General features: G+C 39.9%; 6 protein-coding genes across 12 annotated transcripts; 2 read left to right on the top strand and 4 right to left on the bottom strand.

The window, feature by feature from the left end:
* Positions 1-6,341: 6,341 nt before the first annotated feature.
* Positions 6,342-21,123, bottom strand: LOC149502707 (uncharacterized). 3 transcript variants are annotated; one of them, XM_089728809.1, is made up of 11 exons: positions 20,993-21,083; positions 20,865-20,915; positions 20,608-20,790; positions 19,150-19,318; positions 18,202-18,371; positions 16,786-16,948; positions 15,396-15,545; positions 13,553-13,698; positions 13,062-13,215; positions 9,301-9,503; positions 6,342-7,792 (listed from the first exon to the last, which is right to left on the bottom strand). In XM_089728809.1, exons 2-11 carry the CDS (start codon positions 20,889-20,891, stop codon positions 7,523-7,525), a joined length of 1,635 nt encoding a protein of 544 aa, XP_089584935.1. In that variant the 5' UTR covers positions 20,892-20,915; positions 20,993-21,083; the 3' UTR covers positions 6,342-7,522. The 3 variants fall into 3 exon arrangements, with proteins under 3 accessions (XP_089584935.1, XP_089584934.1, XP_089584936.1); XM_089728808.1 differs by having other exon boundaries at positions 20,865-21,116; XM_089728810.1 differs by lacking the exon at positions 9,301-9,503 and having other exon boundaries at positions 20,865-21,123.
* A 515-nt stretch (positions 21,124-21,638) lies between these two features.
* On the bottom strand, positions 21,639-28,142 carry BBS5 (Bardet-Biedl syndrome 5 protein). The gene is made up of 7 exons (XM_089728811.1): positions 28,034-28,142; positions 26,840-26,988; positions 26,016-26,193; positions 24,775-24,865; positions 23,686-23,832; positions 23,028-23,219; positions 21,639-21,942 (listed from the first exon to the last, which is right to left on the bottom strand). The coding sequence occupies exons 1-7, from the start codon at positions 28,096-28,098 to the stop codon at positions 21,724-21,726; spliced, it is 1,041 nt and encodes a 346-aa protein (XP_089584937.1). The 5' UTR covers positions 28,099-28,142; the 3' UTR covers positions 21,639-21,723.
* Positions 28,143-91,969: 63,827 nt separating this feature from the next.
* On the top strand, positions 91,970-95,214 carry LOC114243255 (uncharacterized). The gene has a single exon (XM_089728798.1). It carries the CDS (start codon positions 92,113-92,115, stop codon positions 93,271-93,273), a length of 1,161 nt encoding a protein of 386 aa, XP_089584924.1. The 5' UTR covers positions 91,970-92,112; the 3' UTR covers positions 93,274-95,214.
* A 12,582-nt stretch (positions 95,215-107,796) lies between these two features.
* LOC149502705 (neural cell adhesion molecule 1) lies at positions 107,797-231,053 on the top strand. Of its 4 annotated transcripts, none has more exons than XM_089728802.1 (18): positions 107,797-107,913; positions 119,110-119,303; positions 169,102-169,234; positions 189,198-189,406; positions 190,686-190,796; positions 209,817-210,023; positions 211,175-211,320; positions 212,253-212,400; positions 213,784-213,914; positions 214,769-214,928; positions 215,630-215,791; positions 217,374-217,511; positions 221,767-221,940; positions 222,325-222,474; positions 223,938-224,043; positions 226,804-226,943; positions 227,451-227,569; positions 229,022-231,053. In XM_089728802.1, the coding sequence occupies exons 2-18, from the start codon at positions 119,201-119,203 to the stop codon at positions 229,034-229,036; spliced, it is 2,352 nt and encodes a 783-aa protein (XP_089584928.1). In that variant the 5' UTR covers positions 107,797-107,913; positions 119,110-119,200; the 3' UTR covers positions 229,037-231,053. The 4 variants fall into 4 exon arrangements, with proteins under 4 accessions (XP_089584928.1, XP_089584927.1, XP_089584926.1 ...); XM_089728801.1 differs by having other exon boundaries at positions 169,087-169,234; positions 217,377-217,511; XM_089728800.1 differs by having other exon boundaries at positions 169,087-169,234.
* Positions 231,054-249,681: 18,628 nt separating this feature from the next.
* On the bottom strand, positions 249,682-252,732 carry LOC149502704 (uncharacterized). The gene is made up of 2 exons (XM_089728804.1): positions 252,564-252,732; positions 249,682-250,949 (listed from the first exon to the last, which is right to left on the bottom strand). The coding sequence occupies exons 1-2, from the start codon at positions 252,685-252,687 to the stop codon at positions 250,750-250,752; spliced, it is 324 nt and encodes a 107-aa protein (XP_089584930.1). The 5' UTR covers positions 252,688-252,732; the 3' UTR covers positions 249,682-250,749.
* LOC149502703 (uncharacterized) lies at positions 249,682-278,348 on the bottom strand. Of its 2 annotated transcripts, XR_016323348.1 has the most exons (3): positions 278,180-278,348; positions 261,673-262,352; positions 249,682-250,068 (listed from the first exon to the last, which is right to left on the bottom strand). XR_016323348.1 is itself a non-coding variant. In XM_089728806.1 (2 exons), the coding sequence occupies exons 1-2, from the start codon at positions 278,301-278,303 to the stop codon at positions 262,153-262,155; spliced, it is 324 nt and encodes a 107-aa protein (XP_089584932.1). In that variant the 5' UTR covers positions 278,304-278,348; the 3' UTR covers positions 261,610-262,152. The 2 variants fall into 2 exon arrangements, 1 of the variants encoding a protein (XP_089584932.1); XM_089728806.1 differs by lacking the exon at positions 249,682-250,068 and having other exon boundaries at positions 261,610-262,352.
* Positions 278,349-288,358: the final 10,010 nt, after the last annotated feature.

Genomic DNA, 288,358 nt, shown 5'->3' with positions numbered 1-288,358 from the left:
CTGTTGCATGTTTTCTTAACCGCTTAGTCATGTAAATTTTTATAAATTCGTTATTTGAGAAAAAAAATTCTAGTTTATTTGTACCCTGTTGGTAGCTATCATAGAACACAAGATGTGTAGGTAATAAGTGAATGAATCTCGCTAACATTTCTAAGATAAGTTTGATAAGATTACTTAAAAAGATTCGAACAATAACAAATACCGATACCATTAACGATCACTGTACAACCCGGTCTGAAATGGCCAGCGGCGTTGACACTACCAAAATAGGCCATCACTTGAAATGGTTACCCCAGAATCCCTATAGTAGTCCGCCTGGAAGACTCCTCCTCCTTGCATCGTTCTCTTCATTACTGAGGGTCGTGACTACGATTGTTCTCCATCTGCTGCGATCCTTGACCTCGCGGAGGGCGTCGTGGAGCTTGATGTCCAGACAAGACCGAATTTGGTCCGACCATTTAGTGGGACTGCGTCCACTGGGACGTTTGTCCTCTCTTGGATGACCCTGATCCCTGAAGACTACATGATGCATTTTAACCAAAGGATCGTCGGTCTACCGAGCAGATTCACTTCACGTTGTTTTTTTTCCTACCTAAGCTGAGAGCCTTGAGAGGCTATATCAGCGTAACCTTAACTAGTAGGTGAGCTCACGGGGCTCAAACCTGACGACGTTGCTAACACGAACCCTAGCAAGAGCCATGCTTCGCAGAATCGACCACCGGATCGGAAACGCGACCCCCTGAGAAGATCCGGCGAAACACTCAGTGGGCTGTGTCTGAGGGTTAATTTACTAAGAACGATGACCGGTGCTTGAGGTACCTAAAAGCACCGTTAGTGGATCGGGAGGATCCGAAATGACGTGACTCTCGGTGGAAGATATTTCCTTTTTTTGTTACTCCCAAACTGGTGATCTGCACGAAACAACTGCAGCCTTCGCAATACATAATAATTAGCGCATCATAAACTTTGACTGTCACAGTTTGTAATTAAACAAGTTATCAACAGTCGTCCCACAGCAAGCCAGCGTCGCAGCCGCCCCGTCTCACCCCGCTTCCTGCTTGTACGGCACGCACCTTCACTGCCTCATCACGTTAATGCGTCACTCACGGCCACTCGTCTAGAGACAGTCTTAAGTTTCAGTTTTTACAGTACAACGACTTTGCACAACTCTTCAAACCGTAAGAGTATCTAATACGATAACCAATAAAAAATTAAAATTTTGGGTTAAAATAAAATATAATATTTTTTCTAACTTGTTTCAATTAAGTCAATCCGACCCTGTTTATTTGTGGGAGATAAGCTAAACGGTCACCCATCCTGTAAGGGACCGGGCGAGGCGTTAACAGTTATTTTCACTGTTAGGCCCGGATTAGTTTGTATCACCGTATTAGCTGTCTCTACCTCCTGTGAGTCCGCACGGGTCAGTACCACCACCCTAACTACCTCTGCCGTGAAGCAGTAATGCGTTTCGGTTTGAAGGGTGGGGCAGCCGTTGTAACTAAACTGAGACCTTAAACTTATATCTCAAGGTGGGTGGCGCATTTACGTTGTAGATGTCTATGGGCTCCAGTAACCACTTAACACCAGGTGGGCTGTGAGATCGTCCACACATCTCAGCAATAAAAAAAATAAAAACCAACAAATTAATTACTGTTTTAGTGGTGGTAAGGCGTCTTGTGAGTCTAACCAAACCCTTAAGAGTGGGACTACCTCCGGTGGTAGATTCTGCGAAGCACTGCTCTTGCTAGGGCCAGTGTTAGCAACGCTCCTGGAGGCCCGAGAGTTCACCTTCACAGGGTTACGCTGACATAGCCTTTTAAGGTAATCAGCTTAATAATAATAAAGCCCTTTAATTCCGAACTACATGCATGATGAAATTTAACATTTTTGTTTTTTTTGCATTTTATTTCTTATAATATATCTCGCAGTTCGGCGTGCCTCGTGGCATAGGCCTCCGCCAGCTCTCTCCATTGGACTCGGTCCTCTGCAACTCTGGTTTAGTATGGTCCTAGGGTTAGGCGTATATCGTCAAGGTAATCAGCTTAGGTAAGGAGGTAATCAGCTTAGGTAAGGAAAAAAAAGTCGCGTATGACCAGGCGTTCCGGTGTTAACAGTGGGACTGCCGCTTCTGAGATCGCGTGACTCAAGTCGGGTAGCGCCGTTCACGTTCTGATGTCCATGGGCTCCGCTAACCGGTGAACACCAGGTGCGTATGAGAACGTTCAAACGTATGAAAATAATAGCGCAAGCAACAGACACCGTCTTAAATCTTGAGGTTTAGTTTCGTAATAGGCACCATAATGATTTTTCTCGTCCGCTCGTAACTAGAATAGCCTAGGCTACCAGAGAATAGAAAAAAAACATTTAACGTTTTTTTTTCTACACTAAATCGGCATTGAGTTTATACACTATAATGTGTTACAGCAGAATTGTGGCTAACATTGTCGATTCAAACTTAAACTTCAACAAACAAACTTCAACTAAATTCCGCTTGTTGCTAATAGAAATAAGTACTTTTTATCTATTTTAATTGTTAAACAACGTTGTTTGCTGTTTAAATCCACTCTAACAATAATCCTCTATATAATAGCAGTAATAGACTTCTTGGAGGAATATTTGAGTCGACTAGTATCAAAGTCGGCAATGTGACTTGTGGATAATTATTGGTAAATCAGAAAAATGAATTATTGACTTTGTGAATTATTCCATTGGCAGTCACAAAACTCTTCTGAACGACATCTTAGATAAATAACAGGTTAAGTATTAACCTTTATTTAATGCAGGTTTTGAACCGTATTCTTTGAAGGAGACGATTATATTCAAATCAATCTGTATTGAAATATCAATAAAATTTTTTTGTCCAAATGCACAGATTGCCACCTTTGATAATAGACGACTCATTTATGCACGTCGTCAAAATATACTAATTACAAAAAACCGTAGAAACAATAAAACAAAACTGTACAATATGACATCAAGTTCCCGCCAAACATTTTCGCTGTAAACAACGCTGTGTTGCAAGTAAACAAAATTATAAATTCATAATGAATATTAAAACAGTTTTTTTTTTCTCTCTCTCCGTTTTATTATTACCCAGAGAAGTGGTTTTTAATAAAAGATGTAGTAATTAGCGCGTGGACGTACAAAAGTGAAATCAAATGGTCTAGTGGTTTTGTGTCAAGGCCTCGCTTCCCCCTGTAGCGGCCACCACGTGTGCGAGCTTTTGCCTTTTGTGGACAAGTTTCAATATCAAATATACGCAGCCTTGTGTCCAGATTAGTTAGAATTTATCAATAGAGACCACTGAAGTGAGAATAATTCGTGTTCACTGAAATTATTGAATAACGAATTAGGGTTGACAGCGAAATAGATATAAGAGATAAAAATAATATTTGTTTAAAAACTATAAAAACACGCATAGCAGAGCGCTCTAACAATACATATTTTTTATCCCGTTGCTTAGAATATCGGAGCGAAATTATAAGATTATTATTTTTTTTTGGTTTACTGGTGGTGGGACCTCTAGGGAGTCCGCACGGGTAGGTATGCCTATTTCTGACGTGAAGCAGTAATGCGTTTCGGTTTGAAGGGTGGGACAGCCGTTGTAACTATACTGAGATCTTAGAACTTATGCACCGGTTTTCGAATCCCGCAGGCGGGTACCAATTTTTCTAATGAAATACGTACTCAACAAATGTTCACGATTGACTTCCACGGTGAAGGAATAACATCGTGTAATAAAAGTGAAACCCGCAAAATTATAATTTGCGTAATTACTTGTGGTAGGACCTGTTGTGAGTCCGCGCGGACAAAACTCTGCCTATTTCTGCCGTGAAGCAGTAATGCGTTTCGGTTTGAAGGGTGGGGCAGCCGTTGTAACTATACTTGAGACCTTAGAACTTATATCTCAAGGTGGGTGGCGCATTTACGTTGTAGATGTCTATGGGCTCCAGTAACCACTTAACATCAGGTGGGCTGTGAGCTCGTCCACTCATCTAAGCAATAAAAAAAAAGAATAACCATAGAAACAGACTCATTTGGTTTCTTATTATCACAATGACGCTACTCTTTGAGGACACAAGCACGTAACCCGTCTCCAATTTGCAATCTAATATAAAATTCAGTCGAAACGTTATGAATGCTGCATTGTTCTATATTTAGCAAACAAACATGGTTTATGATAATTTGTATCTATTATTTTATTGCATAATTCGATGATACTTGGATCATTTGTGGTCTAATCGAAACGATATCACATGCGTGCCTGTGTCAGTTGAGTATCCGGTCACCGTCCTCGTCGAACCCGTCGCTTGCGACGAAGGGTTCGACAAGTGAATTAACCCATAGACACAGCCCACTGAGTTTCTCGCCGGATCTTCTCAGTGGGTCGCGTTTCCGATCCGCGATCCGAACGATTAGGTAAGGAAAAACCCTCACACTAGTTTCAAGAGATATTAGGTATGTTAGTACGTCGTTTTTGAAGTGAAACTTCTTTAGGCGCGAGGGTAAAAAATTTACAGATTTAACGTCACGCAGGTATGCAACGGAAGTATCGAAAAAGAGAGAGAAAGCGATCGAGACCGATTGAGAGAGAGTAAGACAGGGCGAACGTAGCATGAAGCAACTAGCCATGGAGTGAGAGTAGGGAGCAGGCAAGTGAGAAAGATCGAGAGAAAAAGTGAGACAGAGCGAACGTCGTATCACGCACAGTGCAATGGAGCGAGAGGTGGGAGAGAGCTATAGTGAGAAAGTTTGAACGAGAGAGAGAATAAGGGATATCGAGAAATAATACACGCTATATTGGTTTGTGTATTCGTTTACTAGTTAATTATTTTTAATACAGCGCTATCTATGAGATTTTTTAATACTAACGTGTGTATGAAACCTCTTGTAGTGAATTTTAATTTAGGATATACGTGAAGTTAAAATATAAATTCACAGAGGGCGCTACTTCATACTATAAAGGTGATTTACAATTATTTACTAACGACAAAATTTTACTAATAATATACTTAGACATTTAGGATAATTGTATTAAAATTTTTGAAAGTTTCACTTCTAACACGTGTGAATTGCACACATGTTATTTTTTTTCTATCCATTCCACTGTTGGACAAGCCTCCTCAAGGTTCGCTACAATAACCGCCATTGCGCATCCTGCCATCAATGGATTCCCGTGATTTTTAGTCGATTGATATTGCTACGCCGGTAAGAGAAACGCCATCTATCGCCGAATAGTCGAAACGAATATCGAAGCATCCAGAATGCTCGAGAATCACAACGCCATCTATTGACAGATAACGGAAACTACGACTAAACTTGTGTGGAATATTCTCGATAATTCTAGGGATGCGGTATACACTATAAAAGCGTGGTAGGGATGGCACGCAGTCAGATAGTAATCGGAACTACTCGAAGCGAAACAGCGAACGGATCACCTGAAGCGAAGCGGAACAAGCGAATTGAGAGTTTTAAAGTGTTTGTTGAGCGTTTTAAAGTGTTTAAGAGTTTTAAGTGTTGAATACAGTTTGTAAGTTGTACTTTGGTGAAATTTTATTTATCCCGAACCCCAGCGCGTAACAACATGACAACGTAAATACCGTTACTATCTTCAGACAAAAGGTACCACATGGACTTTTTGGCGGGAACGCGAGGAGTGAAGTTGTGTGATTTGTTCTGTTTTGTCTATTTAGTGTTTCTTCAGGTTTAAATGTGTAATAACAGTGGTTTATGAACTGTTTAATATCTGTGAAAGTGCACAAATGTGGGAAAATGAAACAAAGCCGCTGAACGTAGCTTCTCGGGATTCTCCAAACAGTCCACTGAAAAAGTCTCAGTAAACGACCACCATTTTACTGAGATTATATTTCATCCTATGTTTCATATTAATCAACTTCATTTCATTTCAAATCATTTTTTGTATAAAAAAGTTATCATTAAAATTTAAATAACGCTTAACTTAAAGGTCATAGTTACCAGGTCATAAATTACCTTAAAAAAAAGGTACCACGTTCACCCCACCTATCGAATGGAATCCTTTATACTACAAATAGGCAAGGTTGTGGTGCCTATCCGCGTCGACACGACCTTCCTGCTAGTCACTCTGCCAACTCAAGTTGTGCAGGTATCATTTCACTACAAGGTATTGTTCCTACACGGTGAAAGTTCTTTGTGAGAGCATGTGCTTTTTATTGGCATTATAGGCGGCTGGGCACACGTCCCACCCGATGGTAAGGGGTTTCCCGTCGCTCACGGACATCAGAAACGTCAGAGTGGAATCCAAGTCGCTATCTACCGTAGAGGGAACTTTTTAAAACTAACAATTAAATATTTGTGACATATTCTTGGAAATAAATTTATTAAATAAATAAAAACACAATTTTTTTTAAACATCTCAACACATAATCATTATCGACTGAGTTTTATTTATTTACAAATAACAAATCTTAAAATTAATTCATTCTCAAAAATCTTTGTAAACTTACAAAATCTGTATACGTTGTTAAAACTTAATCGAAAAATTCATGGCAACACTGTTGTATAGCTTTATTATTATAATAAAATGATTTATATTGTAGAGTCTTTTCATTTTCGTGTTCACGTGAAAGTTAATGGAAAATCAGTTGGGAGGTATGATAGTGATATCAGTAACACTCACATCAGATCTTAGTTCCAATTTTAAAAAAAAATGTGAGCCGTCACGGGACGCCTGGCGGATGTGAAACATCGACATTATTTTGTAAAAGTAATATGCAGAAAAGAACAGATTGTGATAGGAACTAAATATGTCATAATGATAAAATAAAATATTACGAAAAAATAATTTGTTTTCAAGTAAAACACAGGTTATGTGTACTGTAGTAAACAACACTGTATACACTACGGAGTATACACTATAGGTATCCGAGCTCGGTGTAGCGAGAGAGATAGCTTAACGTCGGATCGAGAGGGAGAGAATCGCACAGTCGATTGCGCATGGCGACGCGTCGCCACACCGTACACACTACTGCATATAGACTGTATATAATACACCATCATATAGCGTGGCGACGCGTCACCACGGCATGCGTCGCCACGCCACGGTTTTACGTGCGGCTATAGATGTTTCACATCAACAAATTTCTTTTAAGTAAATGAAATACATTACAATTCTTTTTTTTATTGCCTTTGTAGGCAAACGAGCATTCGGCCCACCTGTTTGTGAGTGATTACCGTCACCCATGGATTTCAGCAATGCCGGGGGCAGAGTCAAGCCGGTGCCGACCGTGAGGTACTCTCCACAAGCCTCGTTTGAAGAAGGACATATCATAGCGCTCGGGGAACACCGTGGAGGTGAGCTAAATACCGATGTGCGATATTTATTGGCTGGTACTGTCTTCCTTGCGTTGTATTCCTCATTGCTGAGGGTCGTGACCACCCTTTTGTATCACCTTCGCACGCATGATCTTTCTCCATCCATTCTTGTCTCTGGCGGTGTGGAGGGCATTCTAAAACGTGGAATCAATGGCTGATACTGTAGTGGTTAGTTGATATACCGCCTCACGGTCCTCATCCTGGCGGCGGCTACGCTGTCGAAGACCCACTTGCAGGCGACGGTGCCGGCGCCCGCGCCCACCGCCAGGTCCGCGTCCGCCGCGGCGGGGCACAGCTCGGCGCCGCACAGCGCCAGCAGCCGCGCGGCCGGGCCCGCCTGCGCGCCGCCCGCGGACACGTGCACGCGCATGCCGCTGAACACGTCGTAAGCGTACTCGGACCTCCGCTTCCCGAGGGCTGCGCGCTCCAACCGCGCTTTCTGTGAACCAAAATATAATTTGGCTTCGGCTGCGGTGTAGGTAGCACTGGTAGCCTAAGCCCTGAAACTATGGATACTACTTTTAAAGTCGTCGTGCCCTAAAGGATAAGACGTTCGGTGCATTCGTGTCGAAGCGATGGACCGGTGTTCGAATCCCGCAGGCGGGTACCAATTTTTCTAATTCAAATTCAAATTCAAAATCATTTATTTCAACTTAGATGTCAGTATGACACACTTGTTGAATGTCAAAATACAAATAACAATGTTAACTCTACCACCGGTTCCAAAAAAAGCCACAGTCCTGAGAAGAACCGGCGAAACAAACTCAGCGGGCTTTTTTTGTTTTTTCTCAAAAAAATTTTTATTTTAATTAAATAAAAATATTTATTTGCACGAACGAAAAAACAAGTCAAAAAATACAATTAAAAAATAATAATAATGAAAAATGAAAAGGCCAGGAGCGAGCGCCTCATTCCCACGTAGTGCCATCTAGTAAATGATCCTTATCTTTATAATATGCCTTGTTGCACAAACGTTCCTTGACAGTTTTCTTAAATCTTTGAACAGGTAGTAGTTGAACGTTTTGTGAATGAGATACGTACTCAACAAATGTTCACGATTGACTTCCACGGTGATGGAATAACATCGTGTAATAAAAATCAAACCCGCTAAATTATAATTTACATATTATAAAGCTGAAGAGTTTGTTTGTTTGAACGCGCTAATCTCAGGAACTACTGGTCCTATTTGAAAAATTCTTTCAGTGTTAGATAGGTCATTTATCGAGGAAGGCTATACGCTATATAACATCACGCTAAGAGCAAATACAAGCGGAGCACCAATAAAGAATATTTCAAAATCGGAGTTTTAATCCCTTTTGAGAACTTCCACTGCGTGCGCTGCGGAAACGGTTAAAGTTAAGTGTAAATGAAGAGGCGGACAAAATTTAGCGTTATACCAAAGTAACTATTCCACGCGGATGGAGTCGCGGGCAATAGCTAGTTTATAATAAAATAATTTTCTGCAGCGAGTTCCGTGATGTCATCGAAATCTAACTAGATGATGACCGAGCTTTGCTCGTTTTTTTTTTTTTTTTGATAACGCCCTCTTGTTGTTTCTTTAAAGCGGTTAGTTGCCCTCAATTAAGGAAAATAGTATTATTATTCGCCAATAGATGTCGGGAAGAGTTAATTATTGAAAACACGAATAAAACAACATTTTCTGTAAAATTCTTAGCTTAAATAGCTAGATCGATTTATCGCCCCCGAAATCCCCTGTATACTAAATTTTATGAAAATCGTTGGAGCCGTTTCCAAGATTCAGATTATACATATATGCTCGTTTAAAGGTATAAGATATATAGATGCCAGTGTTTTTTTTTAATTGCGCTTATAGGCAGACGAGCCGTATGCCCACCTGATGGTGAGTGGTTACCGTCGCCCATGGACTTCAGCAATGCCAGGGGCACAGCAAAGCCGCTGCCTACCGATACAATGAGTATCGTGTACCTGCGATATTTTCTTGAGATGCGGCACCTCGTAGGCGGCGTGGTGCAACCAGCGCCCGGCGGCCGCGGAGTCCCGGGCCCAGCGCGCCCCCAGCACGCGGCAGCCGCGCGCCGCCCCCTCCAGTGAATTCAGGGTACGAGCCTTTTGCGGCAAGTCTACATTCACGTTTTGAGAATCCGGGTCCTGCGTGTGCGGCGCCACACCTGAGAACGTCACGTTTGACTGACAGAAGACTGAAAGGAAGTCGGTTCCTAATACACAACAGCAGGTGTATATCGACGCTTGAAAGGCAAACATGACTAAGCGACAATAACTGCTTTATACATAAATGATAGGCAATAACCATATTCGATGTGCAAAAAAAATATATTTCTAGGTCTATTAAAATCATTTCAATCCTACAGCTAGATTCGTAAAAATATAATTTTTTTCAAGTATTTCAACTTTAAATTAGTCTACTGTAAAGTTCACGCATTGTCGCTTAGTCACGTTTGCCTTTCAAGCGTCGATATGCTTTTTGTCTGGGCATTTTGAAATCGTCGTGGCCTACAGGATAAGTAAAGTAATCAGTATCAGTCTATCAGTAAAGGTTTTGAAGTCTGTAATAGACATTATTGCTTCTCATCTTGTTAGTATTTTTAATGATTGTATTAAGTGTGGTGTATTTCCTGACTTAATGAAACATAGTAAAGTGATTCCTCTTTTTAAATCTGGTAGTACTGATGACCCCTCTAACTATAGACCTATTTCAGTACTCCCTACGTTGAGTAAAATCTTTGAAAAAATTATTTTGACACAACTTTTAGAACATTTCAATTCAAATAACCTGCTTCATAATAAACAATTCGGGTTTACAAGGGGTCGCTCTACAACTGATGCAGGTGCTTATCTAATCAAAAATATATTTCAATCTTGGGAGGAATCGCATGATTGTCTTGGAATTTTCTGTGACTTATCCAAAGCATTTGACTGTGTTGAACATGAAACATTGGTGAGGAAACTACATCACTATGGTATTAGGGATGGTGCATTGGAACTTATTACTTCCTATTTATCAGGAAGGATACAAACAGTAGATGTGAAAGGAAATAGATCTTCAGGCACCACGTTGAAAATGGGTGTACCTCAGGGTTCCATTTTGGGTCCTTTTTTATTTCTAATATATATAAACGATTTGCCTAGTTTTATTGAGTCCCGACACGAGGTCGTATTATTCGCAGATGATACATCTTTATTATTTAAAATTAAACGACAATTACAAGTCTATGACGAAGTGAATGATGCGATTTCGTGTGTGGTTCATTGGTTCCGTATCAATAACCTATTATTGAATAGTAAGAAAACGAAATGTATTAAATTTACTTTAAAATGTATTAAATCATCTTTAAATGTGAGACAAGTAGATAGTAATGTAATTGTTTCTGAGGAATCATTGGAGCTTGTTGAGTCAACCGTATTTCTTGGTATAACAGTGGACTCCAAACTGCAGTGGGGACCTCATATTCATAAATTGGCGAGTAAGCTTAGCTCTGCAGCATACGCAGTAAAAAAAATTAGAATGTTAACAAATGCGGACACGGCTCGTTTAGTTTACTTTAGTTACTTCCACAGTGTCATGTCCTATGGCATTTTGCTATGGGGCAATGCGGCCGATGTAGAAATGATATTTATTCTGCAGAAAAGAGCTATACGTGCTATTTATAACATGCACTCAAGGGAATCCCTGAGGGAAAAATTTAAAGAAATTAAAGTTCTCACTATGCCATCCCAGTACATCTTTGAAAATTTGATGTATGTTCGTAAACATATTGAGGAGTTTCCTAAGATGTCGGACATACATAATAAAAATACTAGGAACAAACACAAGCTTGTTGTGCCGATGAGTAGGTTACATAAGATACGAAATTCATTCGGGTGTTTGTCTGTGCGCCTGTACAACAAAATCCCACAAGATGTTCAGAACCTACATATACATAGGTTTAAGAAAACTATTAAAGAACATCTGTGCAATAAAGCTTACTATAAAGTCAATGATTATCTAGAAGATTGCACAAAGTGGGAATGAGTTGCTCGCTCCGGGAATTTCAATATTGTAAAATTGTTATGTTATAATTACTTATTGTAATATGAATATTTAAAAAAATAATAATATTTAAAATAAAAATAAAAATCTAATATTTAAAAAAAAAAAAAAAAAAAACATGCCCGCTGAGTTTCTTGCCAATTCTTCTCAGGACGGAGGCTAATTCTTGTGAATTGGCGGTAGTTCTTTTGACGTTCAACAAGTATGTACTTTCATTTATGTTGAATAAAACTTTTTTGATTTGATTTGATTTGATTTGAAGGCGTCCGGTGCATTCGTATTGATACGCAGTGGGGTTCGGGATAAATAAAATTCTACCGAATTACAAATTAAAAACTGTATTCAACACTTAGAACACTTAAAACACTCAACAAACACTTTAGAACTCTCAGTTCGCTTCTTCCGTTTCGCTTCAGGTGATCCGTTCGCTGTTTCGCTTCGAGTAGTTCCGATTACTTATTTTGCGTGTCATCTCTATAACGCTTTTATAGCCGATACCTCATTCTTAGAATTATCGAGAATATTCCACACATCTGTAGTAGTAGGTTCCGATATCTGTCAATAGATGGCGTTGTATTTCTATAGCGTTCTAGGCACTCCTAGATCCTTCGATATTCGGCGATAGATGGCGCTACTCTTACCGGCGTAACGATATCTAGCGATGCACCGGTGTTCGAATCCCGCAGGCGGGCACCAACTTTTCTAATGAAATACGTACTTACAAATGTTCACGATTGACTTCCACGGTGAAGGAATAATATTGTGTAATAAAAATCGAACCCGCAAAATTATAATTTGCGAAATTACTGGTGGTAGGACCTCTTGTGAGTCCGCGCGGGTAGGTACCACCGCCCTGCTTATTTCCGCTGTGAAGCAGTAATGCGTTTCGGTTTGAAGGGTGGGCCAGCCGTTGTTATAATGAGACCTTAGACCTTATATCTCAAGGTGGGTGGCGCATTTACGTTGTAGATGTCTATGGGCTCCAGAGAAAAAAAAGATGTGTGGTGTCGTGGGACACCGGATAGGAATGAAGTTCCTTATTATAAAAATATTAATTTTAAGTTCTATTCGAGGTATAAAGAAAATAAAACTGGAGGTTTCGCAACAAGCCACGGTCATTCGCTAACGTGCGAACTTATTGTGGTACACTTCATTCACGGTTGTTTTCATAAGAGTTAGTGTATTGCGCAAACGAACGCTCTGAGATCGTGGTCAATGAATGATAAAAAAATATGTTATTTTTTGTACGTTATTACAAAGTTAAGTCGTACACTGTGTATGTAGGGACATGTAACCAGTTGCCCGGCGCCGGTCTTTATGTAAACACATGTACCATCTTACGGAATAAACGGTGTCTTTCATTAGTATGTATTAGTTCTTTATTATTGACGTGCCAATCGGTAACAACATCTACAGAAGTGACCAAAAAGTGTGCATTACTAATAAAAATCTTACGTTACGGACATTTTTTTCCCAGTTAGGATACCCAGTTAGGATAGGTAGGCAGCGGCTTGGCTCTGCCCCTGGCATTGCTGAAGTCCATGGGCGACGGTAACCACTCACCATCAGGTGGGCCGTATGCTCGTCAGCCTACAAGGGCAATAAAAAAAAAAAAAAAAACCCCTCCGTGTCGTCCCAAAAGGAACTTCGTTCTAAAAAAAGCACCCTGTACACGGACCTGACACAGCGTCTGTTGTGTCCAGGGCGGCGCGGCACGAGCCGAGCAGCACGTGCGTCGTGGTCCGGTTGACGCGGCTCAGCACGCGCCCGCCCAGCGCGCGGACACACTCCACTATCTCGTGTCTTTCGGCGCGGTTCATGCCCGTTAGCACCTAAAGCATTCCAGTTTTTTACTGGTGGTAGGACCTCTTGTGAGTCCGCACGGGTAGGTACCACCACCCTGCCTGTTTCTGCCGTGAAGCAGTAATGCGTTTCGGTTTGAAGGTTGGGGCAGCCGTTGTAACTATACTTGAGACCTTAGAACTTATATCTCAAGGACCCACCTTTTACCCACCAAGGCGCATTTACGTTGTAGATGTCTATGGACTCCAGTAATCACTTAACACCAGGTGGGTTGTGAGTTCGTCCAGCCATCTAAGCAATAAAAAAAAAGTAACAAAACGGTTTACCCTCCCGTAAGAAGTTTATCACTTGAAAAAACGAACTTACAATTCTATATTCTGCGTCGCTTCTGGCGCTGGTGATGTCTGTGCGCTGGCCGAGCATCCTCCTCGCCATGCGCTCGGCTTGAGCTAAACCATTCCGCTCTTTTTGGGTAAGCTTTTTGCTTGTTTTGTTTTGCCTACCCTTGTTTTCTGTAATATATAGACGTAACCTCTATATGAGTTATGACATAAATCTTAAAAGAGGTTAATCTATACTAATATATAAGGATATCGGTACTTTTTTGTTAATTCACACTGGCACACTAGTTTTATTTTAAAAGAAGAAAATATTAATGACAGATATAAAATTGACATAACCCCTATTTTTTATTGGTTAATTATAAAATTTAATTTTTTTGGCAAGATTTTCATTTTTATTTTTATTTTGATATGAATTAAAATAAAAAATCTGATGTTACTCTCAAATTTTCATCCCTCTATGATCAACCCCTATTTTTTATTTGTTAATTATAAACTTTTTTTTTTTTGGCAAGATTTTATTTTTATTTTGACATGACTTAAAATTAAAAAAAATATATTACTCTGAATTTTCACTCTTATACGATCAACCCCTATTTTTTCATCCCGATTTTTTTTTATTATAGAATAAAAAAAAATCGGGATGAAAAAATAGGGGATCTGTGCATAGGCGCGGATCCGCAATAAGGTTGCAAGATGGCAATCAAATATTATAATTGTAGTACGATAAATTCTTATTCTGAGTTTATAATTTCAAGTTCCTTTAATAATGATTTTTTTTTAAATTCAATTTGATCTCCCGCCCTCGCCGGTCGACTACTGATCAACTATCAATCGATCAGATATCCCCGCCAGGTGTCACCACTCATCCAGAAAATATCACGTAGTAGGGACGAGGACGAAGCCGGTCTCCTGTCTTACTTACTCACTATACATCATAGATTATACACTTAATATATTTGAGAGCTATACAATACTATACATTTTTCAGCCATGATTTTTTGGTTTTATTTGTGTATAAATAGTATGTTCAGTAGGTCTGAGAATCAGCTACTATCTATTTTTCATACCCCTAAATGATAAGGGTTGTCCACCCCAAAACATTTCTTTTCTATTTTTATTTTTTTGATAATTTTTTTTTTGTTATATACTAGATTTTTCTATACTTGATTTTCCGCAGAAATCTTATTTAAGGTAATACAACGTCTGCCGGGTCTGCTAGTATATACATATAGATAATAGACGGTAGACGGAAAAATACTTAAAACTGAAACATAAGAAATGACAAGAAGTTAAATTGGCTTCCCTAATTCTGCTTGAAACATGGTCTTCCAAAGATGCCCTAAATAAGATACTTTTGATATTTGACAATTCTTCGAGTAGTTAACCTTTTGAGCGCGAGCCGTCGATAGATCGACTCTCGATTAATGCGTACAAAGTGCGGAGCATCGGAATACCGACTATTTGCGCATGTATAAAGTTTTTAATAAGTACATTTATAAATGGCTAATTTAAAATATTTTGATGTCAATTTATCATTGATTTTTCGTATTTTTTTTATAAGGTATTTTTTTTTCAAGAATCCTTTAGTAATTGCTACAGAATGTGAATATCACTACATAGTATAAAACAAAGTCGCTTTCTCTGTCCCTATATCCCTATGTATGCTTAAATCTTTAAAACTACGCAACGGATTTTGATGCGGTTTTTTTTAATAGATTTGATGATTGAAGAGGAAAGTTTATATGTATAATAACATCCATTAAATAGTGGAGAAATCAATAATAAATTACAGTTTCCGAAGCGAAGCGAGGGCGGGTCGCTAGTAACAACTAAAAGGGCTAAGTTGTAATATAACATCTTATTACCGTTGTCTGACTCCGCGTCAGTGGAGCTCTCTGCTTCAGGCTCCTTCTGCGTGAAGAGTTTCCTTCTGGACCTGACGGGAGGTCGGGGACTTATCGACGTGGAGGCAGGCAAGGCTCTGCGGGGAGCCGTGTTCACGCGGGTTCCTAAATCTGAAAATTATATTATATACATGATATTGTAACATCGCTATGAGCAACGCCGTCTATCGTCGAATAGTAGAAACAAATATCGAAAGAACTAGAAAATCAAGAACGCTCGATAATTACAACGCCACCTATTGTCAAATGGCGGAAACGCATACCGAAAACTGGTGGTTTTTCACTGGTGGTAGGACCTCTTGGGAGTCCACACGGGTAGGTACCACCACCCCGCCTATTTCCGCCGTGAAGCAGTAATGCGTTTCGGTTCGAAGGGTGGGGCAGCCGTTGTAACTATACTGAGACCGTAGAACTTATATCTCGAGGTGGGTGGCGCATTTACGTTGTAGATGTCTATGGGCTCCAGTAACCACTTAACAGCAGGTGGGCTGTGAGCTCGTCCACCTTACTATGCAATAAAAAAAAAATAAAAAAAAAAATACTCGACTTGTCAGGAATGTTTTCGGTAATTCTAGGGATCGACTATAAAAGTATTGCAGGGATGTCACGAAGTCTGTCAGTAATCGGATCTACTCGAAGCGAAACAGTGAACGGATCAGCTGAAGTGAAGCGGAAGAAGTGAATTACGAAATGTAAAGTGTTTTGTGGGTGTTATAAGTGTTAATGCAGTTTTATTTAGTAATGGTAGGACCTCTTGTGAGTCCGCGCGGGTAGGTACCACCACCCTGCCTATTTCTGCCGTGAAGCAGTAATGCGTTTCGGTTTGAAGGGTGGGGCAGCCGTTGTATTGTAAAAACTGAGACCTTAGAACTTAAATCTCAAGGTGTGTGGCGCATTTACGTTGTAGATGTCTATGGGCTCCAGTAACCACTTAACACCAGGTGGGCTGTGAGCTCGTCCACTGATATAAGCAATAAAAAATAAATAAAAAAACAATTACGTACCTTGACTTGACAGTTCATTTACTCCACTCCGGTGAGGAAATTTTTCGAAGGACGTTTGAGTGGAGTTTAATTTAACGATCAAGCATAGGTACCAAAACGCGCGTTGGAAGTTCAATCTAAAGATACGAAGGTTAGAACTCGTGTCTCTGGATGACAGCATTTTCTTTGTCGATGTCTATGGGCTCTGGAAATAATTACACGGCTTGCGGGCCGTAAGCCGTCCACCTTTTTTATTGCTTTGATGGGTGGACGAGCTCACAGCCCACCTGGTGTTAAGTGGTTACTGGAGCCCTATGCATATAACTAAAATATTAGACGAGATATCAATACAAAGAAGGCGCTCTCACCTATGGTGTCATTAGATTGATCGCGTGACGTATTAACAGTGACGTCATTGCTGGAATTCGCCTCGGAGTCGGTGGAGACACGGAACCTTAACTGCTTAGCTTCCCTCTCGTCTTTATCCGATAGGAGGTCCATTATGGAGACATTCTCCATTTCTGCTTTTTTCTGTGAAGTATTCATACCCGTTTTTATTTTATTTTTGACGACCATAATCGTAATAGAAGTGCTTCAGGGGTGGCCACAACAAAGGGAAGATATGATGGAAGATCTTCTGAAGATGGTGGCGGGGTATATATTTCGTAAGTATGTTGCGAATACAGTAACCGTGAATATGGCATGGCAATTTATATATATTGGAATAATCCCTTATATAAGAGGATGCGTTCTTAGATGACAAATTAAAAACATACTTTAGCCATGGACGTAATATGGTTTTTTCATTTTTTGTTAGTCCTTTGGGAGGCTTAACGACGGAGGGAGGATCTTCCACCGAGCGGGTGATATTGCTCAGTAGACCGACGGTCCGAATGTTGTTGTTCGGAACTTGTATATATGCGCTTTATCTTGAAAATGTCGTAAGCGAGATTCAGGCATCTGTCAATTATCTTGCGTTGTATGATGGCTACCCGCCCCAGTCCATTTGAAGACGCGTTTATAAAGAGCATTCGGCTGGATATCTACGTATCGGAATCCTTTTTATCAATGCGCATGTACCGATGTAACGATGCGATTTGCGAATAGTGAAAACGCGAAAGAGGGAAGCGCGATTTTTTTTTCTACCTGTTCTAGTAACCTCGATGGGTTATTCTAGATTCGCCGAAATAGTAGGTGAGCTCGCGGGGCTCAAACCGTTGCTACCACTAGCCCTAGCAAGAGCAGCGCTTCGCAGAATCCACCACCGGATCGGAAACGCGACCCACCGAGAAGATCCGGCGAGAAACTCAGTGGACAGTTACTGTGGGTTAATTTACTTGCCGAACCCTTCGTCGCAAGTTTGAGGTACCTAGAAGCACCGTCAGTGGATCGGGAGAATCCGAAGATCCGAAATGACGTGTTTAGGGCGATGTCGACTGTTTACCATTAGGTCCGCAGGGTCAGGAATAAAGCGGGAATAAGAAGCTTTTACTGTATACGCTAATGTTGTTAGTGAGATTCAGTCATCTGTCAGCCATCTTGCGTTTTTTTTTTATTGCCCTTGTAGGCAGACGAGCATACGGCCCACCTGATGGTGAGTGGTTACCGTCGCCCATGGGCTTCAGCAATGCCAGGGGCAGAGCCAAGCCGCTGCCTACCAAAACGACGCACTTCATGTGGCCAATGATCGGAGGCGCTGGCGGGACATTACAAGGAGCAAAATCCTGTCGACATATAATGGTCACGACCCCCAGCAGTGAGGAAACGACGCGAGGATTACTTACCAGCAATTGCCTGAGGGTCCTAGGTGAGGGAATGTCAGATTGTCTGGCCGCTGCCGGGAAGGTCGTCTCCGGAATCCGGCGGGCTGCAGTGGCGCAGGCCTCCACCCACATCGGGGACACTAATCTGCAGGCCAAGGCTCGAGCCCGCCTGCGGACTGACCGACATCCACCTGTAACGTGTCACAAAAACATCCTTTATCTCAATATCAATCAAATTTTATTTTTTACTAGCTGACCAAGCAGACTTCGTAGTGCCTCAATCAATAAATAAAAGACCTGAACTTTTGTATAAAATAAACTTAAAACAAACAAAAGGAATCCGCCCGACGGGGGACACATCAAAGGAAAAACAAAATTGTTATTTTTATTTAATTCCGAGCATTTTCATATTTATCTAACTTTTAAACCTTCTCTGGACTTCCATAAATAATTCAAGACCAAAATTAGCCAAATCGGTCCAGCCGTTCTCGAGTTTTAGCGAGACTAACGAACAGCAATTCATTTTTATATATATAGAAGAAGAAGAAGAAGAAGATAGAAGATAGAAGAAGAAAATATATAGATTTTGCAGACAGAGCTCACGGTACACCTAGTATTAAATAGTTATGCAAGGCCTTTTCTTGAAATGCAATCCACATTGTTATATTAAATATTTAAACTTATAATTTCTATGGTTGTAATTTATTTTGTGTATCAATAAAAGAAAAAATAATAAAAAAAAAGAGATCTAAACGGTAATTCCCCTATCCAACTAGTGATATGATGATATGAATCATAGTCTTAATTGTAGAGTTTAATGATCATCCCACACTTTCTCCCAGTCCCACAGGACTGCTTTGCGGCAGTAATAGGCAGACTAGAAGTACCTAACCATCCAGCCATACAGAACACCCTATCACGAGTTTGCAAGAATTTCTTTTTCATACCGAATTCATATAAAGTTCATACCTTGAGACCAAATTAAATGAGTGACAAGGGGACTCCATTTCGGCATCACAGAAGCACCCAGAGCGGTGAGTGCAGCTCTAAGTGCAAGAGCTTTAGACGCAGACCCCACTTCTACTAGTGCCACTATTCCACGTAATGCTTCACTCGTCATTGGCATTTCAGAGTTCTTCTGTAATTTTAATATTTTGATTAGGATAAAACAGCAAATCCTGGCTTCGTTATATAATCTGTTTAATTAATGATAATAATCCTTTGTTAATACTATTAGAGCATCTGCGAATGTAAGTTGATGGTATATAATAATATTCATTCTAAATACTACTTAACACCAACATATTTGTAAAAATGCATAGACCACCAACAAAAACCCTTAATATAGATATCAACGGAAGAAAACGGAATTGTCTTAACTTGAACAAACCAATATGACACCAGAGCCATATAAAATATAATATGCCATATAATATAATATGGTAAAAAGTGATTTAGCTCAAAATGCAAGTTACAACATTTTTTAGATATACATATTACTAATAAAACGAGCAAACGGGTTTAATATATATGTATATGATCTGAATGTCGGAAACGGCTTGAACGATTTTCATAAAATTTAGTATACAGGGTATTTTGGGGGCGATAAATCGATCTAGCTACGATTTATTTTCAGAAAATGTTGTTTTATTCATGTTTTCAATAATCAACTCTTCCCGACATCTATTGGCGAATAATAATATTATTTTTCTTAATTGAGGGCAACTAACCGCTTTAAAGACACAACAAGATGGCGTTATAAAAAAAAAACCAGCAAAGCTCGGTCATCATCTAGTATATTATAATTTGAAGACATTCATTATATTATCATGTAAAATAAGTAAAACTACGACCATGTGTTTCAAATAAATGATCACATTTGTGCTGTCTATGAGCTTAAGTGATTGCTCCAAAGCCAAGAGGATGATGAGCTCATAAATGGTCAAGGTTATTCATTTTAGAGGTGTGTAAGTTAGTACTATATTAGTATATATCGACGCTTGAAAGGCAAACATGACTAAGCGACAATAACTGCTTTGTACATAAATGATAGGCAATAACCATATTCGATGCGCAAAAAAATAATATTTCTAGGTCTATTAAAATAATTTCAATCCTACAGCTACTAGATAGATTCTACTACAGCTAGATTTGTTGAAATAAATTTTGTTTTCAGGTATTAACACTTTAAATTAGTCTAAACTAAAAAATAGTAAAACTGTAAAATTCACACATTGTTGCTTAGTCACGTTTGCCTTTCAAGCGTTGATATGTATACTAAGCACATGGTGACATAACAGATGGTTTATACTGCGCTTGTAGATGATGGTATGCTTATATGACATATAGTTTTTAGGTTCTGGTGTGTGGTAGGCTGTTTTCCATGTGAAACTATTGTTATAATGAAAAAAAATTAGAGTTTCTTACATTTTCTTTTCCCACAATTCCGACATTGTTTTTAACGGATCTCACTTTACTGGTCCAGTTATTAGTTTTTTTCTGTTTCGCAATACTTTCACAATCTTTTCGACTTAGTAATTGATTCTGTGTTCCTTTAAGTGCTGACCATTCTTCTCTGAGACGTATCCTTTCAGCTACGGCTGACCGTCTCTGTGGAGTGTATTTATTAGTTTTATTATTTTCGCATTCGTAAAAAAACATTCAAAATTTAACACAAGATTTACCAGACCGGCTGCACTTTGGTTGTTCATTTTTTTATAGTAGGTATCACGTCTCTAAATTACAAAACAAATATCATTTTTTGTAAAATAATTACTAACGAAAATAAATAAAAAAGGAACTCATTACGAACATTATGTTTTCGTAAAAAATTTAATTATATTTATCACTTGCTACAACATGTTTTGAATTTTCTTGTTATTGTTACAGTGAAGTAGACGTTGAGATGATAGCTGTCAATTTTGTCAGTAGTCTCTCTGATGCTTGATTGCACAAGGTGCTTATAGCATAACTGCCATCATGCCATGCTTATAGCGAACATGTATGTGCTGTGTCTTTGTGGGACAACATCCTCGATATTTACGCCACATTAACTGGTTGTGATTAAGATGTCACCATTGGAAATAAAGGTCATCGAGTGACAGACAAAGGACCCGATGCCGCAGGATGCGGCACCGAACGTCATGTAATAGTTACTTTCGAATATTTAGTGACAGCACTTGCGACAACAAGCAACATTTAATTTAAGTGTCTGATTACAAATGTCCTTATTGAAACTAGGCTATTGGAGTTTCAAACTTCATAACTCAAAAAAATAAGAGACTCTAAAGTATCTAAAATAAGAATGCGAAAAGAGAAAAGTAATTATTTGACTGATAATTTTAAAACATAAAACAACTGATTGGCATACTCATATATTTATTATTATTATTATTTTATTTAAATTAAATATATTTACACTTAAATTCTTTATCTAGTTAGAACTTGTCTTTTCTTCGCACGATGGAGTTACTTTACCGATTGTAGTACAGCTTGACATGGCAATATTGAAAAGGCAAACTCGAATAAGTTACGAACAAAGATTTAAGTTGTACTTTGAACTTCAAACAAGTTTTTGAGGGTAAAACCTTCTTTCAATGGTTCTATAGCGAGTCCTAAATATGGGCTGTAAACTGGCTGAAGGTCCTTGCCTTCTTGATGTTTGGCCAATTGAGATGCCATATATAAACTTGGCCCCATCTCCCCTCGAGGTTCTCCTATCTCTTCTAGCTCTTCAATCTCATCATTGATTGTAGTTGGAGCCTGAGAAGAAATATTAAAAATCCCATTATTATTTTTTTCCTACCTAAGCTAATAGCTTTGAGAGGCTATTTCAGAGTAACCTTAACTAGTAGGTGAGCTCACGGGGCTCAAACCGTAGTGATGCTAACACGGACCCTAGCAAGAGCAGTGCTTCGCAGAATCTACCACCGGATCGGAAACGCGACCAATTGAGAAGATCCGGCGAGAAACTCAGTGGGCTAAATCTCATATTAAATTGTAAATTGCTTTAAAAGCGTTCCTGGCCGTTTTTCGATTAAGACGCATAGTTGTTGTCAGTCATGTTGTAAATAATTTTGGAGACGGTAGATTGACAGAACAGTAATATCGACAAGTGCGCGTTCAAGGTACGACCAGAAACCATACAAATTGTAGAAGTATTTTACATGTTGAAGATGGATAACGGAAGATTACAATCCGCTTGCTGTTGAGTGCTTTTTTAGACAATAGAATGCAGCCAACCGCCTTGTGTCATGATATAGAATTCTCATTTTTAATTCACACTGGTCTATATTGATTTAGTTTTACCCATCATTTGATTTGAAGGAAGTAATTCCTGTCGAACTTACGTATGCCCTTGATGAATTTTACGATGAAGATGTCTTTATGATGATTTTGCTACACAAAGGGGTCTTTAGTCTAATTATTGCCCGTTTGCATTCATGACCCTAGCGCGCTCCTATTAAGCGCGGAATCAAAATTTTATAGGTACACTAGCGGATTCATAGAAAATGCAAAGGCCGGCCTCCTGCGTCCAGCTGCCTAATACTGCTGCACCTGCAAGGTTTTTTTCCTACCTAAGCTGGTAGCCTTGAGAGGCTGTGCCAGCATAACCCAACGAGTAGGGGAGCTCACGGGGCTCTAACCTGGTGAGGTTGCTAACACTAACCCTAGCAAGAGCAGTTCTTTGTAGAATCTATCACCGGATCGGAAACGCGACCCACTGAGATGTTAGGGCTGCGGGTAAAGCGCTCCCTGCACCATAGCTAAACCCGCCTATTTCGCAACAAAAACTGCTAAGGCAGCTAGTATGAAAAATGATTCTAAGAAAAACAAAGGACCTTAACCTCATTCTCCCAGTTAATTTCGACGCCAAATATGGGTTTCTCGGTGTAAGCTCGATGGAGTGTTTGGAGTTCAGACAGCAATGGAGGCAGCCTATCCCGCGGGTCCGCCCGGAAACCTAGCACATAACCCCCCGATGTTTGTCTGATGACGAAGACTAAGGCCTCGCCGAATTTCGATGCTCTGACTGAAATCTGTGATAAATAAAACGTAACAGTAAGTAAAAGGTTATTAAAGTGGTGGTTACTCTTACTGGTTATTAGTAGGAGTAGTGTTGGTGGAATTAAACCAGTTATTTGAACAAACCGATGTTATTAAATCGATGGGTGAAATACTAACACTGGTTTAAGCGTAATTTCACTCAATACGCGGCATTTATCTTTGTAATTTAATGGTCTGTTTAATTTCGTATTAGCATCAACAATCTGATGTTTTTAATTGAACTTCAATTAAGTTTACTCCATCTGAAAAGCTGGAAAAGTTTTCTTGTTATGATATTCTTTCCAAAATTTAAGCTTCAAATGGCCCCCCTGTAAAGTTGCAAGAATCCTCTGGCCGTTTTACTAATATGTGCCTTCAGCTATTGACCAGAAAGACTACTAGTCTGTAATATCCTTACTCAATTCGCCAATTGAGGGTAGATATCATAAAAAAACTCACGCTATCAATAGTTATGTACGGCATGGACACGTTGAAAGCCTCGTTCACGTCAGCGTACCAGACAACTCTGATATTCGTTACCAGCATCGTGCCAAGGTTTCCGGAGTCGCTGGACAGATTCCAGATACTGTGTTCGTTTAGCAGAATCTGGAAGATGCAGTGAATAAGCTGTGTTAGCGCTGTTGTAACAAGATCGAAAGTAGCTCAGCATATAGTCCAGTTCTCTCTTCTATATCGTTCCCTCACTACTGAGGATCGCGACTACATGTGACGTTCTTCCACTGTGTTCGATCATGGGTGGCATGGACTATAGTTCAGTGTGCTTAGTGCGAGTTTTTGAACGTTCTCGATAGCGTAAAAGTTAGCTCATATTTGTATGGAATGGGATCGTTTGCGTAAGTTTGCCGCTAGGGGCGCTGTTCCAACTGCATACAAAATTGGCTTAACTTTTACGCTATCGAGAACGTTAAGAAACTCGCACTAAGCACACAGTTAGGGAATGGAAAATTGGTGAGGTGCTTTAGTGAGGTTAGTTGCCTGACTTCAGTTCTTTAGAGGCTTAGTTGTCTGACTTCAGTTCTTCTTAGCTGCTAGTCAAACAGCAGAAAGCCTCTGGTCACAGTTCACCCAAGCGTCTGGTCATCGAGACGTAAATACGTTTTTGACCGCCACAAAATCAGAACAAGCTGAGAAGTGCGATATTATCTAACCACTAGCTTTTGCCCGCGACTCCGTCCGCGTGGAATAGTTACTTTGGCGTAACGTTAAATTTTACCCCCCACTTCACTTACGTAGAAAGTGAAAATATTTTTAAATTATAGAATGTTAAGGAGCTATTTAAACCCCTATTTTGAAACATTGTTTATTGGTGTTCCATTTGCTTTGGTCTCACCGTGATGTTATATAGCCTATATATAGCCTTCCTCAATAAATGGGCTATCTAACACTGAAAGAATTTTTCAAATCGGACCAGTAGTTCTTGAGATTAGCGCGTTACTGCGCGCTCAAACAAACAAACTCTTCAGCTTTATAATATTAGTATAGATTACACTCTAGTACCCATAAAATCAGGTCTTGAGCTGGTGTTACCTTTTCCTGAGGCACCATTCTCAGTTGCTTGTTATGTATGATCGCCCCACGCAGCTTCAAATCTCTGTACAACCTCGAATTGATGTAAGCTCTGTCAAAAGAATCAAACTTAAACAAGGCATTGGGCTTACATGTGTCAAGAGTAGCTTTCATCATGTCTGAGGCATGTGTTATTGGATTTATAACAGCAAATTGATGATAGCTGTCTTCGCTGTATTGCTACTATAGTTGGGTTAAATCTTTGAAAGACCGTTTTCATTCTTAAATTTTTTATTTAATGAGCATAGTAAAGAGGCCCGCTGTTTCATCGCTCATTCTAAGTTTCCTTAAGGTCAGGATATGATTTTTACTGATATGTTGTACCAAAATATACTGGGTTAAATCTTTGAAAGACCGTTTTCATTCTTAAATTTTTTATTTAATGAGCATAGTATTGAGGCCTGCTATTTTATCGCTCACTCTAAGTTTCATTAGGGTCAGGATATGATTGCTACTGATATGTTGTACCGAAATATACTCCTTTCTACCTCTTCTTACCTACACTAAAGTAAATCGAAAATATTTTTTATACACTAAAGCAGGGGTTTCCAAAATTAATTTGTCTACTGGCCACCTTGAGAATAAATAATTTTTTTAGCGCCCCCATTTTTTCATTTACTTATAACCACTATAGCGAGAGCTCAATTGGTATCTAAGAGTTCTCCTAGATGAAATTGCCGAGCCTCTATGCAACGCCCCCGTTTTTTTTTGGGTCTCTTACCGCCCCCCTTTAGGCCTGCAGCGCCCACAAGGGGGCGTTATCGCCCACATTGAGAAAGGATGCACTAAAGTAACCATTTATAATTGTCATTTCAGTTAGTACATCGTTTGTGGACTTAAAAAGCATCGTGATTGGAGCTCGCAGCCCACGCGCTCACACAAGGTAATTGAACTCGCACGTCATTCGGTTTTAAATTGTATTCCATTGCGTGCTTTTTTAAAAGTAATACGTAAATTATTGAATGTACGCTTTTCTTGAATTGAACGCTTTTCTTCGTTTTCGGGAGTCTCTAATATTCTCGATGTTATTACTGGAGCCTTATTAAATAACCCCGTTGTAGGGCTGTCAAAATATAATAACAATTTTTTTAAAACTCAAAGGAGTTTCAAAAGTGATATAAACATAATTTTTATAACGTTACTATTTGTTTGGTGATAATAAACGTAAGAGTATCGTTCGCCCGATGCCTTCTAGAACATACTTGTGAACTCCGACAACAGAGGTGTAGTGGCGGACGCAGTTCGGCGACAAATTCGTGAAAATAAACTCGTATCTGTTAGTTCGGTACGCTGCCAACGCGTGCAGAGCCTGTGTCGTTCCACGGAGACCAGAGTTCACGACCTTGGTGCTCGTCGAGAGGAGACAGTTTAAGCCAATAGCTGGAAAAAGTTTTGGAATGGACTCTTAATGGCTTTATGATGGAAATTAGTGATGGTTTTATTCCAAAAGGAGCTGAAGTCGTCGTGGTCCAAAGGATAAGACGTGTGTACTCATATCGTTACGACTGTGCCGGTGTTCAAATTCTGCAGGTAGGTACCAATTTTTCTAATTAATTTCCTAGTTATCTCATATGTTCAGGATCGAATTTGAAGTTAGGCAGCACACGGTAGGCAGCAGGTTGGCTCTGCCCCTGACATTGCTGACGTCCATGGGCGACGGTAAACACTCAACATCAGGTGAGCCGTATGCTCGTTGGCCTACAAGGGCAATAAAAAAGATTATTAAACAAATGAAATCCGTAAAAATTATGATTTGCGCAATTTATGGAAACATGTAGTTCCACTATCAAGATTGCTAGTGGCATTCACGTTATGAGGTCTATGGCCTATGTCTATGGCCAGTGACCACTTAACATCACGTGGGATAGTTCTTTTAGCCGCCAACGCAATACAGAATAACTGAAATTCTGACTTGATGTATAGACCAGTATTTCCATTGTAGCTTCCATGTGCTCTTGTAGTCACGCAATCTCTGGTGTCTGGAGTTCGTCTAATAGTCCTGATCTTGAGTGTTTTTGGTACTTACACATATTAATTCTGGGCGATGCCAACGAGTGCCATATAATCCTGAGGCTTGTGACGACCATTCGTCCTTTAACACCGCTGTTCCCTTTCGTATCCTCAATAGGCTCTATTCTGTCGAAGATTTTCTCTCCTGGACGTAGTTTTAAGTACCTTGAAATAAGCACTACTATTTTACCAATTGCAAAATCATAAGAAGGGCATGGTGCTGATATTGCTGTTTAATTTTTAAGCCTATCTATTTGCCAGTAACCTCCAGGGGTTATGCTAGATTTACCAGGCAAAGCTCACGGGACTCAGCCTTGGAGACTTTACTAATATCTGCCCTGGCAAGGGCAGTGATTGATTGACTACCAACGGATTGGCAAGACGACCCACTGAGAATATCCGGCGAGAAACTCAGTGGGCGGTTGTTCACAAAAATAAACAAGATTGAGCAAAACCGATGAACAGAAAGTCATATTTGATGGTGCTTGTTTTTTATAGCCTTTGTGGGCAGACGACCATATTATCCGCCTGATAGAAGCCGTCAGCATTAGTCACCATGGCTCATGGGACAGCAATGTCAGTTGCGCACCCAAGAGGATTTCTACTGAGGGCTCTCCTCCACTAGCCACGTTTGTGGATGGAAGGCATTTTGGAGACACCGTGAAGGGAATCTCATTTAACGTACTGTTGGTGCTGTAATGTGGACTTCTAAACAGTAAGATCATTCTAAGCCCAATGTTTAGTGGTTAATTAATAATTTAGTGGTAAATCTGTTGGTTGGGTTGGTTGAGGGTCTGCTCGCTTTGGTTCCATCCACGGTGGAAGATTGCACAAAGTGGGAATGAGTTGCTCGATCCGGTCATTTCAATATTGTAATAATTGTTACATTATAATACTCATGGTAAAAATGAATATTTTAAAAAAATCTACATTTTTTTTTTATTATCTTATATAAAAAAAAAAAGACATGCCCGCTGAGTTTCTTGCCAATTCTTCTCAGGACGGAGGCTAGTTTTTGTAAATTGGCAGTAGTTCTTTTGACGTTCAACAAGTGTGTAATATCATTTACGTTGAATAAAAAAAAAAATTGATTTGATTTGATTTGATTTGGTAATAAAGAATTCCGCTTAGTGTTTCGTGCTTGGTGACTGTATTTATCCCATATGCTCCAGTATTCAGACCAGACCAGTCATCTGTGTTATGGACTTACGCGAAAGGCAGATCGAATAGTACTTCCCTGTCTTCCCAAACGGCACCAGATTTAGCCTTCGACATTTTTTTCTATTAGATCGTTCGAGTTTATGCTCATATTATTTTAAATAAGACCACGGCTGTCATTTGTTTTGTTGCTAAACTTGGTTACCATGGCAACATATATCCTAAAGAAAGTAGCGACAAATCGCCCAGTGTTAAGTCTCTAAATTAGTATACTTTTTATTTGGATGCGAAATTAAATATTTTATTTTTATTAAAGAGTCTTATTAAAATTGAATTACTTAAGTATAAACAAAAATATGTACCAAATATTACTTTTTCGTACAGGAGCTCAGGGTTCACCTAGTTCTGAGAGGTTAATAAAATCTATAGACATTACAAATGTTTACGGCTACCCGAGACATGAGGTCTCAATTGCATTACTTTTTCGCGGCATAAATAGGTTACCCTGGTCACAAGACACTTTCTTTATCAGCTCAAATCAGAATTATTATTTTATATTCCCAAAAAATTAGGTATGTTGATTTTTTTTACAAATTACAAGTTCAAGTTATTTTGATTTTTTAAGCACCGGTATTTATTCATTTCACGTTTCACAGATAAATAATTCTTTGTATTTTTTTCTAAATTACCAAAAGGATTTTTTTAATTTAAAATATCGCTATAAGCCACAATCAAACCAAATAGCAAAATTGCTTTCATATAAACTACACGATTGTTTTTCTCAAAACTACGGTTGACTGTCTGATGACAACTTACTGTAATATAATTTAATATTAATAGTAATAAAAACTATATAACAATCAAAATAATAATCGTTGTTCCATTTATAATTATAATTGTTTAACCTTTAGACATTTCTGATACATAATATTCTTTTTTTATTACTTAGATAGGTGGACGAGCTCACAGCCCATCTGGTGTTAAATGGTTACTGGAGCCCATAGACATCTACAACGTAAATGCGCCACCCACCTTGAGATATAAGTTCTAAGGTCTCAGTATAGTTACAACGGCTGCCCCACCCTTCAAACCGAAACGCATTACTGCTTCGCGCCAGAAATAGGCAGGGTGGTGGTACCTACCCGCGCGAACTCACAAGAGGTCCTACCACCGGTAATTACGCAAATTATAATTTTGCGGGTTTGATTTTTATTACACGATGTTATTCCTTCACCGCGGAAGTCAATCGTGAGCATTTGTGAATTGTGAACATTTGTAATGAACAAAATGTTAATTTATAATACCAATAAGTGTAAACTTAATAAAGAAGGCAGTTAAATTAAGTAAGCCATCGTGCACGGCCATCTTGTTTTGAGCATCGAAAGAAAATGGCGGCCCCTGTCATTACAACTGACATTCAGTTTTAGAACAACCAAGTTTACTACTCAAGTAAATTTATACGAACATTTTAAAACGTCGTTCGAATTTATCTCCGCCTTTCAATGTCGGATTTCATTTTAGTCCTTATTTCATTATAATATTGTCACTTGTTAATGGATGTTAATTGTCGAGTTTCTGATTTAATAGAATTCTGCCTTTTCATATTGTTAAGTTGAAATGACAGTTTCGAAGAGTGACATTTAATTTGAATGTGACGCGGTAGTGAAAGTTCAAACTAGAGGGTTGAGTTTACAGCATAGACCTATATAGTAGGGACACGACATATTGTTCTATACGTACAATTGCTTATATAAATAGCACCCATTTTGAAGGCACATACATAAACATATATCTATCTCGTTCTTACTCAGCACTTTAACTCGCAGGAAAACAATATAACAGTATTTCAGTGCGTACATAAAATGAAACATGAATATACGTAAATATCTCCGTCTCCGTCTAATGAGGCCGAAAATCCGCCATGTTTAGCGCGCCAAATGTCATTGTCACGTCAGTTCGGCCGTCTGTTTTGGGTTGTACATTATTTATTGACTATGATATCGATTTAATATGATTGATTATATAAAATTTCATAATTGATCATGCTTAAAACATACAAAAATAATAATTAAAACGTATTTTATAGGATCTCAAGAAAGTCGATATCCTAAAACTATTATCTATATGTATTTAAATTCATTATGGAGCCCACATCCGAAAAATCCATTTTTCGGTCGGAATCTATTGATCATGACACTAATGATAAATACCACTTTAAAATATGTCGTCAAAACATATTTAGACATTCTGTTTAGATATTTCGGGAAAAAGGCTACTGACAAAATCTCTTCGGAACTATTTAAATAAAATAGTTTTATTCCGCAGTGAGTAAAATACTATTGTAAATTTGTTAAATATTTAATAATTAAGTGATTTTAGAGAGGAAGTCACAAGGAATGACGTTTGTAATTAATGAATAAATGTTCTGTAGGTGTTTTTTTTTTCACGCGGTCCCTTGATAAGTTTAAAATTTGAATCACTCTCAAGCGAAAGTGATTCAAATGGTGCGGCGCACCTTCCTTGGGGTGCGCTGCGGTAGTATGTTACAGACTTTAGAGTCAGCAAAACAATTAAAATAGATTGTAATAGTCTAAGAAAAACACGTACTCAAAATACGATAACATTTAGCATGCTAGAAATGGGCTGATGGCTTTGAACTACGCCATATCTGTATGTTTTGCGACAAACGACAACTTTATAAAATCAGTGTAGCAACTTTTAAAAATCATCATATCGTTTACTTGGCAAATTCGAAGGACGAACTTGTCTTAGATTTCACATATCTAAATCATAACATATTTGCACATAACAATATACCTACTTACTTCCCATTAAAGTATAAATTCTACAAATAAATAATACTCAACAATATTTAAAATAAAATGAGCCAAGAAGGTTTATCGATAAAACCTGATAACATTTAAATCTTTTGTACAGCACTAAAGCCGCCATGTTTTGTGGCCAGATGACGTCACAGTGGCACGAAATTTTGGTTGACGTTTCATTTCCATAGGTTTCCTACTTCATTGGTTTACAGGTCCATTGATACACTTGCATAATAATGTTGAACAAGATTAGGTTAGATTAATGTGTCATCTATTGACATTTTTTTTTATGTTATCAATTTTCTAAGCGAGGTTCGATTAAAACATTGAATTATTGATACTAATACCAAATAAAACGGACTTTTTAATTACAAAGATAAATACAATTTTTTACTGGTGGTAGGACCTCTTGTGAGTCTGCACGGGTAGGATCACTTTATTCATTCATAGAGGTTTCTTAATTTACACGATATTCAAATAACAATAATTTTGTTGTTCGTAATGATGACAAGCGTAATGTGTTCAAAGCGTCTGTGTGCTTAGTGTGAGCTTAACATTCTCGACAGCGCCCCTAGCGGCAAACGTAGGCAAACGTTCCAATGTTGTGTAGTCGTCGTGGCCTAACGGATAAGATGTCCGGTGCATTCGTGTTGAAACGATGCACCGGTGTTCGAACCCGCAGGCGGGTACCAATTTTTCTAATGAAATACGTACTCAACGGTGAAGGAATAACATCGTGTAATAAAAATGAAACCCGCAAAATTATAATTTGCGTAATTACTGGTGGTAGGACCTCTTGTGAGTCCGCACGGGTGGGTACCACCACCCTGCCTATTTCTGCCGTGAAGCAGTAATGCGTTTCGGTTTGAAGGGTGGGGCAGCCGTTGTAACTATACTTGAGACCTTAGAACTTGTATCTCAAGGTGGGTGGCGCATTTACGTTATGGATGTCTATGGGCTCCAGTAACCACTTATCACCAGGTGGGCTGTGAGCTCGTCCACCCAACTAAGCAATAAAAAAAAAACTCCATACAAATTTGAGTTAACTTTTACGCGATCGAGTACGTTAAAAAACTCGCACTAAGCTTTTTTTTTTATTGCCTTTGTAGGCAGACGAGCGTACGGCCCACCTGATGGTAAGTGGTTACCGTCGCCCATGGACTTCAGCAATGCCAGGAGCAGAGCCAAGCCGCTGCCTACTGCTTAATACTCTCCACAAGCCTCGTTTGAAGAAGGACATGTCACAGCGCTCGGGAAACACCGTGGAGGGGAGCTCATTCCATAGCCGGATGGTACGTGGCAAAAAAGACCTCTGGAAACGCACTGTGGATGACCGCAGTGGCTCCAGCTAGTATGGATGAATTCTACTCCGGTGGCGGGCGGTGCGATGGTAAAAACGAGACGTTGGTATCATCTCGAACAATTCCTCAGAGCACTCCCCATGGAACATGCGGTACAAAATACAGAGGGAACCGAAGTCCCTCCGCAGACCCAGAGGCTCCAAGCGATAAGCACACTGAAATTGAATGGAAATAATAAACGTGATATTAAAGTTAGGGAACGTACCCATACTACGTGACCCGTTTAGGGGGGGGAGCGGAGTCTTTAAAATATTATAGTCAGTCACAGGAGCGGGGGGTGGCTCAGGTTTTGTCACGTATTCGATTTTAGTGAGAGAAATCTCGTATTTTTTCGACCTATATTCGAATATAGCGCGGTGTGTTTAGCGCTTTGTAAACTCACAGTTGGTGGCGCTGAGTAAAGACGAGTATGAACCAAATTTTTTTTTTTTTTCAATTTTTGCCTTTGAAATGATAAAAAATCATAATTATTAATTACTACGTGAAAACTAAAGGGGGGAGGGGGGGTCTTGGCATATACTACGAGTGATCACCGAGGGGAGGGAGAGGTCGAAAAAATTAAAAAAATAGGTCACGTAGTATGGGTACGTTCCCTTAGGTAGGTCCCACCTGGTGTTGAGTGGTTACTGGAGCCCGTAAACCTCAACAACGTAAATGCCGCCATCCACCTAAAGCATCAGTTTTTCAAGTATACTTAATGGCTGCTCCACCATTCAAGCCAAAACGCACTACTGCTTTACGGCAGAAATCAGCAGGGTGGCCAGTGTGGACTCACACAGCGCCCCTCAATCAGTAAAATAAACTAATATAAAATACACTAAATGTAAGCTTAAATCTTATGTCATAGGCGAGCCTTTTTTACAAAACTGTTAAATCTGTTCTAAAAATTGTTAAGGTTAAAGGTAAAACTGTTAAAGATGTTCTGATTTCGAAACCGATTCCCTTTATCACATTTAATTCTTTTGCGTTTCGCCAAACCCGCAATCCTTGTGCATCGATAGTAGGTAATAAAAAAAAACTTGGATAGCTAATAGAGGACTATCCATTACTTCATGTGATGCCCTTTTTGCTTCGTAAGGGCCACTGATTACTTTCCGCCGTGATTGACTCAAAGGGCTTGTAACTAATGTGAAAAGGGAAAAGGCCGCCAAATTAAGGTCGCTGAGAATTCCGGACTAAAATTATCGATATTAAGAATGAGAATCGATTGAAAACGTAGGAAATATATTTCAACATCGAGGTTCGTAGTGATGTAATCTTACTGAAACGACTGGTTAAGTGTATTGGAGAAATAATTTGTTAAAATGGGTCTTAGCTTATGAGATTTTTGTTTAGTATAGAGAAAGTTCAAGCTATTTTTATTTAAAAAGTATTTTAATTTTTTAACAAAAAAGGCGGAAGAGCATGCATTGGGTGGTTGCTAATGGAAATCGACAATGTCAGGGGCATAATTAAAGCATTGTCAGCTTGAAGAACAACTAATACGCTAATCCATTAATTTAAGTTTTCCTTAAAATTAAATCAATTTAAAATGAATGAATGAATGAATACATGAAGAGGTTGCATAATCTTGAAATTCAATACTGACAAAAAGTCAATATCTATATATATAAAAGAAAGTCGTGTTAGTTACACTATTTATAACTCAAGAATGGCTGAAATGATTTGGCTGAAAATTGGTGAGGAGGTAGTTTAGAACCAGGAGAAGGACATAGGATACTTTTTATCACATTCCCGTGGGACGTGACATAAAACGTGGTATAACAAAACGCAACTGATATGGAATAACAAAACGCAACTGACAGCTAAACGTAATATATTCTATGGTTAAATAAAGTAGAATTTTGAAGTTGACGTGTTTAAAACAAACTGCGTTTCGGAACAAAGTTCGCCGGGTCCGCTAGTAATTTATTATATAAAAAAAAGATTATTGTTATTTTAAATAGAGTTTGATATCGGAAGTGCAATTTTTTAGTTGTTAATTTTTATACATTTTTCTTGGTATCATCATAATCGGCTGCTCTTGGCAGAGTAGTCGTGTTCATGTGGAATTCTTGCTTATTAAAGCCTTGACAGATGTTTTCCATAGTTTGCGAACCGAGGCCCGGCGCACGCACTCGTTAAGTGGGGTTTCAGTAACGTATTTCACCTGATCAGTCCAGCGCAAGGGGACTCGTCCACGAGATCTTTTACCATTGACCCTACCCTGAACAACAAGTTGTTTGTATATTATAATTTATTTCGTTTGTATATATTTATTTATCACTAGCTGACTCGGCAAACTTCGTAGTGCCTCACTCGCTAAATAAAAGACCTAAACTTTTGTATAAAATAAACTTAAAACAAACAAAAGGAAGCCGTCCGACGGGGGACACATCAAAGAAAAACAAAATTGTTATTTTTATTTCATTCTGAGCATTTTCATAATTATTTACCTTTTAAGCCTTCTCTGGACTTCCACAAATAATTCAAGACCAAAATTAGCCAAATCGGTCCAGCCGTTCTCGAGTTTTAGCGAGACTAAAGAACAGCAATTCATTTATATATATATAGATTTTCTATAAAAACCACTTTTTTAATCACAAAATTAATTATTCTGTTATTATGTATTTACACTTCATTAATTTGTCCGTATCTTGAATTTAAAAATACTTTATTTTCAAATTGATCGCTGTAGGCCATATTCAAGAGATTCTTTAATTACTAAAAAAGAACGAAAACCTTAAACATAAAAAGGTACGCATTGGAAATTCATTTTCAATCTCGAAATGGGTTACATCGGTTATTGGCAGACCGTGCCGCCGGCAGGAAGTGTACTCAGGGGCGGATGTGAGCGTCCGCGCCACGAGTAATTAATTCCTTTGGACCACATACGTGAGCTATATATTACTTAAAAATATATATTAGCTTACAATCATTACCTTTACAAGCCATTTCGTCTTGAGCGCATAGATTTTCCAGTCTAAGGATTGTACTCTGATAAAATATCTCTTTCCCTGCTAATCATACTCACCTCAAATATCCTCTATTTCCTAGTCTTTCTGCCGGTAATCAACGTCTATTTTTTTTTGAAACTCCGAACACAAACGGTACATTTGTAGTTTTATTGTCTAAAATTTTTATCTATATATTAATACGTGAAGCAAAAACGTTGCACCCCTTTTTACGAAAATTGCGCGGCCGGAGGAGTATGAAATTTTCCACACTTATAGATAATATAGAGAAGGAGTGCAGAATGTTAATTTTTATTTAATTATACGAAAAAAACTTTGAAACGTTTGAAGGGTGGGGCAGCCGTTGTAACTATATTGAGTTCGGGTGGTGCTTTTACGTTATAGATATCTATGGTTTCCAGTCACCACTTAACATCAGGTGGGCTGTGAGCTCGTCCACCCATCTAAGCATTAAAAAAAAAGCTTTACAGGAGAGCCATTTAAAGTTTAGAATTCTGAAAACAATTTCATAACATAAAAAAAACTTCTTCAGCCTTTTCAATGGAGTAAACCTAATTGAAGTTCAATTAAAAACATCGAACTGTTGATGCTAATACCAAATAAAATGGACCTTTAATTACAAACATAAAAGCCGTGTATTAGGCTAAATGTCGCTTAAACTAAATAGCTTTCATCCTTCGATATATACACATAAATGAAACTTACTGGTGGTAGAAAAGAGTACGACGTCATATCGGGAATCGCTGCGAAGCATCTGTGCGATCTGATAGGTGGGAAAATGGTTAACAATGCCTTTAAGGAAATAAATATGACTTTGAGTCCGCACGGGTAGATACCACCTCCCTGCCTATTTCTGCCTTGAAGCAATAATACGTTTCGGTTTGAAGGGTGGGGCAGCTGTTGTAACTATACTTAGAACGTATATCTCAAGGTGGGTGGCGCATTTACGTTGTGGATCTCTATGGGCCCCAGTAACCACTTAACAACCAGGCTGTGAGCTAGTCCACCCACCTAATCAATAAAAAAAATACATATTATATATATATACCAGAAATTGATGGTGTCATTGATCATGGTGACATCAGTTGACCCGTAAGCAATGCTAACGTTTACCCATCTAGCCCAAAAATGTGACAAGAACGATTCCTTGTTTACCATTTATTCGAAATTATACAAAAATGCAAATGTAATGAGATAAAATTTTAAAGGCACGTCATATATTTCAACGGCGGAGGAACACCAGAGACAATGAAACGAAGATGAAAGCGGTTAGGATGCCGTGTCCCTTCTCACAGTATTAGTTCGCTCAGTAATGCAATTCTAATATATTCATAGCTCTACGTCTTTTGTTACGCCTTAATAGGATCCACTTCTTCATGTTTCCAATTTTATTATTCTTTGCATTAGATACTTTCAGCTCTAACATTAGGAGCAGGCTTAGGGACCCCGGTAACCGTACTCGTCGAACTTGACAAAGAGTTCGCCCTGCAACTTAACCCATGCATCAGCTCGCTGAGTTTCTCGCCATCTCTTCTCATCGGGTAGTAGATTCATTCGCGAAGCAGCTGCTCTTGAGTTGTTAGGTCTTCTTCGGAGGCGTTTGGACAGCTGTTAGCAAATCCCACCCCTCCTGGCTGAGCCTTTGCTCGCCCACCTGTTCTGGTGAAAATGGAAAGGCATCCGGGCCACCAGTAATACTTCAATCATACAAAAAAAAGTTTTATCTGTTATCATGTGTTACTGTTTATTATATTTGTAATACTTTACTCTTTTCGTGATTACGTTGTGTTGTGTACACTTATAATAAGTTTGGTATGTTCGTTTGGATGTACTGGAATCATTGAACGCCATTTTCCGCAGACTTTAAGACGTCCGCCACCTAACTTGACGATTCGCACACGCATCAAGGACCGATGAATATACAATAGTTTTATAACTTCGATTTAATATCTGGACCAGTGGGAATGGGATATAAAAAATATAAAATTTATTGTTAGTTCATTTTGCTGTTTAAGCGTCTTTTTTTTACTTACTACTCTCAGCTCTATTAAAGAAATTAGATCTTTTTATTAGGTACAATGGAGGATAGAAATTAGGAGTACCATTTCTGTATATTAAAAAGTGTCCGCTTAAAGGAGCAAATTATGGGGGCGCTACAGTAGCAAGTGAAAAGACTTGAAAACAGCCCCATAAATTGCCACACTTCACTTCAATCCAGTTCCACTTCGACAAAGTGGCACGACACGAGAACCCTTTCATCGTGGCCGCCGGTAACTACATCCCCGATCCTACGGACAGAATGGAAAGCAGTCGACGTCGCCCCAAACACGTCATTTCGGATCCTCCCGATCCGCTAACGGTGCTTTCAGGTACCTCAAGCACCGGGCATCGTTCTCGTCGAACCCGTCGCTTACGACGAAGGGCTTGACGAGTAAATTAACCCTTAGACACAGCCCACTGAGTTTCTCACCGGATCTTCTCAGTGGGTCGCGTTTCCGATCCAGTGGTAGATTCTGCGAAGCGCGGCTCTTGCTAGGGCTCGTGTTAGCAACGTCGTCAGGTTTGAGCCCCGTGAGTTCACCTACTAGTTAAGGTTACGCTGAAATAGCCTCTCAAGGTTCTCAGCTAGGTAGGGAAAAAAAACAATCCAGCTCACTTCGTTCTGTTTAAAACTGCTATAATGATTTCCACTTCCTACACTAGCGCTATTTCGGTGAGTCTTCCAACTATAACTTGCTGTTTATAGGTGGATACGTTTTCAATTTATCCCCTATACAAGATGGAGCTCCTTACCTCTACCCTCCATATTGGTTATCCTTCTCGGCTGTTAATTTTTTCTAATTACGTTTTGTCGCCGGTGTCCGCGAGTCGTAGACGTAATTAAAACTTTTACGGCTCAATCTCGCATTTATTGTTTCTTCTATAACACAGTATTTTACAACAAAAAGAAAAAAAATCGCAAATACCCCAAATAACCCTCATAAAACACGATACTTCTACGACGCGATAACAAGATTTTTGTTTAAAATTATTTGAAAATGCACTGCGAACACACGATATATGGGAATAGTCGAAATTGTACTACTTATTTATTATGTATAATAGTCAAAAAAATACAGGCATAGTTGTCGTCTAGTAGGCATTGTAGTCTTCGCTTGTTATGTCGGCCTGACGGCGGGCACAAGAAGACTCAACTACAAAGATCACAATTGTTTATTACAAAAATAAAAATTAATTAATTAAATATAAAAATATATATATAAATGAATTAAATAAACATAATACACTATTGATGATTACTCGCGGGGAGTGGTTTCGCGGCACATTTTTTTTTTTTTTTTCCTACCTATGCTGATAGCCTTGAGAGGCTATTTCAGCTTCACGTTTGTAGGTGAGCTCGCGGGGCTCAACCGGAGAGTTGCTAACACTGACCCTAGCAAGAGCAGTGCTTCGCAGAATCTACCACCGGATCGGAAACGCGACCCACTGAGAAGATCCGGCGAGAAACTCAGTGAGCTGTGTCTATGGTTTAGTTCGCTCGTCGAACCCTTCGTCGCAAGCGGCGGGTTCGACGAGGACGGTGACCGGCGTTCGCGGCACAGGGAAGACTTGTCCCATATAACACGTTTTTGCACAACACGGGGCGCTTTAGGAACGTATCTACTGCGTTATAGGAGGGTAACCTGTACTTTACAGTTTTTGTGGCCATGGACGACTAATGCGTTGCTATTCGCCGACATTTATAAGTTCCTTAAATTTTTTTAATTATCTAAAATTTCCTTTTTCTTTATCCTTTTATTACTAGTTTCCATTCTATTAATCCTATTCATGAGAGCGCCATTAAATTCAATTTGTTATTTATTCATTAGTATTTGTTACATTTCGACATGACTCCAGCTAGCATAACATAACATTAGGTCCTTAAGTGGAATCTGCAGATATGGTAAAGCTAGTTCATCCTTAGTCACTCATTAACCACAGTTTTCTATGGTCAAATTTTTCTCGATCGCGTTAAAGTTAACTAAAATTTGTATATAGTTGGAACAGCGCCCCTAGCGGCGAACGTAGGCAACTCCATACAAATTAGAGTTAACTTTTACGCGATCGAGAAAAATTTGACCATAGAAAACTGTGGTTCGTTGGAACCGTGTTGTGGTGGTGTGGTGGAACGTGGCGCGATCGCGAACTCATACTTTTTTTTCCCTACCTATGCTGATAGCCTTGAGAGGCTATTTCAGCTTCACCCTAACGTGTGTAGGAGAGCTCACGGGGCTCAAACCGGAGAGTTGCTAACACTGGCCCTAGCAAGAGCAGTGCTTCGCAGAATCTAACACCGGATCGGAAACGCGACCCACTGAGAAGATCCGGCGAGAAACTCAGTGGACTGTGTCTATGGGTTAATTCGCTCGTCGAGCCCTTCGTCGCAAGCGGCGGGTTCGACGAGGACGGTGACCGGCTTTGCTCGCACTAAATACACTGTATCGACTCCCATAGCTCATCCACTCAACAGGCGCACAAAAGTATACAAATACTGAACTCGCGTCAATTATTATGAACTGTGTACGCGTATTTAATTTTATCGTCAAAAAAAAAAACAAATGAATTAAAATAAAAAATGACTAAATTACCTCGACACTGTTTTTGACCTCAGAAATGAAACAGCCGAAATTAACTCGAACATTCCTCCTTCTGAATATAACCGGCGCTCGTTATGTAAACTGGTTCTTACCTTTTTTCAAGAAAACATTGTTTTTTTTTTGTCGAAATTAAATTATATTCTTTTCTTCAGTTTCGCGCGAGCCGTGGACAAAATTAAAACTAATTTTACAGAATAGAATCCCGCGTTTTTGATTCGTCATCTTTTGTTTTAATATTATTTACGAAGTTTCTAGAGCTGTAATGTAAAAACTGGGTTTTGTTTATCGAAATTACATTTTTTGCTGTTGCTTAGACGAACAAACGTGACAGCTCAAGCATCTGCTGTAGGTGGTCACCGCACTAGATATTAAGTTACATAGTTATTAAGTACTAGCTGACCCGACAGACTTTGTAGTGCCTCAATCGAGAAATAAAAGACCTAGACTTTTGTATAAAATAAACTTAAAACAAACAAAAGGAATCCGTCCGACGGAGGACGCATCAAAGAAAAAACAAAATTATTATTTTTATTTAATTCCGAGCATTTTCATATTTATAAATAAATAAATATGAATATACTTACTAACAATCACGCCACGTTAACTGGTCCCGTGGTAAGTTCGTAAAGATTTATATTTATCATACAAGTATCTTCCCTTGGCGGGATTCGAACCCGAGACCCCTTTTATCTACCTTTTAAGCCTTCTCTAGACTTCCACAAATAATTCAAGACCAAAATTAGCCAAATTGGTCAGCAATTCATTTATATGTATATAGATATATAGATAGGTACCGTTAGATATTAACAATGTAAATGCCACCACTCTTTGAGATATAAGTCCTAGGTTTCAGTTCTATATTACAAGGTTTGCCTCACCCTTCAAACCGAAACGCATGTTTTCACACGTTGAAACAAAATGACATATTTCACATTAAAAATGTAATATCAACGCACTTGTTGAACGTCGGAATAATGTTTAAATCGTGCTGAGGATCCCGGAAAAAGCCTCATAAATAGAAAGTAGAATTCATTTTGTTTTGGAGGTATGGTTTCAGTAATTCAGTTGTGATGTGTCTATTGCATATAATTATTAAACTGTGATCTTTTAGCTCACTTGTCGGGGACGAAGACACGTCCAATCAGTGTGCTTAGTGAGAGTTTTTTAACGTTCTCGATAGCGTAAAAGTTAACTCAAACTTGTATGGAGTTAGAACAGCGCCCCTAGCGGCAAACGTAGGCAAACGTTTCAACTCCATACAAATTTGATTTAACTTTTACGCTATTGAAAACGTCATAAGGTCACGAACCGTTCTAATACTAAATATCTTGACATTTAAGTTTTGACGTGACAACGTCTTATAATTAGATAGAGCCGGCTGCACGCACGAAAAAACATGACTCATGCGGCGTTACCTCGCTCTGAGGCCTTCCATTTAATGCTTGAAGTGCAAGCGAGAGCGCGCAACGAGCGACAAAGAGGCACAATCGGCCTCCGCGTTCGGCAGCGTTCGACATCTGTCTCTCCTACTTGAGTGAGGGATGCATCCGCATGGACAGTTGCTATACATTAATACATTTAATGTTTTTGTCTATGAAGCTCAGTGAAAAGTGAATATGGTGTCAATTGTTTATAGCAACGATAATTGCGATAATTGAAAAATGAAACCATACCATCAGTATTTTCTTATGACGTTGTCACGTTCAACTATCGTCAGTAAACCGACTTTACAGACAACCGATTTTTTTAAGTTAGGTTTTTCAATAACTAAACAAGAGACAAGAAAAGTACGTCTTGACGCACGACTAATAAATTTGTTAACGACACTTTTGGCGGAAGTCAAGCCTGGTATCGAAGGTACAGCTGGCAGAGGTACTAACCGCCATTATCGTTACCATTCCGTACTTCTCAGTTAAATTCTATCCATTTCTTTCGCTCGAACGAGTTGCCGAAGTTTCTAGAATTGAATCGAAAGTAATTGCCAACTTTTTTAATTGTGCAATCCCGAGCATCTGGACCGCGGAGTCTCTCCACTTTTTTACTCGTTCGACTTAATTATAAAAGACAATTAAGAGACATTAAAATATTATCAATTTCCTGACGGTACAACGGAATTTAGGCCTAAAGTACTATCTGTTATAGTTGAAGATTGTGAAAATTTGGTAAACAGTAGATGTGGTAAGCTATGCTCTTTACTTTACTTGTGAATGTATCTCTCTGAACTTGCTTTTTTATTGTTATTAATACTCACGGCCCTTCTGGTTGTAAGCGGTGTTTGGGATTGTCGTAGTGCTATATATCCGGAATTCGGGCACATTTTTAATTGGAACATTATCAATTATTGATTAAGCAGCTATCAAATTGCAAAGCCGTGAGTCAGTATTTACGTATCTAAAAGCAAGGAACTATGAGCTTCGTTGGAACTTCTCAGTGGGTTGCGATTCCGATCCGCTGGTAATTTCTCTCTTCTTTCGTACGGCTAGTGTTTAAGGTCTCAAGTATAGCTATGAATTACAAACCAGCAAAAATATAATTTGCGTAATTACTGGTGGTAGGACGTCTTGTGAGTCCGCACGGGTAGGTACAACCATCCTGTCTGTTCCTGCTTTGAAGCAGTAATGAGTTTCGGTTTGAAGGGTGGGGCAGCCGTTGTGTACTCAGACCTTAAAACATATCTCACAGTTTATCAGTCGCGATAAATTTTTTTTGAGGTTAACTCCAACAACAACGCTCTAAGAACAAGTTATACCAACCAAACAGTAGAAAGGATTTTAGTACTCACATAGTACTCACAAAAAATATGTACTAGTTTTTTGTAGTATAAATTCCTAGGTTCCTTCTTTCAAACGAAAACATGCTCACGAAATGTAAACACAATCCTAAGCCTAATGAAGTAACAAGAAAAATACGCAAAGGAATGAATTCCGTACGAAAAATTGACTCGGCCAGGGCGTTACAATTGTTTTGAAAGATCTCCCTAAATCATAATTTATTTTGTGCCAAAAAGACGGGAATTAGGGATGGTGAAATGTTTCTTGGAAATTCTGGGTAAATTAAATTGAATTTAAGTTGAACGAAAGGGCTTTTTAGCCTTCTGTTGTCAGAAGAGTTAACGCGCTGTCATTATATCAACGATGTTATTTGAAACTAGCTGTACCCGTCCGCTTCGCTGGGCATTTAATATTAACATTATTATTTCTCACCCCCACAAAGATTCTCATCTTAACGCCCCCGCAACTGGTGTCCAACACTCATATAAATTAGCCTATCCATTAAGTACATCTATTTTCTACATGGATACCAAGTTTCAAGTCAATCAAATGCATGGTTCAGTAGTTATAACGGAACATCCGTAAAAACCACTGTAGATTTATATATTAGTATAGACTAGTTTAAATGTTTGAAGTCGTCGTGGCCTAAAGAATAAGACGTCCGGTGCATACGTGTCGAGCGATGCACCGGTATTCGAATCTCAGGCGGGTACCAATTTTTCTAATGAAATACGTATTCAACAAATGTTCACGATTGGCTTTCACGGTAGAAGGAATAACATCATCTAATAAAAATTAAACCTGCAAAATTATAATTTTCATAATTACTGGTGGTAGGATGTCTTGTGAGTCGGCACGGGTAGGTATAAAAAAAAAAGGTATCACCAACCTGCCTATTTCATCCGTGAAGTAATTTCAGTAATTTCGGTTTGAAAACTTTTGGGGGTTGGTGCTTCCCGCTTCCGTAGGTTTAACCCGCGATTCCCTACAAGTGACCCCTGGGTGGTGCTAAACGGGAGCCGAAAACATAACCGGTGGTAGGACCTAGTCCGACTGGCTGGCGACCACCCTCCAACTAGAGTCCGCCGCCAAATAGCCTAGCTGTGTTCCGGCGTGTGGGTTGGAGAGCCAGTTCTATCCCTTTCCTTTCCCCTTCCTTGTTGGGGGTGAGTCTTGGTGACGCCTGGAACTTGCGGAGCAGACGTGCGTGCGAACTCACGGGGCGTGATTGTTTGACGGGGGTATAGGGAGACCCAGTGAAACGGTACCCGCTGCCGCCCGCCGGTCAGTAGGGGACCTGAACCCGGGTGTCTCTACTAAACTCCGCCCCGGGAAGCTGTCCCGCCAACCGGTGTAAAATCCTGTCGTGCGGTCGTCGTGCCGGAGTCGGAGACCGGAGTGGATCCCGGCGATCGCACGCAGAGTGGACTGGGGGCCCTTCCATGCCCTGCGTCAGTCTCTCACGCAACCCGTGGTTGAGCGCGTACTATGTTCCGCGCTTCATTCAGGTGTTACCTCGATCTCACCTCCAACATCCTACCTCTCCTAATCCTACTCTCCGAAAATTTAAAATCATGAAGTCGACAAAGAAAAAGAAAAAGGTTTCACAGGCGGTTCCCCATTCCACATTTAATGTGGATTTCAGCAATGTCAGGGGCCTACATAGCAACCTTGACGCCGTACACCACCACCTTGAGACGGCGCAGCCTGCCCTGCTTTTTTTTAACGGAGACGCAGATATCTGCTCCGGATGATACCTCATACCTTGAATACCCCGGCTACGTATTGGAGCACAACTTCCTGCGTAAAGCCGGGGTGTGCGTATTCGTCCGGGCTGATGTCTGCTGTCGCCGTCTTCGGGGCCTCGAACAACGGGACCTGTCCCTCTTGTGGCTGCGCGTAGATCACGGGGGCCGTAGCCGAATCTACGCGTGCCTGTACAGGTCCCACAGCAGTGATGCAGGTTCAGCTCTGTTTGAGCATGTGCAAGAGGGGACTAACCGCGTGCTTGAGCAGTACCCATCTGCGGAGGTGGTGGTTCTTGGAGACTTTAACGCTCATCACCAAGAGTGGTTGGGGTCCAGAACCACTGACCTCCCGGGTCGGACTGCCTACGATTTCGCCTTGGCCTACGGCTTCTCCCAGCTGGTGACACAGCCCACCCGTGTCCCAGATATCGAGGGGCACGAGCCTTCTTTGTTGGACCTTCTGCTGACCACAGATCCGGCCGGATACAGTGTGGTGGTCGACGCTCCGCTTGGATCGTCTGATCACTGCCTTATTCGTGCTGCCGTACCACTCTCTCGTCCTGATCGTCGAACGACGACCGGGTATCGAAGAGTTTGGCGGTATATGTCAGCAGATTGGGATGGATTGCGTGAATTTTACGCATCCTACCCATGGGGGCGGTTCTGCTTTTCCTCTGCTGATCCTGACGTCTGTGCGGACCGTCTTAAAGACGTGGTGCTCCAGGGGATGGAATTGTTTATTCCCTCCTCTAAAGTGCCCGTTGGGGGTCGCAGCAGACCCTGGTATAACAATGCCAGCAGGGATGCTGCACACCTCAAGCGGTCCGCATACGTGGCATGGGATAATGCCAGGAGACGTCGGGATCCTAACATCTCAGGGGAAAGGCGGAAATATAACGCCGCTTCCAGGTCCTACAAGAAGGTGATTGCCAAGGCAAAGTCGGAGCACGTCGCTAGAGTTGGCGAGCGATTGAAGAGCTATCCCTCCGGGAGCCGTGCTTTTTGGTCGCTCGCCAAAGCTGCAGAAGGAAACTTTTGCAGGTCAAGTCTCCCACCACTGCGCAAGTCCGATGACAATCTGGCCCACAGCGCGAAAGAGAAGGCTGACCTTCTGGTCAAACTCTTCGCCTCGAACTCGACTGTGGACGACGGGGGTGCCACACCACCGAACATCCCCCGGTGTGATAGCTCCCTGCCGGATATCTGCTTCACACAGTGTGCAGTCAGGCGGGAGCTCCGACTCCTGGACGTCCATAAGTCGAGTGGGCCAGACGGCATCCCCGCAGTGGTTTTGAAAACGTGCGCCCCTGAGCTGACACCTGCGCTAACGCGTTTGTATCGCCTCTCTTATTGCACTAACAGGGTTCCGTCTTCATGGAAGACCGCCCACGTCCACCCTATCCCCAAGAAGGGTGACCGGTCGGACCCATCGAGCTACAGGCCTATCGCGATAACTTCCTTGCTTTCCAAGGTGATGGAGCGAATAATAAATACACAACTCCTGAAGTATCTTGAGGATCGCCAGCTGATCAGTGACCGACAGTACGGTTTCCGTCACGGTCGCTCAGCTGGTGATCTTCTTGTATACCTTACTCACAGGTGGGCTGAAGCCTTGGAGAGCAAGGGCGAGGCTCTTGCTGTGAGCCTTGATATCGCGAAGGCCTTCGACAGGGTCTGGCATAGGGCACTTCTATCGAAGCTACCATCTTACGGAATCCCAGAGGGTCTCTGCAAGTGGATCGCTAGCTTTTTGGATGGGCGGAGCATCACGGTCGTTGTAGACGGTGACTGTTCTGATACCATGACCATTAACGCTGGCGTTCCACAGGGTTCGGTGCTCTCCCCCACGCTTTTCATCCTGTATATCAATGACATGCTGTCTATTGATGGCATGCATTGCTATGCGGATGACAGCACGGGGGATGCGCGATATATCGGCCATCAGAGTCTTTCTCGGAGCGCGGTGCAAGAGAGACGATCAAAACTTGTGTCTGAAGTGGAGAACTCTCTGGGGCGAGTCTCCGAATGGGGTGAATTGAACTTGGTTCAATTCAACCCGATAAAGACACAAGTTTGCGCGTTCACTGCGAAGAAGGACCCCTTTGTCATAGCGCCGCAATTCCAAGGAGTATCCCTGCAACCTTCCGAGAGTATCGGGATACTTGGGGTCGACATTTCGAGCGATGTCCAGTTTCGGAGTCATTTGGAAGGCAAAGCCAAGTTGGCGTCCAAAATGCTGGGAGTCCTCAACAGAGCGAAGCGGTACTTCACGCCTGGACAAAGACTTTTGCTTTATAAAGCACAAGTCCGGCCTCGCATGGAGTACTGCTCCCATCTCTGGGCCGGGGCTCCCAAATACCAGCTTCTTCCATTTGACTCCATACAGAGGAGGGCCGTTCGGATTGTCGATAATCCCATTCTCTCGGATCGTTTGGAGCCTCTGGGTCTGCGGAGGGACTTCGGTTCCCTCTGTATTTTATACCGTATGTTCCATGGGGAGTGCTCTGAGGAATTGTTCGAGATGATACCAGCATCTCGTTTTTACCATCGCACCGCCCGCCACCGGAGTAGAGTTCATCCATACTACCTGGAGCCGCTGCGGTCATCCACAGTGCGTTTCCAGAGATCTTTTTTGCCACGTACCATCCGGCTATGGAATGAGCTCCCCTCCACGGTGTTTCCCGAGCGCTATGACATGTCCTTCTTCAAACGAGGCTTGTGGAGAGTATTAAGCGGTAGGCAGCGGCTTGGCTCTGCCCCTTGCATTGCTGAAGTCCATGGGCGACGGTAACCACTCACCATCAGGTGGGCCGTATGCCCGTCTGCCTACAAAGGCAATAAAAAAAAAAAACAAAAAAAAAGTGGAGCAGCCGTTGTAATGAGACCTTAGAACTTATATTTTTAGGGTCGTTGGCGGCATTTACGTTGTAGATGTCTATGGGCTCCAGTAACCATTTAACACCAGGTGGGCTGCGAGCTCGTCCAATCATCTAAGCAATAAATAAATAAAAAATATATAATTTTCTTATGTGGTAAATAAGGAGGAAATACTACGAAACATCTTGTATTAGTGTAGCGCTATAATCGCCTACCCACAAACTGTGCTCTTTACAAATGCGGTAGAAATACGGCGGCTTCAAATATAAGACGCATTTTAAATGTTGCGCCATAGTTGACGTCCCGTGTGCGACATACCTTAGGAAACATGATGAAGAAAAAAAAAATATAAGTTATTTTTTCTACGTCATTACAAAGTCAACTTAGTTACAAAGTACACTGTGTGCATTACTAATAAAAATCTTACGTTACGGACGTTTTTTCGCGGTTAGGGTTCCGTGCCGTCGCCACCGAGCCGGGAGTCGGAGGAGGGCGTTTGTCCGGCTCCGGCCCCTGTGAGGAAGCAGTCTCCTCTCGGTGATGGTCACGGGACGACCTAAGGGGGTTGAGGCTGCGCCGCACGCTACCGTCACTCTAGCCGTCACGCTCTGGCACTAGGAGGACGGGACGACACGTCGGCGGCTGCGGACTGCGATGCGGTCCGCATTTTCGTCGTCGCTGTCGTCACCGAACATACTGTTGAAGAGCAACCCGGTCGGCGGTGTATCGCGTTCCGACCCGGCAGGCTGGTTCTGGCCCAGCGGGGTATCCCGGAACACCAGTGGCACCGCCCGGGCGGCCTGGTAGGGCCGCCGTACCGCGGAGACCGACGTCGTTGGTCGTCGACTATCGCCTCGACGACCCGTCGGTCGGGCATCCTCGGGGTGGCGCCGCGTGTCTGGTTGTAGTGTTGACCGCGGGAACCCCCCTACTCTGAACGGGTTCTGACCCCGGACGGAGATCGGACGTCGGGTGTAAGAGTGCAGGGGAGTCGTTTAGTGGTTGGACCCTAAAATTGGTTGGATTGGTCGTCGTGGCCTAACGGATAAGTCGTCCGGTGCATTCGTGTTGAAGCGATGCACCGGTGTTCGAATCCCGCAGGCGGGTACCAATTTTTCTAATGAAATACGTACTCAGCAAATGTTCACGATTGACTTCCACGGTGAAGGAATAACATCGTGTAATAAAAATGAAACCCGCAAAATTATAATTTGCGTAATTACTGGTGGTAGGACCTCTTGTGAGTCCGCACGGGTAGGTACCACCGCCCCGCCTATTTCTGCCGTGAAGCAGTAATGCGTTTCGGTTTGAAGGGTGGGGCAGCCGTTGTGACTATACTGAGACCTTAGAACTATATCTCAAGGTGTGTGGCGCATTTACGTTGTAGATGTCTATGGGCTCCAGTAACCACTTAACATCAGGTGGGCTGTGAGCTCGACCAAACAGCTAAGCAATAAAAAAAAAAAAAAACCTTGGGCCCGCGATCTGCTCTCAACACCTGCAGATCGTTGAGTCTCACATACCCCGCGCGCCCCCTAGGCGCGGGGACCTCGCAGGAGGTTCGTCCCCGGCCCGAAAAAAAAAAGAAAAAAAAAAAAAAAAAACCCCTCCGTATCGTCCCATAAGGAACTTCGTTCCAAAAAAAAAATAACAGGATGAACGTAAAACTAGAACAATGCGAACATCGTTTTCGTTTTAATTAGCACAGAAAAAAATTTGTATAATAATAGATACTAGAGGTCCCGCAGTAGTCGAAATTCGACTATAATTAATTGGAATTGTAAGTTTGTACACTATTATGATTGCATTTTATACTTCTATAATCACAAATTTCGCCAAGACTACACTATAAAAAAATATTAATAAAGACAAACAATATGTAATCTCAATTTGACAACAGACGTCAAGAACAAAAGTTTGACAATAAATAGTATGCATGCGTGTGTGCGTCAAATACATGGTATGTAGTGTGTGTAATGTTTTCTTTATTTATTAAATGTATCTATTAAGCATTATTTAAAAAAAAAATTAGCATTGTGCACTTCTTCTCTATATTCTCTATAAGTGTGGAAAATTTCATACTCCTCCGTCCGCGCAATTTTCGTAAAAAGGGATACAAAGTTTTTGCTTCACGTATTTATATATGGATATATACCTTAGAAATATTTGTCTGTTAATTTGCCACCCCTGTTCGCTGCCAACGTGAAAGAATAATTCGTTAAGGTTGTAAAGTAAACTTGATTTCGTCTACGTAATATTTTATAGGGAAGTGAAATTAATTGTCCGCCTTTCCCTTTTGCTAGGGAAAATACTAAAATATGAAATTTAGTTTGTTCGAACTTCCATGTAACAAGATTATTCAATATTGAACTTAAATTTTATGAAGGAACGAAGTGAGTGAAGTGAGTTGGGAAATTAAGATTTTTTTTCATTGCTTAGGTGGATGGACGATCTCACAGCCCACCTGATGTTAAGTGGTTACCGGAGTCCATAGACATAGACGTAAATGCCGCCACCCGCCTTAAGATAATAGTTTTAAGGTCTCTCCTTTTTTTTTCCCCTACCTACCTGAGATCCTTGAGAGGCTATTTCAGCGTAACCTTAACTAGTCGGTGAGCTCACAGTACTCCAGCCTGATGACGTTGCTAACACGAATCCTAGAAAGAGCCGTGCTTCCCAAAATCTACCATCGGATCGGAAACGTGACCCACTGAGAAGATCCGGCGAGAAACTCAGCGGGCTGTGTCTAAGGGTTAATTTACTTCCCTTCGTCGCAAGCGACGTGTTCGACGAGAACGATGAGCTTGAGGTACCTAAAAGCACCGTTAGTGGATCGGGAGGATCTGAAATGACGTGCTTGGGGCGACGTCGACTGCTTTCCATTCTGTCCGCAGGATCGGCACTAAGGTCTCAGTTTTTACAGTACAGTACTGGTGGTAGGACGTTTTGTGAGTCCGCACGGGTAGGTACCACCGCCCTGCCTATTTCTGCCGTGAAGCAGTAATGCGTTTCGGTTTGAAGGGTGGGGCAGCTGTACTGTAAAATGTTTAATTAGATATCGGTTTTTATATGGCGAGTTCCTGTACAGCTTGGTGTGCGGTTCTCGGTGTCTATGGACATAGCAAACGCTCATGAATCGCCTTCAAGTTCTGTTAAGCTAAGACAGATGTTGTCTACAGCAGTTGCCCTCGGCTTGTGCTTCTGGTGGGTCCAAGAAGATTATCTCTGATCAGACGACTCATACATTAACCTCGCTAATAAAAACCACGTGGCGATTGGTGGCCGCAATAAAGCATTAAGAGCTTATTATTTATAAAAGTATTGTAATTTTTTTTCATGTTTCATTATTTTCATCGTTGTAATATTATTTTAGACTTTTCAAATGTCCACTCTACAGTTTTAGTGGTTACGGACTAAAGTGTTGTACGTCATTACATATGAATATACATATACATATATATTCATTTAAACATTGTGCTGACTTTGGTTAAAACGAGATGAATGCAAAAAATAGTTTTAATTATGTATAAAACAATAATTTAAGTAGTAAAATTTATCGAGCGACCGTCGAATTATATCCGACGAGTCCCAGACAGAGCTACATAGCTTACCACCAGATGGCGGGCCGTCATACCGATTTCTTTCTTTTGATTAAAGAAAAAGTTTTCGCGATCCGGAATATAAAAAATTTAGATAATTCGTTGAAGGACTTACGTCTTTGTAGTTGCGAATTTCAGATTTGGGGTCGTTTTTAGGGTATCGTGGTCGTTAGTAGAGTTTTTTTCTTTTAGGGTTAAGGATATTACTGGCGGTAGGACCTATTGTGAGTCCGCGCGGGTAGGTACCACCGCCCTGCCTATTTCTGCCGTGAAACAGTAATGCGTTTCGGTTTGAAGGGTGGGGCTGCCGTTGTAACTATACTGAGACCTTAGAACTTATATCTCAAGGTGGGTGGCGCATTTACGTTGTACATGTCTATGGGCTCGAGTAACCATTTGACACCAGGTGGGCTGTGAGTTCGTCAACACATCTAAGCTCATTAAAAAAAAAAAACATATTTCCAGAAGGTTTATCTAGACCAGGTCAGGGTATTACGTTGTGATATCCATGGGTTCTGCTAACAACTTAGCACGAGCGTATCCTCTTTCACTCACCTCGGCAGCTTGAAGTGGATGGGGTCTGCTTCTCCTAATGATGTAATTACCAGACCCTCCACCAAGGTAGAACACAATGTTTTTTCAAGAAACTTCGGTAGCAGGTGTAAAAGCTCTTCGTATTAATAATTTATTCAGTAACCACGCACTTTGTAAAGTTTGTGAACAGCTTCGACGAGTTTTGTTAATGTTTCTACGTAGGTAGAGCATACGGCCTATAGACTATGTATAGCTTTTGAAACATCGTACGAAGAAGGAGGGACTTCTCTTACTCAACAATATAGCAGTATCTATGGCTGCGCGCAGTTTTTAAGCTATTGCATAGCTTTTATCGCGGGCTTTGAGCGCGGCGACTGAATCAAGAAATTCCGTTACGAAAATAAAACCTAATACCCTCCACTCCACCTACCATGTAGCTTGCGTTCAACATATTCACACGTTGCGCTTGTGTAGTGTTTGTGAATAAGCGTGCGGCGTGACGTCGCACTGCATGCGCATCATAAAAAGTCTGCCCATCTCTCTCTCGCGTGGTCTAGCTTATGAGTGTGAAGGGGACAGCAAATTTTTTGCTTTTGTTAATGTTTATAAATATAGCGTGGTCTTATTTTATTATTGTTTTAATATTACATTATTATATTTATAATTGCATAAGTTGATAAAAAAACTATGCATTAGCTTTACCGCGGCAGTCCCCAGTTGCCACACGTGTTTTTTTCCCTACCTATTTTGATAGCCTTGAGAGGCTATTTCAGCTTCTCCTTGACATGTAGGTGAGCTTGCGGGGCTCAAACCGGGATGTTGCTAACACTGGCCCCAGCAAGAGCAGTGCTCCGCAGAATCTACCACCGGATCGAAAACGCGACCCACTGAGAAGATCCTGCAAGAAACTCATTGAGCTTGACGCGTGAATTCAGATGTTAGAGAAGAGCTCTTCTTGGGTGGCGCGATAATGGGGAATCTCCTGATCATTTTGAGGGGTTGCTTGGAGTATTTGTCGTAGAAGATCTGGTATATTAATACTCATTTTTGAGCTGAAGAATTCCTTGATGGCGGCAGCCGGTTACTCGATGTTAATATCATAAGTGTGCCTATGGTTAGTATGCCTGAAGTTATGCCTGTGTCATTCTATAAATATTTGCACCAAAACCATTTTTCTAACCAAGGCGAACACTCACAAGTTATTATGAGTAAGCAAACATATTTGAAAGTTCAAGGGAACTTACCTGAAGTTATGTAAGAACAATCAATTAAGCGAATACATCTGCCGGCAAAAGTTCTATGGAAACACACCGACTTCGTTCTGTTTTTGTGATGGATTCATAGTCTTCGCTATTTTTTTTTCTTTTTTTTCCACAGGAGATAATCGCCGGATCCTCACCCGCACGGCGAAGACTATAATTGATCTTCGATTTTTATATATTTGCTGAGGATTTTAATAGATCAATATTTATAGTATAGTCATATAAGCGCTATTGAGCGCTATGACATTTTCTTCTTCAAACGAGACTTGTGGAGAGTAGTACTCAGTGGTAGGCAGCGGCTTGGCTCTGTCTCTGTCATTGCTGACGTCCATGAGCGACGGTAACCGTCAGGTGAGCCGTATGCTCGACTGCCTACAAGGGCAATAAAAAAACCTGCAGACTAGATCAGACGTGTGGTTCTAATTTTCAAATACAAGGTTTTGTTAGACTTCTTTATGTTATTATTAAAATTAACGATTTAACTTTGTGATTTTATTTATTTATTGCGATCCAAGCTGAGGGTTTCGTATAATCCTTTCAAGCAGGCTTTAGCATGTATTCTGCTTGATGTCATTTTACAGAGCGATCAAATTCGACAGCCACCCAGAAATTCAACTCGAACATATTTGACGTGGAACGGCAAATCCGAACCGACCTAGGCGTAGTTGGAAATTGAGGTTGGCAACACTATGCGAGATGTCAATGTCACTTGAGCTTGAACGCATGCATAATCTGCTTAATATGGAGTAATCTGTTTCCATCCGATTAATGTGTCTTCATTTTAATTTGATTATTCGTGAAAGCGTTAGAAATATACCCGAAGAGTACCTATCGAAAATTATCGAGAGTACCTACCGTGATTATTCATGGACAACGACAAGCTCGGTAATGAAAGCCCGTACTACCTGCTGTCATATTAATGAGCTTTTAAGTAGCCGCTGCGCTTTCCCATACGCAGTCACCAATGGAGAGCTTTTCGGCCCCAGCGACCGTTATTCTACGAGCAATGAAAATTTCCCATTACCACTTCATTCCTTCAATTCTTCGGACCATGTCAGTTATATTGGTTTTTCTGTAAATCTCCTCATTCCCACAGACACAGCCCACTGAGTTTCTTGCTGGATCTTCCCAGTGGGTTGCGTTTCCGGTCCGGTGGTAGATTCTGCGAAGCACGGCTCTTGCTAGAGTTCGTGTTAGCAACGTCGTCAGGTTTGAGCCCTGTGAGCTCACCTAGTAGTTAAGGTTACGCTAAAATAGCCTCTCAAGGCTATCAGCTTAGGTAGGAAAAAATTCTCTCCTCATTTCTGATTAGATTTTGCAGGCGTCTAACGAGGTGGTCCAACGACCTGCTATAGGTTGTGAGAATCCGCTGGATGTAGGCTGCGCAGATCCGGCTATTGTGGCGAACCTTGGGGGAGGTCTATGTCCAGCAGTGGACGTCTGTGGGCTGAAAATAAACATAGCAGTGGCCGGTTCAGCGCATTAAATCGTTACGTACGTTGCACTATGAATATGGCACAGAAGCATAGTTTACGTGAGCCACGGACAGATGGCGCAGCCGTGATTGATGAGCTCATTATAATATCCGCGTTCATTCTTAAAAATTATTCTTTTCACTTCGTTTAACTTCCCGAATTAAGGGTGAGCCTACACAATACGTTTCAATAAGACACAGTTCGCGTGTTCCGACACTAAAGTTAGGAGTGCATGGTAAAAAAAACATTGAGAGCATCATGAACCATGTTTAATCTGTCGTAGTTTAAAATATACACCGAATTTTGTTGTAAAGAATTAATTACAATGTAACAATGGCATGAACTTTCGTTGCGGTAAGCTGCGCCAATGATAATCTGTTACTGGTGGTAGGAACTTATGAGTCCGCACGGGTAGGTACCACCACCCTGCCTATTTCTGCCGTGAAGCAGTAACGCGTTTCGGTTTGAAGGGTGGGGCAGCCGTTGTAACTATACTTGAGACTTTAGAACTTATATCTCAAGATGGGTGGCGGTATTTACGTTGTGGATGTCTATGGGCTCCGATAACCACTTAACACCAGGTGGGCTGTGAGCTCGTCCACCCATCAAGGCAATAAAGAAAAAAAAGAAGATGTTGGATTCTCTGGTTTACTCTGGAGATTTATGTGGGTGTGCTTAGCAGATCTATTGTTTCGACACCCTTTGCCATCAAGAATGTTATTACCTTATATGTAATATACCAATATTTTATTTATTTATTACACTTCATATAAAATTTGGCGGACTTAATGCATAAGGCATTCTCTACCAGTCAACCAAAGGTAGTGCAGAGTAGATAATAAATAACTAATAAAAGCTTACTAATATACATACATACATATGGCCTTGATAATGTAAGCTTTAAATAATTTTTATCTACCATTATCCTGGCTGGGATTTGGATTTTGTAAATAAAAAGCACAGTTTTGTAGCCAGCAAAGTAAGATAAAACGGTTTAACCAAAATAAAAACAGTTATCAAAAAAATTAATTGATCGTGAAAAAGCGTAGGGAAAAGGCAATGTATTTTTTCATTTCATTGAATGGCCTAAGGGGCATTTTCATTTAAGTAATATATCGAATATCGTATCTTACTGTCATACAATAAGAACTTGGAAATTTGATAAGCTAAGGGAAGAATAAAAAATAAATTGAAAAACTAAAAACAGAGATTTTCTTCTTCAGGTATTTATTGGCTATCTCGCTGGCAGCTGCAAATGGTTCTAAGGTAATACGTATAAAAGCATTTTCATTAAACACTACTATGAAGGAATCGTGTGATAAGTGTTAAGTTGCCGTTTAACAATTCTATTGAGGTTGAGACTCCGGTGATCAATTAACACCAGTTGGGCTGTGAGATTTTTCACCTATCTGATGGTAGGTGGTGGTGGTTTTTACTGGTGGTAGGACGTCTTGTGGGTCCGTAATATGGGTAGGTACCACCGCCCTGCCTATTTATTTAGGAGCAGCCGTTGTAATTATACTGAGACGTTAGAATTTATATCTCAAGGTGGGTGGCGCATTCACGTTGTAGATATATATGGGCTCCGGTAACCACTTAATACCAGATGGGCTGTTAGATCGTCCCCCCATCTATGCAATAAATAAAAAAATTATAAAATCTAAGCAATGGACAAAAAAGGATAGTCCGTTAAAACTATAATTGATTTCATCAAATGTTCACATTGTGACCATAATTATCGGTACCAGCATTGCTTAACAACAGATGTATAACATCAAAATACGAGCCAAAAGTATTCCCAGTTGCAATGTTTCTTATTTTTATTGCCCATGTAGGCCGATGAGCATACGGCCCATGGCTGATGGTGAGCGGTTACCGCACCCATGGACATCAGCGATGGCAGGGGCTCAGCCAACCCGCTGCCTACGATTAATGTGTTTTTCAACGACATTTATTTCGAATAAATTATCAGTGACGTAAATAAATAAGCAGTGAAGAGAATACAATAATCCCTCATACTCAGAGCTGATCGAATTGATTGGTCTTCAATGAGGGATGTAGTGGTGTTCGCGAGGTTTGTCGACGGTCTTTTAATTCGGGGGTAGTTAGGCAGCTCTCATTATTGCTTTAGCTTTAGTAAACTGAACTCAATCTATCTATCTATCTATCTACATTACGGAATCTTTCAAGGTAATTTCACGAACCTCGAAACGTTTTTTTTTTATTGTTTAGATGGGTGGACGATCTCACAGCCCACCTGGTGTTAAGTGGTTACTGGAGCCCATAGACATCTACAACGTAGACGCGCCACCCACCTTGAGATACAAGTTCTAAAGTCTCAGTATAGTCACAACGGCTGCCCCACCCTTCAAACCGAAACGCATTACTGCTTCACGGCCGAAATAAGCAGGGCGGTGGTACCTATCCGCGCGGACTCACAAGTGGTCCTACCACCTGTAATTACGCAAATTATAATTTTGCGGGTATGATTTTTATTACACGATGTTATTCCTTCACCGTGGAAGTCAATCGTGAACTTTTGTTGAGTATGTATTTCATTACAAAAATTGGTACCCGCCCGCGGGATTCGAACACCGGTGCATCGCTTCAACACGAATGCACCGGACGTCTTAAATTGATAATTCGATTAGATTAAATTGATAATTCGAATACGTATCAAGAATAAATAACTAGCCTACACCCATACAATAATTTTATAACTTTCGCTGAAAATAATCATTAGAAAAGTGGCTATTTTAACTTTTGGATCGATTTGATATTAAAGGGTGTGGCGGGTAGCCATCATACAACGCCAAGATATTTGACAGATGCCTGAATCTCGCTTACGAAATTTTCAAGATAAGCTCGCATATATACAAGTTCCGAACAACAACATTCGGACCGTCGGTCTACCGAGCAACACCGCCCGCTCGATGGAAGATCTTCCCTTTGTCGTATATTCCTACAAGGGTAACCTTTGTTTTGAAAACTAAATATATTCATTTTTCAAAAATTGCAATTCAACGTTATGAGACTGGGCTAAAGACAGGGTTTTGTGTGACGTCTTTTGAGGTTAAACATAAACAGCACGCTACATCATAGATGACAAGTTATTACCACATAAAAATGTGTGTGAGTGATTAAAATTATAAATAATTAAGTTTTCACTAAAATTGTGATTGAATGAGGGTTTCATATTAAATAGGCCTCTTTATAATTGCTTTTTAGATTGTGTTGCCCATTATTCTTAGAAATTTTCATAGGCCATTTAATCAAGATATTGAAAATTTGCAAAATGAGCGAAAGTGATATTCTCGAAAATCGGTAGCAAAGTATTTTTTCATTATTGCTTTCTTTTCCCTCTTATTCCACACGTTATTCCGTGGTTGAGGTAGTTTTAAGTTTTTTTTGTCTACGTATCTGCCACTAGTCTCGGGGATTATTCTGGGTTCACTTTGGTTCGTAGGCGAGGTTAGGGAGCTCAATCTGAAAAAAAAAAAATAAATTGATGACATCTGCAAGAGCAGGGCTTGCTGGATCTACCACTGTATAAGAGGACCAACCCAGAACCGCAGCCCATTAAAAGACCGACAAGAAAATCAATGGGCTGTGTCTTGAGAATTTTCGGAATATAGAGACGACACGTTTTCTGAGTTTGGTATCATCTTTAATATCACTTTAATTTATTTTCTTTTATAAAAGCCACACGTTTTTGGTGCTCTGGATGGTTAAAGAACATAAGATGGCGGTAAGTCTTTATTTAAAAAAAAAATCGGTTGTCTGTAAAGTCGGTTTACTGAAGATAGTTGAACGTGACAACGTCATAAGCAAATACTGATGGAATGGTTTCATTTTTCAAAAGAAAATTTTAATTTTATTTGTTTGATAGATATTTTAATACTTTTTTTTTTATAAATTTTTATAAAATAGAAAATTTTAATACTGTATAAACTATTATATGTATGTATGTGTGTATATATGTATGTATGTATGTATGTATATGTATATGTGATTTTGTATATATGTAGATATACTTTTTTTGTATGTATTCGTTACCTAATATAAATTTCATTGCACCTACCACTATTTACTCTGCACTACCTTTGGTTGACTGGTAGAGAATGCCTTAGGCATTAAGTCCGCCAATGTAAATTTTACATGAAGTGTAATAAATAAATAAATAAATATTTTGTATGGATATAGAAAAGGAGGTAAATGGAAATCACAATTGAATTGATCAAGTTACATTTATTTGTACGCATAAATACAATTATGTCAATATTTTTTTACAATGTACATAGTTATTTCATTACACATTAAATGTATTATTGTATAGCAGCTGTCCACGCGGATGCATCGCTCACTCAAGTAGGCGAGAGACAGATGTCGAACGCTGCCAAACGCGGAGGCCGATTGTGCCTCTTTGTCGCTCGTTGCGCGCTCTCGCTTGCACTCCAAGCCTTAAATGGAACGCCTCAGAGCGAGGTAACGCCACATCAGTCGTGTTTTTTCGTGCGTGCAGCCGGCTCCATCGAATTATAAGACGTTGTCACGTCAAAAAAGTAGGTACCAGTGTGGGGTATTGGTGTTCGACTGATCGAATTTCAGTTCGGCATACCCGTACCGTTCGAATTCACGTACGTAATTACGCACACGTAAACCGCAAAAGATATATTTGAATTATCGATACTGTACATCACCACGGCTTGTCAGTTGAGTTTCTCCGTTCGATTCAATTTATCTCGTTGACAAATATTCAAATGCTTCGTATTTACAACGGAGGCTCATCGATCAAGCGGTTACGGGGACGTTTCCGTTGAAAGAATTAAAATAAATTATGCAATCATACAATTTCGAGTTTCACTTTTCGAATATATATGTATGTATGTATGTCTGTATGTATGTGTGTATATATGTGTGTATGTATGTATGTATTTGTATGTGTATGTGTATGTGTATGTATATGTGATTGTGATTGTGTATATATGTATGTCAGAGGAAGCAATGAGTCGAGTTGATTTTTTATTACATGCATAACGCTTATTATTATTATTTTCACGTTGTAATTACTTTTATAATTCCTAATTTTATTTTATTTGGTTTGTATACGTTTTTCTATAGCTTTAAAACCTTTTATAAAAATAAATTGTAATAAAAGGTATCAAAACTGTAACTTCACGTAGGCAGCGACCAATCAGAGCAGAGCGTTTGTCTCGAGCGTGGTCGAGGCGCCATCTTTACTTTGGGAAGGCTTGTATTGTCGGTTGACACATTTTTGGAGGATAAAAACGTATCGAGTTGGATCGTTGGGGATAGTTAAAGTGAGATTGGTGCACCGAACTCGCTGCTCGGTCTAAACTGTTGTATTCCTACAATATTACCGTGGAATAACAAAATATTGTATAAACTGAATTAAACTACTGATAAAACGGCATCCATTGTGTTTTGTGCTCGCATTTCATTCCAATGAAGCCCACTAAGCCCGCAGCCACTAATGACGATGCCATCGAGAATGTATATATATACTTTTATATATATATAATTTCCCCGACATGTATATATATACTTTTTTGTGTATGTATTCGTAACTTAATATAAATTTCATTGCACCTACCACTATTTACTCTGCACTACCTTTGGTTGACTGGTAGAGAATGCCTTAGGCATTAAGTCCGCCAATGTAAATTTTACATGAAGTGTAATAAAGAAATAAAAAAAATAGGTTGGTTCGTGTTTGTAGATTTCATGACAAAAATCCTCCAGCGCATCATTAAGACGCATTATTTATTTGTGTTTAATTTGAGTTTATTTGAAGTATATGCCTCAAAGATCATAACGCGCGGTGTGTTTGTATGGGTCACTAATATTTATTCGCGCATTGGAAAGAAAACGTAGTTAAATAAAAACACTTTTACTGGTGGTAGGACCTCTTATTAGTCCGCACGGGTAGGTACCACCACCCTTCCTAATTCTGCCGTGAAGCAGTAATGCGTTTCTGTTTGAAGTGCGGGGCAGCCGTTGTAACTATACTGAGACCTTAGAACTCTTATCTCAAGGTGGGTGGTGGCATTTGCGTTGTTGTCTATGGGCTCCGGTAACAACCACTACATCAGATGGGTACATCAGATGGGCCGTGAGCTCGTTTACTCATATAAGCAATCTATATGTATAAAAATGAATTGCTGTTTGTTAGTCTCGCTAAAACTCGAGAGCGGCTGGACCGATATGACTAATTTTGGTCTTGAATTATTTGTGGAGGGCCAGAGAAGGTTTAAAAGGTATATGAATATGAAAATACTCTGAATTAAATAAAAATAACAATTTTGTTGTTACTTTGATGTGTCCCCCGTCGGATGGATTCCTTTTGTTCGTTTTAAGTTTATTTTATACAAAAGTTCAGGTTATTTATTGATTGAAGCATTACGAAGTCTGCCGGGTCAGATAGTAAGCAATAAAAATAAAAAAACAAAACCTAAAAGCCTAAAAATCTTCTATCATCTATTTCATTATTTCTGATGCTTCAAATTGTACAATTTTCCTCCACCATAAACTTTAATTTGCTTAGTTTACTAAACAAGTAGCTAAAGAAGGCTTTACTTCGAAACATATGCCCGAAAATTGTCCCGGTCAGCGCCGTAATCTGCCGATGGGTGTCTGCGATAGCTGTCCTTGGATTTGTGGGCCATTAATAGCCCGGGACTCCCGGGGGGGCGTCCTCAGGGTTTACGAGCGATTATTAGGACGGATACGACCGTTTATGAAGCTTTCTCGTGATTTGTGCGCACCCGTCTGAAGTGGGAGGTCCTCTGAGAAAATATTTGTGACTTCTGTGGGTTCGGATGTTGCACGTAGGATTACAACTTATTTCATTAGGACAGATATTGTCCTTTCGAATTGTAATTATTAATTGAAGTGTGTGTGGACTCTAAATGGCGGTACATATTTGGAGATAACAACAAAGGGAAGATCTTGAGGGGGTTTGAAATTGCAAAGCATTGTCAGCAGTTGTTCGGAACTTGTATACATGCAAGATTATCTTAGATTTTTTTAGTGAGATTCAGATATCTGTCAAACATCTTGTGTTCTATTAGCTGGGTGCTATACACTTCGAATTGTAATTATTAATTGAAGTATACGTGGTCTCATAGTGGCGGTTAATATATGTGGAGGTAACAAAAAAAGGAAGATCTTGTTGGTGTGAAATTGCTCGGTATACCGACGGTCCGAATGTTGTTGTTCGGAACTTGTATACACGCAAGATTATCTTAAAAAATTTTTTAGTGAGATTCAGATATATGTCATATATCTTGTGTTTTATTAGCTAGCTTCTATACATATGTGCAAGTTTTTAATAGCAGCGTTGGTCGCTACAGGTCCTTGGGGCCTTTCTGATCCACCCTTGATGCTGTTGGACGCTAGTACTAATGGATGGACGAGCTCACAGCCCACCTGGTGTTAAGTGGTTACTTGAGCCCATAGACATCTACAACGTAAATTCGCCACCCACCTTGAAATATAAGTTTTAAGGTCTCAGTATAGTTACAACGACTGCCCCACCCTTCAAACCAAAACATATTACTGCTTCACAGCAGAGATAGGTAGGCTGGTGGTACCTATCTATGCGGACTCACAAGAGGTCCTATCACCAGAATCAAAGATCAGGTCACGATAGTTGTCAAAGTCGTCGACGTGGCACTTAGAATACATTAGCAATTACATCAGTCCGCTGAGTTTCCAGCCGCGTCTTCAAAGTAGACCCTACTAACCGTTCCGAGCCGGTGGTAGATGCACTCGCGAAGAAATTGTCCTTAATCTTTTGGGTCTTGCTCGAGGAAACTCTGGAAAGCTGCCAAACAATAATTTCTGTTTAGTGGAAGATTTGGATATTCCCTTTAAATACCAGGTGAGGTATGATCTCGGATGCTAAGACAAGGGATTATGGGAAATTATAATAAGAAATGGATTTTATAACATGTATTCTGTTTGCTTCCTCGAGAAATTTGTCCTTCTTTAAACGAGGCTTGTGGAGAGTACTCAACGGTAGGCAGCGGCTTGGCTCTGCTCCTGGCATTGCTGAAGTCCACGGGCGACGGTAACCACTCACCATCAGGTGGGCCGCATGCTCGTCTGCCTACAAGGGCAATAAAAAAAAAGAAAATAAAAATGATTTGTATAAGTTTCGGTGCTTTAGCGTTGGGAACTTAGGTCGTATGCCGGTCGTATTAAAAAATGAATCCACAGCTAATCAAGATGTTCTCGTTTCGCTCCGTATTCTAGTCCGAGAGAGTACGGCTCATTTGAGACTGTAAATTTCCAGGTGGAATACTCTAGTTACAGATCAGAGATCAGTTCTTCTAGAGAGACAATGTTATTAGTGTTTTCTTCGGTTTTAGCTCAGGCTAATTACTGGTGGTAGTCCGTCATATGAGCCTGCACGGATGAGTACCCCCACCCTGCCCATTTCTACCGTGAAGCAGTAATGCGTCTGCAGTGATGCGTTTACGTTGCGTATCCGTGCGGACTCATAGGAGGTCCTGCCGCCAGTAAAAAGATAACTGATAGTGATTGTCAGATAACTCGCGCTTATTCAAACCGCGCATCTTTGTTCAAATTTGAGTATTTAAGTGACCTCATGTGTTATAAGTACAGCTTACTTGTTTTACTAGTGCCCCCGCAGTAGTCGAAATTCGACTATAATTAATTGAAATTATAAGTTTAAGCATTATTGTGGTTCTATTGTCAAACACTATTATAATTCGTTAATATAATCACAGTATTCGCCAAAACTGCACTGTAGATCAATAATATTAAAAACAAACAATATTAATCTATTTTCAATTCGACCAGAGACTTTAAACAATAACAAAAGTTTCCCAATTGACAGTAAACAAAGAGTATATATTTATGTATGTGTTATATCAAATACATCGTAGTGTGTGTGATGTTTTCTTTGTTGATTTAAAGTACCTTTTATGCATTATTTAAAAAAAATATTAGCATTGTGCACTCCTTCTCTATATTCTCTATAAGTGTGGGAAATTTCATACTCCTCCGTCCGCGCAATTTTCGTAAAAAGGGGTACAAAGTTTTTGATTCACGTATTAATATATATATTTAGCGAGTACTATGATTACGTCTGTAAATCTGTTGCTTCACAAAACTGTGCAAGTGAGAAATTCGTTCTTTCGAAAATGTTAACACTTCTAGACTATTTAATCTATGTTTCAGACAGTTTTCTTGTATTAGCTAACATCGAGTTTAGGTTTTCTATATCTTACGTACACGTAATCGCATTTCCACTCCGCGAGATTAAAACTTGGTCCACTTTTAATCTCCGCCGTCCGGAGGCTCATGATTTATTAGACAGGAATGTAAACAGCTTTTTTTAAACTTGTTAACATTTAGAATTGAGTCGCGCTAAAAAGAAACGTTGAAGATTAAAAGTCGAGGGAAAAACTAAACGTGTTCTGTGTTAAATTCGTGAAACTAAAATAATGTGGCATTTTTTTCGAGATGAAAAGTGTATGTCATATTCATGTAGATATGTCGCTTAGTCACCGCGTTGCGAACAACATATTTTTAAGTTATAACTAGCAGAACCCGCGGTTTCGCCCACCAGGACATTGGCATCGCTTGATACGAGTTCTTATCCTTTAGGCCACGACGACGACTTCATGTTTTCTTAATGACTTATCTAATGTTATCTTAATAGTTCAATAACAAAATTGCATCTTATCTGTAAATATTGTAGTTAGTTATTCAGAATTCGAACTCGTGTCTTCGTAGAGCCGTAGACAATCGTAGTAGTAAAAATTCAATAGAGATTTTAAAATAATACCTTCATTTCACTTCGAATAAGAACCAAACTTGTTAGCTAATGAATTCAATTCAATACACCTTTCAAAACAAATAGCCGGTGACAGAATTCAAATTGTTATTTCGTTTTGTTCGATTCTGCGCTGTCATAATGATTGATTATTCAAAATGGCGGACAATTCAAATTAACTTTCTAGAATGATCTATCTATAAGAATGAACGCAATTTTTTTTTCATTGAAGTTGTAAGGTACTTTTGATGATAGATATGTTTTGTTTTTTTTTTATTATGGGAGTACAAACGCTTCTGTTTCAGTTAGTATAATTTCAAGTATCGATAATTTAGAAAAAAGGTATGGTATATATTTTGGTGAAGTCGCAGTGGCATGGAAACGTGACGATAATGCACTCGCTCCTTACGTGTAGATTGAGACGGTATGGTCAGGCAAAAAAGAGGTCACCAGATTATGCTGGAAATTTGGCGCTGCAACTCTCCGGAGACCTAGAGGAAGACTCAAGACAAGGTGAAAAGATGTAGTGCTGAAGGACAAAAATTAATGCAATGTTACTGACAAGGATGTCGAAGACAGAGCGAAATAGAGGAGAACAATAAGGAAGACTGACCACCACCATGTGGGATGAATTGTTAGGATGAGAGAAAAAGAGAGAGTGAACTCGCTTCTTACGTTATTTAGCCGTTATAATCTTACATGTAAGTACCAATTTTTTCAATTAAATACGTGTCTACATATCTATTTTTTATTTTTTTTTTATTGCTTAGATGTGTGGACGAGCTCACAGCCCACCAGCCATATTTTCACGAATCTCTTCCAAAGTGAAGGAATATCATTATGAACTTTCATAATCATTAGTGGTAGGGCCAATTGTGAGCCTAAGATTGTCTGAGTCTGCAGGCCATACCACCGGCATATATTGGAGTTAGGGTATATTTTGAATATGCACGGGTATGTACTACAATCCCTTCTATTTCTGACGCAGAGTAGCCTTCTGTTATCTGTTTGACAGACGAAAACCATTTGTGAGATGTCAAACTAATTTCTAAACGACATCTGTCATTCTCAATTTTTACCTAACATCTCCCTTTTTGTTTTTCCTGTTGTTTTTTTATAGCCCTTGTAGGATTACGAGCATACGGCCCGCTTGATGATGAGTGGTGACCCTCGCCCATGGACTTCAGCAATGCCAGGGGCAGAGCCAAGCCGCTGCCTACCAAAGAGTTTTATTTCGCATATGAAACCATTATTCCAATGATTTTGACATAATCTACGTCACACAACTGGCCCGTAATATTCCCTTGCTCATGATCGCATCATTTAATATTCAGCAGTAGCGTCTAACAACATTCACGGTTCACGGCGACTTGAAACATTTTAATTTCCCGCACGCGACCCACAAAGCCGAGTACACACGCCACAATAGACGTCATAAATCGTGAAAGGTGCGCCGTTGTCGCAGTTGTGTTATACGCCTTACGTACAGGGCTGCTTGTTGACCGATTTCATAGTTAACTATTGTAGTTGAACCAAGGTTCTGCATACGAAAACCGCCCAATTCTTTTAAGTTACTAGCATGTTATAACCCTTTCAATTTTGGTTCAGGCATACGCGTTCGTGTTTTTTTCTTCTTGGCGATTGAGTAGAAATATATTTAACACGTTAACACCACGTGGGCCACCGTTGGCCTGGCGTCCATTCAGGCCAAGCGAAAATCAGGGAATCGATAACTTTTATCAACTTGAGATTTTCATTCTAAAATTTATAAATTGCGATAATTTGCACGGAATATAAAAATAGCGACTTTTACAGTTTAGTTTTTAAGATATTTTAAAAGGTTTATAATCTTGATAAAAACGAAAACTTTCTATTGGGTATTTGAAAAACAAGGCGTTCGGCTCTGCTAAAGGACCACGCGGCTCACTTTTATACGCGTTTTGTTTGATAGCTGCAATCTGTGGCTTGTAGAAGGCGTTTACGTTGGAGCCCTCACGCGGCTCATGCGTGACCCTTATATCCCGAACGGTTCAGTAAGGTAAGGCTCACTCACCGGTGACCACCGTGGCCTGAATGAAAATACTACATTTTTTATGAAGCATTCAACGTGTTAAAATGTGTTTTACAACACAGTATCACTAATACAGGACATACCTATGAAGTCGTTATAGCAGTTTAAAGGATAAGACGGCTTAAGTACTCGTATCAAGCGATGCAAATATGCCGATTTTTAAATCCCGCTGAAAGGTACCTAATGAAATAGTTCTTAATACATGTATGGGAATGACTTCTACGATAACAGAATAACATAGTTTATGTTGTTCTACTTAGGTACATACTAGCGTAGCTGGAATATTCCCTTACGATACCAGCAAATAGATTAATATTATAACTCTGTACCGGAATTTAGACAAATGACCCACTTTGACACGTAAGGTTATAGTCTTAATTTTATTTATAGTACCTACAATCCCCTATCCCTGTCGCTAACTAGAAATGCTTTCCTTATGAATGATAGGACATTCTTTTGAAGGATATTGAGAATTCGTCTTCATTTCATAATAGGGGTGGCGGTCACGTTTTTCTATTAGTTCTAGAACGACATCCAATACCACATATAGCTGCAGACGTTGACAGCCCTATAGAATTATTGAACATTTGATATCGTTAGCACTGGACTCAAGTTTATGGGAAACTGACTGGTTTATCATCATCGGGTTAGATTGTTAGGGCTGCTTAGCATCGGACTATTGTTTTAGTGCGAATAACAGATATAGTGGCTGGTATGAACACACCGGGCGTCCTTAGGCCATAGACTGTGATTACGTTTTTCTTTGATACCCACAACACACAAAGAAACGTTTTAACGTCAATACACATCGAAAATATTTTTATTCGTATTCCTAAAGCGTACGATTTTCTTTTGAATCGACATAAAAGATGACGTATTAATTTTGTTCACATCAAACAACCAATACGTTTCGCTACGATAATATGTTTCTTTTAAAAAAGCATTTCTAATGAAGAAAATCTCGTACGAAACATGTCGTGGAAATTGAAAAAAAAACAATTATGGAACACGTCTGTACACAAAAGAGGAATCAGACTTCTGAAAGAGATGTAGATTTGGTGGCGGAAAGAAAAACGTATTCAGAGCATATACGTGCGCAGCGGAGATAATAATAAGTTATATAAGTGTTGCATAGGATATGAAATCCTGAGGAATTGTTTGAGATGATACCATAATCTCGTTTTACCTTAGCGCCGCCCGCCACCGAAGTAGAGTTCATCCACACTACTAGAGCCACTGCGTTCATCCACACTGCGCTTCCAGAGATCTTTTTTGTCACGTACCATCCGGCTTTGGAATAAGCTCCCCTCCACGGTATTTTCCGAGCGCTGTGATATATTCTTCTTCAAACGAGGTTTGTGGAGAGTAATTAACGGTATGCAGCGGCTTGGCTCTGCCCCTGGCTTTGCTGAAGTCCATGGGCGACGGTAACCATCCACCATTAGGTGGGCCGTATGCTCGTCTGCCTACAAGAGCAATAAAAAAATCCATGGTGCATAGTACGGCTTTATATAAATCTTTCTGCATGCAATGAACAAAAAAATAGCAGATACGGCAGAATAGTGTTGTGTGACGAAAAGGGGGTTATACGGGAATTTACAAATTCCTTTTTAAAAAAGGTATATTTTATTAAACCTTAAATTATACTAGGCACGAGATTTTATTAGGTGAAGGCAACCGCTCACGACTAAGACAGAAAAAAGACTGACTTCCTTAGGTTGAGATCGAGTATAACAATCGGCAAGATGGCTGAGTTCTCTCGGCAGTCTTGCAGAGAAGCATTATCCCTTGTTGTGAGGGGTATAACAGAACGACTTAAATGAACATTTTCACACTAACACACAATTATGTATATTGAAAAAAAATCGGGTGACGCGTAGATTCTTGGTTCACATTCCCTCGAATGGGTCCACGAATTGTAAGGTCTATTTATAATTTGAAGCTTAAGCATAATTTTTTGAAACGAAATTAGCAGTGGCATAGTGTGCCAGGGTTGTCGTCAGTGATATAGACGCGGATATCCTAGCAGCACTATAGATAAAATTTGATGCTTACTTCACTTTTCTCGCGGCAGGGTAATGTTGACTAGTCTTTATAGAATGCCAAACCAAGGTCATTCGATATCGAATGCGAAGTGAACGTGAACATCGAAGTGAGACGCGAATTCTTGTCCGAATTTTATAGAATCGCACGGTAGAAAGATTCGAGAGACATCGGGTATCGATAATTAAGGCAACATTTACGGTTTAATACCAGGTTTTTTAATGTCCTTAAATTATTTCCGACGTTCCGATATCGGTTATCGACTATCGATACAACCCGATAAATAAACCATAACCGCTGCCGACCCGGCTCGATAGGGTACGCCAACATGACGAATTGATTAGTGACATGTTCCATTTATTTTGGTCTGCCTCGTTGCCTGCTAGCTATCGAAAGGCTTAGCGTGGGTAGGCCTACCATAATGTGGACTGGCGCTCTATTGAGGTTCGTGGGAATTGTCTGGATGCAGGCAGCGCAGGGCCAGGCTTGGGGAGGCCTATGTCTAGCAGTGGACGTCTGTGAGCTGGAAGATAGAAGACGTGAAGCTATATCACTAACCAGCTTTATTAGTACGAGCCGATAAGCTTTTGTTAGTCTGCCTTGAGGTCCACGTCGCAATTTCATCGGAATCATTGGGCCTTTATGTCCTTGCCTGTGCTTTATAGCAATTTATAGAACTTTCTAGGCCCATCTAAGAAATCATTACAAATCTAAATTCCATTAATTCGCATGCTACGTATCAACCTAAGGAGTGTTTGTTTCAGAAAATGCGTGAATTACACAAATTAATCGGAAATAGGCCCATAAATGTATTTCTTCCTCTTTATGCCCTTGTCCCCATAATAAGGAGTTGGCGCAGTGTATGCTCTTTTTCCATTCAAGCCTATCATACGTCATCTTTGCACTGACACCCGTCTCTCGCATATTCTATTTTACACAGTCCATCCAAGTGTTTTTAGGACTCCACACTTCACATTACCGTCTTCTTTCATACCCAGAGTCTTTATACCTAGCGAATTACCCTACTGATTGTCGTACAATGATATGATATTCCTTGTCAATTCACTTCAACAATCGCCACGTGAAAGAACAAAAGAAAAATGCTTTTGTCGTTAGTTTTAAAATGATAACCATTCAAAAATCAAATCGATTACAAAATACAGGCTAACATGTAAGATGCACTACTACATTATCTGTTAAATGTTTTTTTAATAAATAATTTAATGTGGAATCAATTTTACATGAGATCGTACAGTAATCGATGTTCTCTTTATGGACGTTGCAGTAATTACTCTGGACAGACGGGGCCATATTACCATCTCAATTCACAGCTAAAAGCATCAGGTAGCCACGCAGGCGTCACTGTATGTAATATTGGATAAAGGATAGTATCGTAAATTGTAAATTATGAAATTCGGCTAGCTATGGACCATTTTGGCTTGCAAGTGTGGACTTATTAGCTGCTGCTTCTTAAATGAATCTACTACCGGATCGGAATCGCGACCTGCTGAGAAGATCCGGCGAGAAACACAACGGGCTGATGTTTAGGTTAAGGTTGCATGTCGAACTCTTTGCCGAGCTCAACGAGTACGGTTACCGGGCCCCTGGTACTGGTGGTAGGACCTATTGTGAGTCCGCACGGGTAGGTACCACCACCTCGCCTATTTCTGCCGTGAACCAGTAATGCGTTTCGGTTTGAAGGGTGGGGAAGCTGTTGTAACTATACTTGAGACCTTTAGAATTTATATCTCAAGGTGGGTGGCGCAATTACGTTGTAGATGTTTATGGGCTCCAGTAACAACCACCTTACACCAGATGAGCTGTGAGCTTGTCGACCCAACTAAGCAATAAAAAAATAAATAAAAAAACTCCTAGTGTTAGAGCTAAAGACGTCTAATGCAAGGGTTATTGGATCTGATGGATCCGTAAGGAAACTTGATGATCTGGTTACCGGAATTCATAAATATGGAACTATAATATCGTAGACAATATCAATGTTTACTTTAATGTATGGAGCGTAGAAGTAAGGAGCATCATCTCAGTGTATTGAAAAGTGTCCGCTGAAAGGAAGTTAATGAAGGTGGCGCCACAGTAGCAAGTGGAAAGATTTATTTATTTATTTATTTAAGGATTACCGACAGGGTTTACAGTAAGACATAAAATAATTTAAAAAACAGCGCGGTAAACTATTAGAGTAGGATATTAAATTTACAAGAAACGACTTCCAAAGTAATCTTCTAAATATAAAAATGAATTGCTGTTCGTTAGTCTCGCTAAAACTCGAGAACGGCTCGACCGATTTGGCTTATTTTGATCTTGAATTATTTGTGGAAGTTCAGAGAAGGTTTAAAAGGTGAATAAATATGAAAATGCTCAGAATTATATAAAAACAAACAATTTTGTTTTTTCCTTTGGTGTGTCCCCCGTCGGACGGATTCCTTTTGTTTGTTTTAAGTTTATTTTATACAGATGTTTACGTTTTTTTATTTATCGATTGATGCACTACGCAGTCTGCCAGGTCAGCTAGTCAGTAATAAAATTAAATAGTTGAGATTTGAAATATTGGACATTGTTAACTACACGAGTCACGAAAAATATATATTTTTTTAAGCCCAGCACACCTCACTCTGTTTTTTTTTTTTTTTTTTTTTTTTCCTACCTAAGCTGAGAGCCTTGGGAGGCTATATCAGCGTAACCCTAACTTTTGTAGGTGAGCTCACGGGGCTCAAACCTGATGACGTTGCTAACACGAACCCTAGCAAGAGTCGTGCTTCGCAGAATCTACCACCGGATTGGAAACGCGACCCACTGAGAAGATCCGGCGAGAAACTCAGTGGGCTGTGTCTGAGAGTTAATTTACTCGTCGAGCCCTTCGTCGCAAGCGACGGGTTCGACGAGAACGGTGACCGGTGCTTGAAGTACCTTTCACCACCGTTAGTGGATCGGGAGGATCCGAGATGACGTGTTTTGGGCGACGTCGACTGCTTTCCATTCTGTCCGTAGGATCGGGAATGTAGTTACCGGCGGCCACGATGAGAGGGTTCTCGTGTCGTGCCGCTTTATCGAAGTGGCGCATCGACGCCGACTGCATATACTTACTGGTGGACTCTAAGTCCAGGTCGTCATGGAGGTCGACGTTCCTGACGAACCACGGGGCTCCGACGGCTATCCTGCAAAAACGGGATTGAATAATTTGGAATGACTTTAAGTGAGTGCGGGCCGCGTGAGCGAACACTACACTTGCATAGGTCATGACGGGGCGTATGCAAGTTTTGTAGAGTGTCACCTTATTTCTAAGGGACATTTTACTTCGCCTACATATCATCGGGTAGAGACGTCCTAGAATGAAGGCGGCACGATCGCGTACCGTCTTGATGTGGGGGCGGAATGTCATCCTACTGTCGAGGGTGACGCCTAAGTATTTGACCTTCGGGGCCCACGGTATGGGCTGGTCGAACATCGTGATCGGGCGAACGGCGGGGGCGGGGTATTGACGCGCCTAGTCGGGAGGGGGATGCTCAGCGTGGTGTTCGGAGGGCGACCCCTTTTGAAGAGCACCGCTGTGCTTTTCGTGGGGTTGATGTCGATGCGCCACTTCCGGAACCACTGTCCCATGGTGGTAGCTGCGGTCTGAAGTCGTCGATGAAGCAACGCCTTCTTCCTACACGAGTAGTAGATGGCGGTGTCATCGGCGAAGAGCGCCAGATGGGTCTCCGGAGACCGGGGTATATCATTGATATACAAACTAAATAGTAACGGGGAGAGGGCGGAGCCTTGCGGGACTCCGGCTGTGACGTGACGGGGCCGGGAACGCGTTCCCTCGACTCGATATCGGAACGAACGGTTCGACAAGTAGTCTCGTATGATGAGCACGAGTCTGTCTGGCACTCCCATGTTATACAGTTTGTATATCAAACCGTTGTGCCAGACTTTGTCGAACGCCTTCGCTATATCGAAGAAGAGGGCTCCTGTCGGAATGGGTTTCCGCCTGTTCAGCCCTAGTAATATGTGCTCCGTGAGGCGGTGCACTTGATGGACGCACGAGTGTCTGGCGCGGAATCCAAACTGCTCGTCTATAAGAATTTTATTCGCGGATACGAAGTCCCAGAGGCGTTTACGTAGGACTTCACTCTGTATAAAAATGCCTATATTCATATCATTTCCATTTCCTCCACTAGCGGTATTTCGGTGAGTTTTCCAACAATGAATGAATGAATGATTTATTTTATTTCAGACAACAACAAGTCCATATGTGTACATAGTATCATTGAAACATGCTTAAAATTAATAAAACCAATCAAATAAAAAATATACATTTATTAAAAATAATTATCAGTTGAATACATTTCAAATATTCCATTCAACTTATACTTACTTCGAACCAACCGTTATTATTATTATTATTATTATTTAGTCCGCAAGTGAACCATGGTACAATGGTTCAAGTACTGATAGTCATAACGGTCTGTTAATGCCTTCAGGATGCTGTTAGGGCTGACCTGAATAACTTGCTAGCTAGTGCTAGTTTATAGCTAGACACTTTTTCAACTTGTCCCCTATACAAGATGGTGCCCTTGACCTGAACCCTCCATATTTTAATGCAGAGATAGCAGTGCGTGCCGGCGGCGGCGTGCGCTAATCTTTCTGGGCTTATTACTAATTTAGTAAAAATCTGTGAAACAACTTTTGTACGCACTTTATATCTATACTTCTATACTAATATTATAAAGCTGAAGAGTTTGTTTGTTTGAACGCGCTAATCTCAGGAACTTACTGGTCCGATTTGAAAAATTCTTTCAGTGTCAGATAGATCATATATTGGGGAAGGCTATAGGCTATAAAATCACGCTTTTTACTGGTGGTAGGACCTCTTGTGAGTCCGCACGTGTAGGTATCACCACCCAACCCATTTCTGCCGTGAAGCAGTAATGCGTTTCGGTTTGAAGGGTGGGGCAGCCGTTGTAACTATACTGAGACCTTAGAACTTATATCTCAAGGTGGGTGACGCATTTACGATGTAGGTGTCTATGGGCTCCAGTAACCGCTTAACACCAGGTGGGCTGTGAGCTCGTTCACCCATCTAATAAATAAATAAATTAAAAAAATTGTCATTTTAGTAGGAAGACGAGCTGATACCTGATGTTAAGTGCTTACTAGATTTCATAGATATTAACAACATAAATGCCATCACCCACCTTCAGAGATGAAGTCTGAAGTTTCAGTTTTACAGCACAACTGCATCACGGCAGAAATAGGTAGGGTGGAGGTACTATCTCCCTGTGACACTCGCAATACTCTACCACCAGTAGAAGATCATGTACTTACATCAGATAATATTGTACAATAATGAATGGTCTTAAGAAGACACTTAATGCGGGTAAAACAGTTTTTATCTAAGGTCATTCACCTTTCTTTTTAGTTTTTCATACATTCTTACACTAGAAAAAGAAATGTATTCAGGCGTTTTGTTTCTTGTTCATTCTTAAAGCTGAGGTATAGCCACGAAGAAAACTTAATTTACACAAAGTTATTGAAACTCTCTATATATTATACTGATCGTTTTATTACCACCAAAGACAGAGGTACTATCGACCTGATCGTATATAAGTTCATGGACATATTCTGATACTATTATTATTGCCAACCATTCAGGGTTACTCCCAAGCTCCACTTAATAAATGACCTGGCATGGCATTGGGGAAATACCAAAGAAGGGTATTCTTTTTTTTTTTTATTATCCTTGTTGGCAGACGAACATACGGCCCACCTGATGGTGAGTGGTTACCGTCGCACATGGACTTCAGCAATGCCAGGGGCAGAGCCAAGCCGCTGCCTACTGTCCAATATGATGGTATATGACCGAAAACCTACTGTAAACGCATTATCGGTGAACAAAACGGTTTTAGCATTAATTGGATGTAGGTTTAGCGGTTCGTAGTGGCTTGGCCGTGCTCGTGGTATTGCTGACGTCCATGGGCGACGGAAATCCCGCCATCACGTGGGCCGTATGCTCGTCTGCCTACAAGGGCAATAAAAAAACTGGCAGCTTTAATTTCCGCACGTTTTAGCGTACTTACTTGGAACGATAGGTACATAATTGGTATAATCCATGGTAGGCGTGGTGGTATTTTAGCAAGCGTTGAAATATGTATACTTTAATTTTGACTCTTTACTATTTTAATCATAAAGGTGCTTAAATTTCTTAATCAATCCAAGATTACAATAATAATCAGTGATTTAGATCGAATGAGTATGTGGGTGACCACCACGCGCAACTGCTGTCAACAAGAGAACAGAATGACTTGTCCGCCATGACACACATAACGCATCCGGTGTTACCCGCTCTTATAATAAAATTACCATTTTGTCGAATACAACACGATTAATGGTTTATTAATTTTGTTCAGATATCCTTCACCCTCCCTATCCACCCTCCACGGTGTATTCCGAGCGCTATGACATGTCCTTCTTCAAACGAGGCTTGCGGAGAGTACTTAATGGTGGGCAGCGGCTTGGCTCTGCCCCTAGCATTGCTGACGTCCATGAGCGACGGTGACCACTTACCATCAGGTGGGCCGTGTGCTCGTCAAAGGCAAAAAAAAGATATGATTTACCGAGACACTAATAATGGAATGTGCAAGATAATCTGTGTTTGATTTAAAAACCACTACCTTTACTCATGCGAAAATTTGTGATTGAATGCAACAGAATAATTTACTAAGATAGATAAAGATTATAAGCCTATTTAAATAAGATTATATAGTTATAGATTATATCGCCTTAGAAGTGTCTGCCTAACTATAGCTTCTTATTAGTTTGGCTACGTAAAGCTTTCCCAACATAATGGCGGACCGTAAGTGCAAGAATACAAAAATTTAAATTGCACCGATATTGAACGTAAATCTCCAATTTTTTCAATAAATGCCAAATAATCAAAGGTGTAAGGGCGACCTCATTGACCCAGTTCGCGGGAATCGGTGTCCAGTTTACTATGACCCTATCGCTGTTTTTACATTTCATATGAAAACGTTAACGCTTTTGGGATCCTTGTTAAACGGACAACGAAAAAACCTGGCGAAGCAGCAGTTTGTCTTTCCCTTGAATACCTTACTGCGCGAAGGCCCACTTCAAGGTGAATGTTGAGTAGAGTTACAGGAAATCCCGGAGTAGGTTTGCGAGAACACCCGTGAACAATCCCGCCGTAAACAATCACGCCGCGTCGAAGAGATATAGGGTATGTTCTACTTACTCACCCCATGACCGGTAAGTGGCCGGTAATCTCAGACGAAGCGTCACAGTCGACAAAATACAATAAAATGATGAACATCTAATTTAACTGACCACGGATCATTTTTGAATGCAGAATTCGATCTACGTAATGCCGTTTTAATACGTCAGGTAGGTCTTATAAGGTCAAACGATCCGATAGATCAAACGGTTTTGCCATAATTATTACTCACACGATTAATCGTGTCAGTTTTTGGCTAAGTTACCGGAATCACTACGGTTGCAAGAGACCACAGGCTCTACAAAGTTAATGTGGTAGGACTGACTCTTACTGGTGGTAGGACCTCTAGTGAGTACCGCCACTCCGCCTATTTCTGCCGTGAAGCAGTAATGGGTTTTGGTTTGAAGGGTGGGGCAGCCGTTGTAACTATACTGAGATCTTAGAACTTATATCTCAAGGTGGTTGGCGCATTTATGTTGGAGATGTCTATGGGCTCCAGTAACCACTTAACACCCATCTATGCCATAAAAAAATTGCGTTGATCTAATTCGGTCACATGATTCGGTAGATCAAACGGTTTTATCATACTTATTACTCACATAATTAATCGTGTGAGTAATAATTATGGCAATTGGCTAAGTTACCGAAATCACTACGGTTGCAGGAGACCACGGGCCCTACAACGTTAATGTGGCTATATCTACTTGGAGCCATGAGGTTCAGAGCACGCTTTATTATAACATCGAGGGAAAACCACGGGAAAACAGGATTGGGGAGGAAGATAGATGAGTATATTATCTCCTCTTTTGCTAACATGAATGAGTTAAGGGAATAAGATAGCATCACTTAGAAATAGCCAGGAGTGTGCCCGATAGATTATTATTAATTAAGGCCTCTCTAATTATTTTTGCCTCTTTTTAGGCAGACGAGCATACGACCCACCTGATGCTGAGTGGTTATTGTTGCTCACGGATGTCAGCACGCCAGGGTAACAGCTAAGCCGTTGCTTACCGCGAGTACTCTCCGCAAGCCACGTTCGAAGAAAGACATATCATAGCTCTGAGGTAACACCATAGAAGGGTTTATTTCAAATCCGGTAGGCAGCGATAGGCAGCGGCTTGGCTCTGCCCTGGCATTGCTGAAGCCCATGGGCGACGGCAACCACTCACCATCAGGTGGGCCGTATGCTCGTCTGCCTACAAGGGCAATAAAAAAAATCCGCATGATAAGTAAACGAAAAGATCTCTGGAAACGCAGTGGTCCTAAATAGTAGGGATGATCTCTGCTCCGGTGGCGGGCGATGGTAAAAGATAGAGAACCGCTCTCCCTGCGTAGACCTAGAGATTCCAAACGAAGATTTAGACTTGAATACCCATGCTCTACCTTCGTATCAGCGTTGCCAACTCGAAATTCGTCAAGGTGGGAGATAGGGTTCTACAAGTTGGTAGTTTCCAACAAACCCTACTATGAAAAGTTGGTAGATCTACCAACAAAACTTTTCAAGACTTTTAGAGACCCTCCATTAAGAATCTGGCATCTTTAATTTACTTTTCGATTGGATAAGACATATTTGAACTATTTTTATTAGAAATCCAATGATAAAATAGAATGACAGGCCGTGAATATTCTTCTTTTTCCCATAGTTGAGAATATTTTTGATTGTAATGCATCTTTAATTTAATTTTCGAGGACGAGAATTTTCTTCGTTTTCACTTTCATTTTCACTCATTTTGATAGTGATCAATTGAAACTCCTCATTTTACTTGAGACCTTAGAACTGATATCTCAAAGGTGGGTGACGCATTTACGTTGTAGATGTCTATGGGCTTCAGTAACCACTTAACACCAGGTTGGCTGTGAGCACGTCCACCCATCTAAGCAATAAAAAATAAAAATGTGTGCAATGCACACGTGGTAGAAGTGAAACCTTCCAAAATTAAAATACAATTATCCTAAACGTCTTAAGTATATGTAAAATTTTGTCATTAGTAAATAATTGTAAGGTAGCGCCCTCTGTGAATTGAGATTTTAATTTCACGTATAATCCTAAATAAAAATTCACTACAAGAGCTTTCATACACACGTTAGTATTAAAAAATCTCACAGATGGCGCTGTATTAAATAGTATGTATATTTCTGTCTCATTCTTTGCTGGCTTCATCCTACACATTTTTGTATTTGTGTCTCTTACCTGTCGTTTTTTCCGTTGCATCCGGTTTGAAATCACAACGATTCTAAAGAAGTTTTCACTTCAAAATTTGATTCGCGTTATGATTTGAACTTTTTGAAAACTTCAAAAGTTGGTAGATAAAGTGGTAGGTTTGATTACGACACTAAAAGTTGGTAGCTCTACCGAAAAGTTGGTAGAGTTGGCAACGCTCCTTCGTATACTGATACGAAATCCACTAGAATTGGAACCACAATAATATTTGTGATAAACAAACTATCACAGGATAATAAATTATAATTCTCAGGTATAGTTGGCTGTTTAACATACAAATTGTCGGAACACGGTCTGAGGTAATTACAGCGTGAAGGGGGCTTCATAAATATTCTTTATGGGGTAGCAAATTTGTTTAATAGTCCGATCCCGCACACTGTGCTATCGAATATATTGTGATTACAATATAATTCGCGTTTCCAATTTTTTTACACACAGTAGACCGATGAAAACTATGTGTTTTACGGTAAATGGGTTGTATAGTTGACGGCTCACCTAATGTTAAGTAGTTGCGACTGTATGCTGGCAGCGGTAAGCAGCGGCTTGGCTCTGCCCCTGGCATTACTGAGGTCCATGGGCGACGGTAATCACTCACCATCATTTTTTATTTTTTATTGCTTAGATGGTTGGACGAGCTAACAGCCCACCTGATGTTAAGTAGTTACTGGAGCCCATAGACATCTACAACGTAAATGCGCCACCCACCTTGAGATATAAGTTCCAAAGCATCAAGTATAGTTACAACGGCTGCCCCACCCTTCAAATCGAAACGCATTACTGCTTCAAGGCAGAAGTAGACAGGGTGGTGGTACCTACCCACGCGGACTCACAAGAGGTCCTACCACCAAAAAACCGTACGCTTGTCTGCTTACAAGGGCAATAAAAAAAGTCGTATGTGGGATCGTTTAAGCAAGCAACTATAGCCTATGTTCTTCAGATTTGGATTGGCTGGGAGAGCAATCGTGTGTAAGCTTTTTGTAGATGCCATTTGATTTGTGATTGCTTTTCTAATTAGTTCCTATTAAATAATAAAAATAGCTTAGCTGAAGAAATTGGTTGGGCGGTGGTATCAATATGTCTTAAGAAGGCAGCAAAGAGATTACATAAAAGTCGCCGTAGTCGGCATATAAATAACTAGCTTTTGTCCACGACTTCGTCCGCGTGGTTCATATAATTAATGCAATAGTTCACAAATAATGCTTTATTTTAGAACAAATTTAGTTAGCATAAAAAACGTTATAGTGAGCCAACCTTAACATATAGACATATGCTGTCGCGGTTTTTTTTAGATCTTTTAATAGGTATAATTCTGTCATACATTATTTTAGCGAAACTTTAACCGTTTCTGCAGCGCACGCAGCGGAAACTCTCAAAAGGGAAAAATAACCCCGATTTTGAAACGTTCTTTATTGGTGCTCCGCTTGTATTGGTCTTAGCGTAATGTTATATAGCCTATAGCCTTCCTCGATAAATGGGCTATCTAACACTGAAAGAATTTTTCAAATCGAACCAGTAGTTCCTGAGATTAGCGCGTTCAAACAAACAAGCTATTCAGCTTTATAATATTAGTATAGATTTGAAAAAGCAAAAGAAAACACGAGTCACGATGTCTTATTCAGGTCATGTGACGGTTATAGCCTTCGGTGACTTAACAACATGGAGAGCGTGAACTCGCGCGTACAATAATAAAATAATGAAACAGTATTTTATTGTGTATGTTAAGTATGTCCGTTTACAATCGAGCATGTAAACGGTAAGAGCATTCCATGCGTGGTTACGCGACCCCTCGGTAAGGCGAGGCTAACGTCTAACCCTGTGATGAAAAGGCTAAATCAACCCTTACATTATGACGCGTATTGCGTATTAATTGCAAACGGACAAATGCTGGTGGTAGGACCTCTTGTGAGTCCGCGCAGGTAGGTTCCACCGCCCTGCCTATTTCTGCCGTGAAGCAGTAATGCGTTTCGGTCTGAAGGGTAGGGCAGCCGTTGTAACTATACTGATAGGCAGCGGCTTGTCTCTGCCCCTGGCATTGCTGAAGTCCATGGGCGACGGTAACCACTCACCATCAGGTGGGCCGTATGCCCGTCTGCTTACAAAGGCAATAAAAAAAAACTGAGATCTTAGAACTTACATCTCAAGGTGGATGGCGCATTTACGTTGTAGATGTATATGGGCTCCAGTAACCACTTAACACCAGGTGGGCTGTGAGCTCGTCCACACATCTAAGCAATAAAAAAAAAAAAAAAATGCCGTTGTGGTATTTTTGAACAATTAAGACTGTTGTTTCTAGTACTGAAGATATAATTGAAATTGGCCAATACAGGCCACAAAACCAATTTCTATTCTCACTCCTTTACTGTGCACGCGGTCAGACTGTGGAATTTGCTGCCGGCTGACATCCAAGTTTGCAAGTCTGTTTCTGTTTTTAAATACAAGGTCAAACAATTCTATCTCTCATCAACCGAATGATCATTGTTCTATACGCTTCGTATATACTGTGACGAAACATGTTGCGGATTTGACTATTTGTCTTTTAATTCTAGTCCTAGATACGGCCTGGTCACCGCTCTTGTTCAATGAATACGTATTTCATTGTGTGTTTATTGTTTCGATTTACAAATGACTCGATTGGTGCCCGATTATATTGATAGAGTAAACAGCGGTTAACGATTCTGTATACCGGCCGTGCATTTTGTCCGTTTTGTTAGCAGATGCTCTGAAAGTATTGATATTGACATGTTGTTGGTTCGCTGGAGCACTCAAAGATAAATACGTTGTAGCCCAGTCTAACAAAAGCGTCTAGAAAATGATAGGGCTTATTGATAACTTTAATTGTTGTATGTTGATCTTTCTTCCTTTCTTGTTCAAGAGGTCAACCTGAAAACAGATAGTGTGTCATAAACTATTACAAAAAAAAAAAAAATGAAAGTCATAAGGTAGATTATTAACTGGTGGTAGGACTTCTTGTGAGTCCGCGCGGGTAGGTACCACCACCCTGCCTATTTCTGCCGTGAAGGAGTAATGCATTTCGGTTTGAAGGGTGGGGCAACCGTTGTAACTATACTTGAGACCTTAGAACTTATAACTCAAGGTGGGAGGCGCATTTACGTTTTAGATGTCTATGGGCTCCAGTAACCACTTAATACCAGGTGGGCTGTGAGCTCATCCACTCATGTAAGCAATAAATAAACAAATAACGACAGCTTACTAGATCCTCTGAGTGGGTTGCGATTCCGATTCGGTGGTAAAATTTGCGAAGCACTGTTTTTGCTAGGCTAGCCCTGCTAGGCTCAACAATAGCTAGGCTAGCAGGGCTAGCCTGTTAACAAATTCTGTCAGGTTGAGCCTGTAAGCTCACCTACACGTCCGGGCGTAACTAGAATAGCCCCTTAGGCTACCAGTGAATAATTAGGGGGAAAACCACAGCGTAGACTGTAGAGTAGTATTAACTGAACACCATAGTCGATCTTGAGATACGAGTTCGAAAACTCATTGAATCGTTTTGAAACACAGGGAGCAACTCCTCAAATCGGCTTCCCACAGCAATTCCACTGTGTAATAAATAGGAAAGTAACAAAATAAACTCTCGCAAATTTAAGTTCGACCCGAAAAAGCTCGGCCTTGGGTCGGCGTCACGTGGTCGTGTAATTCCGCTAAGCTCACAGAATTGGGAGAGCTTTACGACGACTTCCGACGAATTGATTTAAATTGGTAAAGACTGTAAAACTTCGATGTCGACCGTTGAATACTGATGTAGTTTTAATTCTGGTTTTCGGCCACTAACAAAGCGTGCTTAAATGTGTATCAAATTCTTTATGATCAGAATTTGACTGGGGTCCAAGAATCAAATGATAGTTTTCTTTCAAAATATCATATTTGAATATGTTGTTTTCTTTAGCAAATCTTTCGCCAAACGCCATTTCATAATCCATGCTAAATTATTATTTTTTTTGTGTAAAATCCTACACACTATTAGATTAATTGAACTGTCACTTTGTGTGTGGGATGGAAAGGATGGCTTTAATTTTTTTTTGTGTTAGAGCGTCTAAAACCTGCGGCAGGAGTATGTGATGCACTATACTGTTAAATATAGGCGAGTGGAAACTTTCTCCTTAAATCCACAGAAACGGTCCCCTAAATTACCTTCTTCTCTCTTGTCTTGGTGAAACTGGAAAGGGCTTCGGGCCACCAGTAATCCTTCCTTCATAAAAAAAAACTTCTATTAATTTACCTATTAATTGTGGTAAGGAATATTATGTGTCCGCAGTGCTATGTGCCGCCATCTTGTATATTATTAAAGCACTCCGCTTATACAGTGCTCAGACTCAGACATTCAGACTCTGACCGTAGATGTAGGCTCTATTTGAAACTTAACATTGTAAAAGTCGATAGTTCATTAATTAGGAACCATGAACGGAATGAACGTTTTTTTCATTGCCTTTGTAAGCAGACGATCATACGGCTGAACTGATGGTAAATAGTTACCGTCGCTTATGGACGTCAGCAATGCCAGGGGTAGACAAGCCGCTGCCCACCATGCCTACTAATGAACACTATTAAATAAAAAAAAATATTGCCCTTCTAGACAGACGAGCATACCGCCCACCTGATGGTGAGTGGCTACCGTCGCCCATGGACTTTGGCAATGCTAGGGGCAGAGCCAAGCCGCTGCCTACCGCTAAAAATCTTAGTCTTTTTCGTAGACGGTTTTAATTAATAATCGCAACTCGCTATTTCAGTGGCCCACAGTCGGGATATTCTCGAGTCGCATTCAGCGAAGGACGAAACGTCGAGGAGCTTTCCGTCGGGTGACTGACGGCCAGCTCCTGATGCAATTCAACTGTTCAGCTTCGACCGTCCAGGGCTGACGAGCCGCATGAAACAATGTTTTTCGCGGATGCTTTTTTTTTCAACACTGGTAAACGAATTCACCACATTCAGCCTAGATCGAGAATTAAAAGTATTACAGTCGAAGGTATAGCTTAATGATGTGTGAAAAAATAACATTGAACTTAAAAGATAAGTATTTATTTATTTCTTTCATTACTAGCTGACTCGGCAGATTTCGTAGTGCCTCAATCGATAAATAAAATACCTAAGGTTTATCCGTCCGATGGGGGACACATCAAAGGAAAAACAAAATTGTTATTTTTATTAAATTTCGAGCATTTTCATATTTATCTACCTTTTAAACCTTCTCTGGACTTCCACAAATAATTTAAGACCAAAATAAGCCAAATCGGTCCAGCCGTTCTCGAGTTTTAGCGAGACTAACGAACAGTGACTCATTTTTATATACTTAGTCTGGCCATAAATACTGTTTACAAAGGAAAACAAAAAAAAAGTTCTATGGCAAATATCATTTATTACTTTTACAGTGTATAAAAAGCTTATTCGAAGTGGTCTCGATTGGCTGCAATATAGTCCTTTAAGCGTTGAGGCCAGTTATCAATAGAAGCACGCACTCTTTCCATTGGAAAAAATTTCACTGCCAATCGTACGGATTGTTTTAGGGACTCCAAATTATCACGGCGTTTAGAGCAAGCCGTACTCTAAAACTGACCATAAGTCATAATCCAGCGGATTAAGATCAGGACTAGACGACGGCCAGTCTTCAGTTCTGATGAAGTCCGAAACGTTCGTTTCCAACAAAGACTGCGTAGACCGAGCTTTATGACCTGGCGCCGAGTGTTGCTGGAAGGATCATTCTTGATTATTGAACATGGTGTTGTTAAGGGGTTTCACTACCTTCTCAAGAATGGTATCTTGATATACACTTGTGCCGATGTTTTGATACCTTTTTCACAAAAGTATGGCTCAGTCACTCCTTCATAGTTCACGTTGCACTCTTTCGACTAATTGGGAAGCTTCCTTAGAGCTTTGAGCATAAAAACGGTCATTTTGTTTGTTAAAATGTTGCTCAATTGTAAAAAAATTCTCATCCGTAAAAAAATTTTTTATTATACGCCAGCCCTGTCTGCCGGCGAGTGCTCCGTGGTTCGCTTCGAATTACACAAATTGAGTTCTGCACTCAACAGCACGACGCTGCGTCGCGAAACGTAATTGTTCCTATGGTTTTTTATTTACCTATAAAAAAAAATTGAGCATCTCGGGACGCCTGACAGAAATGATAACTTAAACTAATCTATGTTGAATTATTTAATATTGAAATTGTTTAATTTGGAAAACTTAGGTTATACTTAAATTTTATGTATATTAGATTGTAAATTGAAAAAAAAAAACATTAAATTATAAATAGACCTTCGTATTTCGAGGGACACGTGAACCAAGAATCAACGCGTCACCCGATTTTTTTTAATATGTACATAAGTGTGTGTTAGTGTCAATCCTTGTTCATTTAAGTCGTTCTGTTATACACATCATAACAAGGGATAATGCTTCTCTGCAAGACTGCCGAGAGAACTCAGCCATCTTGCCGATTGTTATACTCGATCTCAACCTAAGGAAGTCAGTCTGTTTTCTATCTTAGTCGTGAGCCTTCGTGAGTCTTTGTAACTATACTGAGACCTTAGAACTGATATCTCAAGGTCGATGGCGCATTTACGTCATAGATGTATATGGGCTCCAACCACTTAACACCAGGTGGGCTGTGAGCTCGTCCAAGCATCTAAGCAAAAAAGAAAACTTAAAAGCACTAAAAAGTATAAAATTATGATTAAAAAAAGTAAATAAATTAACATGAACACAGTATTAAATAAAAAATCAGATTACTTGAAAAACATTTTGCGTGTTATCCGTTCGCTGTAAACATCTCGGACGCAAACACATGCGTGCTCATTCGTAGTTTTTCACATTGTAACCATTGTATTATATTAAATGCGACCAATTCAATATCATAGACTGGAAAAAGGAAATTGAAAGGCCTGAGCCTTGGGTTGGGGCTTTACTTGGAGCGTGTTAATTCGAAAATATTTTTGGAACGAAACGAAACCTTATGGGACGATGCGGAGGAGTACTCGAACCGGGAAAAAACGTCCGTAACGTAAGATTTTTATTAGTAATGCACACAGTGTAATACTTAACTTTGTAATAACGTACAAATTAGTAATGCACACAGTGTACGACGTAACTTTGTAATAACGTACAAAAAATAACATATTTTTTATCATTCATTGACCACGATCTCAGAGCGTTCGTTTGCGCAATACTCTTATGTACACAACCGTGAATGAAGTGTACCACAATAAGTTCGCACGTTGCCGAATGACCGTGGGCTGTTGCGAGTTTTTCGTAAGACTGTTTCGCCTTGGATATATATGGTGTGTCATTTAGTCCTGCTTACATCTAAATTAAATCTAGGTTAGGGATTTGTACTATTATCTATTTATTTTTCCAACCGAGTCTCTTTCTTATCCTAAAAATACGTACGAATGTAGATCAGAAGTAGTTGTATCAGTAGCAGCAGTAGTAGTAGTAATTGTACTAGAATTAGACGTATCAGTTGAACCGATAGATATCTAAAGCAATTTAAATCCTCTGATACAATATTAAATAACTCTAAAATGCTCATATCGTCTTCTCGCATTAAAACTCTATAATCTCAAAACTTACTAATTTTATAGGAGAGTGTTTTAAAGGTTGAACATGTAATATTTATAATATTAATCATAATTGCAACTGGTATTTTTTATTTTTTACCAGTTACATTATCTGTCTTTTAAAGTAAGATAAAATGATGTATTAATTTTGTTAATAGTAGTCAAAACATAGGTAAACTAAAAACTAAAACTAAACTACGCTATTTTGACAGTATTTATGAGTTATTAATACTGGTGATACCAAATGTTTACGCGTATTAACTCAATTTCGAATATTTTTTGGAAATTCTTCACTTTTAATGCGAAAAGGCGATATATGTTATTAGACCCCAAAATACTTGTGAATAGCATCGTGTAAGGTTTTTGATTATTTATATTAATATGATTATATAAAGTCCTATAGATATTAAGAATTATTATTAAATATGAAGTCTGTATTGCCAAACATTTAAATATTAGTGTTTATTAGTTGCTCAATTGACTGCTTTTAAAGTCACGTGACCAGACAAGAGGGGATAGCCAGCTGAGACGTATTTAAGAGAATGCAGGAGGTCAGAACACCGTCCACTTCGATAAAGCGGCACGACACGAGAACCCTCTCATCGTGGCCGCCGGTAACTACATTCCCGATCCTGCGGACAGAATGGAAAGCAGTCGACGTCGCCCAAAACACGTCATTTCGGATTCTCCCGATCCACTAACGGTGCTTCTAGGTACTTCAAGCACCGGTCACCGTTCTCGTCGAACCCGTCGCTTGTGACGAAGGGCTCGACGAGTAAATTAGCCCTCAGACACAGCTCACTGAGTTTCTCGCCGGATCTTCTCAGTGGGTCGCGTTTCCGATCCGGTGGTAGATTCTGCGAAGCACGGCTCTTGCTAGGGTTTGTGTCAGCATCGTCGTCAGGTTTGAGCCCCGTGAGCTCACCTACTATTTACGGCTACGCTGGAATAGCCTCTCTAGGCTCTCAGCATAGGTAGGAAAAAAAAAAAAAAAAAGAACACCGTAGTTGAATAAGACGCATCAATGTAAAATTGGCAGATTAAATCAGAGTGTGAATAGAGTTAGTCTGTTTAATTTATACTAGCGACCCGCCCTCGCTTCGCTTCGGAAACATTAAAACACACATGAAACCAAAAAATAAAAAATTAAAAAAAAATTAAAAAAGTAGCCTATGTTCATCAGGGACAATGTCGGCTTGTAATGGAAAAAGAATTTTTCAAATCGGTCCAGTAGTTTCGGAGCCTATTCGAAACAAACAAACAAACAAATCTTTCCTCTTTATAATATTAGTATAGATGTCTGACACCCAAAAATCGCTTATTCAATCCGCTGTCAATGCGACAAAGACTCAGAGCATTTGTTTGCACGATTGTGCGTAGGAAATGAAACGGGTAAATCCTTGCGGACGATATCGCGGATTCTGTGGGCACGACAGCATTTAGTGAATCTACATGAGATTGGAAAATACGGGTTTTCGGTTTCCCCGTATATGTACACTTTGTGTTCTGTTTTAGAGAATCCTTTTATTGATATTTAAAGTAGAACATCCAAAGGGATAATCCTGGGTTCAGCGGAAGTTGTGGCATCAAAGAGTTCGCAGTTGGGCCCTAGCAAAAGCTTCGATGAAGACAGGTAAGTTTCAAGATATACAAATCGGTCTTATGACTAGAACTCTGTTGCTAAACCTAGGTATATAGAAAATAATTTTCATTATATCGTAAATAGATAGTAGGAGTATTAAGAGATTGTTGCCATTCAATTTAAAGGGTACAATCTCATTGGAGTTGTCTTCGCGAGCACTATAATTTTATCAGTTACATTTAGCCCTTATTTTAATCACATTTTTTTCCTTTTATACACTGCCTTTTTATCTCTCGTTAGCTGGAAGAAACAGGAATGGGTGGGTAAACTTCGACTCTGTTATTATGTTAGTCATAAGCCATGTACTAAATCTATTTTTGTTTTTTAATTGTATCCAATAAAATGTGAATAAATAAACATAAAATCAACGATATACAATAAATAACAGTTTAAAAAAAACTAACAAAATACGCGTTTATATAAAATCCAACTAAAAAATAGAAAATAAATTTTAGTAAATTTGAATATAAATAATGTAAGAAAAAATGATTTTATTGGAAAAAGGTCGAGGGGTGCTTTTCAGGATTTTATCAAAATAACCCTTTTACTCATATCTGTTCCTTAAATATTTATAATATAGGTCGAAATCATGTTCAAAGATTCCGTTACATACGTCTGAAGCTAATAAAAGCGTATTAAAAATACATATTTTTTTTATAAATAATCTTTTATTTGTCTAGATCGGACTAGCGCTATATCTGGATTATCCAACGGAACATCCTATTAAAACCGAGGTCAGTACCGGTGGGAAACGCATTAAAACTCACGTTTTGTTCGACTAGAATGGCTTCGCAAAGTTCCCGGCGGCAGTTTCGTTCGCTAGTTTTTTATAACCGAGCTTTAATTAAAGCCCGGCAGGTTTACAGCGTCGCGTGCCGCCGCCAGCCAACTTTGTATTGTGTTACGGGCTCTTGTTAACGTTTTTAGTGCAAGAATGATGAGAGAGGTTTTGTGTAGATGGATGTTTGTTCGTGAAGTATTTTTTGTTTAATTTTAGTTTTTTTTGTTTTATCTAGTTTGATGTATAGCGTTTCGGATCGAGCGTAGAATGTATTGTGCACTTGAGGTTACGACCTCATTGACCTCATGTCGGAAAACGTAGTAGACAGCTACGGAATGCAGAACACATAGGAAAACGTTAATGTCTTGTCATACTTGCGCCATACTGTTCTGGTACTTGATGAGGTCCTTTGAGATTCTAAAATGTTTCCTGGAACCCTAGAGGTAGACTTAGGGATCCCGGTACTCAGTAAAGAGTTTGACGTGCAGCCTCACCCATGCATCAGCTCGCTGAGTTTGTCACCGGATTTTCTCAGTGGGTCACGATTCCGATCCGGTAGTAGATTCATTCGCGAAACAGCTGCTCTTGATTTGTTGGAGAACCACACCACTGCCCACCGTTGAATTAATCTCTGAGCATCTGCCGTCGGTAAATGGGTCATTAAGGCGGGTAATAAGTGCATGAACAATAAGTATCAAAGATTTCTTAGATCCACATTAATATATTACACAGCCATATGAAAAAATACTGTACGCAGAAAAAATAAAAGTATATTATAAATGATCTTACATAAAAGCGAGCTTAACTAGTACACGGAGCTTTTGTCTATTTGAGAGACAAAAGCGATCAACACAAATGAATTCCTACTACTGTTTTCTACGGAATTATAAAATATGTAGTAATAACCGTATTTCATTCCGAACTGTATTGTTTTATTTAAAAAAAAAATATTGCAAAACTGTACAAATTTTTTATATTAACAATATCTATACTAATATATAGGTATACTCCACGGTGTTTCCCGAGCGCTATGACATGTCCTTCTTCAAACGAGGCTTGTGGAGAGTATTAAGCAGTAGGCAGCGGCTTGGCTCTGCTCCTGGTATTGCTGAAGTCCATGGGCGACGGTAACCATTTACCCATAGGCAATAAAAAAAAAAACTAATATATAGGAAAATTATTCCTCGGGCTTGCGAAGTGAATCTTGACGAAACAAAAACAGAGTGTTTGTCATTAAATAATGTAAGTTTTTTAATTTGTTTTTATACGCTCTGATGTTCATACGATGGGATATGAAGAGAGGATATCGTATTTTCACTAGAAAGCGGAATGGTGGGACCCCTGGCATTGCTAATATCCATGATCGACTAATTACCATCAGGTAGACGGTGTGCTCGTCTATACTAATATATAAATCTACAGTGGTTTTTACGGATGTTCCATTATAACTACTAAACCATGCATCCGATTGACTTGAAACTTGGTATCCGTGTAGAAAATACATGTACTTAATGCATAGATTAATATTTATATGAGTGTTGGACTCCCTACACCAGTTGCGGGGGCGTTAATGATGAGAATCTTTGTGGGGGTGAGAAATAATAATGTTAATTTTAAATGCCCAACGAAGCGGACGGGTACAGCTAGTATAATACTAATATGATAGAAATGAATGAAATGAATGAATTATAAACGAAATATTTAGTTCCGTTGACTAGTAGGCGCAATAAAAACAACATTTATTGTTGAATCTCGGGTTTTATTACAGCTTTGCTCTTATCTACCACCTGAGATTCTATTGTCGTGAAGATGAAAACCCAATTTAAACTTAAAGACGTGAAGACACTATAAGTTCGTTTTAGTGAGAAATAAAACTTTAAAGTCGTGAAAGAATTTTTATACAAACTTTTTTTTTTATTGCTTAGGTGGGTGGACGAGCTTACAGCCCACCTGGTGTTAAGTGGAGTAAGTTACTGGAGCCTATAGACATCTACAACGTAAATGCGCCACCCACCTTGAGATATAAGTTCTAAGGTACATAGTTACAACGGCTGCCCCACCCTTCATAGCGAAACGCATTACTGCTTCACGGCAGAAATAGGCAGGGTGGTGGTACCTACCCGTGCAGACTCACAAGAGGTCCTATCACCAGTAAAATAGGCGGTAGTTCGTTTAAAAGCAGTATAAAATTGGAATTATGAAACTTTGGAAATATTGTAATGACAAAATAAAAACAAGATTAAATCGCAAAAGATACATTTATAGTCACTCTAGTTTCAGCTTCGTATGAATTCACGGCCGCTACGAGACTCCTACTACTACAAGGTGCATTTGAGATGTGGCGCTGGCGATCCTCCAAGAACTCCAGATATAGACGAGGCTTTCTACTATCTGCCTACGTGGAGTTCTGGAATACTTTGGCCACATTGCAAGAAAGGATCACGGCAGCTTGGAGAAACTAATGGTGACTGGTAAGGTGAACGGAAGAAGACCACGAGATAGAGGCCCGTCACGTTGGACTGACCAGATCCGCACTACCCTCGACACCACAGTTCTCGATGCTCTACACTCGGCGGCAGATAGAGGCAAATGGCGTGGAATGGTCCGTAATAAACTCTTGTGGCGAGGAGGTGGTCACGACCCTCAGTAATGAGGAAACCGAAGTAAGAAGAAGAACAAGACTCCGTAATATACATATGTATATATGTAGGATTTAATTATTACTAACATTTCTAATTATTATAAAACATTTCTGAACGCATGATGTGTGAAAGGGACGGATGTGGCTCTAGCTCTTTCTCTCGTACGACGCCGCCATTAAGAGAAAGACGTGTTTGATGTGCTCTTTAAGAAATTAAATAAAAGGTATAGTTAAACCCAAGAAATAGTGATTTCATTTAGACCCACACCTACAGTTTCTCGTCCAGAATACTCAGGAATATCAGGGTCTAAATGATTTAACGTATCTACACATATTTTACGAAGTTGTCGCGTGGTGTGAACAACGCCGCGGCCGCCATACTTAACCTGCGCCGACGCCACGCCGGCGGTTACATTTTTCAAAGACGAAAGACGCATTTATACGACGATATACGACGATTCTGCACGATGGCGAGAGCAAAAACGACGATAGCAAGAATTTAATTTACACGATGGACGCTGTGCCAAAGTTCACGGGTGATGACATCACGTACTCTTCTGCGAAGTGGACACAAGCTCTTTTTTTTTTTTTTTTTCTACCTAAGCTGAGAGCCTTGAGAGGCTATTTCAGCGTAACCCTAACTTTTGTAGGTGAGCTCACGGGGCTCAAACCTGATGACGTTGCTAACACGAACCCTAGCAAGAGCCGTGCTTCGCAGAATCTACCACCGGATCGGAAACGCGACCCACTAAGAAGATCCGGCGAGAAACTCAGTGGGCTGTGTCTGAGAGTTAATTTACTCGTCGAGCCCTTCGTCGTAAGCGACGGGTTCGACGAGAACGGTGACCGGTGCTTGAAGTACCTAGAAGCACCGTTAGTGGATCGGGAGGATCCGAGATGACGTATTTTGGGCGACGTCGACTGCTTTCCATTCTGTCCGCAGGATCGGGAATGTAGTTACCGGCGGCCACGACGAGAGGGTTCTCGTGTCGTGCCGCTTTATCGAAGTGGCGCATCGACGCCGACTGTAGATACTTACTGATGGACTCTAAGTCCAGGTCGTCATGGAGGTCGACGTTCCTAACGAACCACGGGGCTCCGACGGCTATCCTGCAAAAACGGGATTGAATAATTTGGAATAATTTTAAGTGAGTGCGGGCCGCGTGAGCGAACACTACACTTGCATAGGTCATGACGGGGCGTATGCAAGTTTTGTAGAGTGTCACCTTATTTCTAAGGGACATTTTACTTCGCCTACATATCATCGGGTAGAGACGTCCTAGAATGAAGGCGGCACGGTCGCGTACCGTCTTGATGTCAGGGCGGAATGTCATCCTACTGTCGAGGGTGACGCCTAAATATTTGACCTTCGGGGCCCACGGTATGGGCTGGTCGAACATCGTGATTGGGCGAATGGCGGGGGCGGAGGTGTAACGCGCCTAGTCGGGAGGGGGATGCTCAGCGTGGTGTTCGGAGGGCGACCCCTTTTGAAGAGCACCGCTGTGCTTTTCGTGGGGTTGATGTCGATGCGCCACTTCCGGAACCACTGTCCCATGGTGGTAGCTGCGGTCTGAAGTCGTCGATGAAGCAACACCTTCTTCCTACACGAGTAGTAGATGGCGGTGTCATCGGCGAAAAGCGCCAGATGGGTCTCCGGAGACCGGGACCGACCATTGATATACAAACTAAATAGTAACGGAGAGAGGGCGGAGCCTTGCGGGACTCCGGCTGTGACGTGACGGGGCCGGGAACGCGTTCCCTCGACTCGATATCGGAACGAACGGTTCGACAAGTAGTCTCGTATGATGAGCACGAGTCTGTCTGGCACTCCCATGATATACAGTTTGTATATCAAACAGTTGTGCCAGACTTTGTCGAACGCCTTCGCTATATCGAAGAAGAGGGCTCCTGTCGGGATGGGTTACACGAGATCTCGACGATAATGCCGATATATTTGGGTGGAGCCAGCAGCAGAAACTCATTATAGCGCGACGATGTTTAGCTGGAACAGCATAATTATGGCTAAAAACCGAAAAAACTTTCAGAAGTTACGAAGAACTAAAAGTGGCTTTGATGAAGGAATTCCCTGAGGTGATAAACAGTAAACAAATGCATGAGACAATGAGCAGACGGAAAAAACAACCCAACGAGTCGTTTTATCAATATATGCTCGTAATGAAAGAACTCGGAAAAAGAGCTAAGTTTTCGGATTACGTCGCGATTCAGTATATAATCGACGGAATATCAGACTATGAATCTAACAAGTCGTTATTTTACGGGGTTACGTCGTATTCTGTGCTCAAGGAGAAATTAGTATTATATGAAAGTTTCAAAGAGAAGTCCAAAAAAAGTGTTGATACCATGAGACGAGGTCAGCGAGACGCGGCGGTAGTGCCTAGGATGAAGACGGAACCTGTGCCAACGCAGGTTCATCGATGTTACAATTGTGGTGAAATAGGGCACCTATCTAGTTCCTGCCGCAGAGGTATCAAATGCTTCAAGTGCAACAGGTTCGGGCACAAGGGTACGGAGTGCCGCGCATCACAAGGTATGGAAGCTAAAAAAGCATCAAATAATTATGGAGGAGGTGATAAACAAGATCGGCGATCTATGTTTGTTCGACAGCAGGAGGACGACGAGAAGAACGAGAACGAACTATACGAACGTGAGCAATGCGATTTAAATGAACAAGTGAGTGAAATGCCAAATTTTAGTTGTCAACAACTAAATCATATTGTTTCGTCAAATTTATTGAATGTAAACAAACCTGATTCTATAAACATGAGTGTAAAATCAGTAAAAGTTGGTAACTATGTGACTAATTGTTTAATTGACACAGGTAGCGACTTAAATTTAATAACTTTTGATTTGTTTACAAAACTAAAATGCGAGTACATACCAGAAAAAATGTTGCTTACTGGGTTAGGAAGTTCTAAAGTATTTTCGATTGGTAAGTTCGACACAGATTTAACTATTGACAGTCACAGATATAGTATTAATTTGTATATTGTACCTACAGGTGGGATACCGTATGATGTAATACTGGGTCAACAATTTTTAGTAAATACTATCACAGTTATTGACAAGGGTATGGTTGAGGTCAGGCCTCCTTGTTATGACATTTCGTATCAAAATGCTATCTGTCTATCTTCCAGTAGTGATGACCAGTGTACAGCGGTGAGGGAAATTATTGACAGTTACACACCTTTGAAGACTAAAGATGTGCATCTTTAGTCTATCAGGCTGAAGATTGTGTTGAAAGATGATGTACCAGTTTCACAAAGACCAAGACGACTAACCATCACTGAAGAACAGTTAGTTAAGCAGCATGTTGATGCATTGAGCAGAAACATACTTTTTGCTGATATCGAGTTACATGCAAGAGTGAAGAAGGCTCAAGCAGATGACGAAAGTTTGAAGGTTATCAGAAAAATCTTAGAAGAAAATGAATATGAAGATTATTTCCTTGAGAATGGAGTTATTTACAAGGGTATAGAAAAGAAGTTGGTGTTACCTGAGATACTGGATATGGAAGTTATTAAGAAAGCACATTGTACAGGACACTTTGGTAAAAAGAAGATAAGGGATATTATAGAAAAATATTACTTTATTACTAAATTGGATAGCAAAATTGAAAAAGTAATTTCTACATGTGTACCATGTCTATTAGCAAGCAGGAAGTCTGGAAAGAAGGAAGGTTTGTTAAATCCAATAGAAAAAGGAGAATTACCACTGGATACTCTTCACTGTGATCACCTAGGACCCTTAGATGCAACTAAGAAAATGTATAACTACATACTTACTATAATCGATGGATTTACAAAGTTTGTATGGATTTATCCAGTCAAGACTGTAACAGCAAAAGAAACTGTAGAAAAATTGAGATTACATCAAAAGGATTTTGGCAACCCGCGGAGGATTATCACTGACCGAGGTACAGCATTCACAGGCAGCGAGTTCCGAGAATATTGTGAAGAAGAAGACATCGAACATGTTACAATCACTACTGGAATACCTCGTGGAAATGGCCAAGTAGAACGCATGAACAGTATTATTATTTCTGCTTTGACAAAGATGTGTATTGAAGAACCTGGTCACTGGTACAAATATACAAGCAAACTACAACAAGTGATAAACAGCACATAGCAGCGGGCAATCTGTACTACACCATTCGAGCTGTTAACAGGAGTGAAACTTAAACTGAAAGAAGAAGTATCAATTTTAGAATATTTAGAAGAAGAAAATATATTGCAATTTATGAATAGGAGAGAAGAAGCACGAAGAGAAGCCAAAGCTCAAATTTTAAGAATGCAAGAGGAGAATAGAAAGACTTATAATAAACGACGTAAAGTAGGAGAAATGTACAAGGTTGGAGATCTTGTAGCTATTCAAAGGACACAATTTGGGAACGCCCTAAAATTGAAACCTAAATTTTATGGACCATATCGCATCACTAGGGAAATGGGGAAAGGTCGATATGAGGTCGAAAAAATAGACAGAAGCAAAGATGGGCCAGTACGAACTACATCAGCATTAGATTTCATGAAGAGGTGGCCTTGACTCAATCCAATTCTAGTCTGAGCGTTTAAGTGCATTGTAACACTACCCTGTTTGTTTATTTTAGGTTGATCTAGTATTTACATTGCTCATTTTGTTATTGAATAAGTAACTGTGAATAATTATCATGCATTGCTGTACTCTGTGTATTGTAACTTGTTTGCCTCTAAACTGATAGTTTAAACCTACTGTTTTTGTTGTGTTATGTACTAAGTAAGAGTAATTACTATTTGTTTTTATTAGCTGTGTGCAGAGTATAGCATGATTGTTTGTAATAGGTAGTATAGAGTTTAACTAAAAATATTTTTGTAGCGTTATTATTGTGTAAAACGTTTAAAAAAAAAAAATAGCATAGTAGTAGTATTAGGTACATTAAGATAAAGTTAGAGATTTTATTTTTGTTATTTTTGTTTTTAATTCATAAGAATTATTTTGTTATTTCAGTACTTTCAGTCTGAGGCCAGACTGATGTGCAGGAAGGCCGAGTTGTAGGATTTAATTATTACTAACATTTCTAATTATTGTAAAACATTTCTGAACGAGTGAAAGGATTCTGAACGCATGATGTGTGAAAGGGACGGATGTGGCTCTAGCTCTTTCTCTCGCACGACGCCGCCATTAAGAGAAAGACGTGTTTGATGTGCTCTTTAAGAAATTAAATAAAAGGTATAGTTAAACCCAAGAAATAGTGATTTCATTTAGACCCACACCTACATATATATCGATTATAATAAAGCGAGATTGTACCCTAATAAGTACATTCATGGTTACTCTAGTTTCAGCTTCGTATGAATTCACGGCCGCTACGAGAGTCCGTACAGGAATATCGTAGTTCGGGTTAATGTGAAAATAATTAACCGATTTTTTAGCAGACGTTCCACTGTTAACTGGGAGATTGCGTGTTGATTTCACTAGCTAGATGTTTGGAGTTCAGAAATATTGAAAAAATAATATTTAAAAAAAAACTAACAAAATATGCTTTTATAGACAATACAATTAAAAAATAAAAAATAAATTTTAATAAATTTGAATTAAAAATAGTGTAAGAAAAATGATTTTATTGTAAAAAAAGCGTGGGGTGCTTTTCAGGATATTATCAAAATAATCCTTATATCTATCTGTTCAGAAAATATTTATAACTACTGATACCATGTACCCAACGCTTTTTTTACAATAAAATCATTTTGTCTTACACTATTTTGAATTCAAATTTATTAAAATTAATTTTCTATTTTTTAGTTGTACTGTCTATAAAAGTGTATTTTGTTAGTTTTTTAAACTATTATTTATTTTTAATTTTTTAGTTGAATTTCAATTTTTTCAATATTTTTTATTGAATTGTCATGGGTCCTTAATAAGTATACCAAATTTCGAGCTAATTCAATGTTTTGAAGTTGGTCAAAATCAAGTTCAAAGATTCCGTTACAAACATACATATACGTCTGAAGCTAATAAAAGCGTATTAAAAACTAGTATGGTTGTGTTAGACTATGATACATGTTCAGACGGGAAAGTATCTGCCTACTTTTGCAGGAAATATCAACCCGCTGAGTTTCTCGCTGAATCATCTCAGTGGGCCGCGATTTCGATCCGGTGGTAGATTCTGAGAAGCACTAGTTTTAATTGGGAGTGCTCTAAGGAATTGTTTTTCTATCATCTCGTTTTTACCACCGCACCGCCTGCCACCGGAGCAGAATTCATCCATACTACCTGGAGCCAATGCGTTCATCCATAGTGCGATTCCAGAGATCTTTTTGCCACGTACCATCCGGCTTTAGAATGAGCTCCCCTCCACGGTGTTCCCCGAGCGCTATGACATGTCCTTCTTCAAACGAGGCTTGTGGAGAGTACTTAACGGTAGGCAGCGGCTTGGCTTTGCCCCTGGCATTGCTGAGGTCCATGGGCGACGGTTACCATTCACCATCAGGTGGACCGTATACCTCGTCTGCCTACAAAGGCAATAAAAAAATTGAAGATATAAACAAGTTTATTTTTAAAATTCGTTTGGAAATTTCAATAAAATTAATCGAAATTCCTTTCAAAATCAGTCTTATTGTCAAAAAACGATAATGGATTAACATCTTTATGTTAGGGGTGATTAATGTATAAATTCGTTTGGTATCGCTAGACATTGCTAGGCAGTAAGTATAGTTCAAAACCAGCCGGGTGAATTTTATTCATTCATTTATTGTTTGCACGGTGTGACCGAACTGCACCGTTAGCCGCTCGACTACCTACAGTTTCTATGTCGTGCGGTCTAAATCATAAGCAGAAGCGATAATGTTCATATCTTTCAGTTTTGGTCCCTAGTCAAAGCGGCATTTCAGGTTTGCATGAGTGTACCAGGCTCACCATAAGCCGGGAAAAGTCGCGAATGCTCTGATATCTGCCTATAACAACGATACTGACTGACGAACACGACCGCTCTGACAAGAGTGATATGACAAAGAAAGTCGTATAATGAATATTGCCATCGAAATTCCAGTCATCACAAAAATCTTAAAAGGCAATATTGTGCTTAACTGGCCCTACCACAGGGGTATCTTCCGTTTCAGTGGATTGTCGCTACATGGGAATGGTGCGGTCCAAAGCACGCTGTTGCCGCGAGGTGTCGCAACCTTTCTTTTGAGGCAGCGCATGTTGTAATGAGGCGCCTCTATAGGGCTTACAGACGAAGGGTTTGCCGCTGATTATGGCTGGCGATGTGACCTCCGCGAGCGTGGAGGATGGGAGCAGTGACGGAAGTGGGGACGACGCATATTAAAAACGGCGGAGAACGAGTTAAAGTGGGTAGTTTGAAAAAAACAAACAAGTTAGGCGAGTCAGTTTATAGTGAGCATATCATCGTCATCATTTTTGCTTATTACCCTCTGCTGGGGTGTAGGGCTCGAATCAAATCCTTCCATTTACATCGGTCTTGGGCAGTCTGTTCTAGTGAGCATAAAGTTAAAAAAAATTAAAAGTGGAATTACAGATAAATGAGCACAGAATTAAGTAAGCTACTGCAGTATTTCCTGGCTGTTGGAAGTTTTCATAAGACAAGAAACTGAAAGTCATCAATTAATTGGTACAATGAAAAAAACGCTAAAGATTTAATTTTATACCACCGTAAGAATAACTGGAGCATATCGTTATTCCAGGCATCGATCATTTAGCATCCCCCTGTGAATACGACTCCGGGAAGTCCTCGCTTCAATGTTACTATGTTAGAAAAATAAATGTTGCCATTTTTAAAAAAAACGTATTCTAAGTAATTAAAATTTAGATTCATGTACATTTTTGGCGGAGATCAGACTTCACCGCGTCCCACTTACAACAAGAAAGTGTTTTATAATCTTTTGGTAGCCGAAAGTGCTCTGAGAATTTTTCGAGAGATGTTTTTCAATTCGCCTACATACCCGACCCAGTAGACCGAATGGTAAACCGTCGACGTCGCCCAAAGCACGTCATTACGGATCCTCCTGATCCATTAACGGTGCTTTTAGGCACCACAAGCACCGGTCACCGTCCTCGTCGAAGCCGTCGCTTGCGACGAAGGGCTCTACGAGCGAACTAACCCATAGACACAGACCACTGAGTTTCTCGCCGGATCTTCTCAGTGGGTCGCGTTTCCGATCCGGTGGTAGATTCTGCGAAGCACTGCTCTTGCTAGGGTCAGTGTTAGCAACTCTCCGGTTTGAGCCTCGTGAGCTTACCTACAAACGTTAGGATGAAGCTGAAATAGCCTCTCAAGGCTATCAGCATAGGTAGAAAAAAGAAAAAAAAATTTTTTTGAAGAAGAACATGTCATAGCTCTAGGGAAACACCATAGAGGGGAGCTCATTCCAAAGCCGAATGGTACAATGTTACGAGTTAAAAAATATATCTGAAAAGGCATTAAGCATTCCGTCCGAAATAAAAACAAAACTAAAGCGATCCTACACAACTAATTCTTCAAAGGATAAAACTACGCACATTCTCCCTGCTAGTGTACTTGGATAGTTTATCGGCATCAATAGTTGGTGAGGCCACCGAACTCGCTAACTTCCCACAGTTTTCGAGTTTCCGTAGATATTTTGACACGCGCACCGAATCCCGAAGATTCGTGGATCCAGGGAAATGCACAAAGGATTTTTCTACACGTACTGGCATCTTCGAATCTAAATTGAATGTTATGGCTTCGTTGTAATTGTTCCCGCGTCTCAATGGAGTCTACAGTTTTGTACGATTGCTGTTAGTAATTCAGCGGAAATTTCTGGTCAAGTACAATCTATATATATAAAAATGAATTGCTGTTTGTTAGTCTCGCTGACTCGAGAACGGCTGAACCGATTTGGCTAATTTTGGTCTTGAATTATTTGTGAAGTCCAGAGAAGGTTTAAAAGATAGATAGATAAATATGAAAATGCTCGGAATTAAACAAAAATAACAATTTTGGTTTTCCTTTGATGTGTCCCCCGTCGCGTCGGACGGATTCCGTTTGTTTGTTTTAAGTTTATTTTATACAAAAGTTTAGGTCTTTTATTTATCGATTGAGGCACTACGAAGTCTGTCGGGTCAGCTAATTTAGAATATTATATGATCAGACGGCTAATAGGACAGAAATATCCACTAGTGGAGACCACGACAAGCGCAGTGTGTGATGGCTACCCACCAGATAGACCGACGACCTAGTAAAAATCGCTAAGGCACGTAGGTTGTCGTCGTGGCCTAAAGGTTAAGACGTCCGGTGCATTCGTATGCATCGATGCAATGGTGTTCGAATTCCGCAGGCGGGTACCAATTTTTCTTACGAAATGCGTACTTAACAAATGTTCATGATTGACTTCCACGGTGAAGGAATAACACGTAAACTAATCTATACTTCGAACTGTCGATGCTAATCTATACTATCTATACTTCTATACTAATATTAAAGAGGAAAGATTTGTTTGTTTGTTTGCATTGAATAGGCTCCGAAACTACTGTATCGATTTGAAAAATTCTTTCACTGTTTGGAAGCTACACTATTCCCGAGTGACATAAGCTATAATTTAAAAAAAATTAATCGGATCCTTCCTAAAACTCCAATAATGTAACCCAAGGTGTAAAAAAATTACCTAAAATATTCTTTACATCGCGTGCCCTGCGAAAACTATTGACGATAGAATAAAATAATGTACCACGACTTTGTAGAACACATTATTATTTACAAAAAGTGTCGCGACAGCATATGTTTAACTATTATAGTTATGTCGCAATAAGTGTTCTTTTATTTAAAAAATAAAACAACGTCGAATATCATTGAAATTTTTGATAAAGACAAGACCTGAGCGGACCCGGAGCGGGCCGCTTGTATCAAATAAACAGGAATCTCTCTATTATTATTTTTTTCTTGAAATATATTGATCAAAAGTAGAATTAGAGTTAGGTCAATTTATAAATACGTTAACGATTTTTACGACGGTTACAAAATCCAAATGTTAGCCGGAGCGGGCCGCTAGTCGTGTAATAAAAATCAAACCCGCAAAATTATAATTTGCATAATTACTGGTGGCAGGACCTCTTGTAGGTCCGCACGGGTAGGTACCACCACCCTGCCTATTTCTGCCGTGAAGTAGTAATGCTTTTCGGTTTGAAGGGCGGGGCAGCTGTTGTAACTATACTGAGACCTTAGAACTCATATCTCAAGGTAGATAGCGACACTTACGTTGTAGATTTCTATGGGCTCCAGTAACCCCTTAAGACCAGGTAGGTTGTGAGCTCGTTCACCCATCTAAGCAAGAACAAAAAAAAAGATCCAGCGTTAAAAGCAAGTTAAAAAACAAATTAGATTTATTTTGAACGAATGTTTACGGAAAGATCTGTAACGTAGAGGTCGTTTGTTTATTGAACGTTGCAACCGTGATCGAACCCGCGCCGTTGAGTCAACAAACCGCTCCGTAATAGTTTACTTTCAAATATCACTACCGTTTTTTTTTATAAACAACGCGATACAGTCGTGTGAAGAAGTGTTCTCATTATTTGCTTAATGCTTATTTTTAACCGACTTCAAAAAGGAGGAGGTCCTCAATTTGACTGTATGTTTTTTTATGTTTGTTACCTCGTAACTTTTGACTGGGTGAATCGATTTTGATGATTCTTTTTTTATTAGAAAGCTGACGCTTCCCATCTGGTCCCATTTAAATTAGTCAATTAGACTGATATTGGCATCCATGAGAAAATCATGTAAGTCTTAAATTTGCATTAAGTACGTGCGCGACAAATATGAATAACTCAATAACCCAATATCACGCCAACCGATTTCGATGATTATTGTTATTAATGTGTATTTATGTAGGAACGGAACGGAGTGATATGGAGGAATGACAGATATGGAGCATGACTGAGTGAGAGAGATAGGAGATGTCGTGTTAGGAAGTAAGAAAGGAGGCGAATGAATGCGAAACATCTAGATTATTGCATAAGCAACACGGGAGTTACTTTCCGGACGCGACGACGCTCAGACGCATTGTAACCCGGAAGACGAAAGACGTATGTAACTTAAGACGATATAATAAGACGAAATAAAGAATCGTGATTTTGTGTAGTGATTGAGTGTTTCTCTGGCCCACCCCGAATATAAAATCCCACATTTATTTGTTTTAAAATATATATATTTTTCTATTTGAAGTCAGTTTTTGTTAAAGCATGTCTATTTACAATTATGAATTTAGCAGTCTCTAATAGGTATAAAATACTGTTCTGACCAACTTCCCTGTGCTTGGTGATGCTGTTTCAAGCATATCGCGAATGATACATACCTAAAACGTAAAATGTGGGTTATTGTTCGCGACTGTACATGATCTTCACCAGGTGGGATGCATATAGAACACGCTTTTTGTAAAGTTGAATCTTTGTGTAGTGTGAAAAGAAAAACGAGATTTTTTATTGCTTAGTTGGATGGACGATCTCACGGTTAACCTGATATTAAGTGATTACCGGAGCCGGAGAGATTATAGGAGGACATCTACAACGTAAATGCCGCCACCCACCTTGAGATGATAGTTCTAAGATCTCAGTTTTTACAATACAACGGCTGCCCCATCCTTCAAATCGAAACGCATTACTGCTTCACGGCAGAAATAGGCAGGGTGGTGGTACCTACCCGCGCGGACTCACAAGAGGCCCTATCACCAGTAATTACGTAAATTATAATTTTGCGGGTTTGATTTTTGTTACACAATGTTATTCCTTCACCGTGGAAGTCAATCGTGAACATTTGTTAAGTACGTATTTCATTAGAAAAATTGGTACCCGCCTTGGATTCAAACGCTGGTGCATCGCTCAACACGAATGCACCGGACGTATTATCCTTTAGGCCACGACGACTTCAAAGCTTATCTCCGGCTATCGAATAATTCGCAATGAATTTTCACACTGAGGTAATGATGAATAAATATGTGAACAAGCCGATCTATGCGTCCATGAATTTTGTGAAATCCTTACAACAGCAAGAGATAACTGATCTTGTTTAGAAGTAAACATTGAACAAGATAAAAGTCCTTGTTTATTCTTCACAAATAAAATATTCTTTATCGAAAATTTGACACAGATCTATAGTTTTACTTTTGTCGTTGCATTTTTTGCCGCAATTTTTCCAAGTTTCTTTTGAAGATAGTAAATTAAGATAACCAAAAGCTGTTGTAAATGTTTTGACATCATAAGTGGTATCACCATTTTTTATTGCCTCTGTAGGCAGACGAGCATACGGCCTACCTGATGGTGAGTGGTTACCGCCGCACATAGACGTCAGAAATGTCAGGGGCAGAGCCAAGCCACTGCCTACCGTTTTGTGGTGTGGTCCTGTCGAGTGACATGGTCTGTTAGGGTTGTAAGCCTTGAAGACAGGCTCAAAATTTTGCGTAATAAGCACTTATTATGTGTTATCGACTGACTTCCGTGCTGATGGCATGACGAATTTGCTTAATAATCAATTGATTGACTTCCACGGTGAAGGAATAACATCGTGTAATAAAAATTAAACCCGCAAAATTATAATTTGCGTAATTATTGGTGGTAGGACCTCTTGTGAGCTCGCGCGGGTGGGTACCACCACCCTGCCTATTTCTGCCGTGAAGCAGTAATGCGTTTCGGTTTGAAGGGTGGGGCAGCCGTTGTGACTATAGGTATACTTGAGACCTTAGAACTTATATCTCAAGGTGGGTGGCGCATTTACGTTGTGGATGTCTATGGGCTCCAGTAACCACTTGACACCAGGTGGGCTGTGAGCTCGTCCACCCATCTAAGCAATAAAAAAAAAAGATTCGATCTATAAACGGGACTGTTTACATTAGACTATACACTTGTTTTTTTTTTTTAAATCACGTATAGTGACATTTTTAATCTTTAATTAATTAATTAATAATATTATAAAGAGGAAAGATTTGTTTGTTTGTTTGTTTCGAATAGGCTCCGAAACTACTGGACCGATTTGAAAAATTCTTTTTCCATTAGAAGCCGACATTGTCCCTGATGAACATAGGCTACTTTTTTTATTTTATTTTTATTTTTATTTTTTTGGTTTCATGTGTGTTTTAATGTTTCCGAAGCGAAGCGAGGGCGGGTCGCTAGTACCGTATAAAAATGACTTTTGTTTTGTAATATTTATATTTTAATCTGGAAATAATTATAACAAACGTATTAGTGTTTTTGGTTTGGCGGACCGACGGTTCTATGGCCATTACGATAAAGCGGCATGACACGAGAACACTCTCATCGTGGCCGCCTGTAACTAGATAGCCGATCCTGCGGACCCAATGGTAAACAGTCGACGTCGCCCAAAACACGTCATCTCGGATCCTCCCGATCTACTAACGGTGACTTAAGTACCCCAAGCACCGGTCGTCGGTCTCGTCGAACCCGTCGCTTGCGACGTAGGGCTCGGCGAGTAAATTAACCCTCAGACACAGCCCACCGAGTTTCTCGCCGGATCTTCTCAGTGGGTCGCGTTTCCGATCCGGTGGTAGATTCTGTGAAGAACAGCTCTTGCTAGGGTGTTAGCAACGACATCAGGTTTGAGCCCCGTGAACCCACCTACTAGCTCGGTGACGCTGATATGGTCTCCCTAGACCATCAGCTTAGGTAGGAACAAAAAAGTCGGTTCAAATGTAGTTATTTTTTTGAACGTTGTGTAATTAATATGCAAGATTATTTGCAACACGCTCCGCCGGTTACTATACGTTATCTATAGTGACGCAAATGCAACGATCATTTATGGAGTCACGGGACATTTTATTTTTTTATTGCTTAGATGGGTGGGCGACCTCACAGCCTACCTGGTGTTAAGTGGTCACTGGAGCCCATAGACATCTGCAAAGTAAATTCGCCACCCACCTTGAGATATAAGTTTTAAGGTCTCAAGTATAGTTATAACGGCTGCCCCACCCTTCAAACCGAAACGCATTACTGCTTCACGGCAGAAATAGGCAGGGTGATGGTACCCACCCGCGCGGACTCACAAGAGGTCCTACCACCAGTAAAGACGCAAATTATAAATTTGCGGGTTTCATTTTTATTACACGATGTTATTCCTTCACCGTGGAAGTCAATCGTGAACGTTTGTTGAGTACGTATTTCATTAGAAAAATTGGTACCCGCTTGAGATTCGAACACCGTTGCATCGCTCAACACGAATGCGCCGGGCGTCTTATCCGTTAGGCCACGACGACTTAATTATCCGATTTTATCTACAGGCGAGTAAATAAAATAAAATCTCGACTATGAATACAACACTAATAATTTAACTCGCACACATTTGTGTTCCGATGAATGTTCCATAACTTATAACGATTGTTTTGTTAACAACGAATATAAGGCTTGTTAGGAAGTATGCTCTTTTTGGCGCATCCGAAGACCGGGTTTGAGATTTTTAAATTGATCGCCTATGTGAACCTTGAGAAATAATGATGTCGCAACCATAATTATTTTATCGGCTATCGCGTGTGCTTAGTGCGAGTTTTTTAACGTTTTCGATAGCGTAAAAGTTAATTCAAATTTGTACGTACTTGAAACAGCGCCCCTAGCGGCAAACGTAGGCAAATTTTTCAACTACATACAAATTTGAGTTAACTTTTACGCTATCGAGAACGTTTAAAAACTCGCACTAAGCACATTGTTTGCTGGAACCGAAATCTCTCTTGTATCTTGAAAGAGAGCCTCACAACATGAGCTCTGTTCGCGTCTTTGTTTATTTTTACTTAATTTAATAGAAAAACTTTTTTTAGTGCGAAATAGTTAACGAAATAGTTTATTTATTAAAAAAGAAAACAATGAGTAATTGAAAAAGTATATTAATTAATTGTAATGAATATTATAAATGAAAACAATAAAAACAATTTCAGAGAACGAACTATCTTCTTTTATATTTTAAGTATGGCAATCGGTTTTTTGTTGCCAGGGAGGATTTTTTAAAAATAGTCAAATTCTAAAATCATGGTGGGCACAAATTATAATTTGCGTAATTACTGGTGGTAGGACCTCTTGTGAGTCCGCACGGGTAGGTACTACTGCCCCGCCTATTTCTGCCGTGAAGCAGTAATGTGTTTCGTTTTGAAGGGTGGGGCAGCCGTTGTGACTATACTGAGACCTTAGAACTATATCTCAAGGTTTGTGGCGCATTTACGTTGTAGATGTCTATGGGCTCCAGTAACCACTTAACACCAGGTGGGCTGCGAGCTCGTCCACACATCAATAGTCACACAAGTAATAAAAAAAAAAATTGTTATTATGTGGATAAGAGTGAGGGCAATGTCAGTAAGCGGTGAGAGCTTATAAAAACTTCAGTGGACTTTTTAGAAGAATCCGCGAAACCACGTCCAACGACTTTGTTTAAATTTTTTTTCATTTTTTTTTATTGCTTAGATGGGTGGACGAGCTCACAGCCCACCTAATGCTAAGTGGTTACTGGAGCCCATAGACATCTACATCTTTACCCACATTCGTACACTTTGACAAATGCTAAACGATTAACACGTCACAATTATTATATTACATGTTTACATCTAAGTGACTACTAAATTAACTATATAAAAAAAAATCACAAGACTACGCCTCTCACGTTCCCGCCAAAAGGTTCAACGAACTATGGTAACAATATAATTATTTATTTATACTGTGTAGTGGGTGGCAACATTAACTGGCAACATTATTCGTGCACGCTATGACGTATAGGTTCAAGAAGTAATTGAGGTTAGTTATAGAGCAAACCCATTAGAAACTTGAAGCTGCTTTCAGACTACACTATACCATAGTGTCATATAGTTTTTTTTTTTTTAAGTGATTTTATGACCTGGTAACTAAGACCTTTAAGTCATGTCTTATTTTAATTTATATTCTTATTTTTATGAAAAATGATAATATGGAGGGAAATGAAATGAGATGATATGGGATGAAATATAATCTTAGTAAAATGGTGGTCATTTACTAAGATTTTTTCAGTGGACTTTTTGGAGGATCCCGAGAAGTTGCGTCCGGCAGCTTTGTTTCATTTTTCCACATTTGTGCACTTTCACAGATATTAAACAGTTAATAAACCACCGTTATTACCCATTTAGAACTGAAGAAACACTAAATAGACAAAACAAAACAAATCACACAACTTCACTCCTCGCGTTCCCGCCAAAAAGTCTGTCATATAGTATATCAGCCTATACTTAACGAATAATTTAAAATAAAGTATACTGCGAACGTGTTCATAACAATATATGGTGCGCAATATTGTTGTGCTATGAGCTATATACTATATGCTATTTTTTTTTTTTTTTTTTTTTTATTGCTTAGATGGGTAGACGAGCTCACAGCCCACCTGGTGTTAAGTGGTTACTGGAGCCCATAGACATCTACAACGTAGACGCGCCACCCACCTTGAGATATAAGTTCTAAAGTCTCAGTATTGTTACAGCGGCTGCCCCACCCTTCAAACCGAAACGCATTACTGCTTCACGGCAGAAATAGGCAGGGCGGTGGTACCTATCCGCGCGGACTCACAAGTGGTCCTACCACCAGTAACTATTATATTTTAGCGTAGTCTGAAAGCAGCTTAAGGTCTATTTTTCTATTCTTTAATAATCTATTTCCTTTTTTTAGAGTATCAACATACCACCATATGTCGATGTTTAAAAAAACAAGGCAATTATTGTCCAAGTTGTATTTAAAGTGAATTAGTAATCTTGTGATTTTTATAAGTTTCAGTTTTGGCCATAGATATACATTTAAATTTTGGCGGGCTTTCTATCACTCGACCACAGATTATAACCTTTTCCCCCCTACCTATTCGCGGGTAGCCTAAGCGCCTATTCCAGCTACGTTGTGACTGATACGGGAGCTCATGGGACTTAACCCGAGAGAATGTGCTAAATTGGCCTTAGGAAGAGTAGTGTTTCGCAGAATCTACGACCAGATCGAAATCCCGACCCACTGAGAAGATCCGGCGAGAAACTCAGTGGGCTAAATAGGTAACAGTAACAATCGAAAAACGACTTAAAGAAAATAAAATGGGAATGTCAGCTAGTAGTAGAGGGGAAAGAAGTCGACTGAAGAAGACATGGAGTGTGTGAATGACGATATGAGAGAGAGAAGAGAGAGTGTTGAGATGACGGCTGGTAGAAGAGAATGTAAGAGAAAAATACTAGCTGTACTGACCCCACCTAGTGGGATAAGGTGAAGAAAAAGAAGAAGAATGTCAGTAATTCAATCCAAGTCAACTAAGTATGGATGGAATAAAGGATAACTTGAAAACTATAGGTCAGATCTTTTTAAAATTTAAATCCGACCACATTAGAAGCGTAGCGCATTCAAATGAAAAAGAATCTGCAAAATAAAAGAGCTAGCAGACATAAAAAATAATAATCGGAACAATGGCTTACGGTTGATGTTGGATATTTAGCCTCTAGGATGATGGGATGATAGATTTGAATAATCATATTCAATCGATACCAGTACTAAATAGGTAATCTCACACTTTAGTCCATGGGCAGCTTTAAAATTAATTCACTATTATTGCTATGTTTAAATCAACTATAAAAAATAATTATTACTTTAAGTAATGTAATGTTTACAGTCCCGCTAACTACTGACAAATTAACCTGTGGCAACGCTGCCAAGTTGGACACGCGTACCGGTAAAAGTTATTCCTTTGCTGAAATTTCCCCTGAAAATAGCAGCGTTATACTACGGTATGTTGAGTAAATTCAGTAAGCCTTGGGCCGTTGTCAGGGGTGCATGTTTCGCCCGCCGCCGCGAAAACATATCGAGTGAAATACGTAACTTTTAGTGGTATTTTTTCGTTAGTGTGTGTGAGGATTTTTCATTAATCATTAAGTAAGCATAAACTAATATTACTTTGAATTTGTTATTAGCTGAATAATATACATTAATAGTTTGATAGATTTTTTTTATGTTGTAAATGAATTCGAATTTAATTGCATGTTTGGTTCAATCGTTATTTGATGTCTTGGCGTAATAATAACATTTTGATGTATTTCGTGGTAAAAAGTTTTCGCATCAGAGTTCAGTAAAAATATTAGGGGCGGCGCTTTGAAAGCTTTTCGAGTTTCGATCTTGTGAAGTTACTTATTACAAGTTTAATAAAGAGCTTTTACAACGATACGGTGTTTAAACGATATCTTAATATTATGTTTCATTCGAATGTGTTTTAATTATGATTTTACAATTTTTATCTTTAATAAGTCCCAAAATTGAAATTTGTCCTGTAACTTTCATGTTTTTCCTTTACATATTCATGGCATGAACTTAACGTGAAGTATGCGTTATCTTATCGGCAGTGTTAATGACATGGGAGGTCAAACGATTGGGGGTCGGCCGCTGTTTTTATTTTTATAAAAAAATCATTTCTTCCAAAGCACTGTTTATAGAAATACGCACAGGGAGAACTATGCACATAATGAGCATGGTTCTACAGTTATATAGACGGACATCATAGTTTTAATTTCAGTAGATTCTGTGACGATAGCGATCATTTTATTTATTTATTTTTTATTGCTTTAATGGGTGGACGAGCTCACAGCCCACCTGGTGTTAAGTGGTTACTGGAGCCCATAGACATCTACGACGTAAATGCGCCACCCACCTTGAGATATACGTTCTAAGCTCTCAGTATAGTTACAACGGCTGCCCCACCCTTCAAACCGAAAAGCATTACTGCTTCACGTCAAAAATAAGCTGGGTGGTGGTACCTACCCGTGCGGACTCACATGAGGTACTACCACCAGTAATAAATACAACACAAGATCTTTAACACACGCTCGTAACTCGCTTATGACATTTTCAAGGTAAGCTTGCATATATACTACTTATATACTACTACGACTACATACGAACCGTCGGTCTACCGAGCAATATCACCAGCCCGGTGGAAGATCTTCCCTTCGCTTCGTCGTTATTCCCGAAATTCCATACTCAAGTGTGAGGTTGTGGAGTCCACAGCCCACATTAAGTAAATTCCATTGCTCAGTTTTGAGACTAGAGCTGATTTTGTCGACATTATTATAAATGTTTCGCGGCAGAAATAAGCTGGAACACGCCACCTTCCCGGGCGGACTTGTGATATGAAGAGCTACGTAAATTTATATATAACTAGCTGACCCGGCAGACTTCGTAGTGCCTCAATCGATAAATAAGAGACCTAAACTTTTGTATAAAATAAACTTAAAACAAACAAAAGGAATCCGTCCGATGGGGTACACATCAAAGGAAAAACAAAATTGTTATTTTTATTTGATTCCGAGCATTTTCATATTTATCTACCTTTTAAGCCTTCTCTGGACTTCCACAAATAATTCAAGATCAAAATAAGCCAAATCGGTCCAGCCGTTCTCGAGTTTTAGCGAGACTAACGAACAGCAATTCATTTTTATATATATAGTTATAGATAGATTACCTTAGATATGAAGCTGTGCCTTCCTCCTATAATACACCTCGGTATATGCTGTTTGATTCGAGTCTCGCTTCTTCTTAGAAATACGCTTAAGCGTTTTAAACTCACACACGGCTCTTTTGAAAATTTATGTTTAGAAGGGATCTCCGCCAAAAAAAGTTAGCCAAATCGGTCCAGCCGTTCTCGAGTTTTAGCGAGACTAACGAACAGCAATTCATTTTTATATATATAGATGACTATGGCCACTCTACTAAGAGTACAAGCGGTTGAGAAGAAGAATATTAACTCTAATATGAACTCTAAATCGATTGTTTCAGTGTGGAATTTTATTAATAGCTCAGACAGAACTTCCTTCGAATCAAAGTAAAACAATAGTGCGTACAATTTTGTTTTTATTGCTCTTGTAGGCAGACGAGCATACGGCCCACCTGATGGTGAGTGGCTGCTGCATGGACTTCAGCAATGCCAGATACAGAACCAAGCCGCTGCCTACCAAATTATCTATTTATTTTCTTAATTGTTTGTTTATTCAATGGTTGTCTGGAAGAGATCGCTTTTATCGGCTTAAAGTGGTGGCTGACGCCTATAAACAACGATACATTTTGTTTAGATACGAGATTTGGAAGTGGATTTCAATTTACTACTTCAAAAATGTTGTTGAAATCGCTCTTGCCCTATACCACGGCTCAAAGAACGCTTTAAGCGGATTTCAGACAGTTATGAAAATATCACTTTCGCATTGGTATCGCATATTTTCAGAAAAAAAAGCTATAGAGAGAGAGAGAGAGAGAGAGAGTATTCTAATTTGTACACCAAAAAAATAAATAACCAATGCAATACATTAAATACAAAAAAAGTAAAATTGGCGGTCTAATCGCCAAGAGCGATCTCTTCCAGACATCCATGAATAATTTGGAAACGAATTACGCGCGGTGTACCAAATATATACATATACAATATACATACACATAAACATACATACATATATATGCATATCGACGCTTGAAAGTCAAACGTGACTAAGCGACAATGCGTGAACTTTACAGTAGAATAATTTAAAGTTGAAATACCTGTAAATAAATCTATTTTAACGAATTTAGCTGTAGGATTGAAATGCTTTAATAGACCTAGAAATATATATTTTTTTGCGCATCGAATATGGTTATTGCCTATCATCTTAGTCACGTTTGCCTTTCAAGCGTCGATATGTATATGTATGTGCATATTATACATACACATAAACATATATACATATATCCGTAAATTTACATGCAAATACACAATGTAATATAATAATAATTATTAAAAATTATTAAAAAGATAGTAGTATGTATAAAACAGAACGATTCCATGGAAGGTAAATAACTATATCGACGGCTGGTGCAAGGCTATTCGGCTTAAGCGACATTTTTAAAACTTTGGACGAGAACCATTTAAAGTTTAAAATTTGTAAAAAATATCATAACAAAAAAGCTTCAGGTTCAGCTATTTCAATGGAGTAAACTTAATTGAAATTCAATTAAAACATCGAACTGTCGATGCTAATCTATACTTCTATACTATCTATACTAATATTATAAAGAGGAAATATTTGTTTGTTTGTATGTATTGAATAGGCTCCGAACCTACTGAACCGATTTGAAAAATTCTTTCACTGTTTGGAAGCTACATTATTCCCGAGTGACTTAAGCTTTAATCTTTTTTGAAAAAATTAGGGATCCTTACTAAAACTCCAATAACGTAACCCAAGGTGTCAAAAAATTACCTAAAATATTGTTTACATCGGGTGCCGTGCGAAAACTATTGATGACAGAATAAAAAAATGTACTACGACTTTGTAGAACACATTGTTATTTACAAAAGTGTCGTGACAGCACATGTCTAACTATTATAGTTATTCCACAATAAGTGTCCTTTTATTAAAAAAAATAAAACAACGTCAAATATCGTTGAAATTTTTGTTAAAGACCCGAGCGGAGCCGGAGCGGGCCGCTATTACCAAATAAAACGCACATCTATATATATAAAAATGAAACCCGTTTTCCGTTGTCACGACATAACATGATAACGGCTTGACCGATTTGGCTAATTTTGGTCTTGAATTATTTGTGGAAGTCCAGAGAAGGTTTAAAAGGTATAAAAATATGAAAATTCTCGGAATTAAATAAAAATAACAATTTTGTTTTCCCTTTGACGTGTCCCCCGTCGGACGGATTCCTTTTGTTTGTTTTAAGTTTATTCTATATAAAAGTTTAGGTCTTTTATTTATCGATTGAGGCACTACGAAGTCTGCCGGGTCAGCTAGTTTAATTATAAAGATAATTGTCGCGTATTACGCTAAATGTCCCTTAAATCAGATAGCCTTCTAGCCTTCACCCCTCGATACGTCTTGATAATCGCCTTATCGTTGCCGCTGTTAACTATTCCCCGAATCCTGATCACGCAGGAGCCAGTCACCGTCGACGCCCTAGACACATCTTTACGGATCCATCAGATCCAATCCTTTTTTTTTTTTTTCCTACCTCTGCTGATAGCCTTGAGAGGCTATTTCAGCTTCACCCTAACGTTTGTAGGTGAGCTCGCGGGGCTCAACCGGAGAGTTGCTAACACTGACCCTAGCAAGAGCAGTGCTTCGCAGAATCTACCACCGGATCGGAAACGCGACCCACTGAGAAGATCCGGCGAGAAACTCAGTGGGCTGTGTCTATGGGTTAGTTCGCTCGTCGAGCCCTTCGTCGCAAGCGACGGGTTCGACGAGGACGGTGACCGGACAATCCTTTACGCCTTTAGCTCCAACACTAAGTTAGAGACTCTGGTAACTGTACTCGTCGAACTCGACAAAGAGTTCGACGTGAAACACAAAGACCATTAGCTTTTTTATTGCTTAGGTGGCTGGATGAGTTCACAGCCTACCTGATGTTAAGTGGTTACTGGAACCCATAGACATCTATAACGTAAATGCGCCACCCACCTTGAGATATAACTTCTAAGGTCTCAGTATAGTTACAACGGCTGCCCCACCCTTCAAACCGAAACGCATTACTGCTTCACGGCAGAAATAGGCAGGGCGGTGGTACCTACCCGTCCGGACTCACAGGAGGTCCTACCACCAGTAAAAAGATGGAAAATGCTGATAGAAATGAAGCACGCCCGTCGCGAAACAATAACACGGCATAATAATAATTAGAACTGCTTCTACGGTTCAATATCACGTTTTTTAATGTCCTCCGTGACCACGAAAATTCAAGAATTCGAAACGTTAAAAATAATATAAGAATACTAAAAAACTGACTGACTCGTTGGTGTAGTGGTTAGCGTCTCTGACTGTGTCACCGAGGGTCGTGGGTTCGATTCTCACATCGGCCTAACATTCGTGTGACGAGCAGTTTTTTTTTGTTTTTATTGCATAGATGTGTGGACGAGTGAGCCCACCTGATGTTAAGCGGTTACCGGAGCCCATAGGCATCTACAACGTAAATATCGTTACCCACCTTGAGATATGAGTTCTAAGGTCTCAGTATAGTTACAACGGCTGCCCCGCCCTTCAAACTGAAACGCATTACTGCTTCACGGCAGAAATAGGCGGGGCGGTGTGGTACCTACCCGTGTAATAAGTATACATGTATATCAGTTTCTGGTATCTATAACACAGGGAATCATAATTTATTCTCGATTATTTTAATTATTATTTCAAAAAAAAAAGGCAACATTAAAAAATCGTAAACGTAATTTTAAACCATTGTCAAACAGAACGCGTAATTAGCGCGCGTCAGAGCGCTGTACTGACGCGGCGTTAGGACGCTGTGACGTCAGGCGTTGTAATTTTACACAAATTTTATTTTAGCGTCGGAGTGAATGTGTATTAAAATACTAGATAATGCCCGAAAAAATGATATAAATAGTTAGAAAATACCCATGCTTATACAATGCCATATCTGAATCACTCGATTTCTTAATACTTTTAAATTTTCACACTGCTATCGAAAGGCATTATGATTTGGCGAATGCGTTGCGTCAAGGAGCGTTAGACTCATCTAGTCAACTGGTGTGACATGAAAAGAGCGCGACGTTAAGTACGCGACGCTAAGTACGCGTTCTGTTTGACGAAGGCTTTAGCTTTATCTTAGCACCCAATGAGTTTCGTTAACAAATGGGTTTCTCACCGGATCTTTTCAGTTGATCTAGTGGCTGATTCAGCGAAGCACTTCTCTTGTTAGGGCTAGTGTTAGCAAGTACTTTCAGTATGAGCCCTAGAGCTCACCCACTCCTCCGCACGTAGTTTGAATAGCCCCTTAGACTTGCGAAAACCGTAGAGAATACTATAAAAACTTATTTTATTATTAACACTAGCGGCCCGCTCCAGCTTCGCTCGGGTCTTTAATAAAAAAAATCCAAATTCACAATCATAATGCATACACATAAATCCTTCTATTTGCAAAAAAGAAAATTATAAAAATAGTTTTGAATAATCTTGGGTTACATTATTGGAGATTTAGCAAGGACCCCTATTTAAAAAAAAAAAAAAAAAGAATATAGCCTATGTCACTCGGGGATAGTGTAGCTTCCAAACAGTGAAATAATTTTTCAAATCGGTTCAGTAGTTTCGGAGCCTATTCAATACAAACAAACAAACAAATCTTTCCTTTTTATAATATTAGTATAGATTGCGCTCATCTAATTTCAAACGGATACCGGACTTAAGCTGAGTCTAGTTCATTAGTCAGTTTTTACTGGTGGTAGGACCTCTTGTGAGTTAGCACGGGTAGGTACCACCACCCTGCCTATTTCAGCCATGAAGCAGTAATGCGTTTCGGTTTGAAGGGTGGGGCTGCCGTTGTAACTATACTGGGACCTTAGAACTCATATCTCAAGATGGGTAGCGCATTTAAGTTGTAGATGTCTATGGGTTCCGGTAACAACTTAACACCAGGTGGGCTGTGAGCTCATCCAGCCCTCTATGCAATAAATAAATAAATAAGGTCAATATGGACGTCGGGCATGTTACAAGCATACAGTTGAGCGCCACTATTCTCTGTATTCATATATCCTGGGTTCGATATTTCACGGCACATACAACAATTTAATACCAAAGTATCAAAAAGACTTCGTCAGCCGATTCCTTGCCCGAAAATGTCCCAAATTAATCGCTCTCGATATGACCAGACCCGTACGTATTCAATACAATGCAAATACGGTTCGCTGTCGGGCAGCGATAGGGGGTATTAACATATATTGCGGCCACAGTCTTTAATCTACCTCGGACTGGATTCAAAAATGGCTGACAACAGGACCGGCTTTTGGGCTCTTCAAACTGTTGCCTAGGTTCGTTTAAAAGTTTTATTAAAACGTTTATTGCTATTCTGCTAAATACGATCACAGTGCCAATCCCTTTTCAAGTTTTTGGGGGTGGAGGAATTTATGGTGGACCGGGAGGTCCTTTTGAGCTTCACCAAGACAGGTGGCCAAGCGCGTGTTTAGTCACGGGGCGTGAGATCTGCTAATAGCCGCCTTAGCGCTTCCAGAATAGACCTGGTTGCTCAAGGAAAAGTGATTCACCTATGAATTTGCTACCGAAATCGCGACCCACTGAGAAGGTCCGGCGAGAAACTCGGTTGGCTGATGCTATGGGCTAGGTTGGACGTCTTTCTTCCAAAAGCACGGTGACTTGTGCTGTGCATGCTGCTACCAGTGGCTTCCAAAGCTGTTGGTCATCCATACTGGTATTTTAGTAAGCGTTAAGGACCAAGGGAATTATACCTTCCACCATAAGACATGAAGTTGAACTATCTGGTCTACTCTTTAATGCAGAACGTAGGATTGCTTTGGGTAGTCATAACCTAGGTGGTGGAATCCACCCGCTTTTTATAAGTCAGGAAATTTATTGATTATGAAATGGTTATCAAAAGAGAAAAAAAGCATTAATGTTATAAATAGGTACATTCCAAATAGTTTATTATAGTTTATTTGGGACTCGTAGGTGTGTTTGTTACTTGAACTTGTCTTAACGTGGCTTGTGAATCAAATAATGTCGTAGATATGTATGCTTTATTTCAAGAACACGTTTTTTTACGTGTGAAGTGTAATATTCTCAGAGTTCATGTGTGCGTATGAGTTTTTGTTCATAACCTTCAAATGCTTTAACAGATTTGGATGTGTGGGGTATCATTTGAATTCTTACGTCATTCCTAATGGCACCGACTAGGTGTTTTTTTATATATCTATCTCCCATCTTCCTCGTATCTAACGAGCGCATTTTCACGTCTGATTGTTTATAGACTCATAATCCTAGCAGTTTGATGGACGATATACGCTAAGGGTCTAGTCTTAATCATATCAGTTCATTGGTCTGAATACCCTGAATCGAATGGACAGAGACATCGTGTTAAAAAAAAGTATTCATAGTATAGTTACCATGATAAGCGATCGATAATGTCAATAATTAATACGTGTATTTCTGGCCTGCCGTAAAGACCAATGGTTGAAGGTCACAGATGAAAGCATATAGTCGGACTTCGCTGAGCGCAGAGATGTTGTTTCTGTATTGCCCTGGCTTTAGGGAGACTTCGTGGTAGATGAATGGGGGATGCTTACGGAAACTGCTACCCCGGTTTTTTTATTTTTTTATTGCTTAGATGGGTGGACGATCTCACAGCCTGGTGTTATGTGGTTACTGGAGGCCATAGACATCTACGACGTAAATGCGCCACCCACACGCGATATAAGTTCTAAGGTCTCAAGTATAGCTACAACGGCTGCAGCATCCTTCAAACTGAAACGCATTACTGCTTCACGGTAGGAAATAGGCAGGGTGGTAGTACCTACCCGCGAGGACTCACAAGAGGTCACTAGTAAAAAGAGGATCCCCTCATTGGAACTAAGCGACGTTAGAATTGAGAGCGCTGTTTTGTATCGGAGTACGGGCTGTTGTTTCAGAGATCACGAATTGCATGAATAATGCAATGTGGTGTTAAATAAATGTTGCCTTATTTATACAGTGAGCCATCGCGTCAGAGCCCCGATTAAAACAATAACGTCATTTTCATTCATTTCAAGATAAATATTGAAAACGTGAACATGCATCAAGTATCGATAACAATACAACAATTTTATAAATTACCACTAATATCCTGACCAGTATCAACAGGGTTAATAGAAACAAAATTAATGATTTATGTATACTCTATACTAATATTATAAAGAGGAAAGATTTGTTTGTTTGTTTGTATTGAATAGGCTTCGAAACTACTGAACCGATTTGAAAAATTCTTTCTCTGTTTGGAAGCTACACTATTACCGAGTGGCATAGGCTATAATTTAAAAAAAAAAAATTAGATTTGAAAAATTCAAACTCCAATAATGTAACCCAAGGTGTAAAAAAAATTACCTAAAATATTCTTTACATCGCGTGCCCCGCGAAAACTATTGATGATAGAATAAAATAATGTACTACGACTTTGTAGAACAAATTATTAATTACAAAAAGTGTCGCGACAGCATATGTCTAACTATTATAGTTATGGCGCAATAAGCGTTCTTTAATTTAAAAAAATAAAACGACGTCAAATATTGTTGAAGTTTTTGTTAAAGACCCGAGCGGAGCCGGAGCGGGCCGCTAGTGTTTTATATTTAACTGAGTTCTTCTTAGTTTTTAAGCTAAATATAATTTTTTTATTTTTGCCTAAACGGGTGAACGATCACGCGGCCCACCTGGTGTTAAATGGTTACCGGAGCCCATAGACATCAAAACTTGAATTCCACCAACCCTCTGAGACTTGAGGTAGGTATAATATACCTATTAAAAAGCAATTACGCATATCTGAATTTTTGCGGGCTTCATTTTCATTACACGTTGTTAAATATTCTTTCATCACGAAAGTCTACTGGTGGTAGGACTTCTTGTTACTGGTGGTAGGACCTCTTGTGAGTCCGCACGGGTAGGTAATGCGTTTCGGTTTGAAGGGTGGGGCAGCCGTTGTAACTATACTGAGACCTTAGAACTTATATCTCAAGGTGGGTGGCGCATTTACGTTGTAGATGTCTATGGGCTCCAGTAACCACTTAATATCAGGTGGGCTGTGAGCTCGTCCACCCATATAAGCAATTAAAAAAAAAAGTTCGTAAAAATGAATTCTCTAGAATGATTCTCTAAAATGAATCTATTAGAAAAATATGTATCTGATTGTGGGATTCAAGAAACTTGGTTTTGGCATGGCTCTGTATAAATTCAACGGGCGTCTTATCTTCTAGACTACGACCGCTTCAAAACGCTTATAGGTACTGTCTTGTAATGATACTTAATACTTATATTAAGTAAGTATTAGTAACTCTATACCCAATCCTATAGTCATACCCGAACTTGTAGACCGACTGTTTACCACGGATTCTTCCGATCCATTAACGGTGCTTTTAGGTACCACAAGCACCGGTCACCGTCCTCATCGAACCCGTCGTTTGCGACGAAGGGCTCGACCAGTGAACTAACCCATAGACACTGCCCACTGAGTTTCTCGCCGGATCTACTTAGTATGTCGCGTTTGCGATCCGCTGGTAGATTCTGCGAAGCACTGCTCTTGCTAGGGCCAGTGTTAGCAATACACCCGGTTTGAGCCTCGTGAGCTCGCCTACACGTCAAAGAGCAGCTGAAATAGCTTCTCAAGGCTATAAGCATAGGTAGGGAAAAATAAATTTGTAAGTATTCATACGGTATGTTACATTTGATTTCATTAGGAGTTTTACGATTTGCAGCCTAATTTTTTATGGGTCCATAAACAACACGTACTAAATGCTAACACCGACCTTGAGACATTAATTGCTTTAATATAATGGTCATTTATTTCTTCAGGTCGGATTTTTTGTTTCATTCCCGACAGAAAAGGCAGAATGATAGAAGCAAAACTGTGTAACACACACGCTACCCAAAGTGCTCTCCAAATAGAAATTGGAGAAACAGAATTTGGGTGGGAGAATAAAAAGGATATATATTATGGTGGAACAGTATACTTTAGACATTTGCTGCCTAAGCATATTTCTTGTTAGTATGTACAAGGAAAAATGAAAATAATACAATTATCAATCCCTCTTCAAACGAAGCTTGCGCAGAGTACTTAATGGTAGGCAGCGGCTTGGCTCTGCCCCTGGCATTGCTGACGTCCATGAGTGAAGGTGACCATTTACCATTGGGTGGGCCGTATGCACAAAGGCAATTAAAAAAAATTTGTGTAGCAGTCTTATAATGCCCTTATAAAGCTTATATAACTCACTGTGAATAAGGCTGTTAGTTATAAGTGAATTCAAATCGAGATTATTTTTATAGTGCCAATCTTAAATCACAAATATGAGGTTAGCGAGAATCTTTTACTGGTGCTAGGACCTCTTGTGAGTCCGCGCGGGTGGGTATGCCTATTTCTTCCGTGAAGCAGTAATGCGATTCGGTTTGAAGGGCAGCCGTTGTAACTTTCTTGAGACCTTAGAACTTATATCTCAAGGTGGGTGGCGCATTTACGTTGTGGATGTCTATGGCTCCAGTAACCACTTAACACCAGGTGGGCTGTGAGCACGTCCACCCATTAAAGCAATAAAAAAAGTCTCAAACAACGCCTATATAACAATTTTTTTTACAGGTGCATACTAACATGTGACTCGAGAAATATATTAACTTAAACGGTGAATGCAAAATGTAGAACAAAATGGTGGCTGACAAGTGACAACAAGATGGATGCTTTTGGCGGGAAGTTTTGGCGCGCTTTCCTATTCGCATTCATACTGGACTGCAGTGTCTGTCAGCTCAGCTGGAACGAAGGCCACGAAGACCTGGGTGAGACCTGCATTCGTTTTTTTCCCTATAATTAACTAAGTGTAAGGGCTGGTAAACATTTGTATCCTGGCATTATGAAATTATTGAAGAACAAACGATAGTATTGTCGTGTATAGTATAGAAGTCGTCGTGGCCTAAAGGATAAGACGTCCGGTGCTTACGTGTTGAGCGATGCACAGGTGTTCGAATCTCAGGCGAGTACCAATTTTTCTAATGAAATACGTACTCAACAAATGTTCACGATTTATTTCCACGGTGAAGGAATAACATCGTTTTATGAAAATCAAACCCGCAAAATTATAAATTGCGTAATTACTGGTGGTATGACGTCTTGTGAGTCCGCGCGGGTAGGTACCACCACCATGCCTATTTCTGCCGTGAAGTAGTAATGCGTTTCGGTTTGAAGGGCAGCCGTTGTAACTATACTGAGACCATATAATTTAGGTATATCTCAAGGTGGGCGGCGGCATTTACGTTGTAGATGTCTATGGCTCCGGCACGCATTACTGCTTCGCGGCAGAAATAAGCAGGGTGGTGGTACCTACCCGCGCGGACTCACAAGAGGTCCTACCACCAGTAAAAAACTTAACATCAGGTAGGCCGTGGGGTCGTCCTCCTCATGATCGACTCGGTGGTGCAGTAGTTAGCGGTCCTGACTGTTGTACCGAGGTTCGCGGATTCGATTCCCACATCGGGCAAATATTCGTGTGAGGAAAAGGTTTGTTTGCTCTGGGTGTTTATCATTTATACATGTGTATATAATATTTAAACGTATATAGGTATGTATGTCAGTCTCACCAATAACACAGGGAATACTAAATTAGGGCTGGATGACCGTGCGTGATTTGTTCCCAGTTAATTCATTTCATTCATTCATCCAGTCATTTCTTTCAGTAATTATTTCATTTACATTATCTCATTATTTATTACATTACATTATTTCCGATTCTTCGAATATTTTACAGTTTTCGTAATCACGGACGACTAAAGACTATATTTATTACTAGCTGACCCGGCAGACTTCGTTGTGCCTCAATCGATAAATACAAGACCTAAGCTTTTGTAGAAAATAAACTTAAAACAAACAAAAGGAATCCGTCCGACTGGGGACACATCAAAGGAAAAACAAAATTGTTATTTTTATTTAATTCCGAGCATTTTCATGTTTATCTACCTTTTAAACCTTCTCTGGACTTCCACAAATAATTCAAGACCAAAATTAGCCAAATCGGTCCAGCCGTTCTCGAGTTTTAGCGAGACTTACGAATAGCAATTCATTTTTATATAATAATATATTATAGATGTTGCAACGTAAAACTGAGGTTTAGAACTCGTGTCTCAAAATGGGTCGTAGCATTTTTGTTGTTGATGTCTATGGGCTCCAGCAACCTCTTAACATCGGGTTAACCGCATGGTCGTTCAGTCGTTGCAGTAATAAAAACAGAACGTCCGTTTATTTGACAATTAGCACACGCATCAATGTCCGATCACGATCTAATAAATTTATTACTTCGCTCTCTGATATCCTATCCCATACCGGTATTAAAAGGATAGAAAAAAGATGAAATTAATTATTGTTAATTCGGTTTACTGTGTTCTTTTTAAATATATTTCTACTTTTATACCGAAGGGTGAAAGGTTGGTTTAAGCAAAATTTTTGAGACTTTACAGAAGACCCATTTGACGTTTAAAATTTGGAAAAAAAAAAATTATAACAAGAAACTTCTACGGCTATTTGAATGGTGTAAAATTAATTGAAGTTCAATTAAAGACAACGAACTGTTGATGCTAATTTATACATCTTATACCTTTAAACGACCAATTCTTGTATATTAATATATATACTTACTAGCTGACCCGGCAAACGTTGTGTTGCCTTGAATAAGATTTCTAGGGAAATTCTACTGTAGAAAAAAAACCTCATTTAACCACATAATACCTCATTATTAACAAAAAAAAATATCCAAAAAATAAAAATAAAAAATAAATGTTTGGGGTGGACAACCCTTTTCACTTAGGGGTATGAAAAATAGATAGTAGCCGATTCTCAGACCTACTGAACATACTATTGATACACAAATAAAACCAAAAAAACATGGCTGAAAAATGTATAGTATTGTATAGCTCTCAAATTATATATTAAGTGTATAATCTATGATGTATAGTGAGTAAGTAAGACAGGAGACCGGCTTCGTCCTCATCCCTACTACGTGATGTTTGCTGAATGAGTGGTGACACCTGGCGGGGATAGCTGATCAATTGATAGTTGATCAGTAGTCGACCGGCGAGGGCGGGAGATCAAATTCAATTTAAAAAAAATCATAATTAAAGGAACTTGAAATTATAAACTCTGAATAAGAATTTATCGTACTACAATTATAAAATTTGATTGCCATCTTGCAACCTTATTGCAGATCTGTGCATAGAAAAAAAAATATTAATCGGGGTGGAAAAATAGGGGTTGATCATATAAGAGTGAAAATTGAGAGTTATATGATTTTTTTTTATTTTAAGTCATAACAAAATAAAATAAAAAACTTGCCAAAAAAATTAAAGTTTATAATTAACAAATAAAAAATAGCGGTTGATCATAGAGGGATGAAAAATTGAGAGTAACATCAGATTTTTTATTTTAATTCATGACGAATTAAAAATAAAAATTAAAATCTTGCCAAAAAAATTAAAGTTTATAATTAACAAATAAAAAATAGGGTTGGTCATAGAGGGGTGAAAATTTCAGAGTAATATGATTTTTTTTATTCTACGTCATGACAAAATAAAAACAAAATTCTCGCAAAAATTTTAAATTTTTTAATTAGCAAATAAAAAATAAGGGTTGATCGTAGAGAGGTGAAAATTTAGGGTTGTATGTATTTTTGTATGCTGTATCATAAAAAAATAGAAATTAAAAATTTTGTCTAAAACATAAATAAAAAAATTTAGGGGTGGACTACCCCTAACATTTAGGGGGATGAAAAATAGATGTTGGCCGATTCTCATAGATACCAGATAAGCACAAAAAATTTCATCAAAATCAGTCAAGCCGTTTCGGAGGAGTATGGCAACGAAAACTGTGACACGAGAATTTTATATATTAGATATAATCTGAATCTCGACAACGGCTTCAGCGATTTTCATAAAATTTAGTATACAGGGGATTTCGGGGGCGATAAATCGATCTAGCTACGATTTATTTTCAGAAAATGTTGTTTTACTCGTGTTTTCAATAATCATCTATTCCCGACATCTATTGGCGAATAATAATACTATTTTTCTTAATTGAGGGCAACTAACCGCTTTAAAGACACAACAGGAGGGCGTTATCAAAAAATAATAATCTAGTATACATAAAATTGGAGTGTCTGTTTGTAATATTGAAATAACCGCTTTTTACTACATGCACGCATATACGGTACATACACCAAAATAACATTTTTTACCATTTTTGTCTGTCTGTCTGTTTGTTCCGGCTGATCTCTGGAACGGCTCGACCGATTTTGACGAGACTTCACTGATAGGTAGCTGATGATATAAGGAGTAACTTAGGCTACTTTATTTAGACTAGCTTCGCCCCGCGGCGTCACCCGGTCACGTCACGGTAACATCGCGGGACTCAGCTATCAATAATAAAATTTAATGATTCCGAAGCGAAGCGAGGGCGGGTCGCTAGTACCAAATAGAATTCAACTTTAATTACAAAGATAAATGTCTCGTATTTAAACGAACTGTCACTCAAACCAAATAGCTTGTTATCCTTCGATCTGCATAATATTATTTTACACGTATATTCATGTAACCTCTATACGATTAATCTTAAAAGAGGTTAATATGTTATAAAGATGACATAAATAGAATTTAGAATATTGAAAGATTAGAACCTTAGAAATATAAAAGCATTTTTGAAATATAAAACTATAAAAACGATATAGAAAACGGTGGTGAAGCAATAGCTTTAAATGTTGTTTCTCTTTATAAGCGCAACTCAGTTTGTGTTATAGTTTTACGAAGCTAAGCTGTATTATGATATAAATAAATAAATAAATACATTATATTCATATGGCTATGTAGCATACTGGCCAACTGACTGGGTTAGTGACCAAAAACATACAGATAAACACGATTCCGTCTGCGAAAAATAGTTCTCATGTCTCTTTTTATAGCGAAATTGATCGTATTTAACATAATTCGACTCTTAATTACCTTAGTAAAATACGAGGGCGGAAAGCGGCTACGTAATTGATTAATTATTGTTTGAAAATGAACAGATAATTAATGTAACAATAAAACTAAATTGACAACGGGTTAGCTGAGAGCTCTTCTGTCTAATTACGCGAATAAAGAGTGCTCACTTTTAGAAGAGCTCTGTGGAATTGTTCGAGAAGATTCCATTGAAAAATCCGCTGTTATGGCAGAATTTATCGTTACTAATGGGAACCGATGCCCTTATCCACGGTGTTCCAGATATTAGTATTTTAATATTTTTTATTTGTTTATTTATTTATTAGATGGATGGACAACCTCACAGCCCACTTGATTTTAAGTGGTTACAGGAGCCCATAGACATCTACAACATAAATGCGCCACACACCTTGAGATATAAGTTCTAAGGTCTCAGTATAGTTACAACGGCTGTCCTACCCTTCAAACCGAAACGCATTACTGCTTCACGGCAGAAATAGGCAGAGTGGTGGTACCTACCCGCCCGGTCTCACAAGAAGTCCTACCATCAGTAATTACGCAAATTATAATTTTACGGGTTTGATTTTTAATACACGATGCTATTCCTTCACCGTGGAAGTCAATCGTGAACATTTGTTGAGTACGTATTTCATTCGAACACCGGTGCATCGCTCAACACGAATGCACCGGACGTCTTATCTTTTAGGCCATGACGACTTGAGACTTATTTTTCACCTTTAAGTTATAATTTTTGGAGTACATTTTCTTAAGGCCTTGACATCTTTATTTTAACATTGTCTACATTTCTCTCTCTCTCTTTCTCTCTGCGTACCAAACACGTTACTAGTATTATAACTCTCTAAAACAAACCACCGACAAAACCTATAAATCTAAATCATATAAGCCACTGAGGTTTGTACGTGCAATTTCGTGGCTTGCGCTGAGACGGAAGACTTCAATTTTGCATAAAATCCAAAGATCTTTTTAGTAGAATTTAAGGTTGATTCATAATAATTTATTACCATTGCACCGCCCGCCACCGGAGTAGAGTTCATCCATGCTACCTGGAGCCACTGTGTTCATCCACAGTGCGCTTCCAGAGATCTTTTTTGCCACGTACCATCCAGCTTTGTAATAAGCTCCCCTCCACCGTGCTTCCCGAGCGCTATGACATGTCCTTCTTCAAACGAGGCTCGTGGAGAGTACTTAACGGTAGGCAGCGGCTTGGCTCTGCTCCTGGCATTGCTGAAATCCATGGACGACGGTAATCACTCACCATCGGGTGAGTCGTGAGCTTGTCCACCCACCAAGCCAAAAAGAACTTTTTTAAGAAGCGCTTATCTGTCCGTTTGTGATTTGGAATAGTGAAATAAATGTTAAATAAACATTTTACATGATGCATTTTAATAAGCTATCGGTTCTGGGAACACACAATCAAAGCAAGAACAATAACGTCCAGATATCTCGGATACTATCAATCATTATACTTTTGACACAAAGCAAACTATCAATCGACAAGGCAATTAAAATTATTATAAGTATTTTTCTATGCATTTATGTTTGTGGTACTGTTTCCCTGAACGTGGAAATACCACCGCCCTGTCTATTTCTGCCGTGAAGCTGTAATGCGTTTCAGTTTGAAAGGTGGGGCAGCCGTTGTAACTATACTGAGACCTAAGACCTTAAATCTCAAGGTGGATGGCGCATTTACGTTGTAGATGTCTATTACACCACTCAACACCAGGTGGGTAGTGAGCTCGTCCACCCATCTAAGCAAAAAAAAAGATGGTCTTTAAAAAAAACAGAATATCTATCAACATTCTACATAAAGATGTCTACTGTTAAAAATAGGTGTCCAGAAACCATTGGTTCTCAAAGTTAATCACGTTGAGCGAGCCAGTTTATTCCTTCGATCGAAGTTTACGATAAAAATTATAACAAGGCCAGTGGTAATCATGACTAAACCGGCGTCTGAGCTGCGACAAGCGCCGGCGCTACACAAAATTAGCCTCGGGAGAGCGATGTATCGTTACAAACTGTGTTTGGTCATTCAAAGCTCTGTTAATGTTTAACTGGTGCTACACACGGACTTTAAGTTTGGCTTACACTATCAAAATCCATAGTTCAGCTGAAAAAGCTTGAGAATATCAAACTGTAACGCTTCATCAAGTGTAGGTTAGTAAAATGTTAACTTGTTTTTTTATTGCCCTTGTAAGCAGACGAGCATACGGCCTACCTGATGGTGATTGGTTACCGTCGCCCATGGACTTCAGCAATGCCAGGGGCAGAGCCAAGCCGCTGCCTACCGCTTAATACTCTCCACAAGCCTCGTTTGAAGAAGGATATGTCATAGCACTCGGGAAACATTGTGGAGGGAGCTCATTCCATAGCCGGATGGTACGTGGCCAAAAAGTATCTCTGGAAACGCACTGTGGATGATCGCAATGGCTCCGAGTAGTATGGATGAGCTCTACTCCGGTGGTGGGCGGTGCGATGGTAAAAATGGGGGAAAAACGAGATGATGGTATCAAAGTTTTGAGTTAGTGAGCTCAACATTGCTATATAGAAAAGTTGAAAAAAATACTGTATTACAACAATAGATGGCAGCACATGTATTATTTATGTGTGAGATCAAATCGGTCAATTTCTTTAATTTGTGAAAATGTATATGACGCAGAGGCCGGTTCCATGGTGTTTTAAAAATTGTGACCTTAGCATTGCTGACGGCATTCTGTTCATAATTATCATTGCCTTCCATAGTGCTACATATAGCAATTAAGACTCACTTTTCCAATGAATTCCATTTATTCCATTTCAAGTGTACAACGCTAACAACAGAGAGCTCCGCTTCGGTCGGCTGTTCGAGTCTGAATGTTTTGTGCGACAATAGTGACTCGTATTTATGGTGAGAAGTGGGAGTAACTTAGTCATGAATTCTCTTGAATACCGTCTTAAATAGTTGTTGACATGCGTAACATTAAGGAAACAGTTAACTTTGACAATTTTTAGTTGACTAAATAGTGACGTTGCGCTGACATAGATAATGTCACTGTCATTGTTACAAGGGATTTGTTTATATGCTATTGTATATTATGTGATATTTGAACTTCAATGGTAACCTGAAATCGCACATCGGAGCTTCTTAAGTTTAACTTTATTGTCTATTGGGGTCATGTTAAACCCGGTGCGATATGTCTACGGGACCTCAAGGACGTTATAACCTATTTTGACATTATTTTTTTTATTTTTTTTATTACCCTTGTAGGCAGACGAGCATACGGCCCACTTGATGGTGAGTGGTTACCGTCGCCCATGGACTTCAGCAATGCCAAGGGCAGAGCCAAGCCGCTACCTACCGCTAAATTGACGTCAATGTCTCAATTACAATAGCTTGATTGATTTGTCGTAGAAATAAACAGGACAGTGCTACCTCTCCTATTCGGCAGTGTGTCGTGCAAGAAAAGTAAAAAATAATTACGTACGCTTCATTATATACTTTGTTTACGCACGTTTCACGAGCGAAACGTTAAAATTGAAATGAAAGAAAGCTATCTGTATTTTATTACTGACTAGCTGAGTCCCGCGATGCTACCAGCGGTTATTGTCGTACCGCGGGTGACGCTGTGGGGCCAAGCTAGTCTAAAAATAGTAGCCCAAGTTACTCATCAGTAACATATTACCTATCCTATATTTTACTTTTAATGAAGGATTTTGTAAATTTTTAGGAATCACAAATTTTAAAAAACTTAATCAATTTATGACAAATGAAGACTTGTATGATGTATTAATATTTTATTTTCTGTGTTTAGTTATACAATAATTAAATGCCTTAACTTTAACAACATATAAGTTTAGGGGCATCCGCTACAAGATGTCGCTAGTTTCCATAGAGAAAAAGATAATTGGCTTACAGTATGGCAGTTTCAAGGTCCTGCCTACGGGTGCGATAGCATTACGCATTACAAATGTACTCTACAATGTGTACAATGAGAACAGAAAGAGTAAATCCAATGAAAAGCCTTTCTGAATCTGGAAACTTTTCAGCGTGTTACGTAACTTCGTTCGTCTTCAGCCTGAATTCGAGATAGTTAGGTCGAAATCCGGGTAAATCTGCAGACTGTTGTTGATAAGAAAGCCCCTATTCTCTGGGGGTCTCCTGAAATTCGCCGTGTGTTTCGATACTTGCGAGGAATACTGATTGTAGAGACAGTAATGTAGAGCGTCGGTACGGACCGTGTTTTTTGGAAGCTGCGTCATTTCAGGACGAGTAGGTTGTTTGTATTTTTATCTGATTTCGTTCACTACACTTTCGGTGATACAACTTAATAAGTAAGTTTAAGTAATGAAGTAATGCGTTTCGGCTTGAAGGGTGGGGCAGTCGTTGTAACTATACTGAGACCTTAGAACTCATATCCCAAGGTGGGTGGCGCATATACGTTGTTGATGTCTATGGGCTCCAGTAACCACTTGACACCAGGTGGGCTGTGAGCTCGTCCACCCATCTAAGCAATAAAAAAATCATACTAAAAGTACAACGTAAATTGAAAAAATGAGCCTCCCGTCTTAGTTGAGGTTACAAATTTTGAGTTTTATATGTATAACTGTTTCACTCAGTGGTCAAAATTAGACTATAATCACAGCTCTCAAGATTGAAAATCGTTAACGATATTATTTATAGGTCTTTGAACCTGTGAACCTTTATATTTATTTACCTTTATAAGGTATAATTAACCTTTATAAGGTTAATTTCCATTTGTATTTGTACTATACCTTTAAGAAATAAATTATTATTTTTTTTTTTTATTTTTTTTTTACTTTCTCAGCTTGTGCTGGTAGTACTTTAGTGACATTTACGGACTCGGTCAAGTAAATGTCACGGTTCCTTGGGGTTGGCTAACTATTGCATTATGTGGTTGATCATATTCTATTTGCAGAAACTTTCGTACGATTCTGCACGTGTTTAATATAGCAGCTTTTTGAAGAAGTATGTAGGTGTTAGGTTTCAGGCCAAGGAGCTTCAAACCATGATGTATATGTTTTGGAGGGATAATGTATATTATTATTATTATTTATTTATTTATATTTATTTAAAATCTTATTAATTACATATTATTATTATTGTTATTCTTGTAAATACGGAGAAAAAGCTAACAGCTTCTACACGATTCCATGGTAATAACACTAAAGCTTTTGAATCTACTGAGCAAAAAAAAAGATAATCTGTTTACAAACAGACGACAAATAGCACAAAAACGGTATTTGTATTTACCTATTTATAATTACTAGAGGTCCCGCAGTAGTCGAAATTCGACTATAATTAATTGGAATTGTAAGTTTGTACACTATTATGATTGTATTTTATATTTCTATAATCACAAATTTCGCCAAGACTACACTATAAAAAATATTAACAAAGACAAACAATATTTAATCTATTCTCAATTTGACAACAGACGTCATGAACAAAAGTTTGACAATAAATAGTATGCATGCATGTGTTGTTACATTACACACATTACATACATGGTATGTAGTGTGTGTGATGTTTTCTTGATTGATTTAATGTATCATTTATGCATTATTTAAAAAAAAATATTAGCATTGTGCACTTCTTCTCTATATTCTCTATAAGTGTGGGAAATTTCATACTCCTCCGACCGCGCAATTTTCGTAAAAAGGGATACAAAGTTTTTGTTTCACGTATGTAGATATAGAAAGCTAAAAAACAGTGCGCTTGTTCTGACGCAGTCTGGTAAATACATGTATTCGCCGGCATCTATTATCAGAGGGTGGTGTCAACTAGTGTCCCATTACAGTATACGATGTCTGACACAGCTATCCTTGTGTCAATTCACATACAGCTGAGTTGCGAAGCGTGTGACGCGTGCGGAATAAATTATTAGCTTTCATAGATTGGTTCATTATCTGAGGCTATCGCTTTTATTGTTCTATTAATTGGTTAGCGTTGTTAAATAGCGCCTTGTAAGAATAGCACAGGGCAGTCCTCCGGGACAGTCTACATTTGGAGACGGGTCCGTAGACACGGCGTTATCTTTCTACTGCTTACACGCGTGCTAGTGGGACATGCGTTCAGAAAACAGTAACTATACTGAGACCCTTAGAACTTATATCTCAAGGTGGGTGGCGCATTTACGTTGTAGATGTCTATGGGCTCCAGTAACCATTTAACATCGGGTGGGCTGTGAGCTCGTCCACCCATCTAAGCAATAAAAAAAAAAAACAGCAGAGTTCATTTATGAGAGTTCATCAAGATTATTGTTGTTCTTTTACCTTACTTATTCACTGTTAGCCTACGTTAAGACGGGTAGGTAAGCTCACGGGCTCAATCTGTAAGAATTTGCTAACACTGGCCCTAGCAAGATCAGTGCTTCGCTATATCTACGACGGAATCGCGACCCACTGAAAAGATCCAGCGAGAAACTCAGTGGGCTGTGTGTATTTTTGTAACATAGACGTTTGAACGACATGCCCCTACCTCTAAATCGGCAACCAGTCAACGGACATCACGTGTCAATTGTATTTTCGTATTGTATTTTCATGTACGTCTCCATTTTTCAAGGGTGGGGCAGCCGTTGTAACTATACTTGAGACCTTAGAACTTATATCTCAAGTTGGGTTGCGCATTTGCGTTGTAGATGTCTAAGGGCTCCAGTAACCACTTAACACCGGGTGGGCTGTGAGCTCGTCCACCCACCCACCTAAGCAATAAAATAATATCAAATACGCATATTATAATTTTTGGGGATTTAATTTTTACTACGCGATGTTTTAGGTATGTATTTCATTAGAAAATTTATCCCCTGTCTACGGGGGCACAGTGGTATCGGTCAATACGCACATGGCTTATTTTTTAAGCCACCATGACTTCTATAGCTTCGCGTGTATTAGCTTGTATCTTAGCGTTTTCTCCGAGTGTGCGTGTCAATGTTTTACGACTCCTAGACATAGTAGGTATAGACAGATGGAGAAAGATCGTGCGAAAGAAAGTTACACAAAAGGTTGATCACGACCCTCAGGATTGAGGAACATGACGCAAGAATTAGGAGGAGTAGACATAGAAAAGAAAAAGAGAGAGATATACTTTATTGCACACCAAAACACAATTGACATTAAAAAAAAAATAGTCAAAAAGCAGATACGGTTGTACAATAGGCGATCTTATCGCTAAAATCTAAAGCTAGCAAACCCGTAGTACTGCGTAACGGTTTAAAATTGCATTTTTTTTATTGTCATTACATAATTTCAAACGAGTCAAATATGTTAGTTTTTTCACTAACGACTTAAGTGTTATTCGGTCGATAATTCAATATTGTCCTGACTTTATCTTAAGTTTAATGTCCAAACAGCACACATTGGAACCGAATCAGTTTTAATCCCAATGGAACAGTGTCCGAGTTCTATCCCAGATATTATGCTAACGTTAACACCGAATCCGTTAAGCTGGATAAATTTAAATTTATGTAAAATCGCATTGCAAAGTGTGTGGATAATAGTCGGACGGACGAGACAGCCCTAGACGGTTGGGCAGTCTCGTTAGCATAATGATAACGTTTATAAACTAAACATTGTGTGGTTGCTAGTTTGGAAGGAGTTTTCGTAGAAGAGAGTACGTGTAGATTTGGAAATTTAAGTCGTCGTGGCCTAAAGAATAAGACGTTCGGTGCATTCGTATCTAACGATGCACCGGTGTTCGAATCCCGGTGGCGGGTACTAATTTTTCTAATGAAATACGTACTTAATAAATGTTCACGATTGACTTCCACGGTGAAGGAATAACATCGTGTAATAAAAATCAAACTCGCAAAATTATAATTTGCGTAATTACTGGTGGTAGGGCCTTTTGAGAGTCCGCACGGGTAGGTACTGCCTATTTTTGCCCTGAAGCAGTAACGCGTTTCGGCTTGAAGGGTGGGGCAGCCGTTGTAACTATACTGAGACCTTAGAACTCATATCTCATATCAGGCGGCATTTACGTTGTAGATGTTTATGGGCTCCAGTAACCACTTAAAATCAGGTGGGCCGTGAGCTCGTCTACCAATATAAGTAAAAAAAAAATAGAAGCGGAGGTTTTTGTGAAAGTGGTAACCGATAATGGACTTGCACTGCTGGAGTTCCTAATGAGCGATGTTGACACACGCCATCACATAAGTCGTATGCATAGTTACCGTCGAAGGAAATGAAAGTACGGAGAAATCATAGTTAAGTCTAGTCCATTTGGTCATTAGAAATATGCATAGTCACCTACTAAGTTTCACGTTGACACAATTAAGATGGTCGTGAACATTGGATAATTGGAAAATTCTATACAACTAGTGGTCCCGCAGTAGTCGAAATTCGACTATAATTAAATGAAATTATAAGTTTGAACAATATTATGGTTATATTGTCAAAGACTATTATACTTCTATAATCACAGATTTCGCTAAGACTACATTATAGAAAAATAATATTAAAGATAAACAACATTAACCTATTTTCAATTTGACCACAGACTTTAAGCATTAACTAAAGTTTGACAATAACAAAGAGTATATATACATATGTGTGTGTGTCAAATACATGGCAGTGTGTGTAATGTTTTCTTTATTGATTTAATGTATCTTTGATTCATTATTTTTTAAAAAATATTAGCATTTTGCACTCCTCTATATTCTCTATAAGTGTGGAAAATTTCATACCCTTCCGTCCGTGCAATTTTCGTAAAAAGGGATACAAAGTTTTTTCTTCACGTATTAATATATAGATAAGACAGCGTATGATTATTTTTTATTGATTTTATAGGCAGACGAGTATACTGCCTACCTGATGATAATTAGTCGCTTATGGTTATTAGCAATGCCAGGGGTCCAACCATTCCGCTTTCTAGTGAAAATAAGATATCCTCTCTTCATATCCCATCGTATGAACATCAGAGCGTATAAAAACAAATTAAAAAACTTACATTAATTTAATGACAAACATCTGTTTTTATTTCGTCAAAATTCACTTCGCAAAACCCGAGGGATAATTTTCAGGGGTGTTTGAAAGTTGAATGGGCTTTTAGCGAGCTTGAGTTGAGTTTTAAATACTTTAGACTGGTTATAAAATTTTCGATGTACGTTTTTATTGTTTTATTGGGCATTGGGTAGGTAACACTACCCTGCCTATTTCTGCCGTGAAGCAGTAATGCGTTTCGGCTTAAAGGGTGGGGCAGCCGTTGTAGCTATACTTGAGACCTTAGAACTCATATCTCAAGATGGGTGGCGGCATTTACGCTGTAGACGTCTATGGGCTTCGATAACCACTTAACACCAGATGGACTCTGAGCTCGTCCATCCATCTAAGCAATAAAAAAATGCAAAAAATTTAATTCACCGTTTTATTATACAATTGAAAAAAACATATTGCTTCATGTCTTAACGCTTTTGTTATATGGACTTCGGTACCACTTAATACTAGATAGGGCGTGAGCTTTTACGTCTATTTATGCAATAAGCTCCACCCAGTCTGTAAAGTCGTAGAATTATTTTGTGGCTTTCCGCCTACCCTCATATTTCAGTAATAATGCAATGGAACGTGATGTATCGGTGTGGGTATCAACACATATCTTGTTGTATTTCTCTTCGCTCAACATCAGATTTTTTAATATTTTTTATTACATAGATTGGTGGACGAGTTCACAGCCCACCTGGTGTTAAGTGGTTAGCGGAGCTCATAGATATCTATAACGTAAATGCCGCCACCCACCTTGAGATATGAGTTCTAAGGTCTCAAGTATAGTTACAACGGCTGCCCCAGAAATAGGTGGGGTGGTGGTACCTACCCGCGCGGACTCAAAAGAGCTCCTACCACAGGTTAAAAAAATTAACTGTTAACTCGACTACTCATCTAAACTTATTAAAAGCTACACTCTAAATAGATGAAATATTAAATGGGGTTTTTGATTTTATTTGAAATCGCGAAAGAAGTTCAGAACGTAATCCTTGTGCGACTACTTTTGAATACATTTTTCTTTGATTGGTATTCGAAAAGTTTTCAGTTCGCCCCGGACTTATCTGATAAATCGCTTTAAGCTCGTTCAAACTTTCAAATCTACAAACACTAATTTAAAGGCTAACTTACAAATGGCTGTCGAGAACTAGTTGAGTTTACTCAATCATTAACTCTCGAATACATTACAGCTTAAATAGCTTTAAAAGCTTACTGCGAATTTGCATGAACTTTATAAATTAAAACTACAAGTTTGTTATAGTTTAGTTGCATAAATAATCGTATTGAACTCGATATTAAATCTAGAATATGCAACATTTATTTATTGCATATATGGATAAACGAACCTACTGTCCATTCGGTGTTAAGTGATTATCGAGGCATATAGACATCACAACTTCAATTCTACCACCCACCTTGAGACGTACATATAATATTTAATTGTACATATTACATAAAACTATTGCCACACCTCAAACCAAGGAACATGATTGCTGCGAGAAATAGGCAGGGTGGTGGTACGTACCCGCGCCGGATCATAATACCTTCTATCATTAGTAAATCTTAATAAAAGGCGACATCGGGAAGTATATGATATATTTTGAAAGCAATCATTACTACCTTCACCTATGTTTTTTTTTTATTGCCCTTGTAGGCAGACGAGCATACGGCCCACCTGATGGTGAGTGGTTACCGTCGCCCATGGACTTCAGCAATGCCAGGGGCAGAGCCAAGCCGCTGCCTACCACTATGATGGAGGAGGGAAGCATCAAAAAACTCTTTATCACGTCTGGTATAATTCTGAGCCGAAATAAATGAGGACCACGAAAACTGTGCAATCTTCGAAACTTTAGTAATAATCTAATGAATGACAATAAAAAAAAAACAAAATGTGTGCAATTCACACGTGGTAGAAGTGAAACCTTCCAAAATTAAAATACAACTATCCTAAACGTCTTAAGTATATGTAAAATTTTGTCATTAGTAAATAATTGTAAGGTAGCGCCCTCTGTGAATTGATATTTTAATTTCACGTATAATCCTAAATTAAAATTCACTACAAGAGCTTTCATACACCCGTTAGTATTAAAAAATCTCACAGATGGCGCTGTATTAAATAGTATGTATATTTCTGTCTCATTCTTTGCTGGCTTCATCCTACACATTTTTGTATTTGTGTCTCTTATCTGTCGTTTTTTCCGTTGCATCCGGTTTGAAATCACAACGATTCTAAAGAAGTTTTCACTTCAAAACGCGTAAAAGTAGCTTTAATTAACCTTAAATCTATCTATCTATCTATATAAATAAAAATGAATTGCTGTTCGTTAGTCTCGCTAAAACTCGAGAACGGCTCGACCGATTTGGCTAATTTTGGTCATGAATTATTTGTGGAAGTGTCAGAAAAGGTTTAAAAGGTAGATAAATATGAAAATGCTCGGAATTAAATAAAAATAACAATTTTGTTTTTCCTTTGATGTGTCTCCCGTCGGACGGATTCCTTTTGTTTGTTTTAAGTTTATTGTATACTAGCGGCACGCCCCGGCTTCGCTTGGGAAATAGCGCACCCGATATAAAGAATTTTAGGTATTTTTTTTACACGTTTGGTTACATTATTGGAGTTTCAGTAAGGATCCCTGATTTTTTTGAAAATATAATAAATATAGCCTATGTCACCCGGGTATACCGTAGCTTTCCAACAGTGAAATAATTTTTTAAATCGGTTCAGTAGTTGCGAAGCCTATTCAATACAAACAAACAAACAAATATTTCCTCTTTATAATATTAGTGTAGAAGTATAGACAAAAGTTTAGGTCTTTTATTTATCGATTAAGGCACTACGAAGTCTGCCGGATCAGCTAGTCGCTATATAAATACGAATTCAACGTTATTTAGATAGAAGATTAGGCTTTTTCAAGCGAATCAGCCCATCATCTTGTTTCCGCCGAACGCAATTTAGTATTTTGCGTTACACAGAGATTGCCTCAAAGGTTTTCCGTCAAAGCAAATAGGTTTCCTTTCTCGATGGCTTTGAAACGGTCTGAAGTTTCCACCGGATCGATTGAACGGTTATTGGCAGTAGCTTCTCCGTGTGCGGGTGCAGCCGGTCGTGAGAGGACCTCCATTCGAACCGGTCATTTGTGAATCCTTTTTACGTACACCTGATGTTTAGATTTTTTTGGTTTGAATTCGGTCTTTGTCGTCGATATTTATGTTTTTTTTTTCACTATTTATGGTCAGGCGTGCTCATGTTCCCCTGCATTAAGAAGTCGAGAAAATATTTGGTCCCAAAAGGTTCCAACATTGGTAGCTGCCCTTTTATTCCCGTTTTTTTTATTGCCGTATAGGCAGACTCACATACGGCCCACCTGATGGTGAGTAATTACCGTCGCATATGGACGTCAGCAATGCCAGGAACAGAGCCTAGGCGCTGCCTATAGTTTAATAATCTCCACAAGCCTTGTTTGAAGAACATGTCATAGCACTCGGGAAACACCGTGGAGCTCATTCCATAGCCAGATGGTACGTGGCAAAAAAGACCTCTGGAAACGCATTGTCGATGAACGCAGCGGTTCCAGATGATATGGATGAACTCTGCTCCGATGGCGGGAGGTGCGATGATAAAAATCGCATCAAAAATCGATGCGGTGGGCTGTGAAGTCGTCCATCAATCTATGCAATAAAAAATATTAAAAAATCTCATTCCCAAGCCGTGGCAAAATGGTTTTAGAGCACGTTTTTTTGTATTAGAAATTTTCGCATAGGCTAAAAGACCTTATAGTTTGCCTTATAGTAAGTTAAGAAGTGTCCAAAGTCTCATAGGTGGATGTAGATGTCCAATGTCTTTATACCGATGCGGTTTTACTGTCATTCGGATCCTGAAAGCAACATCAGTACCTTCGACCTTGTCGGATGGCTCAAGTTCGCTGAAAGAGCAATAGAGAGGACTATTTGGGCTTTCTCTTCATCGAATCAGGTATTAGGAGAATCGCAGGAAAACCATGATATCAAACATAGCCCAAAGCATTGCGAGATCAAAGTGGCAGGTCACATTGCTCGTAGATAAAGGTATGTGTAGACGAAAAATGGATCGAAACACTCCAACTATATCTTCCATTCACAACTTAGCTCTGAAACACAAATTGGTATCTTATAGACCGAAGGTTTGCGAGGCTAAAGTGGCAGTGGGCAAGTCATATTGCTAGTCGTTAAAAATAAACTTAGGCCAAAAATACTTAACTACTGGTGCTAGGACCTTTTGTGAGTCCGCACGGGTAGGTTCCACCACCCTGCCTATTTCAGCCATGAAGCAGTAATGCGTTTCGGTTTGAAGGGTGGGGCAGCCGTTGTAACCATACTAAGACCTTAGAACTCGTATTTCAAGGTGGGTGGCGCTTTTACGTTGTAGATGTCTATGGGCTCCAGTAACCACTTAAAACCAGGTGCCCACCTGGTGCCCACCTGTGAGCTCTTATCTAAGCAATAAAAGATAAATAAAAGTTTAAAAAAACTAACAAAATACGCTCATCATGCACCCCACGTTTTTTTTACAATAAAATATTTTTTTCTTACACTATTTTTAAATCAAATTTATTAAAATTTATTTCTTTTTATTAGTTTGATTTTCTGTAAAATTTTAAACTATTATTTATTTTTCACTTTTTAGTTGAATTTCAATTTTTTTTTTTTTTAATTGGATTGTCAGCGGTTCTTAATAAGTATCCGAATTTCGAGTTAATCCGACGTTTTGAAGGGGTCAAACATATGTTCAAAGATTCCGTTACAAACATACCTACATACGTCTGAAGCTAATAAATAATAATAAAAAAGCGTATTAAAATAGAGCCCTCCTCTTCGATTGAAAACTTACCTCTGAAACATAAATTAGTATCTTAGTATATTATTATACAGATATTTGAAGAGCGTCCCACACTCTCAGGCTTGTGACATAATGAGTGTTTGATATTACTAGCTTCTGTATAGTCCCTTTATAACGTAGGGATGTATGTGCATTTCTCTTTTATGGAGCCATTTCGGTTACGCAATAATTTCTTGTGTTACGCCGTGTTAGTTTGAGAAATTGCGTGAATAACATGAGGCCTTTTGACGTAGAATGGCGTGGAATAATTAAAGTTTGTTTTGATAATTTAAGGGTACGACTAGTCAGACACACAACTATGGATTTGAACGTATAAGCTATAGTAACATTTCAATTTTTTTTTTTTTTTTTTTTTTTATTGCTTAGATACGGCTTGATATTTTTGCGGCTACGATTAATAGCACTGTTATTTGAGATAACATTATTAAAAAAATCACTGTAAAATTGTGAAAATGCGATCACAGTACCTAAAAATGGGACCAAGGGTGTCAAATTTTTAACTTTTCCGAAAAATGTCTATCATCGCTTGACTAAGTGACATAGATTTTTTTCATATTTTTTTTCATAACTGGTATACCTTGGCCTCTCGCCCGGCACCAGGTTATCGTTGAGTTTTGGGACACCCTGTATAATCTCAAAACTTATTAATCTTACAGGAGATTATTTTAAAGATTTACCATGTGGTGTTTTTAATATTGATCATCTTTGCAACATTTAGTTTTTATTTTTTACCAGATGCATTATCTGTCTTTTAAAGTAAGATAAAATTATTTATTAATTTTGTTAATAGTAGTAAAAATATAGGAAAAAAAAAATAAAAAAAAAATTAAAACTAAACTACGCTCTTTTGACAGTATTTATGAGAAAAATACTGGTGATACCAAATGATTCCGCATATTAACTCAATTTCGAATATTTTTGGTACACTTTTAATGCGAAAAGACGATTTATGTGATATATTTAAATTACGTTTTGAATGAAACGACACAAGGAAGGTCCTTCCATAGAGCGGTTGAAATTGTTCGGTACCCGATATATCGAATGTTATGTTTGGAATATACGATGAAAATATCGTTTTGCGATTCAGGCATCTATCAGATATCTTCTGGTCTATCATAGCTACTTCCCCAACGTAATTGACTTGAAAGGATAATGAGCACATAGCTCAACTGATGGCGAGCGAATACCTTCAGATTCATAGCAATTAATAATAAAATTTGTTTTTTTTATTGCATAGAGGGTGGACGAGCTCACAGCCCACGTGGTGTTAAGTGGTTACTGGAGCCCATAGACATTAACAACGTAAATTCCGCCATCCACCTTGAGATATGAGTTCTAAGGTCTCAGTATAGTTACAACGGCTGACCCGCCCTTCAAACCGAAACGCATTACTGCTTCACGGCAGAAATGGGCAGGGTGGTGGTTCCTACCCGTGCGGACTCATAAGAGGTCCTACCACCAATAATTACGAAAATTATAATTTTGTGGGTTTGGTTTTTATTGCACGATGTTATTCCTCCACCGCGGAAGTCAATCGTGAACATTTCTTATATTTCATTAGGAAAATTGGTACCCGCCAGCGGGATTCGAACACCGGTGCATCGCTACATACGAATGCACCGGACGTCTTATCCTTTAGGCCACGACGACTCCTGAGTAATGACTTCATGTCTGAACCAACTGACAACTTCCGAATACTGCCATTCTTCATTTCGTCTGTCAAATGCTCCGGGAGAGTAGCTAGCCTGTATGGATTAAGGAAGGGAGCTATATACTGGTAAAACCAGCACCCTTGGGGACTCTTCATAATAACTAGAAGTGTAAACGCGTCTTAGTTAGATTCTTAAAGCACTCGCGAAGACGGTTGCATTGTGATTATGAAGAACGGCATAAGAATGGGAAAGAACACAACAGTCAGGATATCACCGAATCGGAAACCAGACCAATTCAATACGGAACTTACACGAATGGTCATATTGCGGAAGTTCGAAGATTAATGGCCATCACAGATTTTGCAGACATTCGATTTTGTACAGAATATTTCATGGGCTATAAGGGAACAAATACCAGAATAGATATCACGGAGGATGTACTGGCGGTTTGAGATGGATTTACAAGAAGCATTATTGGTGGTAGGACTCCTTGTGAGGCCGCACAGGTAGGTACCACCGCCCCGCCTATTTCTGCCGTGAAGCAGTAATGCGTTTCGGTTTGAAGGGTGGGGTAGCCGTTGTAACTATACTGAGACCTTAGAACTTATATCTCAAGGTGGGTAGCGCCTTTACGTTGTAGATGTCAATGGGCTCCAGTAACCACTTAAACCAGGTGGGCTGTGAGCTCGTCCACTCATCTAAAAAATAAAAATAAATAAAAAAATGATTTGGATTGGTCATGTTTAGATCACGTAGGTCGCAGAACTGGCTGGCATAGTTGCAAAACATTTGCGCCGTTTTGAAACTGTGAGGTTAAGGTTTCAGTGATGGCAATACTGATTACATGAATGGTTTCCATTTTTAAATTAGAAAACGGTTTCTCGATATAAATGTGGACCGGGATAAGAAAACACTTTGAAAGCAATAAAAGGAACATCGACACATCTAAGCACAGTTCAAAGTTAGTACCTAAGAATCGAATAGACGAGATAGTGAACAGTGCAAATACTAATAAAAAATACACCGCAACCAAAAAGTTACAATGTTTTTCGTGAAAATAAACAATAAAAACCTTTCATTATAACACAATAACGTTGACATTTGAGGAGCGAAAACTCAGACATGCGACTCGCAGAGTTACAGAGAAACACTCATTTGGTATCCGATGGAAAAATATCTTGTTCCCACTAAATCAGATTACAGCTTCACGCCTCTAAAGGGAACGTGTTTCCTACCGTGACAATAAAACAGATAATATAATAAAATTTGCCGCGGACTCTCCAATATCGAATTTCCTAGCCGAGAGGAATGTTTTGCGCAAACACGGCTTTTTGCAATCCCTCTTTCTTGTGGCCTCTCTCATTATGTACTATGGCGCGATTGCTTTCAAGAGTTAGTAAAAAATGTAGTGTAATTAATGGCTAATTAGGTATTTTATTAAAGCCTTAGGGAAATATAGTTAATTTTTATATTTAATATCCAAATACAGAGTCAATGGGCACGTGCAGTCATTTTGGATCCCCTCTGCGCATTCTGTGTCTTCCACTGGGGAATTAATAGGGATGATACCTGTTATCGAGCAACACTTCTGGCCTCACAGGAAATATATATAACTTATTATTGTCTTACAATATATTTCGTAATTTCCTAATCAAATAAATAATTCATTCATCTAATATATTAAATTCTCGTGTCACAATGTTCGTTCCCATACTCCTCCGAAACCGCTTGACCGATTCTCATGAAATTTTTTATGCATATTCAGTAAGCCTGAGAATCGGCTACTATCTATTTTTCATACCCCTAAGTGATTAGGGTTGTCCACCCCTAACATATTTTTTTTTATTTGGACATATTTTTTTGTTATAATGAGGTATTATGTGGTTGAATGAGGTTTTGTTATTTTTATTATATATTCCCTCATCGTTCACAGCACTACATACCTCTTTCACTCATTTACCACATCCTTACACACTTACAATAAGTTAGTTTTTTTTTCTACATTAGAAATTCCCTAGAAATCTTATATATGGCAAAACAATGTTTGCCGGGTCAGCTAGTATTTCTTTATATTTGTAATATTTTATTTGCGCCTTCCGCTTGACGGCTGGCGGCGCAATAAATCCTTATGTTATTTATGTTACATAATAATAATAATAATAATAATGTTTTTATTTCAAGTATCCATGACTCATATAAATTGTTAATAAGACTTAGACCTATGTTAGTAGTTATATTTACATCACAATGAATTACTGTGGTAACATCCCATGGGAGATGGCACCACAGCGACCCATGTATATACAGTCCAGCCTGCTTGCGATCATGCTCAGTGGTTCTTTTTTAATGAGAGTAGACATAAAACCTCTCGCATGGCCACTTATAAAAAAGAAACATAAGAAGCAAAAGTCAAAAATAAAAAAGAAGACTATCGCCGACCGCACCGCACGCGCTGTACACGCACACGCCGCTTATTTCTTCACATTAATATTTTCATGGACTCAAATTAATTCTCTATTATACAAACTCTTACTGACGACCATATTCGTCGTTGCGCGAGTGATATACAAGTTTTATAGACAATAATTTAGAAGAGTGCCGTGTCAAGTCGCCGCCATTACGCGTCGTCCAGCAGTGGCGTCGAATTCTGCAGCCTGGAAGAAGCTAGCGACGGGTTGGCAGGTACGTCTACTTCTCATAGCCTAACCTCGGCCTTCCCCTCTTTTCTACATCTTTAGCGATACTCGCCCCCGCAAAACTTCCCTCAAAAATATTGAACCAGCGCACCGCCGTGGTGGAAAATTTGTAAAGAGTTTTTCCCACTATTATTGGTCCTTCGTCCCCGGATTACATTTTAATCATCGCTGATCACCGCTTATTACGCGAATAAACACGCTTTATTATATATTTTGATATTTTATTCGCACCGCATTTCATCATATTCCATTATTTTTGACAGGTCATTGACCTTTACTTACGCAATCCGCAACAATGTCTTCGTCTGAACAAAAATTGACAATTCTAGAATGTCAACGACAAGTCTATTTCGAACACATACAACGTATTTACGATTTATCTCGCAGTAATTTAAATGATCCTGAAACATTGGAAAACTTTCTTTGTTCGGTAGAAACAATCGATGAGACACGCATTAATTTCCAACAATGTCTCAAGGATATAAATCAATTAATATTAAAAATCGATACAGATTCTAAGCCCGACTTCAATAAGTGGCTCGCTTTTGAAGATTTATATTGTCGTATCAAACGTAAACGTTCGCAGTTGGAGTCAAAACCCACCATGTGTGTCAAAAGAAATGACGACTGTTGGCAAGGTGTTAAATTAGCTCGCATTGAAATTCCCGAATTCGATGGGAACCCTAAAGATTGGCCGCTATTTTTCGCGACTTTTAAAAACGCTGTACATTTGAACACATCTCTTTCTCTCACTGAAAAAATGTTTTATCTCGCTAGTAAATTAAAAAACAAAGCTAAAAATGTTTATGCCGGTTTCATTCCATGCGCTGAGAATTACGAAACTATTTACAAAGCGCTCGTGTCAAAATATGAAGACAAAAGGAACCTAGCAGGTACTTATCTGAATCAAATATTTTCTTTAAAACCGATTTCATCAGTCACTGCTGAAAATTTAGAAAATCTTGTCGATCAATTTTCAAACTCATACCTCGCTCTTAATAATTTACAAATACCTAACTTATGTGACTTCGTCATGTCCTACACTTTATTACACCGCTTAGATACAGAAACCGCACGTCTTTTTGAGATGAATAATTGTGATAAAGACATACCTACTTATCAGGATTTAATTTCATTTGTTCGTGATCGTATAAAAGTTTTAAATCGGACAGGTAATAACAACCTGAACAGCGTAAGTACATCGAAGCCTAAGCAAAACAACGCAAATAAAAATAGCTCACGATCATTCGTCGTAAACAACACTGCATGTCAGTTGTGCAATGACTCTAATCATAACCACCTATATTCTTGCCCGAAATTTAAATCGCTTACCCCACGTGAACGTTATGATTATATTAAAAAGATACGTGCTTGTATCAACTGTCTAAGTTTACAACATAACACAAATACTTGTAAATCTGAGAATAGATGCGCTAATTGTAAAAAGTTACATCATACGACTCTTTGCTTCGCTGAGAAAGCATCACCTGTTGCATTGCCGCCGGTGCAGCCGCCTCAGTACTTACACCGCCACACTGATAACAATACGCATAGTCCAGTAGTCATTGGTCAGAAATCTACCGCGTCTTCAAGTTCGATTTCTAACAAGCCTGTTGATAATAACGCTCCATTTTGTAGTATGAGTGCTAACTCAAATAACACGCGAAAAACTAACAATGTTTTACTTGGCACCGTTCTTGCTGATGTGAAAAGAAGTGACGGAACTCTTGCTCAAATTAGAATTTTGATAGATAATGGATCGCAAAACCATTTTGTTACCCGCAAAGCTTGTAAACATTTAGGCCTTCGTATCTTCCACGACAATTTAGAACGATCCGTAAATGGAATAGGTACTAGCTCTCAAACTATAATCGGAACTACCGATGTAACGTTACTGTCTAGGTACGATGCAAACTTTTGTTTACGCATAAACCCACTCGTTCTTAAAAATATTTCGAGTAACTTGCCGAGTTGTGAATTTGACATTTCGTCTCTTAATTACATATGTAATAATAATATACAGCTCGCGGACCCGCACTTTAATAAACCCGCTGAAATAGACATTCTGCTTGGCGCCGAAGTATTCATGCAGATCCTAAGACCTACAAAAATGTTAGGTCCGCCTGGAAAACCTGATTTATTGGAAACCGCATTTGGATACATACTCTTAGGGTCGATCGCTTCGCTCCCTTGTCATAATAATACCGCGCCTTGTGATAACGATCACGCCTTTTTATCGTCGAGTAACGACTCGATCGAAACTTTAGTCTCAAAGTTCTGGGAGTTGGAGTCAGTTCCGACTAAAACACACATGTCTAAAGCCGAACAGGAATGTGAGGATTTTTATGATTTAAATACATACCGCGATAACACAACTGGACGCTACGTCACCGCTTTGCCTTTCTTGAGGTCGCCTACCGCTCTGGGCGATTCTCTTACAACCGCACGTCGCTGTCTGTCGTCACTCGAACGCAGATTTAAGACAAATATCGCTTTAAAAACTGAATACGATGCCGCGATGAGAGACTATCTCGAACGGAACATCATTTCACCTGCACCCGCTCTTACTGATACGAATTATTACGTCATCCCTCATCACGGTATAAGCCGAGAAGACAAACCGCTCCGCATTGTACTGAACGCAACTGCACGATGCATAGATACAAACGTTTCATTGAACGATTGTTTACATTCCGGTCCTAATTTGCAAGCAGACTTAACCGCGATTATTTTAAAATTCAGACTGTTTCCGATTGCTTTAACCGCCGACATCAAACAAATGTTTTTGGCTATAGGCATTCGTGAGGAAGACCGCCGCTTTTTGAATATACTATACAAATTTGACGAAGATGATACTGCGAAAATGTATCATTTTAATCGCGTTTGTTTTGGTCTACGGTGCTCGCCGTACCTTGCTATGAAGACAGTCAAGCGTCTCGCCCGCGATGAAACTGATTTCCCGATCGCTTCAGAAATCGCTAGTGATCATCTTTATATGGATGATCTAGGAGTTTCGGTAGATACGCCCGAGAATGGAATTCAGTTGGCTCATGATTTAATCGAACTATTCAAACGTGGTGGTTTCGACTTAGTTAAATTCGTTAGCAACTCGCCCGAGGTGTTAAAATCGATTCCGCAAGCCAACCGCTTGTCTTCAAAAATTGAATTCGACAAGGAAGATAATATGAAGCTCCTAGGTCTAATTTGGTCACCGGTCGAGGATGAATTTTCAATTGCTATTAAATTCAACCCGCAAGCAAAATGTACTAAGCGCCTTATGCTTTCCACAATCGCTAAACTGTGGGACATAAACGGATTTTGTGCCCCTGTCATTTTACACGCTAAATTGTTAATAAAAGCTCTCTGGGTAGCTCAGATTGATTGGGATGCAGAGCCCCCAAGCGACATCTGTGCTGCATGGAAATGCTTTCTTAGTGAACTCCCCGCTCTGCAAGACTTTAAAATACCTCGCTTCGTAGGCATCGTGCCCGAGTCCCGTGTCATACTACTGGGATTTGCGGACGCTTCTGAAAAAGCGATGGGTGCTTCTGTGTATATTTGTGTACAACCGGCTTCCGGACCAAATGAAGTCAATTTAATTGGTGCCAAAAGCAAGGTCGCGCCGCTCAAGATTGTTTCCTTAGCCCGCCTAGAGCTTTGTGCTGCTGTATTATTATCGAAACTGTTTCGATTTGTTATCGACACTGTTTCTCCCCGCTGTCATGTTGACGAAATTTTCGCGTTTACTGATTCGACAGTGACCCTCCATTGGGTTCACTCGTCTCCGCATCGCTTTGATACTTTCATTGCGAACCGCATCGCACAAATACAGAACAACCTTGACCCCAAACACTTCTACCATTGTGAAGGTACACAGAATCCTAGCGACTGCTTGAGTCGTGGTCTCACACCCGCTCAATTATTGAATCACCCGCTGTGGCTCCATGGCCCCACATGGGCTCGTGATGACGTCCATATATGGCCCATCAACCGCTTCACGTTTGTTCCCGCACATGATGAAAAGCCGTCAAACCCTTTTTTTTGGAGTGGCGTTGACTACGCTGGACCCCAGGAAATTTTGCTCACCGTCGTTACCCAGGTCGAAATGATTTTAAATAGTCGTCCGTTAATTGCACAATTAAATTCTCATCCCGGAGAACCGGAACCTTTAACGCCTTCGCATTTTTTAACTCTCGGACCGTTAGACTCCTTTCATTCTGATCCGCGTTTAGATTCGGTAGATTTAGTTCGCAATAAACGACTTGTCGATGACATTGTTCAGAGATTCTGGAATCGCTGGAGGCGTGAGTACCTAAACACGCTTCAAACGCGCGCTAAATGGAACACCAAATCTAATCCGGTGACTAAAGGTACTGTTGTCCTTCTTAAAACAGAAAACTCACCGCCTTTACAATGGCCAATGGGCATAATTGAAGAAATAATGCCTGCCTCGGACGGGGTCGTTAGAGTAGTCAGAGTGCGCACACAAAACGGCACCTATCTTCGACCTGTAGTAAAACTTTGTGTTTTACCTTCCCAATAACCTATTTTCTCATTTTTATTTTTAATTTATTTTTATTTCATTCTTTTTACTTAATACTTCATATCCTGCACTCATTAAGTACCATTTATACTTATTACTTGTACTTATTATGTACCACCGCACTACCCTGATTCCACCCGCTCTCTAGTTCACCCATAATCGCTACATTTATGTACTTCTCTCTCATTGTTTAGGAGCTACATCTCCTAAAGGCCGGGGGGATGGTTCTTTTTTAATGAGAGTAGACATAAAACCTCTCGCATGGCCACTTATAAAAAAGAAACATAAGAAGCAAAAGTCAAAAATAAAAAAGAAGACTATCGCCGACCGCACCGCACGCGCTGTACACGCACACGCCGCTTATTTCTTCACATTAATATTTTCATGGACTCAAATTAATTCTCTATTATACAAACTCTTACTGACGACCATATTCGTCGTTGCGCGAGTGATATACAAGTTTTATAGACAATAATTTAGAAGAGTGCCGTGTCAAGTCGCCGCCATTACGCGTCGTCCAGCAGTGGCGTCGAATTCTGCAGCTTGGAAGAAGCTAGCGACGGGTTGGCAGGTACGTCTACTTCTCATAGCCTAACCTCGGCCTTCCCCTCTTTTCTACATCTTTAGCGATACTCGCCCCCGCAAAACTTCCCTCAAAAATATTGAACCAGCGCACCGCCGTGGTGGAAAATTTGTAAAGAGTTTTTCCCACTACTCAGGATACTGTTGGAGCTGGCCCTCACTCTGTTTACCAGAGATGCACACCTCTTACGCATGGTAGCGTAAAAACAATCTATGTGCGCGTCTGCAAACATCCCTGATGCGCTACAAAAGCGGGGCAGCACCACCAGCAACCTAAACGCGTTATTGTATTGAACACGGAGAGCATTGTACGACCTTTGAGTATATCCAGCCCACAAGCTGCACGTGTAAAAGTTAGTACAGTAGGCCCTAAAGAGATATTACATAATTCGATATTATTGAATAATAATTGTACGTAAATAATCAGCAGAATAATTAAGAATAACAAATGTTTAATATTACCTACTAAGTTTGTATTAAAATAGGTCAAGATGATTGTATAAATACCGTCGGTTAGCATACCTCTGTTGCATTCGTATTCTACCCGCCGTAACGTGTACTAAAGAAAATATAATAATATTATTTCGTGTGGATGTAAAGTGTCTTAATTGTCGCCGCCACCCTGAGGATTCGTTAATATACCATAATCATTCACATCTCACATCACGACACATCGTACATTTACGACATAGCGAACATAGAAGCAAAATATATCTTTTTTTTTATTGCTTAAATGGGTGGACGAGCTCACAGCCCACCTGGTATTAATGGGGGCATGTTCGGAACCGCAGTAAAAAGTTTAGTTGCAAACAATTGGCATTTATATTTTTATGATTTTAATTTTTTTTCCTAAGGTTGTCTTCAATAAACTGTCAGCCACGAAAGTTGCATCATAATTTTTCTTTATCGTAAAATCTTCCACCTCACAAACCCGAAATATATCTAAATAAGAAACCGTCCCCTGGTTACTGGAACCCATAGACATCTGCGACATAAATGCGCCACCCTCCTTGAGATATAAGTTCTAATATAGTTACAACGGCTGCCCCACCCTTCAAACCGAAACGCATTACTGCTTCACGGCAGAAATAAGCAGGGTGGCAGTACCTACCCGTGCTACCCGTGCGGACTCACAAGAGGTCCTACCACCAGTAGCTTTTTTTTTTTTAAACAGTTACTTCTTGAATCATTTACTTCTTATACACTGTATATATATACATTTTTCTGTCCTAAAGTATGATATCTCAGAGCTCAGAATGAGCCCTACTTCAGTTTTCCCGAAGCGCTGTGATATGTCTTTTTTAAGCAAACTAATAAATTTCTATGGTAAGCAGCAACTTTATTGTGTTATTGACATTTATTTAGTGGGCGGTGGCGGCCACACTTGGCATTTAAAAAAATATATAAATAGGAGTGTTATATTTAAGAGGACCTGGGGAAAGGAGCTTGAAGGAATCGAAGTCACGCTGCGGGGAAATTTTGTTTTACGGACGGGACTTTTGGAATCCTGTGGTTCAATTCCGTCATATAGAAATTGATCAATATAATAACATCGGTTACACACCCAAACTTCCGCAAATATTAACACGTCAAAGCGTCAGTGCTTCTCAAACTTTGTATAGCGTTCGCCCCTAAACCCAGTGGCGGTAAGTTTATTTTATCCCGCAAATTACTTGTTCGTATGTATGTAATCTTGGTCGAACACAATTTGAGGGTACGTGTTAGTTTGCATATGGCGGGTAGGTGTTGCAAGTTCCCTTGTTCGTCAAACCGGCGGTAATCAAATTGTAGTAACTGAGTCTTCGTGTTACGAATCTAATTAGAATTTTCGATTGAAATCTAATTAATTATCGGTGTTTCTATTGGCACACAGGCAGACTATATAGCATTACAGCGTGAATGCCAAGACTGACCTTGAGACAACGGATCGAATTCTCAATCGTATTGTATAGCCGAGAAAATATTTGTTAAATAATCTATATATTATATAAAAATGAATTGCTGTTCGTTAGTCTCGCTAAAACTCGAGAACGGCTGGACCGATTTGGCTAATTTTGGTCTTGAATTATTTGTGGAAGTCCAGAGAAGGTTTAAATGGTAGATAAATATGAAAATGCTCGGAATTAAATAAAAATAACAATTTTCTTTTTCCTTTGATGTGTACCTGTCGGACGGATTCCTTTTGTTTGTTTTAAGTTTATTTTATACAAAAGTTTAGGTCTTTTATTTGTTGATTGAGGCACTACGAAGTCTGCCGGATCAGCTAGTCGTTAATGAAAATCTCTCCGGATTTTAATAAAATGATTATTGTTTGAAAGGCTCTTCCTCCACCTTGGTGACCTCCTCGTCACCACATCCAACCACGACTTTCACCATGCCGATGCTTTACCATCTCATCTTGTTTTTGGCTACCCGCAGAGTATTGTAGACGGTTTGAAAGACCTGGTCAATATTTTTATTTCGCTACGAAGGCGTGAACTGAATAGATATCTCCCTACTTTACTCAAAAATTTTATAGGACTAGTCGTCCCGCAGTAGTCCAAATTCGACTATAATTAATTGAAATTTTATGTCTAAACATTATTATCGTTCACTCCATTCTTTTCGGTCTTTTGCCTTTCGCATCCAGTCCTTACCAGCTATTTAGACCAGGTCGTCGGTCCACCTCATTGGTGGTATGACCACGTTACGACGACCTCCGCCTGAACCATACTTAACGAGCACTTAACTTACTCTAAAGAAGTCAATATTACATATTTATAGCGTTCAAACGAAACGCGTCAGAGATAAGGCTGTAAATGTAATTTACAACCGAAAATTTGGCGGCACGATTTTTCCGGGACCCGGTGTGGCTTTAGTCACGAGAGTTTTGCTTTGGTTTATTTATTACATACGTATTTGTTTGGAGGCAGACGAGTGGTCGCTGATGATCATGGGCATGAGCAATCCTGAGGCGCTCCTTACTGCTTAGAGCTTTTTTTATTGCTTAGATGGACGAGCTCACAGCCCACCTGGTGTTAAGTGGTTACTGGAGCCCATAGACATGTACGACGTAAATACGCCACCCACCTTGAGATATCAGTTCTAAGGTCTCAGTATAGTTACAACGGCTGCCCCATTCTTCAAATCGAAATAAGTTTAGAACGTAATCCTTTGGCGACTACCCGTGCGGACTCACAAGAGGTCCTTTTTTCAAAAAAGCTCTCTTTAAAATAGCTCTTTTAGCGTTACCCAAAGACGGTCATGTTTTAGCATTCGGAAAACGCCGTTGAGGCGAATTAATTGCGGAGCCTTTGGAAGCACACTGCGAATAAATGCAGCGGTTTCAGATGGTATGGACGAACTCTGCTCCGATGCCGATAGATGCGATACTAACATAGAGCTGGCTTCTTTTAGAAAATACTCCATAGCACTCGCCTATAAAAGATATGGAATAGAACATAGATATACAGAATACACGGAACCAAGCGAGATATTAATTCCCTCCATATATCCAAAAGCTCTAAATATAAGCTCACCGTGTACCAGCTTTTCTCTTACAACTTGCACCACTTGATAAGAATAAATAATTGCGCGCCACCATGCATATAGGAAGGCGCTTGTTTTTATCTCCACGTTTATAGATACGTGACGGACCCTTGTAAATGCAATTCTGTTTGATTTTCATTTCGCTATCATATCAATGGAAGCGACGTGAGAGAACTCTTTGAATAGTATAAAAATCTATAGAAGCACGTACAGTAGTCTAGAACGAAATAAAATAGTACCCCGATTAGCTCTTTCTTTTTTATCGATCCCTCACTGTTGGTAGGGCCTCTTGTGAGTCCGCACGTGTAGGTACCACCACCCTGCCTATTTCTGCCGTGAAGCAGTAATGCGTTTCGGTTTGAAAGGTGGGGCAGCCGTTGTAACTATACTGAGACCTTAGAACTCATATTTCAAGGTGGGCGGCATCATTTACGTTGTAGACGTCTATGGGCTCCAGTAACCGCTTAACACCAGGTGGGCTTTGAGCTCGTCCAACCATCTAAGCAATAAAAAAAAAGATCGCAACCACATGTGATTTTCCTCCACAGTATTTAGTCATGGGTGGCATGTGGTATAGACCGCGTGGCTTAGACTACCACCAATCTTTTTCTTTAATAGATCTGACCATCTGGTTGGTGCTCTGCCCACGGAGTGCTTGTCTTCTATGCGACCCAAAATTGGGAGCTTCTCTAATTCATGTCTGGGAGACCACATGATATGTCCGAAGAAGCCTGAAAACTCTTGGTAGATGGCAGAGATCCTTCTTTGAATGTTTAGCTCTATTAAAACGGACCATTATTAGTACTTGAGATATATATTTACGAGAGTAGTACAGGGATTTCGGTATGAACCACTTAAATTGTCTCATTTCATTCAGATTGAAAATAATCCCGATTTTGAAATCAAATATGGCGTTTGTTATATTTGAAGTTTATCTCGAATCCGAGCTAGTGAAATCCAGTTTCGGAATGACTTTTCTATTTGTTTTGCGCATCGTTTGGTTCTGCTCTGAAATTGTTGTGTTCGTGACTATGGAAAAGTTAAAATAACGCGTTATTTTCGTTACATACATGTTTCGGTGTCAATGCAGCTCGAAGAACCAATTAATGTAAGCCGTCTAGTTATCGTTAACGAAAGAGCTCTTTTGAGTTATACTATTTAGGCGCGTTATGAGAAATTGATGAGAGTGAAATTTTACGATGCGCGCGCACCGTGACACAAAATTAACAGAATGAAGTTGCCCACTAAATCGCTCATTACAATACGACCGACGGACCTTGGCGAGTCTGAGTATAGCCGCAGGTGAACTTTCCGAACCGTACCGAGAATTACCGAATTTATACGATGTCAAGAAAAGGGATGTCCAATATGCGTGTTTGAGGATGTTGTTTAATCGATTCTTTTTCAAATTGTTTAAAATTTAAATTAAAAAAAAAGAAATGAATTTAATAAAAATAAAGTGTAACTTCTTACGGGCGTACATAAGATGTTTTCTAAAAATGTTGGTGAAGATCACCATTCTGCCCATTTCTGCAGGGAACGCGTTCATATTTGAAGAATGGGACAGTCTTTATATAATTCAACTGAGACTTCGACATTACTGGTGGTAGGCACTCTTGTGAGTCCGCACGTGTAGGTATCACCACCCTGCCTATTTCTACCGTGAAGCAGTAATGCGTTTCGGTTTAAAGGGTCAGGCAGCCGTTGTAACTGAGATCTTAGAATTCTTGTCTAAAGGTGAGTGGCGCCATTTACGCTGTAGATGTCTATGGGCTCCAGTAACCACTTAGCACTAGGTGGGCCGTGAACTCGTCCACCCAACTAAGCAAGAAAAAAATATGTCTTGGTATCGGTGGCGACACTCCCGCTGTGATGCCCATGGGCTTCCATAACCACTTTGCACCAGGTGGACCATGAGTCCTTTTAACCGTTACGGCAATATATTCGCTTATTAATAACCAAGTTTGAAGCTAAATGTAATAAACTGTAAATTCCAATTAACTCTCCAAATTAGTTGTTAAATTATTTTATGAGCACGAAATTATGAATATTTTTCCTTTAATTAAATATTCGAACAGATGTGTATTGGAAATTACTTCGATATTATTAAAGTTTAATTAGTAATTTGTTTAATGGGATTAAATGGTTTTGATTTTGATTTGATGCTAATGAGCTTTGAGTAAATAATGGAGTTCAATTTTTTTTTTATATTACTGTGTAAGGAAGGTCCTTGATAACGAAACTCTAGGGACTTTTCGTGATGGAAAGGATACGCTATGTAGCGTGAACAAAGAGATGAAACTTATTTAACACTTATTTCGATATGTAATTGAATTATCCGAATACTAAATAAAAATGTATTATGTTATTTGTGATTGAAGTTTTTGTTTTATACCAGTATCTATTTTATACTTTTTATTTTTTATTGCTTAGTGAACGAGCTCACAGTCCGCTTGGTGTAAAGTGGTTACTGGAGCCATAGACATCTACAACGTAAATGCGCCACCCGCCTTGAGATATAAGTTCTAAGGTCTCAGTATAGTTACAACGACTGCCCCATACTTCGAACCGAAACGCATTACTGCTTCACGGCAGAAATAGGCAGGGTGGTGGTACCTGCCGGCGCGGACTCACAAGAGGTCCTACCACCAGTAATTACGCAAATTATAATTTTACGGGTTTCATTTTTATTACACGATGTAATTCCTTCACCGTGGAAGTCAATCGTAAACATTTGTTAAGTACGTAATTCATTACAAAAATTGGTACCTGCCTGCGGGATTCGAACACCGTTGCATCGCTAGATACGAATGCACCGGACGTCTTATCCTTTAGGCCACGACGACTTCAAGAGTACCAAGTAATACCAAGTAGGTACCAAGCATGTCCATCGACTCAGAGATTGTCCTTAGTGTCAATCATTGTTATTATCTGACTGTTACCTACATAATATTGCGTGAAGAAATCTTACTTTTACGAGTTGAACTGACACATGTCCTGATATATTACAATTACAAATTTAATTCGTAACTCCACGAGACAGAAGTCATTTATAATTGTACAAATCACAAAACTCTCTAAGTAATCAAGCTTTGTTATTAACAGTATGATGACGTGTACGTTTGTTAGCGTGGGCGAGAAAGGCGACAGTAATGATTGATTTTTAGACGTAATTAATTTTAACAGTTTTTAATTGTTTTTCGTCTCTTTCTTCGTATTTCGGAATTAGATATAAATATGTAATAGGCAATTGAAATGTCTGTTTGTTTATCGCAAGGTCACGTCTTTAGTCACGTCATTGTCGACTCGAAATTGATTATAGTAACACGATTTACTACCACTTATTCTTCTTCTTGCTTCGGTTTCCTCAATACTGAGGGTCGTGACCACTTCCTCGCAACAAGAGTTTATTACGGACCATTCCACGCCATTTGCCTCTATCTGCCGCCGAGTGTAGAGCATCGTGAACTGCGGTGTTGAGGGTAATGCGGATCTGGTCAGTCCAACGTGTCTGGCCCCTACCTCGTGGTCTTCTTCCGTTCACCTTGCCTGTCGCCATTAGCTTTTCCAAGCTGCCGTGATCCTTTCTTGCAATGTGGCCAAAGTATTCCAGAACTCTACGTAGGCAGATGGTAGAAGGCCTCGTCTTTATCTGGAGTTCTTACCACATTAGATTTTATTTCCCACCTAATCGCTGATAGACTAGGTTGCTATTCAATCTACACTCGGTTTGGGGGAACTTGCTGACTTAGCCTCAGCAAGAGTAGTGCTTCGCTGAATCTACCACTGCATCAGAATCGCAACCCACCCCGAAGATCCGGTGAGAAACTGTGTGAAGACTGGACTGGTTCACCTCATTCGACGATGACCGGTGTTTGGAATGCCTGTATGTGAATGTACCTAGGGTGGACAGGGAGGATTCGATAGGACTTAATTAGATTTATTGGTATTAAGAAATTATTGCGGTTAAGTTATCGATGGTAGTGTGTATTGTAAGCCCACTCGGATAGGTATCACCGCCGCATTTTTGTAATTAGGTACACCGGTTTGAAGGGTGGGGCAGCTTTTACATAAAACAAAGTCCGAACTCGAAAGCCGCCATCGCCCGAAACATGTCTTGTCGGATCCCCCGGATTCAGCATCGGTGCTTTTAGACTTCCCAATCACCGGCCACCGTCCAGCGAACTAACCCATAAACACAGCCCACTGAGTTTCTCGCCGGATCTTCTCAGTGGGTCGCGATTCCGATCCGGTGGTGGAGTCTGCGAAGCCCTGCTTTTGCTAGGGCTAGTGTTAGCAAATTCTCTTAGATTGACCCCTGAGCAGCAGCTCACCTACCCGTCCGGGCGTTGCTGATATATCCTCTTAGGATATCAGCAAAAAGGTTTTTTTTTATAACAGCTAAGAGGCAAACGTTCAAGACGGGTCACCTGATGGTAAGTGATTCACCGCCGCCCACGGTCACCAGCGATGCCAGTGCGTTGCCTACCCGTTGCCAGGTACGGATAAAAAAATGAAATTTTGATCACCCATATACCTAGTCAGGTCATAAATTCTGTCACATGTTTAATGTAAAATAATTGAAACAAGTTTATTCATTATGTAACCATTCATATACCAAAATTAACTTAGCAAAACATAAATTCTTATGACACTAAAGTTTATTCAAAATGACCTCCGTGATTTTGAATACAGGCCTTCAATCTGCGCGGCCAGTCGTCTATCGCAGCACGAACGAGGTCCATGTCAATATCGGCGGCTGCCTTAATCAAGGATGTTTTGAGTGACTCCAAATTGGGATAAGGCTTTGAGCACGCCTTTTCCTCCAAGTGTTGCCATATCTTGTAATTTAACGGATTCAAATCTGGACTGGAGGAGGGCCAGTCTTCGTGCCGGATGAAGTCGATTTCACGCGCCGCCAGCCAGTCTTGTGTGCTCTTCGCTCTATGAGCTGGCGCCGAATCTTGTTGGAATACCCAGTGCCTGTTATTGAACATGGTATGAGAAACAGGTTCCACAAGGTTCGCCAGGACTGTATTTTGATACACAACTGCATTCGTTTTTACACCTTTCTCACAAAAATGTACCTCTGTTAAGCCCCAATAAGAAACTCCCAACCATACCATGAGCGAGGATGGAAAATGACCTCGTTGGACACGCGGAATACGATTGCTCGCTTCTTCACTACTGTGTGCGTACACCTTATTATTTTGTTTGTTGTAGCTCTCTTCTACGGTAAAAATTTTTTCATCCGAAAAAAGAATTTCCCGATATTTTTTTCCCACGTACCGCTTCAACAAAGCGTGGCATCTCTTCAGTCTCAGGTCCATTAGACAAGCATTCAAACGATGTCCTGTTTTTCTTCGATATGCCCGAAGCCCTAAGTCTTCATTTAACACCCTTTTCACCGTGGTTCTGCTTAACCCCATCTGAAGGGCCAACAGTTTCTGCTTACGTTTGGGATTTCTTTGAATTCGCGCCTTCACAGCTTTTATCACTGCTAGAGTCTTAACAGACCGAGGGCGACCACTTCTTGACCTGTCATCTACACTAGAGTCTTCATTGTATCGTTTGATAGTACGATAAACGAATCTTTTGGTTATATTCAAATTTTTCAGTATGTTAAAAATTTAAATTGGCGCGTAACCGCAACGATGCAACGCAATAATTGCAACACGGTCTTCTTGAAGCGTCCACTCCATATTTAAAAATGAGTAAAATTCTAAAAGTATACATTTTTATTTTCATGAACGATTCGAAATTCGAATTCAATAAACTTTTTTGTGGCCAGCATTCTAAAAGAAAAGTTTTTACTGTGTGAAAATACTTATGACCTGACTAGTTATATGTATGTTTTACATGTTTTATATATTCATGTTTTACAAACGTGTCAGTCATTGGTAACCAAAACTGAGAGAATCCTAATTTGACCCAAACCTGGCCGGATAACCGTGCGTGATTTGTTCCCAGTTACTATTATTGTTATTGGAACGAAGCTCCTTATGGGACGATGCGGAGGGGTATCCTAACCGGGCAAAAACGTCCGTAACGTAAGATTTTTATTAGTAATGCACACAGTGTATGACTTAACTTTGTAATAACGTACAAAAAATAACATATTTTTTTATCATTCGTTGACCACGATTTCAGAGCGTTCGTTTGCGCAATACACAAACTTCTATGCAAACAACCGTGAGTCAAGTGTACCACAATAAGTTCACACGTTACCGAATGACCGTGGGTTGTTGCGAAACCTCCAGTTTTATTTTCTTTGTACCTCGAATAGAACTTAAAATTTATATTTTTATAATAAGGAACTTCGTTCCTATCCGGTGTCCCACGACACCACACATCTTTTTATAAAAATCGCATTGTCGAACGCGTTTCATTTCTTGCTTCTTTGGAGAGGTGACCGCTAATTTCGGCTTCAAACTCAATTGGTTGGCAATATCGAACATCAAACGCCTCTCGTGTTTCAATTAAACTGACCGATTTTACGTCAGACCGACTCCGGCCGGGGACTTTGAGGTGAAAATGTCCCAGTTGGGTTCGAGGTCGGAGGTGTGATCGTCTGCGGTTGTTTAACACCTAATTCTATTTAAACGGCATCAGATCGTTCACGAGACGGTCATGTTGAACGATAAATCTGGTATTGATTGATTTTTGTATTGCTTTACTTTAATACGTTATCGTTACTGGTGGTAGGACCTCTTGTGAGTCCGCGCGGGTTCATAGCTCATCCACCCATCTAAAGAGAAGAATAATCATATGTCATGTTTTTGAAGTCGTCGTGGCCTAAAGGATAAGACGCCCGGTGCATTCGTGTTAAGCGATGCACCGGTGTTCGAATCTCAGGCGGGTACCAATTTTTCTAATGAAATACGTATTCAACAAATGTTCACGATTGACTTCCACGGTGAAGGAATAACATCGTGTAATAAAAATCAAACCCGCAAACTTATAATTTGCATAATTACTGGTGGTAGGACCTCTTGTGAGTTCGCACGGGTAGGTACCACCGCCCCGCCTATTTCTGCCGTGAATAAGTTATGCGTTTCGGTTTGCATGGTGCAGCAGCTGTTGTAACTATACTTGAGACCTTAGAAGTTATATCTCAAGGTGGGTGGCGCATTTACGTTATAGATGTCTATGGGCTCCAGTAACCACTTAAGACCAGGTGGCGTGTGAGTTCGTTCACCCGTTTGAGCAATAAAAAAAAAGTGCGAGATACAACGTTCCGGATGTAGCATGGTTATTAGCGTCCATAGATCTGTGACAGGCCTCCACGAAGACATCGCATGCGTTCGTATTATCAGTGTAATAACGGTTGTACGAGTATAACACGTTTAACGCTGTTAGGATCCAATGGTGCGTTCAGCGAAGCAATACTCTTGCTAGAACTAATGTTAGCAAGTCCTCTCAGCTTGTGCCCCGTGAGTTTACCTAACAAACCGGTTAAATAATAGCTCCTCAAGGCTACCAGCGGTTAGGTAGGGAAGAAAAACACTGTTCACACATAAACACTTTTTTTTTTGTTGCCCTTGTAGGCAGACGAGCGCACGGCCCACCTGATGGTGAGTGGTTACCGTCGCCCATGGACTGCAGCAATGCCAGGAGCAGAGCCAAGCCGCTGCCTTCCGCTTAATAGTCTCCACAAGCCTCGTTTAAAGAAGGACATGTCATAGCGCTCGGGAAACACCGTGGAGGGGAGCTCATTCCATAATCACAGATCATGAACTTTGTTAAGGAGGCTATTCTGGCTTCACTCGGTATCGCTCACAGAGGCCCAGTCTGAGAGAATTTGCCAGCATCTGCCCTGGCAAGAGCAGGGATTCGCTAAATCTACCACCGGTATTGCGATCCATTGAGTATATACGGAAACTCAGTGAGTTGTGTCTCTGAGACGACAAGTTAATTACGTATTTATGTACTTAGTAAAATTAGGCCTTTTATTTGCTGGGCAACTCACTTAAAACCAAAATTAATAACGTCTTCCGCAATTGTCTTAAAATAAATAATAGTTTAAAAAAAACTAACGAAATACGCTTTTATAGAAAATCCAACTAAAAAATAGAAAATAAATTTGAATTAAAAATAGTGTAAGAAAAAATGATTTTATTGTAAAAAAGCGTGGGGTGCATAGTATCAGTAGTTATAAATATTTTATGAACAGATATGAGTAGAAGGGTTATTTTGATAATATTCTGAAAAGCACCCCACGCTTATTTACAATAAAATCATGTTCTCTTACGCTATTTTTAATTCAAATTTAGTAAAATTTATTTTTTAGTTGGATTTTCTATAAAAGCGTATTTGGTTAATTTTTTTTAAACTATTATTTATTTTTTAGTTGAATTTCAATTTTTTCAATTTTTTTTAAGTATTGAATTGTCATCGGCCCTTAATAAGTATACCAAATTTCGAGTTAATCCGACATTTCGAAGGGGGTCAAAATCATGTTCAAAGATTCCGTTACATACTAACATACATACGTCTGAAGCTAATAAAAGCGTATTAAAAACATGTGTTCGTGTGTACATTTTGGCAATGTAAATAAAAATTCGAATCCCCTTCATCACACATCGCAAGAACGAAGCTCGCAATAATTTAGTACGTACTCTTAACGTGGCCCGGCGAAATTCATCAAACCGAGATGAAAATGCTGGATGAGGCTGAATAATTCAGTCGTGGATGCGTCCGAATCAGCCGTTGCCGGTTTGAATTATTTAACGCGTTCCCCCCTCAGGTGTTGATCTGTCATGTTTCAAAGGACGCCCCGGTTTTTTTGTTTGTGGTGGTAGCCATCATACAAAACAAGATATTTGACATATGACATTTTCAAGATAAGCTTGCATATATACTGTTGCTGGTGATAGGACGCCTTATGAGGTACCACCGGCCTGCCTATTTTTTTTTTATATGGTGGAAGTATTACTGGTGGCCCGGAGGCCTTTCCAGTTTTACCAGGACAGGTAGCCGAGCAAGGCTCAGCCAGCAAGGGTGGGATTTGCTAACAGCTGTCCGAGCGCCTTCGAAGGAGACCTAACAACTCAAGAGTAGCTGCTTCTGCTACCGAATGGGAATCGTGACCCGCTGGGAAGATCCGGCGAGAAATTCAGCGGGTTGATGCATGGGTTAGGTTGCACGTCGAACTCTTTGCCGAGCTCGACGAGTACGGTTACCGGGGTCCCTAAGCCTGCTCCTAGTGTTAGTCAGGCAGCCGTTGTAATGCTAAAGCTGAAACTTTGCAACTGATATCTCGAGGTGGGTGGCGGCATTTACGTTGTAGATGTCTATGGGCTCCGTCACTTAACACCAGGTGGGCCGTGAGCTCGTCCACCCATTTAAGATATAAAAAATATATATACAAGTTCATAACAACAATATTGGGACCGTCGGTAAATCGAGCAATTACACTCGCTCGGTGGAGGGTCTTTCTTCCCTTTGTCGTTAAATCCCCAAATATTTATCGGGACGTTTGTAATTTGTTTTTAATTCTGATAATCACCTATTCTTCGCCGATCATAACTTAAGCTACGCGTGATTTGCACAGACGTATCTTAGCGAACCACATTCTGGTATTCAGAAATACCATTTACAACTTAATTTATTATTGCCTTATTACCTTTTTAAATATATACGAGTACTGATATCGGGAAATCCATTAGATGGGTGGACGAGCTCACAGCCCACCTGGTGTTAATCGGTTACTGGAGCCCATAGACACCCACAACGTAAATGCGCCACCCACCTTGAGATATAAGTTCTAAGGTCTCAGTATAGTTACAACGGCTGCCCCACCCTTCGAACCGAAACGCATTACTGCTTCACGGCAGAAATAGGCAGGGCGGTGGTACCCACCCGCGCGGACTTGCAAGAGGTCCTACCACCAGTAAACTAACTAACTAACATCTAACTTTGACAATTCCTTAGAACAAAAAGGAACGTTGAAATTTTTTTCTAAATTAAAAAAAAAAAACAGAGAATACATTAACAGAGGTTTTATGAACACAAAATTTATATGTACATATTTTTTTCAACTTTTATTAACAACTTCATTAGCCGGTACGTTTTAATTAACTTTTAATTAAACGGAGAAAAGGGAAAAGGGTTTCATTTTTTAAACTCTTTCGTATTTGCCTTTGTCGAGTGAAAAAATATTTATTAAATTTGCCTTATACTGAATCATAGACGTGCTGGGCGTAAAGAGACTGACAGCAAATCGATAGTAAAAATTCAAACATTCTCTAATAATTTTGGAACGAAGCTCCTGATCTAGTCGGCGTGGCCTAATGGATAAGACGTCCGGTGCATTCGTGTTGAGCGATGCACCGGTGTTCGAATCCCGCAGGCGGGTACCAATTTTTCTAATGGAATACGTACTCGACAAATGTTCACGATTGACTTCCACGGTGAAGGAATAACATTGTGTAATAAAAATGAAACTCGTAAAATTATTATTTGCGTAATTCCTGGTAGTAGGACCTCTTGTGAGTCCGCGCGGGTGGGTACCACCGCTCTGCCTATTTGTGCCGTGAAGCAGTAATGCGTTTCGGTTTGAAAGGCGGGGAAGCCGTACTGCAAAATCCAGAACGCATGTCTCTATGTGGGTAGTGCCATTTACGTTGTTGATATCTATTGTCTCCGGTGATCCCTTAACACCTGACGGGCCGTGAGTTCGTCCATCCATATAAGAAAAAAAATTGAAGATTTATATTTACTCCGTAGATAAGGAGACAGTCCACCTAATTGTGAAAATCCCAGAGGTGCATTCAAGCTGGGGCTCTTGTCATATCTCCCATTCTAAAATCCATCTAAAGAGAAGAATAATCTTAAGTCAATTCTAGAAAGTTCGATTTTTTTGTGGTTGAATTTACTGTGAGCTTAATTCTTGAGGTGGACAGAAGCCCTTCAGAGGCCACTAACCCTTATTATTCGTTGCTTAAAATCGACGTTCACCATACACAACAATAAAAAGGTCGCTGAAAATAAAACCCACTAAATAGAAACACTATTACAGGCAGAAATAAGCTTAAAGCACACGTGCAATAACGACCAGATTCGTGAACCGACACCGCCGGCCGAGACACCTGCATGTAATTCTACACAGAATTTATTTATAAAACGTAAATATACATACAAAGATGTACTTAAGCGTCGTGGAAATAAAGTCGAAATTCGACTATCAATGACAAAGCTGACACACGTGCCTGTAATTTCGCCAGTAAAATGAGTGAGATCCTGAATACTTTTCTCATTGGCTCGATCAAGAGGAAGGCACGGCATCTGAACAAACGATCATTTAGATGTGTTATCAAATATCTTTGGAATCAAGTATTGGTTCGCGACAAAAAGAAATTCATTTTGTTTTATTATTATTTTTTATTGCTTAGATGTGTGGACGAGCTCACAGCCCACCTGGTGTTAAGTGGTTACTGGAGCCCATAGACATCTACAACGTAAATGCGCCACACACCTTGAGATATAGTTCTAAGGTCTCAGTATAGTCACAACGGCTGCCCCACCCTTCAAACCGAAAGGCATTACTGCTTCACGGCAGAAATAGGCGGAGTGGTAGTACCTACCCGTGCGGACACTCACAAGAGGTCCCACCACCAGTAATGCTTGGTTTTAGTGAGCAATAATATACGATCATATTGAGAATGGTGAATGTGTATAAAAATTTCGAACGATAGGACTACGTCCGTGTTTGAATTCCGTAATCAAATACGAAATTTTCTACTTAAATACTGCACTTGACTCATATTGAAGAGTTCCACAATGAAGGAATATTATCGTTTAGTCTATAATTATATTAATATGATGAACACAAAACACAATTCAGATGTGCACGTCCTAAGGCATGTTATGTTCATGCAACATTAAGTTTTATAAACGTTAGCTTAGGATTTTAAATCGATAGAGCGTGTCCTTGACTCATATTGCAGAGTTACACAATGAAGGAATATTATCGTGTAATCTATATATTAATACGTGACAAAACCAAAACTGGTTTTTTGTGTGTGTTTTTTGTTGCGATCTGCGGGAAAATCTTGAAAACAGCTAAATAAGTTTTGACGAAATCCACAAAATTTATTTTAATAATATTTTAGTAAGCTTTTTCTAGTCTTAGGTTTAGGTTAGGTCTTAGGTAGGTACTTAACTATACTGAGACCTTAGAACTTATATCTCAAGGTGGGTGACGCATTTACGTTGTAGATGTCTATGGGCTCCGGTAACCACTTAACACCAGGCGATCCGTGAGCTCATCTACCCATCTAAGCTATATAAAATAAAGAAAAAAAAAAACGTGAAGCGGATTTTACATTGTATTTCGAAGGAAATCGAATGTCAATTGGTTATTGATTAAATTCTAACTGCATTGAACTGTAAAGATTGTAAACAGTTCAGAAAACGATTCGCCAATGAGAACTATTTTACAGTTACAGCTTGCATGCAATGTGTCCGCAACGTTTCCGTCTCATGCAATTCAGATAAGCTGCGAGTCGATACACACGGTCGTAAATAACGTCGGACAACCGATTGAATTTATTACGATTTGCTTTCTTGTTTCTTGTTGTTTAAATTTCAAATGGCTGTGTGTTTTTCGAATGACACACTGAGTGGCGCGTGCTTTTTGCCGTGAGTTTTGACGTGATAACGTTTTATATAACAATGAACATTGGCTGCACGCACGAAAAAGTATCACGTTCCGCCTGAGCCTTAGCGTGCAAGCGAGAGCGTGACACAAGCGATAGAGAGGCATGATCGGCCCAAGCGTTGGCTTGTGACACATCGATCTCTCTTTTTTTAATTTTTTTTATTGCCCTTGTAGGCAGACGAGCATACGGCCCACCAGCTAATGGTGAGTGGTTACCGTCGCTTATAGAACTGAGCAATGCCAAGGGCAGAGCCAGGCCGCTGCCTACCGCTTAATACTCTCCACAAGCCTCTTTTAAAGAAGGACATGTCATAGCGCTCGGGAAACACCGTGGAGGGGAGCTCATTGCATAGCCGGATGGTACGTGGCAAGCCAGATGGTACGTCTCCTCGCGCGACGTCAGTGCTAGCAGTTCAAATATGACGTCATCACGTGAAACTATCGTTCCTAAACAGGCTTAGCAGACAACCAATCTTTTTATTGTTGTTTTAGCAACAACGGCGTAATATTAAACGTTACATTATTGTTGGGAATATAAATGAGCGTTATTCTCTGTGAAACTGAATCGTCCATAGGTCGGTGACTTCGTGCAGCAGAGACGTAACAAAATAAAACAAAGACACGGCCATAAAAATTCAGAAACGATTGTTTGAATGTTCTAGCTCGTGGATCTTAAATCTATTTTGTTCTCGAAATACACTGTTATTGCTTTGCACAAGTTAAGTGGAAATGTTGCATTTTATTTTTATTGCATATAAAAATATAGGATACGTAACAATGTATCTTAGGTTTCTTTTAGCCCACTGAGTTTCTCGCCGGATCTTCTCAGTGGGTCGCGTTTCCGATCCGGTGGTAGCTTTTTTTTTTTGCTTAGATTAGTGGACGAGCTCACAGCCCACCAGGTGTTAAGTGGTTACTGGAGCCCATAGACATCTACGACGTCAATGCGCCACCCTCCTTTAGGTATACGTTCTAAGGTCTCAGGTATAGTTACAACGGCTGCCCCACCCTTCAAACCGAACCGAACGAAAAATTTCATCATTAAAGACTTTATTAAAGCTTATTTGTGGAAAATAGTAGTTACATTCAAAATAAAATCTTATAAGGCAAAATTAATCGAATGAAGGCCTCCTCCAATTTTTGAACGAGGATTTGCAATATATTTCTGCCTATTTCTCGGTCGGTAGCGGCATTTACGTCGTAGTTACGTCGTCGTCTCTATGGGCTCCGGTAGCCACTTAACACCAGACGGGCCGTGAGCTCGTTCACATATTAAAAAATAACAGTAAAATAAAACGTAAAGTAATGAAATTCTGCCCTTGAGTGAGTCAATTCATAAAGTCGTTAAGCTCTTGGCTCAGAATGTCCAATGTCAACAGCATAAGTTTTGTTTATATTAGTAAAACTATTAGATGTAGTTTGAACAGATTCAATTGATCAAACACGACGTAAATAAATTTAAATTCAACATCCAATATAAATACAAATTCATCATTCGCTATTACGAATTTAGTTATCCGAACCACAAAGCCGTGTGTCACCGCTGTAACAGATTGTTCGAGTCCCTTTATTGGCAGGTGTATCTAAGTGAATTAGCTCCGCGCAGTTCTGTATCTTATTACGAGGAGCTTAAGGGTAGAATTCGGGTAACCTTAATGCGGATGTAAATTTTGTTTCGCGTTGATCGTGAATCGAATGGGAATGTCTTGCGGTATCGTCTTGAGATTTCAATTTGTTGTTTTAAGTTTAACGCGTTTTCGGATATCGGGTGGCTTCGTGGAATAATAGTTTTGAATTGAATTGTGATTGGTTCTTTCTTAATCCTTTTAACACGTTCGTGTGAGCAACGTCTTACAACGTCCTGTTGATATCTATATATACTATTTTTAGCAACGGCTTAATAATTTAAATAAATAAAAAAAATACAAAAGTGGGTAGGAACGATCGACACAGAATATTAAATCTAAGACAAGTGAACGAAGCGCGCGCTTCCAGCAAAAGTGATCCGAGGTGGCGTGATGTCCCCGCTGGTCGGTCGGTTGCCCCTCCAGATGACGTCACGAGTCCACGTGAGTGCTCGTCGTCAATGGCTCCGCCCATCGACTTTGACTTAAGAGGGAGTCGCCTCTAATACGGCCTCTCCTGACTGGTGGACGTCCACGTTCACCTCGATGTCATGACCGTCTTCAATCTCTGACGATGCAGGACTCACTCTGTGCACAGCGTTGCTATCGGGGTGTTCTATGATATCGTCATAGAAATAGATTGTTTGCATTACAATCATGATTTTGGTACCATGAACCATTAGTAAAAGTTAGTAGTTTTTGTGAGCATTTTACATCACATTTCAGTGTGTTCATGTATAGTAGGCTCTTGTTGAGTTACGTTAGATGTACTGACGACACGGCACTGTTACCATATCGGGTGTATAATATACTGTGAGAGTAAAGTCTGGTTGACATGGCCAAGTTAACATGTCAAGCTAATATACTCGTAACGTGAACTGCGTTACCACGTCACACCTTTACGTGAACTTTGTTACCACGTCACAACATATACGTGAACTATGTTACCACGGTACAACATCTACGTGAACTATGTTACCACGTAAATCTCTGCGTGAACTATGTTACCACGTTACAACATCTACGTGAACTATGTTACCACGTAAATCTCTGCGTGAACTATGTTACCACGTTACAACATCTACGTGAACTATGTTACCACGTAAATCTCTGCGTGAACTATGTTACCACGTTACAACATCTACGTGAACTATGTTACCACGTAAATCTCTGCGTGAACTATGTTACCACGTTACAACATCTACGTGAACTATGTTACCACGTAAATCTCTGCGTGAACTATGTTACCACGTTACAACATCTACGTGAACTATGTTACCACGTAAATCTCTGCGTGAACTATGTTACCACGTTACAACATCTACATGAACTATGTTACCACGTAAATCTCTGGAAGCATGCAGTCAACCCCAAGAATGTTTGACATTACGCGTCACTGGTGACTCAACTAGTGCCTGAACCCTACGAGGACTCGGCCTAACCTGACCTCCACCAAAAATTAAATCAAATAGTGAATCTGTAGACTAGCGTTCGCGAGTCAACCAGAGGGCCCATTATGCCCCGTATCATTATTAAAGTTCCGAGTTTGTCAGTCAGAACTCTGACCATCTTAAGACAGAGCAACGATCTTCTGGCGCACTCGACGTATGAGGCAAAGCAATCTGATGCTAATTGCATAGCATTATAAAGAATATTGGCATACTCTAACTTTCGCGGACACAACGGCTTAAAGTCTTTTACGAAGTTACCCCACGTCCGGTCACTAGACAATCACACGTGTAACCAAGTACGCTCATTACTCTTAAGACAGCCCAAAACTCGTGACAAATACTCAGTGCCTTCCCAGTTAAGGATCTAGCCCATTCTACTTCCTTACACATTGTGTCTATGTATTGCACGGCAGGGTAAAACTTAGAAATAAGGTAACCATGAGCTCGATCTGAATTTACGAATCTAATGGATTCGGTTAACTTCCGTGCTGATGTGGTAGTTGCCTTTTTATTGTCACAACGCGTGGTGGAACTATTTTACATCTATTCTCAAACGCGGGTACAATCGACACGGCGATGGAACAACACGGCGTCCCGTTTGCATGATCACCGACCTGGACAGTCGGACTGTTGTCTAATTGACGTATTGATGGAGTTTGCCGACTAGTAACATTTTGAACCCTTCGAATGCTATTTCCACCCACCGAAACTGAGCATTCAGTCTCGAGCATGTTCTATCGCGTCAATAAAAATAGACCGTAAGGTCGGTTGTGATAAAGTCGTTGAGCTAGTTACTTGGTGATTTATTACATTTCATAAGAGGGTATCCGACAAAAAAAATCTACTTCGCACCAAGGATCGATATCATTAACGCTGGGGTCAAAATTAGAAATATAAGAATGGTTCGACCTTACTTTGGACAGTGCACTCAATGCTCCGATGATCCTGTCTGTAGCGTCGTACGCGCGGGACTCTGACGGCGGCGGTGATGTGATTCCCAACGCCACCACGGGTCCGGCGCCACCACCGTCCGCGGTCGAGGGACGTGCGTCTTCTATCTGCGACCCTAGCGGGCTCGACTCACGCGCAACGTTCACATTTGAGTTTTAAGCAATTAAACGCGCCAATATTATTCTCCAATATTGGTCTCGAACATTCGGCGAATGCGAGCGTCCTCCTACCCTGCTTCCAGTTACACGTATATCGGTCATTACTTTGTTAATTTAATGCAAATTTTAAAAATAAACTGTACGCCAGGATAACCCAAAAGCGGATAGGGCACAAGCCCTATCCCACTTCTGATTTTAGCAACGGCTTAATAATTTAAATAAATAAAAAAAATACAAAAGTGGGTAGGAACGATCGACACAGAATATTAAATCTAAGACAAGTGAACGAAGCGCGCGCTTCCAGCAAAAGTGATCCGAGGTGGCGTGATGTCCCCGCTGGTCGGTCGGTTGCCCCTCCAGATGACGTCACGAGTCCACGTGAGTGCTCGTCGTCAATGGCTCCGCCCATCGACTTTGACTTAAGAGGGAGTCGCCTCTAATACTATATATATTAATATGTGAAGCAAAAACTTTGTACCCATTTTTACAAAAATTGCGCGGACGGAGGAGAGTATGAAATTTTCCACACCTATAGATAATGTAGGGAAGAAGTGCAGAATCTTAATATTTTTTAAAAATTATGGGTTAAAAATACTTTAAATCGATAAAGAAAACAATACATACACCACCATGTATTTGACACATACACATATACTCTTTTTTATTGTCAAAATTTTGTTAATGCTTAAAGTCGGTAGTCAAATTGAGAGCTGGAGTCATGGTCCAGACGGCTGGCCGATCCTTCGGCTGGTCGTAGGACCGTCGAGGCGATTCGCCCGGTTCTTGTGAACTGGATGAATCGTGACAGAGGACGCCTCACTTTCCGGCTCACGCAGGTGCTCACTGGGCATGGTTGCTTCGGTGAGTTCCTGCACCGGATCGGAGCCGAGCCAACGGCAGAGTGCCACCATTGTGGTTGCGACTTGGACACGGCGGAGCACACGCTCGTCGCCTGCCCCGCATGGGAGGGGTGGCGCCGTGTCCTCGTCGCAAAAATAGGAAACGACTTGTCGTTGCCGAGTGTTGTGGCATCGATGCTCGGTGACGACGAGTCGTCGACTTCTGTGAGTGCACCATCTCGCAGAAGGAGGCGGCGGGGCGCGTGAGAGACGCACAGGCCCGCCGCCGTCGAGCGGGGGCCAGGGAGGAGGATATCGCCCAAGCCCTGGCACTCTAAGTGTTACGGGTCCCCTCACATGTCGGCCTGGGGACCGGCGAAGGGGGCCTAAGAAGACGACGTGCAAGCTGCTCTGCACGCGTTTTATGCATGAGCATCCGGGTGATGGAAGGCCGGCTATCCTCAACCCAGGCTGGTTCTGACGGGTATTCCGTAGGATAGACCATTCTAACCGGCGCCATCTAGGCGGGCTTCGGATAGCCTGCCGACCGAGAGGGCTGGTGGTCGTGGCGCCGACGACCGCCAGTCCGGCGTCCCGAGGGGGAGGGTGATGGGTGAGATATGCTCCGCACTAAACGCTTCACTTTCCCCCCTTTGCCTTTTCATGAGTTTTGTCTCATGCGAGGTTTGGACGTTGGTTGTTGAGAGACAGGAGGCTTTAGTCGGTTTGACTCCGACATGCCCCGCCCTCCATCCCCAGTGAAGGGCGGAAGTCCGGCGATTTGCTCCTGACAAAAAAAAAAAAGTCAAATTGAGAATAGGTTAATATTGTTTATCTTTAATATTACGAGTATTTGTCTATAGTGTAGTTTTAGCGAAATGTGTTTCCGATATCTGATAATAGATGGCGCGGTACTCATCGAGCATTCTAGATATTACTAGATACTTTGAGATTCGTTTCGGCTAATCGGCGATAGATGGCGTTACTCTTACCGGCGTAGTAATATCTAGACTTCAAATCTACTTTAGAGCAGATTTAACTTCAGCTGCAGTTGATTTTGTTCCAGTATCCACGATGGGGGTGGAGGCTGTGGTGGGGCGCACCGCCTCCCTGCCCTGTGACATCGAGCCCGACTCGAACGAGGATAGAGTCTACATGGTGCTGTGGTTCAGACACGCCGGTGGAAAACCTTTGTACAGGTTAGATATTTTTTATTTTATTGTTTAGATGGGTGGACGAGCTCACAGCCCACCTGGTGTTAAGTGGTTACTGGAGCCCATGACATCCACAACGTAAATGCGCCACCCACCTTGAGCTATAAGTTCTAAGGTCTCAGTATAGTTACAACGGCTGCCCCACCCTTCAAACCGAAACGCATTACTGCTTCACGGCAAAAACAGACAGGGCGGTAGTACCCATCCGCGCGGACTCACAAGAGGTCCTACCACCTGTATGTCTTTAGAATCACTACATAGTAGAAAACAAAGTCGCTTTCTATGTCCCTATATCTGTCCCTATGTATGCTTAAATCTTTAAAACTACGCAACAGATTTTTATGCGGTTTTTTTTAATAGATAGTTATTGAAGAGGAAGGTTTATATGTATAATAATATCCATTAAATAGTGGAAAAATCAATAATAAATTACAGTTTCCGAAGCGAAGCGAGGGCGGGTCGCTAGTTCAATTATAAACGGCTTTCAAAAGTCCGCTTTTAACCAGCTTTTAATATTCCAATGTAACAACGATTGAAAACTGTCTTAGCTTAAAGTCTATATCGATGGAAGAAAGCTGAATTGTCTTAACTTGAAAAACACAACTTTACACCAGAACCATATCGTGGGGTGAAAGGCGATTTGGGTTAAGCGACACTTGGCTTAATACGCGACATTTATCTTTGTAATTAAAGCTGCATTTTATTTGGTATTAGGATCAACTATCCTATATTTTTAATTAACTTCAATTATTTTTACCCCATTCAAATAGTTGAAGACTTTTTTTTGTCATAACATTCTTTCCAAATTTTAAACTCTAAATGGCTTCCCTGTAAAGTCCCTTTTTTTCCTACCTAAGCTGAGAGCCTAGAGAGGCTATATCAGCGTAACCTTAACTAGTAGGTGATCTCACGGGGCTCAAACCTGACGACGTTGCTAACACGAACCCTAGCAAGAGCCATGCTTCGCAGAATCTACCACCGGATCGGAAACGCGTCCCACTGGGAAGATCCGGCGAGAAACTCAGTGGGCTGTGTCTGAAGGTAAAGACACAAAAAATATCACTTATACCAAACACCTTTTTACCCCTCGATATACATATATATGTCGGAGAAACCGCATTATTAACACCATCAACAGACATCATAGGGGGGAATAGAATGATCGAGTTAAGAGAAATATTGAGTACACAATTGTTGTCTTAGAACCGCTAGGCCCGCTCTTCAAGAAGGCTGGTTGGTAAGTGTGATGGTGTCTATACGCGTCTCCATCGATTAGGCTCTTTCGTAGCACGAAGTTAGCAGAGTTCCGATTCACTTCTCAGGAATCGTGCTACCAAACTAATGACCGTCTCGGACATATAATATAACTAGCCATACTCGCCCGCTTCGCTGGGCATTTAAAATTATTATTTATTATTTATTGTCATTATTATTAGGGAGTCCAACACTCATATAAATATTAGCCTATCCATTAAGCACATGTATTTTCTACATGGATACCAAGTTTCAAGTCAATCGGATGCATGGTTCAGTAGTTATAACGGAACATCCGTAAAAACCACTGTAGATTTATATATTAGTACAGATTAGTATTAGTATTAGTATAGATATGGTAAAAAATATTTAGCTCAAAATACAAGTTACGAGATTTCTCCGGTCGATATATGATTTAAATTAAACATGCTTTAAAATTTCACAAAAAAAATCACTCAAAATCCGATCTTGAATAATCACATGCTATCAACACCAAGCCGCCGACCTCAATAGGCAAGGGAAATGAGATCCGGCCGATTCGGTATGGTGCGAAGACATCACGACAGCTCACACGCCGTTACAAGGGACCGGATAATGTTCTTGGCGTCCTTAATAACCGGGCCCCATGTATTGTGTCTGAGGTCTGCCTTTATCGCACAATATAAGATAATATTGTCTTAGTATAGCTTGGTATCTAATGAGTTTTGGAACGAAGTTCCTTATCGCGCGTTGTGAAAGGGGGCTAGACGGAAAAAATTCTTACGAAAAGTTGTCACGACACTTTTTGCTATAAATTCTAACGAAAAGTTGTCACGACACTTTTTAGATCCGTCATTCTGACCAATCAACGTGTAGGCGCTTATCGCGTGACATTGCTCGTATCCGATTGGTCCGCGTAATGAGTACAGTTTCTCGAGATAGCGTTTCAACAATAGTAATTTAGTTCATAGTATTGTTTTTTTCTTCTTCATAATGCCGTAATTTATTATTATAACTTTAAAAAAAAATTACAATTCCTTCACCAATTAATCGAAAGGAACTTCGTTCCATCCGGGTGTCCCTTGACACATCTGAAGTTTTTGTTAGATTAGTTGAAGAGAGGTTCTGTTTGTGTTGACTACGGAAGCCAACTATTCAGTGTCATTTGTTATATTTAAACTGAAAACCATCTGTATATCGCGGCAGAAATGTATACTTCAAGAACCCATACAACATCTTTCCAGCCAATTTAGATATCCTGTTTTTTTCTTCTTCGATGGGTGGACGAGCTCACGGCCCACCTGGTGTTAAGTGGTTACCGGAGCCGATAGACATCTACAACGTAAATGTCGCCACCCACCTTGAGACATGAGTTCTAAGTCTCAATTTTTATAGACGGCTGCCTCGCCTTCACACCGAAACGCATTACTGCTTCACGGCAAAAATGGGCAGGGTGGTCCTACCTACCCGTGCGGACTCACAAGACGTCCTACCACCAGTAAAATGAAATGTTCTTATCATATCATGTTTCATATGAAATTCTCATTTGTAATGTTTATCATTATGCTAAATTGCCATGAAATATTCAAGCAACACAAAAACCTACTTATATTCCTGTGCAAATAGGCAACGATAGGCACCCGTACTGGCTTAAAATACGCCTAATCGGTTATGGAAGAGTCGTATAGAAATATTTTGTGAATAGGTAATCGCATGTTAATTGCCAACACAATAATTTGGGTCCCTTCTGTAGGGTCATCGTGGACCTCTTGAGAACCAATCGTGAGCAACACAATGACCTCTATAATGTAAAGGTATTTAATGTGACACATAGGGTCGTATGTTACAAGTTTAGGAAGCGAAAATGTTCTTTATTCCGTGAGCCGAAATGCTACATTCCTATAGTTAATATTTACGCGTCATTAACGGTACGACATTAATGTGATTTCGGAAATATATTTGTATGTTTTCAATGATTTTAACTCAATATTAGAGTTTATTAATGGTATCGCTCGGTGACTGTAACTGAACTACTCTCAAAATTGAAAATGAGTACGTATATTTATTTATTATACATAGCTAGAGCTAGACATTTCGCGAATTAGGAAGGTGATGATTTTCTTACTGCATTGCTAAGCCAGCCCACATGTCATCTTGTGTTAAATTGTTACTGCGGTCCATCGCAATGTGAATGCTGCCATCTACTTTGAGACATGAGGTTCTTTTTTTTCCCTACCTATCCTGATAGCCTTGAAATCCTTTCTTCAGCTTCTCCTTGACGTGTAGGTGTTGCTAACACTGATCCTAGGAAGAGCAGTGCTTTGCAGAATCTACCACTGGATCGGAAACTCGACCCGCTGAGAAGATCCGGCGAGAAACTCTATGGGCTGTGTCTATGGGTTAATTTGCTCGTCGAGTCCTTCGTCGCAAGCGATGGGTTCGACAAGGACGGTGACCAGTGCTTGTGGTACCTAAAAGCACCGTTAATGGATCAAGAGGATCCGTCATGACGTATTTAGGGCTAGAGCTAGTGAGGAGTTGATTTGCCTATACAGGTGCACCGTAAGTATTATCTTTCAGGACACAAGAGCTTTGAAATCGTAAGCCTCATCTTTTAAGTAAAGTTTCCAATTTAAAATTATGCATAATAATAATAATAATAATAATAAACTAAATGGAGCCTAAATCTGACTTCAATAAAAGGAAAATTTTAATAAAAGTTCAAGAAAAGTTACCTATAGACATTTCTCAAGCAGTAATACTCGTGTCGTGAAAATCCTATTGAAGCTTTTTAGCTTACGAAAGCTCTTTGGAAGTTGAAACATTAAAACAACTGTCGTTTTGCTGTAAAGCTCTCGGAATAATAGAAGTAAGATATTAATGTATGTACGCGCCTTTAAATTTCGCAATTGGGTAGATCTTTTGCTGCGGATGCGTGGCATACTAGAAAAAACACGACTCCATCTTCCTGCTGGCTTTAATAGGTGACTAAGGAATTTACCTGCGAATAGGTAGCTTAATTTTTTTTTTTTATTGCTTTGATTGTTGGACGAGCTCACAGCCCACCTGGTGTTAAGTGGTCACTGGAGCCCATAGACATCTACAACGTAAATGCGCCACCCACCTTGAGATATAAATTCTAAGGTTAGTATAGTTACAACGTTCTTATAGTTACAACGGCTACCTCACCCTTCAAAATGAAACGCATTACTGCTTCACGGCAGAAATAGGCAGGGCGGTGGTACCTACCCGTGCGGACTCACAAGAGGTCCTACCACCAGTAAAATTATATAAATTATTTATTCTATACCAGCGTGATATGATCGCCAACTGACATTCGCTGGTGGTAGGGCGTATTATAGGCCTATATGGACAGGCATTACTGTCCTGCCTATTTCTGCCGTGTAGTCTTCGTGCGTTACAGTTTTATTTATTTATTTGGAAGACAAACAATAAACTTAAGCTATATAAAATCTAACCTTACAACTAAACACCATTTAAATGTCTCCACAATTAAACACCACTTAAAGAATGGTGCTGCCGCTATGTAATTATTAACCGGACAAGCGACGGTTATTTTGACTCCAAATGGACACCGATGCTCAGTACGAGGCGTAAAAACTACGTTTGAAGAAATATACCAGAATATGCCGTATACAGGAGAGATCATTCTAGAGGTTTTTCGATCTGTGTGAATAGGATTAGTTCTCAAGGTCGGAAAGGAGTTCACATTACGGTGTCTATGTACTCCCGAACCCAACAAGCCAGGTTAGGTTTTTGAGCTCATCTCCTCATCTAGGGAAAGGAATATAGATCAGAGAAATGTGGATACGGTTCATTACTGCTATACCTGTGCTGTCAGAGTCTTATAGAAGTGAAAAATATGCACGCGAATTGCTATGGATATGTCTACTTACATTTTTTTGATTGATTTTATTTATTTATTTTTTATTGCCCAGATGGGTAGACGAGCTCACAGCCCACCTGGTGTTGAGTGGTTACTGGAGCCCATAGACATCCACAACGCAAACACGCCACCCACCCTGAGATACAAGTTCTAAGGTCTCAGGTATAGTTACAACGGCTGCCCCACCCTTCAAACCGAAACACGTTACTGCTTCACGGCAGAAATAGGCAGGGTGGTGGTATCCACCCGCGCTGACTCACAAGAGGTTCTTCCTACCACCAGTAATTACGCAAATTATAATTTTGTGGGTTTCATTTTTATTACACGATGTTATTCCTTCACCGTGGAAGTCAATCGTGAGCATTTGTTGAGTACGTATTTCATTTAAAAAATTGGTACCTGCCTGAGATTCGAACACCGGTGCATCGCTCAGCACGAATGCACCGGACGTCTTATCCGTTAGGCCACGACGACTTCAAAATACTTCAAATATTGTTCATTTTAGAGTAATTTTGCACATTGTTAGAAAATAAAGCTGCATAGCACAACCTTTAAGTTCCCGCCAACAACTCAAAACTACCGTGCAGTAGTTAGCGTGTGGGCATCGTGGGTTCGATTCTCAGAACGGGCAAACATTCGTGTAATGAACAGGGTTGTTTGTTCGTTGTCTGGGTGCTTATTATCTATATGTGTACATATTTAAATGTATATAAGTATCTATGGCTGTCCCTGGTACCCATAACACAGGGAATTCTAATTTGGGGCCAAACGAACGTGCGTGATTTGTTCCCAGTTATAATATTATTGTTTTCTATATTTATTTAAAATCTTATTAATTACACAATGTTTTTAAAAAATGTATTAAAAATCAAATTTTTTAAAAACACTATATAAAAATAGATTGCTGCTGATGGCGGTGTCTATGACAAAAGCCACCAATGGTTAGGGCTCCAGAGTGAGAAACCTCCTCACAATACGCGCAGTGTCGAGGATAACTGCCTTCTGTATCAGGCCCCTAACCCAGCTGGATAACGAAAGTTTCTTAAGCTACTTTTCGCTATCAAACCGTGTACCGACACAACTATTGGAACAATGATGTTTGAATCAACATGCCACATGGCGGTAGTCTCGTGATCAGGACTTAATATTTTATTAATTTGTCTTTTTAGAGCGTAACATGACCATTTTCAAGACCTGGTTGAGGTTGGTATTGGTAATAAGAAACAGCAGAATCATTATTTTAAATTATATTATATTATTTAAACAGAAATATTGCTGTTATTATTATAGGCGATAATTGGGCTTGAATCAAAAAACTTGTATGTAAATTCTCAGAAAGTTAAACGCAAAACTGGTATTGCCGGAAAATGTCATTACCGAAGCTGTTCTCGTGTAAACACCTCATTATCAAATTGCAAGGCTCCAAACGCTTAACTCCATTTCGTTTGACGCTGAGAGAGCAATCATCGTTATAGACACGAATCAATCAAGGTCAGCGGCTCTCAAACTACTACGTTGATGTATTTCTACCGAAGGCTATTTTTGTTTTTTCATAATGCAAATGCTAGGCGTTTTGATGTTTTTTTTTTGTTTTTTTTATTGCTTAGATGGGTGGACGAGCTCACAGCCCACCTGGTGTTCAGTGGTTACTGGAGCCCATAGAAATCTACAATGTAAATGCGCCACCCACCATGAGATATAAGTTCTAAGATCTCAGTATAGTTACAACGGCTACCCCACCCTTCAAACCGAAACGCATTACTGCTTCACGGCAGAAATAGGCAGGGTGGTGGTACCTACCCGTGCGGACTCACAAGAGGTTCTATCACCAGTGATTACGCAAATTATAATTTTGCGGGTTTTGATTTTTATTACACGATGTTATTCCTTCACCGTGGAAGTCAATCGTGAACATTTGTTGAGTACATATTTCATTAGAAATATTGGTACCCGCCTGCGGGATTCGAACACCGGTGCATCGCTACATACGAATGCACCGGACGTCTTATCTTTTAGGCCACGATGACTTCAAAATGTTCAACGTTGTTTAGACCTTGAAAACCGTGAACATGATAGGGCATAATTTTTACCTAGAACCACTGTTTTTTTATTGCTTTAATGAGTGGACGAGCTCACAGCCCACCTGGTGTTAAGTGGTTACTGGAGCCCATAGACATCTACAACGTAAATGCGCCACGCACCTTGAGATATAAGTTGTGTGTGCTCATTAAATGATATTGCTTATCGCCAATGGTCATCATCTTGCAAAATGTTCCGACGGGCGGGTCGAAGACGCATATAAGAAAAGTATCTCCACTCACTGGAGCTTCTTAATGTTATAACTGAAGCTTACACAGCACGCCGTGTGTGACTTTCAAACAGGCTAGATCGTCCCAATGGAAGACCTAAGTTGGTAAATGTCGGGTTATCGTAAAAAAAAATCAATATTAAATAAATAAATAAACAGTTAGTAAGAATCGTCGTGCAAAGATCTTAACTAATTAAGGGAGAGCTAAATCCAGATTTTGATAGTAAGGAACAAAAGGAACCTTTGGAAGTATGAGTGCTTGCTAATTAGAGCATTGGAGAACTCAAACAGGCTAATTGAGCTGAAATGGCACGAAACTGCTATTTTAAGCTGCTATTATTTTAAGTTAATTATGAAGACTTCATAATGTAAGATAGGGTTCCTTTTTTATACGCTTTTATTAGCTTCAGACGTATGTATGTTAGTATGTAACGGAATCTTTGAAATGATTTTGACCCCCTTCAAAACGTCGGATTAACTCGAAATTTGGCATACTTATTAAGGACCGATGACAACTCAAAATTTTAAAAAAAATTGAAAAAATTTAAATCCAATTAAAAAATAGAAAATAAATTTGAATTAAAAATAGTGTAAGAAAATGATATTATTGTAAAAAAGCGTGGGGTGCTTTTCAGGATTTTATCAAAATAACCCTTCTCCTCATATCTGTTCATAAAATATTTATATCTACTGATACCATGCACCCTACGCTTTTTTTTACAATAAAATCATTTTCTTACACTATTTTTAATTCAAATGCATTAAAATTTATTTTCTATTTTTCAGCTGGATTTTCTATAAAAGCGTATTTTTTTAGTTTTTTTTTTAATTTATTATTTATTTAAAATACGGTCTTAAAATACATTTTCGCGAATTGACAGGGCAAACGCTTTGAGAAGCTGTGTACCAAACTGAACAATCCAGCCGAAAACGTTGACAGAGCATCAAAGCGGATTCCTGTGTTACTTCCACACGAAAATAAGCCTAAAGAATCGAGATGCAATGACTGTTTTCGCGTGTACGTTTTCCGTATTGAAATTTCATTCAGGCTAGCGACGTTGGTAGCGCGTCTTCACGGCTCGTTACTTCGGAGACTCGGGTTTGGTTTAAGTTGTAGACTTTTTATGTTTTCCCTTGAAGTTTTTAGTTGGCAGTGCGCTCTTTCGTGAGAGCACTGAAGTTTAATAAGCTCCTAACTAATTTTGTTCGCGACGACTGATGCGAAATATGAACTCTGTCGATTGAATTAGTTATTGTTTAGTAGATGTTGCACGCGCGAGATAGAAATGACCGTGGTTATTCTTATTTGCAGACGGCATCTCCCTTGGGATATTAAGTCGAAGACTTAAGTAGTTTTATTACGGTTTTTTTTTTTTTTTTTTTCGGGCCGGTGGCCGAACCTCCTACGAGGTCCCCGCGCCTAGGGGGCGCGCGGGGTATGTGAGACTCAACGATCTGCAGGTGTTGAGAGCAGATCGCGGGCCCAAGGATTTTAGGGCCCACCCACTAAACGACTCCCCTGCACTCTTACACCCGACGTCCGATCTCCGTCCGGGGTTAGAACCCGTTCAGAGTAGGGGGGTTCCCGCGGTCAACACTACAACCAGACTCGCGGCGCCACCCCGAGGACGCCCGACCGACGGGTCGTCGAGGCGATAGTCGACGACCAACGACGTCGGTCTCCGCGGTACGGCGGCCCTACCAGGCCGCCCGGGCGGTGCCGCTGGTGTTCCGGGATACCCCGCTGGGCCAGAACCAGCCTGCCCAGTCGGAACGCGATACACCGCCGACCGGGTTGCTCTTCAACAGTATGTTCGGCGACGACAGCGACGACGAAAATGCGGACCGCATCGCAGTCCGCAGCCGCCGACGCGCCGTCCCGTCCTCCTGGTGCCAGCGCGCTAGAGTGACGGTAGCGTGCGGCGCAGCCTCAACTCCCTTAGGTCGCCCCGTGACCATCACCGGGAGGAGACTGCCGCCTCATAGGGGCTGGAGCTGGACAAACGCCCTCCTCCGACCCCCGGCCCGACGGCGGCGGCACGGCGCCGAGAGGGAAGAAGAGCTCTCCCTCTCCCGTTCCGCCGCCTCCTTCCGCGAGATGGTGGACTCGCAGAAGTCGAGCATCGCCTGCCAGGACTCGTCGCTGCCGAGCATCGTAGCCACGACGGTCGGAAGCGACAAGTCCGGTCCTATTTTTGCAACGAGGACGCGGCGCTGCTCCGCGAAAGCGGGGCAGTACGCGAGCGTGTGCTCCGCCGTGTCCTCGTTGCAGCCACTGCAGTGGTGGCACTTCGGCGTCGGCTCCCTCCGGGCGACGAGGTGCAGGTAGCGACCGAAACAGCCGTGTCCCGTGAGCACCTGCGTCGCTCGGAAGGTGAGACGTCCTCGGTCGCGATTCACCCAGTCCGAGAGGACCGGGCGGATCGCCTCGACGGTCCGTCGCCCGTAGGCGGGGTCCGCCAGGCGGCGAGATCACGCCTCGAGCACGGCACGCCGAGATTGAAGCTTCCGCGCTCGAACTTCCGCCGCGCCAGGACGCGGCTCCCCCCTGGAGCGAAGATCGCATCGCCACGCGTAATCCGCAGCGAGCGCCTCCGCCTCCAGGTCCCAGGGGGGCGTCCCGGCGAGCACCCACGCCGCCTCGAACGAGACGGTGCGGTACCCGCGAACCGCCCTGACCGCAATCGCCCGCTGTGGCCGTCGCAACGCCGCGACGTTCGGGTCAGGGCGTGGCACCACACGGGAGCCCCGTACAGTGCCATTGACCGCACCACCCTCGTGTAGAGGCGGCGCGTTTTATTACGGCTATCTTAACTTTTAATGACCGAAATTGTATAGAAATAAGTAGGATTCTGACACCATTTTTTTTAAACAATATCTTAAGATTAGTTATTTATTGCATAGATCGGTAGACGAGCCCACAGCCCACCTGCTGTTAGGTGGCTATCGGAACCCATAGACATCTATTTTAAGTGAACAAAATCTGCATTGCTTGTACATCTTTTTTTTTCATCTACATCATTGTTTTTATTCGTGACAGGACATCTTGTGAGTCCGCACGGGTAGGTACCATCACGTTTCGGTTTGAAGGGTGGGGCAGCCGTTGTAACTATATTGAGACCATAGAACTTATATCTCAAGGTGGGTGGCGCATTTACGTTGTAAATGTCAATGGGCTCCAGTCACCACTTAACATCAGGTGGGCTGTGAGCTGGTCCACCAATGTAAGCAATAAAAAAAGGCAAATAAGTAATCATCAACGAGCAATCATCGTTTATCAGTCTTTCTGGAATCATCAGAGCTGGTTCGTTCTATTAGGGCTACTAAAATTCAAGATGATAATTGTTATCAAACAAAAATCAACTTTATTGTCTAATACGGAAAGCTTACTTGCCGAAAACTGAGGCACACCTTTTAGTCTTTTTACTTTGAAACCATTGAAGCCATTGTATGAAAGTGTATGACACACACGAATTCCGAATATAACAATGTACGTCGTTACAAGTGTGGTGTGGTACAAGTAAAAGATTTAAGTGGAATATAATAACCCCAGACGTTATAGGCGCACAGCGGATTATGACGTCACCGATGTTAAAATGCAGGCGTGCGACAGAAAAGCGAAATGAACCCACTGTGACATATAAACAGTTCTAAATATAAATTTGACATTTGACATTAAAACTGTTTTTACTGAAACTGTATGTGTATAGTATTTTCTTCACGAGATGCAGACTAATTATAAATTACTATTACGATTTACAATCGCGTTGTTATTTTTTATTTTATTTTAATAATCTTATTGTTACGCCGGTAAGAGTAACGCCATCTATCGCCGAATAGTCGAACGAATATCGAAAGATCTAGTAGCATCTAGAACACTCGAGACGTGCAACGCCATCTATTGTCAGATAATAAAGCAATAAAGCTTACTATAAAGTCAATGATTATCTAGAAGATTGCACAAAGTGGGAATGAGTTGCTCGCTCCGGGCATTTCAATATTGTAATAATTGTTACGTTATAATACTCATTCTAAGAATGAATATTTAAAAAAAAATTATTATTTCAAAAAATAACCTAATATTTTAAAAAAAAATACATGCCTGCTGAGTTTCTTGTCAATTCTTTTCAGGACGGAGGCTAGTTTTTACGAATTGGCGGTAGTTCTTTTGACGTTCAACAAGTATGTACTTTCATTTATGTTGAATAAAATATTTTGATTGATTGAATGATTGATTGATAGCGGAAACATAATACTCGAAATGTGTGGAATATTCTCATTAATTTTAGGGATGGTATCGGCTATAAAAGCTTTGTAGAGGTGGCACGCAGTCAGTTAGTAATCGGAACTACTCGAAGCGAAACAGCAAACGGATCACCTGAAGCGAAGCGGAAGAAGCGAATTGAGAGTTTTAAAGTGTTTGTGAAGTGTTTAAACTGTTCTAAATGTTGAATACAGTGTTAACTTGTAATTCGGTAGAATTTTGTTTACCCCGAACCCGAGCGCGTAACAATATTATTTGCGATGTTTCAAATATACCTTTCGTAGTCTTCTTAGTGTAGTTCTTTACCCTTTGCTGTATTGTAGGGCATTGGACATTAGTAAAATCATATTTCATGGGAGTGTTTTTAAGACTTATACGACTCGAACTATTTTAGTGTTTTTTTTTGTCTCTCTTGAAACTTAATACAAGCAAATTAAGTTCTTTGAACTAAAGCGACTCGTGAAAGTTACTCAAGCTTATGTTACCAAGCTAAATCGAACTTAAACATAATCAAAACTTTTCATATTTACGTTACGTAAAGCTCGGTTCACTTCTCATCAACTCGCAAATCCTAAATAAACATTTACATGTTTATTTCTTCATATAAACTTGTGCTGTGAATTTAGTTCAATTCCAACTATTTGTTTAAATACTTCATTAATCTACGAAGCTACGGCGTAGCTCTGTAGCTACGGAGCTACGGAGCTACGGCTCTACGTCGTAGCATTCTGTTAATATTATTACTACGTTGATTGTTGATTTTGATTAAATTTCAAAAGGGATATAACGCGTTATGTTTTGTTGTTTAATAACATCTTGTAATAAGGCAAGTAATTTAATAACGCTGTTAGTTATTAGTGTTTATGATATGGGAAAACATAATAATTTGTTCGGTGAATTTCACGGTACATTATAACTATTGGAGCAAGAAAAGTCAATGTAATTTCTCAAGGATAACGATTCCGCTATCCTCTTTATTCTAGAAAGTGATATAAGGAGATAATATTTCTCACTGCACCGTCTAAAATAGCCTCATAAATACATGAGATTTAGTATATTGTTTCTCGTTTGGAATATGGTTTATGGTGTGTGTCGTTTATAACGTGGGTTAATGTGTGAATGTAAGTGTTTAAAATTATTTATATGTAGTAGTCAAATTTGAGGAAGGCTATATTGTTATAATATTTTAATAATATCGTAATTCATGTTCATTTTTCATGAGTAAAAACTCTTTTTGACAGTCTTCTTATAACGGACTGAGAAAGCTTCCAAAATTATAATGAATATCCAATTTAATGGATAAGTTGTGTGCTTATTCCAACATAGTTTAATAATACCGGTACTAAATCTATTTCAGTTGAATAAATAATTAATTGAAATAGAAATTTGCAATTTTAAAAAAAATATTGCTTAGATGGGTGGACGAGCTTACAGCCCATCTTGTGTTAAGTGGTTACTGGAGCCCATAGACATCCACAACGTAAATGCGCCACCTATCTTGAGATATAAGTTCTAAGGTCTCAGGTATAGTTACAACGGCTGCCCCACCCTTCAAGCCGAAACGCATTACTACTTCACGACAGAAATAGGCAGGGTGGTGGTACCCATCCGCGCGGGCTCACAAGAGGTCCTACCACCAATAATTACGCAAATTATAATTTTTGCGGGTTCTGTTTTTTATTACACGATGTTATTCCTTCACCGTGGAAGTCAATCGTGAACATTTGTTGAGTACATATTTCATTAGAAAAATTGGACCCGCCTGCGGGATTCGAACATCGGTGCATCGCTACATACGAATGCACCGGCCATCTTATCCTTTAGACCACGACGACTTCAAGATGATGATGGTGACCTTGAGATACAAGTTCTGAGAGGTCTCAAGTATAATTACTGTGGCTGCCCCACCCTTCAAACCGAAACGCATTACTGCTTCACGGCAGAAATAGGCAGGACAGAAATAGGAAATATTTTAATAATATCGAAATTTATGTTCATTTTTCCCGACGAATAACTCTTTTAGACAGTCTTCTTATAACGGACGGATAAAGCTTCGAAAGTTATAATGAATATCCGATTTAATGGATAAGCTGTGTGCCGTTTCAAAGCTAGTTTAAGAATGCCGATACTGAATGTATTTCAGTTGAATAAATAATTAATTGAAATAAAATTTTACAGTTTTATTTTATTTGACGTCACTTCTGTTATTTCATTATGCAACTTTTTTTGTTATGTAATTTTTAAAAACAAATTGTAGTGTATTTGTTGTTAATTGGGATTTCGGCTTCACGTCTAAAGGTGAATGGTGGCGGTGTCTATGCGATTCGTTCACTATTTAACGCCATAGAGCCTCATACACTCATCGCAATAAACACAAAAAATCTAGTCCATTACAAACAAACCAATCTCGACATCGGCTAAGATTGAGACAGCGAAAAACCTCAATGTAACTGTCCAAAAGCAAATTCCGGTAATAGTGAATCCAACTATATTCTTTCAAGTAAAACGAATAACGTGTTTTATTTAATGGCGTATAACTCGAACATTATCCAAATTGAACACAGAGTTCGGGACATTTGAGTTGTCTACCGAATCGCTTCGTTAGATCGTGGCTAACGAACCATTCCAGCGATTTCTTACTCGGCTGGAGATGCGCTCTATTCTGTTTGTTCCGACAGAGAATCGGCGGATAATCGACAGAAGATAGCTTCGGATATTTCAAAAAGTTTGGCAACGTAAATCGAAGCTTGTGTTAGATGCATTGCGCAGTTTTTTAGCTTAAGTCTTCTAAAGACTACAGGGATTGTGGTCGGTCATATACTGTTACGCGCACAGATTTTTTTTTGTTTTTCCCTACCTATTCTAGTGACCTCGAGGGGTCATGCTAGATTCACCGAACGAGTAGGTGAGCTCACGGGACTCTAACTTGGAACGTTGTTAACACTGGCCCTAGCAAGAGCAGTGCTTCGCAGAATCTATCACCGGATCGAAAACGCGACCCACTTGGAAAATCCGGCGAGAAACCCAGTGAGCTGTGCGTGAGGAAACGCGCACCGTCTTATCTTTACACTTATCACTTATCTGTTCCGTTATATTATAATTTGCAAAAGGACAAGCATTATCTGGAACTTGTAACAGATAAAGGTAGTTGGAAGATTTAGTTGCAATCAAAAATTAATTCAACGTTGAGTAAGCTTATCGTGGTCAATGAATAAGATTGATTTTTTTATATCGAGCGATGTGATTATGCTGGGACTCGATTGTCCCCAGGTGATGAAACTCATTGTTTTTAATTCAAATTCGTAAATTCCACGCTACAGCTATAAATTAGCGTAATCACTGTTGGTAAGCCATACATTACGTTTCAATGATCCACCAAATAATAATATTGAGACTCCGACCTCATGGTTCAAACGAGTGGTGCTATTCCAAGCTGTGCCCACACCAGGTGGAATTAGGCTCTAAAACACGGGTTCTATCAGAACGTTCTGATCTAGTAAAATGAAAGTATGAAAAGTTAATAAGTTATATGTAGAACAGTAAAAAAGAATGGTGCTTCAAAGAACAAAAATATATTGTGAATGGAGGATTACTGGTAGTAGGAGCTCTTGTGAGTCCGCACGGGTAGGTACCGCCACCCTGCCTATTTCTGCCGTGAAGCGGTAATGCGTTTCACTTTCAAGGGTGGGGTAGCCGTTGTAGCCATATTGAGACCGTAGAACATATATCTCTAAGTGGATGGCGCATTTACGTTAATGTAGATGTCTATTGGCTCCAGTAATCACTTAACACCAGGTGGGCTGTGAACTCGTCCACCCATCTAAGCAATAAAAAAAAAGAATGCGTATTTTCATCTGCAATGATCAACAATATCAAAATTGTACCCAAAATTGTTCATGTCATTGAACAGCATTGAGTAAACTACAGCGAAAACAACACGTCATTTCGTTTAATTACCAATTTTTTTAATAACGCAAATTAAAACAAAACCTAATCTCATTTCAATTATTTTTTTAATAAAATTAATTACATCATCGATTTTTTTTTACATAACACCAAATTTAAACTAAAGCTGGAAACATACGATACATTACCCGGGATTCGGAGCCGATTTGTTCCGGTTCCTGCGGGATTAATGCAAGTCCCTCCGAACATGATCCCGGTGCTATGTACTCACACGCTTTAGCAGTTCATCCTTATTAATTGGGAGATAAAAACGGGTATAAGTAGACGTTTAATTGGCGGAAAGGGTTTTGAGAATAAAGCAAGTTTTAGGGACATATATGAAGTGAATGATGATTTTATTACTGGTGGTAGGACCTTTTGTGAGTCCAGACGGGTAAGTACCACCACCCCGCCTATTTCTGCCGTGAAGCAGTAATTCATTTTGCTTTGAAGGGTGGGGCAGCCATTGTAACCATACTGAGACCTTAGAACATATATCTCGAGGTGGGTTGCGCATTTACGTTGTAGATGTCTATGGGCTCCAGTAACCACTTAACACCAGGTCGTCCACCCATACAAGCAATAAAAAAAACAGATAAGAGTCCGTGTAATTCTAATAACAAACTGTTAATAAAATTTAATAATCATAATAATAATAATACACATTTATTTCAAACATAAATTTACAAAAAATGAAAAAAAAATTAAAAGAAAAATAACGAGGCTTGGAAAGGGTTACCGGCTCAGCAATGCCTAACAGTATCGAGACAATCGGTACTGCGGCGCTGACCTTCCGCCGGCACCTGCGGAGGGACGTGCACACCAGCATTAGACCGACCAATCATTATCTGAGCTTAGAATAACAACAAGAACAATAAAAACAATGAAATACATATATTAAATTATAAAAAAATTACTGCGCAATTACAGCACGGAATAGTTAAAATGGATATTTTCGAATTGTATTTGCATATTCAGAAGATATACTTTTACATTTGCTTTAAAATATCTTAGATCTGAATGAATGTAACGTTTTAATTAATAAAAATATTGTTTAGTGTTATCTCTGAGATGCTGGTGATCGGTCATATTGTGGACTGGCATGATTGTAATATCGCGTTTTGGCTCAAATAGCGGCATACAGTTTTAATTAAATGCAATATTTTAAATCTTATATCTTTAAACGAGCAATTCTTGTATTTATTTATTTTTTATTTATTGCTTAGATGAGTGGATGAGCTCACAGCCCACCTGGTGTTAAGCGGTTACTGGAGCCCATAGACATCCATAACGTAAATGCGCCACCCACCTTGAGATATAAGTTCTAAGGTCTCACGTATAGTTACAACGGCTGCCCCACCCTTCAAACCGAAACGCATTACTGCTTCACGGCAGAAATAGGCAGGGCGGTGGTACCCACCCGCGCGGACTCACAAGAGGTCCTACCACCAGTAATTACGCAAATTATAATTTTGCGGGTTTCATTTTTATTACACGATGTTTTTCCTTCACCGTGGAAATCAATCGTTAACATTTGTTGAGTACGTATTTCATTAAAAAAATTGGTACCCGCCTGAGATTCGAACACCGGTGCATCGCTCAACACGAATGCACCGGACGCACGTCTTATCCGCAAGGCCACGACGACTTCAAAAATAAATATAATGTGTATAAATATAATCTGAATCTCCGAAACGGCTCCAACGATTTTCATAAAATCCCCTGTATACTAAATGCAGGGGATTTCGCGGGCTATAAATCGACCTAGCTACGATTTATTTTCAGAAAATGTTGTTTTATTCGTTTTTTGCAATAATCAACTTTATCGATAATCAACTTAAACATAAACTTTTTTTTTTTTTAATGAAAGTAACATATAATATAATATCAATATGTAATTCGTATTTAAATATAGTTTCTAAAAAACACAATTTATAAAAAAAAAAAACCTAGCAAAGCCCCGATCATCCCCTATTTTGATTTTATGTTACAAAGTAAATTCAGCTCCTTATGCATTGTCAACTTAAAACTAAATCTTTAAACAATCCAAATAAAAATTATTCCAGGTAACAGCGACCTAATTAATTAGCTAATCATTTTAATGCATCTTTAATAAGCCTTCGAGTATTACTATTAAGAAGGAGCTTTTAGAATATTTTGAATGAAAAAAAGAAAACTTCCAAACGCGACCCGCGAAAAGCCTTTTCCGTAACCCCAATTTTCAAAAGTGCCTTAACTTAGTTTAACTAACGTATTGCGTTCTCGACTTACGTTACGATGCTGCACACAAATCTAGCTCTTAAAACAAAAGGCTTACAAACGAAAGTTCTTAGACAGTCAAAATACGTAGTCGAACAACGGTTTTCCCCTGTGCTCCTGATAAATACGCGGTGAATTTAACTTACGAGATAAAACGTGTTTTAAAAATGGTCTACATTACATTGCGGGGTGGGAGTCAGGGTGAATACTGGGCATTCGTTTTATTCACGTAATCTTACTTACGCTTGTACATGATATAGCTTCTAATACAACAAATCGGTAGACCAATTACAACCCACCAGGTATTTGTCGGAATCGATCGATGGGATATCGCTATTGTCAGCGGGCAGAGCGTTCAGACTTGGATCTGATGACTTAAGGAGGACGGGGGCATAAGATGATTTTTTTATTGCCTTTGTAGGCAGACGAGCATACGGCCCACCTGATGGTGAGTGGTTACCGTCGCCCATGGACTTCAGCAATGCCAGGCCGGAGCCAAGCTGCTTCCTACCGCAAAAGCCGCTGCCTACCGCAAGTACTTTAATTAATGTTGAATAAAAAAAAAATTGTTTCATTGATTGATACGGCCCACCTGATTGTGAGTGTTTATCGTCGCCCATGGACTTAAGCAATGCCAGGGGCAGAGCCAAGCCGCTGCCTACCGTTGAGTACTCTCCACAAGCCTCGTTTGAAGAAGGACATGTCATAGCGCTCGGGAAACACCGTGGAGGGGAGCACATTCCAAAACCGGATGGTACGTGGCAAAAAATATCTGTAAATTCTATTAACAGTTTGTTATTAGAATTATACAGCCTCTTATCATTAGTTTAGTTTCCGAACATATTTTGGAACCAGTAAGCGCTCACTAAGAGCATATTGTTATGCGCTGGGGTTCGGGATAAATAAAATTTCACCAAATTACAACTTAAAAACTGTATTCAACACTTAAAACACTTAAACACTCAACAAACACTTTAAAACTCTCAATTCGCTTGTTCCGCTTCGCTTCAGGTGATCCGTTCGCTATTTCGCTTCGAGTAGTTCCGATTACTGATTGACTGCGCGCCATCCCTACAACGCTTTTATAGCCGATACCTCATCCCTAAAATTATCGAGAACATTCTACACACCTCTAATCGTAGTTACCGCTGTCTGACAATAGATGGCGTTGTACTTCCCGAGCGTTCTAGGTCCTTCGATATTCGTTCGACTATTCGGCGACAGATGGCGTTAGTTTTGCCGGCGTAACAATATTAAATCGCATGACGTGGGTCACAGACCCCCGGTGGTGAGCTGCCTCCGCACCTGTGCGTCCCGGGGTTGTGAAATGACTGCAGAGCTTTTTGCTTGCAACGCGATCTTCTACGTAAATAAGAAAATGCATTATCTCTTTTCACTGTTCCTATTTTAAATAGTAATGTGCTTTGTACTGTTTTATGAGTTCGTACGGAATTGTGGGTGTTTTTAAATTTTCTTTTTCGGCTCAGATAAGTTGTTACCGTTTTTTCATTTTTTATTGCTTAGATGGGTGGACGAACTCACAGCCTACCTGGTGTGAGACATAAGTTCTAAGGTCTTAATGTAGTTACAACGGCTGCCCCACCCTTCAAACCGAAATGCATTAGTGCTTCACGGCAGAAATAGGCAAGGCGATGGTACCTTCCCGTGCGAAGTCTCAAGAGGTCCTACCACCAGTATTATTAATTATAATTTTGCGGGTTTCATTTTTATTAGGCGATGTTATTCCTTCACCATGGAAGTCAATCGTGAACATCTGTTAAGTATGTATTAGAAAAATTGGGACTACGGGATTCGAACACCGTTACATCGCTAGATATACGAATGCACCGGACGTCTTATCCTTTAGGCCACGACGACTTCAAGCAATTTCGATGATTGAAGTCCATTGATATTCGATTATACTATTATATATGAACTCAGAGCACAACTTCTCAAGGCCGTTGTCAATATTATTGAAATGAAGACACAAAACCTTTCAAAAAAAAAACTGAATAATCTTATTCCTTGACAGCTTCGATGTTCGCGGCAGGAGTTTCAACAAGGCCCTTCACTGGTCAGACCCTACCGCCTTCGGGAGGAGGGCGTACTTCGTGACCATGTCCCGACCCTCGGCTCTGACTGTTGACGGCGTGCAGTTAGACGACGAAGGGGTATACCGCTGCAGAGTCGACTTCAAGAATTCACCAACGAGAAACTTCCAGATCAAATTGAATGTCGTCGGTAAGGTTTTGAAATTTTACGACCTTTTTTTTTTATTGCTTAGATGGGTGGACGAGCTGACAGCCCACCTGGTGTTAAGTGGTTATTGGAGCCGATAGACATTTACAATGTAATTGTGCCACCCAGCTTGAGATATAAGTTTTAAGATCTCAGTATAGTTACAACGGCTGCCCCATCCTTCAAGCCGAAACGCATTACTGCTTCACGGCAGAAATAGGCGGGATGTTGGTACCTACCCGTGCGGACTCACATGAGGTCCTACCACCAGTAAAAGACCTGACCAAGATTCAGGTGCCACTTATCGCCGATAGTGGTTATTAGTAGATAGTGGTTCCAAATCCATTGGTTGGCCAATGTGTAACATAACACAAACAGACTTACAATAAAATCATGCTGCTGTATCATTAAAATATGATCTGGCTTTTACATGTGGAGGCACTGTCTTTTGATGGTGTTTGGTTTGTTTGTAAATGGATTTTTTTTATAGCTCTTGTGGGCAGACGAGCATACGGCCCACCTGATGGTGAGTGGTTGGTTACCTTCGCCCATGAACTTCAGCAATGCTAGGGGCAGAGCCAAGCCGCTGCCTACCGTTAATAAATCTCCACAAGCTTCGTTTGAAGAAAGACATGTTATAGCGCTCGAGAAATACCGTGGAGGGGAGCTCATTCCAAAGCTGGATGGTACGTGGCAAAAAAGATCTCTGGAAACGCATTGTTGATGAACGCAGTGGCTCCAGGTAGTAAGGATGAACTCTACTCCGGTGGCGGGTGGTGCGATGGTAAAAACGAGATGATGGTATGATCTCAAACAATTTCTCAAGGCACTCCCCATGGATTAAAACGTAGAACGAAGTCACGACGGTCCACGTGGCGTTAAATGGCTGACGGAGCTTACGTCACAACGTGTGTTATCTCTTCCGGCTTGACACATGAGGCCTGGATTTATTTTATTGCTTAGATGAGTGGACGAGCTCACAGCCCACATAGTGTTAAGTGGTTACTGGAGCCCATAGACATCTACAACGTAAATGCGCCATCCACCTTGAGATATAAGTTCGAAGGTCTCAAGTATAGTTACAACGGCTGCCCCGCCCTTCAAACCGAAACGCATTACTGTTTCACAGCAGAAATAGGTTGGGTGGTGGTACCTACCCGTACGGACTCACAAGAGGTCCTACCACAGGTAATCATGCATGGTATTGCCGATCAGAAATGGCGTCAGGCCTCTCAATTTCATCTGCATATTTAGGCATTGTTAAAGCTTAACGTCCTTTCAGTTCCACCGCATCAGCTCCTTCTGTACGACGAAGCTGGTCATGACGTGGCGGGAGTTGTTGGGCCATTAGAAGAGGGGGGCAACTTTACATTGCTTTGCGAGTTGAGAGGAGGTAAGTTTTTATTAGAAAATACTTTACATTTAGGTCATTTATCTTAATTAGCAGTTATCTCAATGATGAGAGGTGCTACTACTGCTTTTCGTAGCTACTGGCCAAAGTCGGGTGTCCATAAGGGTAAAGTCAGGTATCCATAATTCTATAACTTGATGCAATTATATATTCTCCTAAGTGTTTTTTTTTAGCGACTATAATAAGAGGTGCGATAATGCTCATCTAAACGCATTATAAAATATATTCATAATTTTTCTCATTTTTTGTAGATATTTCTGTAGAATTGAGATCTTGGCACATAAAATAAAATATTCACCTATAATAATAAATTATTTCACTGTTGACCAAACTTTTATACTTCTTTTCTAAAATATTTTTATTATCTTCTTCTTCTATATATACGGTGTTAATGTGTGCACGATGCGGAGGGGTACCCTAACCGGGAAAAAACGTCCGTAACGTAAGATTTTTTCTATTTATTTTGTTATCAACAGACGTTGCTGCACGTAAATTTAACAATTCCTGAATCGCGGTGACGAGATGTTACACAGTTGATAGACTTTCTCGTATTTCTCTTGCTAAATCATACTTACCTGGCCTAGGGGATACCGTGACCATGCAGGCGGTTCCCCCAGGGCGAGGCTGCTCCATTGCACTGCGGAGTGGTTGACCCTCGCGATTATTTTTATTTTTATCAATAAAAAAATCATAATAAAAATGTATACCCGAATAATTATTTTCTTTATACCTCGAATAGAACTTAAAATTAACATTTTTTTAACAAGGATCTTCATTCCTATCCGGTGTCCCACGACACCACACATCCTTTTTTTTTGTATCACCAAAGTATTACTAAGCTAACCCTCCTCGTAATGCAAATGCTAGTATCAAGTTTCTTCACAATCGGAACAATAGCTTAAAATCCTACCTATATTTTTTTAGCTGCTTCTTTATCACAATTACTGTCATTCAAAGCTTAATCGTGCGGAAGTATTACTAAAAAGGCAAAAATATATGGATTTGCAAGACTTGGTTTACCAGAGAAAGAGAATATTTCTGAAGTAAGTTGTTTTTCTATTTCGTCAAGCATGAGCGACTACCCTTACGATGAGGGTAGTGATGTCAGCATGACAGCATACCTGACGTCACGCTTTTAAAAAACAACCAGGACATCTGTGCTCCTTCATATATACTACACAGTTCATTCAAACTAAAATAAAATAAAAAAGTTCTCCCATGAAAAATCATACATGATCACGGTTTTAATAATATGTAAGTTTATTTTGGATATCAGCGTAACACACATAACGCCCTCTCTTCCCACATGCGAATTGTATTTAGTCGTCAAAATGGTTTTCCAGTGTACAAAAATAGAATACTCGTACAAGCGTGTGCGGTTTTATTATTGCCATCATACGTGAATGAAAGCGATGTGTTGGATGTCATATATATATATCTTTATATTTTGTGATCTTTTAACGATGAAGGGAAGATCTTTCACGTCATTACAGATTCTCCCGTACCATTAACGGTGCTTTTAGGTACTACAAGCACCGGTCACCGTCCTTGTCGAACCCGTCGCTTGTGACGAAGGGCTCGACGAGTGAATTAACTCATAGACTCAGTCCACTCGCCGGATCTTCTCAGTGGGTCGCTTTTCCGATCCGATGGTAGATTCTGCGAAGCACTACTCTTGCTAGGGCCAGTGTTAGCAACACTCCCGGTTTGAGCCCCGTGAGCTCACCTACACGTCAAAGATAAGCTGAAATAGCCTCTTAAGGCTATCAGCATAGATACGGAAAAAAAGAAGATCTTCAGCTCAGCTCAATAGACCGACGATCCAAATGCTGTCGTTCGGAACTTGTATATATGCAAGCTTACATTGAAAATGTCGTAAGCGAGATTCAGGTTTCTGCTAGATATCTTGTGTTGAATAATAGTTGCCGCCGGAATAATTAATGAAAAAGTAAAAGCTTTTATTAGAACTTAAAGCTTAAGCATTTTTACCAGTCGACCATGGAGTGGTGCTGAGACAGTCTATCGTGGAAGCATTTAAAAATTTAATGTGGATAATTTTGTTTGAAGTCGTCGTGGCCTAGATTATAGGACGGCAGGTTTTTTTTTTTATTGCTTAGATGGGTGGACGAGCTCACAGCCCACCTGGTGTTAAGTGGTTACTGGTGCCCATAGACATCTACGACGTAAATGCGCCACCCACCTTGAGATATAAGTTCTAAGGTCTCAAATATACCTAGTCAGATCATAAATTCTGTCACATGTTTAATGTAAAATAATTGAAACAAGTTTATTCATTATGTAACCATTCATATACCAAAATAAACTTAACAAAACATAGATTCTTATGACACTAAAGTTTATTCAAAATGACCTCCGTGATTTTGAATACAGGCCTTCAATCTGCGCGGCCAGTCGTCTATCGCAGCACGAACGAGGTCCATGTCAATATCGGCGGCTGCCTTAATCAAGGATGTCTTGAGTGACTCCAAATTGGGATGAGGCTTTGATCACGCCTTTTCCTCCAAGTGTTGCCATATCTTGTAATCTAACGGATTCAAATCTGGACTGGAGGAGGGCCAGTCTTCGTGCCGGATGAAGTCGATTTCACGCGCCGCCAGCCAGTCTTGTGTGCTCTTCGCTCTATGAGCTGGCGCCGAATCTTGTTGGAATACCCAGTGCCTGTTATTGAACATGGTATGAGAAACAGGTTCCACAAGGTTCGTCAGGACTGTATTTTGATACACAACTGCATTCGTTTTTACACCTTTCTCACAAAAATGTACCTCTGTTAAGCCCCAATAAGAAACTCCCAACCATACCATGAGCGAGGATGGAAAATGACCTCGTTGGACACGCGGAATACGGTTGCTCGCTTCTTCACTACTGTGTGCGTACACCTTATCATTTTGTTTGTTGTAGATCTCTTCTACGGTAAAAATTTTTTCATCCGAAAAAAGTATTTCCCGATTTTTTTTTCCCGCGTACCGCTTCAACAAAGCGCGGCATCTCTTCAGTCTCGGGTCTATTAGACGAGCATTCAAACGATGTCCTGTTTTTCTTCGATATGCCCGAAGCCCTAAGTCTTCATTTAACACCCTTTTCACCGTGGTTCTGCTTAACCCCATCTGAAGGGCCAACAGTTTCTGCTTACGTTTGGGATTTCTTTGAATTCGCGCCTTCACAGCTTTTATCACTGCTGGAGTCCTAGCAGACCGAAGGCGACCACTTCTTGACCTGTCATCTACACTAGAGTCTTCATTGTATCGTTTGATGGTACGATAAACGAATCTTTTGATTATATTCGAATTTTTCAGTATGTTAAAAATTTGAATTGGCGCGTAACCGCAACCATGCAACGCAATAACTGCAACACGGTCTTCTTTAAGCGTCCACTCCATATTTAAAAATGAGTAAAATTCTAAAAGTATACATTTTTATTTTCATGAACAATTCGACATTCGAATTCAATAAACTTTTTTGTGGCCAGCATTCTAAAAGAAAAGTTTTTACTGTGTGACAACACTTATGACCTGACTAGTTAGTTACAATGGCTACCCCACCCTTCGAACCGAAACGCATTACTGCTTCACGGCGGAAATAGGCGGGGTGGTGGTACCTACCCGTGCGGACTCCCAAGAGGTCCTACCACCAGTGAACCAGGTTAACTCATAATGAACGATGCAACTGTTCCAGGGTTCGAATCCCGCAGGAGGGTTCCTATTTTTCTAACGACACACGTACTTCATACTTACACAGTGAATTAATAACATTGTGTAATAAAAATCAAACCCCCAAAATTATAATTTGCGTAATTGCCGGTGGTAGCACCTCTTGTAAGTCCGCACGGGTAGATACCACCACCCTACCTATATTCTGCGGATTATACTTATTGCAACAGCCAACTGGCATTGCCATTAGTAGTATAAGTCCTTAAGGGTATGTATTAGTAATGTATTTCGGTTTGAAGAGCAGGGCAGCCGTTGTAAAACTATACTGAGACCTTAGAACTTATATCTCGAGGTGGGTGTCGCATTTACGTTGTAGATGTCAATGGGCACTTAACACCAGGTGTACTATAAGCTCATCCACCCATCTAAACAATAAAAAAAAAGTGGAGTTATCAATTTTGATATGCAATAATCAGTTATTGCATAACAATATTCAATAATGCACCATAAGAGTCATCTTCCGTCTCAGCTCAAGCTATGACTTATCCTTCTTCTAACGAGGCTTGTGGAGAGTATTAAACGTTAGGCAGCGGCTTTGCTCGGCCCCTGGCATTGCTGACGTCCATGGGTGACGGTAACCACTCACTATCAGGTGGGCCGTCGCCCGTCTGCCTACAAGGCCAATAAAAAAAATTAGATTCAAGTATTTCAGTCTGATGCTTAACGTTGTAATTTCCACCACATTTCTCAATATCGGTGGAGGTACTTCGGTAATCTAATGAAATAAAAAATTAACATGGGATTAGTTATTTGCACTAAGCCTATTAAATCGTGACTCCAAAGTCTAATTTTAGCATTTCGGAAATATATTAACGTTACATAATTAATACCATACCAATTAACCAATAAAAAAGTTAAATATAAATTATTTTTATTTATTTATTTATACTTCATGCACAAAACAAAACTTGTACACAGGCGGACTTAATGCCGTGGGCATTCTCTTCCAGTCGACCATAGGGTGGTGCCGAGATAATGCATGGTAGGTGCATTAACAAAAGAATAACAAACAACAACAACAAAACAAAAAGAGAACAAAATCAAAACAAAAATCTGTTTAGAGCAATTCTAAACATGAAGTTTTTATTACTATTTTTTGAATTCTGAAATAGAATAATAATTTTGACAACACATTCATTGTAAATCAATCAACAATTCAGGTCGTACGTGCTCGTGTTGTAACTAATTAAAATAAAATTAAAAAATAATCTTCTCTCTAAATATATCGAATTATTGAAGCGACCAGCACAAAATACAGTCCACGCTCTACACAAAATCTTCCTTAAAATAACATCTCAGTATTATAGAATACACATAATGTTAAATAAAGGTACTTGTACAGATTACATATTATTATGACTTTGTATGCATAAATAAACATACTACAGTTTAATATACCTATGTATAAAATAGTAAAATACATACATACACATAATGACACATAATATAATACACATGTAAAGTAATAACGGCCGTCTGGTGTAGTGGTAAGTGACATGGTCACTACACAAGGGGGTCGCGGGTTCGAATCCCGCCAAGGGAAGATGTTTATATGATAAATATAAATGTCTTTTCCAGGGTTATGGATGTATATTAAATATATGTATGTGTATAATAAAAATCTTACATTTATTTCCGTTATCTGGTACCTGTAACACAAGTTCTTTACGAACTTATCACGGGACCAGTTAACGTGGCGTGATTGTTAGTAAATATTTATTTATTTATTATTTATTTATTTATAATAATATATAAATAACCATAATATAATGTATTATTTTATTCACATAAAAATAAAGTTTACTAGGGTAAAACTATAGCACGAATTGAGATGCTCTATAAAGAGATACAACATTTAAAGCTATTGCTTCACCAGTTTTCTTCTTCTAATGTTTCAATATTCAAAGTAACATTTATGTGATATGTATAACATAATAACCTCTTTAAGTCATAAATCATATCGAGGTTACATATATTTATAATTAACATTTTTTTTTTTTTTTTAATGAAACAAAAACTTTATTACACGTGGTAGGACCTCTTGTGAGTCCGCACGGGTAGGTACCACCACCCCGCCTATTTCCGCCGTGAAGCAGTAATGCGTTTCGGTTCGAAGGGTGGGTGTAGCCGTTGTAACTATACTGAGACTTTAGAACTTATATCTCGAGGTGGGTGGCGCATTTACGCTGTAGATGTCTATGGGCTCCAGTAACCACTTAACAACAGGTGGGCTGTGAGCTCGTCCATCCATCTAAGCAATAAAAAAAATCGTTTTTCACAATACCAATTGCCAATCTAACAATAATACCTGAAGAAGAAAGGAAAGGAAGGAACAAGAGATTTTTCATACGAAACCTATTAGGATAACCTTCATGCGTGTATGCTAGTATAAATATGTGTCGGCGAAGGAACGAAGCAATTCACGAACAATAGTTATCATATTAGTCACTCAGACAGGCCGACAAAGGTACGCACGAGCAGAGTGGGCCAAATATAAAGATTGAGTTAAGATGTCGGTTCGGTGTGCCCGACGGCGAATTTTAACGCGCTTTTATTAGTCTTTTTTTTATTTCTTAGATTGGTGGACGAGCTCACAGCCCATCTGATTTTAAGTGGTTACTGAAGCCCATAGATATCTACAACGTAAATGCGCCAACTGCCTTGAGATATAAGTTCTACGGTCTCAGTATAGTTACAACGGCTGCCCCAGCCTTCGAACTCAAACGCGTTACTGCTTCACGGCAGAAATTGCCACTCAGTGATAACCACTCAACACCAGGTGAACTGTGAATTCGTTCAATAATCTAAGCGAAAAATAAATAAATAAAAAAGATCAAAATACTAATATCTGGAATACAGTGGATGAGGGCATCGGTTCCCATTAGTAACGATAAATTCTGCCATAACAGCAAATTTTTCAATGGAACCTTCTTGAACAATTCCACAGAGCTCTTCTAAAAGTGAGCACTCTTTATTCACGTAATTAGACAGGAGAGCTCTTAGCTAACCCGATGTCAATTTAGTTTTATTATTACATTAATTATCTGTTCATTTTCAAACAATCATTAGATACCGGGAACAAAAACGTGCCCTTCAATTGTGATTATTCATGAGTCGTCATGAGTCTTGAGCTACAAAAAAATTATTCATTATGTGTAAAGTCGGTTTACGGACGACCGTTTTACGTGATAACATAAGTAGCATAGCTATTTGAACTGCTAGCTCTGACGTCACGCGCGAAGAGATGAATGTGTCACAAGCCAACGCTTGCGCCGAACGTGCCTCTCTATCGCTTGATCCGCGCTCTCTCTCTTGCATGCTCAAGCTCAAGCGGAACCTGAAATTATTTCGTGCGTGCGGTCAGTGTTCATAAAATAAATAATAGTTTAAAAAAACGAACGAAATACGCTTTTATAGAAAATCCAACAAAAAAATAGTTTTTTTTTTTTTTTAATAAATTTGAATTAAAAAAAACATCAGAGAGAGAGAGAGAAACATGCGCACGCCGCACCGCGCACGGCTTACAACTACAGCAAAAACTGTGGTTACAACTTTTTGTCTTAATTTTTTCCGTCTAGCCCCCTTTCGCAACGCGCAATAAGGAACTTTGTTCCAATAGTGCAAGAAAAAATGATTTTATTGTAAATAAGCGTGGAGTGCATGGTATCATTATAATTTTTTATATTGAATTGTCATCAGTCCTTAATAAGTATGCCAAATTTCGATTTAATCCGACGTTTTGAGGAGGATCAAAATCATGTTCAAAGATTCCGTTACATACTAACATACGTACGTCTGAAGCTAATAAAAGCGTATTAAAAATCTAACAATTCCGCTGTGCTCGCCAAGCGTTTACGAGTCGCAGCATTGAAAACGCACACTTAAACAGTAGACGAGAGCAAATCGAAAAACACGAACTATTACTTTTACAAATGACGCTTATGTTACGACAGTGAACGGGGCATTTTTCTTACTTTCTCCCCCTTTGTTAGTTTACACGCGGGCGGGCGACGTTTTATTCGAAACCTTATAACTCCATATTTATGTTCTCTGAAGGGCAAAGGGTCTGTTTCAAACATGTACGAAGAGTCATGTTTGAAAACGGTTTAGTAAAGCACACAGATTTCCACAAGAACGGCGATATGTGTTCGTAATATAAGGTTATTGACAAGTAAATTGACAATAGACACAGTCGCGACTCCGATCCGGTGGTAGATCCTGCGAAGCAGCTGACACCAGCCCTTTTACTAGGGCTAATGTCAGCAAGTTTTCGCAGGTTGAGCCCGTGAGCTCACCTACCCGTCCCCGCGAATCTCAAATAGCCCTTTAGTCTACCAACGAATAGCTAAATTGAGGTATACATGTCTTATGTAGTTTTAAAACAAAAAAAACTTAAAGAGAAAACCGAACTAACAATAAATTTCAACTTCTTTTACACCGATCAACATATTACAGCGATGTCATAAAATTATTGCTACGCCGGTAAGAGTAACGCCATCTGTCGCCGAATAGCCGAAACGAATATTAAAGGATCTAGTAACGCCGAGAACGATTGAGAAGTACAACGGCATTTATTGTCAGATAGCGGAAACACACGTCGAAGCTACTCGACTTGCCCGGAATGTTCTCGATAAATCTAGGGATGTCGTATCGACTATAAAAGTGTTGCAGAGATGGCACGAAGTCAGTTAGTAATCGGAACTACTCGAAACGAAACACCGAACGGATCACCTGAAGCGAACGGAAGAAGGGAATTAGGAGTTGTAAAGTGTTCTGTGAGTGTTCTAAGTGCTGATAGACCAGTGCCGATAATTTAAAAATAAATAAATAAATAAAGTAGTATGAAACCCATTAGAAAAGGAGGGGAATATTATAAAAATGATAGAAAAAATAATTTACGGGCGATCTGAGGTCGGGAAGGGGATGGGAGGGGTTTAAGGGTAGAAAACGTTTTTTCTCGATTTCCGGCAAAACTAAAAGCCCTATGGAAAAAAGTGAAATGGCAAAGTTTTAGGTAATAATTTTGTTTTGTCAAATTCGAGTTTGTTTCGATTTTTTGCATTTTCTGAGAAGATTTACTATAGTAACATATATATTTTTTTCCAGATTGCCGGAAATCGAGAAAAATCGTTTTTTTACCCTTAACCCCCCCCCATCCCTTCCCGACCTCAGATCGCCCGTAAATTATTTTTCCTTCCATTTTTATAATATTGTCCTCCTTTTCTAATGGGTTTCATCCTACTATTATTTTTTCACTTTTTATTATTTTTAAAGGCCTTACAACTGTATTCATAAACCCTGGTCTATGAATACAGTTGTAATTTATACTTCGGTAGATTTTTTATGTGTGTGTAAATTGTAAAGTTAACCAAAAATACCGTAACACACAAGCAAAAGCTAATTAAAACGTTTCCAAAATGGGAATACTTATTGCAAAGATTACTTTTGTGGGGATTAGTGGTTTATCTTTAATATTTTTCTTACCACCTTTTAAATTAAGATCGGGAATCGAGTCGCAAGCCGGTGGCACAGCATTCCTGCTCATTAACCACGAGGTAAATAAGGCGAATGGATAGAGACACAAATGATAGAATTTCGATGACAAAGTTCCACTTGCTCATTAACTTTAAGGCTATTTTTCGTGACAGCTTCTTGTTTTACCTTCAAATTCTATCATTTTATAAACCAAATAGAGGCGAGATTCACTACGACAAAGAAAAAATGGCGTAATTTTATCTGAAAACTTCTGAAATTACATTTCGTTCGTTTATATTTTCAATCAATCAAATTCTCGTTGTTGAATCTAAAGATTTTCGTAGAACTGTTCATGAATTTGTTCTCTTCGAATCTGAATATATACTAATATTATAAAGCGGAAGAGTTTGTTTGTTTGAGCGCGCTAATCTCAGAAACTACTGGTCCGATTTGAAAAATTCTTTCAGTGTTAAATAGCCCATTTATTGAGGAAGGCTATAAGCTATATGGCATCAAGGTAAGAACAATACAAGTGGAGCACTAATAAATATTTTTTCAAAATAGGGCTTTACGCGGACGGAGTCGCGGGCAAATAGCTTGTTAATTAGACAGGTTAATTAGCTGTTACCGGCAGCTTTGCCCGCACCGTCATGAAAACGTGCTAATATATCTTTTTAAAATAATAAAACCTTTAGTACTGGTGGTAGGATCTCTTGTGAGTCCGCACGGGTAGGTACTACCACCCCACCTATTTCTGCCGTGAAGCAGTAATGTGTTTCGGTTTGAAGGGTGGAGTAGCCATTGTAACTATACTGAGACCTTAGAACTTATATCTCAAGGTGGGTGGCGCATTTACGTTGCAGATGTCTATGGGCTCCAGTAACCACATAACACCAGGTGGCTTTGAACTCGTCCACCAATCTAAGCAATAAAAAAAATAAAAAATTGTACAATGCTTTTTTGTTTTATGTTGGATGATTGCAGATAAATATCATCCAGATATATTAGCAATTAGTTTTATATCCTATTTATCCTATCTATATCCTGATTTGGATCTTCACGTCTAGCATGAAATAATGGTACTTTCTGGACCGGTGATATAACCGCAATTTATAATTGAACTTGGTCAATGGTAGGACTTATGGTATGCCCTTCTTGGTGGGTAGTGCCATCCTGCATTTCCAACGCGAAGCAACCATGCCTTGAAATTTAAAGGGACAGCAATTGAGCAAATTATAATTTTCGTAATTACTGGTGGTATTACGGCTTGAAGGGTGGGGCAGCCGTTGTAACTATACTGAGATCTTAGAACTTATACCTCAAGGTGGGTAGCGCATTTACGTTGTAGATGTCTATGGGCTCCAGTAGCCACTTAACACCAGGTGGGCTGTGAGCTCGTCCACCCATCTTAAGCACTAAAAAAAAACTTCAGCCTCGTGTCTCAAATGGGAGTGGCGACATTCTTATTATGATGTATATTAGCTCCAGTAACAGCTTAATGTTAGGCATAGCCAATAAAGCACAATATTAAGCTAATTAATACCGATATTTAAATAAAAATTAATTACAAAATTTACTCTATTAAACACCGGGCCGCCTTTTCAAGGAACCGATGTTCTCGAAGCTTTTTCTGAGCTTTCCACAAACTGATATTAATTTCAAAGCTCGCTGTCTAATTGGTTCTTTCGTAAGTTTTCATAAAAAAATTCTAAAGAGGATTATTTAAACCATCCTTAGTGCGGCGCGACTATTTTTTTAGTTCGTATAACTTATTTAATTTTCGGGACAGCTCTATGGGAACTGTCACTATATTTCAGTCACGAAGCAATCATCCGATCTAGTATGAAGGAAGACCACGTTGTAAAATACAATTAATGATGTCGCTCCTCGCTTCGGTTCCCTCAATGCTGAGGGTCGTGACCACCTCCTCGCAACAAGAGTAGTGGGAATCTGATCAGGCCAAAATGGTGTACTTATATACATATAATTCATGATTATTCGATCAACAAGCATCTCCTTTAAGAAAGAGATTCTCTTTCTCGCGATAACCTTCACAATTCGGGATAAGGGTGTAAATCATGCTTAAATTAATTAATTTCACTTCTGATCTTCTGAATGCGTTTAGTTTGTCATCGTGCAACCATATACTTACTATATTTACTGGTGGTAGGACCTCTTAAGAGTCCGCGTGGGTAAGTACCACCGCCCTGCCTATTTCTGCAGTGACGGTTTGAAGGGTTGGGCAGCCGTTGTAACTATACTTGAGACCTTAGAACTTATTTCTCAAGGTGGGTGGCGCATTTACGTTGTAGATGTCTATGGGCTCCAGTAACCACCTAACACCAGGTGGGCTGTGAGATCGTCCACCCATCTAAGCAATAAATAAAAAAAATTGGTTTTATTTTATACAATGAAGCACACTGCATTCCAATTAAAACTATCTTTACACTGTAATCTTGCGTTTTTTTAAACTGTAACATTCAAACGCAATTAAATATACGTGAAATATTCAGATGTTGACGAATTAACGCCTTAGTTGTCCGCGACCACGAAAACTGCAAACTGTAACTGTAATTGTAACTTCAAACCAGGGCTGAGCAATCTTTTTAATCAATGGGCCAATTTGAATTTCAATTTTTTTTGGCGGGCCGCACCTACATTAATTGTTCTTAATAATTTACGAAACTTTATTTCTTTATTAAAAACAAACAAGAAAAGAACAGAAAAACGAATCGATCGGAGAAAATCGATAAATAAATTCAATTTTAGAAATGTATGGCGGGCTGCGTCTAGCTTATTCTTGCTAAACTGTAACTAAAACGTCGGAAATAATAAAATGACAATAATAAACGCGAGATGACACGGTAAAAGCAGTTTATAGTTTTATATATAATTATTATACAAAACTGTGTGTTATTTTTGTGAACTGTATAAATGTGACAGTGCTTAATAATATTTCATCCACTGTAGTGACGTTCTATATTACATATCAAAACTCTGTCATAAAATAGTTAATGAAAAATAAATATTCTTAACTAGCTGACCTGAGTGTCTTAATCGATAAATAAAAGACCTAAGCTTTTGTATAAAATAAACTTAAAACAAACAAAACGAATCATTCCGATGGGGGACACGTCAAAGGAAAAAGAAAATTGTTATTTTTATTTAATTCCGAATATTATTATATTTATCTACCTTTTAAACCTTCTCTGGACTTTTACAAATAATTCAATACCACAATTAGTCAAATCGGTCCAGCCGTTCTCAAGCTTTAGCGAGACTAACGAACAGCAATTCATTTTTATATATAAGTATAGAAGAAGAAGAAGATAAAAACCGAGTTAGCACAAATACTTTCTCGCATCGAATTTTCGTTGGTATAACGTGACATATTAACACGATTTATTAATCTATCGATATCACATCAATTAATTCTTGACTCAGATGAAAATTGTTACTGTGTCACATGACAACCGATAAAAATATTTACTACACTCTAATTTAGCCTATATTCTGTGTACAATAAGAGTGAATATAACATTCAAACTATTGTTACGTCAGTAAGAGTAACACCATCTATCGCCGAATAGGCGAACGAATATCGAAGGATTTAGTAACACCTAGAACGCTCGAGAAGTACAACGCCATCTATTATCAGATAGCGGAAAGATAGAAATGTGTGGAATATTCTTGATAATTCTAGGTATGTGGTATCGGCTATAAAAGCGTCGCAAAGATGGCACGCAGTCAGTTAATAATCGGAACTACTCGAAGCGAAACAGCGAACGGATCACCTGAAGCGAAGCGGAAGAAGCGAATTGAGAATTTTAAAGTGTTTGTTGAGTGTTTTAAGTATTCTAAGTGTTGAATACAGTTTTATATTTATACTTCGGTAGAATTTTATTTATCCCGAACCCCAGCGCGTAACCCTATAAACTATAGTCTGAATTTGGACAGAGTACCGCGAGCTTTTGAAGTTGTAGCGTTTCCATAAGTTATCATAATATAAAACTTCTAAATTATACATATAACCTAACATTTATCGAATCGTCTATGTTCACAAATAGCTCTACAGTCTCGTCACAGTTCAAAACGCCTGATTGTTTTTGTTAAAATGAAAAAAACCATTACAAAAACCATGACAGATATTACGGGAAACGCGGCACAAATGAAGATATACGGGCCCCAGCCGCGGCGGCTTAACATTTCATTCCATTAACGGCACGTCAGAAATCTAGAATAACGGCTCGGCACGGTGACTGGAAAAGGTTTTATTTGTCCTGAGTATAATGTGTCAGCAAAACGTTGAATGCAATCGTGAAATTCCCTTTGTTCGTTCGGTCGTAAATTAATTATTGCAATTAAGATATAGTATTAATGCAATAAATCGAGCACTTTTTGAATCAATATTGAAGTTTGGAGAAAAAGCTCGCTAAAGAGATTATTCAGTTTTTTTTTGTTATTGCTTAGATGGGTGGACGAGCTCACGGCCCGCCACTTGATGTTAAGTGATTACCGGAGCCCATAGACATCTACAACGTAAATGCTACTACCCACCTCGAGACATGGGTTCTAAGGTCTTATTTTTTACAGTACAACGCCTGCCTAACCCTTCAAACCGAAATGCAATACTGCTTCACGGCGGAAACAGGAAGATTTTTTTTTATTGATTATATGGGTAGACGAGCTCACAGCCCATCTGGTATTAAGTGGTTACTGGAGTCCATAGACATCTACAACGTGAATGCGCCACCCACCTTGAGATATAAGTTCTAAGGTCTCAGTATAGTTACAACGGCTGCCCCACCCTTCAAGCCGAAACGCAATACTGTTTCACGGCAGAAATAGGCAGGATGGACTACTTACCCGTGTGGACTCAGAAGACGTCCTACCACCAGTCATCAGATACATAATTATATTCTCATCGGTTTTTGCCAGTCGTAGAGCTAAAACAACTTTTACGGTTTTAATTTATCCCAATGGACAGTAATGTCGGCGACCACGAAAACTGTAAATTATTCGAAACATTGATATAATGACAGTAGAAAACAAATGCGCTATTAAATGGTAAGAGTGGTTTCAAATTAAATCTAATTTTATTCAGGTATAAGGAAATTGTAACCATTATTGAATTAAATATCACCCTATTTTTTCCAGTGGCTTTTGTCGTTAATGATGTAGCAATGTGGGTGTGGCCTAAGATGCTTCGAATAACATGGATTACCATGAGAGATAACGAGTCCTTTTTAATAGAACTAAACATCCAAAAAAGGCTCTCTGCCATTTGCCAAGAACGCGAAAGAGCTTCTTCGGACACATCATTTGGTCTCCCAGACATGAATTAGAGAAGCTCATAATTTTGGCCGCATAGAAGACAAGCGCGTCGTAGGCAGAACACCGGCCAGATGGTCAGATCTAGTTAAGGGAGCGGTTGGTATTAGTCTATAGTCTATACCATGCGGTCCATGACACCCTTGAGTGAACTATGTGGAGGAAAGTAGCATGTGCGATCCTCAGCAGTGAGGGAACGATGAAGAAAAATAATTAATGAATTCACTGACGATGATGTAGCATCGTTACACGCTGGGGTTCGCGATAAATTAAATTCCACCGAAGTATATATAACTTAAAACTGTATTTATCACTTGGAACACTTAAAATACTTCACAAACACCTTAAAATTCTTAATTAACTTCTTCCGCTTCGCTTCGGGTGATCCGTTCGCTGTTTCGTTTCAAGTAGTTCCGATTACTAATTGACTCGTGCTACGATTTTACACGACATCCCTAAAACTATCGAGAATATTCCACACAAGTCGAGTATTGTGTGTTTCCGCTATCTGACAATAGATGGCGTTGTACTTCTCTATCTTTCTCGACGTTACGAATTCCTTTGATATTTGTTTTGGCTATTCGGCGATAGATGGCGTTACTCTTACCGATGTAACAGTAGCGTTATTTGAGTGGTTTTTACTAGGATACTACTACAGGAGGGAGTGGGGTTCAGTGTCGTCAGTTTCTCGTTCGCTAAGAGATAACACGAGATCAGATTACGTTGGTGTAATGTTTTAAAATGTACTAATCCTTAATTTCAGACGCAGAATTATCACGCGGAATCACGAATAGAACAGACTTCTATAGTCTAATATTGACCGATTCATATGAAATACTTCTACTATAATTTCTATGATATTATCGTGGTATTCTTTGACTTCTATCTTAATCTAATTTGTTCACAAAATCGATCCATCTGTAAAAGATAACGAAACCGCTTGACCGCGATTTTGAAACATCCATTTGTCGGTAACTAATATTGCTATAAACAAAAAAAAGAACACTCTCGCTCCTGAGGTCCGTGAAAATGGGTGAATGTATGAATTTTAACGAGCCGCCGTAAATATTGGAGTTGGCCGGCGCGGCGCTTCGCCCCGAGAACGGGACGATAGCTATTTTACGTTCATAGCCTTGGAAACTGACGTGATTCGCGATTTCCGACTTCTTACTTTTATATTCGTTTGCGAACGAACATCGATAATTAGTTCTGCAATGCGTAGTTGCAGTTGCCTCACTCAAAGACGCTGGTAAAGAAAGGAAAAAACTTTCCTTTATATTCTAAAACTAATTCTCTTTCATAGATCATTATCTTGAGCTGATTTGTTGCTCAAAAATCTATCTACATTTCACGATTCTGCTGAGATATTTGTTAGAGTATACACATACCTATGGAATGCATACCCATTCTTTTTTCTTATTACTCTTGTAGGCACACGAGCGCACTGCCCACCTGTTGGTAAGTGGTTACCGTCACCCATCGACTTCAGAAATGCCAGGGGCAAATACAGGCTTAAAATGACTAGATTTGTAAGTAGGTAGTATCTCTGGCTTTGCTTTTGGTATTACCGAAATCCCTGAGCAAACCCAAGCAATTTATAATTCATATTAATAATTTATTAAATCAATAAAAAACCCATTACACACACTACCATGTATTTGACACACACACACACATATATACTCTTTTTTTATTGTCAAACTTTTGTTATTGCTTAAAGTCTGTGGTCAAATTGAGAATAGGTTAATATTGTTTATCTTCAATATTATTTTTCTATAGTGTAGTTATGGTGAAATATGTGATTATTTAGAAGTATAATAGTCTTTGACAATAGAACCATAATAATGTTCAAACTTATAATTTCAATTAATTATAGTCGAATTTCGACTACAGAGGGACCACTAATACTACTAAAACGTAACCGTCTTTTATCATTGCTGAAGTCCGATAAAAAATGTTATAGATAATTAAATAAAATCTGCGCTTTCCCAGCATACATTCCTCACATGTCACGTCATATGTGCCTATACTGATATAATATTAAAATGGGCTAAGTGCGAGACGGACACACGGTTCCGTAGTCGCTATTAACAAAAATATATGGTGGAAATAAGTTAAACAATATAATAATATTATAATATACTAGCTTTTGCCCGCGACTTCGTCCGCGTGGAATAGTTACTTTGGCATAACGCTAAATTTTACCCCCCACTTCATTTACGTAGAAAGTGAAAATATTTTTGAATAATGGAATGTTAAGGAGTTATTTAAGGTACCAAAATCACGCTTTTTATCCAACTTTCATTCATCTTAGCGTGATGTTATATAGCCTATAGCCTTCCTCAATAAATGGGCTATCTAACACTGAAAGAATTTTTCAAATCGGACCTGTAGTTCCTGAGATTATCGCGTTCAAACTAACAAACTCTTCAGCTTTATAGTATTGAGTATAAATAATATTATAAAAATAATAATAATAAGTAATGTTGAGAGAAGCCGAAAACCGAAAGAAATGGAAGCTGATGGTACAAAGAGCTACGAAGGCCTTTCAGGGAGACGACCTTCAGCAATGAAGATTGCGACTAAGAAGAATAAGAAGTTTGAAATTGACAAACTTAACTTTTACTTCTATAGATGACGTCACCTTGACATATCTTCTTCTCGCATTAAAACTGTATAATCACAAAACTTACTAATTTTACAGGAGTGTTTTAAAGGTTTAACGTCTGATATTTTTAATATTAATCATCTTTGCAACAATATTTTATTTTTATTTTTTACCCGTTACATTATCTGTCTTAATTTAAAGTAAAATAAAATTATGTACTAATTTTGTTAATAGTAGTCAAAGCATAGGTAAATTAAAAAAAAAAAGTAATTCTAAAATACGCTCTTTTGACACTATTTATGAGAAAAATACTGGTGATAGATACCAAATGATTCCGCATATTAACTAGATTTCGAATATTTTTGGAAATTGTACACTTTTAATGCGAAAAACGACAGCCACTGTACTGTAAAAATTAAGTCTTAGTTTGTCTCAAGGGTGGTGGCATTTGCGTTGTTATTGGCTTTCGATAACCACTTAACATCAGGTGGGACGTTAACTCATTCACTCGTCTAATCAAAAAAGCTTACGGTACGAGATCGGGTGGTGCTATTTCAAGCCGTCACCACTAAAACTGACACTAGTCTTATCTATATATTCCACTAGCGACCCGCCCTCGCTTCGCTTCGGAAACATTAAAACACACATGAAACCAAAAAATAAAAAAAAAAAAAATAAAAAAAAAGTAGCCTATGTTCATCAGGGACAATGTCGGCTTCTAATGGAAAAATAATTTTTCAAATCGGTCCAGTAGTTTCGGAGCCTATTCGAAACAAACAAACAAACAAATCTTTCCTCTTTATAATATTAGTATAGAGTATAGATTAGTATTAGTATATTAGTATATTAGTATTAGTATATTAGTATTAGTATATTAGTATTAGTATATTAGTATAGATATAGATTCCATTGTTTGTTATATGTGAACGGAACCCTAAAAATGTGTATCTCACTTCCCTTTGTGCATTCATTTTGCCTTCGCTTCACATATTTTTAGATTTTTTTATTTATTAAACTGAATATTGTCGGAAAAAGCCGGTGTTACCAATTTTTATTGTCCTTTTCATTTTACTCTGACGATTTTAGCAACGCTTTGTTGATTATCGTTGCAATTACCGCTTCAAAAGCAGTGAAAAAACACATTAGAATAGAAAACTCTTCTTTTCTTCACTGGTGGTAGGACCTCTTGTGAGTCCGCGCGGGTAGGTACCACCGCCCTACCTATTTCTGCCGTGAAGCAGTTATGCGTTTCGGTCTGAAGGATAGGGCAGCCGTTGTGACTATAATGAGATTTTACGACTTATATCTCAAGGTGGGTGGCGCGTTTACGTTGTAGATGCCTATGGGCTTCAGTAACCACTTAACACCAGGTGGACTGTGGGCTCGTCCACCCAGCTAAGCAATTAAAAAAAATCGGCTATCTGTAAAGTCGGTTTACTGACGATAGTTGAACGTGACAACGTCATAAGAAAATACTGATGGAATGGTTTCATTTTTCAATTATTGCAATTATCGTTGCTATAAACAATTGACACCACATTCACTTTTCACTGAACTTCATACCTGACGAAAACATGTAAATGTATTATTGTATATAAGTAGCAGCTGTCCACGCGGATGCATCGCTCACTCAAGTAGGAGAGAGACCGATGTCGAACGCTGCCGAACGCAGAGACCTATTGTGCCTCTTTGTCGCTCATTGCGCGCTCTCGCTTGCACTTCAACCCTTAAATGGAACGCCTCAGAGCGAGGTAACGCCGCATGAGTCATGTTTTTTCGTGCGTGCAGCCGGCTCCATCGAATTACAAGACGTTGTCACATAAAAAAAAAAAACTTTAGCGTGTTCTTTCCTGTCACCAGGTCGACCTCAACCAACCTTAACGTGGTTGATCAACAACAAGCCTATAGAAGACCACACGGTCCTCAAGAACGACGGCAAGGTCATCGTGAGCCGGATCAGCATAGGAGGAGCCGAGAGGAATTGGTTGAACACTAGCATACGATGCCAGGCCACCAACACTCCGCTGCTAAGTCCTCACGAAAGGACAGCCAGGGTTGAAATGCATCGTGAGTCATGTCTTAGAGAAATTTAATAAAGACCCTTGAACTAGGGTATTCAACTTCGTTTTTTAATGCGTACATAGATCAAGTTCAAGACGAGCTCAAGGCGTACTTAATGTAAAGTTGTCACCGGAGCCCATAGACCACTACGTGAATCTCACCACCCGCCTTGATATATGAGGCTATCAGCGCAAAAGAGGCCTAACCCACAATTTTTATTATATGTAAATTGGAATTTATTGAAAATATAATAAATTTTGATGCAATACCGGCCTATCCACATTTTCACCCATAGATAACAAATGGGTTTTGTAAAAACATTATTTTTGCGCGTATTGTTTTTTGTCTACTCAAATTCATGAAAACTTAAACCTCATTGCTCCATGATAACTATGGTAAGCTTAGGCCACTTTTGCGCTGACCGCCTCTTATGAGGTCAAACTCTCAATTCTATTATATCAAGACTGTCCTACCTCTATTGATAATTCTTAGCTGCGGTAAGGCGTATTATAAGCTAGATTTAGATAAGCTCGTACGCGTAGGTGTCTGGTCCGTTTTTGTTGCGATGCAGTAAAGCCGTTCTTTCTAATGTGCGGTCGATATCATAATTAATAGTATTTCTTTGGGTTTTCGTGGTCATGAGCGATGTGGTGAGCACCAAAACAGTGAAGTATCGGAAAGCTTGTTAATAATATAATGACAGATAATAATATAATAAATACAATAAACAGAAAGAATAATAATATAATGAAACTTAAACCAATGTAGTAAATCAATGGAGTCTTAATTAATATAATCGGTACTTCGAACTGACGTGTAATTTTTTTTTATTGCCCTTGTAGCCAGACGAGCATACAGTCCACCTGATGGGTAGTGGTTACCGTCGCCCATGGACCTCAGCAATGCCAGGGGCAGGGCCAAGCCGCTGCCTACCGTGAACAGTATCAACATTTGATTTATCCATAGCCTCCAATTGTCTCCTAACAGCCGAAAATCGCCTTGAATGCGTCAAAACTTTAATAGTATTGAAAATATGAGCCACTAAATGAAAAACATATTAGAGCAGTAGGGTAGATTAGTGCTCTCTCGCTCTGTCACCAGCAGTCCACGTTAAATTCTCATAAAGTTATTATAATTGATATTTTGTTATCCACCAGTGCGTCCACTTTCGGTCCTGATCAGTAACAAACCAGGACAAATGTCGGCCGATTTGGAAATGACTCTTGTGTGCATCTCGCACGGCAGTAGACCGCCAGCTCAGATAACGTGGTTCAGAGAAAACAGAAGATACACAAGGGGAAAGGTGAGAGTCAGTATAATGAATGGTATTGTCACAATTTGAAGTCACCGTGGCCTAAAGGATAAGACACCCGGTGCATTCGTATCAAACGATGCAACGGTGTTCGAATCCCGCAAGCAGGTACCATTTTTTTCACGGTGAAGGAATAACATCATTTTTTTATGATTGAAGGATTACTGGTGGCCCGGAGGCCTTTCCAGTTTCACCAGGACAGGTGGGCGAGCAAAGGCTCAGCCAGGAGGGGTGGGATTTGCTAACAGCTGCCCGAGCGCCTCCGAAGGAGACCTAACAGCCCAAGAACAGCTGATTTGCGAATGAATCTACTACCGGATCAGAATCGCGACCCGCTAAGAAGATCCGGCGAGAGACTCAGCGAGCTGATTCATGAGTTAGGTTGCACGTCGAACTCTTTGTCGAGTTCGACGAGTACGGTTACTGGAGTCCCTAAGGCTGCTCCTAGTGTTAGAGCTGAAGGCGTCTAATGCAAAGGTTGTTGGATCTGATGGATCCGTAAGGACGTGTGAATAACATCGTGTAATAAAAACCAAACCCTCAAAAATTATATTTTTCGTAATTATTTAAGGTAGAGCGTCTTTTGAGTCTACACTGGTAGGTGCCACCACAACCCTATTTCTGCCGTGAAGCAGTAATGCGTTTCGGTTTGAAGGATGAACCAGACGTTATACTGTAAAAACTGAGACCTTAGAACTTACATCTCAAGATCGGCGACGGCATTGACGCCATTAACGTCTATGGGCTCCGGTGACCATTTAACACCAGATAGGCCGTGAGCTCGTCTCATATTTAGAGCATAAACAAAAAAAAACAATATAGTTGATTCTTCGAGTTTATTTCTCAAGTCTGGTGGCGTTTAAGTCCTGAAGACAGGGTTACAATATCAAGACGTTCATCTTTAAGAGTATTTATTCCCGCAGCATAGCGAGTTCACCAATGAGACCACGACAGTGAGCCGGCTGACGATGCTTCCCCAACCAGAAGACGACGGCGCCATCATCAGATGCAGAGCCGACAATCCCGTGCTGAGGGTCGCCCTGGAAGACTCATTCATGATGAGCGTTGTCTGTAAGGACTACAGTAAAATATCCTTATTCAACTTGACAATTGAAGATGTTCAACTTGACAATTTGCGCACGCAAAATGAACTAGTGACGATACAATAATTTTGTAACGCTTCTCTGATATTCCGACCAGTATCGCCCAGAAAAAAAAAAAAAATTAATTGTTAGTTCGCTTTGCTGTTTAAGCGCGTCTTTTTTGTTTATTTTTAAACTACTATTTAAACATTAGGTAAGTAGCTTAGACCCGATTGGCAGAATAGGATTGAACTCACGGCAGTATGTGTATGTGGATAGTCCTCCCTATCAGACCCAAACGACGAGGTAACACAAAACCGCCATCGCCCGAAAAATGCTTTATCAAATCCTCTGAATCCGCTTTCGGTGCTTTTAGGCCCTTCAAGCACCGGTCACCGTCTGAGCGAGCTGGTTTATAGACACAGCCCATTGAGTTTCTCGGCGGATCTTCTCAGTTTTTCGCGATTCCGATCCCGTGGTAGATTCTGCGAAGCGCTGCTCTTTTTAGGACTAGTGTTAGCAAATTCTCTCAGGTTAAGTCCGTGAACTGGCCTACCCGTCCGGGCGTAGATGAAATAGTCGCCAAGATTACCAGCAAATAAGTAGGGAAAAAAGCAAGACATTTCTTTATATTCCAGAAGTATATATTGGTTGTTTTGTTGTGGAGACGCTATACAAGTAACAAAGCTTCTTAATACCACCAATTGGCTGTGTAACATGAACGATAATCTCAGTATTGAGCGCCATGACAAGTCCAGGGTTTCAGTAGATTCTTCAGCAGCAGTCAACTGTACTTCTAGCATGGCTGGCATCCATGAGCTCACACATGTGGTCAGCTCCAGCACAAACTGCCGCCTATTGAGTTAATTCAGTCTTTGAACGTCATAAAAACCTAATACGCATATTGAAGACTAGCGGGCTGCTTCGGCTCCGCTCGGGTCTTTAACAAAAAATTCAACGATATTAGACGTTGTTTCATTTTTTTAAATAAAAGAACACATATTGCGGCATAACTATAATAGTTAGACATGTGCTGTTGCGACACTTTTTGTAAATAATAATGTGTTCTACAAAGTCGTAGTACATTATTTTATTCCATCATCAATAGTTTTCGCAGGGGACGCGATGTAAATAATATTTTACGTAATTTTTTTACATCTTGGGTTACATTATTGCAGTTTTAGTAAGGATCCCTAATTTTTTTCATAAAATATTATAGCCTGTGTCACTCGGGAATAGTGTAGCTTTCAAACATTGAAAGATTTTTTCAAAATTGGTTCATTAGTTTCGGAGCCTATTCAATACAAACAAACAAACAAATCTTTCCTCTTTATAATATTAGTATAGATACAGGTTAATCATCTTTCAACAGACCGACCGGTATTGACAATGGCATTAGGCAGCACATTGAACCCGAACGACATCAAAGAAGGCGACGACGTATACTTCGAGTGCAACATCAAGGCGAATCCAAAGGAACACCGCATCACTTGGTATCACAACGTGAGTGAGTCAACGATACTTACTCTCTTTCGTAAAGTACAAACGATATAACAATTACGATCTTATTAAATTACTAGCTGACCCGGCAGACTTCGTAGTGCCTCAATCGACAAATAAAAGACCTAAACTTTTGTATAAAATAAACTTAAAACAAACAAAAGGAATCCGTCCGACGGGGGACACATCAAAGGAAAAACAAGATGGTTCTTTTTATTTAATTCCGAGCATTTTCATATATTTATTTACCTTTTAAACCTTCTCTGGACTTCCACAAATAATTCAAGACCAAAATTAGCCAAACCGGTCCAGCCGTTCTCGAGTTTTAGCGAGACTAACGAACAGCAATAAATTTTTATGCATATAGGTAGATAGGTGTTTCTGTCACTAAATAATTTATTCCTGTTTTAAACTTTGAAGGGCTTTAAGTAGTATCATTATATGTTATGTCAAGTGAGCTTCGAATTAAGCTTTTTTATGTGTATTGGCGGCAGTAAGAAGCTATTAAAAGCGAACGGAGATGTTAATGTTAATGCCGATAATTGATTTGGCTCTGACCTTGGCATTGGTTTTTTTTTTTTTTATTGCCCTTGTAGGCAGACGAGCATACGGCCCACCTGATGGTGAGTGGTCACCGTCGCCCATGGACTTCAGCAATGCCAGGGGCAGAGCCAAGCCGCTGCATGGATGCCGATGTCCATGGACGACTGTAGCCACTCACCATCAGGTGGACCATATGCTCGTCTTCCAATAGAAGCACTAAAAAGAGAATAACGCTTTTTAGACTAAAAAGCGTTATTCTTGGACTACATAAAAAAATTATCCCGGTTTTTTTTTTACAAAATAAAATTTTGTAGGATGAGCCGGTCCTCCAGAATATATCGTCAGGAGTCTTCATCAGCACCAAGTCTTTAGTTCTGCAGCGGGTGACGAAGGTGGATGGTGGTCTGTACACGTGTCGAGCTGCTAATCAGATGGGAGAATCTCACAGTCGGGCCGTTTACCTTAGAGTTCAATGTAAGTTTTACATTATTTTTTTATTGCTTAGAAGGGTGCACAAGCTCACAGCCCTCCGGTGTTAAATGGCTACTGGAGCCCATAGACATATATTTATTTATTTAGACACACCAACAGCAATACACACAAAACATTCAAGCTTAAAATTAACAAGTATAAAATTAAGTACCGGTATATAAGCCAGTTACAGGCATGTACAGCAATCTCATATAACATCACACTATGACAAGTTACAGCAGTTTTACAAACAACGGAAAAATACAAAGTAAATGCGACACCCACTGGTGGTAGGACCTCTTGTAGTCCGCGCGGGTGGGTACCACCACCCCACCTATTTCTGCCGTGAAGCAGTAATGCGTTTCGGTTTGAAGGGTGGGGCAGCCGTTATAACTATACTTGAGACCTTAGAACTTATATCTCAAGGTGGGTGGCGCATTTACGTTGTGGATGTCTATGGGCTCCAGTAACCACTTAACACCAGGTGGGCTGTGAGCTCGTCCACCCATCTAAGCAATAAAAAAAAAACCCACCTTGAGATATAAGTTCTAAGGACTCAGTATAGTTACAACGGCTGCCCCACCCTTCAAACCGAAACACATTACTGCTTCGCGGCAGAAATAGGCAGGGTGGTCGTACCTACCCGTGCGGACTCACAAGAGGTCCTACCACCAGTAAAGGAGTTTTGTTTCTGTCGGTCTTAGATGCTCCGACTTGCGCCCAACCTTCTCCCCTGGTGGTCGGCGCGCGACTGGACGAGCCTCTCCGCGTGCGGTGCACCGTCAGCGCCGACCCCGCCGACGTCTCCTTCTACTGGCAGTTCAACAACAGCGGCGAGAGTTTCCAAGTCTCCCCCGCTAGATACGGTGAGGAATTCAATGAGCTCGTCGTGGCCTAAAGGATAAGACGCTCAGTGCATCTACCCATGGAACAATAAAAAAAAAAACTTTTATTTCGAGACATCATATTCTATAGCAGTGGTTCCCAAACTTATTTTGTCTACTGCCCACTTTGAGAATAAATTATTTTTTAGCGCCCCCATTTTTTCTACCTACTTAAAAACCACTATAGCGTGAGCTTAGTCGGTGTCTAAGAGTCCTCCTAGATGAAATTACAAATCGACTTCCAAGCCTCTACACAACGCCCCCATTTTTTTCTGGATCTATTATCGAATTCATCTTAACTCTGTACTTTATATTCTCTCTGTACGCTGTCTGAATAACCTTTAATAGCCCTCTATTAAATAAACTTGTCACTAGAATCGCATTTACAAATAATGGCATAATTTAAATCAGATTTTTTATTTTTTATTGCTTAGGTGGGTGTACGAGCTCACAGCCCACCTGGTGTTAAGTGGTTACTGGAGCCCATAGACATCCACAACCTAAATGCGCCACCCACCTTGAGATACAAGTTCTAAGTTCTCAAGTATAGTTACAACGGCTGCCCTACCCTTCAAACCGAAACGCATTACTGCTTCACGGCAGAAATAGGCAGGGTGGTGGTACCCACCCGCGCGGACTCACAAGAGGTCCTGTCACCAGTAATTACGCAAATTATAATTTTGCGGGTTTCATTTTTATTACACGATGGTATTCCTTCACCGTGGAAGTCAATCGTGAACGTTTGTTGAGTACGTATTTCATTAGAAAAATTGGTACCCGCCTGCGGGATTCGAACACCGGTGCATCGCTTCAACACGAATGCACCGGACGTCTTATCCGTTAGGCCACGACGACTACTACTTCAAATTCGTTTCTCATTTGAAATCTACGAATAGAAAACACGTGCTCAATACTAAGTTTACAAATATTCATAATAGAATTTAAACATATAATATTCGTTCGTCACCACGAAAACTGTAACGAGAAACTGTAAAAATTTATTAGAGACTAGCGACCCGCCCTCGCTTCGCTTCGGAAACATTAAAACACACATGAAACAAAAAAAAAAAAAAATTAAGAAAAAAGAGAGAATTATTCACGAAGCAATTGCTCTTGAGTTGTTAGGTCTCCTTTGAAGGCGCTGGGGCAGCTGTTAGCAAATTCCACCCCTCCTGGCTGAGTCCTTGCTCGCCCACCTGTCATGGTGAAACTGGAAAGGCCTCCGGGTCACCAAAAAAAAACCAAAAAGAAGACAAATTTTATTTCTTTTTTAAATTTTAATTCTTTAAATTATCGCCATGTATTAACTTCATCACAGCTACGCACTTCTTGAATCTTTCACTTTATCAACGAGGGTTAACTTAAAGAGAATGCCTGCATGGCGTTAAATTTGCTTTTGTACAACATTTTGTACAATAAAAAATTTACATTCATTCATTCATTCAATCAATCATACATCCATTCATTCATTCAAAATTTGGTTCACAAAATTAAAACAACCTAACACCAATTGGAATAGAGCAGACATTTAATCCGTCTTTAAAATGTTATGATATTTTGTAAGCAGTGTCCACGGGCGGCACCACCAGTGAACTCCGGTACCGGGCCGCCAGCGAACGGGACTACGGGGCTCTGCTGTGCCGCGCCACCAACTCGGTCGGCAGACAGAAGCGGCCGTGCGTCTTCCAGATTGTTCCGGCAGGTCAGTGACATGTTCGGCATCAGGCGAACTCTATCTCGATAAGCGGCGGCAGGACAATGTTGAGAGGGCTCAGATCACGGTCCATTAATGCTAGGCTAGTCCCGATCCTGCGGACAGAATAGAAAGCAGTCGACGTCGCCCTAAACACGTCATTTCGGATCCTCCCAATCCACTAACGGTGCTTTTAGGTACCTTAAGCACCGGTTATCGTTCTCGTCGAACCCGTCGCTTGCGACGAAGGGCTCGACGAGTAAATTATAATTTGCGTAATTACTGGTGGTAGGACCTCTTGTGAGTCCGCGTGGGTGGGTACCACCGCCCTGCCTATTTCTGTCGTGAAGCAGTAATGCGTTTCGGTTTGAAGGATGGAACAACCGCTGTACCTACTAAAACTGAGATCTTAGAACTCATGTCAACTCATTATGGGCTGTTATGGGCTATTTATGAGTAATAGATGCAGTTTTTAAAGATTAACAATAAATTTTTGTGAATCAAAGTTTAATGTGCATTAAGGTAATCAAGTAAATACGTAAATTTCGTCTTGGAAACGCAGTTAAATCAACAAAATACAAATACGAATGTTAGTTGCGACAGTTAACTCGGCCGAGGGCTGTGAAACTGAATTAAACGTCCGTTTTTACGACGTAGCCGGTACGTGGAAACATCTCTATGAAAGAAATGTTTTTTTTATTGCTTAGACAGATAAGCTTTATCATGGCCGTTTTAATGTTAAGTACTGGAGGCCATAGGCAACACGATGTGAATACCACAGCCTACCATTGAGACATGTGGTTTAAGCCTCAATCGTATGGATTGACAACTGAGGAGACTGTCTCGGAGAAAACATGCATTCACCAAGCATCTTGCAATGGGTCAACAAATACGTAAATTATATCGGCTTCTTAATAAAGTCTTAATTGTCAGTTAAAAATAGCTGTGGTTATCTTTATACCTATAATTATACTGTACGTGTGATGTCACTGAATTCCTCAGCGGCTGGACCGATGTGAATGATTTTTTGTGTATGCATTTATTAATTCATTTTTTGTATACAGGATAACGTCTGTCAGGTCCGCTAGTATATTATAAATCTATTATTAAGCCCATTTGGGCTTTTTTTTATTACTTAGATGGGTGGAGGAGCTCACAGCCCATCTGGTGTAAAGTGGTTACTGGAGCCCATAGACATATACAACGTAAATGCGCCACCCACCTTGTGATATCTATATCTATACTTCTATACTAATATTATAAAGAGGAAAGATTTGTTTGTTTGTTTGTTTCGAATAGGCTCCGAAACTACTGGACCGATTTGAAAAATTCTTTTTCCATTAGAAGCCGACATTGTCCCTGATGAACATAGGCTACTTTTTTAAAAAAAATTTTTTTTTTTTTGCTTTCATGTGTGTTTTAATGTTTCCGAAGCGAAGCGAGGGCGGGTCGCTAGTAACTTATAAGGTCTCAAGGATAGTTACAACGGCTGCCCCACCCTTCAAACCGAAACGCACTACTGCTTCACGGCAGAAATAGGCGGGGTAGTGGTACGTACCCGCGCGGACTCACGAGTGGTCCTACCACCAGTAATAAACCAGCTTATGATATTTAATTGTGGGGTACCACTTCAAGCTCTAACATTGAAATTATCTAAGGATTTCAATCAAAACCGTCCAGGATGTGAAAGCGCTATAGTATGTAACAAATGAATGATCATCATCATTCTGCCGCCCTTCTCCCAGTTACCTGGGGTCGGCGCAACATGTTTTCTCCTTCCACACTCTTCTATCATATACCATTTCTTCGCTCACTCCCCTCTTACAAATATCGTCTTTCACGTAATCCATCCATTTCTTCTTAGGCTTACCTCTTCCTCTATATCTTTCCACATTCATAGTCAACACTCTCTTACCAAACTCATTTTCATTTCGTCTCATCACATGTCCATACCATCCCAAACGCGCACTCCTCAGCTTCTCTGTCACAGGTGCCACTTTCAGACTTCCTCTAACAAATTAATTATCTTGTCATAAAAAAGTCAAAGATGAAGTAATCCATAGAGCTGGTAGCAAGTGGGCTGAATACTCACGAACGACTAAACGCAACTCCACATCGTATGACGTCTACTTCATCTCTGGTTTATACCACCAGTATTATTGGCAATTAGTTTTTGTTTATATGTGCGTGTTGCGTTTACGAGTATATTCATTCAGTGCCGTAGACACGTCATTATAGATCCATCAGATCCAATAACTTTTGCATTAGACACCTTCAGCTCTAACACTAGGAGCAGGCAAACTAACATCAGCCCGCTGAGTTTCTCACCGGATCTTCTTAGCGGGTCGCGATTACGATTCGGTAGTAGGTTCACTCGCGAAGCAGCTGCTTGTTTGAGATGGACATGCCACTGGACCTTGTGCTCAAAAATTTGTTTTTCTCTGAATTCTTAACGACAAAGACAACTTACAGTCAAAGGAATTACGTGTGCGCAGCTAAACGAACTAATAACAAGTCAACGGTCGTGAGCATTCGTGAGAAGTCGTGAGCATTCGTGAGCACTCTTGAACACACCGCACGAAACCGATTGATTTTCGGAATCGAAAATATGGCAATTTATTAAACAGGAAACCGTATCAGAAACCTCGGGTCCAATATTCCGTTAATTAGTTTTCAACTTCAATTTAACAAAAATGCTACAAAGCAAATTGATAATCAAATCTTTCTCGGAGATATCGGGTTAGCGATTGTAAATCAGTATTTAAATTGATAATTTACGGTCCTAATTAAAACAGTCCCGATCACATTCGGGCCTTAGGGTCCGTTTACACGCCTTATAAACACCCAGTGTGCTTAGTGAGAGTTTTTTTAACGTTCTCGATAGCGTAAAAGTTAACTTTTTTTTTTTATTGCCTTCGATAGGCAGACGAGCTTACGGCTCATCTGATGGGAAATGATAACCGTCGCCCATAGACAGCCAAACTACATCAGTGACTCAGATGCGCTGCCTATCCTGGCCTGGATGGGCAGCCTTATGTATGTTACACCGGCTATCCTGTCCTTCAGACCGGAACACAGTATTACTGTTTTGCGGCAGAAATAGACAGGACGGTGGTACCAACCCGGGCGGGCTTCTACACAGAACCCTACCACCAGTAAAGTTGTATGCAGTTGGAACAGCGCCCCTAGCGGCAAACGCAAGCAAACGTATTGTTGAGCACGGTTTGTAACGATACGGTATTGTTGAGCATGTGTTCACTACTCACATTTATGGACGATCCAATAAATTAGTTTAGTCTTATTCTTTCGTTACTGCGAAAGATATGTCCATTAATACGTCATTGTTGCAATGTGACGTCACAGAACCCAGCTTTAAGATATTAATTTATTTTATTAATAAACCCAAAGCTCACAAGTCAGAAGAAAGCTCGGATACCAATCAAGTCCCCGTGGCGGCCGAGCTTAATGCTCCGCGATTTAAAATACGACCGAAGTTAGTTCCGGATCCGGCAGGAGCCAATATGGCGGTTTGTAATGAGGAAACTTGCTCCCGCGCGATTTACAACGCGACACTTCGATATTTCCATTTGAAAATTTCTAGTAGTATTTATGATTTATAAATAAAATGAGACGCCCGTTTGAATGAAATATTTTGTTCAACGTCTTTCATATTATCAAGCTAGGGTTTTATGTTACCATATATAGAGCTAACTATATAAATTATGTTACTAGACACATCGCGCTACTTGCCTCAATCCATCCGAAGACTGCCTTGCAAAAAGACAAAGCCATAAACAATATATTTTTGTTTCATAGACTTCATTCCCTTTGTCTACAAAATTAACAAAACAGTAACAATGTCAGTTGTAAAAATAAAGATTGACTCAAATGGGCACTTGTAAGTTACTTGTGGCTTTGCTAAGCTTCTTAACATCCCATATGTCCACGGACGACCGTGACTGCTTTACCCATGTAATTTATTTGAAAGCACTTTATACTATTTTTTAATTTACCTACCGTCAATAATATGTTTTATTCAATCCTTCTCGGTTCTCTTGCAAGTTTCGGTCTGCAGAACAAGTCTCCATTTATGACGTGGTCTCATAACAACAATGTATCTAATTGTCTTGTTTTTTTGTATGACACGATCGAAAGCGAAGAACTTGCTATCTTTAAAGGGTGGACCAGCCGGTCCACCCTTTAAAGATAGGTCTTGCTGTGAACAATGTGGTTCATTGAGCCCAATGAACCTCATTGTTCACAGCAAGACCTTCTCCGCCGAGAAACTGTACAACGAATAGGGTTCTAAAGAACAATTTAGCGTATCTTGCTGTGAAATGCGTCGCTGGCTACGACGGGGGATTGACCCAGCACTTCACCCTCGACGCTGTGGGAGAAAGCACCAGGGTCCTGGTCAATGCTTCAGCCGGATCAAGTGGTAAGATGCCAGCAGTTTAATTTCCAGTAACGATAAGACGAATTAAGTGGGTAAGCACCATCGTTGCCTTAATAGATTTATTAGGCTCTATATGGACTATAAAGCTCACCATTGAAACATAAGAGTTGAGTGCCATTTGTATAGTCTAAATCAGATGTCCCATAAATTAGCAGGATAATACTTCTAACTAATAGTAAAGTTTCCTAGTACTCCCTACCGCTAGTACTAGGCAGAGTTTGATGGAGAACTGTATAGGTAGAAACGCAATTGTTGATACAACAGAAAATATAATGGTAGAAATCGAGGTAGACTTTCCACTTCGCCACAATTTGTTTCCATGAAGTACGATCCTCTACATAATTTTCTCGTGTACATTTCTCGCAGATTTAATAGTGCATCTAAACGTAAGCTGGTCAACCCTGGAGTCTTTGTCGGAAGACGAGGAACTTGTGGTGACAGCACGGAACAGCAAAGGGGCTTCGGATTCTGTTCCCCTGAGAGAAGTGGTCTTCAGAGATGCTGCAAAAAGAGCAGGTATATTCGCACCTACGCACTTATATTTTGTACCTGATGGTGCGTGGTCACTATTGCTAAGGGGCTTCGGTAATACTAAGGGCATAGTCATGTTACTAAGGGGTTTCGGTAATTCTAAGGGCATAGTCATGTTACTAAGAGGTTTCGGTAATGCTAAGGACATCGTCATGTTACTAAGGGGTTTCGGTAATGCTAAGGGCATAGTCATGTTACTAAGGGGTTTCGGTAATGCTAAAGGGTATAGTCATGTTATTAAGGGGTATCGGTAATTCTAAGGGCATAGTCATGTGACTAAGGGGTTTCGGTAATGGTATGGACATAGTCATGTTACTAAGGGGTTTCGGTAATCCTAAGGGCATAGTCATGCTACAGACTGCAAGTAAGGCCAACACTCAACAAACAGTACAGGAATGGAATCCAGAGCAGTTTTGTACTTGCCAAAAATGGTGATGCTGAAAAACAAACGTACAGTAGTACCCTGTTAATAGAGATGGATTTTGTTCAGCTGGTGGGGGGCAACAGTAAAACAAAAATGAGGACATCATAACAAATAATCCCCAAAGCCCGACATTGTAATACAATTTGATTGGCTAGACGTCTTCTTACGTAATAAGTTGTACTTTAAATGGCTTTGTCTAAGCAGGCCGAAATATAATTTCTAATTAGCACATTTTTTTGAGAAAAATAGGCATCAGGCTAAGCGGGTTTTTTAATGGCTTCAGTTGGGCTAGCAAGTCAAATGTTGAACTCATTTTATTTTCCTAGATGGGCAGACCGACCCATGACCCAACTGGTGTTAAGTGGTTACCGGAGCTCATCAATATCAACATCGTAAATGCTCCCACCTGGAAATAGGAGTTCTAAGTCTCCGTTTTATAGTAGAACGGATACCCCACCCTTCAAGCCGAATTACGTCTGCTTTTTTTTTATTGCTTAGATGGGTGGACGAGCTCACAGCCCACCTGGTGTTAAATGGTTACTGGAGCCCATAGACACCTACAAAGTAAATGCGCCACCCACCTTGAGATATAAGTTCTAAGGTCTCAATATAGTTACAACAGCTGCCCCACCCTTCAAACCGAAACGCATTACTGCTTCACGGCAGAAATAGGCAGAGCGGTGGTACCTACCCATGCGGACTCCCCAGAAGTCCTACCACCAGTGCTTCGCGGCAGAAATAGGCGGAGTGGTAGTATCTACCCGTACGGACTCATAAGACGCATCGCTACCGATAAGTGCATTAGCTCACCTTAGTTTGTAATCAATACTAAACACATGGGAGATTCGCCGAAAAAAGATCAGTGGTCAATGAGACTTGTTAAATTACTTACTAGACTTATTTCATAATATATTCACTCGTTTTAAATAGATTCAGAAAGATATATTATAGTTTCTCTTTTTTTTGAAGTGTTTCTACAGAACTAAATTGAGCTTATCAATACGAGTGTCTATCTTGTTCTTAGAAAGCACGACAAGAGCGGAGAGCAAGTTTCCCCTGGCTGCAACTTTAGCTGCTCTAGCGGCGATCCTCACTGCAGTGTCCGCTGTAGTCATTGTGCTTTTGCGCAAGTAAGTAAGCTTTTAAGCAAGTAAGTTTAATATTGCATCGTTTATTCATCCCCCACACTTCGATAGACTAACTCCTTAATATTGATTTATATTTTTTTTGTGCTCTTGCTAAGGCTAGCGTTAGCAAATTCTCTCAGGTTGGGTGCGGAAGTTCACCTACCGGGCGTAGCTGTAATCGCCTCTTAGGCTACCAGCGAATAGTTATGGGAAAAAAACCACTAAGCTTCATCCGACGCGAATATCTTAGTATCATTCATATACTTATCATATTCATCCAATTTATCCAGTTTATCTACGTGTACTTTTTGAATACCTTAAATAAATTGTCTAAAGCGGTGGATGATGTCCGAAGCTCTCCGATATAGGCAATGTTGAAGGGCACAGACTTCAAATAGGCGTTGGATTAATCAAATTTGTTATAACTCAATCCTAGTACATGTGACTCTGTCTACAGAGGGCAGAGAAGTAAGAGGCATCCGATTAAGATATCAAGGGTTGAAAGCCTATTTGATTTAAGCAAAATTTTTTCCAACTTTACAGGAGAGCCATTTAAAGTTTAAAATCTGGCAAAAATAATAATGTTACGCGCTGGCGTTCGGGATAAATAAAAATTCTACCGAAGTACAAATTAACACTGTATTAACACTTTATAATTGTCAATCCACTACTTCCGTTTCGCTTCAGGTGATCCGTTCGCTGTTTCGCATTGAGTAGTTCCGATTACTAACTGACTCGTGCTATCTCTGCAATGCTTGTATAGTCGACACAACATCTCTAGATTTATCGAGAACATTCTGGGCAAGTCGATTAACTTCGATGCGTGTTTTCGTTATCTGACAATAGATGGCATTGTACTTCTCGAGCGTTCTACGTGTTACGAGATCCTTTGATATTCATTTCTGCTATTCGGTGATAGATGGCGTTACTCGTTACCGCCCGATTAGCCTCCTCATGTCTCTAGGCAAACTGTGTGAGCGTCTGCTCTACAAACGCCTCAGAGACTTCGTCTCATCCAAGGGCATTCTCATCGATGAACAATTCGGATTCCGTACAAATCACTCATGCGTTCAACAGGTGCACCGCCTCACGGAGCACATTCTTGTGGGGCTTAATCGACCAAAACCGTTATACACGGGAGCTCTCTTCTTCGACGTCGCAAAAGCGTTCGACAAAGTCTGGCACAACGGTTTGATTTTCAAACTATTCAACATGGGCGTGCCGGATAGTCTCGTGCTCATCATACGGGACTTCTTGTCGAACCGCTCTTTTCGATATCGAGTCGAGGGAACCCGCTCCTCCCCACGACCTCTCACAGCTGGAGTCCCGCAAGGCTCTGTCCTCTCACCCCTCCTATTTAGCTTATTCGTTAACGATATTCCCCGGTCGCCGCCGACCCATTTAGCTTTATTCGCCGACGACACGACTGTTTACTATTCCAGTAGAAACAAGTCCCTAATCGCGAAGAAGCTTCAGAGCGCAGCCCTAGCCCTAGGACAGTGGTTCCGAAAATGGCGCATAGACATCAACCCAGCAAAAAGTACTGCGGTGCTATTTCAGAGGGGAAGCTCCACACGGATTTCCTCCCGTATTAGGAGGAGGAATCTCACACCCCCGATTACTCTCTTTAGTCAATCCATACCCTGGGCCAGGAAGGTCAAGTACCTGGGCGTTACCCTGGATGCATCGATGACATTCCGCCCGCATATAAAATCAGTCCGTGACCGTGCCGCGTTTATTCTCGGTAGACTCTACCCCATGATCTGTAAGCGGAGTAAAATGTCCCTTCGGAACAAGGTGACACTTTACAAAACTTGCATAAGGCCCGTCATGACTTACGCGAGTGTGGTGTTCGCTCACGCGGCCCGCACACACATACACACCCTTCAATCTCTACAATCCCGCTTTTGCAGGTTAGCCGTCGGAGCTCCGTGGTTCGTGAGGAACGTTGACCTACACGACGACCTGGGCCTCGAATCTATCCAGAAATACATGAAGTCAGCGTCGGAACGGTACTTCGATAAGGCTATGCGTCATGATAATCGCCTTATCGTAGCCGCCGCTGACTACTCCCCGAATCCTGATCATGCAGGAGCCAGTCACCGTCGACGCCCTAGACACGTCCTTACGGATCCCTCAGATCCAATAACCTTTGCACTAGACGCCTTCAGCTCTAGGAGCAGGCTTAGGGACCTCGGTAACCGTACTCGTCGAACTCGACAAAGAGTTCGCCGTGCAACCTAACCCATGAATCAGCTCGCTGAGTTTCTCGCCGGATCTTCTCAGCGGGTCGCGATTCCGATCCGGTAGTAGATTCATTCGCGAAGCAGCTGCTCTTGAGCTGTTAGGTCTCCTTCGGAGGCGCTCGGGTAGCTGTTAGCAAATCCCACCCCTCCTGGCTGAGCCTTTGCTCGCCCACCTGTCCTGGTGAAACTGGAAAGGCCTCCGGGCCACCAGTAATCTTTCAATCATAAAAAAAAAAAAAAAAAAGATGGCGTTACTCTTACCGGCTTAACAATAATAACAAAAAAACTTCTTCAACTGTTTGAATGAAGTAAACATAAATTGAAGTACAATTAGAAACATCGTTTTATTGATCTTAATACCAAATGAAACGGAACTTTAATTACAAAGATAAAGCTTGCGTATTAAGCGAAATGCCGCTTAAACCAAATTGCCTTTCATATTACAATTAATATTTCTTCTTACACATTTTAAATCATTACTTTTAAGTGAATCTTGACTATATCCATTTTTGAACAGGCGCAACGACAACTCCTCGAATAGTAAGCGACCATCGCAGAGCGTGGTGCAGGTAGACGCTGAGGGCAGACGCTACCTCATCGCCTACCCTCCCGCTGACAAGCCAAAGTCCAAGCCGGATATCCTCAATCCAAAATCTGGTATGTGATGTTCTGACTAACTTTTTTCAGTTCTCCTTTTTTTATTGCTTAGATGGGTGAACGAGCTCACAGCCCACCTGGTATTAAGTGGTTTCTGGAGCCCATAGACATGTACAACGTAAATGCGTCACCCACCTTGAGATATAGTTACAACGGCTGCCCCGCCCTTCGAACCGAAATGCATTACTGCTTCACCGCAGAAATAGGCGGGGTGGCGCTACCTACCCGCGCGGATTTAAAAGAGGTCCTACCATCACTAAACGGTCCTACCACCACCTACAGTCCTGTATTTGGTTTGTAAAAATCCAAGCCCCTTTGGTGCTAAATGGTTAGCCGAAGTCATTTATTGTCTCCGGGAAGGAAATAGACATCAATAAAGTGGCTGTAGCGGTAGCCTTCAAAAGAGAAAGAGAGAAAGAGAATGAGAAAAAGAGAGAGAGAGAATACACTTGATTGCATACCAAAACACAATTTACAATTTGACAATTTTGAACATTTCTCGTGCAGACAACGAACCCCCGCGCGTGGTGTTAGAGTCGTGCGACAGTAAGAACTACGTCATCAGGGAGGTCAACAGTGACCACCGACCTGCAGCATACAACTCTCACACGCCTGACGAAGGAATGGTAAATCTTTATTCCCCTTTATTCTTCACGATCACAATACCCTAAACAGATCCGGGCTAGCTTCCCGGTAGCAGCCAGTGCCTTCGATGAATGTAATTGAATTAACAAGAGCTTTATTTTATTTTATTTATACTTTATTTCAGTTTTTTTTTTTAAACCATAACATTTTGTTAGTAAGAATAATTTATAATCTATGTTAGTAACTTAAAAAAAGAAAAAAAAATCTAACACATACGGTACCTACATTTTATATCATTACTTTTTTTTTCCTCCATGTGCCTGCTGCAAAGGCTATTAATCAGCAGTCCCTCGATCTTGCTCGATATGATTTTCAGAAGACTGTTGCCACTGTCTCTGACTCGACGCAATAACGATGCACTTCTCTTCCGCATTATTGCAAAGAAGTCTTACTTTACTATTCACTGTTGCTTTACTCTGTTGGTAGGACGTTTAGTGAGTCCGCACGGGTAGGTACCACCACCCCGCCTATTTCTGCTGTGAAGCTTAATGTGCTTAGGTTGAAGGGTGGGGCAGCCGTTGTACTGTTAAAAGTGAGACCTAACAGCTCATGTCTCAAGGTGGGTGGCGGCATTTACGTTGTAGATGTCTATAGGCTCTGGTAACCACTTAACGTCAGGTGGGCCGTGAGCTCGACCAACCAACTAAGCAATAAATAAATAAAAGCTTACCCATCTGAGCAATGATAAAAGCAACTATTCGACACAGTACTCTAGTTAAGCACGTATATGTCAGCTTGCTTGTGGTTGTTGGTCTCATGGGAGAAAACACCACCACCGCTTATTTCTGTAGCGAAGAAGTGACGCGTTCTATAATTGAGAGTTTTGTAGTCGTCCTGGCCTAAAGGAAGTCCGGTGCATTCGTATCTAGCGATGCACCGGTGTTCGAATCCCACAGGTGGGTACCAATTTTTCTAATGAAATACGTACTTACAAACGTTCACGATTGACTTCCGCGGTGAAGGAATAACATCGTATAATAAAAATCAAACCCGCAAAATCATATTTTGCGTGATTACTGGTGGTAGGGCCTCTTGTGAGTCCGCACAGCTCTATGCCTGTTTATTTCTGCCGTGAAGCAGTAATGCGTTTCGGTTTGAAGGGTGGAGCAACCGTTGTAACTATACTGAAACCTTAGAACTTATATCTCAAGGTGGGTGGCGCATTTACGATGAGGATGTCTATGGGATCCAGTAACCACTTAACAACCAGGTGGCCTGTGAGCCCGTCCACCCATCAAAGTAATAAAAAAAACTTCATTTCATTTTTTAAGGCGGTTTTAAAGTTAGCCTTTAAGGGTAGCCATCCAACGCCAGCTCTACCATAGATAAATAAAGATATCTACAAAATTATATGAAAAAAAATCCCGAGGACAGACCCACGTCATAATCGCGATAACTTAACGAACAAATCGAATTCTCTCAATCATTTACAGATGCCGCAGAGATAACAAAAGGAATGTACAAATATGGATATGTAAATAATTTAAAAGAAAAAAATATATATGTATCGTTTCATTGTAAAATTTCCAAGGGATGCCAATATTTTAAATTGTAATGTTTGCATGATGAGACACGAAATTCAGGAATTAGTTAATGTTGTTTTATAAAAAAAAACTAGCGACCCGTCTTCGCTTCGTTTCGGAAACTGTAATTTATTATTGATTTCTCCACTATTTAAAGGATGTTATTATACTTATAAACCTTCCTCTTCAATCACTCTATCTATTAAAATAAACCGCATCAAAATCCGTTGCTAGTTTTAAAGATTTAAGCATACATAGGGACAGACAGATATAGGGACCGAGAAAGCGACTTTGTTTTATACTATGTAGTGATATATTATAATGCTGTAAGTTTTACTTTCAATTAATCTCCAATAGTAACATGGCTGTTTCATAACAGTGTTTGTAAAATAGCTACAAAAGCTTAAAGCGATGCATTTTAAGCTCTCTTCGTCAGCTGTGACTGGACATCACAACCAGACCGATTTTGAAGCTAAAAAAAAATTAATTTTGTATTAGTAAAAACGATTTAAAAACCGATTGCTAGGTGTCACCGGAAAGCTTAAGCTTCACTCAATTTTAAAAAGTAAAATTGATTTAAGAATGGACAGAAAAATTTCGTGTCCCGTCTGTAGAGAGTTTATATTTAATAAATCTTCCATATCAAAATTTTATTAGTTTTAAATATTTTAAGTGTTAAAATTTAAGTCTGTTTGTTGCTAAAGTTTCAAATGTATTTATATGAATATATTATGTACAGAAATGTGTGAGGAGAGTTCCGAAATTATTTGTTTTAAACGAATTTTTTTGATTTTACAAAATAATTATTTCCGACTGTATAAATTATAAGCTAAGAATGTTGACATTAAAAATAATTTTACAGATTAGCCTTTTGTTTTTTTATTGGTTTAATTGATAAAACTTAGATAACTATAAGTCGAAAAAGTTAATAACTAAAATAAAAACTTAATAACTGGAAGAAACATTCGTGAGTATAGTGGAATTTTACCCTTTGCTGGCATTAGTGAAAACCTTAAATTTTGGCTTCCATTTGTTTTAATTTTTTCATGAAATCCCCTGTTATGTTTTATTATCGACGCTAATTTGATAATCTAAAATTCTTATCATATACTCCACCAATGTCTACCGGAAATTTGATAAAATTTGTTTAAAACAAATACCCCTTTAACTCTTCGATAGGGTAAATTTTATTAATTAAAAATCGCTTATGAAAAGTAATTATTAAATTTTATTTAAGATTAAAATGATCGATGATCGCCATAATATATGCGTACGTAAAATTATTTCTTTAAAACAAAAGGATTTAAGTGGTTGTAAAAGGGAATTTAATTAAATTAAATTTTGGTATGTTTTTGAGGTTTCCACGCCTGTAGACATAATTAAAAGCACTTTTACGTAACGCTATTAGTCCCTTCTAGTTCTGCGTAAAGAAAAATAAGCGACGATGCATATCTAATTTCATATTTGGAAAATATTTTACCAAAGAGCTTAATTTAAACTGTATGCTAGTATTTGCTAAAGGTCAGAACAGTCTGTGGACACCACAATTAAATTCTCAATCGAATCGAATTGGTGAAGCTCGTCTTTAAATGAAATAAACGCTAGTTGAAATCGTAAATATATTTTTAAGCGAATTTAAAATTAAAGTTCACATACAAAATATCAAATTTTGTACTACTGTAAATATATATTTTTTTGTAAGTAAACATTTAATTTGTCGTCGTGGGTCAGAGCGTCCGTGAATGGATAAAATATTTCTAAATGTTTATGAACCCGATTTTGAAAATGTTCCACTATAAGAAACACATTCATGCGATGCACACAACGATGCTTCTTAATAATGTTTAATTTTAATAATTTAAGTTTTTCAAAGAGATATAAATGTGATTGCTATGAATGTTGATTAAATTGAAATATATATAATTATTATTTATAAAAGAAATGTTTTTTTATTACCTCCCTCGTTTTTTTTTCGGGAATTCGAAGCCTGTATTATCACCCCGCATATTTGCAGTGTGGGGCGGTTTATGTGAATTTAAACCTACTATACGACCCTGGGGTCAATCGCTGGCCATGTTCCAGAACTTTACAAGGGATTAGGTTCAAATAAGGCCACAGAGGGTCATACTACGGCGATTAGTGATGCCTCACGGGACACACTACTGATCATCGTAACTTAGTGCGGTCTATAACTTGATTACTGTTTACCATAATGACAGCGCGCAGATCTAGAACCAATTGTGTTTACTGGCTTAGGAATAGGCAATATTTATTAATAAAAACACGTACTGCAGACCACAGTAGTTGTACCGCCTTAACACAGCTGCAGACGGGATCAGAAATTTCGTAATTAAGTACTTCCTGTGAAATTAATTCCGAGCACTGTATTACTTCTTACGATTCACCACAAACCACTTATAGTAGCGGTGTAGTTCTACCGCCGACCTTGAAATCGTAGCTCTAGTCAGTTCATCACAGAGTGCATAGTCGGAGCTTATACGTACCAAAGTACGTGAACTCAAACAAAACCACATAATATGTCGATTTTGAGATTTTTTAAGCTATTGCATAGCTTTTATCGCAGGCTTTGAGCGCGGTGACAGAATCAAGAAATTCCGTAACGAAAATAAACCCTAACACTTCCCACCCCACTTACCATGTAGCTCGCGTTCAACATATTCACACTTTGTGCTTGTGTAGTGTTTGTGAATAGGCGCGTGGCGTGACGTCGCACTGCATGCGCATCATGAAAAATCTGCCCATCTCTCTCTCGCGCGTTCTAGCTTATGAGTGTGAAGGGGACAGTTAATGTTTTGCTTTTGTTAATGTTTATAAATATAGCGTGGTTTTATTTTATTATTGTTTTAATATTAAATTTACTATTTTCATTACACTATTTCCAAATACTTTACAGATTTCACTGTCACAGATACACCGGAGGGATACGGATATAATCCTAAATATAAAAACGGTAAAAAATATTTTAATCGTAATTTGAACCGTGAAAATACTGCTTGTCCACATATCATGTAATTCAATCAACAACAATATCCATCTGAATCAAGAATAATTGATGTGATCTCAAGAGATAAATAAATCATAATAATACGTTACGCTGTACCAGCGTGGATTCGATACGAGAACGTATTTGCTAACTCGGATATATTGAGAATATTTATTTTTTATTACCTATTTTATGAGAGAATTTTGATATGAAATACAGAATGGTACTCCAGTGATTGAAATATTATTATGCGGTGTCGTATTTATACAATGCACAGACATAGTATACAGTTTTGTAAAATAATTATAATTATTTTTACGCTTGGTAATGTAGCGAGATGGCTCTCGCGTTTATTCATTCACCTTTTATTATTTCCGAAGTTTCAAATAGTTTACGGTTTTGGTTATCACAGACAAGTATGCACGATGTTGTTCGTTGACATAATAATATGAAATATTGCAATAACGAATTAGCGGGAAGACAAAATTAAATAAAATCTTAGAACAAGTATACCCGTATTAAAAAAAAAGTATTATATTTTGTGTTTAATTAAATCAATCTTACATATTAGACGAAAGCTACCTTAAAACCCTACCTTAAAAAATATTTAAATTGTAAATGTAACTTTAATTACGTCTAACAACTTACTACTCGCGGAAGCTAAAGGTAATTAATATTGTTTTATCATATTTTTTATCTTCATTGATAAGTGACAGTTAGCTTAGTAATAATGAATTAATTAACAGTAAATAACAGTTTTTTTCCGATGGCGAGGGCTATATAATAGTATGGCATGATATGAGTTATCTATAGTAAGGAACCGTTAGCTGGAAAACGCTGTATAGTTGGATCTACTGGTGGTCTCTTGCGAACCTATTTTTTGGGCAGGGGGCGAAACCTTATACGTGTTCGCGCTTAGGCGCCATGCGGTTTAAGTGGGACTTCACAGTCTGCAGATGTTGGAAACAGCCGCGAGCCCAAGGATGTTATTAGGGCCTTACCCAGCCAAACGACTTCCCATACACTCTCTTACCCGAAACCCAATCTCCGGGGTCAAAGTCAGGTCAGAGCAACGAGGTTTACACGGTCAACACTACAACTAAACTCGCGGCGTCACCCCCACACGTCCTAACGTCTTGTGAGCATGCACTGGTAAGTTTCCTCGTTTATGCCGTGAAACCGCTTTCCGGTTTGAAGGATGGGACAGCCTTAAGCTATACAATCGAAACTCAGACCTCATGTCTTAAGGTTTCAAGAATTCATGTTGTGACATCTGTGGGCTCCAATAAACAATAAAACACACGTATTTTAAAAGCTAAAAAACCCACCTATATAGAAAAATGACTTACAAATTATATTAGATTTTTTTGCTTATCCTGTTGATAGGGATATTAGTCAGGATATTAAAGCGAAGTTATTGTATTGTCATCGGCATTTGATGCGTGTGCAACTCAAGTTAATCAGACGTCTTGGAGTCTGTGAAAATTATGTTCAAAGGCTCCGTTATGTATTCAAACCAACAAATATAAATATGTACCAAGCAAATCAAACATGTTAAAAGGGCGACTGACCGTGAATTTCGTGAACCCATAGACACAGCCCACTGAGTTTCTCACCGGATCTTCTCAGTGGGTCGCAATCCTGATCCGGTGGTAGATTCTGCGAAGCACTGCTCTTGCTAGGGTCAGTGTTAGCAGCTCTCCGGTTTGAGCCCCGTGAGCTCACCTACAAACGTTAGGGCGAAGCTGAAATAGCCTCTCAAGGCTATAGTAAGCTAGGTAGGGAAAAAAAAACTTTAGAGTCCGCTGACAGCAGTCCGAGAGGAGACGTAGGTCAGTGTACTTAATGCGAGTTTCTTAACGTTCTCCATATCGTAAAAGTTAACCCAATTTTGTATGCAGTTGGAACAGCGCCCCTAGCGGCAAACGTACGCAAACGATCCCATTTCATACAAATATGAGCTAACTTTTAGGCTATCGAGAATGTTAAAAAACTCGCACTAGGCACACTGGTCTATTGTGGCGAAGGGGAGGTCTATATTTAGCAGTAGGGGACTGTAGTCTAATGACGATGACGTTTGGCAACGCGAATGATTAAACAAAACACCTCACTTAGCACATGTTTAAGGGAATAACTTTATTTAGATATCTCCTTGTCTAAAATGAGATCTAACCCTTTGGCGTCTTAAATTACGTCTTATCTTAAGTAATGGAGCGCTACCTGTACCCCTAATGGCTTTATTAACAGTGTTATAAGCTATTTAAAATAAAGACTATGTATATAAATGAAAATAATTCGCCATACGTGTGACGGACTTGAGAACAGTCTTTTGGCTGTATGGTATGGGGCGACCTAGAATAGCCTTACTACAATCTCTTGTCGTGAATGTTACAATAAACTACTAAAAGATTATCGGAGAGTGAACAGCAGCAGCTTAGTCTTGTACTGCTATAGCCTATATGACATATGCTGATGATACGTTTGGAGATCACCATCCTGCCTATTTCCACCGTAAAGATATCTCAAAATAGATCCACCACCCAACTTTTTTTTCCCTACTTATGCTGATAGCCTTGAGAGGCTATGTCAGCTTTGCCCTAACATGTAGGTGAGCTCACGGGTCTCAAACCGGAGTGTTGCTAACACTGGCCCTAGCAAGAGCAGTGCTTCGCAGAATCTACCACCGGATCGGAAACGCGACAGACTTACAACGAAGGGCTCGACGAGCGAATTAACCCACAGACACAACCCACTGAGTTTCTCGCCGGATCTTCTCAGCGGGTCGTGTTTCCGATCCAGTGGTAGATTCCACGAAGCACGGCTCTTGATAAGGTTCGTGTTAGCAACGTCGTCAGCTTTGAGTCCCGTGAGCTCACCTACTAGTTAAAGTTACGCTGAAATAGCCTCTCAAGTTTGTCAGCTTAAATAGGGAAAAAAAAAACGGGCCGTCCGTCTATGGAGCCCTATGATGCGCTCGATGGAGGATCTTTCCCGCTCTAGTTAACCTCCCAAAAGACAATATTGAAAGGACTGACTTTCTTTCGTAGATAAGAAAGATTTCGTTACAAAACACCCTAATATCAGCTGTTAAAAAGAATAAATGTCTCGACGAAGACTCGGGGCCGGGCTAAGCCCCTGAACGACTCCCCGAGGGCTCCGTAGCGCGGAACTTTTCGTTCAAACGCCCTTATAACCTCGACACATAAATCGCTATCAGCGCAGACTAAGTCATATCGATTTTCCCTCTCGGGTAATATCACGAAGTTTCGAAAAATGATAATCGTCTTGATTAAAAACATTCTTACAGTTTAATCTTGTGTTAATCTCGCAGTTTACTAGGCACGGAAATTTGGAAAAAACGGTAAACATTTAGGGCTAGCATTTTTTTTTATTGCTTTGATGGGTGGACGAGCTCACAACCCACCTGGTGTTAAGTGGTTACTGGAGCCCATGGACATCTACAACGTAAATGCGCCACCCACCTTGAGATATAAGTTCGAAGATCTCAATATAGTTACAACGGCTGCTCCACCCTTCAAACTGAAACGCATTATTGCTTCAATGCAGAAATAGGCAGGGTGGTGGTACCTACCCACGCGGACTCCCAAAAGGTCCTACCACCAGTACAAAGTCGACAGCATCACTAAATGTCGACATGTCGCGGCCATCGTGATCTTGATGGTCAGAACTGTTTGACATTAGAAATCTTAGGACCAAAAGAAGCTTACTGCTAGGGACTCAAAAACTCTCAAATATTAAAATGACATATCATAGCACTTTGGTGGGAAATTAATTCCACACCCAAATGACGTAAGGGAGAAATAAATACAATGCGAATGTGCACACTGGGTTTTTTGCAACAGAGATAACTTTTGCTCCGATTGCGGATGGTACTATGGTAAAAGAGAGCTATATGGTGTGTCGTGAAGTTTGTCGTTTTTGAATTAAGTTTTTTAAAGATTTAAGTTTTTGCCGGTATACTTCTATTCAACGATAGATCCTGTTGTATTTTCATTTTGTTTTCTAGATTTGAAATAAGACGCCTGAAGGTGAATTCATATCAATAACATCTTACAAAGTTTTGCTTTTGTAATACTATAATACTTTGGTGATGGTGTTCATTCCTTGCGATTCTTTTTTTCTTTTCTTTTTTAGCCCGGTAGGCAGACGAGCATACGGCCCACCTGATGGTGAGTGGTCACCGTCGCTCATGGACGTCAGCAATGCCAGGGGCAGATCCAAGCCTCGTTTGAAGAAGGACATGTCATAGCGCTCGGGAAGCACCGTGGAGGGGGAGCTTATTCTAAAGCCGGATAGTACGTGACAAAAAGTGGTCCATAGACATCACTATGTGACTGTCGCCACTCACCTTAATATATGAGGTCTAAGTAATAATCATACAGTGCTGGAATGCACTCCAAAAAAAGAGGCCAAAAACTCATTAAAGGTATTTGGTACTGCCTCCCAGATATTGAATTTTTTCTGCCCCAAGAAGCTGCCCAAGCTTTGATAAAACTAAACGTATATCGGCTCAAGGTCTGATTAGTACGACGCATGGTTCAAAACTTCCAACCTTAGCTCTTTTAGCTTGTCGTGTAGAAGCAGCTTGGACTGGAGATTCGCAGTATTCTCCGTCATTGTGTCCAGTTCCTCACAGTACACATCCGCAGTAATACTGGTGCCAATTTGTAAGAAGCTGTGATGAGTTATACCAGACTAGACCCCTAAACAGTGACCGTGACTTTTTAGGGAAAAGCTTTCGTTTGAAGAATTGCACAGGCGCTTAACCAGGGTCTAACCAACATGACGACCACTTACGATTATCAAAAACAATCCAATTTTCATTGCAAGCGACCATGCAGCTCAAAATCCTTTTGTATCTGTGTTTGTTAAGCAACGCAAGGCATATTAATTTTAATTTTTTCGGGCTGGTGGCCGAACCTCCTACGAGGTCTCCGCGCCTAGGGGGCGCATGGGGTATGTGGGACTTGACGATCTGCAGATGTTGAGAGCAGACCGCGGGCCCAAGGACGTTTTAGGGCCCTACCGCACTAAACGACTCCCCTGCACTCTTACACCCGACGTCCGATCTCCGCCCGGGGTCAAAGCCCGATCAGAGTAGGGGGGGTTCCCGCGGTCAGCACTACCACCAGACTCGCGACGCCACCCTGAGGACGCAAGGCATGCCTCATAGGGTTCGTCGAGCTGACGATCGTTCAAATTCGTGTGGTCTCCACTTTTCAAATTATTTTACCCCGCCCAAAATGACGCGAATGGACCAATATTGTTTTGACGCTGAGGTTGAAAGCTGTTGTCAGCCCATTGGTAAATTGTGACAACTTTCTAGATTGATTTGTAGTTTATGCCCGTTTGAATTCGGAACGTCAAAAGTGTCAACGTGCGACATCCTCTATGACACTTTCCCCCTTTCAATTCCAGCTGCCAAGGGCGACACATCGATTTTATATTTCATATATTCATCTATATATTAATACGTGAAGCAAAAACTTTGTATCCCTTTTTACGAAAATTGCGCGGACGGAGGAGTATGAAATTTTCCACACTTATAGAGATTATAGAGAAGAAGTGCACAATGCTAATTTTTTTTTAAATAATGCATAAAAGATACATTAAATCAATAAAGAAAACATTACACACACTACCATGTATTTTTACACACACACGCATGCATGCTATTTGTTTATTCTCAAACTTTTCTTTGCAGTCTGTCAGTTATAGTCTGTCAAATTGAGAATAGATTAAATACTGTTTTCTCTTTATTAATATTTGTCTAAAGTGTAGTCTTGACGAAATCTGTGATTAAAGAAGTATAATAGTCCTTGACAATAGAATCATAATAGTGTACAAACTTATAATTTCCATTAGTTATACTCGAATTTCGACCAGGGTACCACCACAAGTATATCTTTAATTTGTCACATATGGACTAATAAAGATATCAAAACCAATAAATACAGTCCACTCTCATTTGCCACAACGCAACAATGCATTTGGTAAAGGAGAGTATAAACAGAATTCCCAATTTTATCAATTACTTCAAAGCATTGAATACGAAAACAAAATTAAACAAGTCATTATTAATAATTCTGACATAGCAATCTTCACGTTTATTATGCAAAAGTCAGGTCTTTGGGAATATTGAAAAAAAGAAAAAATAAATTCAATTTGTAAATGTATTTTGGACGTTGTACATTACGTATGTAGTTCGCTCGGCTCAAGGGAGATATCGGATACTGAATAATTCGATCGAATGTGACAGAGCTTGTAAGGGCCGCGACCGACATTATTCTTTGTCTCGTGCTTCTAACAAAGCTACTTACTTCTCGTGCTTCAGACAAGCGACAAGACGTGGTAGTTTAAGCCACGTATCATTAGGGTCAAATGAGCAGCAGACAATCGACAATAAACTAGAACTTCGAATTACATAATAATACTGGTGGTAGGACGTCTTGTGAGTCCACCACCCTGCCTCTTTCTGCCGTGAAGCAGTAATGCGTTTCGGTTTGAAGGGTGGGACAACCATTGAAACTATACTGAGACCTTAAAACTTATATCTCAAGGTGTGTGGCGCAATTACGTTGTAGATGCCTATGGGCTCCGATAACCACTTAACACCAGGTTGGCTGTGAGCTCGTCCACACATCTAAGCTATAAAAAAATAAAAAAATCCTCGTTGCCCTTTGGTTTATTGTGGATTTAAGGCTAGGTACATGAGCACAGACTGCATGAGCATGACCAAATAACTAAGTATATCAACATGAAACTTCAAACAAGAAAGCATGACAGGCACAAAAACGGCCACAATTAGGCGACATGAAGTCTTTATTACTATTTAATTGTTTGTTGCTGAAATATTAAATTAATGCTCATATACAGGCGTCCGCTTGTTCCAAAATCCCGCGGTAATCTAGCGGTAGGCAGCGGCTTGGCTCTGCCCTTGGCATTGCTGAAGTCCATGGGCGACGGTAACCACTCACCATCAGGTGGGCCGTATGCTCGTCTGCCTACAAAGGCAATAAAAAAAAAATAAAAAAACGCCAAACGCCTCAAGCTAGAGCTTAAGAAAGTGATATAGGTATCGCTTGGGAAATATATTAGCAGCATTAATTGCACATAGTTGCAACTTCACAATTAGAACCCAAGTGGATACTGTTTATAATGAAATATCTATCGTTGGTACTAGTTTTTTGAAACACCATTACGTCAATTAACTAGTAACATTCTACCGGTGGTAGGAAGTCTTGTGAGCCCGCACCCTTATCGGTCGTGAAATAGTCATGCGGTTTGAGGGTTAAGGCAGCCATTGTATTCTAATAAGAGTCTTAGAACTAATACCTCAAGGTGGGTGGTGGCATTTATATTGTTGATGTCTATGCCTTGGTAGCCACATAACACCAGGCAGGCCGTGAACTCGTCCACTCATCTTGCACATTATTTATGTAAACTTGGGTAAATCCACGTGACCCACATGCCGTGGAGGGAAGATCAAGACGGCCTTTCACTCCTAAAAAAATTGGTATCAGATATTATTTCTAAAATTTGTGACAACCCTAGTTCCGGGGGTCATCAATATGCACGTCGCACTCTGGATACGTCAGGACCAAGTAGCTGAAATGATCATCCCGCACTTCGAGCTGACCTTTGCGATCACGAATACACAGGACAGTATGAATAATATATGCAGCTTATGAACTATGAGAACATAAACACACCGAGCTAACAGTTTTCATATTTTTAACACGGTTTTATTAGCATCATACTTATGTTACTATGTATGTAACGGAAACTTTGAAAATACTTTTGAATATGTGAACGGCCGGCTAGTGTAGTGGCAAGTGACATGGTCACTACACAAGGGGGTCGCGGGTTCGAATCCCGCCAAGGGAGGATATTTGTGTGATAAATTTTTGAAGTCGTCGTGGCCTAATGGATAAGACGTCCAAGGCATTCGTGTTGAGCGATGCACCGGTGTTCGAATCCCGCAGACGGGTACCAATTTTTCTAATGAATTACGTACTCAACATATATTCACGATTGATTTCCACGGTGAAGGAATAACATCGTGTAAAAAAAATGTAACCCGCAAAATTATAATTTGCGTAATTACTGGTGGTAGGACCTCTTGTGAGTCCGCGCGGGTGGGTACCACCACCCTGCCTATTTCTACCGTGAAGCAGTAATGCGTTTGGGTTTGAAAGGTGAGGCAACCGTTGTAACTATACTTGAGACCTTAGAACTTATATCTCAAAGTGGGTGGCGTATTTACCTTGTGGATGTCTATGGGCTCCAGTAACCACTTGACACCAGGTGGGCTGTGAGCTCGTCCACCCATCTGAGCAATAAATAGATATATAATGTCTTTTCCAGGGTTATGGATGTATATTAAATATAATGTATGTGTATAATAAAAATCTTAAATTTATTTCCGTTATCTTGTACCTGTAACACAAGTTCTTTACGAACTTATGACGGGACCAGTTAACGTGGCGTGATTGTTAGTAAAAATTTATTACTATTGTTATTTATTATTAAGTTTGAGACCCTTCAAAACGTCGGACTAACTTGAAATTCGGCATACTATCAAAGGCCGATGGTAACTCAATATTTTAAACGGTTAAACCCGTTATCCTTACCAGGATAATCGGAATTAACGATTTTTTGTTGGGACTATCTCCCAATTTCAACAACCCTTCCACAGTATTAACAAAACCTAATTAATAAAGCATATTATTGACATGTTGATGTTTAATTGTAGCACCATATCTCTAAATATAAAAATGAATTGCTGTTCGTTAATCTCGCTAAAACTCGAAAACGGCTGGACCGATTTGGCTAATTTTGGTCTGGAATGATTTGTGGAAGTCCAGAGGAGGTTTAAAAGGTAGATAAATATGAAAATGCTCGGAATTAAATAAAAATAACAATTTTGTTTTTCTTTTGATGTGTCCACCGTCGGACGGATTGTTTGTTTTAAGTTTATTTCATACAAAAGTTTAGGTCTTTTATTTATCGATTGAGGCACTACGAAGTCTGCCGGGACAACTAGTATTGAATAAATAATAAGTAAATAAACTATTGAATAAATTTATTTTCTATTTTTTAATCTGGATTTTCTATATTGTTGTGATTTTTAGTTCTTTAACTAATATTATACTCTTTCTATTTACTGATAGAGAAACGATATGCTACAACCAAGGTAACTGGTATCGAGCTAATAATATTTATTATTCTTCCGGTCATATGGCCGAAAATTTGTATTTATTTTTTATTGCCCTCGTAGGCAGACGAGCATACGGCCCATCTGATGGTTAGTGGTTACCGGCGCTCATGGATGTCAGCAATGCCAGGGGCAGAGCCAAGCCGCTGCCTACCGCTTAATACTCTCCACAAGCCTCGTTTGAAGAAGAACATGTCATAATGCTCGGGAAACACCGTGGAGTGGAGCTCACTCCAAATCTGGATGGTGCGTGCCAAAAAAATTCTCTTGAAACGTACTGTGGATGAGCGCAGTGGCTCCAGGTAGCATGGATGAACTCAACTCCGGTGGCTGGTAAAAACGACATGATCATATCATCTCAAGCAATTCTTCAGAGCACTCCCCATGGAACATACATAGATTTTGATGAAATATCGCACAAACTTTGCAAATTTAATATTGTTTCTAATATAAAAAAAAACAAGCATACGTCCCGTCTGACGATGAGTGGTGGACGATGCTCATGTGACAATACCATATGGCTAAGGCGCTCCATATCATCAAGACTGTCCAAACCTCGTTGAAAAATGGATATGACATAACACTCGGAGAACTTAGATCGGAAATAGAATCATCGCTCATTATACTAAGATCAGGGTAACTTATATTCCAATGTAATATAAGATGCATTAATAGTGTTTCAACTTCCCCGAAGCAATGCGCGCTACAAAGACGCTATCAATATCCTTCTGCGAAGTTAATTTATCAGCTAATCATTTATCTCTGAACTTTCTTTCTTAAAGTAAATAAATTTATAAGTATATTTTACTGGTGGTAGGACTTCTTGTGAGCCGCGCGGGTAGGTACCACCGCCCTGCCTATTTCTGCCGTGAAGCAGTAATGCGTTTCGGTTTGAAGGGTGGGGCAGCCGTTGTAACTATACTTGAGACCTTAGAACTTATATCTCAAGGTGGGTGGCGCATTTACGTCGCAGATGTCTATGGGCTCCAGTAATCACTTAACACCAGGTGGGCTGTGAGCTCGTCCACCCATCTAGCAATGAAAAATAAAAAAAAGTATAGTGAACTTGGTAATATTTAGTGTATTTAGTTTTAAAAAGATTTCTTTTAGACAAGTTAACTCACCGCACGTGTCATTCAAGAGAAGACTTTAATCTTACGCAATAATAAGATAATAATATTGTTGAAAATATTAATTTACAAAGGGGTTTTAGGGGTTTTAAATTGTGTTTTTTGTATTTATATAACATGAGATTTTGATTTGATTTTGTTAAATAAATTTATTATAGATTTAATTATATATTGTTTTCTGTAATATAAATATTAAATTTATATTACAGAAAATGCAATTATGTCTCTTAATGTCTGGAGTATTTGATATCATTATAATATATACAATACGTATACAAACTCACATACGGTATACATACATAGACATAATTTAAAACGTCGTATATATTATAATATCATGATAATAGTGTCTATGTTTAATACTGACAGCAATTTTATTCTGAATGGTATCTTGACATTTCCCAACCAACGTCAAATATACATAGACTATAGAATGAGTAGATCCGTCTAAAATAGTTCACAAAATCTGAATTTCAATAAATTAAATTCATTCAAAATCGTTGTTGGCGTTAAGATCTCTTAAATTCCGTTTATTGGATAACTACTGGTACTAACCTCAAAGGCTTGTACTAGCTTTGTGTATGAGCTCGTGGGCTCGGCCTAAGAGACTTTGCTAACAAAATGCAGTGTTGCTGACGGCGTTGACTAGCTGTTTGTGTTGTGCCTTGTGTAATATTATCGTATGAATTCTGGTCCTTTTCCCTAACATTATAAAGTTTGATATCACAAAACTGTTGAATAGCAATTGGGCTGAAAGATTTCAAACTCAGACATAGCATTATTGTTTTAAATTTTTGTAACCGTATTTACGACCATATTGAGTAATTTGCTTTAATCTTCTTTTTCTTCACCTTATCTCACTAGGTGGGGTCGGCACAGCAAATTTTTCTCTTTCATTTTCTTCTATCAGCCGTCAGCTCAACACTCACTCCTCTCTCTCTCTCATATCGTCATTCACACACTCCATCCATGTCTGCTTCGGTCGACCTCTTCCCCCTCTACCTTGCACTACCATTTCTATACATCTCCTAGTCACACGCATCTTCTTTCTACGCATCATATGTCCATACCACGCTAACCGTCCGCTCTTTAATATAAGAATAAGCAAACGTTGGCCTAATATTAGTGTATTTTGTTGCAAGGTACCTACCTACTCACTTCAGTCGCTACACAGTCCTGTGTTCTTTTTAAACATGACTTTATTAGCTTGGTACGTTTGTTTGTTGGTGTGCATTCGAATCTTGTGATTTTACTGGCTTCAAGATGCGCGATTAACTTGACAATTTTCGCACATGTCAAGAACCGATTTATATAAATCTACAGTGGTTTTTACGGATGTTCCGTTATAACTACTGAACCATGCATTCGATTGACTTGAAACTTGGCATCCATGTAGAAAATACATGTACTTAATGGATAGGCTAATATTTAGTGTGTTGGACTCCCTACACCAGTTGCGGGGGCGTTAATGATGAGAATCTTTGTGGGGGTGAGAAATAATAATGTTAATTTTAAATGCCCAGCGAAGCGGACGGGTACAGCTAGTAGTTTTATAATGTCGCTCTAAAAATTCTGACTAATGTCAAATAATAAAAAAAACATTGAAATTAATTGTTAGTTTGTGTTGCTATTTAAACGTGTTTGTTTTTGTTGTATAACTAATACATTTTTTATGTTAATGAGAATCCGATCTTATTTCTCAAGGGCAGTAACATGTTCATCTACCTACAAGGCATTAGAAAATCACTTAAAATAAAATATGTTTTTCTTAGTTCATGTTTTTGTTTAGTCTATGGTATGTATCAGTCAACATTTTATTTAATACGGCAACTTGATCCCGCTGACAGCTGAAATGGCGGGAAAATAATAAACTCGTCAGTTTCGCAGTAGGGATGGGACAAGAAGAGCATGATTTATTTTTACGATGTTTTCCACCACTTAATCATTTTTATTTTTATTTTCGGTTATTGGAGAAATGTGTTGTTTCAAATGGTAGCACCATTACTTTTACTATATTCTTACGAGCTCGGTATAAATAAAAATTTCACCGAAGTACAAATTAAAACTCTATTAAGCACCTAGAACGCCTAAGGCACACTTTACAATTCTCAATTTACTTGCAATTTAATTACAATTCTCAAATTACAATTTACTTACGTGTCTGAATCGCTTTTGTAAACACGACACGACAACTCTACAATCATCGAAAACATTCCCGATAGGGCGAGTCGTTTCGATATGTGTTTACTAAGGAAAGGAACATGTCGTGGCGTTCAACCTCTTTGACAGGACATAAGACCTACAATGACTAGACATAGACACGGACTAAGACAGAGATTTGAAAAGAATTCGAAAAGAAATGGAACGAGGGCGTACGTGACCAGCGGCACGGTAGTACATTTTTTGACTTCGAAAAAGACGGACAAAAGGACGAAAAAGAACGAATGTCGAACGAACGAACGTATGAGAACGGTCATCATATAAGACAACAATAGTACAAACGACCGTTCAAGTGACCTTCGACCGTTCAGTTGGTCCTTCGACTGTACAACTGACCTTCGACCGTTCAGAACATAAAAATTTTTTTGGAACCGGTGGTAGAGTTAACATTGTTATTTGTATTTTGACATTCAACAAGTGTGTCATACTGACATCTAAGTTGAAATAAATTATTTTGAATTTGAATTTGAATGAAAATTCTGCTTAAACACGATTGCTGGATTTTAAGTAATACAATAAAATATCAAATTATCTAACTAAACATAAAATTAAACTAATAAAATCGTACTAATAAATGTACTAAAAAGAGTTGGGAATAAGATCAGTAGTAATTCAAAACGATTTACAGTCTGAACAGTTCGAAGTCACAGGCACATCACTAAACATATTTCATAGATATAAAAGTGTTTTTTTAAGGTTGGATTATTCAAACCTGTAGCTCTTCAATCATAAGCACCCGTTGAAAGACAGGGAGGGCGATATAAAACGGAATTGTGATGCTCCCGCTTAGAGCACGTCAGCTGTTAATATATATTTTTATTGCTTAGATGGTTGAACGAGCTCACAGTCCACCTGGTATTAAGTGGTTACTGGAGCCCATAGACATCCACAACGTAAATGCGCCACCCACCTTGAGATATAAGTTCTAAGGTCTCAAGTTTAGTTATAACGGCTCCCCCACCCTTAGAAAAATTGGTACCCGCTTGAGATTCGAACACCGGTGCATCGCTCAACACGAATGCATCGGACGTCTTATCCGTAAGACCACGACGACTATTTCGCCAATTCTCTATGCAATACTCGGCGGTGAAACAATAAGAACTCTATAGCTCCGCGCATTGTACGGCTTAATTCGGTTGTCAATGATAATGTTATTGTCATCACAATTTGGTGAATGAATTATGTGATGACTAATCCATATATCAAAGCAGAACGTATAACTTAAAATAGATAAGATATCTTCCCTTGACGCGCCCTAAAAGCTATTAGAAGATAATGACGAAAGGAAGATCTTCCACCGAGCGGGTGTAGTTGCTCGGTAGAGTAACTGTACTGTAGTAACTGGTTTTACTGATGGTAAGACGTCTTGTGAGCCCGCACGGGTAGGTACCACCACCTCGCCTATTTCTGCCGTGATGCAGTAATGCGGTTCAGTTGGCGGGGCAGCTGTTGTACTTTTACAAGCGGGACCTTAAAACTCATGTCGCAAGTGGCGGCATTTACATTGCAGATGTCTATGGGCTCCGGTAACCACTCAACATCAGGTGGGCCGTGACCTCGTCCACCCATCAAACCAATAAAAAAACCACAGTCCATAATGCTCGGCGGCAAATAGGAATAAATGACGTAGACTGATCCACAATAAGCTCCTGTTGCTAGGAGGTGGTCACGACCCTCAGCATTGAGGAAGCAGAAGGGCGTAGGAGGAGGTATATGCTATTTTTATTTTACGAACATATTCAAAACAAACTATCGTAACAAAAGATAGTCTTCTTACAACATGTTTGTTTGTATAAGAAAACATTTGCCCCGGATTGATAACCTTATTCAACGGCACAAATATATTTAGATATCATTGATCACTATTGCATAATGCTTGCCTCTCAATCAGTTGAAGTAATTACTAATTACATATAATTATGTGTCTAATTATACAATAACAACTAATAATATTATTGTAATAAATAAAGAAATAAATTCCTTAAGGTCACATGGGTTTAAAATACAATATCTGCTCTATATTCTCAAATACGTCTAGTCTTTTGTAGGCAAGTTTTTTGTGTAGATATATATCAGTACATCGATTTTTTTTTTTTTTTTATTGCCCTTGTAGGCACGCCGCACCAATTTATCCATCCTAGCTCAGTTGAAGATCGGGACTAGACTCTCCACCATTTGCATGCGAAGGATTCTTGAATACTTTGGCCACATCGCAAGGAAAGACAGTGACAACTTAGAGAAATTGATGGTCACTGGAAAGGTCGAGGGCAAGCGACCAAGAGGCAGGAACCCGACCCGTTGGACGGACCAGATTCGTGCAGCCCTGGATACCACAGTGCACGATGCTCTGCACTCAGCTGCAGATAGGAACAGATGGCGGTGCACTATAAAAAACAATCTGTTTCAAGGCCATGACCACGACCCTCAGTAATGAGGAAACCGACGCAAGGAGGAGGAGGAGGCAGACAAGCATACGGCCCACCTGATGATGAGTGGTTACCGTCGCCCATGGACTTCAGCAATGCCAGGGGCAGAGCCAAGCCGCTGCCTACCGCTTAATACTCTCCACAAGCCTCGTTTGAAGAAGTCATAGCGCTCGGGAAACACCGTGGAGGGGAGCTCATTCCATAGCCGGATGGTACCTGGCAAAAAAGACCTCTAGAAACGCACTGTGGATGACCGCAGTGGCTCCAGGTAGTATGGATGAACTCTACTCCGGAGGCGGGCGGTGCGATGGTAAAAACGAGATACCGGTATTATCTCGAACAATTCCTCAGAGCACTCCCCATGGAACATACGGTACTAATTGATAGTATCTATGCGTTGAGAGGACTCTTCTAGTACAAACTCTTATTTTAAAATACCTAATTAAATAAAAGTAGCGCGCTCTTATTTTTGAATCTATCCGATGATTTGCAAATGAAGTAAATTGTCCCTTAGAAATAAGGTGACACTCTACAAAACTTGCATACGCCCCGTCATGACCTATGCAAGTGTAGTGTTCGCTCACACGGCCCGCACTAACTTAAAACCCCTTCAAATAGTTCAATCCCGTTTTCGCAGGATAGCCGTCGGAGCCCCGTGGTTCCTAAGGAACGTGGATCTCCATGATGACCTGGAGCTTGACTCAGTCAGTAAGTATCTACATTCGGCATCATTGCGCCACTTTGAAAAGGCGGCACGACAAGAAAACCCTCTTGTCGTGGCCGCTAGGAATTACATACCCGATCCTGTAGACTGAATGGTAAATAGTCGACGTTGCCCAAAACACGTCACTTCGGATCCTCCCGATCCACTAACGGTGCTTTTAGGTACCTCAAGCACCGGTTATCGTTCTTGTCGAACCCGTTGCTTGCGACGAAGGGCTCGACGAGTAAATCAATCCACAGACACAGCCCACTGAGCTCCTCGCCGGATCTTCTCAGTGGGTCGCGTTTTCGATCCGGTGGTAGATTCTGAGAAGCGCTGCTCTTGCTAGGGTTCGTGTTAGCAGCGTCGTCAGGTTTGAGCCCCGTAAGCTCACCTACATGTTAGGGCGAAGCTGAAATAGTCTCTCAAGGCTATCAGCATAGGTAGAAAAAAAAAATGTTGAATGCGAAAAGCAAAGAATCGGCAAAAAAACACAAAACAAAATTATCCGAAGCAAAATTAAATGTATTAAAAATATAATAGGTCCTTTATATTGTAAATTAAATTATGGGCGTTGTAAAATAGAATCACGTCTAGCTTATAAAGAAAGATAAGGAGTAGCTAGCTAGCTAGCCAATGGTGGCTAATTGTTTATATTACATTATCTGTTTATAAATTTTGTTTTAAATTAGGCCGCAAGTTTCTATTGCCAGAGTATGTCAATAGTTGCGTGGAAAATTTGTAAAATCAATCTTATTAATACGCCTTTATTAGCTTCAGACGTATGTATGTTTGTAACGGAATCTTTGAACATGATTTTGACCCCCTACAAAACGTCGGATTAACTCGAAATTTTGTATACTTATTAAGGACCGATGACAATTCAATATAAAAAAAATTGAAAAAATTGAAATTGAACTAAAAAATAGAATATTATATAGAGAATAGATTTTCTATAAAAGCGTATTTTGTTACTTTTTTTAAACTATTATTTATTTTACATTTTACAAATTAGAAAATAAATAAGTTTGTTTTACAACTAAAATAATATCACGATAAAGTTATTTTTATTTAAATTTACTGTGATTATAATAGATCGTTGTTCACATTACCGTTTCACTTCTCCAGACCGCGCGATCGCTGCGGTCGCTAAGTTTATTTTGATGTTCAACATTGAACGCTCAGCAGCTTGCAAACTAGTATCAATTATGTTGAAATTCAATGAAGTCGGCAGAGCGGCAGTAGGGAAATTATTAGCATGTATAGGTAAGTGCCGCTTGCCTGTTCCCATAGCGTAACACTTAGGGCCTGTGCACACCACGTTTTTTAATCGCGCTGTCGACGCGCGTTTGAATCGATACAGACGCGATGCTAACGCCCGTTTGTATTGATACGGATGCGCGTTAGCATCGCGTTTGTATCGTTACAAACGACAACAAACCGCTCTGTAGAACAAAAGCGCGCCCTCGACGCGCGTTTAAAAAACTTGGTGTGCACAGGCCCTTAATCCTTCAGATTTGAGGGTGTCAACCGTTGTACAAATGACACATCGACTTCATATCGCAAGCTCATTCTTGACCCTTTTGATTCTTTTTAGCGGAAACTCCCAGAGCTAAATCATCTTTATTGTACATATTTATTTAGTGTTTTTAGATTTAAACGTGTAACATTGGCTTAGCGACCGTGAAAAGGCACAAATGTGAGAAAATAAACAAAAATAACAAAAAACAATACACAGCTTCGCTCCCACCAAAATAATAGTGTCAGTTATTGATAGGAAAACTTCAATGCAGGTGTGTTTAGTAATAAAGGACATAGGAATTTAAATACCATTGTAAAAAAAATATTAAATTTTATTTTCATCTTTAATGTTAATCATTCCATTTCATTGTGTTCCGTGGATTTGCATGAGATATACATATTTTCGTGTGATTACATAACATTACATAAATTTAATGTTACCCGATCTAAGTAAACAATGTAGTTAGAGCAATACACATTAATTGTTGTGACCATACATAATTTCGAAGTAATTTTTTCATTGCCCTCGTAGATAAACAAGCACACAGCTCGCGTGATGGTGAGTGGCTAATGGTCAGGGACAGAGCCAAGCCACTGTCTTCCGTTAAGCCATTAAGAAGTGTACACTTTAATTTTTTTTTTTATTACGTTGTATCGCCACTCCAAATGCCGTTAATATCGATATTAATAGATTTGCAAACATTGCATCGCTTAGCTAACAATATGCATTTCGAATAAGTTTCTTTGAAACAGCCAAAAAAAGGGAATATCTTCTGAGATTTAATGTCAGGAAAATGTCTACAAACAATTTATGTAGTGTTTTTTTTAGTCATTAACCGAAGTGTCACTTAAATCTATACATTAATACGTGAAGCAAAAACTTTGTAGTATCCCTTTTTACGAAAATTGCGCGGACGGAGGAGTATGAAATTTTCAACACTTATAGAAAATATAGAGAAGAAGTGCACAATATTATTTTTTTTTTTAAATAATGCATAAAATATACATTAAATCAATAAACAAAACATTACACACACTGCCATGTATTTGACACAACACATGCACATACAAATATACTATTTGTATATTGTCAATTGTCAAACTTTTGTTATTGTCAAATTGAGAATAAATAAATATTGTTTGTTTTTCAGATTATTTATCTGTCCAGTGTAGTAGTTTTGGCGAAATCTGTGATTATAATAAAGAATTATAATATGACAATAGAACCAAAATAATGTTTAAACTTAAAATTACAATTAATTATAGTCGAATTTCGACTACTGCGGGACCACTAGTTCAAATTAGAACTGTTTTTTGTTTAATCTAAGTACTAAGCTAATTCAATTTACGCAATTTTGTTAGTTAAGCGATGTTATACGAGAACAGCTTGGTTCCATCACTTCGAGCAGTCTTCGAGTTTGACGCATTTCTTCGTTTTCGTGTCCCTGACTGTACCAGGGTCGCAGTAGCACGCGGAGAAGTCGCAGATGGGGTGTGTCTCTTGAACTGGAACTGGCACGTCACATGTAGCCTCAGGCATCTTCGGGCGGCAGCCGGTCGTGTAGCTGTGGGTGCCTTCTTCGCAGTTCCTTGAGCCTATAAAAACAAAATATGTCCTGAAAATATTGCCAGAAAGAGAGGCGACGATTTAGAAGTCGTGGTACCCTAAAGGATAAGACGTCCGGTGCATAGGTATTGAGCGATGCACCGGTGTTCGAATCCCGCAGATGGGTACCAATTTTTCTAATGAAATATGTACTCAACAAATGTTCACGATTGACTTCCACGGTGAAGGAGTAAGATCGTGTAATCAAAATGAAAACCCGCAAAATTATAATTTGCGTATTACTGCTGATAGGATCTCTTGTGTGTCCGCGCGGGTAGGTACCATAACCCTGCCTATTTCTACCGTGAAGCAGTAATCCGTTTCGGTTTGAAGGGTGTGGCAGCCGTTGTAACTATACTTGAGACCTTAGAACTTATATCTCAAGGTGAGTGGCGCATTTACGTTGTAGAAGTCTATGGGCTCCAGAAACCACTTAACACCAGGTGGGCTGTGAGCTCGTTCACCCATCTATGCAAGAAAAAAGAAAAGCTGCTGGTAACATGCAAGGTTTTCGGAAGAATGTCCAGAGGCAGAAGTTCAATGGGAGTGGTCGGACCGGATACCCTCAATACCTCAGTGCACGAAACCAACCATGCAGCCGAGAATATACTGAACAGCTAGCCTGGTCTGCACCAGTCCTGATAGTTCAAGAGAAAATTACTCGGTAGCCACGATAAATAATATCATTAAATGAGCACAGTGGTTTTAGCTAAGAATTATACCCCTTGTCAGGCACATGGTTTTCAAAGTCTGAACGACTATTGGTTGTTCTAACGCCTGGTATTTGTATTATGAAGAAAAAAACGAGAATATCCTTCGTTAGAAGTGTTTACGTGTAGTTTGGGAGCCTCTGACCTTGATTGATTCGTGTCTATAACGATGATTGCTCTCTCGGCGTCAAACGAAATGGAGTTAAGCGTTCGGAGTCTGGCAATTTGATAATTAAGTGTTTACACGAGAACCGATTCGGTAATTATATTTTCTGATCACACGAGTATACAATATTCTTTATATGTAAAGAAATTGAAACCCAAGTGATTTGATTCAAGCTCCATGATCGTCAATAATAATAACTAGAAATAAATAACGCACGGTCATCCGGCCCAAATTAGCCGTCCCTGTGTTATGTGTACCAGAGACTGACTTGCTTTTTTTTATTGCATAGATCGGTGGACGGTCTCACAGCCCACCGTGCTAAGTGGTTACTAGAGCCCATAGACATCTACAACGCAAATGCGCCACCCACCTTGAGATATAAGTTCTAAGGTCTCAAGTATAGTTACAACGGCTGCCCCACCCTTCAAACCGAAACGCATTACTGCTTCACAATAGAAATAGGCAGGGTGGTGGTACCTACCCGTGCGGACTCACAAGAGATCCTACCACCAATAAAATAAATACATTTATATACGTTTAAATATATACATATATAGATAATAAACACCCAGTCCAAGGGCAAACAAACCTGTTCATCACACGAATGTTTGACCGATGTGGCATTGAAAACCACGACCTTCGTCACAACAGTGAGGACTGCTAACTATGGCACCATCTAGTCAGTCGATAAATTTAATTTTTGCTTCTCCATTCAATAAGTAACTCACATTTTCCGAGGATCCACACGCAGCCACGAGGATGCGCGGGCAGGGCTGTCGGGACATCTCCGATAGTGTTGGGAGCGGCAAGAGCTACCGCGATTAAAGCACACAACATTACCAAGCAACGCATTTTGATTTATTGCCGATTTCACCTAGAATGTTCGGCGCGATCCGACCGACTCTCTTAAATAGATCTTACGTACCTCTGATAGGTTATTTTGTGCGATGGTACAGTCGCGTAGAGTACGCCTTAAATGTTTTTCGAAATAATAATGAAAAAAAACGATTTTTTTTATACATGATAGAAACATTTATCGAGTTAACAATATTAGAGTAATTTTTTTGGCGGGATCTTATGTTACTCTTAATACGTTAGAGGAAGTCTGAAAGTGGCACCTGTGACAGAGAAGTAGAGAAGGGCGCCTTTGGGATGGTATGGATATGTGATGAGACGAAATGATAATGAGATTGGTAAGAGAGTGTTCACTATGAAGAGGTAGATCAAGCGAAGAAATGGTATATGATAGAGGAGTATGGACGGAGAAGACATGTTGCGCCGACCCCAGGTGACTAAGAAAAGGACAAGAGAATGATGAATGATGATGTTTTTGGCGGGATCTTATTACGCCCGAGCATTCACTCGCAGTGTGCGATCTTTGAACTAGTTAATATAATTGTTGTATCAATAATAATTGTACTTAATTCTTCTTCCTCGTTCCCTCACTACTGAGGATCGCGACCACATGTACTTTCTTTCATAGTGTTCCAACTGTTTTAATAATCAGATCTGACCATCTGGCTAGTGTTCTGCCTACGGCGCGCTTGCCTTCTATGCAATCCAAAATGATGAGCTTCTCTGATTCATGTCTGGGAGACCGTATGATATGTACCAAAAAGCTCATCATAACACGTTCTTGGCAGATGGCAGACATATTTTTTTGGACGTTTAGCTCTAGTAAAATTAACAACGAGTACTACACAATTATTTCTAGGCGGCCGAAGCACGGGTTCAACGTACTTTACTTTTTTACTGGTGGTAGGACCTCTTGTGAGTCCGCGCGGTTAGGTACCACCAGCCTGCCTATTTCTGCCGTGAAGCAGGCGTTTCGGTTTGAAGATTGGGGCAGCCGTTGTAACTATACTTGAGACCTTAGAATTTGTCTCGGGGTGGGTGGCGCATTTACGTTGTGGATGTATGTGGATGTATGGGCTCCAGTAACCACTTAACACCAGGCGGGCTGTGAGCTCGTCCACCCATATAAGCAGTAAAAAAAAACCTACCTGGTGGTGGTACCTACCCGTGCTGGTTTTGTGTTCCACCACCAGTACGTGGTCGTTCCTGTGGCTTCGTTTACGTGTCAAATAATAATATTATCAAACACTTGTGCTGCTGACGGTACTTTACACTCTATCATATTTTATAAAATAAATAATGTAAATTACACCCAATACAGGTTTTGTTTCTTACCGGTAGTGTTATGGTGTTTCACGTTTCCAATGCTGGGAACGTCACGATTTTTTTCGTTAGTTTTCAATGACTACGTTTTTGTTTATTTTAAGACCAGTCTATAAAATTAACGCTAACCTATTTTTATTTGGAGTACACGTTAAAGAGTTTACCAAATTTTTTTTTTTGGGATACCGAAAAAAAAACAATGATAATTGTAGCTGATTTTTCAATCATATATTATAATGAATTTTTTTTTTCAGGAGGATTGACGTACACGGTAAACATAGTCATGATGGATTTAATGGTAAATTAGATAGTTTTCATTTTGCACTGTTTATTCAATAATGTGTTCCAATTTGAAGTGTAGATATTGTCTCGAGGCAGTCTTAGACTTCGATTCACAAATAGAGAAGAAATACTTTTAAATTAGTCGTGTGGAATCGTGCTGCGCTTCGTTTAGCTTGGCACCGCGATCGCGTCATCGTCGGAACTCGGCTAACTTCGTGCTACGACAGAGCCTAGCCGATGGAGACGCGTAGACGCCATACGCAAATACGACTGTTTTTAAACATAATATCGTCGCTGTCAAACAAAAATCTGCTATATGCAAAAACTCAATTTTGAATTAACGAGTAAAAACATATTCGTATAAAATTTTATATGAATTTTTGAAAGAAAAAAATAGTGTCTTTGTATTCAATTTTACTATTATTACTCTCAATTGTTATTTTGTATACAATAATACATATATAAATAGCAAATATAGTTGACGGATTGTCAGTTCGTTGAGACGACTCGGATAGTTAACAATTAACCAGCCTATTTCTTCGGCTAAACGGTAATGCATCCGTTTGAAGAATGGTAGCCATTGTACGATTGGAATTTCGACTCTGGATTCGTTCATTCATTTCTCTGGGTGAGTGGTGATAATCACGTCATCTTTCCGCCCTTAATACTGGGTGGACCGTAAACTCGTCAGTTAATGAAATCAATAAAAATCGTACCGTATTAAACAATGCAAACGCACAGCAAGCCGGTCTGTCATCAGCCATTAGCGACAATGTGAGTTAGTTTTATCTTTTAATATGCCTTTAGTAGATAATATAATGATAATTATGTTTTGGCAAACAATATAATGTTTAGAATATTTTATCTAGGCGTGGCCGCGATGACAACACTAATCATGTTTGTTATTGTTCGTATAATAAATATAATTAATTATTGATGTTGTTAATTATATTGCAAGGACGCGAATCTGCTTCTGAGACTTAAATGTGACAAGTACAAAAATGACACTTAAAAAGTCGCCGAGCGCTTAAGATAAGAGCTTTGTATCTCTGTTTCATAGTTACTAGACGATGACCTTTGCTCGGTTTTTTTTTTGATAACGCCATCTTGTTGTGTCTTTAAAGCGGGTAGTTGCCCTCAATTAAAAAAAATAGTATTATTATTCGCCAACAGATGTCGGGAGGAGTCATAAAGTTGATTATCGATAAAGTTGATTATTGAAAACACGAATAAAACAACATTTTCTAAAAATAAATCGTAGCTAGATCGATTTATCGCTCCCGAAATCAGATTATATTAATAGTTGCGTAGAAAATTTGTAAAATCAATCTTATTAATACGCCTCTATTAGCTTCAGACGTGTGTATGTTTGTAACGGGATCTTTGAACATGATTTTGACCCCCTTCAAAGCGTCGGATTAACTCGAAATTTGTTATACCTAGACTCTAGCTAGACCAATGACAAATCAATACTAAAAAAATATATTGAAAAAATTGAAATTCAACTAAATAATGAAAAATAAATAATAGTTTCAAAAAATTAACCAAATACGCTTTTATAGAAAATTCAACTAAAAAATAGAAAATAGATTTTAATAAATTTCAATTAAAAAAGTGTAAGAAAAATGATTTTATTGTAAAAAAGCGTGGGGTGCTTTTCAAGATATTATCAAAATAACCCTTCTACTCATATCTGTTCATAAAATATTTATAACTACTGATACCATGCACCCCACGCCTTTTTTACCATAAAATCATTTTTTCTTACACTTTTTTTAATTATTAAAATTTATTTTCTATTTTTTATTTTTCATTTTACAAATTAGAAAATAAATAAGTTTGTTTTACAACTACATAGAATGATATCACGATAATGTAATTTTTATTTAAAGTTACTGTGATTATAATAGATCGTTGTTCATTCACATTACCGTCTCGCTTCTCCAGACCGCGTGATCGCTGCGGTCGCTAAGTTTATTTTGATGTTCAACATTGAACGCACAGCAGCTTGCAAACTAGTATCAATTATGTTGAAATTCAATGAAGTCGGCAGAGCGGCAATAGGCAATAGGCATTCTTTGTCCGAACGTTTATATTAGGTTTTTCCGGTTAATTATTCACAAAATAGAAAATAAAATACCTTTTTTTGGTATAAAGTTTGCTTTTGTGATAGTTATAGTAATAATACTCATTTTTCAATTTTTTATAAATTTTAATTAATTTTAATTCTTTCAAAAAAACCGCGCTATGAGAGTGGGGTGTGTACATGTTACACAGTGCCACTAGATGGCGCTCGAGTCATAAACAACGATCAGGTGTTTTGTACAAGCCCAGAAAAATTTAAAATGTCACGAAAGTGTAAATACGATGCTGATGCATTTTGTTTTATATCATCATCATCATCATCAACAGCCCACAGTCGTCCACTGCTGGACATAGGCCTCTCCCAATCTACACCACTGAGCCCGGTCTGCGGCTCTCCTTATCCACTTCTTGCCGGTCACCGTGCGGAGGTCATCGCACCATCTTGTTTTATATGTGGCCAATTTATTAAAGTACAAAAGCAAACTGTTTCATGCCATGTATTTTTTTTTCGTCTAATACAAACTAAAATATCGAAATTTGATGCCTTGCAATCAAAGTCAAATTTGGTGTTGAACCGTGAATTATTAGCATGTATAGGTAAGTTCTTTTTTTTTTTTTTTATGATTGAGAGATTACTTACTGGTGGCCCGGAGGCCTTTCCAGCTTCACCAGGACAGGTGGGCGAGCAAAGGCTCAGCCAGGAGGGGTGGGATTTGCTAACAACTGCCCGAGCGCCTCCGAAGGAGACCTAACAACTCAAGAGCAGTTGCTTCGCGAATGAATCTACTACCGGATCGGAATCGCGACCCACTGAGAAGATCCGGCGAGAAACTCAGCAGGCTGATGCATGGGTTAGGCTGCACGTCGACCTCTTTGTCGAGTTCGACGAGTACGGTTACCGGGGTTCCTCAGCCTGCTCCTAGTGTTAGAGCTGAAGGTATCTAATGCAAGAGTTATTGGATCTGATGGATCCGTAAGGACGTGTCTAGGGCGACGACGGTGACTTGCTCCTGCGTGATCAGGATTCGGGTATAGGTAAGTGCCGCTTGTCTATTCCCTTTTTTTTTATATCTAGCTTATTTATTTATCGTATGGCATTCGTTTACACTGCGTGGTTATAATTTAAATTTACAGTTTGTGAAATAATCGATAGCTTCTTCTGTTAAATTTTTGAGATCTTCCACTTGGCCTGCGAATTTCGTTAGTGGGCATTCCATGACAATGTGGCGCATAGTTTGCTCTGGGCATCCGCATTCACAGCTTTCGTTTTCCGTCCAGCCCCATCTCTTCCGCAGCTGGTTACAGTGGCCAACTCCCGTTCTCAGGTGGTTAAGCATGCACCAGATTGGGCGTTTTTCTCTGAAACCAGGTGGGCGGGAGTGTGGATTCAGCTCGAACAGTTCAGGTGGGATGCATCTGGCTGACCATTCTTTAACCCAGGCCTCGTTTGTGTTCCAATTGGAGTGTGGTTGGTGTGCCTGTAATGCCGGTGGGTTTCGTGACTTCAATCTCGTCGGTTTGAAGTTGGCTAGGTCCCTGTTGATAGGCAGCTCGGGTCGTCTAAGCGCCTTTTCTATCTCTGCGTATAGGTGGTGGGTGCGGCGAAGGTGGGGTGGGGCAATGCTGCTCAGAGCCGGAAGCCAGTGTAGAGGGGTTGGTTTTAAGCACCCCGTGATTAGGCGCATGGTGTGGTTTAGTTGCGTATCGACTACAGTAGTGTGGGAGCTGTTTAACCATGCAGGGGCGCAGTATTCTGCCGTCGTATATACCAGGGCCAGGGCGGATGTCCTCAGACAGTTGGCTGAGGCTCCCCACGTTGTCCCTGTCAGCTTTTGTAGGATATTGTTCCTGGTTCTCAGTTTCGCTGCGACGTTGTTCAGGTGGGCACTGTATGTGAGAGACCGGTCTAGGGTGACACCCAGATATTTGGGATAGGGGTTAAAGGGGAGAGTGGAACCTCTAAAGGTGACGTTGGGTTTCTTGTTAGCCTGTCGGTTATTTAGGTGGAAACAGCAGACTTCCGTCTTGGAAGCGTTTGGACACAAGCGCCATCGAATGAAGTAGTCATCAAGCGTGGCCATGTCGTTTTCAAGCTGACATTCCGTTGTCTCTATACTGCGGCCTTGTGCGACTAGAGCTAGATCGTCGGCGTACGCAAATTTCCTGGAGAGCGTCTCTGGCACATCGTGGGTGTACACGTTGAAGAGTGTTGGTGCGAGGACTGAGCCCTGCGGGAAACCGTTGTTCAGGACCCTGGATAAGCTAGACTTGTCTCCCAGATAGACACGGAATGGTCTGTTGGTAAGAGCGTCCTCAATAACTTTGTAGATCTTTATACAGGGGATCAGCTTGAGTAGTTTGTACAGCAGTCCCTGGCGCCATACTGTGTCGTAAGCAGCGGTTAGGTCCACGAATACAGTTGACGACTTGAGGTTTTCATTAAATCCCCTCTCCAAGAGTGTGGTCAGTGCTAACACCTGATCGCTGCAGCTGCGTCCTGGACGGAATCCAGCTTGCTCTTGAGGAATATGTTTTTCTATAGTTGGTGCAATGCGGTTAAGTATGATTCGCTCAAGTAGTTTATACATTACGCTCAAAAGGGCAATGGGGCGATAGCTATCTGCACTGTCAGCCGGCTTACCAGGTTTGAGTATTGCCGTTATCTTCGCCCGTTTCATCGCGAGTGGGATTTTTCCAGAGTCAATGATATTCGTGAGGAATTTCGCGAGCCACTCACGGGTGTGGGGTCCACTGTATTTTATGAACTCTGGAAAGATTTTGTCTTCTCCACAAGCTTTGTTTCCCTTAATAGCTCGGATACTGGCAGTTATCTCGTCTGCTGTAACTGGACGGCTGAAAAAAGGGTCTGGAGCAGTGTCTGCCTTAAGAGATTTAAGATCCTTACGCACCTCACGGGTGTGTTTTTTGTGGCTGGGTGCTTTAGACAGTTTTACAATCCTATCCGCAATTTTATTGGGGCATACTTTAGGTTCACTCTTCTGGCTGGTAATTCCAGAAGTGAAACGTTTAAGTAGGTGCCAGGCTTTACGGCTTGAATGTGCGAAGTTCATGTCTTGGACTGTGCTTTCCCATTTAGCTTGTCGTGCCTCATTGAGGGACTCAATGAGTTCGTGAGCAGCATTCCGGTCGCTAGTGGTTATGAACTCTTGCCATAGAGCTTCAGTTTTGGCAGTCCAGCATGGTATATATTGCTTCCGGTATCCCCTTGGAATGCATTTTTTAGCTGTGGAAAGTACTAGCTTTAGAAATCTTTCATAGTTTTCCCGAAGGGGTGGTATCCACCTAATGGAATCATCGAGTGTCTTCGTATAGCGTTCCCAGTCAGCTTTAGTGAAGTTCCAGCGTGGTGCGGGATATGATTGTATGATTGGTATTTTCAGGCCGATGTCGAGAAGAACTGGGCGGTGTTGGCTGTGTGGGAAGTCTTGTAGTACAGTTCTGTTCACCTGGAGGGGTCTGCGTTTGCTGTCCAAGGAGACGAAGGCGAGGTCCGGGTTATATTCACGACCCCAGCGCGCGGATTTGAAGGTGCCTTTGTCTTTGTTACTGTGGACCAGGAAGTAGCTGGATTCGTCTGCCCACTTGACAACAGATTCTCCGTTAGCATCATTATTTTTATATCCCCAGCTGGTGTGGTGGCTATTAAAGTCGCCTACTACGATGGACGGGTGCCCATAGTTTGGAAGTGCTGGTTGGGGCCATGTGCTATTCGGAGGTTTGTACAGGTTACAAACTATCATTTCTCCCACTTGGATCGTTGACATAGCGATGTTTTCGGTGTCTGTGGAGGTGCATATAGTTGAAGCTGAAGGCAGCAGGGCTTCACGTATGTATATGGCAGTGCCGTATTGGGGATGGAATGTGGCGCAGATCATGTGGAAGCCGGGAATCGTTCCTCTTCTAGCGAGTTGCGTGAGGTCAGCAGTGTGGGTCTCTTGTAGCAGAATGATGTCAATCTTATTATCTATGGCAATTCTGAGCATGCATTCAGTTTTGGCCTGGCTAATGCCTTCTATGTTTAAAGAACAGACACGGACGGAAGGTCCTATATCTTTAGTCATTTGGCACTGATTAGTGCTTGCATTTCTTCGAGCGCATCCAGACATATTAGGGTTTATAATTGACGCAGTGTAGTTGGAACCGGGAGATCCTCAGGAGGACAGTTCGGTTGCCAGATTGTTGCACTATTAGCACCACCCAGGGGTCACGTGTAGGGTAGCGGTGGGGTAATCTCCTACGGACGTTATGCAACTTCGACCCCGCCTCTCAAGGCTGATAGCCTTGAGAGGCTATTTCAGCTTCGCCCTAACGTTTGTAGGTGAGCTCACGAGGCTCAACCGGAGAGTTGCTAACACTGACCCTAGCAAGAGCAGTGCTTCGCAGAATCTACCACCGGATCGGAAACGCGACACACTGAGAAGATCCAGCGAGAAACTCAGTGAGCTGTGTCTGTGGGTTAGTTCGCTCGTCGAGCCCTTCGTCGCAAGCGATGGGTTTGACGAGGACGGTGACCGGAAAAGCGTAACACTGAAGCCTTCAGATTTGAAGGGTGTCAACCGTTAAATAAATGACACATCGACTTCATATCTCAAGCCCATTCTTGACCTTTTTGATTCTTTTTAGCGGAAGCTCCCAGAGCAAAGTCATGTTTATTGTATTTATTTAGTGTTTTTAGATTTAAACGTGTAATATTGACTTAGCGACCGTGAAAAGGTACAAATGTGAGAAAATAAACAAAAATAACATAAAACAATACACAACTTCGCTCCCACCAAAAGAATAGTGTCAGTTATTGATAGGAAAACTTCAATGCAGGTGTGTTTAGTAATAAAGGACATAGGAATTTAAATACCATTGTAACAAAAATATTAAATTTTATTTTCATCTTTAATGTTAATCATTCCATTTCATTGTGTTCCGTGGATTTGCATGAGATATACATAATATTTTCGTGTAATTACATAACATTACATTAATTTAATGTTACCCGATCTAAATAAACAATGTACTTGGAGCAATACACATTAATTATTGTGATAACACATGATTTCGAAGAAATTTTTTTTATTGCCCTCGTAGGTAAACAAGCACACGGCTCACCTGATGGTGAGTGGCTAATGGTCAGAGACAGAGCCAAGCCACTTCCTACTGTCAAACCATTAAGATACGTACAGTTTCGGAATGTATTTTTTTTGTGTTCAATCAAAATTATTACGTTGAATCGCCACACCAAATGCCATTAAATAGATTTGCAAACATTGCATCGCTTACCTAACAATACGCATTTCAAATAAACTTCTTTGAAACAGCCAAAAAAAAGTGAATATATTCTGAGAAATTTACCAGGAAAATGTCTACAAATGATTAATGTAGTGTTTTGTTCGTCATTAACCGAAGTGTCACTTAAATTCCATTTTTTATATTATTTTTATTGCTTATATGAGTGGACGAGCTCACAGCCCATCTGGTGTTAAGTGGTTACTGGAGCCCATAGACATCTACAACGTAAATGCGCCACTCAACTTGAGATATAAGTTCTAAGGTCCCAGTATAGTTACAACAGCCCCACCTTTCAAACCGAAACGCATTACTGCTTCACGGCAGAAATAGACGGGGTAGTGACCCGTGCGGACTCACAAGTCCTACCACCAGTAAAAAGCTTTAGTCTAAGTTTAAGTCTAAGTGCTAAGCTAATTAAATTTCCGCGATATTGTTGGTTAAGCGATATTATACGAGAACAGTTTGGTTCCATCATTTGGAGCAGTCTTCGAGTTTGACGCATTTCTTCGTTTTCGTGTCCCTGACTGTACCAGGGTCGCAGTAGCACGCGGAGAAGTCACAAACGGAGAGTGTCTCTTGAACTGGAACTGGCACGTCACATGTGGCCTCAGGCATAATGGGACCACAGTCGTTCGTGTAGACGTGGGTGCCTACTTCGCAGTGCCTTGTGCCTAGAAGAACACAATATGTCCTGGAAATATTGCCGGAAAGAGATTCGACGATTTAGAAGTCGTAGTACCCTAAAGGATAAGACGTCCGGTGCATACGTGTTGAACGATGCACCGGTGTTCGAATCCCGCAGGCGTGTACCAATTTTTCTAATGAAATATGTACTCAACAAATGTTCACGATTGACTTCCGCAGTCAAGGAGTAACATCGTGTAATCAAAATGAAAACCCGAAAAATTATAATTTGCGTATTACTGCTGATAGGATCTCTTGTGTGTTCGCGCGGGTAGGTACCACTACCCTGCCTATTTCTACCGTGAAGCAGTAATCCGTTTCGGTTTGAAGAGTGTGGCAGCCGTTGTAACTATACTTGAGACCTTAGAACTTATATCTCAAGGTGGGTGGCGCATTTACGTTGTAGAAGTCTATGGGCTCCAGTAACCACTTAACACCAGGTGGGCTGTGAGCTCGTCCACCCAACTAAGCAAAAAAAAAAAACATATAATAACGCTCACTAAGCACCGTGGAGAGTGCAATAAAAATAAAATAAAAAAATAAAAGCTGCTGGTAACATGCAAGGTTTTCGGAAGAATGTCCAGAGGCAGAAGTTCAATGGGCAGGTCGGACCAGATACCCTCAATAGTGCACGAGAAACCAACCACGCAGCCGAGGATAGACTGAACAGCTTGCCTGGTCTGCACCTGTCCTGATAGTTGAAGAGAAAATTACTCGGTAGTCATGATAAATAATGTCATTAAATGAGCACATTGATTTTAGGTAAAAATTATACACTATCAGGCACATGGTTTTCAAAGTCTGAACCACTATCGGTTGTTCTAACGCCTGGTATTTGTATTATGAAGGAAAATAACAAGAATATCCTTTATTAGAAGTTTTTCTTTGTAGTAAGTTCAGAGCCGCTGACCTTGATTGATTCGTGGATATAACGATGACTGCTTTCTCGGCGTCAAAATTCACGTTTACGATTCGGTAGTGTGCGGACGTGCATTCCGATCCGTTGGTCGCTTGCGATCTGCGTCTCGGAGTCCATATTTGTGCGCTGCAGTGTTGTAACCGCGAACTCACCCCTATACCAACTGTCTTTTTCAAGGCAAAACCAATCGCTACGATCAGGCTTCCTGTGGCACTATCACAGGCTAGCGATTTCCTAACCCTTCCCAAAACAACAGTCTTTTTCAAGAATAGACCCCCGCTCGTGGTTCCGCCCGCTGTAGCATTATACAGCTCGAGCGGGTTCCTTCCTTTTCCCCGCCGATTGCCGTTTTCACGGCATAGGCATTCCCCCCCCTGCTCCTTGCTGTCCTGCAGCACAGGGGGGTTTAAAATCCTATCCAGGGCCTCTCCTTTCGGCGAGTTCAACAAAAGTCCCGGGGCCGTCCGACAATTAGGGCCGAATACCTCCAATATAGGGTCGCCCGTGGCAATCCCTCCCCCCCCCGCGTCCCTCGCCGCGTTTTTCAACCGTGCCTCGGAGGCACGCGCCGCGCCCCCCGCCGCCGTAACAAATTCGAGCGCACGTTCCCATGGAGCGACTCGTGTAGCGCCTAACGCTACCCCCCACCCTCGCGCCTGCGTCTATTGCGTCGATTACGTCATCACGCGCCTCGTCCGTCGCGACCTCGATTGTCTCAAGTCCAGGCTCCGATACCGAATCGGAGATGGATTTCGAATCCGCGTCCAGCCCTCAGCCCGGAACCTCGGATGGTTTCCAAACGGTTACCCGCGGAAAAAAGCGAACCCGCGTCGTGGAGTCCCGGAGCTCCACGACTAAACAAACAAAATCCGCGACCGCTTCCCGCCCGCAAGTAGTCGTGACACCGGAGTCGGACTCCGCTCGCCGCGTAACTCCACCGCCGCGTCCCAAACCCGCCGCGCCCGCTCCTAAAATAGCTGGCCCGCCCCCGCTGATTCTCCAGGAAAAAACCGCGTTTAAACGCGTTTCCCAGGCCCTTCAGGCAAATAAAATTAACTACACCCATATACCATACACCCATACGGCCTCGAAGGTCAAATATCTAGGCGTCACCTTTGACAGAGGGATGACATTCCGTCCCCATATAGAAACGGTACGCGACCGCGCCGCGTTTATACTAGGACGACTCTATCCAATGCTTTGTAGTCGAAGCAAACTGTCCCTCCGCAATAAGGTAACTCTCTACAAAACTTGTATACGCCCCGTCATGACGTATGCAAGCGTAGTGTTCGCTCACGCAGCCCGCTCCCACTTGAAATCCCTTCAGGTTATTCAATCACGATTCTGCAGGATAGCCGTCGGAGCGCCATGGTTCCTTAGGAATGTGGATCTCCACGATGACCTGGAGCTAGACTCATTTACTAAGTATCTACAGCCGGCATCGCTGCGCCATTTTGAGAAGGCGGCACGACATGAGAACCCTCTCATCGTAGCCGCTGGAAATTACATACCCGACCCAGTAGACCGAATGGTAAACCGTCGACGTCGCCCAAAGCACGTCATTACGGATCCTCCTGATCCATTAACGGTGCTTTTAGGCACCACAAGCACCGGTCATCGTCCTCGTTGAACCCGTCGCTTGCGACGAAGGGCTCGACGAGCGAACTAACCCATAGACACAGCCCACTGAGTTTCTCGCCGGATCTTCTCAGTGGGTCGCGTTTCCGATCCGGTGGGGTAGATTCTGCGAAGCACTACTCTTGCTAGGGTCAGTGTTAGCAACTCTCCGGTTGAGCCCCGCGAGCTCACCTACAAACGTTAGGGCGAAGCTGAAATAGCCTCTCAAGGCTATCAGCATAGGCAGGAAAAAAAAAAAAAAACGGCGTCAAACGAAATGGAGTTTAGCGCTTGGAGTCTGGCAATTTGATAATTAAGTGTTTACACGAGAACCGATTCGGTAATGATATTTTCCGATCACACGAGTATTGATGTGATTTGATTCAAGCTCCATGATCGTCAATAATAATAACTAGAAATAAATAACGCACGGTCATCCGGCCCAAATTAGCCGTCCCTGTGTTATGTGTACCAGAGACTGACATGCTTTTTTTTATTGCATAGATCGGTGGACGGTCTCACAGCCCACCTGGTGCTAAGTGGTTACTAGAGCCCATAGACATCTACAACGCAAATGCGCCACCCACCTTGAGATATAAGTTCTAAGGTCTCAAGTATAGTTACAACGGCTGCCCCACCCTTCAAACCGAAACGCATTACTGCTTCACGATAGAAATAGGCAGGGTGGTGGTACCTACCCGTGCGGACTCACAAGAGGTCCTACCACCAATAAAATACATACACTTCTAACGTTTCAATATATACATATATCCATACTAATATTATAAATGCGAAAGTAACTCTGTCTGTCTGTCTGTCTGTCTGTCTGTTCCTCTTTCACGCCTAAACGGCTGAACGGATTTTGATGAAATTTGGTATGGTGATAGATGATAACCTAGAAATGGTCATAGGCTATAAATAATCACGCCATCGTTCTTAGGGGGTAGGCAGTAGGCAGATAACTAAATTGAGTTAGTGATTTTTAGTCGTTTTTGTTGGGACTTTTGCTCTTTCACGTATAAAAGGCTGAACAGATCTTGATGAAATTTAGTAAGGTAATAGATGGTTACCTAAAAACGGATATAAGATCAAAATGATCACGTCATAGTACTTAGGGGGTAGGAAGTAGGCAGAAAACTGAATTGAGTTAGTGATTTTTTTATGGTTTTTGGTGGGAGTTTTGCTCTATCATGCCTAAACGGCTGAACGGATTTTGATGAAATTTTGTTAGGTGATAGATAGTAACCTAGAAAAGGATATGGGCTATTAATATTCATGCTATCGTACTTAAGGCGTAGGCAGTAGGCAGAAAACTAATTAAGTTAGTGATTTTTAATAGTTTGGTTTAAAAGTTTACCTCATTCACGCCTTAACGTCTGAACGGATTTTTATAAGACTTGGTTAATATAAAGATAGGATCCTAGGCACGGACACAGGCTATTTCTTACGGCGGGAAAATACCTCATTCCCGCGGAAATCTAGCGTGATCGTGTCAAGAAGCGAATGACGCCATAGCTACTGAAATGATTTTGATGTTTTTTTTTTTAAATGAGTGTTACTAAGACTTAAAGTTAGTATTTGATCACTTTTCTAACTTAGAGGGTCGGTAGGCGCCATAATTTAGGGAATTTATTATAAAATTTTGATGCATCTGTCTTTATTTAACAGTTTTACTTGGATCGAAACTTAGCGACATACCATCACACTACTTAACTTATAGGGTAGGAAGGTACCAAAATTCAGACTACTTTTTACTTCGGGAAAATATCTCATTCCCACAGGAACCTATACACAGCTACCTATCTACAACATTAAAACTCTGTCTAGAATCACATTACGCCATAGCTATTGATCTGATTTGTATACGATTTTTTATTCAACTGACTGTTAAATTACATACAGATAAAATCTAATTACCTACACCACAGAATTAATATAGTACTACATAACTAGCTACGCTTTAAACTTGAGGAGGTAATTAGATAGACATTTATACGAACTTTATGCTCAGTAATCAATCATAGTGATAAGTTAATACTCATTTTAGACAAAGAAACGGATAGGTAATCAGTTCATCACCGAAATTATAACACCTACACTTAGTTTGTTTACTATTCAACGAGGGAAAATAATCCAATATAACGCAAACCTTCAAATCATACGTCGTCGTAGTGCATAGTTGTTTAGGTTCAATACGTTATTGATTGATTTAGATATTTAGGTTATAAGTAAAAAGGTTTGCTTTATCGAAGTTTTTATAAAAAATTGTCTTACGTTGTAGTTTTTAAAACTACCGATTTTAAAAATCTTTAATTATTGTTTTATTGTTTTCGATATGCCACGCAAACGTAAATCCAATCTAAGCCGTAGTTCTAGCAGAGCTCGAACTGCAAAAGTTGCTAGAAGCCAAGAATCTGAAGAGCAGACTCAGACGCGTCAGATGTTAGATTCTCAGCGTCATGCGACTCAAAGAGCTTCTGAGACCTATACGCAGACTCAAGCCCGTAGGACCTTAGATGCTGAGCGCCACGCATCTCAAAGGGCCTCTGAGACGTTTACACAGACTCAAGCCCGTCAGGCCCTAGATGCTGAACGCCACGCATCTCAAAGAGCCTCTGAGACGTTTACGCAGACTCAAGCCCGACAAACCTTAGATGCTGAGCGCCACGCATTTCAAAGGGCCTCTGAGACGTTTACGCAGACTCAGGCCCGTCAGACCCTGGATGCTGAACGCCACGCATCTCAAAGAGCTGCTGAGACAGTGGAACAGACTCAGACACGTCGAGTTTTAGATGCCGAACGTCACGCGCAATTGATTGCGGCAGAGACTGACGAAGATTCACAAAGACGACGTCTTTTAAATGCTGAACGGCAGGCAGAAAGAAGACGTACGTTTTCAATGAGTACGTGGGAGGCATTTAATGGTGCCGCTTTTGAGTATGACCCTTTGATCGACTATGTTAATCACCGATTGGTTATCATTGGGAGAATGGATAAAAAATGCAGATATTGTGAAGCACTGAAATGGAAAGAAGAAACTCCAGGTATGTGCTGTTCTGGTGGAAAGGTTAAAATTCCATTACTTGGCGAGCCAGAGGAACCTCTTAAATCTTTACTTTTATACGACAGTAACGAATCGCGCCGGTTTTTAAGCAGGATTAGAAAGTATAATTCTTGCTTTCAGATGACGTCATTTGGTGTAGATAAGGAGGTCGTAATGCCTGGATTTTCACCTACTTTTACCATCCAAGGACAGGTGTATCACAGGATTGGTTCCTTACTTCCCGCAAATAATGAACAACCAAAGTTTTTGCAACTTTATTTCATGGGCGATGAAAAAAACGAAGCTGATCGCAGGTGTCAAAATATACAAGGAATCGAAAGGGATACTGTTTTAAAAATCCAGAGAATGTTGCATGAACATAATCGCCTTATCAATACTTTCAAAACAGCACTAGAAAGAATGCCGGGAGAGGATTATAGGTTGGTGATGCACCCCGATCGCACACCAAGTGGGGAACATGAAAGGCGGTATAATGCACCGTTAATAAATGAAGTCGCAGCCTTGGTTACAGGCGAACAGTTTGCTTTCCGTGATATAGTTTTACAGGCCCGAGATGACACATTAACCAGGGTGCCTGATACTCATAAATTTTATGATGCGTTGCAATATCCGATCATATTTAGTAAGGGACAAGAGGGGTACCACTTTCAAGTTCCTCAAATTAATCCTGTAACAGGTCTTCCCTTGCATAACAAAAAGGTTTCATGCATGGATTTTTATGCCTACAACATGATGATACGAGAAAACAACTTTAACATTGTACAAAGATGCAAGCAACTGGCCAATCAGTTTTACGTTGACATGTACGTTAAAGTTGAAAGCGAGAGGTTACGGTACATATCATTAAATCAAACTAAACTAAGAGCAGAGAATTACATCCATCTTCAAGACGCTGTGGCAAATGACGCTAATTTAAATCCAAATAACTTAGGTCGTATGGTCATTTTACCATCTTCATTTGTAAATAGCCCGCGGTACTTACACGAATATACTCAGGACGCGTTTGTTTATGTGCGTACACATGGTCGCCCTGACTTATTCGTCACCTTTACTTGCAACCCAGCCTGGCCCGAAATAGTCAATCAGTTGATGCCGGGGCAAAGCGCAATAGATAGACATGATGTAGTCGCAAGAGTTTTTAGACTAAAAGTTAAAAAACTAATGGATGTGATTAATAAAGGCCGAGTGTTCAGAGAAGCGCGCTGCTTTATGTACTCTGTCGAATGGCAGAAACGTGGACTGCCACATGTCCATATATTATTGTGGTTAAAAGATAAGTTACGACCCGATCAAATAGATAACATAATCAGCGCTGAAATACCGGATCCTAACATTGACAAGACTCGCCATGACATTATTGTAAAAAATATGATTCACGGTCCATGCGGACCCGAAAATCCACAGTGCCACTGCATGAAAGACGGAAAATGCACAAAAAAATTTCCTCGCAAGTTAGTGAAAGAGACCGTTCACAACGACCACGGATACCCGCAGTATCGTAGAAGAGCGCCAGCAGACGGAGGTCGAACAGCAACCGTGAAGCTCCGAAATGGTAGCTACGTTACGGTTGATAATAGTTGGGTAGTCCCCTATTCACCAATTTTATCAAAAATGTTTAACGCCCACATAAATGTTGAGGCATGCAGTTCAGTACGCGCCATCAAATATATTTGCAAATATATAAACAAGGGTAGTGATCAAGCTATTTTCAATTTTAGAAATACTGATCTTGCGAATCCCGTAGATGAGGTACAAACTTATCAGTCTGGTCGGTATGTCAGCAGCAACGAAGCCGTGTGGCGTCTGTTAGCATTTCCGTTGCACGAAAGGCATCCCACCGTGACACATCTCAGCGTGCATTTAGAAAATGGTGAACGCGTTTATTTTAATGAACACAATTTCCACGAACGAATAACTACTCCGCCAAAAACCACACTCACTGCTTTTTGTGATCTTTGTATCAGAGATGAGTTTGCAAAAACTCTTCTTTATGTCGAGGTGCCGAGGTATTATACTTGGGATGCAAGTAGGAAAACTTGGAAACGCCGCATTCAAGGTACTTCAGTTCACGATTGGCCTGGCGTCAAATCTGGAGATGCTTTAGGACGAGTTTATACAGTTCATGTTAGTAACATGGAATGTTTTTGTCTACGCATGCTTTTACACCATGTGCGCGGACCTACCTCTTTCAATGATCTAAAAAAATACAACACACAAGATTATCCTACATTTCGAGAGGCATGTGAGGCAAGAGGATTACTGGAGAATGACAACCATTGGGATGTGACACTGGAAGAAGCTGCTCAATGTAGATCAGCAGGCAAGATGAGAGAGCTATTTGCTGTATTAGTAGCGACATGTGGTCTTTCAAATCCTCAACAATTGTGGGATAAATACAAAAATGATATGACCGACGATATATTGCACAGATTACAAGAGCAAAATCCCAATGTCACGTACAGTGATTTAATTTACAATGAGGGTCTGACAAAAATTGAAGACCAGGTTAAAACAATTTCTAGAAAGGATTTATCAGATTATGGAATGATCAGACCACAGAGAACCGAGGAAATCAGTAGCGATTTAATACGGGAACTAGATTACGATACTGCTTCCTTACAACAACAATTGACAGAGTCTGTTCCACGTTTGATCCCAGAACAAAGGTTAGTATTTGACAATGTTTTCAAAAAAATCGAAGATGGCGAAGGTGGTTTGTTATTTTTGGATGCTCCCGGAGGCACGGGAAAAACCTTTCTTTTAAACTTGCTTTTAGCGCAAATCCGAAAAGATAAAGGAATTGCTGTAGCAGTTGCCTCTTCCGGAATAGCCGCCACTCTGCTCAATGGTGGTCGAACGGCACATTCGGTGCTTAAACTGCCATTAAACTTAGCCCATGAAGAAATGCCAGTCTGTAATATAAGTAAAAACAGCGAGCGTGGACGTATGTTGCAGCAATGTAAATTATTAGTTTGGGATGAGTGTACTATGTCCCATAAAAGAGCAATTGAAGCTCTAGATCGGACTTTGAAAGACATCAAGAGTAATCCAAATATCATGGGGGGGATGGTGGTACTTTTAGCGGGCGATTTTAGACAGACTTTGCCGGTTATCACTAAAGGCACCCCTGCAGATGAAATAAATGCGTGTTTAAAAGCGTCAACGTTATGGGTGCACGTAAAAACGTTTAGTCTGTCTACAAATATGAGAGTGCAACTACACAATGATGTACAATCTGGACAATATGCTGCTGCTCTTCTTAAAATTGGAGAAGATCGTATGGCAAAGGATGGTAATGGCATGATTACATTGGATCGTGAATTCTGCAATGTTGTGCATAATCCAGATGATCTAAATAACTTCGTCTATAGCGAACTGCTAACTAATATGAGGAATAGAGACTGGTTATGTGAAAGAGCAATTTTAGCGCCGACGAATGAAATGGTGGGACAGATAAACGAGCAAATTATGTCACGCGTGGAAGGTGATATTGTTGAGTTTCTCTCTGTAGACACTGTAATGGATACTGAACAAGTAACATCATACCCTGTAGAATTTCTTAATTCTTTAGAACTGTCGGGAGTACCTTCACACAAACTGAGGCTGAAAGTAGGCGTTCCTGTCCTTTTAATGCGGAATTTAGATGCACCAAGACTGTGTAATGGCACACGGTTGCAAGTGACACACCTCGGTCGCAATATTGTAAAAGCAATCATTATGACTGGAATGGCAAAAGGAGAGAACGTTTTAATCCCCCGTATACCCATAATTCCGACAGATTTGCCATTCCAGTTTAAGAGATTACAGTTTCCGCTGAAAATCGCATTCGCTATGACGATAAATAAAGCTCAGGGGCAAACATTAAAAGTAGCCGGCATTAATTTAGAAAAGAGTTGTTTTTCTCACGGACAATTATACGTGGCTTGCTCACGTGTTTCAAGTCCACAGAATCTCCATGTGTTGGCCAGAGAGGGAAAAACAAAGAACATAGTTTACAAAAATGTACTACAGTAATAAGGCCTCTTATTTTTAGCTTCCTACATTATTATACTACTTACATTAAGTTAGTACTTCCTACGCAGACGATGTTACGGATGTCACACTGTCTAACATCGGGGGTTGGCAGGTAGGTAGTTAGTAGTATTTTAAACCGATTTACATTATTTACTTTTTATATTTACTAAGGAAACATTCGGAGTTATCCATTATGTAGCTTAGGTTGCTTTTGAACAAATTTTGATGTGAAGTTGAGGACTGGAACACGATAGTGGGACATTGTTGCAGGGGGACTTATAGCCGGGAGAAAACAAAAAAACTTATGCGGACGAAGTCGCGGGTAAAAGCTAGTAGATAATAAACACCCAGTCCAAGGGCAAACAAACCTGTTCATCACACGAATGTTTGACCGATGTGGCATTGCAAACCGCGACCTTCGTCACAAAAGTGAGGACTGCTAACTATGGCACCATCTAGTCCAGTCTTTCTCAAAGTGGGCGATAACGCCCCCTGGGGGGCGTTTGAAACCTAGAGGGGGGCGTTAAGGGGCCCAGGAAAAAATGGGGGGCGTTGATGTGGGTTAGGGGGGCGCTGTAAAATTTGTAATTTCATTTACTTTATAGTATTTTAAATTTTACTAAAATTAAAACTCACCTACTACACTATAACGAATAATTAGTTTATATTTCTACCCTGTAGGTATGATGTTATAAAAACTTAAATTAATTAACATAGATTTCGTAGGATAGCCCACACACCGTACGCAATCAAGTTGTAACAAGTTTCTGCGGAACATGATCGATGATAGTTAAAAAATTAGAGCAATTTTACTTTAATTACATTGCACCAGAAAATATTTTAAACATTAGAAAAAAAACTACCATGCAGAGTTTTAAAATATTACACATACGTAAACTAACACAAATTGAGGTTTTATTTACTTTCTTTCTTGTTTTTAACATAAGAGCATTTTAAAGCATTTTATAAGAAATTACTGATGTAAGAATCATAATTTTTATATAAAGTGGAAATGCGTATATAATTATTGTTCAAAAACTTGTCTTAGATTATTATTTTTTACGATTTACCCATTACCGTCCAATGTCAAATAGTATAATAGTATAGTAAGCCTAAACAGCTAACTTATTGTAAACATTGTTTACTATTTTATTTCCATATAATAATAGGTTGGGGAAAAAGTTTCTTCGCATTTTTTAAGAAAATTCACAACATTTTTTAATATAGTTTATTCACATTTAACTAAAGTATGTCGGTACCATTTTGTTCGATAACTTTTTGCCATCTTGTAGGTGATCCCATTGCTATAGAAATTTTGGGGCTTCTGATCAAAATACCGCGACAATTGGTTTTGGCAGTCCTCTCGTGATGTTAACCTGACACTGCCTAAAGAATTCTGAAGAGACCGAAACAGGTATAAATCTGAAGGTGCAAGGTCAGAACTATACGGCGGATGCATTAACACCTCCCAGCCAAGCTCTCTTAATTTTTGCTGAGTGGCTAAAGATGTGTGAGGTCTAGCGTTATCGTGATGAAAAAGCACACCCCTTCTGTTGATTAATTCCGGCCGCTTTCTCTCAGCTTCTTGCTTTAATCTCATCAGTTGTTCCCAGTAGAGTTCAGAATCGATGGTTCTACCTGGTGGTAACAGCTCATAATGTATAATGCCCTTCCAATCCCACCACACACACAGCATCACCTTGTTGCGAGTTAACCCGGGCTTCGCCAGAGTCTGTGAAGCCTGACCGGCCTTTGACCACAACCTTTCTCGTACGTTCTTGTCGTACGTGATCCACTTTTCATCACCAGTTATCAGCTTCTTCAAAAATGGTTCGGTTTCATTACGTCGTAATAAAGAATCACAAATGAGTACACGGTTCATTAGGTTTCTTTCAGTGAGCTTTTTTGTGTACCCAGTTTTTTTCAAATGCGCCATTACTATTTTGTGATCAATTCCCAGTTCTTCAGTTACGTTGTAACTACTGATATGCCGATCTTGCCCCACTTTTTCAAAAATGGCATCGATTTTATCCGTAATAAGGCGACCAGAGCGACGTGCGTTTTTGACATCAAAATTTCCGAATTGAAAACGCTTTAACCAAATTTGCAAAACGCAAATTTTTTTCACGGCTTGCGTTGCTTTTTTACCTTTTTTGTAGTAAAATTTTAAAATGTATCGAATATCTTCTTAAAATAAATAAAAATCACACATCTTCCTAATTTTAATTTGGAATTATCTTCTTTCGAATTTAAACTTTTAATGATACCAAAACCAGCCAGATACAAATAGTATAGCCAAAGAGATTTTATTACAAGTTCATACATTTTTAAGCTATTGCATAGCTTTTATCGCGGGCCTTGAGCGCGGCGACCGAATCATGAAATTCCGTAACGAAAAAAACCTAACACCCCTCACTCCGCCTACCATGTAGCTCGCGTTCAACACATTCACACGTTGCGCTTGTGTAGTGTTTGTGAATAAGCGCGTGGCGTGATGTCACACTGCATGCGAATAATGAAAATTCTGCCCATCTCTCTCTCGCGCGGTTTAGCTTATGAGTGTGGAGGTTTTGCCTTTATTAAGGTTTAATATAGCGTGGTCTTGTTTTATTATTGTTTTAATATTAAATTATCATTGTCTAATTATAATGTCATAAGTTGATAAAAAATGCTATGCAATAGCTTTACCGCCGCAGTTCCCGAGTGCCACACGTTTTTTTTTTGTCAGGTGGAAATCGCCGGACTTCCGCCCTTCACTGGGGATGGAAGGCGGGGCATGTCGGAACCGACTAAAACCTCCTGTCGCTCAACAACCAGTATCCAAACGTCGCATGAGACAGAGCTCATGAAAAGGCAAAGGGGGAAAGTGAAGTGCTTAGTGCGGAGCACATCTCTCCCATCACCCTCCCCCTCGGGATGCCGGACTGGCGGTCGTCGGCGCCACGACCACCAGCCCTCTCGGTCGGCAGGCTATCCGAAGCCCGCCTAGATGGCGCCGGTTAGAATGGTCTATCCTACGGAATACCCCGCTGGGTCAGAACCAGGGTGGGTTGGGGATACCCGGCCTTCCATCACCCGGATGCTCATACGTAAAACGTATGCAGAGCAGCTTGCACGTCGTCTTCTTAGGCCCCCTTCGCCGGTCCCCAGGCCGACATGTGAGGGAGACCCGAAACACTTAAGAGGGCCAGGGCTTGGGCGAGATCCGCCTCCCTGGACCCCGCTCGACGGGGGCGGGCCTGTGCATCTCTCACGCGCCCCGCCGCCTCCTTTTGCGAGATGGTGCACTCGCAGAAGTCGAGCATCGCCTTCCACGACTCGTCGTCACCGAGCATCGATGCCAGAACACTCGGCAACGACAAGTCGTTTCCTATTTTTGCGACGAGGACACGCCGCCACCCCTCCCATGCGGGGCAGGCGACGAGCGTATGCTCTGCCGTGTCCAAGTCGCAACCACAATGGTGGCACTCTGCCGTCGGCTCGGCTCCGATCCGGTGTAGGAACTCACCGAAGCAACCATGCCCAGTGAGTACCTGCGTGAGCCGGAAAGTGAGGCGTCCTCTGTCACGATTCACCCAATTCACAAGAACCGGGCGAATCGCCTCGACGGTCCTACGACCAGCTGAAGGATCGGCCAGCCGCCTGGACCATGACTCCAGCACGGACCGCCGAGATTGGGCCCTCCGCCCTCTGACCACACTGGGGCTGGGACGCGCCACGCCCCGGGCACGAAGGTTAGCCCGCCACTGATAGTCAGCGGCGAGCGCCTCAGCCTCCAGGACCCAAGGTGGCGTCCCAGCTAGTACACACGCCGCCTCGAAAGAGTTGGTGCGATAAACACGCATGATCCTGACGGTAATGGTGCGTTGCGGCCGTTGCAGCAACTTCGCTACCCCCACGGCCAGTGACTGGCCCCACGCGGGCGCCTCGTATAAGGCCATTGACCGCACCATCCCCGTATAGAGACGGCGCGTCACCTGGTCAGGCCCCCCGATGTTGGGAAGAAGCCGGCTTAACGCGCCGGCCACCCCCAACAAACGAGGGACCAGGTTCTGAAAGTGAACACGGAAGGTCCAACGACTGTCCAGAATGAGGCCGAGGTACTTCAACTGCACTCCGACCCGATACGGACGCCTCCAACCACGATTTGGTCATCGACAGGCGGCACTCTCCGGGGCCTGTGGAACTACATGGCCTCAGATTTACTGAGTGTCACGTCGAGGCACAATCTCCTGATTTTGCCGACGACGTGCGCCACCCCAACGGTGGCAAGACGAGCAAACTCAGCAAAAACCCCCCCGGGACACGACCAGCGTGTCGTCTGCGTAACAGATTACGCTTAGGCCCGGGAGGAGGGCACCTCTCAGTAACCAGTCATACCCGATATTCCACAAAAGGGGGCCGAGCACCGACCCCTGTGGAACATCGCGCACGACCAGGAGCCTGTGCACGATCCCACCGTGTCCAGTACACGTGACCGATCTGTCCTCCAAGTAGGGAGCCACCAGCCAGCGAAGGTAGGGGGCACTCCTTGTCTTACCAGGGGCATTTTTTAAAATAAAAGAACCCTTATTGCGGCATAACTATAATAGTTAGACATAAGCTGTCGCGACACTTTTTGTAAATAATAATGTTTTCTACAAAGTCGTAGTACATTATTTTATTCTATCATCAATAGTTTTCGTAGGTACGCGACGTAAAAAATATTTTAGGAAATTTTTTTTACACCTTGGGTTCAATTATTGGAGTTTTAGTAAGGATACCAAATTTTTTTCAAAAAAGATTATAGCCAAACAGTGAAAGAATTTTTCAAATCGGTTTAGTAGTTTCGGAGCCTATTGAATACAAACAAACAAACAAATCTTTCCTCTTTATAATATTAGTATAGATATTAATTATTACAAATAATAAAAACGCTCACTTAGGCGGCGGTTTTTATTTGAACCAGTTCTAAATTTTAAACTAAAATTCTATGAAAAATTACCCATATTTATCTATAATACGAAATGATATTAATTTATTTTTCGTAGTTTCCTTCCTTCTTGCGTCGATAATCCTCAGTGCTGAGGGTCGTGGCCTCCTCTAATAACTTTCTCCTGCATCATCTTGCGCCATTCCTGCCTGTCCTCGGCTGTGTGGATAGCAACGTGGACTGAGATATTGAGAGTGGAGCGTATTTGGTCCGACCAGCGCATTGGATTTCTGCCTCTGTGCCTTCTCCCGCATACCTTGCCTGTTACCAGCAGCTTTTCCAGATTGTCACCTCTCTTTCTGGCGATATGTCCAAAGATCTCGAAACTTCTCCGCGCGCATGTAGTGCTGAGGTGCATTGGAATCTTGAGCTCGGTAAGAATGGATTCGTTCGTTCTGTGTTCTGTCCAACGAATCCCGAGCATTTTCCTCCAGCACCACATCTCAAACGCGTCGATGCGTTGGCGATCGGCTTTCTTGAGGGTCCAAGTATCTGCGCCGTAGAGAAAAATGGAAAAGACGAGGGAGGTGACGAGCTGCTTTTTGGTATTCCTGAGATGTTTCTGTCCGCCCAAACACGGTCCATTTGGGACATAGCTCTCTTCGCCATACTGATTCGCCTTCTGAGGTCCTTTTCGGAGGATCCATTACTAGCTATGACGGAGCCCAGATAAATGAAATCCTCTACGACTTCCAAGTTTAGCTTATTCGTAGTTTAATAAGTTATTATTGTTAGTAGTATTATTTACTAGTCGAAATATAATTTTTTAATTATCTTATGATGAGAATCTTATATTAATGAGAAAGATATTCAACAAAAATAGTTTCGTTCTAATAAATTAGCATAGTAATAGTACAGTGAACTAGTCATTTATTTTGGTGATTCTGAATTTAAACAAACATATTGATGAGAAGAATTCATTTTTACTTTGCAAATTTGTAAATACACGCTCTGTAGCAATGTACGGACATATAATAGTATGAAGAAACAATAATAGCATCTACAAATAAATATGTACTACGTGGTACTACATTTACTAAAATTAATACAACATTTATTAATTAAATTAATGAAATTGTGGTTTTAAAGTTTTAGACCCCTAAAAAATGGGGGGCGCTGAAAAATAATTGATTTTCAAAGGGGGCGGTAAAAGAAATAAGTTTGATAATCACTGATCTAGTCAGTCGATAAATTTAATTTTTGCTTCTCCATTCAATAAGTAACTCACAATTTCCGAAGATGAACATGCAGCCACGATGATACGCGGGAAGGGCTGTCGGGACATCTCCGATGGTGCTGGGAGCGGCAAAAGCTACCGCGATTAAAGCACACAACATTACCAAGCAACGCATTTTGATTTATTGCCGATTTCACCTCGAATGTTTGACGCGATCCGACCGACTCTCTTAAATAGATCTTACGTACCTCTGATAGGTTATTTTGTGCGATAGTACAGTCGCGTAGAGTTTGCCTTAAATGTTTTTCGAAATAATAACCAAAAAATATCGAACTTTTTTGATACATGATATAAACATTTATCGAGTAAACAATATTAGAGTAATGTTTTTGGCGGGATATCTTAATATGTTGCTCCTAATATGTTAGAGGAAGTCTGAAAGTGGCACCTGTGACAAAGAAGTTGAGAAGGGCGCGTTTGGGATGGTATGGACATGTGATGAGACGAAATGAAAATTAGGTTGGCAGGAGAGTGTTAACTATGAATGTGGAAGGATATAGAGGAAGAGGTAGACCTAAGAAGAAACGGATGGATTGCGTGAAAGATGATATGCGTAAGAAGGGAGTGAGCGAAGAAATGGTATATGATAGAGGAGTATGGAAAGAGAAAACATGTTGCGCCGACCCCAAATGACTAAGAAAAGGGCAAGAGAATGATGAATGATGATGTTTTTGTCGAGATCTTATTACCCCCGAGCATCCACTCGCAGTGTATTTGTTCGCGATCTGTGTACTGGTTAATATAATTGTTGTAGCAATAATAATTGTACTTAATTCGTCTTCACCGTTCCTTCACTGCTGAAGATCGCGACCACATGTGACTTTCCTCCATAGGGTTCCAACCGTTTTATTAACCAGATCTGACAATTGGGCTGGTGTTCTGCCCACGGCGCGCTTGTCTTCTATGCGACCCAAAATTATGAGCTTCTCTAATTCATGTCAGAGAAACCGAAGAAGCTCATAATAAAACGTTCTTGGCAGATGTTTAGTTCTGTGAAAATTAATTAATACACAATTATTTCTAGGCGGCCGAAGTACGGGTGCTACGTACTCATGTGTCTAGGATTTTACTGCGAAATGAACGGTTCACCTGGTGTTAAGCGGTTACTGGAGCCCATGGTCATCATAATGTAAATACAGACCTTCAGATATGAACTAACAAATAGAATTACTGCTTCGCTGAAACTGCCGGAGTGGTGGTACCTACCCGTGCTGATTTCGTGTTCCACCACCAGTACGTGGTCCTTTCTGTAGCTTCGTTTACGTGTCAAATAATAATATTATCAAACACTTGTGTTGCTAACGGTACTTTATACTCTATCATGTTTTATAAAATAATGTAAAATACACTCGATACATGTTTTTTCCTTAGCGGTAGTGTTATGGTGTTTCACGTTTCCAATGCTGGGAATGTCACGATTTTTTTCGTTAGTTTTCAATGACTACGTTTTTGTTTATTTTAAAACCAGTCTATAAAATTAACGTTGACCTATTTTTATTTTGAGTACACGTTAAAGAGGTTACTTACCTTTTTTTTTTGTATAATTGTAGCTGATTTTTCAATCACATAATGAATATTTTTCTTCAGGATTGACGTACACGGTAAACATAGTCATGACGGATTTAATGATAAATTTGATAGTTTTCATTTTGCACTGTTTTTTCAATAATGTGTTCCAATTTGAAGTGTAGATATTGTCTCGAGGCAGTCTCGGAGTTCGATTCACAAATATAGAAGAAATACTTTTAAATGAATTGCGCATTATAAATATTTATTTTTTATTTTTATTTTTATTGCGTAGATGGATGGACGAGCTCACGACCCACCTGGCGTTAAGTGGTTACCGGAGCCCATAGACATCTACAACGTAAATGCGCCACCCAATATATCAAAGGGTTATTTGTTTACTTGGTTATAACGACATTCCGCTTAATACGCGACGTTTCTCTTTGTAATTAAAGGTGCATATAATTTGGTACTAGCGACCCGCCCTCGCTTCGCTTCGGAAACATTAAATTTTATTATTAATAGCAGAGTCCCGCGATGCTACCCGCGGTTATTTTCGTACCGTGGGTGACGCCGCGGGGCAAAGCTACTCTTTAGATTATCTGCTATCTATCAGTGAAAGTCTCGTCAAAATCGGTCCAGCCGTTCCAGAGATTAGCCGGAACATACAAACAGACAGACAAAAATTTAAAAAAATGTTATTTTGGTTTATGTACCGTATATATATCAATATGCACGTAGTAAAAAGCAATTATTTCAATGTTACAAACAGACACTCCAATTTTATTTATATGTATATATGTATAGATTAACATCAACAGTTCGCCATTTTAATCAAACTTCAATAAGGTTAACTCCATTCAAATAGCTGAAGAAGTTTATTTTTTCCAAGTTTTAAGTTTTAAATGGCTTTCCCGCAATCTTGCAAAAATGTAACTTAAACCAAATATCCTTTTACCCCTCGATATCATCATCATCTCAGCTGTCCACTGCTGAATATAAGCCTTTTCAGTTGATGTCCAGTGCGGCCGGTTCATTTCCACGTGCATCCAACGTTCCACGTTGAAGGAATAGCATCATGTAATAAAAATCAAACCCGCAAAATTATAATTTGCGTAATTACTGGTAGGACCTCTTGTGAGTCCGCACGGGTAGGTACCACCACCCTGCCTATTTCTGCCGTGAAGCAGTAATGCGTTTCGGTTTGAAGGGCGGGGGCACCGTTGTGCTGTTACAACTGAGACCTTAGGACTCTTGTCTCAAATAGAGTGGTGGCGCGATTGTCACTAGGTCGACGCTTCTTCTGGTAGGTGGCCGTCTCACACTGCACTTACCAGTACGTGGTCTTCACTCAAGATTCTTTCTGTCCCATCTGCCCTCCGCTATGTTACCTGTTACCATATATATATGGCGACCCATATACATACATATATATATATATACATAACCATACAACAGTACAACTTGAAAATTATACTACCTATGGTAATTTTGTAGAAATTTTGTCGTGAACTAGTACTCGTATATATGTCGGAGACGGTCATTAGTTTGGTAGCTAAACAAAACGCAGCACGATTCCCGAGAGATGGCAGCACGATCGCGGTATCGTCGGAACTCTGCTAGCTTCATGCTACGACAGAGCGTAGCTGATGGAAGCGCGTAGATGCCATACGCAAATACGACTGTTTTTAACTGTAATTTATTATTGATTTCTCCAGTATTTAATGGATGTTATTATACATATAAACTTTCCTCTTCAATCACTCTATCTATTAAAAAAAACCGCATCAAAATCCGTTGGGTAGTTTTAAAGATTTAAGCATACATAGGGATATAGGGACCGAGAAAGCGACTTTGTTTTATACTATGTAGTGATTCACTCATTCGCCAGTCGGTTGGGAAGGGTTTTATTAAAGAAAGAAATAGCGTCTTTGTATTCAATTTAACTATTACTTGTAATTGTTATTTTGTACACAATAATAAATATAGAAATAGTAAAAAAAGGTAACTGGGTGTCAGTTCGTTGAGACGACTCGGATAGTTAACAATTAACCAGCCTATTTCTTCGGCTAAACGGTAATGCATCCGTTTGAAGAATGGTAGCCATTGTACGATTGGAATTGCGACTCTGGATTCGTTCATTCATTTCTCTGAGTGAGTGGTGACAAACAAGTTACCTTTCCGCCCTTAAGACTGGGTGGACCGTAAACTCGTCAGTTAATGAAATCAATAAAAATCGTACCGTATTAAACAATGCAAACGCACAGCAAACCGGTCTGTCATCAGCCATTAGCGACAATGTGAGTTAGTTTTATCTTTTAATATGCCTTTAGTAGATAATGTAATGATAATTATGTTTTGACAAACAATATAATGTATGGTATATTTTATCTGTGCGTCTCAACGATGACAACACTAATCATGTTTATTATTGCTCGTATAATAAATAAAATTCATTATTGATGTTGTTAATTATATTGCAAGGACGCTAATTTTCTCCTGAGACTTTAATGAGTGAGACAAGTAAAAGTGACAGTTAAAGAGTCGTCGAGCGCTTAAGATAAGAGCTTTGTATCTCTGTTTCATAGTTACTAGATGATGACCGGTTTTTTTTTTATAACACCATCTTGTTGTGTCTTTAAAGCGGTTAGTTGCCCTCAATTAAGAAAAATAGTATTATTATTCGCCAATAGATGTCGGGAGGAGTTGATTATTAAAAACACGAATAAAACAACATTGTCTGAAAATAAATCGTAGCTAGATCGATTTATCACCCCCGGAATCCCCTGTGTACTAAATTTTATGAAAATCGTTGGAGCCGTTTCCGAGACTCAGATTATATATATACAAGAATTGCTCGTTTAAAGGTATAAGATAACAGTATCTTCATAAAGAAAACATGTTGAGTACCATACAAAACAAAAGCTCCGAATCGTTATTCAAATAATGGCTTTCGCTTAAGCTCCGTTATGTTAAAGTTGACACACCGGTACAGGAGTCAGTCGGGCCATAAAAACAGCGAATGAACGAGTGGCACCGAACCCCATTTCAATGTTTGGAAATTGCATGCTTTTTTTTTAATTTATATTTTGGGAATTATTTAAGCTCATTGAAATAGCAAGATACCGTTTGTTTCACGGGTTATTTTGGTGAAATAGCTTTACTGGTGGTAGGACGTATTGTGGGGTCGCAAAGGTGGGGCAGCCGTTTTACGGTCAGAATTGTAAGTTAGAATTCATGTCTAAAGATGGCGACATTTATCTATGAGCTCTAGTAACCACTTAGCATCAGGTGGATCGTAAGTTCCCATCCAAGTAATAAGAAATAAAATAAAAAAATTACAGTGATTGAGTTGTGAGTTTGACGATGAGAACTCAGTGCCTTGTAAGGACCTTCTTCCCCCTTACTTCCCCCTTGTTTTTTGACCGGCTCTGGAAGAAACAGGCTAAAGATAATTTGTGAAGAATTTTGATCTAATGTATGCACTTGACCATTTTCAGATTAATAAAAATGTCTTAACTTGTTACTGTTGTATTGTTATTATTCTTGAAGTATAAATGTTGGTAGGAATTGTTTAAGATAATCCCTTCATCTCTTTTTAACAATCACACCGGCTGCCACCAGAGCAGAGTCTATAATAACTAGTCAAGTCATAAATTCTGTCACATGTTTAATGTAAAATAATTGAAACAAGTTTATTCATTATGTAACCATTCATATACCAAAATGAACTTAACAAAACATAGATTCTTATGACACTAAAGTTTATTCAAAATGACCTCCGTGATTTTTAATACAGGCCTTCAATCTGCGCGGCCAGTCGTCTATCGCAGCACGAACGAGGTCCATGTCAATATCGGCGGCTGCCTTAATCAAGGATGTCTTGAGTGACTCCAAATTGGGATGAGGCTTTGAGCACGCCTTTTTCTCCAAGTGTTGCCATATCTTGTAATCTAACGGATTCAAATCTGGACTGGAGGAGGGCCAGTCTTCGTGCCGGATGAAGTCGATTTCACGCGCCGCCAGCCAGTCTTGTGTGCTCTTCGCTCTATGAGCTGGCGCCGAATCTTGTTGGAATACCCAGTGCCTGTTATTGAACATGGTATGAGAAACAGGTTCCACAAGGTTCGTCAGGACTATATTTTAATACACAACTGCATTCGATTAACACCTTTCTCACAAAAATGTACCTCTGTTAAGCCCCAATAAGAAACTCCCAACCATACCATGAGCGACGATGGAAAATGACCTCGTTGGACACGCGGAACACGGTTGCTCGCTTCTTCACTACTGTGTGCGTACATCTTATCATTTTGTTTGTTGTAGCTCTCTTCTACGGTAAAAATTTTTTCATCCGAAAAAAGAATTTCCCGATATTTTTTTCCCGCGTACCGCTTCAACAATGCGCGGCATCTCTTCAGTCTCAGGTCCATTAGACGAGCATTCAAACGATGTCCTGTTTTTCTGCGATGTGCCCGAAGCCCTAAGTCTTCATTTAACACCCTTTTCACCGTGGTTCTGCTTAACCCCATCTGAAGGGCCAACAGTTTCTGCTTACATTTGGGATTTCTTTGAATTCGCGCCTTCACAGCTTTTATCACTGCTGGAGTCCTAACAGACCGAGGGCGACCACTTCTTGACCTGTCATCTACACCAGAGTCTTCATTGTATCGTTTGATGGTACGATAAACGAATCTTTTGGTTATATTCAAATTTTTCAGTATGTTAAAAATTTGAATTGGCGCGTAACCGCAACGATGCAACGCAATAACTGCAACACGGTCTTCTTTAAGTGTCCACTCCATATTTAAAAATGATTAAAATTCTAAAGGTATACATTTTTATTTTCATGAACAATTCGAAATTCGAATTCAATAAACTTTTTTGTGGCCAGCATTCTAAAAGAAAAGTTTTTACTGTGTCACAATACTTATAACCTGACTAGGTATTATATACTATCTAGAACCACTGCGTCCATTGACAGTTTTCAGGTATTTGTTTTACCACGTATCAACCGGCTTTGAAACAAACTCCTTTTTTATGAAGGAAGGCTCGGAGGCCTTTCTAGTTTCACCAGGACAGGTGGGCGAAAATGGGCTCAGCCAGAGGGAGTGGGATTTGCTAACAGCTGCCCTAGCGCCTCTAAAGGAGAGCTAACAACTCCAGAGCAACTGGTTCGCTATAAGCTCATCTCCACGGTGCTTAGTGAGCGTTATTATATGTTTTTTTTTATTGCTTAGTTGGGTGGACGAGCTCACAGCCCACCTAGTATTAAGTGGTTACTGTAGCCCATAGACATTTACAACGTAAATGCGCCACCCACCTTGAGATATAAGTTCTAAGGTCTCAAGCATAGTTACAACGGCTGCCCCACCCTACAAACCGAAACGCATTACTGCTTCACGGTAGAAATAGGTAGGGCGGTGGTACTCACTCGCGCGGACTCACAAGAGGTCCTACCACCAGTAAATACATAATAAAACACAGAAAATTTTGTAATTATAAAGAGATTATATAAATTAATAAATATCGCCGCTCTTCTGGCCCGAAACTAGACTGAGCTAGATTTTTATTTAAGTTGCAAAACCTAAAAACATAATTAGAATTAATTTATTATTGCAAACATGGAATCGACCAAGCAAATATTAAAAGATAATTGGTGAAAGTTAAAATGTATTTCCGAATTGAATTCCTCCTTTCTCTCTTTATCTTTTTGATGTTAAAGACCACCTGATTATAAGTGTTGGTAGGACCTCTTGTAAGTCCGCACGGGTAGGTACCACCACCCTGATGACTTCTGCCGTGAAGCAGTAATGCGTTTGAAGGGTGGGGCAGCCGTTGTAACTATACTGAGACCTCAGAACTTATATTTAAAGGTGGGTGGCGCATTTACGTTGTAGATGTCTATGGGCTCCAGTAACCTCCTAACAACCAAGTGGGCTGTGAGCTCGTCCACCCATCTAAGTAATGAAAAAAAAAGTGGTTAAGGCCTGTAGATTCTATATCGCAGTCTTTAAACGTTAACCATTTTTTCCTTAAAGGAAGTTTATACCGAACCGATAACATGGGATAAAGATTAATAATAACTAATAGTCCCGCAGTAGTCGAAATTCGACTATTGATTGATATCATAAGTTTAAGCATTAATATGGTTCTATTGTTCTATTCTATCTACAACCAGGCCGCTCTGAACTTAAATACGAGCAAAGACTATTAAACTATAATATGCAGTCACTAGAAGATCGACGTACATGCACTGATCTGATATACTTATATAAGATAATTCACTCTCTGTTGGATTCGCCTGAACTGTTATCTCAGATTTCACTAAACATTAATTTTAGTGCTCGGAGGGTCAACCAAAACAATTTGTTTGCATTGCTAATTTACAAAAACAATATATCTTACTATAATCCCATTACCCGAATGTGTCGTACCTATAACGAACTGGCAAGGTCGTCACCTGAGTTAGATATTTTTACTTGTAGGTTAGTTACGTTTAGAAAAATGTTCAAGGGCATCCTCCACTTTATTAATAGGTAGGTTAATGTAATTGTTTAATGTATTATATTGTGAATAATTTTTTTTTCTTTCATTATTCGTTGGATTAGTTTTTGTTATTGTGTTGTTTTGTCATAATTGTAAGGAACATTGTTATACAAATTCAGCACTATATGTCTTGTTTTGTCGTGCGCACATAACTTATGTTGCAAGCCAGATTTTGTTTCTTTTTATTTGTGTTTTTTTATGTATCTTTAGCTTGTGATGTGTATTGTGAGCCTAATAAAAAAAAAATTAAAAAAAAAAAAAAATTGTCAAACACTATTATAATTCCATAATATAATCACAGTATTCGCCAAAACTACACTATAGATCAATAATTTTAAAGACAAACAATAATAATCTATTTTAAATTCGACCACAGACTGTAAGCAATAGTAAAAGTTTCCCAATTGACAGTAAACAAAGAGTGAATTTTTATGTATGTGTTGTGTCAAATACATCTATATATATAATCTATATATATAAAAATGAATCTATCTATATATATAAAAATGAAACCCGATTTCCATTGTCACGACATAACATGAAAACGGCTTGACCGATTTGGCTAATTTTGGTCTTGAACTATTTGTGGAAGTCCAGAGAAGGTTTAAAAGGTATAAAAATATGAAAATTCTCGGAATTAAATAAAAATAACAATTTTGTTTTCCCTTTGACGTGTCCCCCGTCGGACGGATTCCTTTTGTTTGTTTTAAGTTTATTCTATATAAAAGTTTAGGTCTTTTATTTATCGATTGAGGCACTACGAAGTCTGCCGGGTCAGCTAGTATTATTATTATTTTATATTTATTTAAAATCTTATTAATTACATAATATTTTTTAAAAAAGATATTAAAAATACAATTTTTAAAAAACACTATATAAAAATAGATTGCCGCTGATGGCGGTGTCTACGACACAAGCCACCAGTGGTTAGGACTCCAGAGTGAGAAACCTCCTCACAATGCGTGCAGTATCGAGGATAACTGCTTTCTGTATTAGGCCCTAAACCCAGCTGGATAACGAAAGTTTCTTAAGATGTTGATCGAAACTTTTCGCTATCAAGCCGTGTACCGATACAACTATTGGAACAATGATGGTTGAATCAACATGCCACATGGCGGTAGTCTCGTGGGCCAGGTCTAAATATTTTATTAATTTGTCCTTTTCTGCCTTCACGAGGTTCTCGTCATGAGGAATGGTGACATCAACCAACACTGCTCGACGCGCAGATCGATCTATTATCACAATATCAGGTTTATTGGCAACAATATACCTATCCGTGATAATAGATTATTATTATTATTATTATATTATATTATTATTATATTATATCTATACTAATATTATAAAGAGGAAAAATTTGTTTGTTTGTTTGTTTCGAATAGGCTCCGAAACTACTGGACCGATTTGAAAAATTATTTTTCCATTAGAAGCCGACATTGTCCCTGATGAACATAGGCTACTTTTTTTTTTTTTTTTTTGGTTTCATGTTTGTTTTAATGTTTCCTAAGCGAAGCGAGGGCGGGTCGCTAGTCAATAAATAAAATCTTTTATTTGAGTAATTTTTATATAAATAATTTTTAGTTTTTTTTTTTACTTTTTTTCTTACACAGATTGAACTGATTGAGTGAAATCTCTGTCATTGCGAAAAAAAATCGAGTTCAGTTTTATTTAATTCAAGAATACTGTGTAAAATAATTTGTGGAAAATAAAGGTTTTAATGTTGTTTTCTTAATATTGTATAGAAAACGCAATTGAGTCTTTTATTATTGTTTAACCACTTTTAGAATAATCCATATAATTATATAAATATATGTACAATATAAAACACATTATTGCATTCAACACAAGTTTGAAGTCGTCGTGACCTAAGGGATAAGAAGTCCGGTGCATTCGTGTTGAGCGATGCACCGGTGTTCGAATACCAGGCGGGTACCAATTTTTCTAATGAAATACGTACTCAACAAATGTTCACGATTAACTTCCACGGTGAAGGAATAGCATCGTGTAATAAAAATCAAGCCCGCAAAATTATAATTTGCGTAATTACTGGTGGTAGGTCCTCTTGTGAGTCCGCGCTGGTAGGTACCACCACCCTGCCTATTTCGGCCGTGAAGC

This window comes from Bombyx mandarina, chromosome 07, assembly GCF_030267445.1.
Source record: "Bombyx mandarina strain Sakado chromosome 07, ASM3026744v2".
Lineage (NCBI taxonomy): Eukaryota > Metazoa > Arthropoda > Insecta > Lepidoptera > Bombycidae > Bombyx > Bombyx mandarina.
The sequence above is the reverse complement of the archived record's forward strand: the minus strand, read 5'-3'. Positions and strand labels throughout refer to the sequence as shown.

Excerpts from the sequence above, each read along its gene's own strand:
- LOC149502707 (XM_089728808.1), bottom strand. The coding sequence starts at position 20,891 with ATGAACAACCAAAGTGCAGCCGGTCTG. Across the intron at positions 19,319-20,607 it reads GAATTGTGGGAAAAGAAAAT|AAGAACTCTGAAATGCCAAT; the intron begins GTAAGAAACTCT and ends TTAAAATTACAG. Across the intron at positions 9,504-13,061 it reads CACAACAGACGCTGTGTCAG|GTGTGGCGCCGCACACGCAG; the intron begins GTCCGTGTACAG and ends TGACGTTCTCAG.
- BBS5 (XM_089728811.1), bottom strand. The coding sequence starts at position 28,098 with ATGTCGAAGGCTAAATCTGGTGCCGTTTGGGAAGACAGGGAAGTACTA. Across the intron at positions 26,194-26,839 it reads ATCGCCCAGAATTAATATGT|CTATTGGCTTAAACTGTCTC; the intron begins GTAAGTACCAAA and ends AACTTTTTCCAG. Across the intron at positions 24,866-26,015 it reads TCTGTTGTCGGAGTTCACAA|AGCTTACATCAATTCGAGGT; the intron begins GTATGTTCTAGA and ends TTCTTTTGACAG.
- LOC114243255 (XM_089728798.1), top strand. The coding sequence starts at position 92,113 with ATGAAGGAATTCCCTGAGGTGATAAACAGTAAACAAATGCATGAGACA.
- LOC149502705 (XM_089728799.1), top strand. The coding sequence starts at position 119,201 with ATGGATGCTTTTGGCGGGAAGTTTTGGCGCGCTTTCCTATTCGCATTC. Across the intron at positions 189,407-190,685 it reads GATCAAATTGAATGTCGTCG|TTCCACCGCATCAGCTCCTT; the intron begins GTAAGGTTTTGA and ends ACGTCCTTTCAG. Across the intron at positions 190,797-209,816 it reads GCTTTGCGAGTTGAGAGGAG|GTCGACCTCAACCAACCTTA; the intron begins GTAAGTTTTTAT and ends TCCTGTCACCAG.
- LOC149502704 (XM_089728804.1), bottom strand. The coding sequence starts at position 252,687 with ATGCGTTGCTTGGTAATGTTGTGTGCTTTAATCGCGGTAGCTCTTGCC. Across the intron at positions 250,950-252,563 it reads CGTGTGGATCCTCGGAAAAT|GCTCAAGGAACTGCGAAGAA; the intron begins GTGAGTTACTTA and ends TTGTTTTTATAG.
- LOC149502703 (XM_089728806.1), bottom strand. The coding sequence starts at position 278,303 with ATGCGTTGCTTGGTAATGTTGTGTGCTTTAATCGCGGTAGCTTTTGCC. Across the intron at positions 262,353-278,179 it reads CATGTTCATCTTCGGAAATT|GCACAAGGCACTGCGAAGTA; the intron begins GTGAGTTACTTA and ends GTGTTCTTCTAG.